This window comes from Lycorma delicatula, chromosome 9 (assembly GCF_047948215.1).
Source record: "Lycorma delicatula isolate Av1 chromosome 9, ASM4794821v1, whole genome shotgun sequence".
In the NCBI taxonomy this organism is placed as follows: Eukaryota; Metazoa; Arthropoda; class Insecta; order Hemiptera; family Fulgoridae; genus Lycorma; species Lycorma delicatula.
Genome location: NC_134463.1, coordinates 30,673,918 through 30,962,275, shown reverse-complemented (window position 1 = coordinate 30,962,275; position 288,358 = coordinate 30,673,918). Strand labels below are relative to the sequence as shown.

At 29.9% G+C, this 288,358-nt stretch overlaps 1 protein-coding gene across 2 annotated transcripts; it reads left to right on the top strand.

Moving 5' to 3' along the window:
* The first annotated feature begins 95,498 nt into the window (after positions 1–95,498).
* LOC142329767 (putative peptidoglycan muropeptide transporter SLC46) lies at positions 95,499–276,207 on the top strand. 2 transcript variants are annotated; one of them, XM_075374542.1, is made up of 6 exons: positions 95,499–96,673; positions 260,512–260,613; positions 262,628–262,765; positions 265,957–266,040; positions 270,061–270,217; positions 275,927–276,207. In XM_075374542.1, exons 1-6 carry the CDS (start codon positions 95,635–95,637, stop codon positions 276,138–276,140), a joined length of 1,734 nt encoding a protein of 577 aa, XP_075230657.1. In that variant the 5' UTR covers positions 95,499–95,634; the 3' UTR covers positions 276,141–276,207. The 2 variants fall into 2 exon arrangements, with proteins under 2 accessions (XP_075230657.1, XP_075230658.1); XM_075374543.1 differs by lacking the exon at positions 95,499–96,673 and adding an exon at positions 244,453–245,553.
* Positions 276,208–288,358: the final 12,151 nt, after the last annotated feature.

Sequence of the window (288,358 nt, the reverse complement as noted above, 5' to 3'; positions counted from 1 at the left end):
TACGAGTTTTCCCCAGTTTCAAGCAAATTTCTACGTTCTTAGAGTTTGAGTAAGTTTTTATTTTGTAACTGGTTATTGAGGTTTTAGTATTCTAAAGAAATTTGTTAAAATAAAGAGAAAATATTGTTTAAAAATATTTTTAAAATTTAATCATTTTGATTACTTTTATTTCCTCAGTAAGTAAAGGCCATATATATAGTAAATTTCTATGTAACAGAGAGGGATAAATTAATTTCTTTCTTTACACTAATAATACTCAACCTACGAGGTTGTTGAACTTTTAAGTATATAGCCTTCAATTTCAAAACCTTGGATAATAAATTTTAATACATAAATGTTTTCATTGAAAAAATAAACAATAAGACAATAATTTAAAATTAAAATAGGTGTAATCATAAATCTATTAAGTTACACGTAGCCTTGCATTAACTTATATTTTAGAGAAATAATATTTCTCACTAAAGTAATGACATTTTTAGAGGAGAAGAAATCAGTATATTAGTATTCAACATGATGAACGTTTTCAAGGTCAACGTTTTTGCTTTATTGATTTTTTTATGTTTTAATTTAATGCATATAATACATTACACATATAATGTAAATACGAGAGGTTATATCTAAAGTAGACCGTTTCATTGTAAAAAATTTATTCTGAAAACTTTATAAATATTTTTTATTTCTCTTAAACTACATACTTTATACTATTTCTCTATATAATCACCGCATGAATTAAAACATTTATCGTAACGATACACCAGCCTCAATATACCCTCGTCGTAATATTCTGCCACCAATCGATTTATGCAGTGCGTAACAGAATTTTTAAGTTCATCATCACCCGCGAACTGCTTGCAACTCAAAAATTCTTTTAATTTTCTAAACAAATGATAATCAGAAGGAGCTAAGTCCAGACTATGGTGATCTTAAATTTCCCATCCAAATGTTCTCAGTAAATCACGTGCATTATCATATCATGCAGCAGGACGACGCCGTCTTTTTCTTTCTTTTTCCTGTTTACCCTCCGGTAACTACCGTTTAGATAATTCTTCAGAGGATGAATGAGGATGATATGTATGAGTGTAAATGAAGTGTAGTCTTTACATTCTCAGTTCGACCATTCCTGAGATGTGTGGTTAATTGAAACCCAACCACCAAAGAACACCAGTATCCACGATCTAGTATTCAAATCCGTGTAAAAATAACTGGCTTTACTAGGACTTGAACGCTGTAACTCTCGACTTCCAAATCAGCTGATTTGGGAAGACGCGTAAACCACTAGACAAACCCGGTGGGTTAGGACGACGCCGTCTGTCAGCCGCCCACGTCACCGATTTTGAATGGTGCGCCGTAACTTACGTAGTGTTTCGAAGTAGGCTTCTGCATTATATTCGTTCAACGTGGCGGGAAATCAATCAGCAGTTTGCCAAACTGATCCCAAAAGAATGTGGCGATCAGTTTGCGTCCAAATGGCTGTGGCTTGATCTTTGTCGTTCTGGTTGGTAATTGAGGATGATGCCATTCACTTGACAGCTGTTTTCTCTCTGGCGTGTAGTACGAAATCCATGTTTCATCGCCGGTAACAATCGAATTAAGGAACTCATTATCTTTTTCTGTGTAGCGCATCAAAAATTTCAAAGCAGATCCCATTCGGAATTTTTGTGACGTTCCGTTAAGACGTGCGGTACCCAAAGTACACAAACCCTTCTTAAGCCCAAATGGTCATGAACAATGCGACCGATAACAGCTCATGAAACAACAGGAAAAAAGAAGGTCCAGGTCGGAAATCGTTGAGCGACGATCTTTTTTTATTTCATCACCGACGCGTTTCAACAGGTCCTCGATGATTATCGAGGGCCTCCCCGAACGTTCTGCACATTAAAATTGAATTAAATAACATTAAATGCACATTAATTCTGTAATTTCTAAACCTTTCATACCATTTTCGGACCCTTCTTTCATTCATTACATTATCATGGTACACAGCAACCAACGTCCTATGAATCTGAGCTGGCTTAACGTTTTTATGGTTTAAAAAATGTATGACTCCACGTATTTCACAGTCGGTGGCAATATCGATTTTCTTATTCATTTTATAAAGTAATAATTCACACGTAATCAAAGATACTACAATGCGACAACTTGCAGGCAGCAAATCAGTGTGTACATTACTAGCACGGCTATGAACAATACAGGTTCACCAGCCTTAAGGAGAGAAATTTCCCAGTGGTCTTTACTTTAGAGATATCCCTTGTAATGTATTTTTATATTACTGTATTATAATTAGCATCCCCAATCGCTGCTTCGCTTGCGTTATATTGTTACTTGCGTAGGTCAGAGCTCGCTTCGATCGGTCTTCCCGTCTAACCAGGGGACTCTGTCCTCTCGATCACTCTGTGTTCATTAAATTCATGCTTGAGAGAATAATTAATGATAATTAAAAATTAAAGCCTGTTCAATTTAAAAAAAAACATCAGTGTACTGTAATTTCTTCACAGCAACAGTTTGGTCAGCACAGAACCCGAAACTTTGGTGATCTAAGAATGTGGGTTTCAGAACAGTCGGCATCCATCTTAAAAATAATAGTTATTAGCCCTTCCTACGGGTAATGATAGATTATCTACGGTTCCTAGCGATATCCGACAAACACCAATAGGAAGTGATCGTACTTTGTTCCTCGTTAAAAGTTTTTAATTTTTTTAAGTTTATGTTTTTTAATCCACCGGCCTCTGTGGCGCACGTCGTTCCGTCTCGGCCTTTTATCCGGAGTCTCGGTTTGAATCCCGGTCTGGCGTGACATTTTCACACCCAACAAAATTGTCATTTCATCTTATCCTCTGAAGCAATACCTAACAATGGTCCCGGATGCTAAAACAAAATTATTTTTTTTAGTTAAGTAACCGCAGGCAGGTGGAGCCAGTCGCACCGCACATACAGTAACAGTGGTTATGGCTGTGTTAGTTGAGCCCTCGCACCGTAGACCGTCGCACCCACCTTAAAAAAAAAAATCGAAATAAAAAAAAAACCGAAAATGGTTTTTAAATATTTATCTGATGGGTATTTGCAAGTCCAAATCTATTGAATATCTCGTTTAGTATATTCAGAAATGGGGAAAATTTACAATCACTGTTCAACATATTTTTACCTTTCTTCTTCCCTTCCAAGGTCGAATTTCAAAAATTTTAAAAATTGTTTTTACGTGAAGATTATAAACAAAAAACAATATTATTTTCATTTGTTACCGCGAAATTAAGAAAATAATTTGGTTTCATTAAGACTTATTAATCATCTATCTGGTAGATTTTAAAAAGTTAACCACCACATAACAAACCAAATTAAAAAAAAATATATATATATAAAAAAAGTAAATGTAATATTAAGTTGATTAAGTAATGTTATACCTAGAAATAGTTAGCAAAAAAACTATTAAATAGGTTGAAATAGGTTGCAAAAAAAAAATAAAAAATCCATTTTTACCCTCTAAATTCGGAAATTTAAAAAATCTAGAAACTAGTTTTTAGATAATTACATGAAAAGGCAGTTACTTTTGTACGGATTTGAATATTTGATCGTGGATACCGGTGTTCTTTGGTGATTGGGTTTCAATTAACCAAACACTTCAGGGGTGGTCGACTTTTGTTTTGTTATCGATGTTGCGGAGAAATACCATTTACGTACCACCCATAAGTGGGTGGGGTGGGTCAGACTCGTACGGCTTCGGCTAGATGTTATTAAGAGCGTATGTGAGCCCGCATCCCACCGACTAAAACTCCTAGTTCACCGTTTTCCCACCCGAGATCGGATCAGCAATTAAGCGCTACACGACCTCAGCGGTGCCTTTGAGTTCGGGGTTTCAAGAGTCCCCGTGCTTCATCACCATCGCCCATCCGCATAGGCGCAGACAAACGATGGCTCCGTAGATGGCTGTCTATAACCCCTTCGTTCTCCGGTCCAGTTCTTCGCCTGATCTTAGGGCTTTTTTTTACGTCATCATGACTGTTCATCTCCTTACGGTCTATCTTTTTGTCGCATGATGTTAGCCACGAAATTTGCTCTTGTGACCAACATTCTTCGTTGTCCAACATTTTGGAGATTACGTTATTAACTTGAAGTGGTCTTCTTCTACATAGGAACACTACATGCTCAGGGGTGTCAATTTCTGAACAGTAAGGACACTCCTCGTTATCTGCGCTTCTCCTGTAATATAAATACGTCTTGAAAGAACCCCGGCCGGTCAGAAACTGGGAGAGCCAATAACTCAGCTCCCCAAACTCCCTCCCGAACCATGGCGCAATATGCGGAATTAATCTGTGGGTCCATCTACCTTTGTCAGTGGCATCCCATCTCGTCTGCCAATCATTCATCATGATCTCAAAAGACTACAGGGGTGATCGACCTGAGACTGAACAAGACTACATTCCATTTTACATTCATACACATCATCCTCATTCATCCTCTGAAGTAATACCTTACGGTAGTTCCGGAGGCTAAACAGATAAAGAAAAAAAAAGTTAATTACATGAAAATTATACACACCAAAAATGAAGTTGATATCTTTATTTGTTATTAAAAAAAAAGTATACTTCATATTACTCCATTTCTCTTTAAACTCGCTCGAAATTTAAAAAATCCTTTCTTAATGTGCACTTACATCATAAGAAGAACATGTATACCAATTTTCATCAATTTATCTTTGCTGGGCATTGAATATGGATCATTCACGACATGTTTATGTATTTTATGCAGATTTATTATACAATAATGTATTATTTTATCGGAGTACTATTCTAAGAATAATATGAAACAAAAAAAAACCTTTGTTTTGATTTTTTATTTATTTGCATACACTTTTAAAGATATTGATCAAAAATTTATTACGCTATTAAAAGATAACATTTTAAGGTATTTAACTTTTTATTTCTAAAAGTAAAAAAAAATTTAGAATAGCTATTTCTATTAAAAAAAAATGTGGTAATAAAATTAAGCAATAAAATTGTAATAAAGTGTTTTTATTATAAAGTTATTTTATTCCTATTATTAATGTTTAATTTTTTTTTTAAATGTCGTAAGAATTAAATAGATATATATTTAATCTATCGGCTGTTAAAAAAATAGATTTATCAAAAACAAAGTATAAGTCAACTGAAATAATTTAACTTCTCATTTATTAAAAAGCTGACCTTAAAAACGTCCACTCAAAATCATTTTCTTTTCACGTCAAAATAATTAGATTTAAATTTTTTTTTATTTTTTCATGTTTATTTTTTAAAATCTTGCAAAGCTAAAAAACTGATTTTCATAATAATAAACCATATAGCAATAAGAGAAAAAAATGAGTGATCTGATTAATACAAAGGTTTCTATTTAAATCGGTACCACAAAATCATATCGGCTATTTCATTTTTCATAAGTAAATTAAAATAAATGAATATTTATTTTATGCTGAGTAACACTCCCATCCATTCATGACGTGACCTCTAATAAAAAAAGACGATTAATATATAATATAATAATATGTAACTGTTGTGCTATTTATGAATGTGTATGTAAAACGTATCAAATTTTAATGTATTCAATATACGACTGAATAGCTGTTAATTTCCAAATAATTATTTTTACTTATTTTAATACAACAGAAAACACATAAAAACTAGATGACGCTAGCGTGGATACGTAGTCTATTATTTTATGTAACGAATTAGAAAAAAAGATGTTAGATCTACGCTTTACGAAAGAAAGTTTTGCTTAATATTTAAAATGACTATTTTTATATTGAATATCTGTAATAATGTATGTGAATACAATCGCATAAAAGAATACAAATCACATTAAATTAAAACAATGAGATAACTTGGTTTCATTAAGACTTATTCATCATCTATCTGGTAGATTTTAAAAAAGTTAACCACCACATAACAAATCAAATTAAATAAAAATATATATAAAAAAGTAAATGTAATATTAAGTTGATTAAGTAATGTTATACCTAGAAATAGTTATCCAATAAATATTACATAACGATGACAGTTGTCTCGGCATAGGCTCATCAAATTACTAGTTTTGAAATAGTATTTTTTTTTCTTTTTCCTGTTTAGCCTCCGGTAATTACCTATTCAGATAATACTTCAGAAGATGAATGAAAATGATATGTACGAGTATAAATGAAGTGTAGTCTTGTACAGTCTCAGTTCGACCATTCCTGAGATGTGTGGTTAACTGAAACCCAACTACCAAAGAACACTGGTATCCTCGATCTAGTATTCAAATCCGTGTAAAAGTTTTTTTTGTAGTACTAAGATTCTACTTTTTCCAATAATTTTTTTTTTGAACAATTTAAAAATCAACCATGGACGTCCTCACTGTTATGAAACAGATTGAGCGGTAAGTGGTTGGGTGATTTTTTGTACGTTGTTGGTGTTTAATAGGGTAATGTCTCACAAATTGACGAACAGTCGGAAGCTCTCGGATATTCGTTAATCTCATCATTCCGTATAAACCATGGCGCATTCGCTATTGTCGTTATCGTATTTTGGAAGCGTTGTATGATATCTATGATACAATTACTTGCAGTCCTCCAAAATTCCATACCATAAGTGCAGATTAGTCGTAGAATAACTTTGTAAATCAGAACTTTATTGGATAACGTGAGTTGTGAATTTCTTCGCAGCAGCCAATGCATTCGGCCCACCGGGCTGGTCTAGTGGTTAACTCGTCATCGCAAATCAGCTGGTTTCGAAGTTGTGAGTTCTAAGGTTTAAATCCTAGTAAAGGCAGTTACTTTTATATGTGTTTGAATTCTGCATCGTGGATACCGATGTTCATTGGTGTCCAATGAACATCGTTAACGGCATGTCGTTAACGGCAAGGACAGCAGTGCTATCGGCAAATGTGGTAAATGTGCAACCTTCCAGGATTGGACGGGCCGCAGTGAATATTGATTACTGCACAAGTCTTACTACAGAGCCCTGAGGGACATCCGACTTAATGTTGAAGAATTTTGATAACTTATTACATCTTACCTGAGAGAAACGTCCAGTAAGATAATTCCTTAAGCCATGGTAGTAGGGATGAGGAAGTTTTAATTTCAATTTATGGAGGAAGCCAGGCTACCATACCTTGTTAAAGGGCTGTTGAATGTTTAAGAATGCCGCCGAGAGGAAATTATCTTTTTTCCAATCATCCACTGATGATCTTAACGACTCTATGGGATTGTTCGATGGTGGAGTGGCCGTACCTGAACCCAAATTGGTGGTCCAGAATTATTTCCTCACCCTCCAAAACCGGCCTAATCCCGTGAAGTACTAGCTTTTCAAATAATTTAGATATGACGGGTAAGAGGCTACATAGCCTGTTAGAAGAAACCTCGTGTGCAGGCTTCCCTGGTTTTAAGATCATTATCTCCTGAGATACCTTCCACTCCACTGGGAAGAAGTCTGCAGGACAGCGTTAAAGAGATCCTTAATGTACGTGAAAAAATGTTTAAAAAAAAATTGTTTAAGAAGTAGTTGACAAATAACCTTAATTATTATTTTTTATTTATAACACCAAATTAATTTGTCAAATAACAATAAAATATCAGCTAATTGTGATCATTAATTTTAACTGACTTCGAATAAAATAGAACTATTAAATTTTAACATTTCACAACTTTTCTAAACAATAACATTAACGATGAATCTAATCTCTTGTTAGTTAATAAATCTTCTTCGATTCAAATTCACTATTCTTTTGATGAATCACTACAATAAATGGTCTCACAAATCCGAATAGGTGACATCATATTACACCGGTCAAAATAGTTCAATAATTTTCTCCACTGCAAGAGTTTATATAAGTAACCAATAAGGAAACTCAAAATTTAGACCGATACCAACGAGGAAATATTTCTACCAATCGAAATACACCAGTCACAGTACAGCATAATTATCACTTGTCACAGCATTGGTATACGTTTAACCAACAGAAACACAAAATTCAACTGATAACATTACTAAATTATTTTAAAATAATCGTAAAAATAAACGTTTTCAAAATTACGATAATCTATATAACAACAAATTTTAATACCACTTGATTTTTTTTCTATTCAAAAATAAGTATAAATCTTATCAACTGGAAAACACTAATATTTTACTATTCATAACTAGAAATTATTTTCAACATTTGGTAATTTTCTTCCCGATAAAATGATTCTCATCTTTCCTTGATGACAATTTAATTATCTAGGATAAATGTAAGTTGCATGTTCTCACATTATTCTGAAACTGTTAAAAATTATAAAAATCCAGAAGGAACATGCTTTTCCTCTTTTTTTATGCAATAACATAGTGAAAAAATAGGCCGCTAAATGAAAAGTTACGCTTTTTTAATACATGAAGAACTAAATGCGCATAATAAATATCATAAAATGTATAAATCTACCAGTACCGTAAAAAATATAATTAAGAATATTACTATTTTAATTATTAATTAATACTTTTAAACGTAATTGTAATAAAATGGTATTTTATTACAATAATTATATATATATATTTTATTACAAGGTAAAATATAATATAAACGCAATTTATTTAAATATCTTCCTTATTAAAAAAAGTAAGACCTTCTAACAAATTAGATAGCAAAGTAAAAAGAAAATTTTTATATAAAAAAACAACCTATATATTAATAATTAAGGTAAAAAAAAAAATTGTATATAAAAATTTTAAATAGAAAATTGTGTAATTTAATTTTACGATGTCACAGAATGTTAATAATATAAAATACTAGCTGTACTGGCAATGCTTAGTTATTGCTAGATTTGAGTGTATGTATAAAAAAAAATATATATATATATATTGCCGCCGAATGGCTTCGACGGCACGTAATTCATAACCTTGTGCTGGCCCTGAAAAGGACCGTTTTTTGCGTTAGCTCTGAGAAGAACTGTTGGGTCTGGAAGCTGGTCTCCGGCGAGATCGGGGAATTGCGGCTCGTCCATTGAAGTCCGACCGGGCTTTCCCTCAGCGGCAGTTGAGGGAAAGCCCGACGCCCCCAGAGTCGGGTCGACGTCGTCGTCCTTCGCCGGCGCGGCCGAGGCGGTTCTCCCCGAGCGATCCCACGCTCCTGCAGCCGAGTCCGCCGGCCAGGTCGATTGAAGCCCAGCGAGCTGGAGCGGGAAGGTAGCGTCCGCATCCAACGACTCTCTCGGCGGGCCGACCAGGCCTGCTGCTCCGGCGGGGATGTTGGCATCCGTTAGGAGGTCCCACGTTGAGTCGGCCAGGGGACTTCTTCCTCTTCCAACTTCTTCTTCAGGTGATGGTCGACGATGCCAATTCACTCTCGTGAATTGGTATAATTTTAAATGCTTTTGTAAGCATTTAAAATTATGTGTTTTTTCGCACGACTTAAGGGCTTTTTTTCGCAGCTCACAAATCTTTATATATAAAAATGTTAAGTTCGTTTGTGTACGCTTCAAAAACTCAAAATGTTCTGCAACGATTGAGCTCAAATTTTAGCACGATATATAAACCGCATCAAAGATTGTTTTTATCTATTTTTCGCATCAGTCACATACCCGCGACCGCGATAAGACAGTTTTTTAACGATCAGCTGTGTACCAGTGACCGCGCCATCTGCCGGAAGCGAGGGGAACACTCGCCATACTAGCTAACGACAACCGCAGGCACATGTGAAACAATACCTGTTCCCAATTGCATTGTTTATTAACAAAAAAAAAAAAAACATATCCACTTGCATCTGATTCAGATTATTATACAATCTGAATTAAATATTCATTTTAATCGAGGTACTTTTGTGTGATCGTGTCGTGATTGAGCTGCGCCTTTCACCAAGCTCTGAATTTATTAGAAAACGACTTACAGTGGGATATATATATATATATATTTATTAATGACGCGTGCAACACTGCACATCCAAACCAAATTCGTGTATTATTCGCAATTATATTTACCGCTTGCTTCCCTTCATCTCCCACAGAGTTATGGATAAGATATCGATCGCATATGGCTGAGGATATTTTGCATAGAGTACGCCTAGAAAATACCAATATGACCATGGAATTTACAGAAGGCATTTACAACGAAGCATTGATAAATATTGAAGACAAGTGCTTAGCTATTGTAAATAAAGTTCTTAGTCAATTGGAAATGCCAGCACCCACCCGAGCTGCGATTGCTTCATTTGATGTGGATTTACGCCGTGAACAGAGTTACAACATCGGTGATCTTCAGTCATATGTCCAATCAAACATTCCCAAATTAACGCGTGAACAGAAAGGCATTTATGATCGCATAATACAAATGATAAATGACGGAGTTGGGGGGACCTTCTTCTTGGATGCGCCAGGAGGAACTGGGAAAACATTCCTCATTAGATTGATTCTAGCAACGGTTCGATAAAAAAATGACAATTATCGTGTTGCGGAATATTAATCAGCCAAAACTCTGCAACGGCACGCGACTTGCAGTTAAGAAATTCATGAATAACGTAGTGGAAGCAACGATTTTAACGGGGCCTTTCAAAGGTGAAGATGTCCTCATTCCTCGAATATCCATATTCCCGACCGATACACCATTTTAATTTAAATGATTGCAATTCCCAATTCGATTGGCATTTGCAATCACAATCAATAAAGCTCAAGGTCAATCTTTAGAATTGTGTGGTTTAGATTTAGATGCGGATTGCTTCTCACATGGGCAACTGTATGTTGCGTGTTCCCGAGTCGGAAAACCAGATAGCCTTTATATCTACGCAGACAGTGGAAAAACAAAAAAAAAAAATTGTGTATCCACAAGTATTGCAAAATTTAACTTCTATGAAACGTATGCTTTGTTTTGTTTCTCATTTCTCATCCATGCAACCACAATGTGTCACAGCGAAGCGTGGCGGGCACAGCTAGTATATATATAGATTAAGTGAATAAAACTGAAAGTTTGATAAAATATTAAAAACTGAACATTACGGATTTTCACAAAATTTAACCTTTCACTTTATAAAAGTCAGAATATAAGTACGAGGCATATTCATAAAGTAAGGGCCGTCGGCTTTTACGAGTAAATTCAGTTGTCAAAACAACAGCACTACAAATCGGATTTAATTCAAACTACTCTCCAAACATGGTATTCAGTTCAAAATACCCCTAAGTTTCTTTCTACTGGTCAGATCGAGGATTTTAAAAGCTTTAAACCTTTTCCGGAAAACGCGGACGATTTTCCAAAAAACCGCCAAAATTTGCAAAAATTTCCAAAATTTTTTTGTTTATATCGGACACACATACGAACATTGCCTTTTATATATATAGATGACCATTACAGCTCTTCGTTCTACCTCATCTTCCAATTTTTCCTCTTAAGATCATGGACAACAGATTTTTACAGACTTCTTCAATTATCTATTAATTACTTTTGATTGTATCAAATTTCATTTAATTTATTTCCGTAATTTTACATTCCCGGATATAGATCTGTTGTAGTTGCAGCAATATAGGGGAAGTATAGCGATCGGCCAAGGTTTTAGAAAATATAAACGTTTCAAGATCCTCAGTCGTCCAAAACACATTAAAAAAAAATTACAGATATTTCCTGAAGATTTATAAACATAGGTTCGTGTGTTGATCTATATTTTTATCAATATCTCCGGACTTGCTCAACATACACTCTTACCGAATTTATATTCTTATAATAGCAACAAAAGTAAAATATACAAGATCAATTGTCAGTTATAATCGGGGTTAACTCATCGGGTTGGTCTAGGATTTATAAAATTCTTTTATACGGATTTTAATACTAGATCGTGGATACCGGTGTTCTTTGGTGGTTAGTTTTCAATTAATCACACATCTCAGGAATGGTCGACCTGAGATTGTACAAGACTACACTTCATTTACATTCATACATATCTTCCTCATTCATCCTCTAAAGTAATACCTTATGGTGGTTTCGTTGGCTAAACAGAAAAAGAAAAAGGTTGTAATCGGGGTTAAGCATTTAAATTTGTCTTTTAAACTAATAGTTTTTAATTTTTTTTTGTTGATAATTGTTAATTTTCAGTTATTGGTTGTTTTTCAGATTATAGATATTTCAAACAGGAATGATTATTAAACAAAAAAACAGAACACAGTGTGGCAGATTACACAGCTGCTATTATGAACTGTTGTTTAAACAAAAGGCTTATTTATTTATTTCCATATGAAAGTTACTTCGCATTAATTGAAAAATTTTAAATCATATATTTGTTTGAAAATATTATGAATACAATGATGCAATAATGATTTCTTTTCAGTAATATTTTTTCGTATTAAGCTTTTTATGATTAGTATTTTTAATTTGTAAAAATGACTGTTCCTGACTTTTAATGGCAATTACTTGAAAATTTGCAGATAAACGAACACCTTGATACAAAAACTTCCAAATTGGGTGAGGACATAAGAAAAAATCTGACAAGATAGTTGTAGGGCTTTCCCGTCACGCGGCTAAAGCCGTGTTCTGGGAAAGTCCAACAACTGTGGTTTGTTTCTGATGCACGGCTTACACATATAGCTTAATTAAAAATATTTATCATTTTATTTAAATATAATATTTTTTTCGTTTATTTAATTTAATGAGAAAAATTAAAGCGCGCGCGCATATCGTATTTAATTTCCGTGGTTGTGGCGACGGTTGACACTAACTAAACTAATGTAATTTCACAACTTAACATACAAAAAATTCCGCTTGTACGGTGGGTAAACAGGTGTAGCCACGGGCGTTAATGAGCTAGATACCGAGGCGATCGAGTACGAGACCCAGCCAGACCGAGTTACTATTTTAGACTTTAAATATTATTCAGTTATTTAATTCTATCGCTCATCTGTGACGTCACAACATAGCAGACAACTAAAAAAATCAAACTACAAATTTTGGGTGAGGAAGCGACTTTGCCAATTTTTTTTCGCAAATATCGTTATTTTTTAATTGTTAGCAAATGTACCTAAGAAAAATATGACCTTAATTAGGCGAAATCTCGAGATAGTGAGGGTGACCTTGCTTTACAGCTTACCCTCTTGATCTTTTAGGTTGTAAACGTAATGGCATCAGTGCCCCATATATAGAAATAATCTGACCAAGTTTGGTCAAAATCGATGGAGTAGTTTTGGAGATGTAAGGTGATTTGGAGACCAACAAGGAACACACACACACACACACACACACACACACACACACACACACACACACACACACACACACACACACACACACACACACACACACACACACACACACACACACAACACACAAACAAACAAACAAAGAAACACACACACAAACAAACAAACACAAACATTAACATCCAGGAAATTTCCATCCAGTTTTTTGGGTTACTTAGATGTCAAAATGTCAAGATCCGATGGAAAACGCATATACCCAAATTGGAACGATTACTTTTCCTTCTAGACCTGAAGCTATACTATAGCGCTAGACGGAAAAGTAAAAATTATTAGGAAGCTAGTGGAGCATATTCTTACTTTGTTTGCTGTTTAATACAGATGAGTGTTAAATTAGATTTAAAAAAAACTTCATTCAGCATAATTTTATTTATGTATTTATTTTATTTTTAAAGAAAATTTTGGTAATGTAATAAAATTGTATTAACAGAAAAAAATATTGGAAAATAAAATAAAAGCGTTCATAATTTTATTATGAAGCGTATTATTTACTTTCAAAGTCATCAGTAAAGATACACCACCGTGTGTTTTATGAATTGATACTATTTATTATGTTCTGAGAAAAAAAAAGTACGTTGTTTCGTATCAGGGGATACCTTGGATAATTTATAGCTACACTTAATTATTTATTTCCGTTCTTGACAATGTCATCATCAAGAAAAATAAACATTTTGAAAAACAAAATCACGCGGTGATTGTTCTGTTTGCACTTAATATTTTTCATATTTAAAAATAATTATATAAATAACCCAATATTCTCGTGCATTTCCCATAAAAATACTTCATTAATATTTATATCTATTTTCGTACTTTTGCATTAATTAATTATTAAACAAAAAAAAAAAAAAAATGATAAAAAATTAAATTTAAATTTGGAAAAAAATTAAAATATCGCGGTTAAGTTTTAACGCAATTACCGTAATGAGTTCAGCGAATTGACATGTGAGGTAAAAATCACACCCGAAAATGGTATGGCTCTAAAGCAATAAATAACCGCTTTCAGTTTTCTAGGAAATTAATCGGTTACTTTGTAACCGATCAATTTCTTACAATAATTAATTAAAACAAATTAATTTTTTACCAAATTAATTTATACAATTAATTATTTGTGTAATGAAAAAAAAAAATTAAAAACATTTTACTAATAATTTTTATTGAATAAAATTGTTTGATGCTTTATACAAAAAAAAAATAATTGAACTATTTAATTACAATTGTTTTGTCGCATAATGCATGTACTTTTTTATATTAAAAAATCAGGAAAATTTTCAGTGATAACGCAAGGAAAAAAATTATATAAGTACTTTTGAATTATAATTTTACTTTTGTAAAAATAATTTACAAAAAATACTTAACCGTTATTGGAATAAATGTTTTGAGGGTACGTTGTCTTTACAACGTAAACACTCACTAATGAAGGAATTTAGAAAATTTTGTTTATAATTGGGTAAAAAGGAGGGAAGATGTTTTAATGAGAATTCTATATCTCAGGAACCGTAGATTTCAGAAATACGTGAAAATTATAACAGGTATTAATGTTAGACAACGGTTCTTCTGCCACGCATTGATTTGACGCCGTCTGACTTCTTTTCTTTCTTTTTAAACGAATTATTTTAAATAAAGACAATTTCCTGTACATTTAGCAATTTGTATGTCTATAATAAGGCGCAAGGACAAATTATAAACCGAGTAGGAATCTACTTAATTGAACCAATTTTTAGCCATGGAAAATTGTACGTTCCCCTACCACTTGTAAAATCTTTTAAAAATGTGAAAGTGGAGATTAAACCAAAGAGTGGAGATACGGTTAATATTGTCTGGAAAGAAGTCTTATGAACCCCACAGTAAGTTATTTTATATATAAAGCCGAAAATTTATCTGTATGTGGATTTATTTGTTTATAATAGCATTACGCGAGAACCAACCGACCGGTTGCTTTCAAATTTGTAGGATACATTTGTGTTATCCGAGGGAAGGTTTTAGTCATAGACCGAGGTCCTAGCCCCCTTGGAGGTGAATTTGTGAATTAAAGGAAAAAAAAGATTAATCCTTTTACTTCATTATTGTATTTTTGACACCATAGCAATTTAGAAATAAGTTATGAATTTTTTGTTGTCAAGGGTGTGTACTTTAGTTACCATAGTTAATCTATCTTTTGTAATTAAGTTTTTTCTCAAGTTTCTTTAAGCCTGAGTACTTTAATTGTTATTTATCACTATTATTCCTACAACCATGAGGGTAAGGAACACTAAGGGAAGCCCTCTGGCTACACAAGAATGGCGAACGAAGCGAGCTCTGCGTGGGTCCAGGGGGGTCTAGAGGTCTTTCCAAATCCCTGGACAGACGGGAATGGCGAGCGAAGTGAGCTTTGTGGCTCTGGGTTAGGCTTCGAGGAACCTCTGGTTCGGCTTCAGGGTTCGCTTTTGCCCAGGGAGTTCAGGGAGCGGAGCCTTCTTTCCAGATCAAATATTAAAATTATAACTTAATTTATTTATTGATGCTGCGAATCATCTCGAGTCTGTTATCAATTTTTCCTGCGTGTTATTATATCATATATGTTAGATACCATAATCAAAGCTGATATAGAAATCCTGATGTAATACACAAGTTACTGTTGAGATATTCTGAAAAAGATTAAACATTGCGAAGAATCAACGCGCAGATTCAGTTGCTAAAGACGCATATAGTCAATCTTCTTCATCAATCGTGTTACTACATGCGATTTTATCAGTTGTGCAAAACACGTTCTTCGAACAAAGTGGTAGGGTGACTGGATTGCCACGGTGGATAATAAACTCCAATACATTAAAAACACTGTGTTGCCATGGGGCTTGTCTTTAAGAAAACTCCGTCGAGAGGAAGTAGACCTTTGTCGATTGCGGTTAGGTCATACCACAGTCACACACAGTTATCTAATGTCAAAAGTAAATGCACCAATTTGCGTACGATGAGACTGCCGCTTGACTGTGCGCCACGTACTTGTGGATTGCAAATGTTATGCGGCGTTGCGTCGTAGATTTAAATTGCCCAGAAATATCCGTCAAATCTTGGGCGATGATAATGAAGTTTTAGATATTGTTTTAGAAGTTTTAGATGTTGATATTTATGCGTCGTGTTGCCCTTATACATAAAATTTATATTGTTGCGTATAGTTTTTGTATTTGAAAAGTTTTTAGTGTCTGTTTTTAATTTAATTTTTATGTTTGTGTTGGTTTTTTATTCTGTTACCCGAGTCGGGGCCTTTACACCCCTCTCGGACTTCGTAAAATTCTATTTATTTTTAGTTAAATTTTGTATATATATATATATATATATATATATATACACATACAATTCTTTTTTAAATTATATTTACACTTATTAATATAAGTGTAAATATAATTTAAAAATTATAATTATAATTATAATTATAATTATAATTCATGTTTGTAGTTGTGATATAAATTTTAAATGTATTCTAAGAAAGTTTTTATCTGAGATATTAGTTGTTTGTTTTTTTATTTAAATTTTTAGACTGTTTGTAGTTAGTTATTTTTATTTTTTATAAAACCTTTCTATTCCGGGTGATAATAACGCAAAAGCGTTTTTCGCCCCCCCCAAAAAAAAAGAAAAACATTGATTGAGATCCAATGACTGGGATGATTGGTAGAGGCTATCATTCTACTACGAAGTCGGTCGTTGTTATTTTTCTTTATGTACTAAAACATATAAATAAATATATAAATGAAAAATCAAATAAGATCATAAGGTAATCAAATATGAACCGTTCAAACTTCATTACTGTGGGTTGGGTTAAACGTTATATAACAGAATATTTAGTAATATTTTTAAAAATTATTTTATTTATTTTTGAGTATAAAATTATATAACCTACGGTTAGTTTTTACTTAACTTATTACTTATTGTGTTATTACTTTTAGGAAACGATTTTCTTTAGATACTTTGATAAATTAAGTTTTGTTTTGTTGGAGAAACAAATCGGTAAATCTTTTATTATACTGCTTTAAAAAACCTGCGGTCGAATTTTGTCCTACTATTGATAGATACGAATAGAAACGTGTGGCTATAATTAATAAACAAGATTGGCGCTTGCGGCTTGTTTTATACAATACGAATTAACTAGTAAATTAATTATTATTGCTGACACAAATATTAAGTTAACCAATACTAATTATTGTCGTGTTGTTGCTGATAGTATTGTATTACGTCAGTATTGTGTGTAAGTATTATTATAGTTTGTTTTTTTGAGCAATAATCATTAATAGTACTGAACAATAAGTAAATATTACTATTATTATTATTATTTTAACATTCAATAAGTTTGATAATTAATTGCAAAAATTCAGTAGGGGGTCTGTCTCATTCTTGCTAATAAATCTGCATTCTACATTCACTAACCTGCCTTTTAGATATATTACGGTATCATAACCGTTAGCGTATTCAGCCTATGGTACAGTGAATGAACTAATTTACTAATTTTATTTTTAATCATTAATAACTGTGTCAGAAAAAAAAATTAGGTTGTAAAATATTCGTGAAAAATTTGTCAAATTATTTTTCTACAATTTATTAATAAAAAATTTAATTTTTACGAACTGCTTATTTATTCTTCTATATTGATTTTATCTCCTTCAAAGTATTACTCCACAGATGCAACACATTTATGTCAGACTTTCTTCCAACCTAAAAAATTTATGGAAAACATTTCTTAGTTTAGCCTCAAGTTCACTTAACGAATTTTTTCTTTATTTCATCTATCGTCATAAATCGTTGTCCTTTTAATGTTCTCTTAATTTGTTGGAAGAAGAAAATGTCACAAGATGATTGCGAAAGTTGCAGCATAAGTATGGCGTTGTTTTTGACTAAATAATCACAAATTGATATGTGATCTGGAACGTTATTATGGTGCAAAATCCAAGAATCGTTAGCCCATATTTGTGATCATTTTCTTCGGATTGCTACACCCTAAACGGTATAAAAATCACTGTTTGTTGATCGTACAACTTTGTGAAAAGTTAATACTTCAAGTGATACTTTAATACTACTTTATATAAGTAATATTGTTTGTTGATCGTACAACTTTCTGATTGGAATTCATAAAGGACAACGCCATTTTTATTGGGAAAGAAATAGTAACAAAAAACTTTAACATTTGATGGAAGTCGGCAATCTTTTTTTTCGGTACTTGTTCTTCAAGAAACTTCCATTAGGATGATTGAACCTTTGTTTCAATATCATAGCCGTACACCCACGTTTCAAGTAATTATGAGACGTTTGAGTAATCCTGAGTTATCACCGAAGTCAGCTAACAATCGTTCTGCGATGTTTTTGTTGAAACGTATCCCGCCGAGTCGGTCTTGTGGTTAAACTCGTCATCGCAAAATCAGCTGATTTTTGAAATCGATAGTTTTAAGTTCGAGCCCTCGTAAAGTCAGTTGATTTTATAAGGATTTTAATGCTTGACTATGAATACCGGTATACGGTTGGGTTTCATAACTAGTTTCCTCAGGAGTAGAAAACCTTTCTCCAAGAAAGAGTCTCTCCAAGACAACATGTTTACCGGTACATTTTCACTAACATTGTACTATAATCTGCAGCTATCAGGCCTGTCAAGCCACGATGATTGTAGTTGCTAATCTGTACTCACACATCCAGACCCGACAGTAGTTGGAAAACCGATTAGAGAAAATAAGCTTTTGTTGAAACTTCAACAGTTTTGGAATAAAGTTTGCTTATATTTTTGTTTCGTATCCAAAATATCAATAAAAATTGTTTCATATGAGCCATAAGAGACCTCTTTAGCAACTTCTCTAATACTTAACCAACAGTTAACACTCAGTTAATAACAGTAACAGTTAATACTGTTAACTGTAATAACAGTTAATACTCTAACCAACAGTTATTTATCACAACAAAGTTTATTTTTCAGTATCTTCATCAGTTGTATTAAGACATCTAACCCTTTTATCATCTTCAAAGTCTTTACAGCCTTCTTGAAATCGTATTAATCACTCATAAACCCTAGGTGTCAATATAACGTCCTTGTTGAAAGACTTATCTAATATCTTTACCACTTCACGGCGCTTTATACCAATTTCATTGCAAATCCTTTGTTCCCTCATTTTTAGTCAAAATAAGTCGTCACTCATAATAAAGACGATCTAAATACTCAGCTCTTGAATTTGAACATCACATTTAATAAGATTGAAAATACTGATATATATTATAGTTAGTGCTGCCGTCGAATATGAAAAACACATCTCGGTCGAAAAGACAGCGCGCAGATTTATAAAATTCTCGTTATTTTTTTAATCCGGTTAGGTTCGTTTCGCTCACCCGACTGTTTAGGCAGGGGATTCCGCCCGCTGTCGGTCTATACCTTAAAACCTTTCCTGGATAATACAAATTTACTCTGCAAATTTGAAAGCAGTCGGTCGGTTGGTTCTGGTGTGATGCTATTACAAACCAACAAACCCAGATTTTTTCAGATATTTTTTTAGATTTCAACTGAAATATCCATTTTGACCATTCCTGAGTCCAGTATGACTATTCGGCGTGACATCTGTACGAACATTTTTCTTTATTTCTTACATATGTATATATCTCGCATAACTCAAAAACGATTAGCAGTAGGATGTTGAAATTTTTCATTTAGGACTGTTGTAAAATCTAGTTATGCACCTCCCCTTTTGATTGCAATCGACCGAATCAAACGTGTTCAAAAAAAGCCCAAAATCCAAAAATATTTGGATTTTGGACTTTTTCTTAAGTGTAGTAATGAGCTCTCATTGAGAGCTTTCAACGATATATCATAAATGGTACTTATTTTAATTTATTCTAGAGTTATAGCAAAATAAAATTTTAATTAATGAAATATTTGGATCTTACAAGGGGAAGGCACATCGGTTCGAATTCAATATCATTTCCTTTTTTTTAAATTTAAATATATTGATTTATTAATAATTATTAACTTCTTGTAAAAAAAAAAAAAATTACGATAAATAATAATTCATCAACAAAAAAAAAGAAGAAAAATATCAGAAGTTTTTAATTAAATAAAATTTTATGAACTTTGCTTTTAATAAAAATGTGTAAATGTAATTTAATTGGCGTACAAGAAAGTCATGTGTTGTCCACATCAGATTTTTTAATTTAATTTTTTTACAATATTAGAGAATAAAGTGGCAGCTTTAATATAATGTCTTTCAATTATTACTTTTTTTACCCGGAAACAGATGATTGTTGAAATAATAAAAAAAAGTGAGAAAACAAAAATATTAATTATACCCTAATTAATTAAGGATTTAGTTTTAAATAAAATAATCATAATATTTTAATTAATTTAAAAACCAAAGTTTTACCTTAAGAAACCAGTAATAGTAGTTATTACAGTTTTAATTACATTTTGCAATGTTAATTATGCTTATTAATGATGAAATGTCATTGAACTATTTCACATCGTATTCGTAAGATAACTATCGTCCAACCAGTGCCAACATAAAATATGTAATTATTGCATTGTGATTTTGTGTCAATTTAAATTTCATGTGATTCTGTAGAATGTTTCTTTTCATCCATATCATCATTCTCATTATAACAAGGAATAGTAACTTATCCTTAGTACCAGCTTGAAATATGCATTATATATTTCTAGTTGCAATCATATTATCTGACGGTAATCAAATTATGTATAAATTGAATCAACTATTCCAAAGTTTTTCTTGGAATAAAAATTAGTTAACGCTCAAATACATATTAAAGTGTTTTAGTTTATATTTTAATGATTTGGTTGATTATAACCTTTTTTTTTTTATATATTTTATTTAAATTTAAATTCGGTTTCAATTTATTACTGCACTTTCTTGAAAACGTCTGATCTATTCTATTTAAAAATTGAATTGATTTCAATTTCGTGCGTAGTAGATTAATTAATTTCAAATTATATCTTAATTATAAACAATTTAATAACTTTACAATTTTTTTTTAACAGTCAGTCGCATCAACAATTATAGTCATTAGCGACTACAGTAACACTATCATGAAGTATTATACAAAACAATAAAAATCATAAAGAACAAAAATAAAGAAACAGAAACAATAAATAACAAACATAGACAAGTGACAACAATAAATACAAAATAAAATGTATAAATCAGACAAAATCACAAAATCGTATTCTTCATTCCAATGTAGGAGAGAAACCGCAAAAGAGTCTTATACCTTTGTTCTGGTTTAATAGAAATTTCATATCCGAACCCAGGCCTGTTTTGTCGGATGGTTCCAAAGATTGGGCAATCATAAAGCAGGTGGTACACGGACAATTTGACCTTGCAAGCCTCACAGATCTTATGAGGAGAGCCAAGTAGGTGAGCGTGGGTGGGTAAGCCTGGAGTGTCTAATCCTTAGCCGAGTTAAGATGACTTGGTCTCTTCTCTTGCTCGGGGAAAGAGGTTTCTCGAGCGCATTTTCCCGGATGTTATGTAATGCCGTGGGAGGATTCAGTTTCTTTAATTTAATTTAATCTTAATATCATTATTAAATTTTTACGAAAAATGTAGTAAGTTTAGATTAGCATTTTTACTTCGATTTCTGATTGGCTGGGATGAATTGTCTCATCTACGTAAACATAGTAGATAATACTTTGTAAAATATTAATTGTAGCTTGTTAACCTACGCATTTGTTATAGATTTCATTTCTCGTTTATTAAATTTTTACTATTATCTACTGAGACACAATCAGATTAACGAATCCCACTATGTAAGAAGATGTGATCAACCGAATATCAATTAAACTTTTAAATCAAAATTAAATTTTTTTTCTAATGTAACAGGAATACAATTAATAAAATGCCGGACACTGGTGAAATATATGCATTAAAAAAGTTTTTAAGGAGATATAATTTACAATTGAAACTAAGGATGAGAAACTCATTCTACCCGATCGACAGACGAGAGAGCCTCTGTATATTTCTTGTTTCAATCTTTGAATACTTATTAAAACTTCATTAAATCGTTACTTTTATTATAAATCATTTACAGAAATAGCAAAAATGTTTGCAATTATCCTTTTCTGCAATTTATTTGCAATTCGAAATGAATGAATCGTAGATAGCTAAATACGTCATCGACTTAGTATCTCAACTAATTTTTGTATATCAGTTTGTTTATAAATATGTAAAAATATAAAACAAAAAAAGAATCATAAAAATGGGAGAGCTGTTGATAAAATTATGATTTATAATAAGATTTAAAAATAGATTATTTATCTAGGTAGCTAATCGGCTGTTAACATCAAGTTATCAACACTCGGTTTTGCATTTCTAATTGATATTATATACAGAGATATAAACGTGAAAGAAATTATTATAGTAATAAAACATTATTTTTCTATGGAAGTAGATAAGTAATAAAAATAATAATAATAAAAAATTAACTTTGTAAATGTTTTAAATATGTTTAATATAAAAAAAATTATACATGATTACTCAATTGATCAACAACCTACCAGATAATAATATACATTTTTCTCTACCTCTTTTGTACCGCAATTTGTCTTTGTGGATTTCTTCATAAACAGAAGGTTTAAATAGTCATGAATTTTCTACCCCTAACACACTACGGCCCATCTGTTATAGTCCTCACCAATTTATTTTGGAATCTTTGAATTATCTCAATATTGCTGTTGCTAGTCGTTCTCCACAGCTGAATCTCATTTGTCCAGGTAGGTTTAAGCATACTTTTTAGATCAACAGTTTATTAGAAAACTATAACTACGAGTATGAGTTTTTATCCAGCGACACATTTAGTTCCTTATACATGATGTTAAGCTGTTTCATCTTTTCTGGCACGTGATCCTTCCACGTTAGACGACGATCCAAGTGTAGGCCAAAATATCTTACCCGATCCGTGTAAGGGATGTAGATGTCATTCAGGTGGACCCGTAAACAATCACCCCTTCTCATCGTAAATGTCATATTGTTCTGATTTACGTTCATTTTCCATTTCGTCAGCCACGCGTCGATCTTGTCTAACTCCGGCAGTAATTTAGTCAAGGCTTGATTCGGATTTTCATCATCGGCTAGAATTGCCGTGTCGTCTGCAAACGATGCGACAGTGACGTAATTCGGAGCAGGAAGGTCTAATGTGAAAATCGAATACTAAAAGGCCCCAGAACAGAGTCCTGAGGAACCCCCGACTTCCTGTCGAAGAACCCAGATAGTTTCTGATTGAATTTAACTGGGAAAAAGCACCAGTCCAAGTAACACCGCAGGGCTAAGTAGAATAGCTCTGGAAGGGTCTTTTTTATACAGGGACTAGGTAGCTATACCTTATCAAAGGCCTGCTGAATATCCAAACACGCTGCTGAGCTGTACGTTTTCTCCTCTAAACACCTGGTTATGATGGCAATTGCTCTATGGTTCTGTTCATTGGTAGAGTGCTCATATCTGAAGCCAAATTTATGATCTAGTATAATCCTCCTTTTGATCCTTTTGACCAAGGTAGGCCACAGTTTCCGGGGAAACAATTTTTCAAATAACTTTGATAGTATCGGTAGAAGACTTATAGGTCTGTAGGATGTAACATTATGAAGAAGTTTACCTGGCTTCGGGATCATTACTATATATGAACCCCCTCTATGTCTAACAACTAAACCTTTCGCTGTATGTCCAGCGATAAAAAACTTGCTTAAATGAGAAGCAAATAGGTGCCCTTTTGAGAGGCGATGTAGGTGGAATCCACCGGAGATGTTTGGTGCATTTCCATAAAGAGTGTCTGCCATGTTTAAGGGAAAAAGATATTCAAGGTATTCCTTGAGTATTTTTTTTTTTAATAAACTTCAGCGTTCTTTTAATCTGGATGCCGCTCTGTTTCTTAGCATTAATGAGGTCCATATTCTCCCGTGATAGTCGGTACCTTTTTTTAATTTAAATACCAAATAAATGTTGAAGTTGCTTTTTTTATTGCTTTTTTTTATTCAGTAATTTATTGCATAGTGATTATTGAAAATTATTTGTAAAAAATCAATAACTTTCATTAAATGATTCACTCATTTTCTACCTAATGATACCCGCAATAAAAGAAGATTGAAAATTGGGTCTTGTGTATTACTTTTACGTTAAAGTTTCCAACGAAGAAAAATTTTTCACAATTTAAGGTTTTTTTTAAGGTTTAAAATCGGGGAATTTAAAAAAAATTTCAGAAAACGTTTTAAGTCACGTTGTAAATGATTAAAATATTTAGCAGGGAGACAGTTTAAAATTCATTTTCGCTCGATAAAAATAATCATTATACCTGAAAAATGAAGAGAAATCATTATATGTTAGATTCAAAGGATTCATTTAGTAGTTCATACTATTATTATGGTTGTACTACTTTCTAAAATTATATTACGCGTACAATTTTTTTTCTATCTTCTTCTGTTCGAACGGATATTTTACTATGTGATATAAAATCATTAATATTTAATGGCAAATTTAAATAAATTTATTTTATATCTCTTTTATTCTTAACATTTTTTTGGCCACCTTCCGTGAAATTTTATTGATGTGATGTTTTTCACTATTAAATTAACATTATTTGAATTTTTTGGTTATCTCTGAAAACTTTTGTAAATTTGAATTCTACCTGCTTATTTAGTGTACAATTGCGTTTTTATTTCTATATTTCACATATTTATGACTTTTTGTTCATACGTAGAAAATTTAATTTATTAGTGACGATATATTTGTAATTTGTTTCTGTGACGTGAATCGATAACTATATGTTCATTTCATTTTTGGTTAAAGCGAAAAATATATATAAAAGATTTAAGCTTAAATCATAAATATTCTAGTTTACAGTAAAAGCAGTTTATTTTTATTTTTTTAGTATATTTCAACAAATATACATTTTTTTCTGTCGATTTTCGGAAGATTTTATATACCGGATTCAGATTTATCAGAGGTTCCTTATCTTGTTTTTCCTACTCGAGTAAAAAATAATTTCTTAAAGATTATATAAAAATATTGAAAAAAATGAATTGGAAGATAAATCTCGTTCTGGGTGGTTCAATTTTTAAATTCATCTATTTTAAAGTTTTAAACATTTTATTTTCATGTTTCTTCACCTGTAAAATTTTCAGTTCAATTTTTATATTAAAAAAAGGTCTTCATTTAAGGAAAAATATTTTATCTGTACATCAAAAAGACTGATTTTTCAATTAATTTATTCTACATTATTAGTTCAGTTGTACGGTCAGTAAATCATATTTAAACAATAGATTAGAATAAATTGGATAAATTTCATTCAGGGGCTACTACGCCTATTTCCGTACTATTGATAATTAATCTTTAGTAACGATATATATTCTTCTTATTTTAATATGAACAGAGTTGGGGATTGCTTTCGGATCCTTTATAATCTGGTTTTGAAATGTTTTTTCTTGGGTTATTCCTTGGGAGATTAGCAAGATATTTGCGTCCTTCTCTTGACACTACCCACCTTCCGGTCCGTCCACTGAAGGCTTTTTTTCGGCCCTGGTACCATGTGGTATGTATATATATATATATATATATGTACAGTAGGTGTCCATATATATATGGACACCTACTCCATTTTCAAAGTGAGAAAATGTATACATAAATGATATAATCTACAGACTAATGTAACTCATACCAATTAGTTTGTACATGAGATCTCTAATACGTAACTACTAAACAATTATGATAAAAAAAAATTCCAGAGAATTTCACGTGCGCGCGCACACACACACACACACACATTTTACAAGTATATTAAAAATAATTGACTGAAAACCTATTTCCAGTCCATCTGAGCCGAGTTTTATGGCTTGGGCTGATTTTTTTTTATTCTGTTCGGATTGGCCCACAAATATGTCATCAAGCGTCATCGGACCCAAAACTTGAGTCTCCTCCAAGAAATTCTCAAAAAAAAATTCATCTGTTCGTTAATTGAGGAACGTCTGGAGGTTATTACTCCCAGAAAAATCAATTTGAAGTTACATCGTTACTTTACATATCTACGGGCTATTTAATGTAAAATAAAAAAAAATCTGTCCGGTAGAACGTCTGAACGGATTGGAAGTAGGTTTTGACCGCGTATTTTACCTGTGGTAGGAAAGGAAAGAGAAAACAATGGATTAGGGGTGATAGGTATTCTAAGTGGAATAGGTTTTTAGCTGATTTTTTTTATACATACGTATATAACATTATTTTGTAATAATAACGATATGAAGCAGCATGAGTCTACTAGTTTATAATCGCTTTTTTATAAATACATAACATTAACTTACGGTAATACTGCAGCTCCGTACAGAGCTGCCGTTCTCCAATGCTTGCACGGGTGGACGGTTGTGATGAAGTGCGGGAACATTCGGTGCCTTTGCCTCCCGGCAAAGGCACCTCCCGGAACCGTGTTCATGCTTACATAATTGAGGGTCTGGTTCCGGAAGGTAAGGAAAATAAATACTGCTGCGGAACAACAAGGGACCACTAGTTCATATTAATTTATCTAGTGTTTGTGAAAAAAGAGAATATAACAGGAAATAAACACTATGATATTACTTCTAAAAACGGAACAGGTGGGGAACTTTTACTGCATTGATTTATTTATATTTGCTTTAATAGAATAAGATACATGTTAAGAATATATATACTTTTTTACAAGTGAACGTAGCAAGCACCTTATAAGAATTCTGGTTGTTGTTAACTTTGTTTACACGTCACGTTCCTTCAATGTATATCTTAGAATTATCCTGATGCGGAAGTATAGTAACTTTGCACGCACATACATGTACATTTAATATTTATACATATATAAACACACTTGTGCATGAGTATTATGACATCATTTTATTTCTAATTTGTCAGTTCGGTAATTTATTATGCATGAATAATTATATAACATTAATATTATTATATTTATAATATTAATAATATAGATTATTATTTGTTTATATCTATTTTTTTCGGATGAAATAAAACCGTTAGCTCTAAAAGTCAATTACTTTTAAATAGTTTATAATTGGTGATTAAAAAGAAAACATTGAAATATTATTTAAACATATATTCCATAAAGAAAAAAAAGTAGTAAAAGAATTTTTTTCATGTAGAAGAAAATAAAGCATATATTAAGTTGTGGGCAATCTAAGTTGAAGTTGTTCACATTTTTTAAAACTAAATTTATATGACTTCTATTTGGATAGAATGAAAAAAATTATAGTTTTTTTTTTTATGAAAAAAACGTTTTATAGAATTTTTAAATATTGTTTATTTTATAATTTGTATATTTTAGTCGCTTATTATTTATTTATTTCCTTTTTTAAAATTATTTATTCTTTGGCCGCAGTGTCTACTGATGATGACTATTAAATTATCGAAATGGTCATCAACTAAGTTTAGATTTTAATAACTTTTTTATACCAATACATTTTTTTACCAATATATTTTCTCTAAAATTCAGTATTTCGGACTGAAGAATAAAACATAATCCAGTTTAGGATGTACGATGTATCAGATATGTTGAAATTGAAAGAAATAGCTCTGAATAGAAAAAAAAACATGAATTAAATATACTACAAAAAAAAAAAAAACTGAGCACTTCGTACAATTATTTCATTTCAATCCAAAAAACAACTGGATCGTATGAAAGACGGAGTGTGCTGTCATACTATTTGGATTATACAGTATTATATTACTTGGGTTCATGAGTATACAAGCTACAACAGCTGCATAAGAAAGCAACGTTGTACCAATTTACTACTTATATGTCGTGTGAATTGAGACCTATCGTAAGTTGTATTCAAATGAACCACGTGTACTATTATTCTATATGTAGAACATCAAATTGGTGTAAATATTTTACACCAATCAGTCCAAGAGCCTTTCCCGCCCTTTTTTTTGTTAAAATTGAAAACTTTTACCTTCTTACCTTCTCTTTATACAGACTTAAGTTTATTATTTTCGTTTTTTTTTTAGAATTTGATGTATTTCTAGTTACTTTTTCTTATTTTCAAACTTTTTCTTATAATGAATATATTGTGTACATATAGGGTTGAAAATTATTCTTTCTTTATCATTTATTATTTTTAGTTACTTAAAAGTTTACACATGCACATACACACACACACACACACACACACACACACACACACACACACACACACACACACACACACACACACACACACACAGAGAGAGAGAGAGAGAGAGAGAGAGAGAGAGAGAGAGAGAGAGAGAGAGAGAGAGAGAGAGAGAGAGAGAGAGAGAGAGAGAGAGAGAGAGAGAGAGAGAGAGACAGAGAGAGAGAGACAGAGACAGAGAGAGAGAGAGAGAGAGAAAGAGAGAGAGAGAGTGAGAGAGAGAGAGCGAGAGAGAGAGTAAGAGAGAGAGAGAGTGAGAGAGAGAGAGAACCATTGTTATATTCATTTGAGCATTACTAGGCATCCACCAATTTAGGAAAAAGATAAAATGATATTGTTTAGTTTCTATATTTAGTACTTTCTTAATAGCTATTTTTTTAAAAATATTTTTAAAAACATTTATAATAGTAACATAGAAGAAAATGATATGTGTATAACAGTAATGGTATAAACAAAATAAAATAGAAATGCAATGCAATGCAACATATACTGGACAAACGGGAAGAAAATTAAAACTAAGATATAAGTAACCCATGGAATCTTTTAAATAAATTAAAAAAAATTATTCTAATTATGATACGCATTTAATAATAGAAGGACATACCCCAATGAAAACATAAGAATCAATGAAATTAATTCACAGATTTGTTAAAGGAAGAAGGATAAACATTTTAGAAAATCTAGAAATCTTCCAAAAAAGAAGTAAAAATAAAACGAACATAAATGAATAGATAAACGATCAAGTCGTTGTTCTTATCAAGAACCTCAATTTATTGAAAACAGGAAAATGGTAAATAAAACTAAAATATAAGTATAACAATTAATAACGAATAAACAAGAAGAAAGACAGACGAAAGACATGACGTCAAATATAGGGAGTAGCATTGACTAAATTCTATATATAAAGATTAACAGATATTTAAAAACACCAGTACAATAAGTATTGACAATGGAGTGGTTCTGAAACGCGTCAAAAAGTGATAAAAAAATGAAGCTAAGAAAGGTAGGCAGTACTAAACATAGAAATTATAGTGATCTTAGCAGAAAAGATAATAGCAATTATTATTTTAGGAATAACAATATTGTTTACTATTTATAAAGTTCATTTTCGGCCTAGAAACCCGTCGTCAGAAATCATGTCTTGTTTCTTCCGCGTCATTTATAACGTCGTATATGCTATATCATTGGTAAAATTAAAAAAAGGAAAGATTCTTTTGTTTGTGTGAATGCGTGTATGTTTTAATAACTAGTATTAGCTGAACCAAAAATCTTCATATTTATCATAATGACTTACGTATTGTGATTTAATAATATTAAAGTTTTATGTCAAAGTAAGTGGGGAGTTGATAGAGTGGGGGTCAGGGGTTTTTATTTTGGCTGGCGCTTAAATTAATAAGAAATTTATTTGTACCAATTTTGATTTCTTTCAGAAGATTATGTATTTTAAAATGTTTTTCCCAAAATGACACCAAAAAAAAAAAAAAAACACAAATTTAGTCGAAATATTTATTTCCTTTACTTTAGATCTTTTTTGATTAAATTTAATGCGTATCTGAATATGTGTATGCATAAGGTATTATTGTCATTAAATTTTTTTCGGTTCGATATCAAAAAGGTAAATTCTTAGAATGTTTTAAATGTATAGGTTTAGATTAAAAAAAAGATTTGATTGGAAATTTTAAGAAAACAATTGTCAATTTTTTCTTGTTTGAAAATAAATCGCTTATTTATTCTTTCATAGTAAGATCTATGTAGTATGGGTTTTTAATTTGTTTTTGGTTTAATATGATAAAAATATTTGAATTTTTAAATATTTAGTGATTATTTGATTTTATAGCAAAGAATTTATCAAACGTAACAATAAATTACTTTTTTATTAAGTATATTTTATTACCGATAATAAAAATTATATCATTTTTTTATCGCTGATTACAATTTTGTATCCATAATAGAATTTTATTTAGTAGAATGATTTATATCCGACAGGTTCATTCATTTGAGAGCGCGGTAACTAGAATTCCCAGAACACTAATTTTGTTACAGTCTTACTTTTAACTACACATGGAGTACATATCGAATCTACACAAAGAGTACTAATGAGTATTTCAATATTAAAAAATTTTAAATAAATATCTTTATATAATAAATGTCTTTTAAATAAATATCAAACGGTGTATATATATCATCTAAAAATATGTTCTTCAGGAATTCTTAAGGTTTTAGCTCTTTCAGTTCTCCATTCCTTCTTCTTCTTTTTCCTGTTTAGCCTCCGGTAACTACCGTTTAGATAATTGTTCAGAGGATGAATGAGGATGATATGTATGAGTGTAAATGAAGTGTAGTCTTGTACATTCTCAGTTCGACCATTCCTGAGATGTGTGGTTAATTGAAACCCAACCACCAAAGAACACCGGTATCCACGATCTAGTATTCAAATCCATGTAAAAATAACTGGCTTTACTAGGACTTGAACGCTGTAACTCTCGACTTTCCAAATCAGCTGATTTGGGAAGACGCGTTAACCACTAGACCAACCCGGTGGGTTCAGTTCTGTCGATTTATTCCTGTCGATTCATATCCTAACGTAGAATTATTCATAATAAATACCTTTAAATCCTCAAGGCAAAAATGGGCGGGGCAAAATTTAAGTTGCATAAATTAGATATTTTTGACGTAAATAGACGTTAAAGTAAGGTGTGTAATAAGTTAGACGTAAATTTACTGTACGATAAAGGCGTAACTAGACGTGAAAGACGCAAACAAATAGCCGAAATTCCTCTGTATATGAAAGATTAACTGCATGTTTTAATGTTTCAGTTTTTCGCATTGTCTGTTTGGGTTTTTTTAAAAAGAACAGTATGATTAGTAACTGTCGTTAATTTAGCTATATTATTTGATTTTTCGCCTGTGGATTACAGCAATTAGGGATGTAAAACTATCTTATAATAGTCAAAACTAACTCATAAAGCTAGAATTTCAATGGACGAATTGAGAAAAATATTTACAGGTCGCTTGATTTCGCGCAATCTTCATCAGCAGTCATGATCCTGTGACTTAACATTTCCTACTTTTTATTTCGTATTTATCGGTTTTATGAAATTTAGGGTACACGTCATCAACACTCGAACATTACAGAAGTTAAAGGACGCCATTCAACAAGAAATGTTTGCCATTTGCATGAACATGTTACGAAAAGTTATATGTGTGTACACGTGTAGTTTCAACGCGTTCACGTGTACGGACCATTTTATGAGTCTAATTTCAAAAATGTAATATTCTGATTGTTTTGCCAGTAAAATGTAAATTTTTAGTGAGTAAATTATAGTTTAAATTGTGAATTTAATTAAAGTAAACGTTCAGCGAGAAAAAAATAATATATCTATATAAATAAAATTATAATTGTTCGTTTGTTCAAAATCTTAAATCTCCGAAAGTTTTTCGCCGATTGCTTTGAAATTTTGACATGCGTGTTTTTATATGCCTAAGATGTCACACCTGTGTCAGGTGAAAACATGCTTTTTTTGAAAAACAGCGCTATCTGTTGGACGTAAAAGCAACACACGCTATACGAAATATTTTACGCTTCCATTTCAATGTTTCCGATATGTGTGTCTAAAATACTACTGGACCGAATTACGCGCGGGGAAAAAGGAAGAAAGGGAAAAATTGGAAAAGGAAATGATGGAAAAATCGGAAAAGGGAAAAATCAAAAAGGTAAAAGGGAAGGGAAAATGAAAAAAAAGAAAAAAGGGAAAATTGGGAAAAGGAAAAACGGGAAAAATAAATGGAAAGGGAAAAAAATAAATGAGGAAAGAAAAGGGGAAGGGGAGTAAAAGGGGAAAATGGGAAAGGGAATTTTGTAAAGTTCCGCAATGTTCATTTTGTTAATGTTTTATCAAACTTTCAATTGTGTTCATTTAATCTTTACATATACTCAAATCTAGCAATAGCGAAGAATTGCCGGATCTGCTAGTATGTAATATATATATTATATACTAGCTAGTATATATATACTAGCATCCCTGTCGCAGCTTCGCCTGCGCTGTGTGGTTACTTGTCTTTCACGTCGCGGTCAGGGACATATTTATATATATATCAAAAATTAAGTCGATATCTTCATTTCTTACCGAGAAATTAAAAGAAATCGGGTTTCAAAGAATTCAAAATTCATTTTAACCCTTGAAACTAAGAATTTCAAAAATCTAGAAATGTGTTTTTAGATATTCACATGATGGATTACACACACCAAAAACCAAGTTAATATCTTCATTTGTTACAGAGAAATTAAAAAGATAGTAAATTTCATTGTTACTCTATTTTAGTCTTTTAAACCGGGAATTAAAAAAAAATTCTTTCTTTATGTGCACTTACACCGTAAGAACATGTACGCATATAAAAATTTTCATCAGTTTATCTTCAGTAGTTTTTGCTAGGTACTGATGAATCAATCAGTCAGGATATGTTCTTTTATTTATATAAAAATGTATATATATATATATATTTTTCTCTACCTTAAATAAATGGTTTAAAAGCTACAATCTAAATTTTCAATATATAGTGGTGGATTCATAATTAATTTTGATTTCTTATATTTCGTTAGATTTTAAGATTATTTCCTGTTTTTTAATTTATTTACTTAGAAATTAGGATGAAAAAACTTTATTTACCGTTTTTTGAAATAAAGTGTGATAAATGTTTTCAGCATGTGGTAAAAACATAACAGAGATTAGAATCAAGAACTTATCAGATGAAAGGTAATGAAGCTATCTTTCAACTAAGGAAATCATTGATAATTAAATATAATGGCAAGTTTATTTCACCCATCATCATGAATATTGTGAAATTATCTTACCTGCAGTGGTTCCCAAACTTTTCCGGTCGCGGCGCCCTTTTTTAATTAAAATTGTTCCGTGGCGCCTTACTCTAGGTAAAAGTATGACTACTTGTAAATAAGAGGTAAAAATAAATAAAACTCGTATATCTTAATTATGTTTTTTTACTTAATTAATATTAAAAATTATAAATGTCTTGGTTAAATTAATTACGAAGTTTTTACAATATTTCGCAGTGTCCCTGTGAAGAGTCCGCGGCGCAAAGTTTGGGAATTACAGGGCTATTCAATTATTTTTTTATTTTAATTCAGCTTTTGATAAAATTTATTAATTTTTTCTTGTTTTTTAAGAATTAAAATTAGTTTAATTGAGCTTTTCTTAATCATAAAAACTGTTACAAGTGTCAGTAAATGTGTTTTAATGCAGCATTTTCTGAAGTCATCTTTTTCACACGTGTTTTGTTTCTTCCTACAATACTGGTAATTATTTGATTTGATCACGTGATAGTTCATGTGAACATAAATAATGTTTACTTTGTGTTAAACATGAAGGGCATAAATTATAATTACTTTTACATTAAGTGACATTATGGTTTTTCTTTTAAAGATTAGTACCTTTAATGTACATTAGTTTTATGACTTATTGTTATTATTATTTATCTTTATCGAAAAGTCTATTATATTCGCATTATTAGTGTCTTTAATAAAATAAAGGAACTATAGTTTTATTATCTAAAGATAAGTGATAAAAATAAGTTCTAAGATTAGATTTAATGTTAGACCAAACATTTGAAATTAGCGATTAAAAACTTAAGTAACTGAATAAATTCCTTAATCAATATCTTTTCAATTATACTTTTGATAAAACAAGTAAAGGCAGTTTGAAATGTTTCTAGCTATCCCCTTCAGCGATGTTTTGTACACAAAGCCACATAATGTACCTTTCATTTTTACATTACTAAGTAAGATTTATGCTTATTTATTGAATACATGGAAATGTTATACCTGTTTCACATCCTCGTCTGTGAATTAGTTAAACAGAGTTGTTAATAATGAATGGCTTATATAATCTTTAATTAATTAATTATTGAGGCAGTTTCTGAGTTATGATCTAGGAAACAGTGTAGTTTTATTATTTATCAACTTTTTGTAAACTTTTAAAATAATAAGCAAAAATTGTTATTGTAAATTTTGTTTACAATCAGAGGTTAACTATTAATAAATCAATAAATTTAAATTAAAAAAAAAAAATTAAAAAAAGAGATGAAGTGGGATTCGAACCGATGGTTTTCCCTTTTAAAATCCAAATATTTCATTAATTAAAATGTTATTTGGCTATAACTCTGGAACCAATGGAAAATAAGTACCGCTTATGATATTTCGTTGAAAAGCTCTCAATGAGGGCTAATTGATATAATGATGTGTCTGTTTTCATGCCCACCACTTTATGTACAATTCGATATAATATTAATTGTTTCTATTTATTGTTAATTCTAGTATTGTAAATTAGTATCAAATTAAGTAATAATTTTCCCACAATAATAGACCTAATAATTATGACACATAATTACTACATCAATTTTATCTCATAACTCGACTATTTGTTAACCGATTTAAAAAAAAATAAAATGTAATTTTGTTCAAAATAAAAGGTTAATATTTAAGAAAATAATATAAATTTTGATAAAACTAATATTTATGGAGATATAACAGATTGAAAAATAAACATGGTCGCCATCTTGTAATCTGAGAAGGTATTTAAGTCCTGATTTTTTGCTAATTTTAAAACGTTATTGCCAAGACGCTTACCGAATATTATGTGATTCGAGTATCCGAATTTGATATATAAATGTAACAAAGTGGCGAACAGGGGAAGAACAAGGGAGAAATTGTCATTTTTCCTGTATTTTTTGTTCAGTTTTACAAGTAGAATCCGAAAAAGGATAGCCAGCCCACCATTTTAGAAACACTCTGTATATTTATATTTATGTATGCACATATGTGTGTGTGTGTGTGTGTGTGTGTGTGTGTATACGCGCGCGTGCGCGCGTATGTAGTCAAAAATAAAATTATTTATACTACTTCTTTGGCGTATCCCCAAATATCTCTTTGCGTACCCCCTGGGGTACGCTTATCCCACTTTGATAGACCACTAGGATAGTGCATAAATGACCAAAAAAAAGTAAATAAGGTACAAAGTCTTTTTAAAATTCCAGGGTAAAAACAGAGATTAGAATTAAAACTCTGAAGGAAATAATTGCAGTGATACCACCACTGACTGCTCACGATAAAAGTCACATCTGTTTGCCTCACGATAAAAGTCAATGAACTGGTATAAAAATAGAGCAAACCCTTCCTTCTTAAGTCCAGAAAAATATGGTAGAATAAGTAAAAAAGACAACGGATGTAGGAATTTGGGGAAAGATCTACCAAATGTTTACTTCTATTTGGGTTTTATATACATAATTTTGTTATAAAACAGTGGGAAGTGTCCTTTTTTTTTGTGAACAGAGTATAGGAAAAAAACTGGATATTATCTACAAAAATACGTATATCGTGTACTTTAAGACAGCCAGCACTTAAAAAATATATTATGTTGTTTCCATGATAATAAACTGGCGTCAAATGATGGTGAACTAGTCCCCAGTCAATCTTTTATACATTGTAACTTTCTTTAAACTTGAAATACTGTTTAAATTTTTTAGAGCTTGTTTTAACAAAGTTCACGGTCATTATCAACAGACGTTTTCAATATAACTTAACTAGTCATGTAAATTACATTTACATTATATGCATATACGATTAGTAACCGAAGTTAAAACATTTAACATCAAAAAAGATACATTCCATTCTTGTTAATTCCTAGTTTTATATCTCGTGATTTTTTTCCATTTCTCCTTTTCAGGCGATGTATTTGATTTAGATTATTTCTAGATATCTTATTAATGTTTAAAACAAATATGGTATGACATAGCAAAGTTATATTTATCAAACCTCCCCATTTTTACGTAAAAATTATTCAAATATATTCAAACAAAATTATCTTTGTATATTTTTTAAATGTTCCAGATTCCTTACTAAAGAAACCGCTAACTCTTCGGGTTCAATAACCTTTTAAATTAAAACACAACTCTCTTGCTGTGTCTTTCATATCACACTACTATAAATGTTGACTGGTTCTGTTGAATGCTTATGTGGATACGCGTTCATGCAATTGTAAACACATATACGTATGTATTTATGTGTTTGATTGTATGTTGCTTTATAATACCGATATTGTTTTGTTATAATGTTTTTTTTTCTCGAGGGGAGGTCATTTTAACGTAATATATTCGTTAAAAGTTATTGACTCTCTCCCGCTATACAATTCAACGTAATTTTAATTTTAACATTATTCTTTCGGAATAAAAATCATGCAAGTCGAATTCATATGGTGGGCCAGATTTAAGAAGGTTAAGGAGTTATAATTAATTATTCACTTCCATTCTGTTTACATATAGATATATTTTTTTCTTATAGTACAATTATTATTATCCTAAATAGTTCGGCTATGTGGAAATAATGTATATACGGTTATTAATTGCATTTGTAACAAAATCAAACTGTACTGTTTTGGTTTAATGTATCTTAATAAATCACTCAGCTTGTCATCATTATTAAATATATATATATAATCTATTCTACTATATTCCTGTCTGAAGTGTAACGTAATTTACAGAGGTGGTTTTCTTATAAAGTTAGAACGAGTTTTCAATTATAAAACGGGTTGTCAGATCATTGTTTAGCGCCCACAAATGTATGAACAATAATGACTGATTATTAATAAATTAATTTTTTTACACAACTGCCCAAAAAGGAGTGTAATGTATTTAGGATATATGTATGAACGTTTGTTCCACCGTAGCAGCTCAACGGCTGAACCGATTTAGATGTATGACCCCTTGTTGGAATCCTTACATTACCGGAAGTATCATAGGCTGTATAAATATGTATATATATATATATATATATATATATATATATATGTTTAAATAAATTAAAAAATTATACTATAATTATACTATATACAAAATTGTCACCTGCAAGCTTTTTAGTTATCGTACATTAGTAATTATATTAAAGAGAAATTATTTTTGGAAGTCATATTTTTTTAATTTTTAGTATTTATCTCTTGTTTAACGTGAATTAATGTTTATGAACATGTGAACTTTGCTAAAAATAATAGTCATCTATTCTTACAAAAAATGTAGTAACCACCACTATCAAACTAGGTAACAGAACTGATTTTGTATAACTCAATAAAATACTTTGGACTAACAAGGAGATCTTTAATATGTCATCATTTAAAAAATTGTCCCATGAATTTATTTTAGAATAAAATTAATAACTTTTATTTTAACAGTATAAATCTGTCGTTGAGTTTGTAAATAATACTAATTAAAATGAATGTGGATATAGTAGGAATTAGTGAGGTTCGGTGGGAAGAGGAAGGCGACTTTTGGTCAGGTGATTTTAGAGTAATTAATTCAGCGTCAAATAATGGGCAGGCAGGAGTAGGTTTCGTGATGAACAAGAAGATAGGGAGGAGAGTGGAGTATTTCAAAACGCATAGCGATAGAATCATTGTAATAAGGATAAAATCAAAACCTAAACCGACAACGATTGTTAACGTTTATATGCCTACAAGCGCCCATGATGATGATGAGGTAGAGTGTGTATACGAAGAGATTGATGAAGCAATTAAACACGTAAAAGGAGATGAACATTTAATAATAGTTGGAGATTGGAATGCAAGCATTGGAAAAGGCAAGGAAGGAAATATAGTGGGTGAATACGGGCTGGGCAAAAGGAATGAAAGAGGGGACCGACTTATAGAGTTTTGCACGAAGTATAATTTAGTAATTGCCAACACCCAATTTAAAAATCATAATAGAAGAATATACACTTGGAAAAAGCCAGGCGATACTGCAAGGTATCAGATAGATTATATCATGGTTAAGCAAAGATTTAGAAATAAACTTGTTGACTGCAAAACTTACCCTGGAGCAGACATTGATAGCGACCATAATTTGGTGATAATGAAATGTAGATTGGGGTTTAAAAACCTGAAGAAAAGTTGTCAGATGAATCGGTGGAATTTAGAGAAGCTTGAGGAAGAGGGGGTAAAGAAGATTTTTGAGGAGGACATCGCAAGAGGTCTGAGAAAAAGATAAGGTAGAAAATGTAGAAGAAGAATGGGAGAATGTTAAAAAGGAAATTCTTAAATCAGCAGAAGCAAACTTAGGCGGAATAAAGAGAACTGGTAGAAAACCTTGGGTTTCAGACGATATATTGCAGCTGATGGATGAACGTAGAAAATATAAGAATGCTAATGATGAAGAAAGTAAAAGGAACTATCGGCAATTAAGAAATGCTATAAATAGGAAGTGCAAACTGGCGAAAGAAAAGTGTTCAGAAGTGGAAAGAGAAATGAACATTGGTAAAATAGACGGAGCATACAGGAAAGTTAAGGAAAATTTTGGGGTACATAAATTAAAATCTAATAATGTGTTAAACAAAGATGGTACACCAATATATAATACGAAAGGTAAAGTCGATAGATGGGTGGAATATATTGAAGAGTTATACGGAAGAAATGAATTAGAAAATGGTGTTATAGAGGAAGAAGAGGAAGTTGAGGAGGATGAAATGGGAGAAACAATACTGAGATCTGAATTTAAGAGAGCATTAAAAGATTTAAATGGCAGAAAGGCTCCTGGAATAGTCGGAATACCTGTAGAATTACTGCGCAGTGCAGGTGAGGAAGCGATTGATAGATTATACAAACTGGTGTGTAATATTTATGAAAATGGGGAATTTCCATCAGACTTCAAAAAAAGTGTTATAGTTATGATACCAAAGAAAGCAGGTGCAGATAAATGTGAAGAATATAGAACAATTAGTTTAACTAGTCATGCATCAAAAATCTTAACTAGAATTTTATACAGAAGAATTGAGAGGAGAGTGGAAGAAGTGTTAGGAGAAGACCAATTTGGTTTCAGAAAAAGTATAGGGACAAGGGAAGCAATTTTAGGCCTCAGATTAATAGTAGAAGGAAGATTAAAGAAAAACAAACCAACATACTTGGCGTTTATAGACCTAGAAAAGGCTTTCGATAACGTAGATTGGATATAATGTTCAGCGTTTTAAAAAAATTAGGGTTCAAATACAGAGATAGAAGAACAATTGCTAACATGTACAGGAACCAAACAGCAACAATAACAATTGAAGAACATAAGAAAGAAGCCCTAATAAGAAAGGGAGTCCGACAAGGATGTTCCCTATCTCCGTTACTTTTTAATCTTTACATGGAACTAGCAGTTAATGATGTGAAAGAACAATTTAGATTCGGAGTAACAGTACAAGGTGAAAAGATAAAGATGCTACGATTTGCTGATGATATAGTAATTCTAGCCCAGAATAAAAAGGATTTAGAAGAAACAATGAACGGCATAGATGAAGTCGTACGCAAGAACTATCGCATGAAAATAAACAAGAACAAAACAAAAGTAATGAAATGTAGTAGAAATAACAAAGATGGACCACTGAATGTGAAAATAGGAGGAGAAAAGATTATGGAGGTAGAAGAATTTTGTTATTTGGGAAGTAAAATTACTAAAGATGGACGAAGCAGGAGCGATATAAAATGCCGAATAGCACAAGCTAAACGAGCCTTCAGTAAGAAATATAATTTGTTTACATCAAAAATTAATTTAAATGCCAGGAAAAGATTTTTGAAAGTGTATGTTTGGAGTGTCGCTTTATATGGAAGTGAAACTTGGACAATCGGAATATATGTGAAGAAAAGATTAGAAGCTTTTGAAATGTGGTGCTATAGGAGAATGTTAAAAATCAGATGGGTGGATAAAGTGACAAATGAAGAGGTATTGCGGCAAATAGATGAAGAAAGAAGCATTTGGAAAAATATAGTTAAAAGAAGAGACAGACTTATAGGCCACATACTAAGGCATCCTGGAATAGTCGCTTTAATATTGGAAGGACAGGTAGAAGGGAAAAATTGTGTAGGCAGGCCACGTTTGGAGTATGTAAAACAAATTGTTGGGGATGTAGGATGTAGAGGGTATACTGAAATGAAACGACTAGCACTAGATAGGGAATCTTGGAGAGCTGCATCAAACCAGTCAAATGACTGAAGACAAAAAAAAAACTAATTAAAAATAAATTTTTCATTTATTTTCATTTAACTTGTACAGAAGTATAGTGTGTTCGAAAAGCAAACTATTAAATAATTAGAGTCCTGTAACGTATTGATTGTTGGGTTTATAAAATGCATATAAGGGTTTATTTGTTTAATTAAGAAATAAAAAATAAGTAGAATTAGGGTATCTATTTGTAATTTTACATACATTAATGTTAGTACAGTGCGTTTGAAAAATAACAATAATCCTCTTTAAATGCAACTATATGTTGCGGGATTATATTCAGCGCGCTGTGAGTAACGCTGGCAAAAGATGTGTCCGGTTCTTTGTTGTTCATTGTGACTTCGCCGTCTTTGAATTATTGAGACCATGTCTTTTCGTGTGCGCTCAAAATAGTGCTAACTTTAAAACAGGCAATATTCCTTGTTGAATACATATTTCGTGAGAATGGTGAGTAGATACAGACTGATATACCAGTTTTCTGTCACATTTCTAAGTAAACAGGTTTCTAATCGACTTAGTGTAATAGCACTAAAAGAGAAATTTAGGGAGAAGGGATTGGTAAAGGATGAGCGAAGTGGTAGACCATCAGTACTTGATGAAGAAAAATTGAAAGGGATATCAGCTGCTATGCAACGCAATCACAAATCCATACTTAAGTTGGCCTAACAGAAAAACATCGGTGTTGCAACTACACACAAGGGAGTTAGTTCATAAGAAGCTCAATCTGATCCTATATAAAATGAAACCAGTTCAAAAATAAATGACCACAGACTGTGGAAAGCGAATAAATACTATGAGTGTTTCAACAGCGTCTAATGGACTAATATGACGATTTTTTGGATGTGTTTTCTATACCGATAAAACTTGGTTTAATTTATCATGGTATGTGCACGTACAAAACTCACGTTTATGATTTTCAAACAGCGCAATGCCTTACATGACCAGAAGGTTGGGTTACGGATTCCAAAATCGAGAAGAAGAATATTCGGGCCAATAGTCTTGAAAAAAATATATTTATTTTCAAATCGTTATTATGAAATCATTCAACAGTTTACGGGAGAACTAACCGAGGACGAAATTAATAATGCTTGGGTTCAACAAGACGGCGCGAACCCGCATACAGCAAGGCATTCCACGAAATTACTGCAATAAGTTTTCGGAGATAAAATTATTTCGAAGGACTTGTAGCCATCTCGTTCTCTGGAATTTAGCTCACCGGAATTTTACATATATTCATATATATGCTCAGTAATCTTTAATTAAAATCTTCTGAATTTTGTGTAGTTTTGTAGTTGTCAATTTATTTTGAGCCTTCTTATATTTAATTTACTATTATTTTATGTACTTATATTTTAAAATTACTAATATGGATTTTAACCGCTTCTATTTGTTATCTTAATTGTGTATTTTATGATAGTCAGTTCAAGGTATTATTATAATATCTCTTCATTCAGCAAAGCAAATGGTTAGTTATTATTTTTATTCGTGGAATAGCATACTTACCCATTCCTGACGTGATCTACGAAATGTTTTTATTATGCTCAGATTAGAATAAAATATTTATTTGTGGTGTATTATTTTCAAAAAAAGAAAAAAATCGCGACTGTATTTAATTCATCTCAGCTTTTGTTATGGTTGTTACGCATATAAAGCATCTATTATACAAGTGACACTAATCATTGTTACTTTCTCTCTGAGTAATGATGTTTATATTTTAGCAAGTCACTGTTATATGAATGAAGGTTTATCACAAGGATTTCTATGGCTGATTATCACCTAAATTTCTGGTGGCTTTGTATACAGATATATATATTCAGCTTAGTGAAGGGTATCGTGAAACCGCTTCACTCTTCATTTTTTTAATGTTCCTGGCATAGAATGATTATTATTCTTGAGAATTCTATTGAGTGTGGTGTTTTATATTAGGTAATCCATATAGTTATACATCTAATATCTACTATACTGCATTCTCTAACAGTTAAACTAATAATAAAAGTAATTAATATTATCTAACTTATATTTAAATATACAAAATGTATCACGAAGTTCTTCCGGAAACTATTCTACTGGTAAAAATAATGGAAAAGGTTTATATAAATATATGTCCTAAAATGGTTCGTTAGCGAATTACGGCTAGTGAAAGAATTCTCTCGGATTTCAGCTACTGCGGTTAAATGAGGTCGTACTGACATTTTTAGAACGTTAATGGACAGAATTAGTGATTTCTTATGGTTTTTGACCTGAAAAATTTAATAAAATAGGTTCCAGAACCGTATCTGCAACAGGTTTTGAGAAGTCTGGGGTGAAAACCAATAAATTGGGGTAAAAAACCCTGTTTTTTATGTTTGACGTGTAATAAATTTGTTAAGTGGGTAAAACCTTTTAAAAAAACTAGTAGAGAATTTAATTCTGCTAATGGTGAAAGATAAGCTGAATAGAATAAAGAAACGTTAGAAAAATTCGTATCTTTCACTCTTGAATGAAATTGGGTGGAATTATAAACAAAGTCACATATTAATATAATGGAATCACGTAATTAATGACTTTTTTATATTTTTCATACACACTAAGTGTTTTTTTGGCTCCCACCCCTTTATGAGGGTTTGAATAACACCATCAGAAAGTGTCTAAACTATCCCTAAATATGAAAAAATTTACGTATTCTTTAAGTAAAATTTTGATATACGGAATCTATAAGGTCAATAACTCAATACCTCCCGATCAACTTTTACCAAGAATAAATGATATCAAGGCCTTACATTCAGTAACATAATTACCAAATTTTATCCAAATAAGTCCATGAAATCTGAAGATATCGAGCTAAAGGAATCAATATACATAAGTACGTACACACATTTTTCTGATTTTTTTTTTTGTTGTTAATAATTGTGTTTTTTTGTAACAGAATGTCATGAAAATCAATGTATACAAAAACCCCGATATGCAAAAGTTTGATTTATTTGGGATACTTTCTACGATATAGCTATACAGAAAGTTAACTATTAGTTATAGTTAACTAATATATATTATATATAGTTAAGTATAACTATTTATACGGGAAAGTAAAATTATAGATTTATTTGACTAAAATTGTTTTTCAGAATTAAATAACTTTTTAAAATTGTTGTTAATCGATTAAAATCAGCTGATTAGAAATATTTCTATCAGTTCTTTTCGTGTAATTTTTATCACGAAAAATTTCGGTTTTCAAATTTCAACGGAAATATCCATTTTGACCATCCCTGAATCCGTTTTGACTAGTTTCGGCGTGACGACTGTACGTACGTACGTATGTATCTCGCATAACTCAAAAATGATTAGTCGTAGAATGTTGAGATTTTGGATTTAGGACTATTGTAACATTTAGTTGTGCAGGTCTCTTTATGATTGCAATCGATTGGACCATAGTTTCCAAACAAGCACAAAATCCAAAAGATTTGGATTTTGGACTTTTTCTTAACTGCAGTAAAACGCCATCATTGAGATATTTTCAACAATATAGCATAACTGGTACTTATTTTCATAGGTTTCAGAGTTATAACCAAATAAAATTTTAATTAATGAAGTATTTGGATCTTACAAAGGGAAGGCATCGGTTCAAATCCGACTTCATTTCCTTTTTTTTTTTAACTTTTTTTATTTAAATATATTGATTTATTTATACATTATATAATTAATTAATATTATTATATATTAATAATTATTAACCTCTGAAAAAAAAATATTTTTACAATAAATAATAATTCAATAACAATAGAAAAAAAAATATGAAAAAAGATCCGAAGTTTTTAATAAAATAAAATTTTATGTACTTTTAAAAATGTGTATATGTAATTTAGTAAGCGTACAAGGAAGTTAGTGGTATTCACATCAGATTTTTTAAATTAAGAAAAGATATAAAATCTGTGATCAAAGAGAATGAACTATCATCTCGCAAAAAAATTCCATTTAACATCTGAAAATTATGTATTTCATAAAAAGGCTGTGTTTTGAAATCTTAATAGTATTACGCTTTTTGAGAAAGTTTCCTAAAATAGGTAAAAAATTATAGCTTAATAATTTACTCAGCAATATGAACTGGTATCTGTTACAAAAGAACATTTGAGGCCCAAAGGAAAATTTTGTGAAAATCATACGTAAGTTGAACTTTGCTTGATTATCACTCAACTAAGAAATAAAATTTAGCAAATAAAAATATATTAAAGAACTTATAAATATAGGAAGAGAACGCTGACAACCCTTCTTATACGAAAAGGTTTATTCGAGATAAAGCGATTACTTGCTAAAATTTTAACCTCAGATTCCCGTAAATTTATTATTATATTATAATTTATCATTTTTCTCAAGTCTTGCTTTAGATAACAATTTAAGTTGCATAAAAATTTTTATTACATGGACCTCAGGTATAATTTAGATTTAAATTTGTCTTAGAATTATTTTAATACAAACAATTTAATAGTTATCTGAAAAAAAATCTAAAAAACTGTTTTTAGCTAAATTATTATGTTTATAAAATATTTTAAAACATTCATCTTTAAAAATCTGACAAAATATTTAAAAAGTCAAATTTATTAAAAATAAGAAGATAAAACATGAAGATATCTCCAATAATTCCTCAGAAAAAGGTATAAAAAAAGACCAAGTGCACTTGTCCCATTATCGTAAAGGAAAAAATTCAAATAATTATCTCCCTTGATTCCTTTGTTGCTTTTTAAATGTATAATGCATCTACAAACTTTGAAAGTATGTCTTTTTAATGGCTTAAATTTTACTACCAATCTTTTTATTTTGTATGCAAATATAAGATGCGTATTTTTTTAAATTTTATTATAATTTTACCAAGTTATGTTTAAAAAAATGAGCTGAAATAAGTAAGATTTAGTCCTATATTATGATGATGAGACCAGACGAAGCTTGCTAAACAAAAAATAACAGATAATGATCAGCAACGAACATAATAAAAAAAACATATGATTAGGCATAATACAGAAAAAGATATTTTAATTTATACGTCTTTTTCCAGTTCCGAATATACTTTCGTTTTATAATCATTTTAATCAGTGATAATAAAATAAGATTGACAAACGGAAAACTAACTTTTTATAAATTCATAGCAAAAAAAAAAAATAATGAAAATTACCGTAATTATTACTGTATATTTTAAATAACACTGATTTAAAAGAAAATTTATTTACATTGCGTTTCAAGGGAAGGAATTAATATATTTAAAACCACTTCTTCCCTATATCTGCAGTTATCTATGTAATAAGTAGTAATTCTGTGAATACTGACCCTAATTATTTTTTACTGAGTTCAACAGATTGTATTCTAATAATATTTCATCAATCAAAAAATAAAAATAAAATAAACTAAAAACCCAGAATTCTCCGTCGTAATTGATTATACGTTTTACCAGTTCAAAGAAATAATTTTACTGTATTAACACACTTGTTTTTTAAGTGGCTAACACTGACTGGTGATTTTCGAGGAGATATTTCTATTTCTTTTTTTATATCTTTTCAAATTTTTTTTATAAATCTTCGAGGAGTAATTGATAAAAAATTAATTTATTGAAGACCGACGTAAGATAAAATACATTTGTTTATTAATGCATTGAGAAAGATACGTCGCTTTATAATATTAGAAGAACTACCATAGAACCAAATATTAGGTTTAAATATGAAGTAAAAATTAAAATTGTGATGATCTAACGCGTAGCCGTTGAAAAACAGATGAGAAATTATGAATCATATCAAGAGTGGGTCAAGAGATTTGGTAATAAAAATTTCCTCTATTATCATACTTCGCTCCTAAAAAGCAGCCGCCATATTTAAACGGAAATTTTTATGAAAACTATTTATTTATACGTACGTCGTTTTGCCTAATAGTAAGTAACCTTACCGGAGATTTTCGTAAAAATTGAAAAGTTATGGTTGTAAAATCGTAAACGTGTGTGTTGGTCCTGTAACAAATATATAAGCAATTTAAAACATTTTTAACTTAATATTAAGAAAAAATATTTTATACGTACTTCCATGTATTATAAATGAGTTACCACAAAAACATTTTTCTTTATAAATTAAGCTTGAGAATAAATAGTTTTTTCTACATTTATACTAAGCAAAAACAATTTTCCATATAACTTTATACATCATTGATAAAGTGTTAATAAATAGTTTTACTTAACTTACAAAATATTAAAGATATTTTAGTTAAACGATTAATAATCTTTTTCTTTACTGATGAAAGACATATGCATTGGGGTTAATATGAAAATAATGATTTTTTTGATTTTTTATGTATAGCTATTTATTTTATTGGAAAATTTTTACTTAAGGTTTAATATAATGTGTTTTTTTAAAGAGATGAAATCAAAAAAATAGTATGTTGTAAACGATACAACAACAAACGTAATCTTTGACTGTTGGACGGAAGACGACTTATACTAGTGCTATTATAAATCAGTTTAAAACTTTATGAAAACTCGTAATTTAAGTGCTTGATTTACCAAGAATTGAAGGTAAAAAAAATATTGAGATTGGTTGGATTTTATATCCTAATCATTTTTATATAAATCTATGTTATTTCATTACATAATGTAAAATGTTAAAACAGAAAATTTTCAGTGAATTTTTTCGCAAAAATTATTCCTCAGCTAGTAAATTGTACAAAAAAAGTAAGGACAGTAGGAGGATTGGACCCGTCTCATTCACCGTTAAACCGTTAAAATGAAAAAACCTTCCGAAGAAAGTTGTTTTTAATGGTTTTTTTTTTTTATCTGTTGAAATAGATTGTTTAATATATTAATATTAATTGTATGTAACTAATGATTTTTAACTAAAGATATTGCTAAGATTTCAGCATGTAAATTATTATACAATTAAGTTAATTTTGTAATTTACGTTGAATTAGTTTATACTCCTTTCTAGCTAAATCTTTTCTAAATAAAAAAATACAAAAATCATAAATTAATGGATGGATACTAATTGGAATAAAAAAAAAAATACAAAACATTGCAGTTAAAGTTCTTTCCACCTCTGTTTTGTATGAAATACAAAGATAACATGAAAACAATACGTACTTCTACCAATTTAAATATAAATATTTTAATTTTATATATCAACAAAGTGTAACCGTTTAGTTCGAAAAATTACACCAACTGGCAAAAATTTTTCTATTAAATATATATAATCTAGTGAACAGTTTATTCGATTCAGATAAATGAACTAACATATATATAATATATATATATATGTATATTTTTACACTTCATAAAATTAATTTCGACAAAAGTAAAAAGCCGGACGGCGAAAAAGGTTTTTTTGATTTTGTCAATTTTCAGACCGATTTTTTGTGTTTAAAAAATTTATTCAACTTCTTGGAACTACCACGAAAAGCAGCTGCGTTGATTGCAGAAAGATTTATTACGATCAGATTAATAGGAAAATCAAACAAACATAAAAAAATTACGAGTATATAACCTCTTTTTTATTTTGAAGTCGGTTAATAAAATCAAGATTATTTTGTAAATTTCATTTCAAGTAGTCAAGAAGAGATCTTTTACACATAATTTAGTAAGAGATTCAAAATATTTCTATATGAAAAATTACGCTGTAACATACGACATCGTTTCTATTTTAGCATTATGAACTTCATCATAAGGTATTAGTACCTTATCTGGACAAAGTTATGTCTAAAATAATCCTTAAGTCTAATATAAAAAATGGTAAAATAATCATTCAGATTGGTCCAACGATTTTTGAATTTAAGCGAATGTGAGTAAGTAGAAAAAAAATATAGATATAAAAACAGGTTTTAAACAAATAAAACTTGTTTTATATGCGTATAATGATGCAAAAACTATTTGAATAGATGCCGTAATTGTTGTTTTAACTTACATAACTACAGTACTTTTTGACACCTGTACAAATATAGATAAACATATCAATAATAATATACTGCAAGTAAAAGACTAAAAATTAATCATACATAGCAATTCTAAAGCTTTCGCTCTATTATAATTACTTAGTGGCGTGTAATTAATGTTTTTCTTATAAATTACTTGAAAGTGGAAAGGACGTCCTTTTAAAAGGTTATTTTTCAAATGATATTAAATATAGTATTCCTTTCATCTCTTGGAACTTATTACTTGTTTCATTTGTAAGATACTATTAATATGAAATTTTCTCATATATACTTGACCTTTTACTCAAGGTTATAATCTATAAAATTATTATTACTATATTTTCTAATAATTAATCATTGGAACTAAGATTAATGATTTAAAAATACACTATTCTATTTATGTAATAATTACTTATCTACGTATTATCTTCGTATTCCTAGAAAATTAAGCTAAATGTTTCAGGATTGTTTCGAAATGTTACCTGTAACTAAAATATAAAAAAATAAATCTTTATAAAATATAATATAAACCTTTAGCTAAGTTAAAAAAAAAAACTCTTGCGCAGAACTGCGCAAGAAGACCGACTTTTCGTTTCTGATGCCCTCATTCTTTCACAGTCATAAACGCGCTGATTTTCATAGTATAACGCACTACATACGTTCAATTAATGAAATAGGCCCTACTCGTTAGAATTCATCCAACACTGTGACTCGCTGTATAAGCGCATATGAAAAATGAACAAACAAAATGCCAATATAACCTCAATATCAGGTTATGTTGTCTGTTGTTGACCTTAAATTAGTATAACTGAAGAACGACTTAATCAGTCTTCATCAAATTTTTACATGTTCAACTTCAGATTCACTACTACAGCAAAACTAAATTTCAATGAAATTGATCTAGCAGTTTTGAAGATTTTCGAGCCATAAAATTTTGTACATATATGTTATTTTTGAAATTTTTAAGCTATAACATTTTATTCATGAGTGATATTTTCGTAATCCTCATACCTAAAATCTTAGAAAAAATTCATTTTAATCCCCAATTCTCTCATGCGATCGAAAAAACTGAAAATGAGGATATTTTGCTGTTGTCGACCTTAAATTGAGCGTAATTCAGGAACCACTCAATTAATCTTCATCAGATTTTCACATGCACAACTTGAGATACACTACTACAGCATATCTAAATTACAATGAAATTTAACAAGTAGTTTTAAAGTCTTTTGAGCCACAAATTTTACACATATGCACCAAAAAAAGTAGAAAATTTCAAAACATGTTCTACTGGTGAAAATAATGAAAAAATTTCACATAAACTTAGGTCTGGAAATGCTTTGTCTTCGAGTTATGGCCAGCAAAAGATTTCGCTCGGATTTCAGCTCTTCTAATAAAGAAAAGCCCTACTGTAATTTCTGGGACCCAAATTAAGGAGTAAAGTTGAGGGTTTCTTATGTAATTTGAGCTGGGAAATACGATTAAACGGGCCCTAGAACTCCATTTGTTTTTAAGATATCCGACGTAAAACATAAATTTCGGTGTCGAAAAACAAGTTTTTTGGTACAGTAGTTTTGTTAAATGAATAATAAATTCAGAATATTTAATAACAAAACTTGTAGAGAAATCAGTTGTGAGAAAATAAATGTAGATACGCCAATAAGTTGTGAGAAAATAAATGTAGATACAGCCAATAAAAAGTAAATAAAATCTTTTAAAAATCGGTTTTTTTATTGAAGCAAAACAGACGAAAAATAGACAGAAAATTGTATTATTTTTCTGTACCTAATAAACATTCTTATTAAAGCATTCTTTTAAGCATAAAACCTTTTCTTCACATACAACTTTATATCCCATATAAGTTTTACTCTCCATCACTCAAAACATAAAGAAATTCAATTTCATCTTCCAAACCCACCTTTCTACCAAATGTAATATCGTACTTTTCTTCGAAAAGTTGGTAAAGATTTTTTAACGAAAAAGTAAAGTTTGATATGAAAAATAGGTTTTTATGATGCATAATCGATTTCTCACATATTTGGAAATGATTTAGTCAAGATGTTCCAGAGCAAATTTATTTTAATAATACAATTCCTGTTGAGGCCGTTATATATACTATCTCTGCTCCAGTATAAATAAGCATCAGTAGGGATAAGAAAAATAAAGATAAGTGAACCTAATATGTTAATGTTAAATATATATATAATATCTACAGAATAATTAAAGAAAAATTTAACAAATTTTTAGGACATATTTTACTGCGAAAATTAAGATGAAACTGTAAAAACATACCGGTTGGAAATCGCTTCGTTAACGACTATCGGCTGGCGAAATATTTCGCCGTGACATAGCGTAAAATCAGGGCGATTACATAATTTTAATATTTTGTTTCATATCTGCTTAAAATTTGACACTTTTTGATGTATTTTATTTTTAATAAACTTAAAAATTCTTACCTTTGTATTTAATTTCTGTGGAATACTAATACCAGTTTACTCAGAATCAAATTCTCTATAAGTTTTGTTTAAAAACGTTTATGTGTATATTACACATTTAATAAATTTATTTTACACGAAACATAAAATAGTATATTTTTTGACCCCGGTTTTTGTCTTTTACTACAAATTTCTAAAAAAAAAATTACTAAAAATACAGTTCTAGCACCCATTTCTTTTCAATTTTTCAGGTCAGATTTCATACAAAACCACTAAATTTACTCCTTTATTTGGGTCTTAGAATTAAAGTATGGCTTAATTTTACCGAAGGCGAAATCATTCGCCAACCGACACTCCGTAACGAAGCGTTTCTGAGTCTTTGTTTATATATGACATTTTTCTTTATTTTTACCAATAAACATGTCCTGAATGTTTATTACATTCTTCGTGAATCGCTGTATATAATTTAAGAAGACCGAGTTATCTCGTGAGTTCACTGACACAGTCCGCCAGTAAGTGAGTAGAAAATTTGTTTATATCACTTCCTACGTTTTGTTACCACATATATACCTAACTTAATGTCGGCGGACGGTAGCAGCTCAGATGTCAGCGGGAGTATAGTACACGTACGCGCTGGTACAAGCGCATTCCCGCCTCGCAGATGACCGCGCCGTTCTTCCACCATAGCGGCGCTATGGCCCCACCACTCTCACGCTGCAATAAAAGAGCATGCACGAGAGTGGAATTTTAATTCATCGTCGACTACCATCTGGAGAAGACGATGGAAGAAGTTCCCTGGCCGTCTCAACGTGGGACTTCCCGGCGGATGCCAATATCTTCGCCGAGATAGCCGTTGGACGCGGACGCTACCTTCCCGCTCCAGCTCGCCGGGCTTCAATCGCCCTGGTCGGGGGACTCAGCAGCAGGAGCCGGCCAAAGCGTGGGATCGCTCGGGGAGAACCGTCTCGGCCGCGCCGGCGAAAGACGACCGACACTGTGGAATTCTGGGGGCCATCACTGCACGCTGTAGTGAGGTCCCAACTACTGCTGAGGGGAAGCTCGATCTGATTTCAATGGACGAGCCAGAAGTCCCCGACTACAGCCAAGTCGACTACGCAGGCGACCAGCTTCCGGACCCAACAGCTCTTCTCAGAGCTAACGAAAAAAACGGCCCTTTTCAGGGCTACCACAAAATGATAAATTACAACGAACCGTCGAAGCCAACCGACGACGACAGCCCTTCTCGGCGCTACTACAAGGTTATAAAGTGCCACGTGCCGTCGAAGTCTTTCGGCGGCAGTATGTAGGTTGGTCTTAAGAAAACTAGGGCAAATGAATAAATATCAGGTAAGAAAATGATCGTTGAAGGAAGTTAATAAAACTTCTGCACTTTTTAAATGTAGATTAAAATCTATAACCTCGATAGTTCAGTCAATACTCTCGCTGGTTTTACACTGAATTGCTTTTCCACTGCTAACGAGAAAGTCCAGGAGTTCAGTTAGCAAAATAACTTTCATTATTTTATGATAGACTGTAGTCCTTGATTTATTGATGTAATAATTTAACACATAAAGCCAGAAAATGGGATACTGAACTTTTTGTAAGGAGAAGTAATGAAAAAACCTAAATCAAGAAAAGAGAAAAGCCTGTAAAATGTGTTTTATGAACGGTTTTCATTCTGCCAACTATCGAGTTTACAATATACAAGAGTATTTCAAAATCAGTGTTTATCAAATTCTTAAACTTATCTTTTTCTATCAGTTCTATTGTTCCTGAAGATTTTTATCGAAGAAAACACAATTGCTAAATGTTTGCTATGTAACACTCGCGGGCATTCACTTGTGGGTCGGGGTTGCAGGGCCAGCAGCAAAATGAGTCCCGTCGCCTTTGCTTGTGGAGGGCCTAAGTTTGGGACAGCCCCGTTCAGGAGGGTGGGGTGCTTAGGTGTTCCACTCTTATTGATTGGAAGGGTACTCCTTTGTGTTATCAACATGGCGGGGGGGGGGGACAAAGTAAGACCGTAGTCCCGGTGGCGAAATTCCCCATTTGGGCGTGGCTTCAAGACCAGAGTCACGGTGGGGGGATCCCTTGGGGTCTCCCGCTCCCGTAACTCCGGTCATAACCAACGATGTACTCAAAAAAAAAAAAAATTATTATAAATAAATAAAAGTTCCCAAGTACAAGGATATATTAGAGCCAAAATTTTAATAAGACATCGAAGGACAACTTATCACAATTCTCTATCGCAAATTGCAAGAAGCAACAGAATTAAAATGTCTCATAAATCCCAAGTATATGATCTAATTCCGTATGAAATTTTGACACAACTTCTTCAAAATTACTTTTTACTGTTTAATGTAATGTTACAAAGTGTTCGTACTCCAATCCAGTGGAAGCATTCCATCATCACCCAAAAAATCAATTCATTAATCTTCTTCCTACCGTAAGTGTTCTTCTATCCAATAAGTGTTCTTCTAATCTTTTCTAACTCTTTAACTTATTCCATTACCTTGTATCTTTAAATTTCTTGATAAAACGGGATCAGTGTTTTTGTCACAAAAATTAAATGATGCAGCAGCTATATCGGCAATCGACTTCCCGAAGAAAAACGTCGCTTAGAAAGACGGAAGTTTTCGTCGAAATCAGCTTGATAAGTTCTGGTGTCAATAAAAAGGAAATATTCTTATATTTCCAGTTCCGTTCGAGTGATCACTATTTTTGAATGCATCAAAGTCATGCATTATCTGAATCTCAAAAATTAAAAGTAGAAGTATCACGAATTATTCTTTATGATGTAGGAGGTTTGTTCAGAGAATAACCGAACATTTTTAATGACGCGCCAACGGAGATATTTAGTGATGTGCGGTTGACAACATTCTGTTCAGCATAACCTTCCCTGTAACCACATGTTCTTGGATTCCTGATATCTCGTTTAGTTTTCGTGTTACTCTTAACTGAATGCAACATGTTTAAGTGTTAGTAGCGATTTTTTAACGTGCGATTTTTTGATGATTCAACTTTTATCTCAATGTCGTACCCGTAAACGTCTTCCGTTATGATCCTTTGCGTGAATGCTTCATCGTCATTGGCTTCATCAAGAAGTTGCCGACAAACTTGCACTCGATGTTCTTTCTGCTGTTCGGTCATAAAACGTGGAAGGGAAACTCCGTGCATGTTCAATTTTTCAGTCACAATGTCACGGCATTATCCAATCGAAATGCTAACCTCTTCTGCAAGTTCTGTGAGAATCAATCGGCGATTCGTATGCACCAAATCGTTGATTTTCTGTACGTAGGTGTCACCGGTTGAAGTCAAAGGCCTTCCTGGTTGAGGGTCATCTTCGATTGATTGACGACCACTTTTAACATCGTGAAAACCATTCGTAACATTGCGTACAACTCAGAGCATCATCTACGGATGGTTATTTCAAAAGTTGAAACGTTTCTGTGAACGTTTTCTCCAGTTTTACGCAAAATTTTACGTTGAATCGTTTCTCCCGAAAATCGCATATTACAAAAATTGCTGCTAATAGTTAAATACTTTGCACTCAAATAACAACACGAAAACTAAACGAGATATCAAAAATCCAAAAACATGTGGTTACAGAGTACTTTATGCGAAATACAATGCCCCAATCGTACGTCATTGATAATAATTTACATTATACTGACAGATGTACGGTGATACAATAATCTTGTCTGCCACTCAACATTTCATGATGCTTCCATATCTTTTCAAGAATTCATTATCATAGACTAGAAAATTAGCCTCCAAAATAAAGTGTTAATCATTACACTTCGGTTATGAAACGCTGATCTACTTGACAAACTAAACTGATTTTTAAATAGAAACTAATATTTTTTTCATATTTTCATATTTTTTTTTTAATATTTATAACATTTTGGTATTGATATTCATTATTATATTCAATTGGTATTCAATCTGCTTATACCTTACATAAAAGCAGATTGAATACTATCAAGGTAAAACTACGTTGGCTATAAAAATAGATTGTTTATATATTTTGGGGCTACGTTATTCCAAATCTACGGGGTTGGTCTAGTGGTGAATTCATCATCGCAAATCAGCTGATTTCGAAGTCGAGAGTTCTAAATTTCAAATCCTAGTAAACCAAATATGCTTTTTAAACTAAATACCCTTTTTACACGGATTTGAACACTAGATCGTGCATATCGCGTTCTTTGGTGGTTGGGTTTCAATTAATCACACATCTCAGGAATGGTCGAACTGAGAATGTACAAGACTACACTTCATTTACAGTCATACATATCATCCTCATTCATCCTCTGAACAATTATCTAAACGGTATCTCAATTCCTGAGATATGTGATTAATATGTAAGAAAAGGTCGACCATTCCGGTCGACCTTTTCTTACTTTTTCCTGTTTAGCCTCCGGTAACTACCGTTAGATAATTCTTCAGAGGATGAAATAAATGTATGAGTGTAAATGAAGTGTTAGTTTTGTACATTCTCAGTTCGACCATTCCTGAGATGTATGGATAATTGAAACCCAACCACCAAAGAACACCGGTATCCACGATCTAGTTTTCAAATCCATTTAAAAATAGCTGGCTTTACTAGGACTTGAACGCTGTAACTCTCGACTTCCAAATCAGCTGATTTGGGAAGACACGTTAACCACTAGACCAACCCGGTGGGTAGGAATGGTCGACCTGAGTCTGTACAAGACTACACTTTATTTACATTCATACATGTCATTCTCATTCATCCTCTGAAGTAATACCTTGCAGTGGGTCCAGAGGCTAAACAGAAAAAGAAAAACGTTATTTCAAGTATATATAAATTATACTTCTATTATATTTATAATTCATAATTAGCTCTATTTGTGAATATTAATTTGTAGTAAATATATTTGAATATTATTACAATTGAATAATTTTTATGGCCTTGTTTGTTTATCATAATGTAAATATCGTTCTGTATAATAATAACTATTGTTGATAAATATAGAAAAGACAAATTAATCATTAAAAACTAATTTGAACATTTTAAATAAAAATTTCTATTTTAAAATATATTATTATTATTATTAAGAATTTATTTAAAACGAAAGCTATTGTTACTACAGTTTCCGTATATAGCTTTTATTTTTAACAATTATATTAATACATATATACTCGAACCATATAAGTAACGTATAATGAATTAGTTTTTGTTTTTGCAATAAAGTTGTAACAGTAAGAATGTTTGTGTGTTTGGAAAGACGAATTTCCGAATCTAATTATTTATTAATAAATAATCATACCCAAATCAGCTTTCTTAACAGTTCATGTAATCAATATTAATTTTCATATTAAGGCTACACTTTTTTCTTTGTTATTCTTGAATAATTTATAGATTCCTATTGAAAGGAACTTAAATTATCTTATGGCTAGATAGGCATATAATATAAAACAATTGTAAATAATATTAAAACAAACTTATCAACCAGAGAAAACTAATGACATGCAAAAATATTGTAAGATTTATATTTGGCGTTTTTGATACAGCTCAAGTCAAAAAATCGGCCCCACCGGGTTGGTCTAGTGCTGAACACGTCTTCCCAAATCAGCTGATTTGGAAGTCGAGAGTTCCAGCGTTCAAGTCCTAGTAAAGTCAGTTATTTTTACACGGATTTGAATACTAGATCGTGGATTCCGGTGTTCTTTGGTGGTTGGGTTTCAATTAACCACACATCTCAGGAATGGTCGAACTGAGACTGTACAAGACGACTACATTTTCATACATACTTCATTTACACTCACACATGTCATCCTCTGAAGTATTATCTGAAAGGTAATTACCGGAGGCTAAACAGGAAAAAGAAAGAAAGTCAAAAATTCGGATATTTAAAAAAATATATTTAATTATGATTACTAATGGTCTGATTTATGAAAGTTATCTCACTCAGACTTACTACTGAGTATGTAATTTTTAAAACATCTTCCCATTTCTTTATTAAAACAGCAGGTTTTCTTTTATAGAAATAATATTGCTTTATCGATGAATTTTTAACCGACTTCAAAAAAAGAGGATCAATTCAACTGTATTATTATTTTTTTTTAATGCAATATCTCCACCGTTAGTAAACTGATTTTGATAATTTTTTTAATCGAATGAGTTTTCTTTCGGAATAGCCGCATATAAATTTTTACCAAATCCGATAATAATCTTAGGAAAAAAAAACCGAGCCGTTCGACATCCTTAGCCGCTGACCGCTCACACCAGTACCGTTTTGCTCTGTTCCCTGTATGACTTATAATGTAATTGTAACGAAAAACAATATTGGACTGAAATACTTAATAAATTATTTAAATTGCTACAAGTAACCAAAAATACTTACAACAAAATTCGATCTCGATTAACACTAAAATTAGACATTACAAAACTGTGGTTAAACTAGTAATTACGTACGCGAGCGAGACTTTATTTAGATTAAATTAGAAAAATAGGACTGAACCTTTGCTTAAAGTTGAACGCAGGATTCTTAGAACCTCCGTAAACAAAAAATATAAACACGAAAATCAGTACAGATTACTGCCTAATAAATTTCTGAACGAAAACTTGGAATCCTTAATTGATACTATGAAAAAGAAGCGAATTTCTTTCTGTGCACACTTGTTAAGATTACCGCAGGATAGGATTACTAAGAGAATTATCGATTAATTTTGGTCTTTAAAAAATCCTCCATTATGGATCAAAGAAATTAAAGAAGATATGTAAGAATTAAATTTGACTTACGAAGATTTACTTAAGAAATCCGAAAAATTAAAATTTGTTATTAAAGATCAGAATACCAACTTTAAAGTAAGAACTTTTAATTATACAAAAAGGGTTTATTCAGAAGAGGATCGTAAAGCAAGATCATTAAGAATGACTAAATATTGGGAGAAAGTAAAAGCTAAGAACTTAAAGGCCAAAAGATCGGCAAAAAAGATTTAAATTATTCTGACTAGTGGTCCTTTGTGGCCTTAAAAGTAAAAAAAATAAAAATTAATGAAATTCAACCTTACCAACAATTCGTCCGCGTTATTTTTTCTTGCATTTTCGGTCATTCGACCATCCTCAAAAAAAAGTTATGCTTCAATTTCAGATCATTAAAATTAAATTATGAAGAATATAAATTTATAAAACCTTAAAATCACAACTGGTCGTCATAGTATAAAGTTAGTCATGTTTGTTATGTAAAAGAATCGCAGTTGTTATGAATATTAGTGGTTGGAGAAAACAGTTTAGGCATCCTGAAAATTATTAATTATTTTTTTAAATAAAATATCATTCTCGAACCTGGTCTGTTCATTTATTAATTTATTGTTATAATAGTATTATATACTGAATATTTTTGAGGATACTAGTTTTATAAAAGTCGTTCGAAATATCTAATATTTTAATAAAATTATCGGGATTGTAGTTACGTTTATTTTGTAATGTGTCTAGAAGTCTATTTATTTTCAAAGCATACGTTAAAACATTTTCGTATATTTTCAACCTGATGTTTCTAATATCTTAACTTGAGTATTCTGAATTCTTGAATTAAACGTACAATTTTTTTTTTATCCACTAAAACATTAACATTCTTTAAAATTATTAAAAAATTCCAGCTGAATGAATGAAATTTAATTTAATTTTTAAAAAAATAATTAAAAATTTAACTAAAATTTTATTTATATATTTTTAAAAACATTTTGTTACTAATTTTCTTTCGTGGTTGTTTTTTAAAAGTTTTTTTCTCTTCCTTTTCCTAAAAAAAAAGAATTCAATAAAAGAAAGGTTTACTATTATTACAAAAATTAATATAATGATGTGCAATATATTTATTAACATTTTTTTAATAGCTTACTTATTCCTTTACTCTTTACCGAATCTTAACTGACCTGTACAATCTTAAGAAAGGATTTATTTAAACACTTGTAAAACTCGTTTAAAATAAAATGAAATAAAAATAAATAAATATTCATCACCAATTCAAGGTAAAACAAGTATAAAAATAATTTTTAAAAGATGCACATTTAATATAACTATATCTAGATAGGTATATAGACTACATGAACATATAAATGAAGTAAAAAAAAAAAAAAAAATTGAAAGTCATGTATTGTATAATAAAATAACATAACCAAATGATAATAATAAAACGTGAAGTAGTAAATAAAAACAAAAAAAAGAAAACGAATTTAAAAAAGAAAGAGATGATTAAAAGAGAAGAAAAAAAAGAAAATGTAATAAGCTCATCTTATGTGGCTTGTGTATAAATACGGACGACCTTCAATGCAATGCATGAAAATATTATACTATATATATATATATATATATATTTATGATGTGTGAAGGCCAGTTTCTATCCAGACAGTTTTATTACATAAAATGTATTATCATAAACGAGTTTTCATAACTCAGTCACACATATACAAAAAAATTTCAGTTTTTCTTTTTAAATTTTAAATAACATCTCGTAATGAATACGATCCCTGTTTGCTTAGTCATTATTAATTTTATTTCTTGTTAAATTCCTTTAATACATAACGAAATTTTTAGTTTATTTATTTATTAATCTTTTTTCCTTTTTAATAATGATTTAAATTACTTTTAATAATTCTGTATAAATTTATAGTTGTTAACTATTTAATATATTCGTAGGCTACACTACTATTGTATATATTTTTTGAAATTTGGTGTTCTTTTTTATTAAACTCTCAAGGAATTCTTCATTTTTATTTAAAGAAAACTTTTTTGTATTGTATTAATTTTTCTAAAAAATTAAAAATATTAGCATTATTTAATAATTATTATTTTTTGTATACGACCAGCAAAGTTGTAGTTGTACTTTTTGAAGAAAAGTACGGTAATACTTTCGGTCGAACGGTGAGATTGAGGGATGAAATTGAATTTTCTTTACGTTTTGAGCTATAACGAGTACGAAAATACTATTCACTTAAAATGGGGTTTCCTTATATATATATACATACAGGCCTATGCGTAAAGTTTTGTGGCTTGAAAATCTTTAAAGCTGCTCGATCAATTTCACTGAAATTTGAATATGCTGTAATAGTGTATCTGAAGTTGTGTGTGTGAAACTTTTATGAAGATTGGTTTAGTCGTTCTTGAGTTACGCTCAATTTAAGGTTAAAAACATTTGGTCAAAAGGTCAAAAAAAGGCATAACAATTGTAAACATCTTACTGACAAGACGTTTTTCTTTTAATATTAACTTATTTTAACTACTGACAATCAACTGTAATGAACTTAATAATTTTAAATTTTATTTTCATTTTAATTCCCATTTATAAAAATTTATATGCACAATTATAAAATTCATAATTAATCGGTAATCCCTGATGATTGTGAAATAATCCGAAAGCGCTTGGGTAGTCAATACTCACAATTGTTGGAAAGTTAACACTCTATTTTAATATAAATTTTATGATATCAACGGTGACAGATGTTAAGAAAATAACCAAAAAAGTTTGATTGGGGCTATTAGAAGCATGGTTCATTATGATGCTGCAAGATGGAATGTTGACGGTAGCCATTATTTGCAATAGATACCGTGGTATCTATTGTTAGCAATATTGTTCGGCGTATTCATGTAGCGTTACCTACTTTGAGGACCATGATGTCTGGGTATGTGTTTGAGCGGGGCAAAAAGAAACAGAATAGTAAAAGCCTGTGAATGAATAACGTCGGTCTTCTTGCTCAGAACTGCACAAGAATTTTTTTTATTTTTGTTTCACAGCTATCGGCTTCTTAAATGGAACCGTAAGTAAATCGTTTGAAAATATGATATGACAGGGTTTTCTTAAGAAACTACCATAATAAATCATTCCATAACAAAAGTTATCAATAAGTAATATTCTTAAAGTTCATTAGTAAAAGAATATATCTGCCTTCACTTCATCATCCATAAAAACAAATAAATAGTCAATAAAAACAAACAAATAATCAAGCAACAGTTAGTCGAACAAAGAACAAAACAACTTGTAGCTATGAACAAAAAAAGAAGTAAATATAAATAACATCACTAGATCTGGCGTTAGCAACTGAAAATTTTCATTAAGTAACTCATAAGTCAAGCACATGGAGACGTTTCAACCTTTGGATGTTCTCGTTTTTATCTAGTAGATTGACTGCTAAGTGGTTGACGTGATTTTCTAGACGCTGTTGGTGTTTAACACTGTGCTGTTTCACAACCTTACAAACCGTCGTATGCTCCAGATATTCGTGATCTCATCGTTCCGTGTTAACCATGACACCTCTGCAATTGTTCTCGTTGCCTTGTGTTTTTGAAGCATTGTATGATATCTACGTTATCATTACTTGTTATCCCCCACAACTCCATACCATACGTTCAGATGTCGTAGGACAACATTTTAATCAGAACTTTATTGGAGAACGTGAAGTGTGAGTTTCTCCGCAGTAAACAATGCAGTTCCCTGTACTTCGCGTTCAGTGTTTTCTTTTCACCCTCACGTGATACTTCCAGGTCAAACGCTGATCTAAGTGCAGTAACAGTCACCTCTTCTCATGAAGAATATGCCGTGCTTCAAGTTATCCTAATTAACTTTAATCCTCCATTTTTTTCTACCATGCGCAAACAAGCTCCAGTGCCGTTTGCAGTTCCCGCGAGGCAAGTTCAAGGTCTTAATTAACAACAAGGATAGCAGTGTCATCGGCAAATGTGGCGACGTTGCAACCTTCTACGGTTGGAAGGACTGCAATGAATGTTGAATACAGCACAGGACTTAGTACAGAACCCTGACGGATATCCGACCTAATATCAAAGAATTTCGACAACTCATCCTTACGTCTTACCTGAGAGAAACGTCCCTAAAGATAATTCCGTCAGATAAGGTAGTAGAGTTGAGGAAGTTTTAATTTTAATTTATAGAGTAAGCCAAGAAACATACCTTGTCAAAGACCTGTTGGATATCTAAGAATGCCGCCAAGCAGGATTTTCTTTCTTCCACACATCCAATGGTGACCTTGATGAATCTATGGGATTGTTCGATGGTGGAATGGCCGTGGTTGAACCCAAATTGGTGGTCCGAAATTACTTCCTCACCCTCCAAAACCAGCCTAAGCCTGCAAAGAAATAACTTTCAAATAATTTAGATATGACCATTAAGAGGCTGATTGGTCTGTAATAAGAAACCTCTCCCTGCTCCTCCTTCCCTGGGAAACGTCCTTCCCTGCTTTTAAGATCATTACCTCCTGAGATACCTTCCGTTCTGTTGGGAAGTAAGCTGTCCGCAGGATAGCATTAAAGAAGTCCTTAATGTAATCCTTAATGTAAGTATTCTTTAAGGGATAGCATAACAAGCATTTTGTGGGTCACTGGGCAAGTCAAAACCCGGGTCTTTCTTCAGTCGTCTTCCCTGGTTGATTAACTTCAGTAACTCTCTTGTCTAAGTAGGTTTATTCGGAAAGCTGACTAGCATTGGGCTGACTAAGCAATCTTTTATATCCTCCTCACTAGGATCTTCTTCATCGTGTGGTTGGAAAGTTTCGCCTATGTATGAAGCAAATAGACCGTTTTTTCCATTGTCATTCCTCCCCCATGATCCAATAGGTTCCTTTACTCGTTGTAGATCGTCGTAACCCCTTCTTAGCCTTCCATAAGGTTATATCACCCTATTCATGTTAGAAAGATTTCAAATATAAACTTTGAATGTATCGTCTGTGATAGTCTTCAACAACCTCCTCAGCGCACCTGCCAAACCCTCTTAAGTAATGTTCTGCTTCGGGCCTCCTGAACCCTGCCAATTTCGTCTGAGTCGCCGTTTTGAGCCAATTAGATATATCCCCTCTCTTTGAAAATTACTGTCTCTGCTCAAATATACTTACTTGGTTTTTTCCACCACGCACCTTCTTGCATGACCAATGTTAGAATGTATGTTGCGTAGTCAATAACCTCAGGGGTATCGAGCGGAAATGAATTACTTAGTTTATCCTCGATCCAGTCCTGATAAGATACCCAATCTGTTCGCTTCGTGTGCGAGATAGGCGTCCAGTTCTTCCTCAACACCATCGTACTCAATCTAAGTAAAACGGGCGAGTGGTCCGACGTTGAGTCGTAGCTGTTTTCTACCCAAGATGACATACCTAAAATGAAAAAAGTCACATAAATCTGGAATCTTTGTTTGGTCCGTAGGCCAGTATGTCAGCTGAAACCCCGAGACTATGTACAGGTGTATATTTTGAACACAGCTCCTCAATATCCTTCCTCTGTTGGTTATCAACCACGTACCCTACAACGGATCTTTCGCGTTCCAGTCCCCTCCAGCGATAAACCTAAAACCTAGTATTAAAAATTATTCGAAGAATAAAAACTGTACATTCCTCTGCGCCACACTATAAATTGTTAGTTATACTATAACTAACGAGTTGTAGTATTGTGAGGAGGTCAGTACACCGTGGACAATATTATAGATCCCAACTAGTCTGTAACTTCAAACTTGGTTGCCTGAATCTGGCTAGTGCAGAAAGTTTGGAAATTGGTGATGCCCTAAAGAATTCCTAACCAGTATCGCAGTTCCCCCATGAGCCTCCCATCTGAGTGATTTGTCAAATATATGCCGAGAAACGTTGAAGCCTAAGGTAATTTCGGTCTGTAAAGTCTCTGATACGAATGTTATGTCCATGGAATTGTAATTTCCATAGTTTCTTGTTCTTCGCGCCTAGAAAGTAGGTCGTATAGTGTTCCATGTAACAATCCGAAGAAAATATGTCATTAACATATTTTTGATTTTTGAAAATACCTCAGTAAGCAAGGTTGCTAAACTTCCAATCTGATGAACTAGGAAATCTAAATCTGAAGAAAGCGTATCTAACTTTTTTTTTTTAACCTTCGGGTCCGCAGTGAAGCATTTTTTCAGCAGAGGATGAGATGAATGTTTTTTGTAGCGTGTGTAAAAAATGCCATGCCTGACCGGAATTCGAACCCAGGACCTCCAGGTGAAAGGCCGAGACGCTACCACTCGCGCCACGGAGGCCGGCCTAATCTGTCTAACCTGTCTACATTATTCTCACCATTATGGCCAGCTGTCGCAGCATATGTTCAGCGGAAAGAGTCAGGCTTCACGCCGACGTTCCCAAGTGTTCCATGTCCTAATGTAGAGAAATGTTATGAAACGTGAGGCCGGTTGCCCCAAGTCTAGCGGATTCGACTCTTGGTGTAAGCTGTGAGTTCCAATTTGCCTTTCGGCTTTGTTTCCTCTCTAATTTCTTGGTACACTGTAACCCTGTTAGTTTGTCGGTTGGTATAAAGGACAGATTGCAGGAGTGCTCCGCGGTGTTCGTTACGTTTGACACGCTGCAATTTATTATGTATTTTAACTCAAATATACTTTTATTGTTTTCCTGCGGCTCTATGTTCACGAAAAATGTTGATGTACTAATTTTTTTTCTCAACTACACTAGGAGAAAGAGAATTTTATATTTAGTTTGCTCTTTTCTTATTTTTTCCTTTTAACCCTAATAGAGCTACGAGTATATGAATTGTATGAAATATATGCAAATGCATTTAATCTTTTAAATGGTAACTGATTATATAATAAATTGAAAAAAATATATATATTGAAAAAATTTATAAATAATTGCCATTTTGATTTCAGTAAGTTTAAAATATTGTGAATATAACTTGTGAAGGTTAACTTCTCGTTTGTACCCATCATATAAATAACAGTTTAAACAAACCAATTTGAATAAAAATAATTTAAATATATTTAATTTTATTCTAAATCCATTCTCGAGCTATAGAATTCCGGTATAAAAACATGATATATTTTTTTCATAATTCATTAAACCTTTTTTGAATTTTATTTCTTAAAACTACATACAATTACAAATGTAATCAATTAAAAATGATAAAAAGGAAAAAGGTACGAAAATTTGAAAAAAAGAACAGATCAGCGTCCAATTATATTTTACAATAAATTATTTTTGTTAATAAAAACTAAACAATTAATTAAATGTTAAGTTATATATTTGCAGAAGTTTGAGTAAATTAATAACCAAGTTAATTTAGACTGAATTAATTGATGAAATTGTGATAAAACGGATTAAATGTTGGACAGTTGTCATAAGTTATTTTCTTATCGTCTGATAGCAATGTGAAATGATTTAATGATCTGATTAGCGATAAAGATGGTTATGAGACAAAATGAAATTAATTTGACTATTAAAAAGATTAAAAATATTATATTATATTTACAATTTAATTTCGATTGTTTTTTCTATTTCCTATTTTATTGTACTGATTCACTTGCAAACACATATTAAGGAGAGTTAATAAGCATAAAATTAAGTAATTCTGATCATCTCACCTCGCATAAGATTCTATCAAATTTTAAAAATATATCCTCACTCAAGATGTTCTTAGGTAATATTTTTACCGATTTTTAGAAGAAAAGTACGGTATTATTTCCGGTCGCAAGGTGGCAGCGGGGAGGGTAAAAATGACTTTTCTTTACGTATTTAAAGTATGAAAAGTACGAAAATACCATTCACTTAAAATCGGGTTTCCTTATATATATATATATATATATATATATATGCCAATGTATACAATTTTGTAGCACGAAAATCTTCAAAACTACTATATCAATTTCACTAAAATTTAGATATCCTTTAATAGTGTATCTTAAGTTGTGTATGTAAAATTTGATGAAAATTGGTTGATTCGTTCTTGATTACGATCAATTTAAAATCGATTATTTAAGCGGAGGAAGTTAGAAGCGTGGTTCGTTATGTAGCTGTAAGTTGGAAGGTTGACGTTCATTTACTGCGATAACTATTATTATTAGCAGTATTAAACCAAACTAAGTTAACGAAAAGTCGGTCTTTTTGCGCAGAACTGCGCAATAATTTTTATAAAATTAAAAGGGAAGGAGCAAATATATTGAACTTTTACAAAATCAGGATAATTTTTTAATTTTTAACATTTTGTTCTTTAGTAAAACGTTTTTATATTACATATTTATTTTTATTTTACTTATCCGGCTAAATAGTCATATTTAAGGGGAAGTATAACAATTGGTAAAAAAAAAAATCACCAATCAGGTATTTGACAAGTTCTTGAAAAGGACATTCGCTTGATTGTTGACCAGTTCAATTTTCTTCCCGTTTGTCCAATATACGTTACATTGCATTTATATTTTATTTTAGTAGTGGTGTATAATGTAAATGCAATGCAACGTACATTGAACAAACGGGGGAAAAATTAAGATATAACGAACAGATACGATCTTTTTTAAAAAAAAAAGATTCTAATTATGCAACGATTTTAATAAAAGGACATATCCCAATGAAAATATAAGAATCATTGAAATTAACTCACACATATGTTAAAGTAAGAAGTGTGGATATTTTAGAAAATTTATAAATTTTTAAATTAAAAAATAACAATAAAGCAGTCACAAATGAACAGGTCAGCAATCAAGTGATTGTTCTTTTCCAGAGCTCAACTTATTGAAAACAGGAAATAAATAAATAAAAATAAAATTAAAAGATAAGTATAAATAACAAATGAACAAGAGGACAGATAAGGTATGACGTCAAATATAGGGAGGAGCGTTGATTAACCGATCTATAAAGATTACAGATATTTAAAAATACCAGTACAATAAGTATTGACAATGGAGTGGTTCCGAAACGCGTCAACAAGTGATTAAAAAAAGAAGTAAAGAAAGGTAGGAAGTACTAAATATAGAAACTACAGTAATTTTAGCAGAAAAGATAATAATAATTTATTAACTAAACAACAACAATTTAAACTAAAAATTTCGTATAAATACAATTTATTACTCTAAAAACATAGAAAATAAAATAAATAAACAATAACAATAATAATAATAACAACAAAAGCAATAACATTAATTATATTAATAATGATAATAGCTAATAAATAACATACAAAAAGTAATTCAAATAAAGACAAGAAGTAGTACAGTTAATTTGTACTTTTATTTGAAAATCCTTACCTACCGATTGATGTTTTTTCCTTATGTTAGGGGCGATGAGGGAAGCTTAACTCCAGATTTTAAACATTTTTATCAAGTTTTTGAAATGCGTTTTTCTCTGAATGTATGCATTTTAGAGAAACGTTTTTCAAAACAAAAAATGTAGAGGACATTCTCCTCTACAATTAATGTCTTTAAAGTTATGCCGTATAATTTGAAATTGAAATACTAGGTGGCTCTGAATTTGTAAAAACGTGTTTTTTCGGTTTTTTCACCGGAAAAAATTGTTTTTCGTCTGTATTGCATTTGGAAAAGTTGTTAATCTCAAAAAAACAGACAACTTTTATTTAAACAATTTTCTTGTACGAGACATGGGTCCATTTCCAAACTGCAGAAACAAAAGAACAATCCAAACAGTGGATGCATTCTCATTCTCCCAGTAAACCAAAGAAGTTCAAGCGAACCTTCTCCAACAGAAAGTGTATGGCTACTGTGTTCTGGGACCGGAATGCAGTTCTCTTGGTGGAATTAATGGAACGTGGCACGCCCATCACTGCATCCTCATACTGCGTGACTCTTCAGCGTCTACCAAGGGCAATTCAGAATAAGCGGAGAGAAATGTCATCAAGGCATTGTCTTTCTCTATGACAATGCTTGGCCACACACTGCAGCTGTAACAAAAAAGCTCCTGCAGCGTTTTCGTTGGTAAATGTTTGATCATCCACCATACAACCCGGACTTGACTCATCCGATTTTCATCTCTTTGCTCACATGAAACTCTGGCTAGGAGGACAACATTTTGGCACTGACATCGAGCTGCAGACCAGCATAGAAACATGGCTGAAAACACAGGCGGCTCCGTTCTATGACAAGGGTATTGGAAAGTTGGTACCACGCTACGACAAATGTCTAAATCGGAGTGGCGACTATGTAGAGAAATAGCATAACTATGTAAGTACTTGTTACAAATAAATTTTTTTTTATTTTCACTGTGGTTTTAATTTCGTGACCAATCGGACCTTGAAAAAAAATAACCCTCGTATATAACTACTCACTAGCCCGGTTCCCGCTGGTCCAGGCCTGCAGACCGGTACCCGCCTCATTCCTTAACTGCTGAAGCGTAATAATTTCATCGTCCGCGTCCTTACGTTTTCCCATAAATTCCTATTCCTGTCCGGTAATCCTTTTTGTCGTACAATAGCTGTTTGAGGTGCCATTGAGGATTCCTTTTAGTTCCTTTCTGGATTCATTTCATTATTATTTTCTCATACTTTCTTCTTAATTGGAAGGGATCCGTTACTCTAGTCCGTTATACTGGTCCTGTTACAATGCATTTAAAATAATCACACAGAGATAGACTCTAATATATCCATACTGTTAAAAAGTTTTTTAACTTTAGAGTATTAAACTCATAATTTCGATATGTTTTGTAATGAATTTAAGTAAAGTTTTAAAATCGCTTAAATCAAATAATGCTGATACTGTAATTTCTATAATTGCGTCCTTCAGAATCACGAAGAGTCAGAATCATTATAAAAATAAAAGTTTGAAAAAGTTCACCCTCTTCCAGAAATTTATCTTTCAGTATGTCCAAATATTTTACCTTTTTCGCTCAAAAATTCAAAATTTGACATACGTAATGAAAGTTATAATAATAAATTTATTTCCAATAATATTTTTACAAATCAACTTTCATACTCTTATTCTCTGGAATCCCTAGAGCATAGTCCCGTGTGTTTTCGATTGAAAATAAATCCAGTAACGATGCGAGTTACTTGACCGATTCCATTTTTCTATAGGGATCCCATTTTAATACGAGACATATTGTTTTTAACCTACAACGAATTCTACAGGATGAATTCATTAAGATACGAAAAACTATTAAGAATACTACTTAAAAATAAGTTGTGATACATTTTGTTCATCACATCTCTTTCGTTGAGATCTAGTACAGAGACGGTTTGCAAAAAACATTAGCTCATTATAAATATGTTTAGGCAGAGAGTTATATGTAGAAAAAATATCTAGACTACATCTAGTTGGAAAATGATCGAACGAAAATTTTAAGTTGGTAGAATATGTTGTGATTTCATTTTTTGCATAGAGTTGAAGATGTATTTGGAGTTAATAAAAATTATCTTATATTGAAGTAAAAATGAAAGTACGAAGAAGGAAAATGATTGAATGAAAGTTTAAGCTTGACAGAATGTATTTTGATTTCATTTTTTTGCATAGAGGTTTTTGCATAGAGTAAGACGGAATCGTCCATAGACCTCCATTTAGATAAAGTGCTCGCTCCTAAATAATCTTTTTTGTAAAAACAAGAATGATCATTAGTTTTTAATATATTCATTAATATTATTTCTTAAAATATTAAAGTGGAAACTCCTTAAAATATCAGAGTTATTTTTTTAATTAAAATGTATTTAGGTGTTTTAATATAAAAATTTTAAGTTAGTAAATTTGTTTTTTTTTAATTTTTTCAGCTTTTACAAAAGGTTATGCAAACTTGATAGAGAATTAAATGAGAATCCAATTTTTTTTAATTAAAATCCAATGAACACTGAAATTATTTTAAATAAAATGTATTTTTACTTTGATATTTCAGCTACATTTACCTATTTTTCTAGTATTTATTATTATTACTATTTGCTTTTTAAAAAAAATTAAAGTGACGTCGTTTAAAATTAATTTTATTTTTATTTAATTTTATAAAAGGTGCAAACTATTACCAGGAATCTTGCGTAAGAATATTTTTATCCCACCCCATATAAGTAATACGAAGTAAAATTTTGTTATATCCCCTCCCCTTTCGTGGTTACATAATTAATTGACGGCCAGTTGTTCACTTGTCCAGTTTGCTTACTTCCGCAATTTGTTGATAGTAAAAAACTGTTTTAAGATAGGTGATTGTATTCATCACAGATGATGGTAATTGATGAATGGTTGCAGTTAGCCGTTCAGTCGTTTGGGGTCTTTACATTCAAAATAAAAGCAGAATGAATTGTCCCCAGTTGGTTCAGCGGAGAGGTACTTTCAGACGCTTAGAAAGACGTGACGTCCGTCGTCTTCGTTTAATTATTTTTTTAACGCCACAAAATTAACGAATTTTTTGGTTGTATTAACTTTTATTATAAAATGTAATATTTTATTTATTTTTGATGTATGATGTGGCATAATTTACCTGAAATTAACTGTGGTGATTGGGAAGGGATTCTACCTCCGGATTTTTGTTTTCTATAATAAAATACTTCCTTTTTTGTTATTCCTGTTTGCATTATTTCACGTATCACAAATTTACGGTAATAATTATTAGAACTTTGGCTGGTTTAAACAAAAAACAAAATTTTGCGCAGTTCCGTGCAAGAAGACAGACTTTTCCTTATTTTATTTCCTTTTGCCCCGCTCAAATACGTATCCGGTCATCATGACCCATGAAGTTACTCTACTTGAATTCTCGAACAATATGGCTAATAGTCGATACCGTAGATATTAAGTTCGAATGGCAACTTCCAATTTGCAGCATCAAAACGAACCACGCATCTAACTTGCCCCGCTCAAATTTTTTCAACCTTAAATTGAGCGTAACTCAAGAACCACTTAATCAATCTTCATCAAATTTTCATATGCACTACTTTTGATACGCTACTATAGCATATCTAATTTCAATGAAACTGATCTAGTACCTTTGGAGATTTTTGAGCGACAGAATTCTACACAAACATCTGTATATAAGGAAACCCCATTTCAAGTTAATAGTATTTTCGTACTCCTCATACCTCAGTAGATAATGAAAATTCATTTTCAACTTCCAATCTCACTATTCGACTGAAAGTAATATCGTATGTTTCTTCGAAAAAATAGTAAAAATAAATAAATATAAAAACAGCTCGTATGTAATTATGTACGCGCGTAAGAAGTTATACTGTTTTGGCCTGAATAAAAAAATAATTTTTTTATGCATTCAAACAAATTTGAAGTAAGTCAAACGATTGAGACGACATTAAATACCATGGATAAAATTTTGAATAAATAACATTTTAATTAAATTAAATAATATTTATTTTATACAGTTTAAAAATATTGAAGTATTTGCTGTCATATAAACAAAGTTCATCGAATATATTTCGATTGGCTTAGTTCCATTAATTCTTCGGATGACGATTGAGTAGGCAGGACATTAGCGGCTTATGATATGAAAAATAATTTTTTTTTTAATAGTGTATTTTATCAAAACTTTTGTTTTTGTTAAATTTAAAATTATTTATGCAAAATCAAGAATTTATCTGTGCGCTATTTTCTGCTATTAAAAAATTTAATTTTACTCATACTTACATAAATATAAACTCATATCTTGATACCCAATTTTTAACAAAAAAAAATAAATAAATAAATGTACGCTGCAATAAAGTTTTATGAATATGAACAACAATATTCACAATTTAAAATATATCCGTCTTCAGAAATCCGTGTATATAAATATATATTTATTACGACTCAATATCTGTTGTTTACAATACGAGCTAATCACTTTAATTGCATTGAACGACTGACTGAATTAGATACTAAACTCGTGTGCGTGCAAACTGATCCACTTGGGCCTGCGCAAATCTTCATGGTGTGTTACATCGGCGCGCGCACTTCCGTAACTTGCTGAAAATAGTTTATCCTAACGCGCCAAAAGAAGTATAACTTCAAAAAAAAATTGAAGAATTAATTTTTAATACTTTTGTTTATAGTCGCATCAACAATTAAAGTCATTAGCGACTTATCAATGTAATGTAACCGTACCGATAAATGTACAGTTTTGACAAACTCAGGCTGACCACTCCTGAGACGTGTGGTTAATTGAAACCCAACCACCAAAGAACTCCGACATCCTCGATCTAATATTCAAATCGTGGATACTGGTGTTCTTTGGTAGTTGGGTTTCAACCACACGTCTCAGGAATGGTGAGTGTTAGTTTGTTAAGATTGAGTTTGAAGAAGACCCTAGACGAATACGAGTATTTTTTTTGTATTTATTTTCTTACATAATAAAAATTTCTATGAGATACTCTATCAATTAACGGTAAGAAAAAAAAGAAAAAAAAATTTTAAAAACTGAAAAATTAATGAAATTTTAAACGATTGCTGTATACAATATTCTCTTTTTTTAAATAAACTAGGCTATCTGATAAAAATAAATGATAAAAATAGTTTTGTATTTTTTTCTTAAACATAAGCGATAGGGGTGTTATGATAATTTATTAATCACATTGTAGGTTTTTTATAAATTACATTTGAATTACAGTACTCCACTGAGTAGTGTAATTCAATTTGATAACCTAATACACTGAAAAGAATCCAACAAACTCTTAGTATATGGAATATGATACTTAGCATTCCCTAAAGCAGGAAAAGCCTTTAATTCGTTAATTTCCTCACAAGTGGAACAATATAAATTCATAGGATACTGTTAAAGACTTAATCTATTACGTCATGCAGTATATAAAAAATGACGTGTCCTATTGTCAAGAGACATTATTTTGTTTCATAACAAAATTTGCCTGCACTCGGTTGAAACAAATAAATATTTAGCTGCGAAATATTTTGAGCACGTTCCAAACAGGTCTGATAATTGCCTTGTTTCAATTATATCTTAAACTTAAATTAAAGAAATCTGTCATTTTTTGAAGTGATGAGATCAAAAGCTATCAATAAATAGATTTTTATAATGATGGAATAGAAAAACTGGTGAATTTGAGATGGTAATGTATAATTAGGCAATACCTGATAAAAAAATAAAAAAAATTGTTGTAAATATTAAATAGATGTATTTGTAAACTTACGTATATACTATTTATACTTGTACTAGGTACTTATTGTATATTTATTCATTCTAAATTTGTTTGTAAGTTAACCTCATAGTTAAAGTGCAAAGTTATTAATTACTTGATCTTTAATAGAGAACACAAAATATTAGAATTAACAAAGTCTATGAATTAAATAATTATTAATAAATTCTGTATTAACTATGAAATTTTATTAGTAAGAGCTATATTTCTTTCATTCAGCAACAAATAATAATTACATATAATCTGAAATTACAAATGAAGTTAAAATTTTCTATGAAAATCTTAACTTTATTTCTTTTTACCGACTTTACTATTTTTTACTCTTAGTTTTGCGGGCAAGTTGTGATTGGGGAAGTGAAATTGAATTTTCTTTATGTTTTGAGGTATGAGATGCTGTGTGTGTGTGTACATATATATATATACATATACACATATATATATATATATATACATATATATATATATATATATATATATATATATACATATACACACACAGATTCCTCTATCCGAACTTGAGAAAAATTTGTATATAAAATAACAAAATGGCGGACAGAGGGAGAACGAAGTGAAATTGCCATTTTTCCTTAGGATATTTTTTGTTTGGTTTTACAAGTAGAATCCGAAAAAGTATAGCCAGCCCACAATTTTAAAAACACTCTGTATGTATATATATATATATATATATGTGTGTGTGTGTGTGTGTGTGTGTGTGTGTGTGTGTGTGTGTGTGTATTATTCATAAGCATATATTATATATGCTTACTACTAGATTAATTTCATTGAAATTTAGATTTTCTGTAGTAGTATATCTGAAGTTATGTATTTAAAAATTTGATGAAGATTGGTTAATTCGTTTTTCAGTTACGCTCAATCAATTTAAAGACAATTACAGCCAACATAACCTCAATATATTTTTCGGTCAAATGGTGGAATTAGGAGGTGAAAATAAATTTTCTTTACGTTTTTAGGAATGAAGATTACAAAAATATCATTCATGTATAAAATTCTGTGGCTCAATAATCTTCAAAACTACTAGGTAAATTACATTGAAATTTAGATTTGCTGTATTATATTGATACCTGAAGTATTATATTGTACCTGAAGTTGCGAATGTGAAATTTTGATGTAAATTGTTAGATATTGGTTGTAGATCGTTTTTCAGTTATGCTCAATTTGAGCTTGACAACAGACATACCTCAATCAATAATAACCTCAAATCAACATAACCTCAATTTGAGGTTATGTTGATTTTTTGTTTGTATTTTTTATATGCGCTACGCAGTGAGTCACAGTGGTGAGTGATCTTAAACTTGATGCTTGTATGTAGGGTCTCTTGGTTAATCTAACGTGTTACTGCGTTGTACTCTGAAAATCACTGCGTTTCTCACTAAGAAATAGTGAGGATGTTGGAAACGAAATGTCTGTTTTCTTGCGTAATGAAAATTTTTTTTTTCTAATGTATCGGGTGATTAAAAAACTACTTCATAACTTTGACAGAGATTAAAGTTTGTTTAGATAACTTACAGATATGGAATTCGATCTCCAGCGCTGTCACCAATTTTGTTAAAAATAGATACATTTACTGTTGCGGAAAGCTCGCTGTGTGTTTTCATTTCACGATTTGCGATCAGTAACTGCAGTTCAACGTAATTTTCGTTGAGAGTACGGTAGGGAGCTCCTAGTAGACATACAATTTACTCTTGGCACTAAAACTTCGTTGAGACAGGTTGTTCTTCCAGACAGAACAGCCCGTTCTTCTTTCAGGAGTCAATCGTAGATGGTATCGTTTATCTGGACGTGCTTCAAAATTCTATAATTCCTCAACTAGATGATGGTGACGAAGATAAACGCCGCTATTGTCAACAAGACGGGGCCACCTCACTACCGCTTATAAGTACGAGATTTTCTTGATACTCGATTCACAAGTGGGTTGACTGGTCGTGAAAATCCACCTCTTCCCCTAGATTTTACGCTGCTAGAATTTTTCTTGTGGGGTTTCATTAAAGATCGGGTTTATGTACCACCTTTGCCTGCTGATCTTGTTGAGCTAAGACTTCGAATTAACGTCGCAGATGTAGAAGTAACGCCCGACTTGCTCCCTACAGTCTGGAATGAAATCGACTTCAGGTGAGATGTATGTCGCATGACAAATAGAAGCCATGTCGAACCAAAGTGAATATTGGCTGATAAAGTGATGTGTTTTTCTATGAAATGTGACCTCAACCGAATCTTTAAGTTATCTAAATAAATCTTTATATTATTTTAAAGTTGTGAAATCCTTTTTGAATCATTTGATTAATTATGAGATTGAGAAAAGTTGGTTAAATTTCTTGCAGCTGAAATGTAGATTAGCCCAGAAAATAGCATTAGATTTTTTTTTTTAAAGAAAAAAAACTCAGGTATGGGGAAACAAAAATTGTTTTTTTACTGGTGTAATTTCGTATAGTACCAATAAAATTATTGATAAAGTATTGAACTTTATACTAATTAAAATGTTGCAGTTAAGAGGATATTAATCTTTAAATTAATATTTAATCGAAGAAATTAATTTAAAACGTTTATTTAGTTTAAATTGTATGTAATAAATTAATAAAAGTTAATGAATATTGAATGGTATTTTTACAATTTTGTTTTTACGGCATTTGCGACTTACAAATAAATAAATAAATACATGTATGAATTAAATGTATAAATGTGCGTCAAATGAATGTAAAATTAAATGTTTACCTATTCACATAAATCTTAACCTTAGAAATATTTTAATAACACTATAAAAAAAAAGCTGTTTTAATATTATGTAAACTAGTATTACTACATAAATATGATAATTTATTAGACTAAATTTAAAAGTTGTTTTTGTTGAAGTAGGTCAGTTCAAGTGTATTAAACCCATGATGACTATTTATGTAGTTTATTTCCGTCAATAAATTTCTTATTTATTGTTTAATTTTATTTTTGTTTTTTATCTTTGTTATACTTCATTTATTTACATAATAAAATTTTAATTTATAATTTCTTTTGAGAATATCGTGATTTTCTTTTATTTTACAAAATTTGTAACCAGCTAGTTAACCTTATCGTCTGAAAATCACTCAGTTATCACTTTTCTTCGTCAAAGGTACATTTTCTGATATCGTAAAAAATTAAAATTTCGTTAACGTTTTTTAAAATTATTAAATTTTTTGAACGAGGGGAATTAAAAATGATGGGATTAAACCAAATTAATTCGTTTAAAAACTGTAAAATATATTGAATTAAAATAAAGAAAAATTGTACCCCAAAAAAAAAAACAATTTTATTTCTTAATGTCAAATAAATAGCCATATTTTTTTGGTATAATATTTTAGTTATACGAGTAAATATATGAAATAAAAGCGAAATAAATAAATATATTTTTAGCGTTTTGAAAAATGGTGGTTCGTCAAAAAATGTAGTACGATTATTGCATTAATAAATAACATATTAAAATTCTACATTTTCTTACAATCTCATCTAAATACTCTATTTTTCAATTGTTTGTTATATTTTATAGATGAATTACAGTTATTTTTCTTCGGTGAGAAAAACTATTATTATAAAGTTTTTATATAATTATTTTTTTCTGTTTTTTTTTTTTTTTATCAGGGAATACGCGTGTATATATATATATATATATATATATATATACGCGTATTCACTATATATCTATAAAATATACATATAAAATTTTCAAAAAAAAAAAAAACAATCTACGGAAAAATATTCTGAGAGATTGAATGAACTTATCTGCAATAAATTCGCGTAATTTAAATGTTTATTAATAACAAAAAGGATGTTAATCGAATATAGTGAAGCAGTTACTATGACATTATTGTTATAGTGTGAACAAAATAATATTTTTAAGTAGTAAAATTACATAAAAGAAAGAGAAGATAAGGAAGCTATAAAATCAGGTTAGCGTAAGAAAAGAAAACCTGAGGCAACATGATGTAGGTTACTGGTGTTAAAAGAACATCAAGTTTTGTCGTAACGTCAGTAATAAGTTAAGAAACTGTTTTGCGTGTTTTGTTCTGACAATATCATGTATAACGTGTATTTATTATTATTATTAATATTACTTATTTAATAAAACTTTATTTTTTTTTTATGAATTTTATTGTTAATTGTTGTTTAAACTTTTATTTATTAAAATTTTTAATCTTACTTTTTAATTAGTTTGTATCTTTCTGATTCGAAATATATACAGAGTGATTCCAAATTGCAAGGCATACTTTCAGAAGATGATTCTATAGTCAAAAATAATAAAAAAAATTCATATAAACATAGGTTAGAAAACGGTTTGGTAGCGAGTTTCGGCTTGCAGAGCATTTAGCCCTGCTTTTTTCTCCCTCTAAGAATTTAAACCGTACTAAAATTCTTGGGGTACAAATCGACGAATAAATTTTGTTCTTTCAATTCTATTATGGTTTTTTATCTGAGAAATTGAATAAAGGTGTCCCACAACTCTATCTTACTTAGGTTTTCAGAAAATCGGGATAAAACACGAAAACGTTTTGTCGGAAAATACATTGTTTTTTTTAGGATTGGAATAAAATTACTGTTAATTTACTAATAAATAAGTAAAAATCTCTAGTCATTTCTACAGATAATTTAATTTTGAGAAAATTTATGTAAATAACATCTATTAAAATCAAACGCAAATTTGAGAAGTTCAACTTTAATTAGAAACAAACAAAATACACAAACTGGGTTGGAAAAGTGGTACGATTTTAAACAGAACAATTTTCATCAGTGTTTGAACAATATAAAATAAATGAAAACAAACAGAAAACACCAAAAAACGAAAAAAATAAATAAAAAATAGTTTAAAAAAAGTCAAAATTAAAAACTTTTTGGTTTTTTTCTAAAAATTATTAAATATTAAAATGGTTACTTTGAAAGATTTCTTCAAAGCAGTTGGGTGCTCAATGTGGATACCATTTCATAGTTGATCTCAGCAAATCTATGATAATAGAAGCTCCAGCTTCTATTATACGATGTCTCAATTCCTCTTGTGTGCCAATACGAGCGAGGTAACGACTTCATCCAACTGCAAAGGAAAATGCCCGCTGGCGTGAGATCGGAAGATCGAGATGGTCATTTTACTGGTCTGTTTACACCAATCTATTGCTTACTAAATGTGTTACTTAATTGATTTATTGCAAAACCACATCTACATTCTATCTGAAAGTGGAATATCTTCCAAGAGTTCTTATTAAATTTGTTTGCAAAAATTGCAAGTACTGCTTTCCATTGAGCCTTGGCGGCAAGAAAAAGAAACTTAACTGCCAAATTTGGCAAAATATTTGGTCCCGGTACCTTATCCAGACATCTGGATAAGGCTGAGGGGACATTCCCTGGATAACTGGAGACATCCGTTTCACTGCTGCTGTAATCTCTCCTCTGGTGAAAAGTGGAGAGGAATTCACATCGTCCTCAACTTCCACAACGACTCCATCCCCATGAGGGAACAATCCCTCAATTATGTTCTGAACCTCTCCGATATCCAATGATAAGGAGATTATAGCTCTTAGTGCCCTTTTAACGACAATTTTTAATGGCTTCCCCCATAGGTCTGTATCAATTTCTGAGAGGAATTCCTTCCAAGATGCACTTTTAGAGCCTCTAATAACCTTATTGAGCTCGCTCCTGCATCTCCTATATCGGGCCATGTATACAACTGTCTTAGTGAGTAGAGACGCGTACGCTGCGCTAGCCTCCTAGCCCCAAGGCACTCCCTGCGTTTCCGAGCGATGTCTTCTGTCCATCGATATACTGGGGAACGATCTTCCAACAATTCCTGTGAGGGAGAAGAGCAGTACATGCTGTTTCCAAGCAGTCGACCAGACATGCGGCTCCGTCCTCTGCCGCAGTAACCTCACGTACCGCTCTGAGATCCAGTGTCTCCGAAAATTCTTTTGGGTCCGTACCCTTCGTACTCCAGCCACGGGAACCGTCCTCCCAGCCCCCGGAGAACCTCCATTTGTAACACTCATGAGAATGGCCTGATGATCAGTCGCTAGGTAGTTTTCACTTACCTCCCAGTCGCGAATCCGCGCCGCTAAAGACGACGTAACAAAAGTAAGATCAATAATGGACCCGGTGGTCTCCCTCCTGAACGTTAGTGCGCCTCCAATGTTGAGGCATTCTAGATCCAGTAATACGACGGCTTCAGTCAGCAATCTGCCCCTCACGTCGGTCCTGGATCATCCCAAAAACCGACCAGGCATTAAAGTCACCAGCCAATAATGCCAACCGGTGAGCTTCGAGGTCTCTAGTAAGCCAAACCTAACAAAGTGTATTTTCCGACAAAACGTTTTGGTGTTTTACCCCATTTTCCTAAAAACCTAAATGAGACAGAGGTCTGGGACCACATTTATTCAATTTATTAGATCAAATATCAGAAGGAAGTACCAAATTAACCCATGCACCCCAAGAATTTTAGTACCGTTTAATTTCTCAGAAGGAGCAGAAAGCAGAGCTAAATGTTTTGCGAGCCGAAACTCGCTAACGAACTGCTTTCTGACCTATGTTTATATGAACTTTTTTCTTATTTTTTGGCTATAGAATCATCTCCCTAGAGAATACCGTGCAATTTGGAATCACTCTGTATATATTTAAATTTGAATGGATTTTTTATAATAATTTGATAAAATAAGGTCGTAACGCTTGGCTTTACCATTATCCAAGTTTTGCAGCAAAGAAGATTTTCTAGAATCAAAAATATGTTAAGGAATATTTAAAATAAAGTTTTTAAAAATATTTGTATAATATATTTCGATTCACTGCAATAGTTTTATAAAAGAATTTTTAATACTACTTCACTTGGTTAAATTTGAAATTGTTTTTACTGATGTTTCTGAAGAAATCTGAATAACTTGTAAAGATTTATTGACTCGGGCTTGGTAGAAGAAGTTACGTTCCTTTATTCATACAGTGAGTTGTATATTAGTTGTTAACAACTGCTCATCACCAGTACAAGATGTGTCTTTTTTAATTTCTTTTCAATAACAACCAAACAAAAAGTTGTAGACAATATCGAGAAACTGCTTCTGGAATGACCTCGAATCATCTTAACGCGTAGAAAAGCTAATGCTAATCATTGGCGCCACCCGATATATGTGTTACAAGTAAATAGATTTAGGATGGATCTATGAAAGAAGATGCCTGAGGCAAATTTTTACTGGAAGAAGAATTAATTTGGTAGGTCATATACTATCCAAGGTCATTTAGTCTTTAGAATTGGAAAGAAATAGACAAGGCGAATCTCTAGGGGTCAGTCAAGGTTGGAATAAATAAAATAAATAATTAAATACTAAATAATTATATATTTTATTCTAAATTTAAAATATACGATAAAATAAACATGAATTAAGTAATAGCTGTTTTTAAAAGTATTAAAACGAATTATTTGTAAAATGTAAAACAATTTTTTTTCCAAATCACGTTTCAATTTATAAAAAAAAAACAAAATAATTTTTTGACGCCAGCACCAGCATCAGGTTTTTTTGAAATATAACATTATAAAAAATTAAAGTCCTTATATATGTTACTGTGAAAGACCGAAGTTGGAGAATGTCAGTATTCTCCGGTGAATGTCGACACATACCAAATATGCCGGTGAAAGACCAACATATTTGCTTATTCGGACCTTCGTCGGTATATATTTACAAACATAGATAAAATCTGGTGGGGGTCAAAACGGAAACTAGAAATTAAAAAAATCATCCTCTACCAATTTCTAAGGTAAATAGACTACGTAAAACCCAAGTAAAAAAGGAAGTTTAAATTTAAGCCAAATATACCAATGCTGGCTTCGTTCGCTAACTTCGTCTAATTAAAGTTCAATGCTCAAATTATCTATGTTATTTTCCAACATTGGAGGCGGTTAATCAAATTCACCACATTCAGCATGCACCGATGGTAAAAAGTGAATAAAAATATTTTTATAAAAAATTTCAGCAAAGGGCAAACCAGCTGACCATTTATTTGTGTTGTTATCGTTCATCCATGCAGTTAATATATTCTGTATATTCTGATTGGCTCTTTCAATTTGTAAAATGCTGAATTTTTTTTTATTATTATGATAACAACACAGCAACTTTACAGTATGTTCAGCAAGATAATTGAACAATAATTTAATAAGATCTATATTTGAACTAACATTAAATAGACACTTTTTTTTTGTCTTCAGTCATTTGACTGGTTTGATGCAGCTCTCCAAGATTGCCTATCTAGTGCTAGTCGTTTCATTTCAGTATACTCTCTACATCCTACATCCCTAACAATTTGTTTTACATATTCCAAACGTGGCCTGCCTACACAATTTTTCCCTTCTACCTGTCCTTCCAAAATTAAAGCGACTATTCCAGGATGCCTTAGTATGTGGCCTATAAGTCTGTCTCTTCTTTTAACTATATTTTTCCAAATGCTTCTTTCTTCATCTATTTGCCGCAATACCTCCTCATTTGTCACTTTATCCACCCATCTGATTTTTAACATTCTCCTATAGCACCACATTTCAAAAGCTTCTAACCTTTTCTTCTCAGATACTCCGATTGTCCAAGTTTCACTTCCATATAAAGCGACACTCCAAACATAGACTTTCAAAAATCTTTTCCTGACATTTAAATTAATTTTTGATGTAAACAACTTATATTTCTTACTGAAGGCTCGTTTAGCTTGTGCTATTCGGCATTTTATATCGCTCCTGCTTCGTCCATCTTTAGTAATTCTACTTCCCAAATAAAAAAATTCTTCTACCTCCATAATCTTTTCTCCTCCTATTTTCATATTCAGTGGTCCATCTTTGTTATTTCTACTACATTTCATTACTTCTACTACTACCTCACCTGCACTGCGCAGTAATTCTACAGGTATTCCGTCTATTCCAGGAGCCTTTCTGCCATTTAAATCTTTTAATGCTCTCTTAAATTCAGATCTCAGTATTGTTTCTCCCATTTCATCCTCCTCAACTTCCTCTTCTTCCTCTATAAAACCATTTTCTAATTCATTTCCTGCGTATAACTCTTCAATATATTCCACCCATCTATCGACTTTACCTTTCGTATTATATATAGGTGTACCATCTTTGTTTAACACATTATTAGATTTTAATTTATGTACCCAAAAATTTTCCTTAACTTTCCTGTATGCTCCGTCTATTTTACCAATGTTTCATTTCTCTTTCCACTTCTGAACACTTTTCTTTAATCCACTCTTCTTTCGCCAGTTTGCACTTCCTGTTTATAGCATTTCTTAATTGCCGATAGTTCCTTTTACTTTCTTCATCACTAGCATTCTTATATTTTCTACGTTCATCCATCAGCTGCAATATATCGTCTGAAACCCAAGGTTTTCTACCAGTTATCTTTATTCCGCCTAAGTTTGCTTCTGCTGATTTAAGAATTTCCTTTTTAACATTCTCCCATTCTTCTTCTACATTTTCTACCTTATCTTTTTTACTCAGACCTCTTGCGATGTCCTCCTCAAAAATCTTCTTTACCTCCTCTTCCTCAAGCTTCTCTAAATTCCACCGATTCATCTGACACCTTTTCTTCAGGTTTTTAAACCCCAATCTACATTTCATTATCACCAAATTATGGTCGCTATCAATGTCTGCTCCAGGGTAAGTTTTGCAGTCCACGAGTTGATTTCTAAATCTTTGCTTAACCATGATATAATCTATCTGATACCTTGCAGTATCGCCTGGCTTTTTCCAAGTGTATATTCTTCTATTATGATTTTTAAATTGGGTGTTGGCAATTACTAAATTATACTTCGTGCAAAACTCTATAAGTCGGTCCCCTCTTTCATTCCTTTTGCCCAGCCCGTATTCACCCACTATATTTCCTTCCTTGCCTTTTCCAATGCTTGCATTCAAATTTCCAACTATTATTAAATTTTCATCTCCATTTACGTGTTTAATTGCCTCATCAATCTCTTCGTATACACATTCTACCTCATCATCATCATGGGCGCTTGTAGGCATATAGACGTTAACAATCGTTGTCGGTTTAGGTTTTGAATTTATCCTTATTACAATGACTCTATCGCTATGCGTCTTGAAATACTCCACTCTCCTCCCTATTTTCTTGTTCATCACGAAACCTACTCCTGCCTGCCCATTATTTGACGCTGAGTTAATTACTCTAAAGTCACCCCACCAAAAGTCGCCTTTCTCTTCCCACCGAACCTCACTAATTCCTACTATATCCACGTTTACCCTATCCATTTCCCTTTTTAAATTCTCTAGCCTACCAACCTTTTTTAACCTTCTAACATTCCACGCTCCGACTCGTAGAATGTTATTTTTTACTTTTCTGGTGACCCCTTCCTTAGTAGTCCCCACTCGGAGATCCGAACGGGGGACTATTTTACCTCCGGAATATTTTACCAAGGAAGGCGCCTCCATTATTGCTTTTTGAAAATGCAGAGAGCCACATTTTCTTGGAAAAAAAAAACAGCTGTAGTTTTCCATTGCTTTCAGCTGCGCAGTACTCAGAGGACTGAGTGATGTTGATATTGCCGTTTAAGTCATTGTGACTCACGCCCCTAACAACTACTGAAAGAGCTGCTGCCCTTTTTCAGGAATCATTCCTTAGTCTGGCTCTCAACAGATACCTCTCCGATATGGTTGCACCTTCGGTCCAGCTACTCTGTATCCCTGAGCACTCAAGCCCCGTCACCAACGGCAAGGTCTCATGATTCATAGAGGAGGGAATAAATAGTCACACAACAACGAAATGAAAAAAATGAAATAGAAGAGCACTCCGTACAGATATTGTACAAATATCATACAAATATTGTACAAATATATCGTACAAATATTGTTCTTTAGGAATTTCGAAGAATCACTGATCGTGTTATCCAATAAATTGACCGCCAAATAATTCGAGTGCCGATTCAAACGATTTTGATACCGTAGGTTGACCAGAGAGATTTCCTGCCAAACGGATCGCAATTTAAGATCATTATATATGAGGCTATTGCTTATTACCAGGGTAAGTTTAGTATTTTTCGCAATTTTTTTGTCTGGTAGCGTTCAAGTATATCAATACTGGAGTTGCATACTGTACCTCACAATTCAAGTCCAAACAGGCTTCAAAACTTATTTATAAATCAATAATCTACTTTCTACTGACAGCTGATATCTATGTTCTTATCTGCCAGTCATGTTTTTAAACGTGAGATCTAACTGTTTCCGCTTAGATTTTATATGTTTCGCCTAAGTAAGTCGTCGGTCAAGATGAAAACCCAAATATTTACAGTCCTGAGATCTCGGAATCGGAAGATAGAAACAGGAGGACAGTGTTCCTTACAAAGGGTGAATGTGACGTGCTTTGATTTTGTTTCGTTTATTTTTTATTTTTTGTCAATATGTAAGCCACGATTCGAGGCGAGTGATATAATCTTGAATAGAACGAGACGCAGTAGCCGGATCTTTAGGAACAGCTAGAGTTGTAGTATCGTCAGCAAACGTTGTAATTGTGGTATCTGCTGTAATTGGCAAGTCAGCCGTAAACAGAACATTTAAGATGGGTTCGAGAACGCTTCCTTGAGGTATCACTGATTGTATAAGGAACAAATCCGTCAAAACCTATCTATGTTTAACCTGAAAACACCTATATTCTAAGTAAGATTTTAGCACTATGTAGAAAACATGCGATAAAACCTTTTTCAGTTTATAGAGTAACCCTACATGCCAAACCTTGTCAAAAGCCTGACTGACGTCGAAGAAAACCGCTGAACAGCACTGTTTCTCGTCTAGAGCTTGATTTATAACGTTAACAATTCTGTTTGCCTGCTCTACAGCAGCATGTTGCTCCCTAAACCCAAATTGTTGAGCCATAATTTGATTGTCCAAGAACTGCTTCAGTCTTTTCAAAAAGAGCTTTTCAAACACTTGCAGACTGATAGGTCTACAACATTTTACATTTGACGGGTCTTAACCCGGTTTTGCTATCACAATTATCTGTGAAATTTTCCACGGACCAGGAAAATGACAATTCGAAGAATAGCATTAAAAATCAAAGTAACCAAACGTATCGCATGCCGAGTTAGTGCCTAGAGAACCCGACCGGTGATCAAATCATACCTCGGCGCCTTTGCTGGATGTATTTCATCGATAATGACTGTAGAGACCTCCTGTACTGTACAGCACGTAATTGGCAAGGTCATTTGGAAAGGAGAAGCCAAATAATTGGAGATTTCTCCGATCTCCTCTGTCTCGATATTATTGGGCTGGAATGCAACGGAAAAGTGTTCAGAAAATAAAATCGCATTCTTCTAAAAACTTCTCGCCCACGTTCCGTCACTGTTACGGAGAAGAGGAGTAGACTGCAGGGGTTTCTTGAACGACTTCACAGCTTTCCATAAGGTGTGCCAGAAGCCTGCCAATCAGAAATATTCTCAATGTAAGATTGAAATGAAGCGTTCTTAAATACCCGAATTAACCTTTTTAGTTCTCGAGAAGCCTTGTTAAATCTTCCCTTATCAGTAGGGTAACGAGTTCTCTGCCATACGCGTAGTAATCTCCGGCGTTCTTCTATTTTTTCTCTGACGAAGACCAGACGTATTTTTAGCTGGGGGAACAAAATCCAAATCGGGCGTGGAGGCCCACGACGCTGATTGAACCAATTTACGTCTAATCGTATATTTTCCCCCAAAAGTCTTGAAAACATCAAGTCTTGGTAAATTTATTAAACAAAGTGGGAGACCTAGCAGTTAGCGTAACGGCAATAGACATTATAACTAGTGAATGATCTGACCACAAGTCAAAATATGGTTCAACATGCAAGTAGTTCCTAGAAATATGCTTGAAAATTGAAAAATCCAGGAGATCGGGAGTTTTATTTAGATCCGTAGGCCAGTAGGTTAGTCACCCTGATGACAAACACTCCAAATTATTGTCAGCCATTGACCGGAAAAATTGCCTGCCAGTTTGCCTGTCAGTTGACCGGAAAAACTGGTGATGTCAGTCGTGAACCCCATCGTAACTGCTTAGAATTCCAATCTCCACCACAGATGAATCTTGGACGCAACGAACTAAAGAAAGTCGTAAACTGATCCGCCTGCACAGCATGTCGTGTTGGACAATAAACGGAGGAGACAGAAAACTTTGATAATCCTCCCTGAAAAACCACAGTAATGGCCTGTAAAAAGTCCTGTTTGCTGAAAATTTGATTGATTTTTTTTATAAATGCGATGAATTTGATTAAACTTCTCCAACGTTGAAGAATAACGTATATAATTTGTATATTTAACGTTAATTAGATGAGTTTATGAGCGAAGCAAGCGTAAGTTGTCTTTGGCTTAAATTTAAATTTCCTTTTTTTTAAGCGAGAGGGTTTCTCGTAATCAATTTACCTCAGAGATTGGTACTGGGTGATGTATTTTAATTTATAGTTTTTGTTTCGACCCCCACCAGAGCTTATCTTTGTTTGTCGACATATACTGGTAAAGTCCCGAATAAACAAATATTTCAGTCTTTCACCGTTTCATATACGACATATAACATGTTAATTATATTAAGTTTATCAATAAAGAAAAAATTATTTATTCACAGACTTATTAGAAACAGATTAATTGTATATTTTTAGTTTTAATTAAAAAAAAAAAAAAAAATTAAAAACTGACAATGGCGCTAATGTTAAGAACTAGCTATTTTTCATTTTTTAAAAATATTTTTTATTTTATTTTTATTTAAACACATTTTTTCAAATAAAAAAAAGACATTACGTAATCTCCTTTTTTTAATTAAGGACTGATCTCTTTGTAGAAATTAAAAAATAAATAAATAAAAATAAGTTAGTGGATAAAGATTAGAAAAATCCAAATTGGGAATCGATTCTATGTTGGATTTTCATTGGTGTTGAATGAAATTTAAAAATGCTTTAAAACTCTATTCAAATTTATTAGTTATAAAATTATTAATTCCTTTCTTAATTCAAACATATGTATTCATGTAACATCTATCTTTGATTTCTGTTTATCTAAACGGGATAAAACTATTCCTGTTTTGGCCAATCTATTCTCTAAATTTATTACTGAGGTCTTTTACCCATTTACAGTTTTTTTTTTGTAATTGTAATAAGGTATGAAATGAAAAAAACGTAAGTCTGATCGGGATTTAAATCTAGAATCGTCTAAGCAAAGACAAAGAAACCACCACTTTAATAAAATATTAGTAAAATTAAAGTAATAGACATAAATGTGATGTGATAAAAATAAAATAATTAGTAAAATAATACTAGTAATTATAATGATGACAATATTAGGTTATAACAGACAATAGACAATAGAGACCTACATAAATAAATTATGCAAAAGATAAGCAATTCTGGATATTGCAAAAATTATCTAGATAATTCTAAAAACAAATTAATTTAATATTTTTATGTTTTTAAAATACAGTACTTATGATGGAACTTGACACCAAAACCGGTTCAAAAGCAGGAGTGCACTGGTGCCGAAATACCGTCCCGGTATGATTTTTGGGAGAATTAAAAAATTTCCCTTTCACATCAAATTTGTTTTAACTTAAAAGTCTGGCCTATTTTTTTTTCTTTTCGTTTCGAACACTACGGATTACGTTTGCATAGTTTTGACTTCTTTCTGTTTTTCCAAAAGGTTTTCATTCTTTTGTTCTGTTGTTGTCGTCTTTCTTCCGTCCATCTATTCAGGTTTATACCCTTTTTTTCTTTCTCTCTGGAAACTTAGAATCTCATATCACTTCTCTAAATTTATCTCGTGTCTTTACACAGATGCTTAGAAATGTTTAATATTTTTAAATCATTTATATATTTAATTTATTTAAATCATTTAGTCTTTGTGGATCTTTATGTAGAAATTAAATATTTGTTTTATCAGTCTCCGATTGTTCATTCTGCATATATATCCATAAAAGTGTAATCTTCTTTTCCCGTTGCTGCTTTCCCGTTTTGCTTTCTTTTTTTCTTTGGATTAAGTCCCCCTATTTTCTCTGTATATTTGTAAATTTCTTTTTCACATTTCGAGTTATAAATTCCATCTTCATAGTTTGGTTCGTAAATTTTTCTTGAAATTCTTTTTTCTACTATTTAATAAATAGTAGAATAGTTTAATATATAGTATAAAAACCAACTCTAAATCTGCATGTATCTAAATTTAGATTTAAATCTAAATCTAAATGTTTCACGTTTGTAATTTCCGTAAGAAAGATCAGGGCAGGTATTAGGACATAACCCACCGGGTTGGTTAAGTGGTGAACGCGTCTTCACAAATCAGCTGATTTTGAAATCGAGAGTTCCAGCGTTCAAATCCTAGTTAAGACAGTTATTTTTATACGGATTTGAACACTAGATCGTGGTTACCGGTCTTCTTTGGTGGTTGGGTTTCGATTAACCACACATCTCAGGAATGGTCGAACTGAGACTGTACAAGACTACACTTCACTTACCCTGATACATATTATTCTCATTCATCCTCTGAAGTAATACGTGAACGGTAATTTCCAGAGGCTAAACAGGAAAAGAAAGAAGATTGTACAAGGGCACGGTATATTTTAATTATAACTTCTTATTCTGCTCCCGAGTTCTTCAAAGTTAATGTTTTCAAGATATTGAATTTAAGACAGTCGATTTTTTAGTATTGCAAATGATCTTCTCACAGTAATTTGCTGTCTAGCTTTAGCCCTAGGATTTTGACTTTATCCGTAACTTTTAGTTTCTCTTTTTCTAGATATAGCCCTGTATCGTCGTTCTCATTTTGCTTCTGCACCTTAAAACTGCAACTGAGCTTTTAGTTGAAGATATTTTGAAACCTGCCTTTTGCAGAAAATCTGGATTATGTTGAGGACAATTTGAATTATCTTGTTTTAATATTTATTTCTGTTAGCATTAAGCTACCGTTATCAGCATACAACGTGACCTTGATAGGTGCTGAAAGTAGTTTTATAGAAATTTTTTTGCCTCTGAAGCATTTTACGTGTGAGTATTTGCTGATTTAATTAACGGCAGAATTTTTACAAATATTTTATTATTGTATAAAGTCTGAATTTTGTTCCACATTTCGTCGTTCGGGGTGTTTTTTTTAATAGTTCGAAATAAATTCAAGTTAGGACTACTTTTTGCTCACTTTGGTAACATGAAAAACCTTTGCCCGTTTTAATTTGTAGGCTACTTGATTAGAGAATGTGTTAACGTTTCTTTAAGGTATTAAGGATACATTTCCATCTTTTACGGCTTTTTCCCACTCCTCATTCCATCTCAGGAGGTTTCTTTTCCCAGTTTTACCCTATTTTTTACTCTATTTCTTAGTTATTATACAGATAGGAGGCAGAAAGGTGATATATTTTATATGTATTATTATATTCTTCCCAATTTGCTTTCTTGAATATCCATTGTGGTGAGAAAATTTCTTCTATAATGGGAAAAGCTTCTATGATTAATTTGATCGGGAAGTGATTGCTGTTGTACGTGTGTTCATTGAAGGTATTCCATAGCATTTATATGCTGTACTTTCCATACATATTGATAAATCTATTGAAGAGTGAGTGCAAGATAAAACGTTGAAGTGAGTTGGTTTATCAGAGTTTAAAAGTTCTAATTTTTGTTCGAGGATGATTTTTGTTACTTCTGCTTTCTGTTTTTTTTTTGATCCCCAAAGTGGGTTTGACTGTTGAAGTTTCCAACTAGGATAAACGATTCCGGTAGTTGTGATTTTAGATTTCTATATATTTAGATTAAATTTTAATCTTATCATCTGTGATTCCATATTTCTTTACACTCATGAAACGTTGTTAAAATTAATATCTTTCGAGTAAAGAATGAAAACTACTTCAATTAAAAAAGACGGAGTTAGCGTTTAAATTAAAATAAAATAGAAATAATAAAAAAGGAAATAAATGTTTAATGGAACGTTATTTAAAAAAGGGTTTGCCATGAGGACAGTAACATCGTTTGAAATATATAATAAAAAATAAATTATTTTCATGAATTGCTATCTAAAGTGTTAAATGAAAAATTAATCGTTACACCAAGAGAAAAAAATCAATTTATAGATAAAATGAATCTAGATAAAAGGACTAGTTTAGTAATATTATACAAATATAGTAAAAAGGTAGAGATAATTTGTAGGAGTATGGTTAATATCTTAATTTAAAAAGACCAAATAAGGATATAGATGGCTATCTCATCCAAGAACAGTTTATAAATATGGACGTTAATGGAAAGAAAAAGATGGAGAAATATTTAAAGGCAGAATATCAAGGTCTGAATTTAAGCATTGCAAATTGCAAAGAAGAATTAAGTGAAAGTTTCATTATATAATAAGCCACGTTATTAATATGATCCCTCACTTCGTAACTTAGTATATTAGAATGGCTCTTTTTTTTTACTTTCAAGTTTTTTCTTGTAATGTACGACTAAAAAAAAAAAAAATGCTAGAAATACTTTCAAAGACGGCTTTTACTCTCTGTAAAGGCCATCGAGGGAGTCATCATCAAGCTGTAATAATAACCTTTATTTTATTAAAGTTTTTAAAATTTTTGAGGTTTTCCGCTTCAGTAATACTACAAATGACGGTTAAAATCTCTGTATAACATCATCTACTTCGCTTTACGTCTCAGAGCATTTACGAAATGCAGTTGCAAAACTTACAACTACAATTAGAAATTTAGTTATAACATTCTCGTTTTATGAGGGTTGACTGCAGTATTTTATTTTTTTGTTTTATTGTGTAATGTTTTAGGAGCACTGCATCTTGAAGCATGTTGGACTTGAAGAAAATTTTATTTTTTTAATTTATTAGAAAATTATAAGAATGACATTTAAAACAATTCTGAAGAAATTTATTTCCCTTCCCTCCCGCCCCTCGAAAAGAAACTAATTTGGGATTAAAAGTTTTTAAGTTTTTTACTGTTTTAACTTTTTACCTAATGAAAGAAAACTGGTTATATTTTTTCTATAAATAACTCATTTTTGCGTATGAACATTTAAAAACCTTTATCATAGAGTGCTCATTTATTTGTAAAACTAAAGTTTTACATGTTTAAAAACGTATATCAGTCAGCTTGGAATCCTTTTATATATATAAAATTTGAAGAAAAAACATAATAAAAGTATAATCAACATGGAAATAGTTTTCAATCCTTATAATTTTGCTAAGAGAAAATACACTTCATGTTTTAAGGACAAGTGACGTATAAAATTTTATAATTTTTTAAGAGTTAAATATGAAGGAGGTTCTAAGTTTAACTCTTATGTATTTTTTACTTTCCCGGTTAATGAAGCGAAAATAGCTATATTAATAGAGAAAGTATGATGGGCATGTCAAAAATGGGGTATCGCGTTATTTCAAAATTTTTACATTTTAGGGTCCTACATTTTCATGTAGATCAAAAAAACATATGTATGTATGAGCGTATGTTTGTCGCACTGCTTTTTTTGGCCTTCTATCTCAGAATTGACGAAACCGATTTGCCTTCAAATTTGTCTTCTGTATATGAGAAATTGATAATATTGATTTCTTTTCAAAATTTGTTAAGGGGTGGGGGATATAGCAATTAAACCAATTTTGAATTTCTTCAGAGACATTTTAGAGTAATCTTTATTAAAGACAATTTTTTAGCTTCAGTTCATATGTAAATAATTTATTAAACTTTTTTTTTTTTTTTTTTAAATGAACCCATCTCTGTTCTTTTGCTCTAGCATCATCCTTAGGTTTAAATATTTTGCAAAAATGTTTTGAAAGTCCATACACTGAGCTATCATGAAATACTTCTTTTTTTTTCTTTTTTTTTTAAGTATAGACCAGAACGTTATTTTTGAAAAAAATTATTTTTCATTATAACCTTTTTGAAGGGGGTTTAAGATTAATTATTTAAGTAAATTTTTTAAGCTTAACAAGTTAATAAATATTTTTAGAAAAAGTTTTCTTAAAATTTATTCCCCAACTTTAAAAAAATATATTTTCTGGTTTGTTTTTTTGGCTCTAACTCTTATAATTTTATTATTAATAGTCAAGTAAGTCAGCCAATATTTTGAAAAATTTTTCCATTTGGTAGAGGAATTTCCTTCTTATATTTTTCTTATAACTTAAATAAAAGCTTTTTTAACGAAAAATTAACATTTTTTTCGTAAATGATTTAAATATTTTTTGAATTTTTATTGTTCAGAATTCTGTTTTTATAGCGAAATGATATATAGCCTATGTAATTCAGATACTCAAAAGTATATCCACTCAAAAGTTGAAGAAAATTATTTGGAAAATTTACGGTAAAAACTGTATATGTTCTTGAAAACGGCAGTCTTGAACCTTTCTCAGTTACACTCCCTTCTTTACATTGTCAGCATCTTATCTTTTCATTGTTAAAAAGACGATAAAATTTCTCGTTTTTATCGCGGAAAACTATTGAAAAATTATCCAATCTTGCAGCAGACATCCGAAGAAGAAAATTACGTACAGTTTTACCGACACATTCACAGATTTTCAACAACAAAGCTTACCCACAAAATTCTGACCCACATAGAACGACTGAAAACCATTCCCTGGATCCAACAAGTCAAAAAAGACCAAGAAAAAGTTAAAATAAAATTCGTCGGAAATTTTAGACAGAAAATTGTACAGACAAAAAATTGGAAAATGGTACAGTCAAAGAATGAAGAAGCCCTGAAGAGACCAGGAACGAAGTGGACAGAAGAAAGAAAGAGAACTCACGGAGAAAAAATTTGAGCTAAATGGAAACGTAGAAAATTGAATCATAACAGCTTTGCGTGATCTGAGAGAGTCAAATCGCAAAAAAAAAGATAATAAATATATATATAGTAGTATCACGAAGATCTTCCGGGACGTACATAACCTACTCTACTCGTGAAAATAATGGAAAAAGTTCATATAAGCATGTCCCCTAAAGTGTTTCATTTGCAAGTTATGGCTACTGAAACATTTCGCCTGGATTTCAGCTACCCTGGTAAAATGAGGTCGTACTGAAATTTTTATACGTTAATTGAGGAGCAGAATTAGTGATTTCTTATTGTTTTTGACCTGACAGATTGAATAAAATAGGTACAGAACCGTATCTGCAGTACGTAGTTTTTGAGAAATGTTGGGGTTAAAACCTTTAAATTGGAGTAAAAACCAAGTTTTTTTATGTTTGACGTATAATAACTTTGTAAAAAATACATAAATCTTTTAAATAGAACTTGTAGAATTTAATTCTGAAAAATGCTGTAAGGACAGCAATTTTCATTAGTAGAGTAGGTTATAAAAGTACCGGAAGAAATTCGTGATACACTCTGTGTATATGGAAACCCGATTTTAAGTAAATGGTATTTTCGTATTCCTCGTACCTGAAAAGGTAAATAAGATCCAAAGATCCATTTTCACCCCCCCCCCTACAAATCATGCGATCGAAAGTAATACGCTACTTTTCTTCGAAAAGTCGTTTAAAAAGGTTATTAAATTTTCAGGTTATTTAAGAAATCCATATTATCAAAAATTCATATTTTCATATACGTCAAGCATTCGGCTGGACGACAATGCAACTAGATACATCAACAACTACAGCAACAATTCGAGACACTACTGAATGATTATGACGCGTTCTACAAAAACATGACAAATAAAAATGACGGTGGTGTCGGTACCAGGGTCGAAATGGGTGCTGTAGAAAAATTAAAATCTCTCTCGAATAATACTACATTCGAACCTAAATTAACTTTTTATATAATACCGAGCGTTTTAGCGAGTTTAACTGTGCAAAATTTAAATTTAGAAAAAACACATCGGGTTAATTTACGACTCGGTGATGAAGAATGTACACTTTAAAACCGCGTAAAACGGAAATTTATATCACTTTTTTTGTTGGTTTTGCGATATACACAATCCTGAATATAATAAATAATTTATTTTCCTGTCTAACGCTATAGTAGAGCTATAGCTTTAGATGGAAAATTATTGTAATCGGTCCAATTTGGGCATATGCGGTTTTTACTGGATCTTGTCGTTTTGACACCTAAGGAACCCAAAAAACCGGATGGAAATTTTCCGGATGTACGTGTGTAAGTGTATATGTGTTTCGTGTTGCACTCCTTATATCTCTAGAACTATTAGACCGATTTTGACCAAACTTGACCAATTACTTCTATATATGGGGCATTGATGCCATTAAAGTTTCAGCTTAAAAGGTCAACGTGCGAGGCTGTAGGGCAAGGTCACCCTCAATTTCTCGAGATTTCGTCTAATTACGGTCTTATTATTTTTTTACGCACATTTGTATTAGTTAATAATTAAAAATGATATTTAAAAAAAAAAAATTGTAAAATCGTACTCCCACCCTAAAAATTCTCTAGATAAACTAGTGGCTAAGTGAGTATACTGTTTCAATAGTACTCCCTCCCACCCTAGATGCGCTAGTGTACCACTGACATACAGTTGCTGTAGTAAAGCGCTATGTTGTGACGTCACAGGTGAACAGTAGAATTAAATGAATTAGTAATATTTAAAGTGCAAAAAAGTATTTAAAGTGGCCGCTAGTACCGCCACCCCCGGCGCGAATGAAATACGGTATGCGCACGCGCTTTAGCTAGAGTCATTGAATTAAATAAAAAATATTAAATTTAGATAAAATGATAAGCAATTTAAAGTAATTTAAATTTTGTGTATGTTAATTGCAATTCTGTGTGTGTATGTGTGTGTAACCCGTGCATCAGAAAAAAGCCGCTTGACGGGAAAGTCCTACGACTGTGTTGTCAGCTTTTTAGGTCGATTTCATAAGAGATTACCTATTGTAATCTCATCATGATTCAACTTCGGAATATTTCGATATATCTTCGCGTTTCACATCCCCCAGACCTCAAAACCACTGTCAGTTCAAAAGTTTATATATATATATATTTCACTTTCTTTTGGACACGATAACTGTCGTAATTTTGCGCCAATTTTGCGCGTAAGTAACAATCACTTTCAAATTGTTACTTAAAAATAACTCGTCCCAAAATCTCGGACGAGTTTGTTAACGGCCAAAATTGGACTGTGGGGGTGGAAATTGGGGGACTTTTTCGAAAAAACAAAACATCGCTATAACCTTCTTATTAAGTAAATTCGAATTCGTTAAAGTTACTATTATTATTTTGATAAGGGCCTAAAACTTATCTAAGTAAAATTTTTTGATATCACCAATCATTGGCCCAGGGGGTGAAAAAAATGGGGTTTCGAAGACAAAAAAATATATACCTTCCTTAATAGGCACAGTATCGAATCGGTTTAAAGTGGTCGTTAATCCTATAAACTTTACCTAAAACGTTTTTCTGAAACAATTTTTGATTTGACCAACCCTTACGGCAAGGGACGACCAAAATGTAGCTGGAATTGTAAGATGGGGCTTGTCGTTTGCTGAACATGTGAAACTTTTTCACATGCAACCATTGTCGTATTGAGTAAATTTGAAATTTTTCTTAACTTTAAGGTGGAAATCCTTTTTATCCCCTACTTAGCACCGCTAAAATCTACCTCCGCCTTCCAGTGTGCTGAAAGGGATTTTTTTTATTATATATATTGATAAAAAAAAAATACAGTTTTATAAATAAGATGTAAAATTCTTATACCATATCCTCAGATTGAGAATATGTCGATTTGAAATTATATATTGTTTTAAATTATATTTTTGACATATCAATAGATATCCACGGCTTCAGGAATAATATGTATCTCTCATGTTATCAAAATGAGATTTTATTAAAATAATCTTTTATCACAATAATAATATATATTTATGATTTTTATTAATAATAATACAATTAAAATCATTTTCTTCCTATTTTTATTGTTATTTTTAAATTTAATTTTTATTTTATTTATTTATTTTTTTAGGAGAGGATGCTGATCGGAGAATCCTTTTGGTTTGGTGGAGGTGATGGTGGTGGAGTTAGAATCGGTATTATAGTGGTGGGGGATGGAGGGATAGAAGAGGGGAAAAGAGGTGGTTATACGGTAAAGTGGAAAGTGGAGGAAGAAGCATTGTCGCTGACGCTCGCGTCGCGTTCGGCTGGACGACGATGCGACGGGTTACATCAACAACAACAACAAACCGAGACAGTACTGAGTGATTATGACGCGTTCTACGACGACGAAAGAAAACGGCGCCAAACAGGCGCCGATATCACCGAACAAGAACGACGGTGGTGTCGGTACCTGGGCCGAAATGAGTCCGATGGAAAAATTAAGATACCTTTCGAGTAATATTACGGTCGAACCTATGTTAGCTTGTTATATAATACCGAGCGTTTTAGCGGGTTTAGCTACGCAAAATTTAAATTTAGAAAAAGCATGTCGGGTTAATTTACGACTAGGTGATGAAGTATGCACCGCTTTAGAAGCGCGTAAAACGGCAAATTATACTAATGAAGAAATACAAGTACAAGAACTTGTGGCTCAAATGTCGATATGGAAAACATTATTACAGAGTTCGTTACCGGCATTGTTAATTATGTTCCTCGGTTCTTGGTCGGATAGAAATAGACGCAGAAAACCGTGTATGTTAATGCCGATAGTAGGTGAATTTATGACAAGCATCGGACTGATTGTGTGTACATATTATTTTTACGAACTACCTATGGAGGTGGCAGGAGTCGTCGAAGGTTTATTTCCGGCGTTGACCGGCGGTTGGATGACAATGTTTATGGCGATATTTAGTTACATAGGTGATGTAACGACATTAGAAATGCGTACGTTAAGAATCGGTGTTGTAAATGTATTTTGTTCTGTCGGTATACCGATCGGTACCGCATTAAGCGGCGTATTATATAAACAGATAGGATTCTACGGTGTTTTTTCATTAGCAGCCGCATTATACGTATTCAGTTTTACTTACGGTTTATTTAGAATTAAAGAAAGTAAACCGCAATTATCATTTACACCCGCTCATTATGTTATGCCTGATAAATTAACTGTACCTGAAAAAAAACCGAATTGGGTTAACACAGCTACAACTGAAACAACATCAAAACGTGGTTTTCTTAGAGACTTTTTTAATTTTCAACATATTCGTGATACACTTGAAGTTGCCTTCAAAGATGGTGCCAATAACAGGAAGAAACGAGTTATATTACTTATGATTGTCGTTATGGTTGTAATCGGACCGATGCATGGTAAGCATCAATTTTTTTTTTATAAATAATTAATAAGTATCCTATTACCAGCTTTATTATTATAAAACCATTATGTTTTTATTTTTTATATTAATATTTGTATCATGCATTTTTATCATTGTAACTCATTAATTTGTTTTTGATGAATGACTAGAGAGTTACACGATTCTTATAATATTCCATGCCTAAGATTCTTTTATCAAAAAAAGGTTGGATATAAACACCTAGTGATACAGTGAGCTGCTACCGCGGTTTAAATACTATGTACTCCGCTTCATATATATATATTTAGTTAATTTAGAAGTATCACAGTAAAAATACAGAACATAAACCACTTTATTATAGCTGAGGATGTAGGGGGTAATAAATATATTTATGTTAAAATCGTCGCCTAAAATAGAATGGAATGGAGATTAGTATGCAACCGTTGAAATTATCGATAATATAGTATAATAAAATTGTGTTTTCATTTATAGTTATTAAATGATCAGATTATATTTAAAATATATTGTGCCGTTCTACGTGGTAGAGCGGTAGCGTCTCGAACTTTCATCCAGAGGTCCCGGGTTCGAATCCCGGTCCGGCTTGTCATTTTTAATTCGCTACAAAACTCCATTAGGTTAAATGATCAAAACAGTCGATACCCGTAATCTCATAAAAAATAAAAAAAAAGGTTGTTAGAGATTACTGTCATAATTTTTAAATATTTACGAATATGTACTGTTAATAATAGAATAGAGTTATCTGTATCTGTCTTGATAAAAAAAATCAAATACTGCGATTATACTTGCTAATTTTCTAATTTCATATATTAGATCTTATGTAAATTGTACATTATAATACTATATTTTACTTATGTATATTTTATGTATGTTTGTGTACACGAAAGCATGTTTATTACTGATATATCAGTTAATAAACTTTTTTCACGATTGGTGAAATAAACAGTTTTTCTTTTATTTATCAATAAAGTTACACAATATGTTAAAAATATTTATAGATTATTATCATTATATATATATATATATATATATATAATAAAAATAATATACATAATTATATATATGTATATATATATATATATATAAAAAATAATAATAATAATAATTTCTAGCAATTAATAATAATAACTATGATAAGAATGAAGCTTTTTATCTGGAGGTCCTGGGTTCAAATCCCGGTCAGGCAGGCATTTTTCATACGCCACAAATTTCAATTCTCATAGGGTGAAATGACCAAAGCAGTCTATGCTCGTCATCCAAAAAAAATTATATACAGATAAAATAATTCATCTTTAATATATATAGTCAAAGTATATGTATAATTAATTTGTTTCGTTTTTTTAATTTAAAGGTTTTGATTATTTTAAAATATAAGATTTGCAAATCCAAAAATCATAAAATAATAATCCTATAAGATTAATTATAAGGTAATCAAGTCGAAGGGAGGGGTTGACCTTAATATTTCCAACTACGTAAAATCTATGTAAATTTGTACAGCTTAAAAATAAAAATTGATACAGTAATCGGCCCATTCTTTTTTTTTAATTCTATTTTAACAAAGAAATTATTAATATTTAAATGATTATTATTATTTATAGATGCAACAGCTGAATAACAATCTTTGAGGAAATTTTATTAATTTATTTTAACTATATTTTAGGGAAAAAATGTATAAACAGTTGAAGTTTATTATTTCAAAATCTGATTTCTAATAACATATACTACTAAACCCTAATAAACAAAAATGAAAAAAAAATCATTTAAAATGATCTGTGTTAATTAATAATTAGTTTTTTTTTTTACATTTATTTATCATATATATCGTACACTATTTTATTATATAAATTGCATATTTTATAACATATAGCTTGAACATGGAAATATGGAATTATAGTTTGTGGTGTAAATATTCTAAGCCGGTCGGTCGGTCTATGCAACATTAAAATAAAAATAACTGAACTATTAAAGGAAAATGCATTTTTTTCATAATACATTTCATCCAAAATAAAAACAAATTATCCCATACTAGTTTAGATTTTATGCAGTTATGCACTAAACGGTTATTGTATCACTTTTATACAAAGAATTTTATCATTATTTTGATTGGATTCAGGGTTATCAAGAAAAAGTTATTAAATTCATACAACGATTTCTATATTATAAATGGTTTATAAATAATTTACCTTTGCTTTTTTTTAAGTCGGTAATTTTCGATTTAATTTTTTTTTATTTTTAAAATAATTTAAATAAAATCAATTTTTTTTTAATTCATGGTTATGGGAACAGAATGAGGTATTAACTTTATCATCTACGTGCTCTTCGATTTGAATGCTGTCTTCAAATATTATCATAGTCGATTAAACCTGTCATTTGTTGTTATTGGTTATATACATTCTAATGCATTATAGATATTACGATTGTATTGTTCAATGGCCTTTAGGAACTTTTTTCTCTTTCTAATCAATCCATGACATAATTTATAGTATTACTCTATATATCTTTTTTTTTGTTTTGTTATTTTAAAATTATATTAGTTATACGTTTAAATGAATCTTTATTTTAAATATTCTAAATTTAGTTCTAAATTAATAATGGTTGTAATTTCGTAGGTGTTCCACATCAATTTTTTTTTAATTAATAATATATATATTACGTATACAGATAAAATGAAAAAAAAAAAATGAAATAAAGATATAAAATGAAAACTTTATATATAAATATATATATATAAAATTATACGTATACAGATAAAATGAAAAAAAAAATGAAATAAAGATATAAAATGAAAACTTTATATATAAATATATATATATAAAATTAAAAAGAAAACAGAAAAAAAAATTTCTTAATAATAATGAAACGTAACATTATGCTAATTTTTCGTCCTATGTGGTGGTTTCCTACATAACGTTTGCAAAAAAAAAATTGTACATTATATTTCTACGTACAAGTATTATATTTAGGTTGACGTAGTGAATTAATGATCTATTTTTAAAAAAAAGTTAATATTACGTATATAATTTTTCTTATACTACATTAATAAATGAACTTCACCTTTAAAATTTGGTTGAAAAATAAAAATAAATAAAATTATAAATAATATACTAAACAATACGAATACCGTTGCGCTGAAGATTATTTAAATAGCTTTTATTTTCTACTGTTAATGTTAAAATGATGAAAATCGTATTCCCTTTTGATTATTGAACGAGATATAATTCACTTGAATGGAATTTATTTTATGTTTGCCAGGTTACTGAATAACAGAACAGTGACATATTATCAACAGTACTCTGCAGAGATGCCAAGACATCTGTTCGCATTCTTGGCGTGTAAGTGTAAATGTATCGGTAAATTTGTAGTTTTGAACAGACTCTGGCCGACCACTCCTGAGACGTGTGATTAATTAAAACCCAACCACCAGAGAACCCGGTATCCACAATTTTGCATTCAAATACATATAAAAACAACTGCCTTTAGAAGAAATCGAATTAAAATGTAAAAACTTTTAACAGTATACAATAGATTTTATTGGCCATGAAAGTATGTCAGAAATCAATAAAATTGAAAAGTAGATAGGCAGATTTTTAAGGTCTAATCCATTATCAATAATCATAAAATTTTTAAATGATTTCTAGTAATTGAAGGGAAGTAAATATTCTATTATTTTCGTAGGGGTTAATTTCAATATTTTTTAACTTTGTAGATGAATAAACTTAACTTTATTTTTGGTAGTACAAAAATTATTCTTAGAAAAATGATTCCTTCCTTTAAAAAAATCCCTATAACCAATACTTAAATTAATATATATATATATATATATATATATATATGTGTGTGTGTGTGTGTGTGTGTGTGTGTGTGTGTGTGTGTGTGTGTGTGTGTGTGTGTGTGTGTGTGTGTGTGTGTGTGTGTGTGTGTGTGTGTGTGTGTGTGTGTGTGTGTATATATATATATATATATATATATATATATATATATATATATATATATATATAGTGATCAACTCAAGAGGGCCACCATTGAGATCTCAGAAACTACAAATTTTATGAGATACTTTAAAAGGGGAACCTTTCCCTACATTAAAAATATAGTATTACCTTTTTTCAGATCTTCGCCCTTTTTCTAATATGGCGGCCAACTTCATTATTTCAATCGGAAACCTCAAGATTTTGGTACATTTTTGTGTAGAAAATATTATTTTAAGACATTTTTATTCTTGGGTATTTTTCCTTAAACGCAACCGTTATGGAGCTACAAGCTGACAATTGTAAAATCAAATATGATGCCCATCTGTATAATTTTAAATGGAAACCTATTGTTTTAATATCTGGTTGTCAAATAATATTATCAAAGTTCGAAAATTAAGTAAAGTGGAAAATAAAGTAAAGGTAACATTAAAAGACGTTTTTTACCTTGAACATTTTTTTAATTTTGTTTATCAGGAAGAAAGAATTACAACAGAATTTCAGTGTCAATTATAACAGATTTTGAAAATGGCCACTATTAGTAAAAGTGCAGGTAATCATTCGTTTTCCTGAAGACGTCATTAACAGTTTGTGATGGATGTTTTTACAAAATTTTGACTACCTCACCTGTTACTTCTTCCACGGAAGCATACCGAGATGTGTACAACCGGTTTTCATATATCCTTAAAAAAAGTAATTTAACGGGAAAAGGTCTGGACTTCTCGCTGACTAAGCAATAGTTCCTTGATTAGCAAACCACCTGTTTTGGAAAAAAGCATTAAAAATTTCCTTTATCTCACCATAGCTGTGTGCTAAAGCTTCATCTTCTTGGAAATACATTTGCATTTGCAAATCTAAAGGCAAGAGTCATCTATAGATGGCAGCAGACGGTTTTCAGCAATTGACGGTATCGAAATCACGTAAAAGTTTCCTCGTAAAAATGCAGGGCCAAAATTTGATTTTTGATGATAGCGCACCAGCAGCTTACGGGAGGTATCACTTGATTATGTCCTCTGACAATTAATGGATTTTCGTTTGAGCTATAATGTTTGATTTTTTAGTAGTGGGTTCCTTACTGAAGAAATTGGTATCATCAAACCAAATAATATTAGAAAAAAAAAGTTAGGATAATTTACAACCTGTTCTGCAATCCAGTTACTGAATTCAAACCTTCTTCCTTCATTACGCATCGTAGTGTGAAGAACGGCAGGTTTATGAACTTAGTAACTATTTCCGCGACACACTTGCTATAGAAGCTTAAGATACAGATATCAGTTGTGCTACTTCCCGTATGGAAGCTGTAGGAAATGCTACAAAGAAGACAAGAAGATCTGTCTCAATATTTTTTCTGTTCCCAAGCCGCGTATTTTTTTCTAAAATAACCCATTACTTCGTTGATTCCCAAATAATCTTTCAAATATTTTACGGTGAGGTGGATATCTTTCAGGATATTGCTTTATTTCTCACTAAAGTTGAATTCCTTTTACTTAAAAAATAAATTTCCTGCATATCCACTTTTTTTATTATCAAACTGTATTATGAAAATAAAAATTACACAAACAACGCATAAGTAAACACTTCAAAAAAAAAAACTAACTCAAGTAAAAAAGTATTAAAAATTGAAGTATTTATTAACTTCTTGATAAAAATTCAAACAACTAAATTAATAAGGGCGATACATTAACCATCAATGAAGGTGCAACTGTTAAATTCGGGAAATTTTTCAACAATTTAAAAACAGCTAATAATTATTTAGCATTAAACTTGTATTTATTTTTTTTATACGAAGTCTACAATTATCAGCCTGAAGCTCCGTAACGGGTGAGTTTAGAGAAAAATACCCAAGAATAATATTGTCTTAAAAAATATTTTTTATACACAAATGCAATAAAAACACTGGGTTTTCAGTTGAATAATGAAGATGGTCCCCATATTGGAAAAAAGGGTGAAGATTTGAAAAATCGTAATACTGTATTTTTAATGTAGGGAAGGTCCATTTAAAGTTTCAAAAAAACTTATAGTTTCTGAGATCCCAGTGGTGGTTATCTTGAATTGATCATTCTGTACACTGAAACAGTTAGAATTAGTTTTTCTGATGATTAAACTTAGTGCGATAAAAATTAACCAAATAAAATTTAAAAAAGTATAAAATATATAATTTCATTTTAACGGAATTAAAAAATCGCATATATAAAATGCAAAGAATTGAAATAAAGGTAATTTTAAAATAATTTACAGATTTTTTAAAATTAAAATTTGGACCAATGATTTTCTCCCTAGTAATAGATAAGGACTGAGAGATGATGGAACGCCAAATAACATAGCTATTGTGTGTTATACGCAAGAGAGAAGTTTGAAATTGACAGAACGACGGGGAGTGGTAAAGAGATAGGTGAATAGATACGTATACAAAGATAGAGAGAGGGAATGAGTGCGAAAGAAAAAGAGATAGAGGGAGAGTGAGATAGAGTTTTTATAGAACAAGTTAGGTATGTAATCATTATCATGCACCAAACGTATTGCATTGTATTCGAGTACTAATCATTTATTATTGGGATAATTGTTACTTGCTTAAAATAAAATATTATATTTTACCATAACCTACTTACGGTAGGAGAAACATTTAAAAAATATATTTATATGTGCAATTTTATTTTATTATGTTTTATATAATTTCTTATAACAAGCTATTAAAACACTAATAAAATATTTTTAAAATACAGCACGACCCCGCTATAACGAGTAGAAGAATCTCCTCCTCAAACGAACCGTTATCAAATATAAGAAAAAACAATTTTTTTCTTCTTTTTAATCAGTACCTAGAAACACATTTTCATTATGTATACGTATTTAGTAATAAGTTGAACAGAATAAATAAATAAGCTGATACATTTATCTCTGTGAAATACACGTAGCTGTGCTGTATAAACAGGAAGATGAAAACGTAAAATAACGATATCAAAAATTTATGTTGACAATCATTTTCCTTATTTTTAGATGTGTTATGTTAATGTTATAATGTATTTCTAATAAAGTTGTGCTGTATACTACTTTACGGTGTTTTGAATTCAAATCAGTTACTGTATTTTCAATTAGGCCATAAGAGAAAGCACTTAAAAGACAATATTAACTCAGTTGACACTGTTTGTTTTTTCATTTATCACTTTATCTTCGAAATAATGAGGTTACCATACTACGGGAGTATAACAGTTGTCTCCAAGTGGCCGCGTTATAGCGGGGTCGTAGTGTAATTTGAATAGTTGTTTTAAAATCAAAAATTCTTTAATTGCTTACCTGTGATCTTTATGTATGTAAAACTTCGTTTGGGATTTTAGTATTTTATTTTTTTTTTCAAACACAATTAAAAAAATTCCTTTTGGCACGCCGGTAGATTTCACCGGTGCGAAGTAGGGAATAAAAAAGATTTCCACCTTAAAGTTAAGAAAAACTTTAAATTTACTCAATACGACAATGGTTGCATATGAATAAAGTTTCACATGTTTAGCAAACGATAAGCCCCATCTTCTTACAATTCCAGCAAAAAAACTTTGGTCATCCCTTGCCGTAAGGGTTGGACAGCCATTGTCACCGTTTACTGTATGTGTGACTGGTGTACCTGCTTCTGGTTACTTAACTAAAATCATAAAATAAAAAGACTGACTGCAACCGGAAACGCATGTAACCCAATATAATGCGAGACGGGAAGCTAATGCACTAACGAAGGCGGCTGATTTTATTGAGATTTGAATACTAGATCATGGATACCGCTGTTCTTTGGTTGTTGGGTTTGAATTAATCGCACATCTCAGAAATGGTCGACCTGATACTGTACAAGACTACACTTCACACTCGTACATATCATCCTCATTCATCTCTGAACTAATACTGGACGGTAATTCCTGGAGACCAAACAGGGGAAAAAAATGATATTAGATTTTATAAAAGAATTCTAGGTAGTTTATTTACTTTTTTTTATTAATGATTTATATAAATGATTATAATGAGGTTTGAACTGCGATAAACATTCCACGGGTCATAAGAAAGCTACAGTTAAAATTTCGTAATGGTTGATTACTACTTTAGTTAATTTAGTACTTTAGAACGTTGGTACTTTTCGAGGTTATCGGGAACAAACGAAAAATGGGAAAAAATGGTTTTTTTTAGGTCTGGGGGGATATTATACCGACCAATACTACTTAAATTTTAATTGCTCTTAAATAATAAAATAAACTTCTCTTAAATAATAAAAAATAAAAAGAGTTAGAGCCAAAAAGAAAAACTATACTATAATATTTCTCGAGGTGGGAAATAAATTTTTAAAAATATTCTTATCCTAGGTTACGCTTATCAAATTTCCTTCAGTATAGTTTTCTCTAAATCTAACATCCCCCCCAATATAGGTTAAAATAAGAACATAAAGATTTTCCAAAAAATTTCTATGTTTAAGGTTTATAATTTTAAAAAGATAATCAATTTTGGAAAATTATAGAATTTTTTTGACGTATAAAATACAAAAAAAAATTTAATATTAAAACTGTAGAAAGACAGAGCAAAAAACAACAAGAAACATATTTCAATTTTAAGAGATATTTTGAAAAAAAAATTTCTAGGTCATTGTATATGTAGAACAAATTTTCCAAAGTAAAGTTTTTTCTAAAGTGCCTCTGAAGAAAATCGAGATTGTTTTTTTTTTTTGCGATATTTCCCTACGCCCGATCGAATTAATGTGATTAATGCTCCATATATAGAAATACGAGTATTTAAGCCAAATTTGAAAAAAATCGGTTCAATCAACCTGAGATATAAGGGCCAAAAGACAAAAAGCAGTGCGACACACATACTTACATGCATTCATACCCATATAGGTACCATACCCATATACCCATATTGGTAGATATATGTATTTTTGGTCTAGATGATTTACTTGAACCCTTAAATGTAAATTCTTGCAAAAAATCCGATACCCCCATTTTCTACATGATCACCATGCTTTCCCCTTTAATATATTTATTCAAGCTATATTCACTGAGGAAATAAAATACGTTGCTGTTTATGTAATAAAATTTTTAATATATGCATTTCTAATAATGCATTTGAAAGTTTGAGTGCTCTTAAATGTGATTAAATTTTCAAGTATCTAGAGACTTTATTTTAGGCCCTACGCAATTTGGAAAATCGCATTTTTTTAACCTGAATTACAAAATTATTATGCAAAACTGTCCGATCGATTTTGTTGAAATTTAGCATATTGTTTTATCTTATCAAAAAGTTCTTTGAGGCAAAATCTGAAGGTCCTATGTAAAATGCAAGTCCTCGAAAAAAATTCTCAAAAATCTTGTTTTTCTTTTTTTTGACAGTTATTGCTGTTTTTGCATCTTTAATAATGTATTTTTTGATTTGCAACCAATGATATTGTTTGTAAAATTTAATAACAAAACTTTTTTCTTTCTCGATCTTTTATCTAAAATAAACAGTTATGGAGTTAACTAGGGATATAGGAGGAAAAAATGGATATTTTTGCAATTTTTTTTTTACATTTTGTTTAATAAAACGTTAAGGATACCTTTTTCAACTGGCACTGGAAATAATAATTTCTGATGGTATTCCGGAGGCATTAAAGCGAAAATTAGCGATCATATACAAAAGTCCAAATATGCCTATTTTAAAACAGATAACGCCTCGACTATTCAGCTTTTAATCAGTTTTGATCGAGCAAAGTACTTTTAGAAAGAGGGAATTCTCGAGTTTCACGCGATTGCCTCTAGGTAGCACCAGAACTTTGTTCAGTTAGAGAAAATGGCGACTCCACAACAGAAATCATTTTGTGTTTTACGCTACGACCAGGGTGAGTCCGTAATTACTGTTCAGCGTTTTTGTGTAAATACGGTTCTAAACCTCCTACCGCTCGTAGAATTAGGTGACGGTATAAAGACACGGGTTATCTGTGTAAAGGGAAATCAAACTGGCGACCCCACTATCAGACGAAGATGTGGATGCATCCATCAAAGTTTCTCACGTAGCCCCTGAAAATCAACTCGTACTGCCGGTAAAGAACTAGACGTTCCTAGAACGTCTATCTGGCGTGTTTTGTGTCGACGTTTGCTTATGAAACCGTACAGCATTCAGATACTGCAAGCTCTTTATGAAGATGACAAACAACGAAGTGCGAAGTCTTGTAAATTCGTCATTAACAATGTGGCAGAAGATGAGAATTTTGTAACAAGTTTAGTGTTTAGTGATGTGGCTATTTTTCATTTAAGTGGGAATGTTAACTGCCACAACGTTAGAATTTGGGATATGGAGAAGCCACATGAATTTGTACAACTTAACTTTCTCAAAGTTAATGATTATTTGTGCAGGTTCTCGAAAAAAATATACGGTTTCTTTTTTTCTTAGAAAACACTGTTACAGGATCAACGTATTTTGATGTTTAGAAAACTTGCTTTTCTTTCAGTTAGAGGCCGATTTGGAAGATTTAATTTTCCAACAGGACGGAGCACCTCCTTACTGGTGTCTGTTCGTTCGACAATTTTTGAACGATAGGATTCCTCAACGATGGATCGGCCGTATACGACCTAACGATTCAGCTTTAGATCACTTGCCTCCAATATCACCAGACCTCACCGTGTGCAAATTCCAATTGTGGAATTTTGCAAAAGATTCCTTCTATATGTCTTCCCTTCTAGCTACAGCAGTCGAGCTGCGGAACTGCAAAGCAGCAGCCGTGGCAGCAGTGAATAGAGAAACTAAGGTGTGGGACGAATTCGACTACCGTGTGGACGTATGCCGTGTTTCCCAAGGAGGGCACATTGAGCACCTATGACTCAGTATACAAATAAACTTCATGAATAAACCTTTAATATAAAATTAATTTCAAGTTTTTATATTAAATATTTTTCAAAATATAAACAAATAAAATCGGATGATTCCTTTTGGGAGACACTTATACCGTATCATTTTTAAATTATCCTTGGGGTTTTCCTATTATTTTATTGTCGCTTACCCTTTCCATCTAGCTTGATCCCCACTGTCTACATTATCCTTATGGTTGTGAAAATAATACTGAAAAATAACAATTAAAGCTTGTTCAATTTATAAAAACTATCAGTGTATTGTAATTTCTTTAGTATAACAGTTAGATCAGCTTCAGTAGTCGAAACTCCGAGTGATTTGAAATATAGGATTTCAGAATAGTCGGTCCTCAACCTAGAAACAGTAGTTACAGCTGGTTACCCATTCTTCGTACGGATAAAAATATTTTTTTCACTATTTTTAGCGTTACTCAACAAATACAACGAGGAGGTGACCGTATTTCGTTTCTCATTTTTTATTTATTTATTGATTATTTATTTTATGCTTTTATTCAAGTAACCGGTGGGACCTGCAGTGGCTATGTTGGTTGAGCTACCGGCACGGTAGCTCAACCAATCTATCGTACTTTTAAAGCTACGTTTCTCGATAATCAAAAATGATATTGAAAAAGATTAAAAAAAAGTTTTGCAGAAAATTTAATTTCAAATACTATAAGTGGTCTTCAAATTCGTTTTAATCAACGGTTTGGCCACACTGAAGTTAAATATCGGCAAGGAACTTGCGGTTATTACCGCAATCCATTAAAGTGGTCACTATTTTGAAACGGTGAAATATTTCTTAACGGTAGTGGTCCTATGTTCTTTCTAAGTATAAAAATTATCTTTTTGCAAAATTTCAGTTCAATCGGTTGAGTTGTTTTTGTGCGAAAGACTAGCGGATTTAAAAAAAAACGACTAGATTTTAGTATATTATCAGACATCAAATTAAATTTATTTTCACTTTTAACTCTATATTTATTTTTATAGATTGTTTCTAACTGTTTTTTGATAAATAACTTTTTTTTAACAAAGAATTGCATTCTTTTTTTATTTTTTTTATTTATATTAACATCAACAATATAAGTCATTAGCTATTGGAATGTAACTGTAAACGGTAAACTTGTAGTCTTGAACTGACTCAGGCTGACCATTCCTGAGATGTGTGATTAATTGAACCCCAACCACCATCGGTGGTATGTCTTCCACACCACCGCTTGAACTGCAAGTTGAAGAAAGAAGAGAAATAGCACAGGGCTTAGATAATGGACATGAGGCCAAAAGCAGGCTAATGTAAAGATGGAAGAATAGATGGAGTGAAAAGGGGGTTGCTAGACGAACTAAGGAGCTAATACCGGACTTACTAGCTTGGCTTGGCATAGCAGAAGGTTTGGCGAGATCAATTATGTCGCAGCTGTTTAATGGCCACGGTATATAGGATCGGAAGAAGATCAGAACCCAAATGCATGTACTGCAACGAGGATGACACCGCTGAACATACCTTTTTTGATTGCGGTAAATGGAACACCTTGAGATATGAATCTGGAATCGCAGGGAAAAGACGGCTAGAATTGATAACTTACATGCTCGGCAATGAATTGAAATGGAAACGAGTGGATGACTATGAAAGGCAAGTGATCAAGCAAAAGGACACAGAGGAGCGGCGAAGGTGGTTTTACAGTAGTGTAGGGCGGATAGCCTCAGTATTGAAGGCCGACATGCCTTGGTGTGTCGGCTTCAAAGATCCACTGGGGACTCCAGGGGATGCTAGGACACTAAAAGAAAAATGAGAAAAGACCCGACATCGCGTCTCGACAGAAATGTTTGGGCGTGGTGTCAAAAGAGTAGCAAAAAATAACTCAAAAGAGTTGACCGGCGAGCCGACCGCCATGTCGGATTTCCAGCCGTTAGGTGGGGAGCTCGTTAGAGTAAGCAGACACTTCTCTGGGTGGCGTAATACCAAACAGTCGGACCGGTCCCGGGGAGTAGAGGAAAAAAAACACCTAAGAACACCGGTTCCATGATCTAGTATCCAAATCCGAGTAAAATAAACTATTTTTTTTACTAGGATTTGAACCTAAGAACTGTCGACTTCGATATCAGCTGATTTACGATGACGAGTTTTACCACTAGACCAAAATCAACAGGTTTAGAACTGGATTCTTTTTCTCTTAATAAGTTAACAAAATATATGTTTCTAAACACGTGTACATTTTATTATTGTTTGTTTTAAAAGTTTCTTTTAAAACTTTAACAAACAGATCTTTACTAATTATACATGTTTATTAATGTAAATTGTAAATTATAGTCGTAAAACAAGTTCGGCTAAATTTGTTTATTACACTAATTTTTTTTTCTAAGTATGAAATAATAAAGTTAATATTATGAGTTGGTAATTACCATTTTTATGTAGTTATATGTTCTTCTTGAATGGTTATGTAAATTATGTTCTGCATAATCTGTTTTGTTTTCAAAACATCTTTTTAAATGGATTTTATTTTTTAAGCGATTTTTTTTTCATCCAGAATACTATATCATCTTTTTATATGTTAAAACGTATTGTTTAAATTTTAAAAAGAAATACGTATGCGGTAAAATATTCTTTCAAAGCAGTCTACGTGTTAAATTGCAATAATTATTATTTAAATTGCGATTTCTTTTTTATTTTATATGTTTCTATTATTCATTGGTTTAATAAATACAGGTTGACATCCACTTAATATTTTTTTAGTTTCAATCATTATAATTCAATGATATTTAATAATCGTATTTTATGAAGGACTTATTTAAGTATTAGGTAAACATTTATATATACGTAAATATGAAAAATTCTGAGATTTTATTGTTCATCTGTTGTTCTTCAAACAGTAGTAGGATTTTCAAAAGATATGCGGTTTTTTTAAAAAGTGGTGATTGATTTTATCAAATTTTTTTATTGAAATTTAAAACAAATGACTTTATACTATTCGTATCAATTGTAAAATCTTAGTAGTACAAGTTGAAAGAATAAAGTGGTGGTAGATAGATGTAATTTTATTTGGTTTAATATTCTAAAATCAAAAAAAATGTATGTGTGCATGTATTTTTCTTTATATCTCAGATTCTGTGTAACTCACAGTAATGAAATTTAGTGTGGTATTAAATATCGGGAAATATTCTGTTTTATTCCAAAATTGAATAAGGAAATAGATTATATTCGATTTTGAAAAAATCCAATTACAGATAAGAAAATGAAGATGGGGTGGTTTATACTGGAAGATATTCGAATTAATAGAAAATTAACTTATGTATTGAATTTCTACTTGTTAACAGAATTTAAAACAAACTTCAATTTATTTGTATATTTTATCTTATTGTATATAAAAGGCTGAGTTTTTTTAAAGACAATCTTGTTTTTAAAATTCTACCAGGTCAATTTTAACGATTTTTATGTATTTCTAAACCTGTTCTTAAACATATTTTGTTTTAGAAACCTTTCCTTAAAGAAATTATTAAGAAATTCTACAGGAAGTTGGAAAAACATATTTAATTTTCTTTACAATTGAATATATAGACCTGGACACCTTTAATTAATTCCCAAATAATTTTAGAATCTTTATCAATACGTAAAAAGCATAAATTTTTTTGAAGACTTTCTTAAAAAGTATCTTCAAATGGTAATTTCCTACATGTTCCTCTTACTAATTTTAAATTATACACTTTTTTAAATTGTATGCATCTACTTCTTCCTATATCAATCCCCTTTATTTCACCCGAAGTTCACATTATAGCCAAGATAGTTGTAACTTAAATGTTAAGCTGTACAGTCGTTTATTCATCAACTTCCGATACAGAAGTATTATTTTCACTATGATTTATTTTATTTTCTTATGAATATTCCGAAAGTCTTCAGCTATCCCATGTTTCTGTATTCGGGGCAGCCCCGAATACACTTTAGGGACGGGGCTGCCGCACAGGCAAGAGTGTGACTTTCTATTGATATAAAAAATGAAATCGTTCATGGACAGGCTATTTTAATTGTTTTTTTTTAACTTTTAACTTAATATAAGTGTTTATTATTTTCCTATAAATGAAATATTATCACAATGGAAAGAGTTTTTTAGCCATATACCATGTAAGAGAAAAAAGAGATAATTAATCTTCATTATTAAGAAAAGGGTTCAACAAATTTTTATAATTAAAAAAAAAAAATATTTTTAATGGTTAAAAATAAGGTAATTTGAAGAAATTTTAAATACCTTGTAGCTTATTATAGAATAGACTACCTTAACCATAGAATTTCTTGGTTATGATTTTATTGTCTTTTATTTTATTACTTTGCTTTATTAAATTTCGCCGGGACGGTTATGCAACTCTGGCTACTGAGGGTTTTGCCCTTGACAGATTATTACTTTGGAGGAAACTTAAGTAGAACGTTAAAGTATGTAAGTCTAGAATTATTTTTAAAAAAAAAGAAGTTTTACTCTGTATAAAATTTTCAATTATAGGATTCATGGTGTAATAACTTCCATAATCTTGATCTATTTCAACCAAAATTAAATTGCATCAGTGATCTGTATTTAGAATTCATCGTAAAAAATTGGTTAATCGAATCTGAAAATATGAAGTAAAACGATATCTTATGAAAAAGTAAAAAAAAAAAAAATTAGTTTTTTTAATCCTCCACTCCTAAATGAAATGGCCTAAAAAGGCCTAAAATGAAATGACCCGAAATGACATTCTATTATAATGGAATAATCTTACTTAGTACAAAAATATGACTTTGAATCCAGAAACGACGAAAAGCAAAATTTACCTACCCTTAGACTAAAATTTTAAGGTATGAAAAATTTGTAAGGTCCGAATTTTTCGGCCTATTTGATAAATTAGGACCAAATTAAATGCCATCAATGCCTCATATATATAAATCATCGGCTGATGATGTATAAATTTTATCCAAATCGGATCAAACAATAAGATGTCAAGTAAAAAAACAGGCCAACATAAACATTCATCAAGTGTGTCATACGTTTTCATACGTAAGAAGAATAAAAATTTTTCTATGAAAATTATTTTTCTTTATTTTTGTTTTTATAAGTATAACTTTCGTGTTCATAATCAGTGGAGAACAAGCATCGAAATGTGTTTTCAAAACAATTGTAATTATGTAGAGCATATTATTATATAAATAAAAATTATTTAAAAAAAAATAATATAATATTAAATAATATTAATAATAATATTTCTTAAATATTTATTTAAGAAATAATTTCATCCAAATACTTAATTAATTTCTTACGACACTTTTTTGAATGTGTCTCGGCGCCTGCTTCTACAAAATGAATTTCTAAATATAGTATAAATTTGTTTTATAATACTACATACGTATACTTCATAAAAACCTATACCGATAGTGATGAGGCACTGGGACTCCCCTCATCCGTTCGTGAAAAAGACCGAGACCCGGTGTGAGTGCCCTACACAGGGTGTTTCCATTAGAGGCACTGGTGTCAAGACCGAGTCCCGGCTTCTGGGGTGGAGCCAAGGAACGACATAGTCGGGCTTGGATACCCCGTCCTAGGGGATAGAGGCAGGCAATGAAAAGATCTAACCGGCGGGCTGACCTGTCGGACTAGATTTATGGCCGGCGGAAGGGGAGGTCCGTTTGAGTAAACAACCTCCTGTGCTGTGCTTTGCTTTGTTGTGTATCTGGCCCGGGGGATAGGGTGAAAAAAAATATCGACATTACACAGTGGAATTCATATTTATGTGCTTTGATTGGTTTTCCGTTTGCGATTATTACTTCTTTTTATATACGGTATCTACAGGTCCATTCAAATATCACATAAATATGATCATGTATTTTTCCGCCGATTCAAAAAAGTGTCTAAGGAATTAATTTTAGTTTTGAGCGAAATTATTTCTGATATCGGTTCCATTTTTTTTCCTTAATAATTATTACATAATTTTCTGTCTGAATAACAACGATAAGATATTCGCCAGAGTTAATGTGCTCCTTTTTTAATAATATAATGCACCCTCCAGTAATAATTAGTGTTTTGTTCAACCTCCTTGGTGTAAAGCAGAAATAAATTTGTGGCATCAATTTTCATTTTGTGAGCTAACAATAAACATGAGGTAAATTAATGACATGGAGTTCATTGATTTCTTAAATAATTTACATTTTGGCGAATTTACAACTGGGGTCAATTGGAAATGCTTTGCGAAAGAAGGAGAGCAAACTTTAACAGACGAATTTGTAGATGGAAATGCTGTAAAATATTCCCAATTTTAAATTGCAGTTATGATGAATGTATTATATAAATAAAAATGGTTTTAAAAAAATGCTTATTTTTCTATATGTGAAAACTTTTGAGACAACTGTACATGTATTCTTCCGGTATTTTTCATTCTTCAATGCTAAAATTCTGTTTTATTATTTTTGTTTTATATAACCGGTAAAATGAAATTAAGAAGTATATATTCGTAACAATAATTCTCAATTTTGTCATTACGATGGTATTTATAAGCCTTGTTCAAATCCCAGGAAAGTTCAACCTTTGTTTTCAACTTTTTACATTATTCATAACTGGTATTATCATAAATAGAAAATTGGATAACAATTTTTATGTACTTATATTAATTCGATATTTAAAAAAAAATTGGCAGAAATAATTAAAACAGGGTTCATATTAAAGAAAGTATTGGTAACAATTTACTTTCAATTTCTACTATTATACGATTTTTTTTCATCGTTTTTAAAGAGAAAGTTTAAAAAAATACTGAATAGTAATTTTTCATCATTCATTGTAAGAGGATGTCGTAGCGGTGCATATAAATCATAGGAATTAATGTTTTATATAAGAAATAATTTAGTGAATTTTTTAATGTTTCTATATTAAAAGCTTTAGAGAAAATATGTAAATAAAAACCATTATTTTACATCGCCAGGAGGGACTGCGGTTAATGATAAAGTTTTACAGATATTAATGATTTCGCAAGAACCTATCTTGTAAAAAACGATTTTGGATTTCATATTAATTCCATCGGGAGTTTATTGTGTCTTCTTTTTTTTTCTACGTACTACTTGTTACTACCATTGATCGTAGATTACAAAACTTATTACAGCTTACAATTACTGTTGTCCTGATTTAATAATTGATCTGACTTGATAATATATAAATATCTATTTTAATATCAACTTGTATATCATAACCGTACCTTTTGACTAATAATTATCGTGATTAAATTTGCAAGAAGATTTGCAAATACAATTATTTTTAGTATAACATTTTACTTAAAGTAATTATCTGTAATGTATGTAAACGTTATAATTATGTTAACCTTCTTAAATATGTAGAACATATTATGAATTATTCATTATTGCATAAATTTATAATGTATTATTAACCTTATATATTACACGATTGTTTTTGTGTATGTCTATGTGTGTGTGTGTGTTTGTTTGTTTAATAAAGTCCATTAAACCAGTTTTTTATGAAAAAAAAATGTCTAGTAAGAAGACTAGACGTAAAGAAAACATGTATAGGTGCTATTCAGATAATAGTTTTTTTTATTTTGTAAAGGAAGGTCAATGATATAATTACATTTATATAGAACAAATCATTCTATATTACTAAAAATTATCTAAACAAGTTTTAAATATGTTAAACATTAAAATACACGACTGCCAGAAAAAACTAAAATAAAAATAGGATGTGCGGCCAGTACTGGATCATTACACGATAGTGTAACGTAGAAGTGCGGAGTCCCTAAAGTTTGGACCATTGACATTAGAGCCCTGAAGGCTTTATACCAATACGATTGAGTACCTCAAGTATTATACATCACAAGGTGAACGTTTTGAAAAACATTATTAGGCTCAACTCCATTTTGACGTAAGCGACCACAAATAGAAATATTTTGTTGAGCTTTACGTATCTCGACAGTTAAGAGGATGTAAAATAGATATTTGCTGGTTTGTAATCTCCTTTCCTTAATCATTATCCTTAATTGGAAGTAGTTAAGTGGAGTTCCAACCACTGAACGGTGTTCTCTGAGCCTATTCCAACCTTCTGGAAATAGTTTGATCTATGCCAATTCTTCTGTCCTTTGTTCTCTCATAACGCTGATGGGTGGAGCTGTTTTACGCTTCAAATGATAAATAGGTATCCTATTTATCAAATGATAAATAGGATAAATCGGTCGTCGATAACATCAGGTAAAGTAGAATTCTTATTTGGTATATCGGTGTCAATTGGAATTAGTGGTAATGCTTTCACCGTCATACATATTACCGATTAAATCAACACATTCATTCTCAAAATCCTCATCATTTGCAAAAACTTGCTCTTGCTATTAATGAGAAGTAGAAAAGGGTTATTTATTTGCAGTCGCCAACGAAGCAGAGAGTGCACTGATAGAAAATTGCAGATCTGTTGTGTTGCGCAATTGTAAGACGATCAACAGGTGTCTGCACACTTCAAGTCTGTTTTGAAACACATCAGCATTGACGTTCCTTTTTCACTCGCTACAAATCCTTTTGGCCTCTTCGAATGGGAGTCAAAGACATAATAATGAGTATTATTCTTAAATATAGCAACTGAGGACTGGTCTTGACACGATAATATTAGATTCACGATCCCGCGCTCTTTGCTCTGGAAGAAATGCTCGACGCCCGATTCTGTATCGCTAAAGTAGCTCTCTGGTAATTCTTTACGTGCGGAGGGCTTGATAAGTTCATCAATTACATACGGATTAACTTGCACGTCAAATGCGTGTTCACTGACAGTCACTCGGGGCAAACATTCTTGGGTATTCGGGTAGTCTGGCCTATCTACTAAGTACAACAAGCATTGAAAGAAGTAACTGTTACCAGCTAGCAAAACTCTGTCCAATTCTGATGACGACCATTAGGGCAGAGTTTCAATGCCGAATATGCAGTGACGGTAGCAGTATTTGATTTATACTGGCGGCTGTGTGATTCTGCTGTTTAATTTTTTAAAACTTTATTTATATAGCCGGTAATGTATTTACATTCCCGGTAATGTAAGGATTTCAAAGCATAACGATGCATTGCACGTGCATTGCATTGCATAACAATGCACGATACGTGCATTCATACGTCCTAAACGCATTACACTTCTTTTTGGGCAGTCATGTGTAAAGAAAACGGTAATATTAATAGTTACTTTAGACGTTGTAATACAACCCTACCTTTATGATTTAAAGTGACCTGATAAGATATTAATCATTTCTGAAAATGGCGTAAAAATTTTTAAGAATAACAAACATATCATGTCAGAATTGTTAGGGAATTTTGAAGAATTTCCCATCGTCTTTTCAACTACCAGGTAATATTGTTACATACCACTACCTCAAGCTCATCGTAATGAAATGTGATGTTCAGCCCAAACACTTATTTTTTCCATTGGTACTGAATAAATAATGAGCATATTTTCTCTTAGAGAAATCAGTTCTGATAAGTTGCGCTTGTATCTCAGATGGTTTATATAAGCCATAACCATAAAAATGTCTGCAGAAAATAACCGTTGTACGACAAATTCATTTACCTATTTATGTAGGAATCAACACATTATGAACACAATTTTCACGTAGGAGGAAAAATATATTAATACTCCTAATTTAATCATAAAATTGGTTAGAAATAATTTTTATATGAAATATTTTTTGAAGTTATGAACTTTTCTAAAAGTTCGCCCGTAAAAAAATAGTTAATAATGATAACATTAGGTGTGAGAAAAAGAACAAAGTTCGTATACAGCAGCGTAATATTAAATTATTTTTTTATCCCTAACGTAAATTTCGGATAAATTAATACAAAAAACCCTTGCGCAGTTCTGCGCTAGAAGACCGACTTTTCGTTCCTGATACCCTCACTATTTAGCATTCAAAAAAGGAATGATTTTTAGAGTACAACGCACTACATACGTTCGATTAACCAGTAAGCTCTACACTCAAGTATCAAGTTTCAACTCGTTAAAAATTGTGGCTCACTTCATAAGCGCGTATGAAAAGTACACCACTAAAAGTCAACATAATCTCAACATTTTTTTTCCACCTTAAATTTAGTGTAACTCAATAACGAATCAACCAATCTTTATCAAATTTTCACATGCACAACATTAGTTACAATATTACAGCAATCAACTAAATTGATTGAGTTAGTTTTGAAGATTTTCAAGCCACAAAATTTTATACATAAACATATATATATATATATATATATATATATATATATTAATATAACTCATGAAACACTCTTACACTCGCACATCCTATTTTATTTTAGTTTTTTCTGGCTGTCGTGTATTTTAATGTTTAAAATTTGTTAATATATATATATATATATATATATATATATATATAACGAAACCCGATTTAATAATGGCATTTTCGTACTCTTCATACCTCAAAACGTAAATAAAATTCATTTTCACTCCCCATTCCCATCATGTGATCGAATGTATACGGTATTTTTTCGAAAAGTCTGTAGAAAAAAAATCAAATAAAGTAAAAATGTGCTTATATTTTCAAAAAAACTTAAAACGAGTTCATCGGTGCGTGGACACACGACAGAAGTGAAGCTTCTTACGCAATATTATATGAATTATTAATGATGCAAAATAACGTATACGCAAGATAAACAAATGATACATTTTTTATTAATAAGAAATATGAACTAATAATGAAATACACATATAAAAAAGAGAGAATGCAGGTGTAGACATAAATCGTATGTAAGAGTGAGAGATAGAGCACTTACCGTGCACGCGTGTTAGTATCTATATGCAGGACGCGGTAGGCATAGTGGGGGAATCAGCTATCACGTGACGCTTTTTCGTGACGCTCGTTTTTTCTCAGTTGACTCACCATCCTAAAGCCTGTGTTAAGAATCTTCGGTTCAGTAAAGCTATTTTTAAGTCATAGTATATTCAGTGAGTAAATTCTGATTTTAAAAAAATGTATATTATTTTACGAAGTTATATTAATCTTGAAACGTGTGTTTTGTACACATTTTATTATAATGTGTAAAGAAATTAAGAATAATTAAAGAGAAAACAGTTTTGACTTCATATAATTTATTTTCTGTAAAAGAATTTTTCAACTGGAAAAAAAGGTTATAAATAAATGTGAAATGTGTAAAGAAATGCGATTATAAATAAATGTGATTATAAATAGATGTGATCATTAACGATCGCAATAAAATACTGGTTTTTACCGACTTTTGAAGAAGATTCGGTATTACTTTCGGTCGTATGGTGGATTGGGGGGTTGAGAATAATTTTTCTTTGCGTTTTTAGGTACGAGAAATATGAAAATACCATTCACTTAAAATGGAGTTTCCTTATATATTTGTAGGTCTATGTATAAAATTTTGTGGTTCGTAAATCTCCAAAACTACTAAATCAATTTCACTGAATTTTAAACATTATACTGTAGTAGTGTATGTAGAAATTTAATGAAGATTGGTTGAGTCGTTCTTGAGTTACGCTCAATTTAATGCCGAAAAAAAGCTGACAACACAGTTGTAGGACTTTCCCGTCACGCGAATTGTTTTTGCTGCGAAGCTTACACACACATTTTAATTTAAAATATTGTAAATTTATTTAAATATAATATTTTTTGTACATCTGTACGACAGTGTTACACTATCCCTCCTTCTGATGACAGGGGGTACTATTGACGTAGTATACCACTTAGCCAATACTTAGAAAATTTTTTGGGGTGAGGGTGCGATGTTGCAAAAAAAATTATTTTGAAAATACTATTTATTTATTAACAAATGTGTCTTACAAAAATAAGACCTTAATTAGGCGAAATCTCAAGATGCCGAGGGTGACCTTGCTCTACAGTTCACTCCCTTGACTTAATAAGTTGAAAATTAATGCCATCAGTGCCCCATATTCAGAAGTAATCTGAAGAGGTTTGGTCAAAATCGGTCCAGCAGTTCTGGAGATATAAGGTGGGTGACACCGAACATACACACGTACATCCAGAAAATTTCCATCCGGTTTTTTGGGTTCCTTAGGTATTAAAAGATCAAGACCCGGAAAACTGCATATGCCCAAATTGACCGATTACCGTACTTTCCCTTCTGCTGCTATAGCTCTGCTATAGTGCAAGACGGGAAAGTAAAAATTTTGAGTTTCTGTTGACTGTGCAGTGGTGTATTTTTCATTCGCGGTTATGAATCACGTGGTGAGTCAGTTGAAACTTGATGCTTGTGTGTAGTCTACCGGTTAATCTAATGTATGTAGTGCATTGTATTCTGAAAACAGTTCGTTTCTGATTGTGAAATAATGGGGGGTGTCGGAAAATAGTCATGTAAAAATAAAAAAATTGTAAAACTCGTGTGTGTTTTCTTGTGGAAGAGTTTTTTTTCCATTTTGTTTAACTTTTTACACTTTCTCTGTTTCCTTTAAAAAAAAACAAAAATGTACAAACACATTTTTTTCGTTGGTTATATAATCTCATTTACATGTAAATCAATGCTTGATTTTTATTTTCTTTAAAAAGTTTGATTGAGAGGGAATGGTTGAGAAATAAAGCCAAGTTTTTTTTTTGTTAACGCTCAATTGTTTTTTTTATTTTAAACATTTAAATTACCATAATAATATAATAAAGTTAACTTATATAATTGTCTAATATTATATAAGAAATGTATTCTATTATGTTACACTTCAGATAAATATATAATAATACAATTTAATTTAAATGAACTGATTTTTCGCAAGCTTTTTTAGGAAACTAGCACATGCACATAAAAAACATGTATATATATATATATATATATATATATATATATATACATATTTATCTAAGTATATACGGTCTTTTAAACTAAGAAGGTTGATACTGACATGTTGACAGCTTGCTTCAAAGAATTACTGCCGGGTGTCTCCTCCGAGTCGTGCCTTTATGTTCATGTATTGAAAGTATGCCAATAAATCCGGTTGTTTTTTTGTAAGTAATGATTCTGTTTAAAAAGAAAATATACAGTATACGTAATAATTGCGAAATATAAATAATAATTATATACCCAACTTTCTTATTAATTAAGTAATTATTAGTTGTGAAATTAAATTTACAGACTGGTTAAGTTATATGTTTTTAATCTAAGAGATTTTGGTAGCGTCTCGGCCTTTCATCCGGAGGTCCCAGGTTCGAATCCCGGTCAGGCATGGTATTTTCACACACGCTAAAAATCACTTATCTCATCCTCTGAAGCAATATCTCACGGTGGTCCCGGAGGTTAAATAAAATAAAAAAATCTAAGAGATTTTGATTCAATATGGTAGATGACCATTGGATCTTGTAATTTTTTCATTAATTTGTAACTCAGTTAAGATTTGGTTACTTTTATTAATACGGAAGTTAAATATAAACTGACTAGATCCGTAAGTGGTAATTTTATTGCCTCTTGTATAATATTGACGATACAAATTTGTCTCCATACATTCCTTGTTTAATTTATATATATTTTTTTAATTTGTATTTTTTACATCATATTTTCTCACCTCAGATATAAATATATACACATATAATTGTGCTAAGTTGAAATTACAAAATATTCTATTTGAGGATTGTACCCAAAACAATGCGATTCAGTAGTTATCATGTTTACTCCAATAGATTGTTCCACAATTAACAGCCAGACTAATAGTTAATTCAAAGATTAACCTCTTGATATTTATGTATGTAAAAAATTTGTGCTGATTCATGTAAATAAATTAAGTCTTATGTAGTTGCGAATATAATTATTTTTATTGTGAATTGTAAATATTACTCACATACATGTGAATCTTTACTTAAGTTATTGTATGCATAAATGTAATGATAAGTTATTGTATTAAATGATTGAAATAAAGATTGTGGTAGACTAGTTGGACACTGGATCAGGACTCTAATAGGACTGTCCGAATGAAACGGAACGGAACAGAACCCAAGAATGGCGGGAGTTTCAATATATCTCCCTACACATCGCGGAGCACGGACAATGTCCCTTGCTGCTGTATCATTCTACAATCGGGCGTGTTTCATGAGTTATTAAGTGGCGGTTATAAATATGAAGTTTTATTTATGGACCTATTTGGTGATTTGCGTTCCTATCCGTATTGACCAGCGTGTAAATTGTTTACTGGGTCTGACCGTGGGAAATTAAGCTTTTGAGCCTGGTGCTCCCGGCGTGATTCCCGTTCAGTCCATCCGCTCAAGTCCTTTCGGTATTAGTACCTTATGGGATAGCAGGAATACGCCAAAACGGGGCCCTGTTATAGTTATTTGGAGGGAGCAATGCGCCCCCTTCTCCGGAGGAAGTCGCATGTGCTGACTACTGTCCGAATGAAGTGATGACCTTGTTTATATACTGTGTATATGGAGCCGCTGAATCGTCAGGAGCCGAGTGCATCCGAAATGAGAAGAGCCGAACTTTAAAAGTCCTATATCAAATGAAAATTAAAGTTCCAACATTTGAACAGGAACAATAAAAAATGTGAACATTTATAAGAGTATTTAAAAATGAAATAAGTCATTTAAATAACCCTGAGTCTTAACAATATTTATTGTAAACGATATAAGGGGATAATTTGAAATTAACTGTTGTAAACTTATGAGACTTATTAATATTGGTTTTTTTTTATATTAGATATTAGAACTTAATAATTTGAGTGAAAGCTGGAGGCAGTTTTATACGGGTAGTTAGAATTATGAACAATTTTAAATCTGTTATTTTAGTAAACAATTTATTTTGTGGGTAAATTTTTGTTTATATTTTATAATTAATTAATTTTGTTTTAATAGAGATTTTACTGGCGTAAGAAAGGTCGAAAACTTCAACTGATAAATGTTTAGGCAATATTTTAGTTGTATTCAGACGAAGAAATCGCATTAGTAATTTGTCTATAAAAATAAAAAAAACAAAAATAAATTGGGAATTTTGAAATGAATTTATTACTGAAGCCGGATCTTGCGGGATTACATAATAACTTATATGGATGAAGACAAATTTTTAAATCAAATAAATAATTGACCTATTAGTATTATTAACAGAAAAGATTTTCCTAATTGATAATCGTGTGAATAGCATTGTTCATTCAGTGTAAATAGCTGTGTGAATAAAACAAACTACATTAAATCTGTGGTTTTACTCTATCTCAGTCTTCCTTTTGGTTACAACCTTTGCGATAAAAGGCCGGGATTCTATTGCTTTTCCCTGGAGGTCAGCAAGTTTAATTACTAAATATTCATTACGCATAAAAACTTCATATATGTGTTTATGTGTATGTGTTAGCATAATAATGTGTCTCATGTATACTGCCTACAATGAAACACCATTACCTTCCAAAGATGTCGTATCATGATCTAAATATCTAGAAATATTTTAAGGAGTACCGGACATGAGACAACGGTACCGTCCAAAAATATTATATTCATACCCAAAAATAATAATATACCATTCTAGGTTTACTAGAAAAAGTTAGGAATTAAGTGGTCAAAACTTATTTTTTTATTTATTAAAAATATACACATTTTCTGCTAAGACCGTCATAATTTTTATATTGAGTAAATTTATCTATCTTTCATAGCTTTTGATAACTAACTCACCTTTTTACGCGTCACCTGTTGAAAGTAGAATACATCTGAAACGCGTTGAAGTGGAATATATCATAACTAAATGTGATTTAGTTATGATGAAACTCAGAAAAGTAGATAAATGTACTCAATATAAAAATTTTATGCCAAAAAACCTAAATGAAGATAATATTTGCCGATATAGGTAACACATTCATTCTGTTCAATATAACGACTGGCTGTGTAGTTAATATCATTATTCTCAGAGAAAACTATCCTGACAAGTGCTGCTTGGGTATCAGATGCTTCGCATTCGATATATAGACATAAGAAAAACTGGAACAGAATGTGTAAAGTAAAAAATTAATATATACCGTTTTGAAAAACAGTGATCATTTTTTAAACACTGTTTCCGGTAAGTAGAGTGAAAATTTCGTTAGGAAATAATTAAAATTTAAAAAAATTTCGTTTGTATACTAAGAATGATTATTTAAAAAAAATATTTTTTGTTGGCAACTTCATTCAACTTCACGGGAAGTTTTTTTGGTTAAAGTTTGGAATAAATTTTTTAAAATATTTTAAAATTTCATCTGGTACTCATCGATAAGTTAACATTAGGTATTAAATAAAAAACAAATAGTTTATTTAACAGTATTTTAATAAGTTATTAAAAAAAATGATCGCAGATGTTGGCAAGGCTAAATTTACTGGTTTAACCAATTCCAGATTCGGTAGCAAGTCACAGCAGGTGATTTTTTTATAATCACATCCGTTACATCTATATAACGGAACTTTATTTTAAAATACAAGTTACTGCAAGTCCATAAACAGAATGTATAATTTTCAAGTTATGTAATTTTTCAAGTTAAATGGAGAGAAAGATCGTACAAAAAATCTATATATTATATTAAGTCAAACCTTAAAATACTCGTTATATGTAATGGAAATTAAACTTTCTGTGGAATTAACGGTTTCAAAGGAATATATATATATATATATATATATATACTAGCGGACCCGACAAACGTTGTCCTGACGCGGCATTATTCTGTAATAAATGCACACACATAAATATAAGTAACTTAATTAAGTTAAAATTAGCAGGAATGTGTTCTAAATTTCATTAAAATGACTATTATAATATTATCAGTTTATATATTAGATATTATCAGTATGATATTATCAGTTTGTGATTGTTGTATTATTGTAATGGGTTTATTGAGTAATTATGTGTAGTATGGTTAATATTTATTTTCATCCACATTACTACTAATTTTCACTTAACATCATTCTAAAAACGTTCCTCCTACGTATTTTTTTTTTCATTTAATAATTTTGATGTTTCATAACCATGTAACAGCTTAATTAATAAAAAAAATTAAAGCACTGTAAAAAAGCAACGTAGTTAAAATTTTAGTAGAAATTTTTATCATTTTTCTCATTCTTTATTTTAACATCTATTTTACCAAATTTTAGATAATTGTAAATTAAAAATAATTTTAGAAAACTTTTTATAAAATTAATCAGCTAAAACATTATAAATTCAATTTTTTAAATATACTTTAAACTATATTATAAGTAACTTATATTTTAATTTTATAAATGTTATAATTTATTTTACAAACTTAAATTTTTATTTTCAAAGAGCCGTTCAGTACTTCATAAGTTGCATAGAATCAAATGAGAACTGACAATTTAAATTTGTAGGTTAAGTTAATTGTTATTGAATGCACGTGTATACATCATTAAAATTCATGAAAAATCATGTAAAATACTCACTTCAATACTGCACCTTACAAATTTGCACAATGTACATTTTTTAATTAAACTTTAAAATGTTATTTCAATAAATAATAATATAATATAATATTCTCAATAAGCGTGCAATTCTAGCAGACTCGGCAATGCTTCGCTATTGCTAGATCTGAGTATACATACAGATTAAATGACAACAATTGAAAGTTTAATAAAACCTTAAAAAACTGAAGATTAGAAATTTAACAAAATTTAACCTTTCACTTTATAAAAGTAAAATGTAAATAAATCCAAATGGCAAAACAACAGCACTACCTATCGGATTTAATTCATACCACTCTCTAATCACAGTATTCGGTGGAAAATAATTTAAATAACGAAAAGTGTTGTGGCTGCAAAATCATTACAATTAATACTGAACATTAAGAAACTTACAAACATTACGGAACCTTATAAAATTTCACCTTTAACTTTATAAAATTCAGAATGTAAATAAATTCAATTGTCAGAACAGCACTACCTATCGGATTTAATTCGAACTATTCTCTAAATACGAATTTTAATGTAAGAACAACACTAAGCTACGACGCAAGTAACTGATATGCGAAAAAGCAACAAAATAAAAAAAATTCCTAGAATCCGATCGCAGCACCAACTACCGGGTTTGACTATTAAGCCAAAAATTAAAAAAAAAAACTTCTAAAACGTGATCGCAGCTCTGCCTACCGGACTCACACGCTGCCCACCAGACCCAATTGTGAACCTTAACCATCCCAAGATCAACAAAACATAAATAAATTAAAAAAACATTTTCACTTCAATACTGTACTTTACAAATTTGCACAATGTATATTTTTTAATTACACTTTAAAACGTTATTTCAATAAATAATAATATAATATTTCTCAATACGCGCACAATTCTAAACGCGATCGCAATGCTGCCTACTTGTTACTTAATCAGTTGTGATTTTGTTTACATTAGCAACGGCCATACAGGCTCTTTGTGATTGGTCGTTGTGTTTGACAGTGGCCATCTTGCATTGATCTGATTGGTTTTCCTTTGTTTACATTTCCATCTGATTTATTAGCCTCTTATTTATTAAAAAACTGTTTTCACGCGATTTTTTGTAACACAATAATAACACAAAATTACGAAATATTTTTCTCAATTTGATCGCAGCACCAACTGTCGGGACAAACTAAAATTAAAATAGAATATTATTGAATATTCTATACTGTGATGGTAGTGCAGTCTACCGGATCCAATGTAAAACATTCCAAAATCAACAACTACTTATAAATAAAAAATTAATTAAAAAAACATTTTCCAGTGGACCAAATTTTGAATCTAAGTCATTCTCGAATCCCCTTGAACACAACACAAAATTTCATCAAAATCAGTCCAGCCTTTTAGGAGGAGTTCACTTTCATACACATGCACACAAGAAATATATATATATATATATATATATATATATATATATAAAGAATCATTAGAAACATGCATAAGGGAAATTTAGGAGTAATTAGCAAAACTTCACATTTGAAATTATGCCGGAAGATATTTTTTAATAATATTCTAGCTACGTAATAAAGTATTTTCAGTTCAATCATTTTAAGCTGAATTTTTTTCTTTTCCAATTTGTACGTTGCAATCTGTCTGACTAGTGAACAATAAGCAACCCCCCCCCCCCAAGTCTTGTTCAGATCAGACCGACCATTCGTGAAACATGTGATTAATTGAACCCCAACCATTAAAGTACACCGGTATGCACTATCTATATTCAAAACCGTATAAAAGCAACTAACTTTTACTAGGATTTGAACCTCACAAAATTAGACCTCGAAAATCAGCTGATAAAGAACTGATTAACAAGTTACCCACTAGACTAGCCCGGCTGGTCTGTTTGTATCAAATGATAAAGTAATTCCTTTGTATTGAAAAACAGTAACCAAAATTACGAATTTTTACAGTTTTATAAAAGAAAATATTTATTTATAATCTTATGATAGTTAAATAAATAAATACAAGACAAAACCTGATTTTTTTTTTATACTTGGTTTAATGAAAGTTGAACGGTGGGACTATTTTTTGTGTTCTTTTCCCATACAGTAACTAAAAGTACAGCAAGTAAATACGGAACCAAAAATGTTAAATTAGCCTACATAAGTTATATTTTCATCGAGATATTAAAAAATACGTGTATCTTATTAGATTTTTAATTTAATTTTATTACTTTTTTCCATCTTTTTGTTGGGAGTCACAGCAATGATAATAGTAATTAGCTTAAATGAAACTAAATGATCATAAATAATTAGGCAATAAATATCAAACATTGGATAACCGACTGGAACATGAATAACAATTATTAAAATATCACCACTTGACCATTTTGACTGTGCACACAGTGAAAATGGTCATTACAGTAAAGAATCTCACGTAAGTAAAGCCGATAAATTGAGTTCTTCATCATAATCTATTGGTTTAAAAAAAAAATTAAATATACAATTATTTGTTTGATATGTCATATATAAATCTTTTAATTTTAACTCTTGAAGCCAAGATTCTCAACAAAATAATGCAATAACCAAAATTGTTAATATTAGTATAAGAATTTCGAAAAATACGTTTTCATATTTTTGAAAATTTGGAGACTCATGTATCGGGGCCTTTTTTAATCATTAGAATATTCACTAAATCTGAATTTAAATAAATTAAAATCGAAATTAAAAAAAAACAATTTTTTCGATTATTTTCTTTTTTTTAATTAAAAATTAAACATTTTGAAAATTAAAAATTTGGTTTTTTTTTTGTATTTTGGGGCTCCTATACTCAAGGCGAAGCATTCAGGTAAAAGTAATTTTTAAGAAAATAATCCCTAGGTGTTGGTATTAAATTTTTAAAATTGTTTAAAAAATTTAAAGATTCAGCTATAATTCTAAATAAACAAAGTTTTAATTTTATAGAAAGAGTGAAAAATATGGGCTAATTTTTTTTTTAAATTACGAAAGTTTTTTAACGAAAGAATAACGAAGTTTTTTTAAAAAAAAACTTCGTCTTTTGTTAGAAAACATTTTTGATAAAGTGCCCCAATAAACGTTTGAAATTTTATTTCGGTCAAAACCACCCACTCCTTTTTCAAAATTTTTAAAAAGTGTAATACATTTTACCCTCGAAGATTCTACCAAGTTTGAAAAAAAAAATCTGTCTACTGGATTCAAAGTTATAAGATCAAATACAGGTAAACATATTTACGTACGTACTTATGTACATACGCACGAACGTCCGCGTGACAAAAATAAATTTTTTGGACTTAGGAGCATTTGAATAAAAAATTATTTTTTATAGATTAATTATAATTTATAAAAAATGTTTTTGGTTAATTATTTTTTTTAATGACTCCTTAAAATCTTAAATTTAAATTTAGATTAAAATTTTTCAAAATGAATTTGAAAGTTTGAGTGATCTTTTATAGATGATTTAATTTTCTGGAAAATTTATTTCAGGCTCTACACAATTTGGAAAAATCACATTTTTTTAAAATCTGGGTTGCAAAATCTGGGTGCAAAAACTGTCAAATTCATTTTTTTGAAATTTGGCGTGTTGCTTTGTCATATCAAAAAGTTCTTTTAGGCAAAATCTGAAGGTCCTACGTATACTCGTGCCATAATTATTCTATACTATTAATCGTAAAAAAATCCCCAAAAAATCTTCTTTCTTTTTCAATCTTTTGATAGTTTTCGCTATTTTTGCATCAATACAAAAACGTATATTTCGATTTGCAATCGATGATATTATGTGTAAAATTTAATAACAAAACTTTTTTCTCTCGGTTTTTTTTCTAAAATGAATAGTTATCGAGTTATCTAGGGAAAGGAGAAAAAAATGGGTATTTTTGCGATTTTTTTTTCTTTTACATTTTGTTTAATAAAAATTTAAGCACACTTTTTCAACTGACGCATAACGAAATAATCATTTCTGGTGATATTCCGGAGGTGTTAAATCTAAAATTAGCGATCGTATAGAAATAGTCCAACCCAAAACAGATACCGCCTAGACTAACCAATATATTTTTGTAGTTGAGGTTCAAATAACCACAAATCTCGGAATGGTCGACCTGAGTCAGTACAAGACTACACCAAATTTATATGCACTGTATTCTCATTTCATTAGGGTTGCTTATTGTTCACAAACTGTACACGCATTGCGATGTACTTATTAAGAATAGAGAAAAGTGGACACAATGTATTTATAACGTACTATTTTGTAACGGAAAGGGATTTTTTTTTTCCTAACAATCCTAGTTTTTCTGATGGTTATGGTGTATGAAAAACATCTAAAATAAAAACGATACCGATCAGAATTAGTTTATAAAATAGTAATGAGGTTATCTATACAGCCAATCATCGACATTAAAAACTAGGTTATAGACAAAATATCTTCATTATAGTTTGATGAAGAAAGAAACAAGAAACACTTAATTTGTCGCTTTTTATAGTAAACCTGGCATGAAGTGATAATTATTAATAAATATACTTATGCTTTTATTTTTGGGATTGAATTTTAACTCGTGTCAGATTATCTTTAATCATTACGATTGCAGCAGCTGAAAAGTAAAACAAATCAATTAAAATTTCTGTAAAATTTTATAAAAAAACAGACAAGCTATAGTATCATACAGATACTATCTTATAGTTACGTGTTATAATCCAAAGTTGTAAGACGTTCCTTCTGTTATTACTTCAAAATTAACACATAATAAGATGTATTTTCTTTTAAAAAACAATAAAATGAAATTTCTAATAGATTCAAATAAAATTTACGTATTATAGAAGGAAAATAATCAAATTATTTCTGTTTCTTTCGTTTTAATAGTATCATTATTATTTTTTTAATAATTTTTAATACATTCATTAAATTTAAAAAAAATAATAAATTGCGGTAACATTAATTTTAAAATAGGAATTTTTTTCTCCATAAAAATTCCATTGATGATCCTCTTAATTTAACGTGATTTGGACAATTTCATTGATTCGTTTATAAAAAAATTGATAATAATTACAGCAATAAAATACATTTTTAAAAATAGTTATTAATTTTTTTTGTGGTTAAATTAATTAATTACACAATCTTTCAAATGTCGGCATTAGACAAGAGTAGATTGATGCCAAATTGTAATTTAGATTATAATCTATTAAAAAACACTATTATTCAAATTAAATCTCATCTCAATACTATATAATGAAACAAGTCTTTTTCATTTGTTCCCGATAAAGACGAAAATTACTGAACCAATCATTAAGAAATTTTAACTACAACTTTCTTATGACCCCTTTTCTTTCTTTCTTTTTTCCTGTTTAGCCTCCGGTAACTACCGTTTAGATAATTCTTCAGAGGATGAATGAGGATGATATGTATGAATGTAGATGTAAGTCTTGTACATTCTCATTTCGACCATTCCTGAGATGTGTGGTTAATTGAAACCCAACCACCAAAGAACACCGGTATCCACGATCTAGTATTCAAATCCATGTAAAAATAACTGGCTTTACTAGGACTTGAACGGTGTAACTCTCGACTTCCAAATCAGCTGATTTGGGAAGACGCGTTAACCACTAGACCAACCCGGTGGGTCTTTCTTATGACCCCTAAAATTTTATAACAGTTCATACCTCAATAATTTCACTACTATATAAATAAAAAATAAAAAAAAAACGAATAAATAAAAATGAATTAATAAAAAACTTCTTTTATTAAATTTAATGTCATTGTCTAATCTGGCGGCGACACGCAAGATCTCATCCTCAAGTGAGTAAAGTAATACTCTGTAGATTTCTATATCCGGAACTAAGAGATTCCATCAGGGTAAACCATACACTTAAGTAGTAGAGATTCTACTTTCAATTTATTATTAGTATTTTCGGTACTTATCGGTTGTTTGGAACCCCTACTGAAATCCAATTTTTTTTTTGAATTTTACTTGTTCTAGTAAATAGGTAAAATATATATAATTTATCTATTTAACGTTAATTAGACGAGGTTAGCAAGCGAAGCGAGCGTAGGTTATGGTTGGCTAGGTTATATTGATATAACCCACCGGGTTGGTCTAGTGGTTAACGCGTCTTCCCAAATCAGCTGATTTGGAAGTCGAGAGTTCCAGCGTTCAAGTCCTAGTAAAGTCAGTTATTTTTACACGGATTTGAATTCTAGATCGTGGATACCGGTGTTCTTTGGTGGTTGGATTTCAATTAACCACACATCTCAGGAATGGTCGAACTGAGAATGTACAAGACTACACTTCATTTACACTCATACATATCATCCTCTGAAGAATTATCTAAACGGTAGTTACCGGACTCTAAACAGGAAAATGAAAGAAAAAGAGGTTATATTGATATACATGCGCGATTCGTCATTACACGGAATCAACATACTTTCTTTCTTTCTTTCTTTCTTTTTTTTCCTGTTTAGCCTCCGGTAACTACCGTTTAGATAATACTTCAGAGGATGAATGAGGATGATATGTATGAGTGTGAATGAAGTGTAGTCTTGTACATTCTCAGTTCGACCATACCTGAGATGTGTGGTTAATTGAAACCCAACCACCAAAGAACACCGGTATCCACGATCTAGTATTCAAGTCCGTGTAAAAATAGCTGTCTTTACTAGGACTTGAACGCTGGAACTCTCGACTTCCAAATCAGCTGATTTGGGAAGACGCGTTCACCACTAGACCAACCCGGTGGGTTACACGGAATCAACATAATCTAATCAAACATAACCTATGCTCGCTTCGCTCACTTACCTCGTCTGATTAACGTTAAAAATAAAAATTATATGCAGTAAGTTATACGTATATAAGTTTTATCGTGTCGAGTTGCGTAATAATTGGATTTCAGTTGGGGTCCCGTATAACCGATAAGTACCTTATTTTCATAATTCTTCGTTCGGTGAGGTCACAAATAGGAAAAAGAACTTCTAGGGCTACTACAATTTATGATGGTAGATAATGTAAATCTACGCTAGAGTGCTCTCAAAGAGTTGAATAACAACGTGTACGCTCGGCTCAAAATCCGAATTCAAGTTTCGAGAAAATTATTAAGGCCGAAAATAGCTTTTGATTGTCATCCCGAAATTGACTACCTGAATTTGAAAAATATTAAAACGGGTAATATGTTATCATGTTGTTATTCATTCAAATTAATCAATTTTATGCGCTAAGTTGTGTATAACGACAACTCTGAAAGTAACAACCCGTAAAAAATTATTTCAAATTTTTCAAGTTCTATATGCACGCATATTACGCGGGTGAATCCGGGACGATGGATGCTAGTATTAAATAAAGTAATTATATAATTAAAAAAAAGTTGATAAAACAATCAGTTAAGCTTTATGATTCTTATTTATTACTATTTACTTTTACAAGAATTTTTAACGTACAGAATGTAATAAAATACCCAGTTATGCTAATTAATTTATATTTGCGTCGCAGCTATTCATGACAAACAATAAAACATTACTAATTATGATATTCGAGATTTTTACACTTACTGAAAGTTTACGTCTGTAAATTTAAAATATTACATTTAAATAGTGATTGAATAATATATATTACAATAAAGAAATTAAAAAACTACATTATTTTTATAAATATGTTATTGTTAGAACCACATTATTATTTTTTAATTATATAAGTAACAATGTGAATTTTTTTAAATAATTTAATTATGAATAAATGATCTGGTGTATTATAACTTGCAAATTACTTTTTTATATTTTTGCTTTTAATTATGATTCTTAATAACTCCCTTTATTCATATTAAAAGTAAGAGATGAAAAATAGTCTTATCTTATTTCCTAATTTCTTTTCGGTTAAAATGTACAATTTTAATTTCAGTAATATGAAATTTATCTTCTAAAATTGGAAGATGAACTAAAACATAATATCTTTTTGGATTGTATTTTAATTTAAATCGACTTAACTTATTTTGATGTATATGGAGTGATTCACGAAGAATATAACATATTTTCAGGACTTTTTCTACTGATGAAAATAAAGAAGACCGTACATATAAATATAAATTCGAAACGGCACATTGGCGAGTATCAACTGGCGAAAGATTTCTTTCTCATTTTCGCAACTTTCGTAAAATTAATCTTGACTGTAATGCTTCGGAACCAAATAATATTTAGTGGTTTTATGTGAATATGAATCTGACTGATAAAGTTTAAAAAAATAGGTCTCAGAACTGTATTTTTAGAATTTCTCTAGTAATCTGGAATAAAAGATTGGAATAAAAAAACACTATTTTATGTTTGGCGTTAGTTATTTTAAAATAACTTTGTTAATTGGGTAATAAGGACATAAAAGTATAAAAAAAACTTGTAGACAATTTGATTCTGAGCAAAATTATACAGGTATATTTTTGTCTTTAACAGATTCAAACTTATTAATTTCATAGTTAGTATTCTTGGGACCCAAGTTGAGACCCAAATTATTTTATGTTAAGATGAACTTTCTTCTTTATTTTCATTAGTAGAACATTTCTGAAAAATTTTTACATTATTCGTGAATCACTCTGTATAAAAAATATTTATAAATTTGTTTTTCAACGACCCTATTATTAATCTTTTGTTAATGTTCTAACTCAATTTTGATGTTTTTTGGATGAATAATTTTTTATTTAACAACCGTTTTCTTTCTAGTAATTGCTATCTCAATCAGGCGTATTTAAATGTAAATATTAAGATAAAATTATATTTACTTTTATATGCTAAATAAGAAATTGTGCATAGTAAGTAATTACAGGTAATTACCACAGAACTGCAGTGATATTTCTTTAAATATATATATAATAAAAAGCTAGGAACAGCAGATCTCGTACGTTTTATACTAAATATAACAAATTCAGATCTAAAACGAAATTAAATGAATAAATTTTAATTCTCCTAAAGTAGAGAATGAAATTAATCGTGATTGATTGTGGAAGGTTTAAGGCCTTTACAAATTTAACTTTCTATCTGGACATGAAAAGAATAAATGAATTTTGAGAAAAGATGGTTTTTTAGTTTATTAAATGAAATTATTCCGACGTCCACATCTATGATTAAATTGCTCGTCGAGCGATTTCTTTGTACGCTTTGCCTGAATATCTTGGCCTACCTATGCATGTGCCTGAGCAGCAAACTCGTGGTAATTCTTTCGTGTTTACACTAATGTGTGTTGTAACGATTAACGTACTGGACATGAACACTTGTAAAAGTAAGAATAGGCCGCGTGTTATGGCAGCTGATTTTTATTATATTGAAGATCTGGGAAGCATTGTAATCGTTCTTCGGAAAGTAGATTTTTAGAGTAGAACTAAAGTTTCATCACCACTATCGAATTTCATCGACTGCGATGCACATTCCGTAAGATCGATTTGTTACGCTTCTAAACATTGATATTTGATCAGCCAAATAAGCATACTGTGACGGGTGTGGGTGTGGCACTGTCGTGGTTGGATATTTATGTTATGAATTTGGATTCCATGAACGCCCACAAAGTTAGTCTTGTTCACCAATCAGTAGGACGTGAGATAGCCTTTTTGATAGTACTAAAAATGATTAGTAATTACTGATTCTTGGGAAAACAGACAAGATGACTTTCAAGAAAGTACTTTTGCTGAAACCTATGTTTATTCTATATGTACTTTTTGTATTTTCCAGTTTTTTTTTGTTTTTAACTATTGCATGAAAAATTAATTTAAAGCAAACTTATTATCTGTAAATTAGTATCTATAAAGAACATTGATCAGGCAGAAACAATGAATGAGGCCTACAATCGATGCTTTTTCCTACAATCGTACAATTTTAACGGGGAAGTTTTATAAAAACGGGGAAGTTTTTTTCGTACAAACGGGGGAAGTTTTATAAAAAAAAAACACGTTTTTAAATTACAGGTACATCATATTGCTTACTGCAAAATTTTATAAAAAAATAGAGGACGTGTTTGGCCGTAATTGCATAAAAATAAACATACAAATGTATTGTCGGAAGGTCAAATTAAAATAGATCTTTGCTTAATTCAATCAATAATTGTTTCAGTAAAGGTAAAGAGAGCCAAAGTACTGTAATGATCACTTAATTAATGTAAATAAACTATACAACATATGAAAAAAAAATTATCTTTTACGTAAAGTTTTTGTTCATAAATCATATTAGCAGGAAATATTTAATTAAATTTAAATTCACTAATATCACTTCTCTGTAATGATATGTTTTTCACTGATATATACATTTTCTTATCCAATTTTTCTAAACGAATATAATTTTTTCATTTTTTAAAAATTATCGTTACTTACTATTCTTGGAAAAAAAATTATAAATAATTAAAAACCCATTGATAAAATTAAAATTTGAAAATAACGATGTAAAACGATTAGTTAATTGAATATAATTTATCTGTAATATTTTTATTAAAGAAATATTTTCCCAATAAAATGAAAAGAGTAATTTTTTTTAGATCATAAATTTTGAATTAAAATAAGACCACCCGTATTTTATTACAATTATTCTGAAGAGAGTTATTAACTTTGAAACTCTTAGGAAAAGATGAAAACGCTTTTAATTTATTATCATTCAAGGATGTATAGTCTTCAGCCGAAGTTCTACTTATAAAAAAAAAAAACAAATTATTTTCATTTAGAATTACAGTTATATGCGCTGTTTTGTCTCTTTATTCTAATATTCTTTAAACGTATTACAATAGTACCCGTAATTGGTAGATATTGTCTTGTGTACCATAGGTCACGGTTAAAATTCACTACAGAGGATTAATACTTCCGTTTCATTTGCTGTTAGAATCGTGACATCCTGAAAAAAAAAGTCATGAACTATTATAGTATATTTAAAATAAAAAATAAATAAATAAAAATAAAATGCGAATAAGGAACAATTGATTTTTTTCTCCTTTTATAAGTAGCTTAATTATTTATTATTATTTAAAATGTCAATATTTCTTCAATTTTTAGCCTCACCCTACTGAGGTAAGGCAATTTAAATAATTGTATCTCAGGGTAATATTGTCTTATAGTTCTAAAATAATCCGGTCTAGCGGTTAAACTCGTTATCGTAAATCAGCTGATTTCGAAGGTGAGAGTTTTCAGAGTCAAATCCTAATACAGATAGTTAGTTACTTTTGTTTGGATTTAAATGCTATATCATGGATTACCGGTGTTCTTTGATGGTGGGTTTCAATTAACCACACTTCACAGGATGGTCCGTTTGAGTCTGTACAAGACTAAACCTCACTTATACGTCACTTGTGAACAAGGTACGCAGCTGCCTACGGGCACCGAATCCAGAAAGCATCCGGAATATCCATAAGAAAATAAATAATACTTCTAAAATCCTTTAAACCATATTAATGTTTTTTTCTTTTAAAAAAAGGAGCTATAAGTGTAGCATGGGTAATAAAGAATAATTTCCAACCAAAACTTTTCAGTTTATTGTACATTTTTGGGTAATCGCAGTTCATTCTAAACAAAACGCATTTAGAAAATGGTAAAATTAATAATTATGCAATTTTACTAAAATGCAATCATTGTCCTGTTAAAACAGAAAACAGTTAAAACAGAAATAGTGTTTCGTTCTGAGATTGGTTAAAAGTTGCCTGATAATTAAATGCATTTGATCTTCTTACGGTTAATTTCCAACCAACGTTTTTTCTTATATTTTTTTATCAAGCTTTTAAATTTCTGGAGAAGATATAGCTTCATGTATTTGTATGATATTAACTTATTTTTTATTCAAGAGATGAGATTCTTCATTCACCAAAACCTTTCAGCTATTGTTGAAAAATGGATATTATAAAATCAAATAGTTTCTGATTCACAATGCTTTCGTTTTGTTTAGGAATTTAGTTTTACATTTCATTTCATATAAAACTACAGAGTTTCATCTCTGAAAAGAAGAATGTTTCCTTCTTTTTTTACCGGTTAATTAAGAAAAATTGAGGAAAAATGGGTTACACAATGCAGCAGAGAATATTCATTGTCTCCCAATACATTAGATGTGCCGGTTGTGCCCAGACCTGGAATGCCTTCACAGTAAACTACGGTATGGATGCACCAAACAAGTCCTCCATCAAGCGGCTGTACGACAAGTTCCAAGAGGCAGAGTATGTGGCGGATGCATCCAAAAGTGGTCGACCGAAAGTGCTAACACCAGAAAAGTTTATCGACGTGCAAGCTGCATATTTTGTTAATCCCAAGAAATCCGTGCGACGCCTATCTAGCCAGTCTGATCTCTCCGTTGCTAGTGCTCACACTGCATCACGCAAGTATTTAAAGATGCATCCGTACAGAATTCGTGTTGTTCACGAGTTGTTACCTGCAGACTGTGGAAGACATGTAGCTCTTTCTGTCAGCGGTTCATGTCATCTGTAACGCCAGATAGGGAAGAATTCGATAATTGGTTTTGGGCTCACGAGGCATGGTTCTACCTTTTACGTAAAAGACAAATAAGTCTTTACCTTATCCTTCGGGCTTTAGCAAGCTGCACGTATCACTTGCTTAGCCCTGCTGTATCATGCAGTCATCTGACCACCGTTGAGTGGATCAGTCACATCTCTCCTTCCGAATAAAGGATATCTTACGAATAAAGCCGGTAAGGTCAGTTCGGTAGGAAAAAGATTGTTCTCATGCTACCCGTATATCTTCATGACCCAGGAAACAAAATTTAGTGTTGTTCACTACCGGCATTCTCAGATGCCAAAAAAAATCCATCGTGCACACATTAAGCCTGTTCAAGGAATGCGTAAATCAACTCTCCCTGCTTCCATTGGGAAATAGAGGAAGGTCTGCTTCGAAAACCACCGAAGCCTTCCTGAATTACCGATTTACCACAGAAGGTAGAACCATACCGTCGATAAGCAACCGATCATAGAAATCTAGGAAACCAGCAGTGAAATCTAGAAATCTAGCAGTGTGGGAAACCAGTTCCGACCTGTTGAAACAGAAGACAGAGACCATCGTTCATAAAGTCAGATCGAAAACTATTCCTGATCGGAATAGAAACCGCCCTACGTTACTATCTCCACTAACTGATAAGAGTTCCATTTTACTCTACCAGTGTAAACATAAATTAACCAATATAGTTTTGTTTTTTAATTTTATTACGGTCAGACATTACGGTCAGATTTCACAATCTGATCAACATTCGTTCGTACAACCGGACAGCATGTCCTCCGAATTTAATTTCCTGCCCTGTATATGAGTGGGCTTTTGATGGCTCCAAAGCTCACATTAATATATAAATACATCATTAATATACAATGCGTATGACTGTCATAGGTGTGGGTGGGCCGTCCATTATCTCAGTTATTAAAATTAGTTCTTTCAGGCTCCTTATTCATGAAATTTATCTCGCTCTTTACTGTGAAAAAAGAGAAAATTAATTAATTAATTATTTTGTATTTCTTAATAATGAAAATATTGAAATATTTCTACCGAGTATGCGGAAAAACTAAGGTATTAAAATTTTTTAATCACTGACTTTTTGTATTTTTTAAAATTTATTTTAGATGTATGAATTTTTATTAATATATACATCTCACACACACACACACACACACACACACACACACACACACACACACACACACACACACACACACACACACACACACACACACACACACACACACACACACACACGCACACACACACACACACACACACACACACACACACACACACACACACACACAATAAAGAACGAGATTCAAAGTGTTTCCAGACGTAACTATTTACTTATTTTTATGTAAGATATAAAAAAATTACAAAATATATAATTGAAAAAAAATATATTCTAAAACAATTTCAGAAGTTTTCCTTATATTTCCTGCTCAATATATTACGACAGTACTTATTCATATTTTAATTATTTTGAATAAATAATAGATTTTCATTATATATATTCTCATTACCTTAAAAAAAATTATTTTCATCAATTTTTATTTTTCTTTCTTTGCAAAACTGAATCGCAGATGTTTGACTGTATTTTAAACTCATTTATAAATTTATATAACGATTTTTACTTCTTTTAATAATTTTATACAAAGGTTTACTTATTTTATGATATAAAATGTAAAATTTTTCATTGTATTAAAAATGATATGAGAAAATAAGATTATATGTATAGGATAAGGTAATTCCTTCTCTACGTTAAACCAACAATCCAAATCCATTGCGTAACAGCATTCGTTTCAGATATCTACTACCTCATTGCATATAAAAATGACTGCCCTTCATTCATGAATAACTTTATAACTGTAATTTAAGGAACAAGACAAAAAAAGGCAGATTAAATAATAATAATGAAAATAATACTATTAAATAAAACTACTGATTATTAGTATGCTGTTAGTTATTGTAACTTAATATACGGTACTCTGTATAATAAAAGATAATAGCTGTCTTAAACCTTGTAGTTAATCAGAATAAATTGGTACATTAAATACAGAAATTAGACAATCAAAAAGGAAAAATAATATTCATTCAGTCTTTCTTTAAAACTTTATTTTTTGAAAATCAAAGTCAAATTAAAACAAACCAAAAATTTACTTACTAATTCATTATTTGACGTTGACTTTAAAAACTGTTAAAAAAAAAATATTTTTATTTTTAAAGTCGATTTTATTATCTAAAATATATTATGTGGATACGAAATGACTTCCTTGAACGCCTATTAGATTACATATAGACATTATTTTTAAATAAAAAGAAAAAATTTTATTTCATTAATAACTTCTGATATTTTTCATACTTTTTTTTATTGTTATTATTAAATTACTTATGTAAATATTTTACAATCAGAGGTTAATAATTATTAATAAATCAATATGTTTAAATTTTAAAAAATGAGATGAAGTCGAATTCGAACGATGTTCCTTCCCCTTGTAAGATCCAAATATTTCATGAATATTCAGCTATTTTATTTGGCTTTAACTCTGGAACCAGTGAAAATAAGTACCATTTATAATACATCATTGAAAAGCTCTTAATGAGGGCTTATTATTGCAGTTAAGAAAAAGTCCATAATCCAAATTTTTTAGATTTTGTACACTTTTGGTTCAGTCGATTGCAGTCAAAAGAGGAGGTGCACAACTAGATGATACAACAGTCCTAAATCCAAAATTTCAACATCTTACTGCTAATCATTTTTGAGTTATGCGAGATACATAAGTACGTACGTTCAGACGTTACGCCGAAACTAGTCAAAATGGATTCAACTATGTTCAAAATGGATATTTCCGTTGAAATCTGAAAACCGAAATTTTTCTCGATTACAATACTACTACTTTTATTTCTTACAAGCAAGTAACAATAATAATAAAAATCTATTTTATACGAATATAATTACAAAAATAATTTCATATATGACAAAAAACTGTAAGCATTAAATGCAGCAATCAAAATTCAGCGTCTTGATCCAAACAGAAAAATAATGTAGAGAAATTTCCTATAGAATACATTATCAACCAAGAGCTACAGCCGTCAAGAATTAAGAATGATTTATTATTATTTTACTCTTCAAGTTTGTCAGTTAATTTTCTAGAATTTTTGTGCGAAAATACTTGAATATCAAACTTACACACAAATACTTGTGTGTGTGTGCGTGTGTGTGTGTGTGTGTGTGTGTGTGTGTGTGTGTGTGTGTGTGTGTGTGTGTGTGTGTGTGTGTGCGCGCGCGTGCGTGCGCGCGCGTATGTATATATATATAAACAATTATACAAGATAAATATGATAAAAAAAATGACAATAAAATATGAAAACGAAATATTCTCAGATCGTTGACAATGTAAATTTTCTTTAAAAAAATCTTTCTCTTAATTCCCCTAACAGTTTATAATAATAAGACCACTAGAAAAAATTATTTTATATAACAATAATAAAAAAATCGTCCATTTGGAAAAGATTAAGAAATCTTGAACATACATAAAACAAAAAGTGTGGGTTGACTAAGTATTTTTTTTGAAATAGGTTTATAAAAATTTCATGTATATTAATGCGTGTTCTTTTCTAGATTTATGTACAATTAGTGGCCGCTTGTTGCTCCGCACCGTTATTATTACAATGTTATATATTATAAAAATTCGCTACAAACCTATTCTATTTAAAATATATCTCACCCACCACATTTTTTTCTCTTTCCTTTCCTACAAAGGGTAATATGCGTGCTCAAAACCTATTTCCAGTCCGTCCAGACGTTCTACTGGACAGAGCGGGCAGTTTTTTGTTTATTATGCTCGGAATGGCTCGCATATATGTCATCAAGCATTGAATTAAAGTGATTATCCTGTAATCACTTGTAATCAGTAATAATTATATTGTAAAATTAATAACCTTGGACATTTCCACACTTAATGAAAAAATGAGGATTTTTTGAAAATTTCTGTGAGGAGACTCAAGTTTGGGGTCCGATGACGCTTGATAATTTATCTCTTGGTCATTCTGAGCAGAATAAAAAATTTCGATGTGGATACCACATGACTTCCTTGTACGTCTATTAGATTACATATACACATTTTTTAAAATGAAAAGTACATAAAATTTTATTTCAATTATGACTTCTGTTATATTTTTGTTATTATTGAATTATGATTATTCATTGTATTTTTTTTTTTCTACAATGAGAGGTTAATAATTATTAATGAATCAATATATTTAAATAAAAAAAAAGGATATGAAGTCGAATTCGAACCGATGTGCCTTTCCCTTGTAAGATCCAAATATTTCATTACCTAAAATTTGATCTGGCTATAACTTTGGAACCAATCAAAATAAGTACCACTTATGATACATATATCGTTGAAAAGCTTTCAATGAGGGATTATTACTGCAGTTTATGAAAAGTCAAAAATCCAAACTGTTTGGATTTTGGTCTACTCGATTGCAATCAAAAGGGGAGATGCACAACTAGATGTTACAACAGTTCTAAATCCAAAATTGTAACATCCTACGGCTAATCGTTTTTGAGTTATGCGAGATACATATGTACATACGTCACACCGAAACTAGTCAAAATGGATTCAGGGATGGTGAAAATGGATATTTCCGTTGAAATCTGAAAACCGACATTTTTCGCGATCGCAATACTTCCTTTACTTCGTACAGAGAAGTAAAACCCGATCCATCTATTAGAACGCCTAGATGGACTGGACATAGATTTTCAGTCCAATTTTATTTAATATAAAGATAAATATGATTTAATAATTTATTAAAAACATTTAGTAACTTTATTAATATTAATAAAGGAAAACACGTTTGTAATTTTTAATGAAAATTTCAAATACTTTCCCCTTTAGATCATGTTTTATGTATAATTTTCAAACATAAAATTCTTTTTTTTGGAGGAGATTTAATTAATTTTTTTTTTATTTCAAAAATATTAGGTAATCTAAGTATTAAGTAAAAAAATTAAAAAAATTTTCGTTTCCGAATATTACCAAATTTTTCAATCCTTTTTGTTAATAAGTAAATAAGGAAAGTTAAATAAAGATTAAGTGAACAAAGATTTTACTATATTAGTTTAAGGAATAAAGTGATATCATTTTTTTTTTTTAATTTGAATTATGCAATTGAGGTCAAAGACAGAAGGTTTCAGAGGGATGGTATATAGTCTGTATGTAGTCTAGACATGTTATCCTTGTACTCACAGCAATTATTTTTTTATAGTCTTTTAAATAAAGAATTTTAAATGTATTATTTAATCTCTTAAATGCATCTACATTAAATTTTTTGAAGAGATTTGGTAGAAATTTAAATAAAAACCAAAATAGTCTGTCAGTAATTTTCTAAATTTGGTTTGTAATATATCAATTTTTATAAAGTAGATATCAAATGTTATACTTAACTACTCTAGAAGTATTATTTTACTATATATTTGAAAATCTAATCTGATGAATGATATGCGTCGTAACATGATACGTGAATATCAAACCTTACATGTAGATATATAAATTAGTTTATCTATACCAGGTTACAGAGTAACAATACAACGATATGATGTCAACAGTATTCTGCAAAGATGCCAAGGCATCTGTGCAGTCTGGCGTATAGTTGTAAATTTACCGGTAAATGTGTACTTTTGAACAGACTCAGGCCGACCACTCCTGAGACTTGTCGTTAATTGAAACTCAACCACCAACGAACACTGGTATCCACAGTCTAGAATTCAAATCCAAATAAAAGCAACTGCCTTTACAAGGAATCGACCATAGAAGTTTCGACTTTGAAAATTAGCTGATTTTGCGGTGACGAGTTTAATCACTACACTAACCCGGCGGGTTAATATTTTATATATATAATAATCTTAACTAGAATTCTGTACAGAAGAATTGAGAGTGGAAGAAGTGTTAGGAGAAGACCAATTTGGTTTAAGAAAACGTGTAGGAACAACGGAAGCAATTTTAGGCCTCAGATTAATAGTAGAAGGAAGATTAAAGAAAAACAAACCAACAAACATGGCATTTGTAGACCTAGAAAAGGCATTCTATAACGTAGACTGGAATAAAATTTTCAGCATTTAAAAAAAATTAGAGTTCAAATACAGAGATAGAAGAACGATTGGTAACATTTACAGGAAACAAACAGCAACAGTAATAATTGAAGAACATAAGAAAGAAGCCTTAATAAGAAAGGAAGTCCGACAAGGATGTTCCCTATCCCCGTTACTTTTAAACCTTTACATAAAACTAGCATTAATGATGTTAAAGAACAATTTAGATCCGGAGTAACAGTACAAGTTGAAAAGATAAAGATACTATGATTTGCTGAACATATAGTAATTCTAGCTGAGAGTAAAAAGGATTTAGAAGAAACAATGAACGGCATGGATGAAGTCCTACGCAATAACTACCGCATAAAAATAAACAAGAACAAAACGAAAGTAATGAAATGTAGTAGAAATAACGAAGATGGACCAGTGAATGTAAAAATAGGAAGAAAAATATTATGGAGGTAGAAGAATTTTGTTATTTGGGAAGTAGAATCACTAAAGATGAACGAAGCAGGAGCGATATAAAATGCCTAATAGCACAGGCGAAACGAGGTTTCAGTCAGAAACATAATTTTTTAACATCAAAAATTAATTTAAATGTCAGGAAATGATTTTTGAAAGTATATGTTTGGAGTGTCGCTTTATATGGAAGTGAAACTTGGACGATCGGAGTACCTGAGAAGAAAGATTAGAAGCTTTTGAAATGTGGTGCTGTAGTAGAATGTTAAAAATCAGATGGGTGGGTAAAGTGACAAATGAAGAGGTGTTGCGGCAAATCGATGAAGAAAGAGGTATTTGGAAAAATATAGTTAAAAGAAGAGACAGACTTATAGACCGTATATTAAGACATCCTGGAATAGTCGTTTTAATATTAGAGGGTCAGGTAAAAGGAAAAAATCTTGCAGTCAGGCAACGTTTGGAATGTGTAAAACACATAAAATTGTTAGGGATGTATGATGCAGGGGGTATACCGAAAGGAAACGACTAGCACTAGATAGATAGGGAATCTTGGAGAGCTCCATCAAACCAGTCAAATGGCTGAAGACAAAATATATATATATATATATATATATATAAAATATATATAAGGTAAGCTCTTCATTTCCATTTTCTTCATTTCCTGGTAAGCTCGATATGAAATGTTGTTAAGGATAACCACATAATTTTTTCAAGTGAATTGAAACCCACCGGGTTGGTTAGTGGTGAATGCATCTTCCCAAATCAGTTGATTTGGAAATCGAGAGTTCCAGCGTTCAATTAAAGGGTATATACGGATTTAAATACTAGATCGTGGATACCGGTGTTCTTTGGTGGTTGGGTTTCAATTAACCACACATCTCAGGAATGATCGAACTGAGACTGTACAATACACTTCATTCACACTCATACATGTCATCCTCATTCATCCTCTGAAGTAATACCTGAACGGTAATTCTCGGAGGGTAAACAGGAAAAAAAAGTGAATTGTGGATCACATCAGGTCCATTATAACCTTTGCGGTTTCTTGCATTTAATATACTTAAATACATAAAATTAACCTTCGGCCTTTCATCTGGAGGTCCCGGGTTCGAATTCCGAGCAGAAATGACATTTTCACACGTTAAAAAATTGTCATTTCATCTCACCCTATGAAGAAATACCTAACGGTGGTACCGAGGGTTTGAAAAAATAGTACATACGATTAAATGGAAAAAAATTCAACTCTAGCCCAATGTGAAACTATTAATATTTAGCAAAATTTTACAGATGAATTTATAAAAAAAGAAAAAGGTGTCTATGATTTTGATACAATTCTAATTTTTATTACTAACTTGTTCTCTATACTCAGGAATTAGGTAGTTGAGAAGTTAAATAAATAATAGTCATGCAGAAACTTAGTTATTTTACATCAAAAAAAAGATTAGTATCCATATTTTAAGTTTTAAATGTATAATAAATATTATATTATATGTTTGTTTCATCAACATGTTGATTATGATTTGAGAAAGTTTGGTAGACCTAATACGTATTTTTTGGCAAACTAGAATTTTTTTAAATTATTAATTTACCAAAAAAGCTCGGAGCGTGAGAGAACGGAATGGAACTTTTAAACAGATTCGGGAATTCGAAGAGCTCTTCCTCATGAAAGGAAGGAAGAGCTCCTTATCAAAGGAGGTCTTCCTAAGACGCTAACACTTGATCACGGAGTTCTGTGGATTGGTGAATTTGTTCAAATTCTTTAGAAATAAATCAGTTGTTTCTAACTTATACCTGAACAGAGAGATAATTTATTGTAGACAGACTTTCATTTATATGTACATATACAGAATGAGAAAACGTTTACTTACGTAATTTATTTATATACTCTTATATTGTTAAAACATTCTTTAGAAATAAAATCCGCACAATTGTTTTAATTGTTAAACTACGAATAATTTTAATTAGCGAATTAAATTATATATCTTAATGCTACGTATAAGCCATACAAACTGACTAAATAAATTCAACGACCTTGCACGCCAGTTATTTGTTCTTTACTATTCTATTTCTTTCATCTAATTACAAGAAATATTTCACGTGCACTATAATTTCTTCTAGATTTTATTTATTCGGTTGTTAATAAAATAATATACCGTTTGAATTATTTTTAAGTGTTTTCTTCACGAATATAACGATTTGTTTTAAAAAATATCATAATTCTTAACTTGTATTGTTGAAGGGTGACAAAAATGTGTTACAATTTCCCCTCTGCAAGGAAATTGGTTTTTTGATGAAAATTGAATAAAAAATACATAAATTAAAAAGTAATCTATTTAAAAAATTAATAATAAAATTATTAAATAATAATATTTTTCTTTGATATCAACAGCTGTAAAGTTTTATAATAATACGAATGTTTATAAACAGTAATTTATCGAACTAGTGTTTCGAAAAGAATACACATTAATAAAACTGATGACGTATTCAATTTGTTTAGTATTACATGTGCTTTTTTTTTTGTTTTACTTTGGAAGTGGGAAAATTTGTCTAAACCAAACGCCCAGTAGCCCGTACATACTGGGTGAAAGGGGTTCACCGCCTACTGCAGTGGGACCCATTAAAAAACGGCCCGCTCACGCTCAACTTCAACACCATGTGCGTCATAGGCACACCTCACAATCATACAAATATTTACATATCACATTCACACCATATTTACAATTCAATATATATCACTATACACGTGGACTCTTCTTAACCCCGCACAGCTATGCCAGCCTCAGACGGCAGGAACGCGTCCCACGGAAGCCATTGGTGACGACAATGCCGAGGCATCCCCATCACCCGCCTCCAAAGGCTGGCGTCCAGCGCCGCCATCAACCGACATCCTCGCTGTCCTCCTCACGTTCCAGTAGCTTCTGGTGGTGCATTCTTCTAAACCGCTGTGCACACATGGTTTAGAAGACCACCGGACAAGAGTATCAACTAACTGCATGACTCCCCCCGGCGAGTCCAAACCATCACATGGCAATTCTTCCTTTCACCTGGGACATACGAAAAAGATGTGTTCCACCGTGTCCGTTTCTTCGCAGTACTGATATTGATCCGTACGCCTACTTCCAATCCTGCAGAAGTAGACCCCAAATGACCTGTGACAGGTAAGCCACTGAGCCGTCCAGGAGTCTACCTCCCCATGCGGTTTATTGACCCACGCAGCTACCTCTGGGATAAAAATATAGCTCCAATGTTCTTCTTTTGCATTCCTTCACATCTCCTGCCGTTCAGTAAACATGCGGCTCCTCGCCTCCTCTTTGTCTTCTGTGGTTCTGTCCCTTCTTTACTTGGCCAAGACGTCCAACGGTGGCACTCCCGCCTCCACTAGTGAAACATCCATGTGCTGTATAGTTGCCAACTTCCTGTAGCTTCCGGGCATTTCTCCCAATCGTGAAGGCCCCTCCCACCATACTGGCGCCGCATACAATATGGCCTACACCACCGTAGACGCTAAAATTCGACGTTTAGATGGCCTGGGATCCCCGACATTGGTCATTAGCCTCATCAGTGTCGAGGATATTCCCTCCACCTTCATGGCCACCTGCTACACATGGAAGGCGAAGCCCCTCGACCTGTGGAGATACACTCCCAGGTACTTGGCTCCATCCTTCGAGGCAATCTCCTTCCCATCTTACTTTGATAGAAAATGGGGTATACGCCATCTATTACATGTATTAAAATTAAACAAGAAACCAATTCATTCCTCATTTTGTCATTTACCTCTGTATTTTTATGATAAATTTTTATCTTACCCAACTTATAAAAGAGGTGTGCATTAAGTCGTACGTTGACAACCTGAGTTGAAGCGTACTGTGAATAAAATTCTTAGCTTAAAACAGATTTACGCTTTCGATTATGACTGCCTAAAACTATATTTGTTTGTATTCTTTACTCTTATTCTAAAAACACACTATTAAAATTACTTATTTTACACTATTTTATAAGTAGTTATTATTTAACTCTAAACTATTATTTCTTCATTTATTTAATTTATATATATATATATATATATATATATATGTAATCACTGTCTTTCTCTCTGTGTGTGCGAGCACGTGTGTGTGTCTAAATTGCACAGCAATCTCTCTGGAGATGATTCTATAGCCAAAAAAAAAAAAAAGTTCATATACACTTTGGTCAGAAAATGGTTTGTTAGCGAGTTTCTGCTCGCGAACATTTAGCCCTGCTTTCTGATCCCTCTATGAAATTAAACCGTACTAAAATTCTTGGGGTACAAATCGAAGAGTAACTTTGATACTTTCTCATGATTTTTAATCTAAAAAATTGAATAAAAGTGGTCCCAGACCACTATTTGACTTAAGTTTTAAGAAAAACGAGGAAAAACCACGAAAACATTTTGTAGGAAAATACATTTTTATGTTTTGAATAAAATAACTTTATTAATTTACCAATAAAGAAATAAAAATTTCTGGTTAACTTTGTAGAGAGTTTAATTTAAAAAAAAAAATTGTTGCAAATAATGTGTGTTAGAATTAAACACAAATATGATAAATTCAACTTTAATTAGGAAAAAAACACTTAAACTGACCGAAAAGTGATATGATTTTAAACAGATAATTTACTGCATACAAATGTTAAAAATGATAAAAATAAATTAATAAATTTGAAAGGCATCATTCCAAACTTTCTCCTTCCTTTTTTGCTTTACAAATGAGACTTAATGGTATTACTTTCATGTAAATGATTAAACGTGTAGTTCTTATGCACACGATTACACATTGTATATATTAAACAGGTATTGTGTATTTATGTATATATATATAATATCAAATACTTTATTTTAATTTTACTAGTGGCTTCTTTCAGCTCCGCAACGTTATTATCACAAATTAATGTTATATATATATATATATATATATATATATATATATATATATTATATATATTTAGAATCCTAGTAAAACTCAGTTGCTTTTAAACGGATTTGATTACTAGAAGAGGATACGGATCTACTTCGGTGGTTAGGATTCAATTAACTACAAATCTCAGGAATGGTTGGCCTGAGTTTGTACAAGACATCATTTACTCATACATGCCAAACATGTCATTCTCATCTCATTTGGTCAGCAAGGATTGCTTATTTTTCACTAGTACACATTAGGAACAACAGACAAATTAACAATAATACATGACGTACACATTAGGAATAATAATAATAATTTATTAAATTTAGTTATTTTTATCCCGTGTAATTTATTAAATGTATTTCATTTAAGTTTGTTATTGATTTCTAATAAAGTTATAAATTCCATTTTAGAAAAAATGTTACTAAATTCTATTAATTATTTACAAAATACATAATTATATTAATTATTTAGTAATAAATCTTTATTTCTTATTCGTAATGTGTACGTTACAATCTGTTCAACTTATGAATAATAAGCAACCTCTGTCCCAATTTTTTACCCTGCCTCACCTCCAACCCCTTATTTTTCTTTTCTGTTTTTTCTTTCCTACCTTAGGCGAAATACCTGTTCAAAATCTAGTTCCAGTCTGTCCTGACGTTCTACCGGACGAAGCGAGCTGATTTGTTTTCTTCTTCTTCTGCAAATATGTCATCAAACATAAATGGATCTTTAAATTGATTTTCCTATTTGTAATAATTTCGGAAAGTTCTTTCATTAAGGAACATTTGAAAATTTTTTGCGAATTCCTCAAAGGAGACTCAAGTTTGGAATCCGATAACGCTTGATGACATATCAGTCCAATTTTTTCAATATATGCTATTAGATTGGAATTCATTAAAATATATTTGTTATTTAAATTTTATACATCAATACACGAAGTAATATCCAAATTACTTGACCTTATTTACATATTTAATACTGAAATAAATAAATATAAATGTATACGTACATATATGTATATATATATTATCTTGTTTAGAGATTATAGAAAGGTGAATATAGCGAAGTGAAATCTGTTTAAGTTATTAAACCTCTATAATTCTTTAACAACATATTACTTTTTCACCTTCTATCACCTCTATGTCAAGTACAGTCTATTACCCTATTAAATAAACCTAGATTCTGAAAGATTTTACCTTCAGTGTTAAAAATCAATATACATTTATTACATTTTTATTGATAACGATCATACAGTTTTATTTTATATCATCAACATTTTAGTATATTTAATATATTCCATCAGTTATTTTCTCATGTTTAAAATTCAACAATTTCGATTGGTTATTTATCTATGACCTAACTTCAAGATAATAATTTAACCCATATATATATATATATATAATATATTTATATATAATATATTTGTATTTGTATGTTCAACTCTTTTTATTTACAAAATGTACCGATTCCATGAATTTTGTTTTTTCAACGAACGAACTGTTCGTTATTGAATTTAATATATTTAAGTGTGTATGAACAATTATTGTCTTGGATTTTGATTTCGGATTCAGATTGAACATCGTAAAAGGATTACAAAAATAACGAATAACCGTGATCGGTCGTAGTGTTCACCTCAAAATGGCCGCCAAAATTAAAATTTTGTAATAATCAATACGAAATAATGGTGTAAGCTATAAAGTTGCTTAAATGCACTAATGTAAGGTTTACTAAAATATATAAATATAAATTTTGTAAATTAAGTGTAAGACTCAAAAATGGTGGAACTTTTTACTTCTTTGTACGAAGTAAAGGAAGTATTGTAATCGCGAAAAAGTTCGGTTTTCAGATTTCAACAAAAATATCCATTTTGATCATCCCTGAATCCATTTTGACTAGTTTCGGCGTAATGTCTATACGTACCTTGCAAACACAAAAACTATTAACCGTAAAATGTTGAAATTTTGAATTCACGACTGTTGTAACATCTAGTTGTGCACCTCCCCTTTTGATTGCAATCGACTTAACCAAAACAGTCCAAAAAAGCCCAAAATCAAAAAAAAATTTTGATTTTTGACTTTTTCTTTATTCTGTAATAAGCCATCGTTGACAGCTTTCTAACGATAAATGATACGTGGTATTTATTTTCATTGGTTCCAGAGTTTTAATCAAATAAAATTTTAATTAATGAAATATTTGGATCTTACAATAGGAAGGCACATCGGCTCGAATTCGACTTCATCTCTTTTTTTTTTAATTTAAATATATTGATTTATTAATAATTATTAAACTCTGATTGTAAAAATAAGTTACAATAAATAATAATTCAATAATAACAATAAAAACAGTATGAAATAATATCAGATATTACAAGTGAAATAAGATTTTATGTACTTTTTAAAATGTGTATATGTAATTTAATAAACGTACAAGGAAGTCATTTAATGTCCACATCAGAATTTTTAATAATTATATTAAAAAAATAGAATGTGCCATAAAACCGCAAAAAACCACGAGATAAATAAATTAATAATTGAGAAAATAGAACTAATAATATTTAAGAATGTTCGTTCGGGAAATTCTTATTAGACTTTTCATTGATAACTGATTTAATTCTGTAGATGAAGAATCATCTGCTGAACCTAGTATGTTTCTTCAATTTAGCATTGTAGATGGAAAGAAAAATTACATAATTATTTAGACTTCTTTTTCATATTATAATTTTTTTTTCATCATCGTAACTTGCTAGTGAATTGCTTTAGCATAATGATATACAGCATGATCATATTTAAATTATTTTCACAACAAATATATTATGATACGAAACACTTAAAAATAAAACACTTTTACGTATTCACATTTCAAGAACTCATAATATTTGTCTCTATTCTTATTTCATATGAACAAATTCTACACTACAACCACTGAAATATCAAAATTTGAGATTTTAAGTTGCATTGCACAACTTTTTATTTGTGATATACCTATGAAAATCGGTGAAATGTCTAAAATATTGAAAAAGAAAATTGCATAAAAAATTTAAATAATTTTTTATTAAATAAAATTTAGATAAACATCCAGTTTACTTAGATAAATATTATTAAAAAAAAAAAAAAAACATGTTCTTGTGCAGTTCTGAACTAGAAGACCGACTTTTCGTTTCCAACGCCCTCACAATTTCTCAGTTAGAATCGCAATGATTTTCAGAGTACAACGCCCTGTATACGTTCGATTAACCAGTAGGCTCTACACACATGTATCAAGTTTCAACTCAATCACCACTGTGACTCGCTACCCAAGCGCGTCTGAAAAATACACCACTACGCAGCCAACATAACCTCAAAATTTTTTACGACCTTAAATTGAGCGTAACTGAAGAACGACTCAACCAATCTTCGTGAAATTTTCATTGATAATATTCACATGGATTACTACATATATTCAGATAAATTACTGTAGCATATCTAAATTTCAATGAAATTAATATAGTAGTTTTGAAGATTTTCGAGCCAATTGATTTTATACATAAAGCTAGCGCTACATACCGTGTTTTTCAAATTGGATATCGGGGTTTTAAAGCCGTGCAATATTTCTCAAGTTTCACGTACATTGATTAATTATACATGAAGTGAAAGAGCAACTCAAACGGATTTAGCTGCGAGGAAGCTCTGAAGCCTACAGATTATGGTTTACGTGATAGCTTTGCATATAAAATGATCCACCGTGATGATGAAGACTTTCTTTATCGTGTTGTATTTAGTGACGAATCAACATTTCATGTTAATGGAAAAGTAAACACTCATAATGTACTTATCTGGGTAACAGAAAGCCTTACTAAATATTGCATTGTGAACGAGACTTCTCAAAAACGAGTATTTTTTGTGCCGTACCCCGACGGCAAGTTTACGAACCGTTCTTTATCACCGAAGCAAGTGTGTCTGAAATGAACTATCGTGATGTCCTATAACTGCTGCTCTTTCTCAACTACAATACAAACCACAAAACTTTATTTGGCAATAAGATGGTACTCCTCCTCACACGCATAACGCTGTACGTGATTGGTTGAAGGAAATTTTCCCCGATCGGTAGATTGGACCAGATGACAGGGCTTGTTTGCCGTGGCCTCCTCGTTCGCCTAATCTGATCGTGTGCGATTTTTTTTTCGAAGGCTTATAAAGAATCAACTGTATGTGTCACCATCACCACTGACCCAACTTGAGACACAGGAGTGAAGCAGCTGTCGTACCAGATACTCCATACTTGCTAATTAAAAAATGGGATGAACTCCTGTCGGCTGGAGTTGTGTCGTGTGAAGAATGGTGTTCACATTTAACACTTATAGGTATATAACTGTTTGAGTTTCTCTTTCATTTCTTTTATAATTTATCAGTGTAAGTAAAAATTAATAAATATTACGTAAATTTAAAACTCCGATATTCATTTTGAAACATACGGTACATATATATAAAGAACCTCTTCTTTTTTTGTTTTAATGGTATTTTCAAAACGAAAAGAAAATTTATTTTCATGCCCCATTCCCATAATGCAACCGAAAGTAATACCGTAATTTCCTCGAGAAGTCGGTAAAAAAGGTTTATTTGATTTGGATGAATTTTTTTCTCATTGAACATACGTAGAAGTGAAAATTTAATTGACTTCAGTATTATCACTTTCTTTTTCTATTATATACGATTAAGCAACAATTTACAAAATTTTATTTTATAGTTTTATTTTTTAATCTACGAATTTATTAAAATATCCTTGAAGTAATCCTTGATTTATTATTAAAAAAAAATAAAATAATTTAAAGATTAATTGGATTTATTATCTTTTTTTTCAGATCTTAAAATAAACTTTTTTTGTAATTTTACACTGATCTCTTATTTAGTTTTATGTAATCTAATATTAAATAGCAAAGAAATATCTAAATAATGGGAAACTATTTGTTTATTTTATAATTTGAAAAAAAAGCATTTATTTGTAATTATTGTTTAATTATCTGGAACTACGTTTATTTCTTGGTATTCTTTTCTTTCGTAAGTGTGTGTGTTTGTATATGATAAGAAAATTTATTTAGCAAATAAAATATTAAATATCGTTGTTTTACATTATTATTCTGTTATTTTACTTTTATATGATATAATATGTTAGAAAATAAATATTAGATTTTAAGATATATGATTAATTTCAAAAGATAAAAAACTATGATATAATTCACGTGTTGCTACAAAACATAGATAAAGAAATAATACTATTTGAATTTTTTTACGTAATTTTGTTTATTATTATTTTTTTTTTATTTAGTTATTTAAATAACTAAAATTTAGTTAAATTTAGTTAAATAACTAAAATTTAGTATTCTAAATACTTTATTTTTTAAAATCAATTATTTATTAATTTTGGTATTACATTCCCGGCGAATATAGATTGAATTGCTATATTAATGGGGGAAAGAAAGTATGGTGACTATTTCATAAATCGGGTATTGGATCTTTTTTGCATCTCTGTACGTTTTAAGGCCCAACTAGTTCATCTAGACCAAAAACGCATTAATATGTATGTATGTACATATTTGTGTCACACTTAAATCCTGAGATATAAAGCCAAAAGGCTTTATATCTCAGGATTTACCAAACCGATTCATCAAATTTGGCTCAAATATTTCTACATATCAGATATTGATCACATTAATTTTTTTTTTCAAAATTCTTTAAGGGAGTGGGAAATATCAAGAAGAAACCAAGTTCGATTTTCTTCGGAGGCATTATAAGGAAAACTTAATTAAAGAAAATGTGTTACTTACAATTCATAAATAAATTATCCAAAAACTTATTTTTTGTTTTTAAATTAACCCCGCTCTTAAAATTGACATATACTTTTTTACTTATTTGGTTCTATCACCCTTCGTTTTAAATATTTTTCAAAACCTTTTTAAAAGTCTGCACTTCGTGTATAATAGAGCTGTCATGAAATGGCTAATTCTCTTTTTTTTGTTTAATTATAGACTCCAGATCTAAAATGCAGAAAAGATTTTTGAAAATTTTCTTTTTATTATTTTAAACTTTATTGAAGAGGGTGTTAAATTTAAAGAAAACTTTACTTAAGCAAATTTGCTAAACTTAACTTATGTATGAATATTATTATATATAGGTTACTATTTTATATTATTATTATTATATGATATGAAATTATGTAATCATAATATAATATAAAAATAGTTACATATAATAATATAATGTAATATAAGCTGTGCAGGGTAGACTTGACTGATGTAGTTATAATTCACAAAAATTTGAAAAATTACAATGAAACTGATTTTTAAAAAATTAAAAAAAAAATAAAAAATATACTTAACGAAAATGTATTCTTTAGATTTTGATTTTTGAAATCAATGCATTAAATTTAAAAAAACAAAAAATCTAGAAACTATCAATAACGAATTAACCTCTAGTTTTGGAATTGATTTAACAAAATTGAAATTTAAAGAAGAATTAATTATTTTTATAAGTGTTCTTACTTACTTTTTATTGCATCTTTAGTAGTAAAGTTGATGTTACGAAATTTTTTATTTTATTTAAAATATTTTAATTTACGAAAATTGCTGCTTACATGAATTAAACTGATTGCAAGAAGTATAAAAAGTGAGAAAATTGAGTCTGGAAATAGGTACTTCTAAATAATAAAAACAAAGATTAAAAACCTGTAGTTTCTGAATAATAGATTTTACTTGTAAAAGGTACACATACATTAAAAAAAAATAAAATTTAACAAATAAAAAGAAACCCAAAAAATTTTGTTCGACGTTTTTAAGTTTACCTTTTACATTAAGGTACGCGGATGCAAATTTTTAAATAAATTTTCTTGATATTTCTTTTAAAAATATTTTAGTTTTTTTTTTAGTATCTTAGGCTATATCATTGCGCTGTAATTCAGTATTAAATAATGATGAAAAAATAAAACAAATTATCTTCAGATTATTTACGTTTTAATTTTTCTTTATATAATACTTCTTATAGTTTCTTTTTAAGTTCTCTGGAAGAAAATTATTTTAAGACTACTGAAGAAACGCTCTCTAAAAAATACAAATGTATCATTGATATCGGTACATTTGTAAAAAAAATTTGGATGAAAATACAGTACAAGAAAAATATATTTACGGGTCGAATTGAGAACTTCTTTCATTTTTTGAAGTCCGTTAAGAAATTGATTTTTATTATTGACATTCCTGTATATATAATAAATTGAAATACTATATCTTATATTTTTTTTTTGTCTTCACTCATTCGACTGGTTTGATGCAGCTCTCCAAGATTCCCTATTTAGTGCTGGTCGTTTCATTTCGGTATACCCCCTGCATCCTACATCCCTAACAATTTTTTTTACATATTCCAAACGTTGCCTGCCTTCATAATTTTTTCCTTCTACCTATCCCTCTAATATTAAAAGCGACTATTCCAGCATGCCTTAATATCTGACCTATAATATCTTATATATAAAGCTTAAAGTTTGTCTATTTTCTATTTGTTTGTTCTTGCATCCCGCGAGAACCAACCGACCGATTACTTTCAAATTTACAGGATAAATTCGAATTTTCCCGGGGATTTGCGATGCCCAAGCCAACTGGAAGGTGAAGTTGTGAATTAAATATATTCATTAATAAAAAAAATATAATTCTTTTTACTTCGTTATTATATTTCTGTCGCTATAGCAACAGAAAAAAAGGTTTCTATAAAGCCCGAATAATTGTTATTTATCACTATTGTTTTTGAAAATAAATTTTTATGTTATCTAATTCTCAACAAGTTTATTAGATCACATAATACTTAAGTGGGAGTTTCAATAATTTAGTTGATTTTTTAAACTAAATTTCCGCTTCCCTATTTTGAAAGAGGAGATTTTATTTATATATTCTCTTTCTTTTATTTATTTTCTCTATTTTTCTTAAACCTTTATTCTAAAAAAAAAAAAAAAAAAAAAAACTAATATTCTCTAATTTTTTAGGTTTGGTCTTTCTCTCTTTCGATCATTTCATTTTGGTGAAATTCTTTTCCTTCCTCATCTTTTCAACACAAATTCGTATATTTTTGTTTGAATAGGGTTCTATTTTTCTTGTTCCTTGATCCATAGGTTCTGTAATTCTATCTTCATCTGTTTTTTTAACCGAAAAATTTAATTATTATTTAAGAAAATTTTATCCATATTTTATAATAGAAAATTATAACCTGAAAATATAATCAGTGTCATCGAGGTTCATAAATCATAAAATTGCTTACTGATTATGTCATTTATTACTTTTTAAAATTTTATTTATTATTATATATAATTATAAAATTATTATACGATGGGATTTTATTCAGTAAACAGAGGTCATCATCGTTTATGAAAAGTAATTATGGAAACCTGCTGCTTTGAAATCTATTATTAATGTGGATGTGTATGTGTTATATGATTAAAATATTGGAACTTTAAATAGGTCAAGGGCGTACTTTTAAGTATTTTTTATACTTCTATATAACCTAAAGGTTTTTTTAATCATTCCATAAATCTAATTATGCTTATTTTTTTGTTCTGTTATAATCTTCACACCAAGGTTAAAATTTTCTATTTTAAAGTTTCCATTCTTTTTTAATAGCTACAGGTAAAATTAAGACCTACTTATAAATAAATTAAAGGATTTAATGACATTTTTAATTAATTTGAATAAAAATAATTACAGTTAATATTGTTCTTAGTTAACTTAATTTAACATTATAATCTTGTAAATGATATCTTAATTTTTAAGTATTTTTTTGTAAAAAGTTTTATTTATATGCGTAAATAATCAGATAAGTTAATACACACTATATTTAATTAAAACCGTAATACGCAATTCAAATTCGTTTATTCATGAATTATTAACATGTAATGAATATATATGACTTTGAAAAGCTGATATTCTGTAACCATATATTAATCTATAAATGGTAATAATCGATATATTGTATTAATCTATATATACATATTTATTCTGTAAACATATATTTGTTAATGTTGGAAACTGTCGAAGAAGAGTAAGGTATTAATTTTGGTCGCACGGTAGGATTATGGGAGGAGGATGAAATTGAATTTTTTTTTACGTTTTGAGGTATAAAATTACCATTTAAAATGTAATTTTCTTATATATATATATATATGCCTACGTATAAAATTTCCGGCTCAAAAATCTCTAAAACTACTTCGTTGAAATTAAAACCTAAAACTGCTTCATTGAGATTTAGATACTCTGTAGTAGTGTATCTGAAGTTGTGCATTTAAAAATTTGATGAAGATTGGTTGAGTCGTTCCTGAATTACGCTCAATTTAATATTTATAACAGACAACATAAACTTAATTTGAGATATTTTTGATGGGATTGGGGGGTGAAAATGAATTTTATTTCATATTTTGTAGTTCTTTATTTACATTCAATTTAAGGTTGAGATCAGATTCTTAACATAACCTCAAATTGAGGTTATTTTGATTTTGTATAATTTATTATTTATTCTATCAAACTACAGTTATAATAATTTAATTTTCTTATAAACAGAAAATAAATTTTAATATTAAATTAAAATATATATATACCTCTTAGTTTTATCATTTAATTTAGGTTTTACATATTTCTTGCACAAAAAATTACATAAAATAAAATAACAAGTAATTTTCTCCAGAACTGCGCAAGAGTCTTTTTTATAATTATTTTTCTACTTAGTAAGTGTACGATATACCATGTCTAGTCTTTTTACGTAAACATCATTAAATATGTTTAATTTTTATATTAGTGCCCGGGAAGGTTCAATTCACAGGTCGAAAACAGATAGATAGAGTACGATCTCGTCTTATCGGGGTCAATGGTCACTGAAAGTAAAGATTCCGAAAACGTTATATATATATATATATATATATATATATAATTATTATTATTATTATTTTGGCAGTTTGATAAACATTAGACAATAAAAAAAAATTTCAAATATTTTATATTGATTTTTCTATATTTTTAATGTACATATACGAGTATAAGTGAATTGTTAAATTAACCACAATGAGCACACCGATAATTTTGAAATATGTAAATTTTATGCATTCAAAATGAAAGATCCGTGAAAAATGGATTTATCTAACTGCTTTCTTTCTATGCAAATGAAAGATAAATCCCACCGTTCTTAATTTATACTAGAAGGAAAGATATAAACGACCTTGAAAAAGTTTAAGGGGGAGGGGAAACCGTGGCTTGCTCTACTTTAGGAAAACAGTTTATGGAATATAAAAATCTATGTACCCGAGGACTGCAGGAAATAAATTTTAAATCATTTAATCTTTCTATGTTTTTCCTACAAGGACAAAATTTATATTTATTTTTATACCAACATCACCTCTCTTATTGTTTTATGGCTCTTCTAACCTTCTACGTCTTAACGGATTTAAGGACATTACTATTATTAGGATCCTGTTGCTATCAAGATAATACTCACCTTTAAACGATTAAATCTGTCATTAATATACTTTTGTTTGTTGACAATATGGTGGAATTCGGTTACAGTTGAAGACTAATATTTATTTGTCTGAATAAAGTTTGGGGAAATTTTTTTTGGACATCTATAGATAAAAAAAAAAAATTATTAGTTAAATTAGCTAGAAAAATGACCAAAGAAATTAAAGATGATTGTTAAATATTTGATGTTGGAACTTATGTGTTTTACTACCGGATATAAGTGCTGATCTGTAGATAGGTCGCAATTTGTTTAAGATATTTGTGATAGGTGCCCTACAAAGAATAACGGTTGTAGACAACCAATCGCTACCAAGAGTGACGGACATAGTGTTTCATAATATTCTTATCAGGGAAACTGAAGAGTAATATAATTTTCTTATTGCCTTTTTGTTCAGCGAGCTAAATATGGTGCTATATATCAGATACCAAGCCCTCCAAATGTATGTGATATTTTCCCCTTCAACTGAAGGGCTTACTTTAATTTAAAATTTTTAAAAGTATTTTTAGACTATTTATATTGTAATAAAACATTTTTTTATAAATAATAATTTATGAAATAAAGTTTTTGTCAGTACTAAAACTGAATTGTATGAGAATTTATACACCGTAAATAAAAAATTACTTTTTGTAAAATTTTAAAATACAGTGGTTGTAAGTAGTTGAAATATTTATTTAATTATTCTAACGTACTTTTGGCTAACTATTGTAGATAAAACTCCTACAATATTCATTTAATTGAGTAGTTAAGGGCATAAGTAATACACCAGATCCAACAAATTCGAAAAGAAAATAATCCGATAAAAATTAGGAATTTTTTAAATGTAAAATTAATTTCAGAAAGAAACATAAGAAACTTATGACGTCTGGAAGGGTCTTCCGGATAGTCCTACGTTACAAATCTGATATATGAGTAGGCCTTTGAAGAGATGTCAAAGTCTGTTTTATGAATATGATAAAAGTGAACCGTCTCATACAGATTGATTCAGGAGGAAAGGGAAATGATTTTCGAACTGTTTATAAAACTTGAAATAAGAAAAATGTTCCTACCAACAAATGAACTTTTATTTTTCCTGCTTATCCTCCGGGAATTACCGTTCAGGTATTACTTCAGAGGATGAATGAGGATGATATATATATGAGCGTAAATGAAGTGTAGTTTTGTACAGTCTCAGCATGACCATTCTTAAGATGTGTGGTTAATTATTGAAACCCAACCATCAAAGAATTCCAGTATCCACTACCTAGTATTCAAATCCATATTAAAGTAACTGCCTTTATTAGGACGTGAATGTTGGAACTCTCTACTTCGAAATCAGCTGATTTTCGAAGACGCATTCATCACTTGACCAATCCGGTGGATAGATTCACAAGAGTTCTTTCTTTCTTTTTTCCTGTTTATATTCCGGTAATCGTCTTCAGAAGATGAATAAGGATGATATGTATGAGTGTAAATGAATTGTAGCCTTGTACAGTCTCAGTTCGACTTTTCTTGAGATGTGTGGTTAATTGAAAACCCATCCACCAAAGAACATTGGTATCCACGATCTAGTATTCAAATCCGCAAAAATAACTGACTTTATTAGGACCTGAATGCTGGAACTCTCGACTTTCAAATCAGCTGATTTGGGAAGACGCGTTCACCACTAGACCAACCCGGTGGGTTTACCAACATATGTCCGAAAACGCGTTGTTATCGAGTTACGGCTAGTGAAAAATTTCATCCGGATTTCAGTTTACCCGGTGAAATGAGATCATACTGAAATTTTTAAGGCGTTATATAAGGGGTACATTTGATGATTTTTTATGTTTTTAATCTGAAAATAGCTGTTTTTGGTACAATAAATGTAGATCTTTGAAAAATTAAAATACTTTTAATTTATTTTTAAAAAATGTACTTTCTCGCTAGGCGTAACTGTTTACCAAAGCTTTTTTCAGGCGTTTATGTAAACGTTTTTCCTTATTTCAAGCTTTAGTATCAGTTCCCAAGTCATTTCCTTTCCTCCTGGATCACTCTGTCTGTTAAAATTACACATATCATTATTATGGATGAAGGAGATGAAAAATAAAGATATTAACAATTCTTGAAACTTCAAATTCTTTTTTACGTCTGAGTTTGGAAATTAGTCTTGCTTATGCATCCATTTTTATAAGATTGAAACTTTAGCTATAAATTTTGAAAACGTGAAATAATTTTTTAATTTTAAGTTTTTGTGATCTTTTTTACTGATCAGCTTTTTCAACTATACACAACAAATGACATGGCCATAACCTTACCATAGGATTTTATTTGAAATTTTCATATTTTTATTTGAAATTTTCATATTTTTCTTTGAAAAGGATATCTTATTGGCTTTAGGATATTAAATTCCGGCCTCCGTGGCGCGAGTAGTAGCGTCTCAGCCTTTCATCCGGAGGTCCTGGGTTCGAATCCCGGATAGGGACGGCATTTTTCATACGCTACATTTCCATATCCCAAGCACAAGCTTGAAGCTTACGTGGCAATAAAAAAAAAGTATCTCCTGAAATCATTGTATCTAGTTTTTGTTCGTATAGGTTTATCTTCTCAAAAGTATATCAGTTTTTCTTACTTATTAACTTAGTTGTGTTATTTATAAACTGAAGTTACACCAGTCCTATAAATAAAAAATCACAGTACACTTATTTTTATTGATATGAAATTTTATTTTAGATGTTAAAATGTTTCTTTTTTTATTATTAATTTCATTGGAATTAATATTGGTGTATTAAAAACAAACAAACAAGTTATTTATTTATTATTAATTTTTTTTATTTCATTTTGATTGATCTTTGGCATAACATTTTATTATCTTTTATTAAAAAATTAATATCGATAAATAAATATGTCGCATTTATTATGAAAAAATTATATTTTCGTATTTAAAAAAAATTAATATTACAGTACAGAAAATAATTTGTTACTAATTTTATTTTTTTTATTAATTACAAATAAATTATAATTAATCAATTTGAATTGCAATTAAATTAATTTTATTATTATAGTTCATTCATAAATATTTAAATAATGTTTAATTTAAGATTTTAAAGTTTTATTTTACCTAATAATACTAAAATTTATATTACTATCACCATTCTATTCCGTAAATTTGAGCCTATAATTTAATGATGCAATAAACATTTATTGCTTTATAATTTGTTTATAGTACTATTCAGGTGATCCCTTAGTTATTAGCCATTCTACTAAATGAAAAAAGTGGACATTAATTTGATTTTCATTGGTTGGCTGCAATGTCGCTTACTAATGTCCAGCCCAGTTACACTTGGAACTGATGTAAACATACGTTCTACTAGACTATTGGTGGATTGCATTTTTGCTCACTTGATGTACTTTATATGGCAAATTCTATAAAAATTAAATCATTATTTTAAAATTTTTCATAAAATGTAATACTTAATTGTTTATTTAAAAGTTGTCCATCTATCTTTATTTATCTTATTGCTACTAACATCTGGTTGTATAGGGGATAAAAAACTATCGACAACTTTAAGAATAGCTTTATTAACTCATGGATTTACTAATGGTTTCACTTCTTGTTTGAGTTAGTAAACCCGATCGCTGAAAAAATCTGTTCACATTAGATCTCAATATACGTACAATGGATTAGAGTACAATCAGGACTTCTACGTAATTAAATTTATTTTGGGAAAGAAGTTTGCTTTCCTGCTATTTGGAAAAAAAAACTGTAACATTCATTTAAAAAAGAAATGTTAATCTTTAAGTTAACAGTTTACCTTATCCTTTACTAATTCATTATTGGTCCAATTGATCTACCACCATTAAATGTTACTATTTTTAATAAAAAATCTTTAATTAATTAATTTATTCATTATAGAGGTAAGACTTGTTTTATTTATTCTAGTATATATGAGTATAAAAAATCTAAATTATCGACTAAGTTTTTATGTAATTCTGGAAAGACAGGGGGATTTTGTGTTTGAAATTATTATAAAATTTTCGTAAACTTTTAACTCCAAAATATAAAGAAGTAAGAAACGACTTGTCTTTAACTGCTGCATACCAATGGGTTGGATGTGTAAAAATTATTTAGTCTTTTTTTATCAATAAAAAATAATAAAAATAAATAAAATAATTTATGTTTCAGTAATAGTTTCTTTTTTGCATGTATTTCTTTATTTACAATTAGTCTTCTAAACAATGAAACTATAAGTAAATTGTAGTTTTTAATGACGTGAAAGGAAGGCATCCAGTGATACCTCCTAAGGCAATACAATAGTAGCTTTAATAAAGTACAATACAATAAAATTTATAACGAATAAAAATATAACTAAGCGTAAAAAAGCACAATCAATTCGAAAATTAACTGTTAAGAAAAAAAAAAAGAAGAAAGTTAAATGGTAACATAATTTAACATAGGTAGTAAGAACGGTAAAATTTAATTGTTAACAAAACAGAATAAGCAACTGAGTATAGAAAAAAATTGTCACAAGTCATACATGAGAAAAAAAGACATAACAAATTAACATTGGTCACTTATATTGCAGTATGAGTGCTCAAAGTACGATGAGAAACGCACTGAGGTGATTTTTCGTCTCCATATTGTCTGGTCGATTTTGGATGTTCAGCAGAATTGGAGAAATGGTTAATAGTGGAAGAAGTTATGATTTTCCTTGCTAAAGAAAGAATTTCAGAACGGGTGTAAGGTCCTGACTGGGCTTCCTTTGTTTCCTTTATTTTTTTATTTTGTTTTCATTCTGTTTTATGTTTTGGTTGTTGCAACTCAACTCACTTTTACTTATTCGGGTAGATAGATTTCAGTTTCTTCACTCGACGTTTAGGTATTTCAATCTTTTTTAAGACTTCAATTGAAATGTATTTTGTTTTCCACGAGTTCACCTTAGTAGTAAACCGATGGGAACGTCTCTCTTGTGTCATTCGCATCGGTAACATCACGGTCGAGGTAAGACTAAAATATGTCAATCGCTGAGGTTTTTAAATATGACCTCCGGTAAAGCCCATCAGGGCTAGGTGAGGGTGGCGTGGCGACCGGAAACGTCATATGGTGGGGGTCTTCTCCAACGGGGTCAGGATGATCACATATAAGAAATAAAATCAAAACCGTGAAACTTAAACATTTCATAACAATAAAACAAAACAATTCATATAACTAAATTAAAATAATTTATAAAAGTTCTCAGCAAAAATTTCAGAAACAAAAGGATGATATGTAACGCACAACAGTCCCTAGATCCAATGCATGCATCCTCTTTAGTCGTCTCACTCTTCAGTATTATCTAAAAGATTAACAGCTAAATGGTTTTCGTGCGCGTTAAGCTTAAGTACATACTTTGAACTTTGAGCTTAACCGGTGAATTTCTTTACGAATAGATGACATCCCTAGGTAATCGCGAATCTCCATGACCTTCGCGAGTCATGAAATGTTTCTGAGCACTTTGTTCTGGAACCTTTGGATGATGTCTATATTGCTATTGCTTTCTGTACCCCAAAGTTGTATCCCGTAGACCCAAATTGGCTTTTAAAACGCCTTTTACAACAACAGTTTGTTATTTAACGATAACACGGACCTTCTTCCTAATAACTAGTTCAGCCGTCTAACCTTGATATTTAATTGTTCCTCTTTTTCCTCATATGATTTTTCCATGTTAGGCGGCGGTCTAAATGAAGTCCTAAGAATTGTACGGTGTCCGGATGTTGGGTGGCGGAGCCGCTGTCGGAGGGTGGTGACTGCGCTACCGAGGGCATGGTAGTCCATGCAGCCGTGAGGTGTGGCACTGTCTTGCTGAGGGCGGTCTTCAGGTATGTTGAAGCAAGTTAACTGTTAAACTTGCCGTCAAAGATATATCGTGGCAAGTATAAGAAGCACTTCACATTGTCGAAAAGGAATTTTGTTTTAACATGAATTCTTGACGGTAAACTGTTTTTTATACTGTGCAGAAATACATTTAATATTTCTATTAAGAAACATTGAAAAATGGAAAAAGAAATCAAGTAATAAATAATCACACAAAAATTACAAAATGAAAATAAATAAATTTGAAAAAAAAATTACACTTAAATAAAAATATACATTTAAATGTAAGTCCACCGGGCTTCGTTCGAGTGGTTTACTCATCGTCGCAAATCAGCTTTTTAAGAGTTGATTTTCTGAGACGAAAGTTCGGAGGTTCAAATCTTAGTAAAGGTTAGTTGAATTAGTACGGATTTGAATATTAGTTATTGGGCCATTATTGGGCCTCAGTGGGCCATGAGGAGGGGTAGCTTATTGTTCACTAGTTAAACAGATTGCAACGTACACACATATTAGGATAAATTAAAAGAAATATATCTAAAATGTTGTAAGTCAACTCTATAAAAAAAAAAAAATATAGAGAATTTAATAAATAGTTACTAGGCAATAAATTATTTGTAACGAGCCAGTGTGCTGCATATGAAGCTAGGTACAGTTGTTTATCTAGTTAAGGATCGAAGGATCAATATAATTTAAAAAAAGAAATCTCTGAAAAACGACGACTTAAGTATTCTAACGTCATCGAAATGAATTTATTATTTAAATTTATTATTTTATAATAAATATATGTATTTAGGGTTGTACTGTATTATTAACATATTATTCAATTTTATGTTTTTTAATATTAAAAATTTGACTTCCTTGTACGCCAAAAAAAATTACATATACACTTCTTTTTTTAAAATGAAAAGTACATAAAATTTTATTTTATTAATAACTTCTGATATTTTTTCTTATTTTTCTTTTAATGTTATTATTGAATTATTAATCGTTTTTTTTTTTTTTTTACAACAGGGGTTAATAATTATTAATAAATCAATATATATAATTAAAATAAAAATTTTTTAAAATGTAGATGAAGTCTGATTCGAACCGACATTCCTTCCCTTGTAAGATCCAAATATTTCATTAATAAAAATTCTATTTGGCTATAACTCTGGAATCAATGAAAATAAGTACCACTTGTGACATCGTTGAAAAGGTCTCAACGAGGGCTTATTATTACAGTTAAAAAAAGTCCAAAATCCAAATTTTTGGGGATTTTGGGCTTTTTTAGACACTTTTGGACCAACTGATTGCAATCAAAAGGGGAGGTGCACAACTAGATGTTACAATAGTCCTAAATTCAAAATTTCAACATCCTACGGCTAATCGTTTTTGTGTTATGCCAGATACATACTTAGGTACGTACAAAGGTCAATGTTTAATTAAACATAATATGTGCTTACGATATACAGTTGGCGTAAACATATGTTTTGATTATAATTCTTAATAAAAGTTAATATTTCAACTTTCTCGTATAGAAAGTATTTTTATATATCATTTTAATAAGTTTTTTCCTTTTACCATAAAATTAGTTCATCAGTGAAAAATTATTCAAATTGTAGTTTTTCAAACTATTAAATATATCTTATTATATAATTGTTTTCTTTTTTTAATAATAGCGATTACTTATTAGGTTTAAGTATATAGTAGAGGATCTTAGAAATTTTTTTCGTAGTAAGTGAAAGTATACATTTTATTTAAAAAAATGTATATATTCAGAAAAAAACATGATTACATGTTAATACTATTAAGGCTGTAATAATGTTATTTTTATTACGTTTTTTACATTTTTGTTTAGAAATTGATTAATTCCATTTATTATTAACTTTGAACAGGTTTAATCTAATGTGATAATATTTTTTCATTAAATGTTATTTATTTAGAAGTCGAGATAACATAACTCAATATTTTCTCTCTTATATTTCAGCTCATTTTTAATAAACTCTAAGATGTGCGTTGCTGTCTGTTAACTAGTGAAAAAGAAACAACCCTCCCAATGGCCCAATGGGATTAGGGTGATAAGAATAACATGTAAATAAGGTGTAATCTTGTAAGACTCAGGCCTATCATTCCTCAGACGTGTGGCTAATTGAATTCCAACCACCAAAGTACACCGGTATCCACTGTCTAGTATTCAAATCGGTATACAAGCAACTAACATTTACTAGGATTTGAATCTTATTATAACCATCAACTTTGAAAATTAGCTGATAAACAACTGATTTGCAACGACGAGTTAACCACTAGACCAGTCCGGGAGGCGAGTATTTTTTATTTTGATTATGATCTGTTCATTATTAGTTAATTAATTATGCAAAAAGTTTTATTATAATTCTTTGTTTTTAATTAAAATAATAAAGTTTAATTTTTTTATTTTTTTTTCATTTAATTTCTACATTGACAGTAAATAAAGATAATTTTCCTTTGAGGGGCGAAAAGCATGTAACTGTCATCATTTGGAATAAAGGTAGTGAAAACATCACATTTTTTTTTGTATAAAATAAGGTGATACTTGGCCCTACTATCGTCCGGTCCTTGAATTATTATTTACTGCACTTTATTATTTAAGTTAATATATCATTAAATATTAATAAAAATAGAATATCTACAAATAAAAAGTATTTTAGGATACTTCAACAAAATTATTTAAAAAAAAGATTGTATGAATTAAATTTCCACTTACCAACAATATAAAAAGTATAAATCCTAGTACTTTCGGAGCTGTTACTCCATCTTCAGGGATTTTCAGGAATGTTAATTTAAATTCAAATCAATAACCGTTTTAAAATTAAATTGTTATTTTTATAAGTCAGTCGTCAAGAATAAAATTAATTTGTACGTCAGTAAGAGAGTAACGTCATGTTTGTAAGATGTTTGCGACTATTATGATAGTAAAATAATTTTAAAAACGATTATTGATTTGAATTTAAATTAACATTCCTGAAAATCCTTGTAGATGGAGTAACAGCTCCGAAAGTACTAGGATTTATACTTTTTAAATTGTTGGTAAGTGGAAATTTAATTTATAAATTGTATTAATACCAACGGTGCCAAATGTATAGGAAATTAAACATTTTAATAATCTTTCATATATACCTTTTTGTAAAAATTAAAAACTATTTCAATCCTTAAAAACATACATAAAAAATGAAATCTCAGTTCGATAGATACAAAACAATAAAAAATTTATATTATTTTATTTTTAATGGTAGAAATGTATTTATTACTACCTGGATTTTATTTTGTAAACATGTTATTTATTTTCTTCGTACTATTATATATATTTTTAAGCAAATGTTTGCGCAGTTGTCAAATAAACGATGAACTTTGGTTACGTATCTGTGGCAATTATTTATTTAAAATTAAATTAAATTAAAGATAAAAATTTTGTTGATTATGTATTAATTTATTATATTTAATAACTTTCTGTATAAAAAAAAAATTGTGACTTTTATTTTAATTAAGCGTTTAAGAGAAAAGAAATACAAAAACAAAGTTGTTTGATAACGTATTTTTTCGTAAATTATCTCAGTAATACCTGTATTATTCTATAATATTTGTAAAATTATTCTATCATAAGTGGTTAATTATTCTGTATCTGTAATAATTGTTTTTACTTCGTTGTACGAAGTAAGGGAAGTATTGTGATGGCGAAAAATTTCGGTTTTGAGATTTTAACGGAAATAATCATTTTGGCCATTTTTGAATCCATTTTGACTAGTTTCGGATTGAAGTCTGAACATACATATGTGCATACGTATGTATCTCACGTAACTTAAAACCTGATTGGTTGTAGGATGTTGAAATTTTGGAATTAGGTCTGTTGTAACATCTAGTTGTGCACCACCCTTTTTTATCGACTGGACCATAAGTGTCCAAAAAAGCACAAACTCCAAACAGATTTGGATTTTGGACTTTTTCTTAACTGCAATAATAAGCTCTCGTTTAGATCTTTTCAACGATATATCATAAATGGTACTTATTTTCATTGGTTCCAGAGTTATAGTCAAATAAAATGTTAATTAATGATATATTTGGCTCTTACAAGGGAAGGCACATCAGTTCGAATCAGACTTTATCTCCTTTTTTTAACTTTCTTTTTTTAGTTTAAATATATTGATTTATTAATAATTATTAACCTCTGATTGTAAAAATTATTTACGGTAAATAATCCAATTATAATAAGAAAAAAAAAAATATATATATGAAAAAATATCGGAAGTTATTAATCAAATAAAATTTTATGTATTTTTCATTTTTAAAAAGCGTGTATATGTAATTTAATAGGCGTACAAGGAGGTCATGTGATGTCCACATCAGATTTTTTAATGTCCTTAAAATTTCATCGACTATTTTCTTCGAAGATAGAAATATTTTACTCGTATTTTAAATTTGGGATCATCATCTGTTGTTCTGCCTTATGGCAGATTCATTATACCTCTGCTGTCTCCAGTCAATGCCTGTTTCAATCCTTCTCCTTCGTCTCCTTGTAATTCCAGTCTTCTTTTTCTTTAATTTAATCTCCAATCTTCTTCTATTTACTCGTCCAATCCATTTGTCATGAATCCATCTCTTTCAATCTCATGTAAAATTATATATTTTTCTTTTGGGAAGTAGGCTTATAATAAATAAAATTACATAAAGTATTATTTAAATATTGAATTACATAAATTTAACGTTAACAACTTATCGTTATTCATGCTATTATAAAAATAAAGTTGGGGAAACATAATATTTTATAGTTCAACTATCGATTATTATTTTCCATTTCAATTGACTGCAGTCATTTAAATCAACTCTAGAGTACTAAAGTCAAGGTAGGTTTGTAAGATTCTCTGGTTCATATTTCTTTGAGGATATCAATGAGTATGGTGCTACAGTCATTTCAGAGGGGTAAGAAGAATTTTCTGTCGCCTCAAATAACAGAAAAACTTGTACCAATCCAATTTTGTATGGTTTGAAGCCACACAATTAATAAATTCATTAAACGATTGCTTCCAGACCACATTATATCAAGACATGACAATATTTCTCGACCCATGAGATCGCCGAATCTTACAGCTCATGAATTTTTTTATGAGGCTATGAAGAGTAAGGTATTTACTGATCCACCCCCACAAACAGTTTATGAACTCAAAAAAATAATTCAGCATGGAATTATCGCAATTACTGATAAAAAATCTGATAAAAAACAAAAATGCGACTTGAAGAACGTGTGACCAAATTTAGTAGCCATTTTCAGGATATAATGTTCAAAACGCAGATATTTCAAGTTGCTGTTAAATAAATTGCCAATTTGTAGTTTTTTAAAGTGTTTAAATGATAAATTCCTACCGTAACAAAAAATAAAACTCGCCTGTTTTATTGTCTCATTTATTATTTTAAATATATAATATTACGAGTGTTTTTTTCATATTAATCCCATATTTACCGGCATATAATGTATACTATTATATAAAAAAGAAGAAGAAAAGGTTTTTTTTTTTTTGTTTGGGCGCAATTATTAGCCGTGTTTCTTGGCATAACTGAAAAAGTTTTTAGATATATTTCATTCCGAAAAACCTCGAAGAACAAACCGCTCGATTGCTTTAAAATTTTCAGGATACATTCGTATTATACCATGGAAGGTTTTAAGCTACAGACTGGGGCCCTTTTTTTCTTTTTCTTTTTTCCTCTGCGCACCTGGGCTGGGTCTGCAATCAAATTTAGCTCAACCCAGGAGAGTGCCCTTTAACTCAAACGAGCCTTCCCGCCTACCGGCAATATGTCCGGCACGGCAGATCTGGATCTTTTGATTCTTTGATTCGCCTGCCTCAAACCACCGGAGAGGGATGAACCGAACTCGACTATGTCGTTCGCAGGCCCCACCCAGCGGCTGGGTCTCGGTCTTTTTATCTCTCTCTCTTTTTTTTTATTCTATCTCGACATTAAAGTCTCTGATCCAATCCTTACAATCTGTCTCTTTAGATTTTAGGTTCTCAAATATCCTCAACTTAGGGGTTCCTCGGAACCCCTAAGTTGGCTTTAGGGTTCGCCTGGGCCGACCTGGACTCTAAGGGTCCAGGTTCTGCCCTTGATGGGCCGGTTAGTTTCTTAATAAAATATCTAACTAATAATATTTAATAAAAATACTTTTTAAATATTATCGATCCATTTTTCTTTTTTTGGATTTATTCATAAGTATAATTCCAAATGGGATTATGCATCCCTTGACTCGTATTTGGTTTATTTCATTATACTTGTTGTAGATTTATTTCCATCAAATATCATGCAACTTATTTTATATTTTTAATAAAGAATTTATCAGGAATTACACAGAATAATAAAAAAAATGCCCTTCGTTTATATTTTACAGTTATGTTTTGTGACTTTTTTCTATTATAGATCCTTGTAATCAATTCCGCATCTACGGAAAATTGTCACTCGATTTTTAAAATGTAAATTTTTTATTCAAATATATTTGAATGGTATTTATAATTACTTAGTAACTAGAAATTATGTAAAAATAGATAATTTTTTAAATATTATCTGGGGTTAGTTTTAATTACGATTTTCTGTTAAATAATCTAAATCAGAATGGTAATTTAAGTATCCTTTGTACAATATCTGGCCTATTTCGTTGCAGATTTTTCTTGAATCAGATGAAATACGTATAATTGAAATAATTTTTTTAATTCAGATTTATTTTAAAAATAAGCAGATTATAAAACAGCCAATTGTTATATCTTAATCTTTTTTTGTTCTCTCTGGTCGATTAAGCATTCTCTAAATCGATACGTACTGTAATTTCTTAAATGGTTTTTTTTTAATTAAAGTTCAATCGGGTGGAACTTTAATTAATAATTAGTGGAAAATATAGCCAGCGAGTTTTACTATAATTGTTTTTTTAAAGGGTTTTATGTAATCTTTGCCTATCAAATCGATACCGGTCGACCGTTATCGAACGGTATTAATCTTCTTAATAACAAATGGTTTATTTCATTACAATATTTTGTTTAAATCGAATCCAACATTATATGTAGACATTTAATAAACATTAATGAATGGGTTGAATTTAGCATTGTCCTGTTTAATGAAGCTTACGTTATATCTGTGCTACTTTATTTAGTTAAGGTCGGTAAGTAGTGGCATTTTTATTGATAAAAGAATATTATATTTAATTGTAGTTTTGTTGTACTACAGGTTTCTTAACTGAGAATTAGAATCCTAAAACAGATTGTGGCTGGGAGAAACTGACAGCGACAAAATAACTGATACGGCTTTACCTCGATCTATCGATCATTTTCATAGAATAAAGTGTTTCAACTATGATCTGCTTGAACATCTAATAAGAAATAATGAAATAAAATTAATTTGGTATTTCGGTTAGTTTATGTGTTTTTTTTTTTTTGTTCTGATTGATCTAATTAAAAAGATCAAATACCGAAATTCAGTTAATTGGTTTTACTCTTTGTTGCAGGATAATCTAGATTATAAAGTGTAATATATGAAAACGAAAAATATCTAGCGATCGCCCACAGTAGAGCGGTTGCATCTTTTCGTTTCAGACGAGACATTTTCAGTTCGAATACTTGTTGGATCGGCCTTTTTTTAAACCAAAACTTTTAATTAATTTTTCAAGAGTTCTAAGTTGAATCAATTATTATAATAGTTGGCTTCAGTTATAAAATAATACAATCACTTGACGTTGCTATACAGAGAAATAGTATACAAACAGTTGATACAATTTTCGTATAATGTATATACTTTACCCTAATGACAACGTTCACCAATTTCCTATAACTTTTAATATAAATTCTTTCATTCACCATTTTTATTCCATCCCATTCTTAATCGAATCTTATTAATGAACACATACATATTTTCATCCAAAAACTTTCACCTAGATCCGAAAGAGCAGTTATTTTTTTAATGATTATCATACTGAAACTAACCATAAGAAATACAGTAAAAAAGTATGAATTAACAAATAAAATCCTGTTCTTAAATATATTTAAAATTGATTTTTTATCATAATCTATGAACGTGCTATGGAAAATTAAAACTCGCAGAATCACGAAAATAGGAAAAATCTAAGATAATTTTCATGCGTAATTTATGCGGGCTTTTTTAAAAGAATAAATTGAAATTTTCAAGAATACCACAAAAATGTAAAATTCAATTTTTTTTCTGTCCATTCGTCAACTCAAATGCAATCTTTTAATTTTTTGATTAATACTTTTATTGTAATCTATCCATTCTTTTAATAATAAGTTTCGACAAAGTTTTTTTCATAAATTTCTATTGTAAAATGTAAAAAAAGGTTTAAATTATAATATATATATTTTTTAAATTCATTGAGTTTAATATTAGTAATATTTTTTATTATTATCATTATTATAACTTGACCTATAGGCTGCGGAGAATTATTTTAGAGAAACAAGCCCTGTAGAATTTATTTTGATTTTTTGAATAAATAAATTATAACCACACTTAATTCTGCTTAATTTTTTTTTTACAGTTTTAACAGTAAAATTTAATTATTTTTTGATTATGAATATGCTATAATTAAAAAAAATTCTACTCATCTAATTCAAATCAATATTAATTAAATAATTCATTTATAATTTAATTTCTATAGTTGGATTGTTTATATTTTATGTAATCAATTTTTATTTTATCTAATTTTCAAAGAAAACTACGGTATTTCTTTCAGTTGAACGATGGGACTGGGAGGTGGAATTGAGTTTTCATTACGTTTTGAGGTACAAGGAATACCGTTCACTTAAAAATGTAGTTTCTCTATATATATGACTATGTATAAAATTTTGTGGCTCAAAAATCTCCAAAACTACTTAATTTCATTGAAATTTAGATATGCTGAAATTTAGTAAAGTATCTGAAGTTGTACAAGTAAAAATTTTATAAAGATTGATTGAGTTATTCCTGAGTAATGCTCAGTATAAGAACGACAACAGACAACTTAAACCGCAATTTGAGGGGTTTTTTTTTTTTTGGTCGTATGGTGACTTTTGGGGGTGAGAATAGATTTTCTATAAGTTTTGAGGTATGAGAATTACAAAAATACCATTCATGAATTAAATTTTGTGGCTTAAAAATAATCTATTTATCTACTACATCAGGTTCATTGCAAATTAGATATGCTGTAAAAGGGTATCTGAAGTGTGCTTGTAAAAATTTTATAAAGAATGGTTTAATTGTTTTTCAGTTACGCTCAATTTAAGGTAGATATCATAACCTCGGTTATATTGACTTTGTATTGGTGTATTTTTCATACGTGCTTATGCAGCGAGTCACAGTGGTGAGCGAGTTTAACTCTGAAAATCAGAGCTTTTCTGACTGCGAATTAGTGAGGGCGTTCAAAAAGAAAAGTCAGTATTCCCTGGGCAATAAATAATATCTTCAGTATTATCTCAATAAATATCTTCCACTTTATATAAAATGATATGGAAAAAAATCATAAATATTTTAAAATTAATTTTCTTTTGGTTATTAAAATTATTGAAATGTTTTAAGTAAAATTTTCTTTATTTCGAGGAAGAAAAATTTAGAAATAAGAAATGACCTCAGTATTTTCTAATGAAAATGAAAGAAACAAAACCATTTGTGAAATTTGGAGAAGTAATGAATCAGTTAGAAATGAGTTAATTAAGATTTTATCACAGTCAGTTTGTAATTTTCATAGCGGATTAAAATGCGCTACATGAAGAACTAAATTTTATTATTCAAGAACTCCACGTTTTAAAGATTTTTTTATTATTCCCAAGTAACTATTTCTGAATTCTTAAATTTTAATTTCTGTGTAATATTTTTTTTTGTTTTATAAAAAAGAAATGGTTTGAACTTCAATTTTTAATATTTTTATATCACGAACGATAATGACATTAATTTCAATACGCTCTAAGAATTTTATGTAGAAAAGGTCAAACATTAAAAGGTCAATTAGTAGACTACAAGAAAAATAAGTTAGTAATTTTCTTTTTAATTGGACTATTTGTAACGAAATTTTGATATTCTTAATAAATTTGTTTTGTTTTTTTGTTATTATGCGATTAATTTTGTTGCGAGAGGCTTAATAATAATGATAATTAATTTTCCGGCGAATATAGGTAGAATAGCTGTATTAAAAGGAAAATTACGATGAGGTATGGTTTTTCTTGTGCAGATTTTTATGTTTTAGGGTCCAACTAGTTCATCTAGACCACTAAAATATATGTATGTGCGTACGCATGTAAATATGGGTTGCACTGCTTTTGGCCTTATATCTCAGGATTGATCAAACCGATTTTCTTCAAATTTGGCTCAACTATTTCTATATAAGGAGCATTGATCATATTAATGTTTTTTCATAAGTCGTTTAAGGAAGTGGGGTTATCGCATAAAACAAATTTCGATTTATCTTGGAAGAATTTTAGAGAAAACTTTATTAAAGCAAATTTGTTTACAATGAATATATAAATAATCCTTTTTTTTAAATCAACCGCCACCTCTTAAAACTGAAAAATATAATTTTTTGCTCCAGTTTCCCTCCAGTTTAAATATTTTTCAAAAATTGTTCGCAGGTTATACCTCATATTTGTAGCTATCAAGAAATATCTAGATTTTTTTTTTTTTTTTTAATCTTAGACACCAGATCTAAAATGTAGAAACGTTTTTTGAACATGTTCTTTTCCTTATTTTAGCCTTAAGGAGTATACAAATTAAAGAAAACTTTACTTAAATTTTATTAGGCTTATATTTGTTAAGTTTAACCTATACACGAATATTTTTAGAAAACGTTTTCTTAAAATTTATTCCCCACCTCTAAAAAATATGTATTCTGTTTCTTGGCTGTAAAATTTTAATTTTTTTTATTAACAGCTCCCCACCTTTTTTGTTTAGCCTACGGAACCACTGTAAGGTATTACTTCAGGAAATGAATGATATGTATATGAATGTAAATGAAGTGTAATCTTTTACAGCTTCAGGTCGACCATTCCCGAGGTGTATGTTTAATTGAAATCTTACCACCAAAGAACAACGGTATCCACGATCTAGCATTCAAATTTGTATTATTAACAACTAAAGAAAGTCATCCAATACTTCGCCAGCTTTTTTAACAAACGAAATGCGCATTAATTCTATGAAAATATTTTGTTTGATATACATCTTGCATTCTAGAGAGCTTGTCATTCGCTAATTGTTTATCCAGTGTTTTTACAATATTCTTCTTTTTATCATTATTTATAAACTTATTCTATATCAGTAGATTTTTTAAAATTAAATAATTAATGTTAAATTAAAGAAATAAAAGAAAATACTCAGAACCGTTCACAAAAAAAAATCTGAAATTAGTTGTTCACGTTTCGATTAAATAAATAATTATCAGTATTATAAAGATATTCATAAATATTTATACAAATTAACGAAATTATTATTAAAAACACAGAAAATTCCAGTATTTATAAAATAAAATACTAAAACTACAAAGTTGAAGATTAAAAGTAATACAACCACGCCATAAAAAAGAAAAAATATTTTTACGTAAGATCTTTTTATGCATCAGAATTAAGTAAGTAATTTAAGTTGAAGGACGAACATGAGTTCTTTTATCATAATGTAGTCCATGTTCTTATGTAACGCATAACATTTTTATTATTGGACAGCGATTTAACGTTGCAAGGGAGGTATCAGACTATTAATGGCGTTGTAGGCAGTTGACTGAAAGATTTTAATGATTTCTTTTTCACTGATTTATTTCTATCTTCGCAGCCGTTGTTCCAAATTTATAAAAAGTGATTATTTTTAATTATAGTAGTAAAACAGTTAATTATAATTCATCCCGATTCAATATGGTACAATATATAACAAGAAATATACCAAAAAAATTTTATTCCAACTTAAATGAAGTTATACGAGCTTAGATTTGATGGGGCAAAGACAAAGCCCATATATTCTATTTTAATTTTAATAATTCATTTTTATAAACTGCTTTATAAAGTTACGGAGTTTGGTAATAGTATAAAGCAGAAAAGACATTAATATCGTGTTTTCTCGGTTATTACTAAAATATAAACAACACATTGTATTCGTATTGTGAGTTCTTTATGGTATAATATAGAAATAAAAATTATTTAGTTTTGATTAAAACGTGTTTCTAAAACTTAACTCAAACTCAACTTTTTCGTAAATTAACCTAACTATTATATTTTAAAACAGTGATGTTACATTTTATTGTAAAAACTTAAATTTTACCCTTGTTTTTCATTCGTTTATTATGTCCTTACGTAGCAGGGCTGTATTGGCCTCTTAGAATTTTCTTTGATGAAAATATTCTCTAGTTAGTTCTCTATTCACTAATCTGACATTATAATTTGTGAACAATTTTTTTTACTAAATTTTACTTATGCAATGTAGCCAAATAAAATAAACAAATTTTTTCAACAATAAGAAAAAATAAAAGTGAATTAATTTTATTATTATAAAAACATTTACTAGTTAATTTTCATTTCTGAAAAATCAGTTTTAGATTATATACGCACTATTGATCTTGTATTGGGAATAAAATTTTTATTGAATTTACTGTGGGAACCTCCCGCTCCGATCCTGTTATCACAACAGAAACTTACACAAACATATTAGGATCGTGATAAATCGGGTGAAGATTAACCGCTTTACACTAATTATCTTCCAAGAAGTGGTAAAAATTATCTTTTTACGAAGTGCACGACCACAATGCTGGAGGGAGGGTATGTAGGATAGATTAGATAGACAGGTACACGCACATGCATAACAATATAGGCTCGAAGGTAGATTAACCTTTTTACTTTTAGAACGTCTATTCAAGATTCTTTCTTCTACAATGATATAGGCTCGCGGTAAGACGAATGACTTTGAATATAGTTAATATATAGATGTCTAGATGTGCACTTCAGTAGGGAAGAGAGGTAAAGAAATAGGTTTAAAGATACTAGACATACACATGCTACACACGGTAGGCTTGGAAACCCTCATCCTTAAATGTAGATTGACACAGTAAATATTGCGCATAAATCTATCGTTACAAATATACGTATATACCATAGATTCGCGGAGGCAAGTGAGTATTTTCGTCTATAATTTACACTTATATGGGGGCTTTCACATTTCACATACACATTCACATATGCATTATTGTACATACCAAGTATGTACCTTCTGTACATACGTACACAAGTATGTATGTTTTCACATACTTTGTGTGTGTATGTGTGTGCGAAAGTGTACCTCTTCATCTACAATTTATACTTATATAGGGATACAGTAACACTTTCACATACACAAGGTATCAACACAGATAAGGTATATTACATACACAGGTAAGGTAAGATTACATAATTTGTATATGTGAAAGTGTTGCTGTATCACTCTATAGAAGTGTAAATTTTGGACGAGTATGTACATTTTCACATACACAATGTATGAGAAAGAAAAGAAAAGCGATTCCCAAAACCCTTTGTGGGAAAGAAAAGACCCAGACCCGCCACGGCGCTCTCTAGATAGTTTACGTGGTAAAGGCATGAGGCATAAAGACCGTGACCCGGCTTTGGGATGAGGCCCAGGAACGACATAATCGGGCTTGGCCACCTCATTTCAAAGGTTAGAGGCAGGCAAAAATAAAAGATCCAAACCGGCGAGCTGACCTGTCGTGCCGGACGTACTGCCGGCGGACGGGAAGGACCGTTTGAGTTAAAAGGACAACCTCCTGAGATGTGCTAAGTTTAATCCTGAGGTATCCAGCTCGGAAGGTAGGAGGAAAAAAGGTATGAGAAAGTGTACATACTTACACGCGTTTACTTACTTGCAAACTAAACGTAGAAACATTTTCTACGTTTAGTCTGTTTTAGCAGGACGGAGTGGAGGTTTCCCTCAAAATATTATTTTTTAATTAGTTATTTACTACAGAACGTAATTAAAAACAGAAAATATATTTCATTTATCTTTAACTAATAAACTATAAATAAATCTTGTATTAAAAGCTTATTTTTTTATTAAAAAGGATTTACTTTATTATTTGTATAAGTAATCTCAACATAAAATTTTGGTATAACATTGGTATTTCTTGTAATCATTTTGGATATTTAAGAAAAAAATTAGATATACAATGTATCCTTATCCTGTTAAGTTTGGCCAGGGACTGAATTAGAACGTTATTACTAACAATGGAGATTATTAGTAATCATTTTCAATTCAAATAATAAAGGAAATGAAAACAAGCTCAAAATTTTCAGATTGCATAATTTCTACGAACTACTTTAATAATTTCAGCCATATCAAAGCAGTTTATAAACGATTTGAACACATGAGGTGTTATTTTTCGCAATAAAGGGGTTAAAATTGATTTTATATAAAATAATTAGGTAAAAATAATATTTACGGAAATTTTACTGATTAAAAAGTTTAAATAGCTTCTTTCGTATTTTTCAAAGGTTAAATTTTCAAATCTATTTATTTTATAGAAAATAATGTTCTGTTCATATTAACTAAATTTTATTCAAATATCTGAAACCGTTCGTAAAATATACATTTTTATTTTTAAAAAAATATTAAATGGCGGGTAGAGAGAAAATGAAGCAAAATTTATCAGCTGAAATTTTTTTTTATTTTTATGTCCTGAATCAGTCTCAAGTTTTGCCGAAATCTCTCGAGGTATTTTATACTAGAATGAAAAAGTAAACATAAATTAATACTTTAAATGTATTTATTTATTTTTTATCAACAACATTAAAGTCAAGCATCAACAGTGTAAAATATCACAATAGAATGTAGTAATTAATCAGTGCTAAATAAATACGAGTTAAATATAAATTTTTCGTTTATTTAATTCAATGATTTTCTAACTAAAAACGCGCGCGCATACCTTATATAATTCGCGCGGGTGTGGTGGTACTAGCGGTGACGGTCGGCACTAAATAATGTAATTTCACAACTTACATAGAACAAAGTTCGCTTGTACAGTCGGCACACTGATGTAGACGCGAGGCTTAACGCTCCGGGTACCGAGGCGACCGGGCGATCGAGTTCGAGATCCAGCCCGACCTATTTATTTTCACTTTAAATATTATTCATTCATTTAATTTTGCCGCTCACTTGTGACGTCACAACATATCGGGTGACTAACACAATTTTTTGGGGTGGGTTTGCGATTTTGAAAACATTTTTTTTTGCAAATATTGTTATTTTTTAATTAACAAATGTGCCTAAGAAAAATATGAACTCGAGATACTGAGGGTGACCTTGATCTACAGCCTCATTTCCTTGATCTTATAAGTTGAAAATTTAATGGCATCAATGCCCCATATATAGAAGTAATTTGACCAAGTTTGATTAAAATCGGTCCAGATATAAGGTGATTTAGAGATCAACACCGAGCATACACACGTACATTCGAACATAAACATTCGGGTTTTTTGAGTTCCTTAGGTGTCAAAACGTCAAGATTCGGTGAAAATCGCATATGCACAGATTGGACCGATAAAAATACTTTTTTTCTAGAGCTATAGCTTTACTGTAGCCTATCTAAACGGAAAGTAAAAGTCCATGCTGAGGAGAAAATGTTAGGTAGTATAATACTCATGTCATGTATTCTAAATTATTCTTCTGGGCTGACCATAAAGCCATGAGGAATCGATTAATATATATCTAAAGTATACTTTATAGGAATTTCTTGCTTTCAACTTGAACTATTTTATGCGTGGTTGTAGTATTTATTAAATTTAAATTATTTTTGTTGTGTTTTAGAAATATATGATTATTTTTTATAAGTTCAAGTTTATAGTTTTAAGTATTACATTTTATGTATTAGTTTTTTTAGTTACAATATGTATTAAGTCCCCCTTACACTATTAATGATGTGTATTTAACAGTTGAAATGCGTAACTACTGTTAGAGTTTATTTTCTGTAAACGGATCTCTTTGGTATTTCGTTCCAATGAAAATTTACAACAGAATACATATATCATCTAATCGATGAGGCTTTGAAAAAATAAAAATAACATCTAAATATTTATAAAAATAGGATTTATTACACTGTCAAATTTTCTCCAGAGAAAATTTATATAATATAACATTAATTACGTCAAATATTTTACTAAACAAATAAATAGCACGACTTTGAATAATAGTTGATCTAGGAATTCAAATTCCTCTTATAACTTGGTCAAATAATATTCTTTACTAATTAATGAATGATAGAGTCATAAAAACTTCATTCTACGAGTGGAATAAATGAGAGTGATTAATGTCCACATTAAAGAGAAAGATTAGTTAACCGGATTTTTAAATGTAGTATTGCAATATGATAATCTTATAAAGTGAATTACACCTACTTTAATTTTTGCCTCCAGCGGGATAAAACATTACTATATTGTATCTATCAAAAAAAGATGGTTGGCGTTTGTGACTGAAATTAATGGAACTGCAAAGATGCCAGTTACTATGGATAGATATAAAGGTCGTTACCATAATGATGATCCGAGATTGCCATTATTCACAGTATTATGCCAGAACTGATAAATAGAACAATTTTGTGTTGTCCATAAAGCGTGCAACGTCTATCTAAGACAATGTAAGATTGATTGTATGTCATTAAAAAGGCAGGCCTTTAGGTTTGATGACTTATTGATTCTGATACACATTCTCTTTATGCCAAATACATCTAATAATATTGCAATGAGTGAACTGGGTAACTTTTCATCCGTTCTCAAACATCAATCTTTTTTTTTTATATTTATAAAGTATAAAAAATAAAAAAGTGAATAATAATTTTCATACATCAATAATGTATCCCTTCCTAAAACCGGTAAACAATAGATTTTTAAATTCCTTTTCTAATGCCAAGAGAAAGTAAAATAAAATATCTAACACACCATTTCCTAATTAATAATTAACATAACAAAATGCTTTTTTTTTTAGTCTCCAAACTTTAGATACATGAATTATATTTTGAAATTTAGACTCATTAATAGAAATAGATTTCTCGCAGGTTCCTCCACTTGTCACGTTCTTTTACCATCTTTTTCCAGTTCAAACTTGCTAACTTTATTATCTCAGCTTTGCATCTTTCCATCTTTCAACCTTTCTTAATATCCATTTTGGGTCCCAATCAGTTACCCTGTTAGTTCATTACTAACTTCTTGCTTTGCAATATAACCCGGCTTATTTCTTATTTAACTTTTACCGATTTTTTTAAGTTCGGTATTACTTTTGGTTGTATGGTGGGAGTGAAAAGTGAAAACGAATTTTCTTTACGTTTTGAACTAGGAGAAGTACGAAAATACTATTTACAGAAAATTTGGTTTTCTTATATAGGCCCATATGTTTTAATGTAGGCCCATGTATAAACTTTTTTGGCTCGAAAATCTCCAAAATAACCAGATCAATTTTATTGAAATTTAAATGTGCTGTAGTAGTGTACCTGAAGTTGTGCGTGTAAAACTTTGTAAGAGTTTGGTTTAGTCGTTCTAGAGTTAGGCCTAATTTAAGGTCGAAAAAAATTTTGAGGTTATGTTGACATGTTGACTGTTTAGTGATGTATTTTTCATACGCGCTTATGCAGTAGTCACAGTGGTGAGTGAGTTGAAACGCTTTTTTTATTTTAGTACTTTTTCGACGTGTAACTATTTTTTATGGATCAAAGGTTTTTTTTTTTTTAAATTTTAGATTAGAATGAGTTGATACTTTTACAAAAGGAAGAAAAAATAAAATAACGAAAAGTTGGTCTTCTTGCACGGAACTGAGCAAGAGTTTTTTTTATTTCATCTGTTAAATTACGTAATTTTGATTTTAGATGTTGCATTATTTATTTTCTTCATTCTTTTAATATTAAAACACTTTTTTTTTACTTTAATTTGAGCGTTTGCTATTTTTGTCTTCTTTTGTTATTTTTTAATTTGACTAAATTTGCGAGTCATATTTCAGCGTTTAGAATACCCAAGACACTAATATTTTTTCGTTTTTTTTCCATACTCGCATGTTCATTTATAGAATGAATTTTTAAAGAACAAATAATACCTTCTCTATTTAATCGTACACTTTAGATTAAACTTTTTCACTGTTCGGTCTTCGAAATCCATCTATTATAGTAAAAGTCCTGTGTTTGTTGTCAGATTTGTGATTTCAAAGTAGTCAGTTCTTGGGGTTGATTTTTTTGTAGTAGTTAGGTATAAGGGTGTCATTTAGGACAAAGTTGTTTTCGGTTATGAAGATGACTGAGGAAAAGGTTATTAATCAATGGTATTCTAATAAAAAGGTCATAATTTAATATCGAAGAATAGATTAATAAGTTAGGCTTTATTTAGATCAAATTTGTATGAAATGAAGGCAACCCAAGCATAGCTGTTTGGTTTGATTTTTGGCTGGACGGTTGTTTTTGTTTGGGAGTGTTTTATGAGAAAAAGTCTAAACAAATTTAGCTAAAGGTGACCCGAGCCCTGAAGGGGCGAGGGCAGCCAAAACGCCCTTAAGACGCGTCGAGGACTAGTAAGTATATTAATCCTAGTTGTATGGCATCATTTAATCAATTTATTTACATCCATCCACCTTTAAAAGGTATCTCTTTACTGCTGGTTATAAGATGTACTTTTTGCATTGTTTATAGTGATTTTTAACTGATTTCTAAAAAAATTAATTCGTTTTAAGTAAACGTTTTTAAAAAATTGTTATCTATGTATTAAAAACTCCAGATGTGTGTGTGTGTGTGTGTGTGTGTGTGTGTGTGTGTACACGCGCGCCATCTCTAAATGAATTTTCACTTTTTTATTATTTGTCTTTTATAACAGTACATTATAAACAAAAATGAAGGTAAATATTTTCTTTTTAAATATATAGGCCTGACATATATACGATGTGTAATATATATCTAATTCCAATTACACAGTCTTTATTGTTTCTGAAGATGATTAAGATAAAAATTTAATTACTTAAAATTATCATTCCATTATCTTAGACAAAAATTTTTCGTTATATAAGTTAACACTAATTGTGTTTGAGTTTTATTTATTTGTCTATTATCATTTTTTTTTTTTTTTTAATAAATGTTATGAAATAATATTATTATTAAACAAATAAATGTTATTATTCTAGAACGTATTTAAAGAATATTGAATATTTAGAAAAAATTAATCATTTGTTAACGTTTGAAAATATTTTAGATTATAATTTATACAACATATAATAATATAAACGTGCAAGGTTTATTTTAAAATAAAAATATTTGTAAAATACGTAGTATTTTACAAATATTTGGTTATTTAATGTATTTTAAATGCACTTATTCGAATAATTAAGTTGTGCGGTACTGGAATGCTATATATCATGAAAAAATGTATTACATATATTATTTGAATTAGTAAAATGAAAAATTTATAACTCTTTTGCTGTTTTCATTCTATGACATTGTCAATAAAAATAATTTATGTTTTTATTTATTTGTTTTTATAAATAGTAGTATAGTTATAACTCATTATTTGCTGGTATGAAGTAACAGGATTATCAAAGTATTGAAAACAATTAAATATTATTATAACATAAAAATACATTTATAATAAATCTACAAATACCACAATTAAAACTCTCATGGGGTACCACATGACTTTCTTGTACGCCTATTAAATTACATATACATTGTTTTAAAATTAAAAGTACATAACATTTTATTTCATTAATAACTTCTGATATTTTTTCATTCTTTATTTTTTTATTATTGAATTGTTATTTATCATAAAAATTTTTTTTACAAGCAGAGGTTAATAATTATTAATAAATAAATATATTTAAATTATAAAAAAAAGTTAAAAAAAAAGGAGATGAAGTCGGATTCAAACCGACTTGCCTTCCTAGCCTTTGTAACATCCAAATATTTCATTAATTAAAATTTTATTTAGCTATGACTATGGAACCAATGAAAATAAGTACCACATGATATGTCGTTGAAAAGATCTGAAGGAGAGCTTTTTACTGCAGTTAAGAAAAAATCCAAAATCCAAATTTGGGTGGATTTTGTGCTTTTTTGAACACTTTTGGTCCCGTCAATTGTAATCAAAAGGGGAAGTTCACAACTAGATGTTACAACAGTCCTAAATCCCTGAAAATCTCTGAAAGTAGTCAAAATGGATTCAGGGATGGTAAAAATGGATATTTCCGTTGAAATCTGAAAACCGAAATTTTTCACGATCACAATACTTCCTTTACTTCGTACAAGGAAATAAAAAAATCATAATCATAAAATCTTGAAAAAAATGATGTATTATTAACAAAATTTATTAAAATATATTCGACATTCAAACAGCCAGTAGAGCTTTATTTAATCAAATTCAAAAAATACATATCTCCAACTAAACATTATTAAGTTTTATGTGAAGTTTTATTATTAAGTTTTATTTACATGAACTAATATTCTTTTTCCCTCCGTGCAGATATAAATTCTGTTACAGTTAGAAAATTTTGATATACTTATCGATATTAATCAGCTGATTATAAATTACTATTAAATTTTTTTCAGTTAATATTTGTATCTGTATTGAGAATAATTGTGTTTAAGTACTCAAAAAAAAAACGACATTTTACTTTATGCTTCAGTATTGGTGGAAAAATAATAAGGATACTCCTACTATCTATGAAAAATTCTGTACACGATTTCTTTATTCTCCCCATTATCTACCCGTCAATATTTGCATAAGCTGAAAATAAAATTTGAAACAACTTGAGGTGTTCAAAATGCTTTATGATCAGTAAATCTAGGATTAATTGTACATTAAAATATAAATAACTTGTTGCAGAATCTTTACATATCAACCATAAAGTTTACCGTTAGGCTGGAAATACCCGGAACATACAAAAGATTCGAAAGGAATTAAAGTTTAAATGATGAACATAAAAATTACTTGATACGCTTCGTGAAAGCAGCTTTAAGAGAAAAGAAGAATTTCTATTCGTTATGAGCAGGTACTCATATCTGTAGCTTTGTGATACGGTCTCATGAAGCAAATTGAAAGGATTTAATAAACTGCCATTATTGTATTAATTTACTTATCTGATGAAAATCTTGGCTTAATTATGAGAATGATTTTAACATTATATAAAGTTTATATTAAGTGGAATCTAAACAAAAAAAAAAAAAAAAAAAAAAAAACATTGTTGAGGTAATATTTCTTCGAAAGTAGTTTAACAATCGATTCATACCTCTAGGATATTGTTATTCACTTGACACTGTATGACCGCGATCGTCCCCATGATTGGAACATCTTCTCACTTTGATAGTAACTATCTTGATAAAAATTTCCTGAATGAATAAAACATGAGGAACACTGAATATCCACCATGCTCGTGTGACCTTGCGATTTTTCGTTCTGAATGAATCTGTAAACGGCATCGTATTTTCTTTGAACCCAAACCCAGTCCTGAATCACCCTCAAGCTGTTGATTGTAAACTTAAGGTCATTTTTTAAATTGGGAGAACAATTTGTTGTTCAGGTTGGTTGAAAGATGCCATGAATGCATAAGGACAAACTACGATACTTTGAACTGTTCTTCTGACGCGTACTAAATATGTAATAATATATTTTTTCATGTAGTGGTAATATAAGATAATACTAAGAAATAAGTAGAAGAAAGAGTCAGAGAAAAATGATACAGAATGGTACTAAAATTGTGATTATAATCCAATAAAACATAAAGATGAAATGCTAAAAGGAAGATGCCTGTTTAGCACATAAATTAATGATCTCAACAATAGAAAAGAGTTTATTTTCAAGCAAAAGATTGAAAAAAAGTTTCTTAATTTAATAAAGTTTTGCATTTTAATGCTATTAAAATTTTATTGTATAAACAAATACCCGAATAAAATAAACTATAATAATTATGTTTCATTAGTAAGTTGCGGAATCAATTGAATATTATATTACTTTCTGATGTTATAATTATGTTAATACTTTCATGTCCGATTTATGACTAAACTAAAAAAATGAACATAAAAAATCCTTGCGCAGTTCTGCGCAAGAAGTCCGACTTTTCGTTATTCTATTTTGTTTCCTTTTGCACGCCTCAAACATATACCCCGTTACTATGACCCTCAAAATAGGTAACGTTACCTGAATATTCTGAAAAATATTGCTTACAATAGATATCGAAGATAAAGAAACGTCAAATTTCCTCCAACTTGATGCATCATATTCTTTTCTTTCTTTTTTCCTGTTTAGCCTCCGGTAATTACCTTTCAGATAATACTTCAGAGGATGAATGAGGATGACATGTATGAGTGTATATGAAGTGTAGTCTTGTACAGTCTCAGTTCGACCATTCCTGAGATGTGTGGTTAATTAAAACCCAACCACCAAAGAACACCGGTATCCACGATCTAGTATTCAAATCCGTGTAAAAATAACTGACTTTACTAGGACTTGATTGCTGGAACTCTCGACTTACAAATCAGCTGATTTGTGAAGACGCGTTCACCACTAGACCAACCCGGTGGGTTGATGCATCATATTGAAGTATGCTTTTCTAACTTGCTTCAATAAAAAACCTATTTTTAAGCGTTTATTTTCTTTTTTGGCTGTATTTACATTAATTTCAAAGAATTAAATTCTTTATAAATTTAGTACTAAATATTTCGCATTTACTAGTCATTTAACAAAGCTATTGTACTACAAATCTAAAAAATCTTGTATCTCGATACTGAATTTTGTATTTTACGTGGGATACCTTAAAAAATACTGGTGTTACTCCTTACCACCAACTTTACTCCTTAATTTGTGCTCCCAAAAATTATAATAGGGCTTGTTTTTATTAGAAAAGCTGAAATCCGGGCGAAATCTTTCGCTAGTCGTAACTCCAAAACATTTGCAAATATATGTTTCTATATATATTTTTTTAATTATTTTCACTAGTAGTACATGTCCTGAAAGTTTTCCTGTTTCATCGTGGGACACTCTGTATATACTTTATATATACAGAATGTAGTCAATGTAGCTTACACTATGCCCTGTTTCCTTTAATTTCCCCTATCACTGAATGTGAGTAAGCTTATTCATTACATTCAAGTGGGATAGGGAGACATCTATTATATTTTTTAAAAATAACCGGTATGAGCTGGATTAAAATTTACATCCTTTAAACAATTAGAAAAACAATCAAACAAAAGAAATATTGATAAAGTTGTGCAATTCTGTGATTGTTCAACAGAAATGTAAAATATCGTTAAATTAAGGTTACTACATAAATCAATTTATCTCATGCGGAAAAAATGTAAATTACTGGATATTTTATCTATTATAGCATACCGGTACCCGGTACAATCAATGTTATACTGTCATCGTTTACTACCCACATTTTACTGTGGAATGTAGATTTTTTTAATTGTTTAACAGTATTCTTGTGTCAAATTGCTTCCGTAATAAATTACAATTTATCATTATATATTAGTATAAATTACTGTACAACAATTATTTAATGTAATTACTAATACACAAAGAATGATCTAAAAGTGACATTGCTAAAAATAACGAAGAACAAAATGTAAAAATTAACAAATGGATGGAAGTGTTAAAGAAATTACGGTTGAACAGTAGAGATTAATTGTGAAATAGTTAAGAAACAAAGAGGTTTGGCACCTCTTTGTCCACCAGAAGATAAACGACTAAATTGGTAATAATACTACAAAAAAATGTATATAAATAAAGTATTTTAATATATATATATAATATTAGTTGTTTTGTTTACGAAAATAAATTTAATATTATGTAGATCAAACAAAATGTTTAAGATAAAGAGACAAAAGATTTATTTTTAATTTGTTCAAGAATCGCTAAAAAACAAGCATAACAGTAAAAAACGAGAAAAGGCAAACTGTGTAACGAAAAAACTTGAATAAAAAGGATGTATCATGCTTTCCTTTCTTAGGCTTTGTACAGAAAAAAAATGAAAGAAATAATAATTCAGAAAAAAAAATTAGATTTTTAGATACGCTAACGGTATGTTATGATCGCTACTACTCGTATTTGGAAGAAATAATATGTAATATGGATTCATTGGTTGAAGAAATTCAATGTAAAAGGGAACAAGGATAAAATTAATTAAATTTTAAAGTAATTGAATGAAATAAGAAAGGATATTTAATAAAAAAATGATAAAAATTAACGGAGTATTGTTATTTAGATAGAAAAATGATAAAGGATGATTCGTTCATGCTTCGGTAAAAAAAAGATCAAAAGCAGATCGATTTGAATCAGGAGATATTTAATGCAAAATAGAAATCTGTTATCTTGATTTAACAGATTAAACAACTGATAAAAATCTTTGAAAATATTTCTGTTTCGAGCGCAATGCTTTGTATGAGTTATACACGGGTAATAAGAATTAGAAATAAGATAAAAATAGGAAAAAAAATAAAGAATGAATATTTTTGAATGCAGAATAATTTTGAAAAATAAGTTGGTTGATAAATAGTCGGCCTCCGTGGCGCGAATGGTAGCGTCTCAGCCTTTCATCCGGAGGTCCCGGGTTCGAATCCCGATCACACATGGCATTTTCACAAACGCTACATATCATACATCTCATTCTCTGAAGCAATACCTAACGGTGGTCCCGGAGGTTGAACCAAAAAAAATAAAAAATAAAAAAAAGTTGGTTGATAAAGAAGTACGATTGATAAAAAGGTTTCAATATTATCTGGAGGAAAGAAAATTTTACGTTAAGCTATTGTAAAAAGGACAGCAACCAAAGATCCAATTTTTATTGTTAAGAATAACGATAAAAATGTATTACTGGATTCCGAAAACAAAATTTCTTTCTCAAAAGAAAAATAATTGAAATTTCAGCCCACAGCATTTTCTTAATTAAAAAATCTGACTACAAAGTTGTAATACTTTCCTGGCATTGGTTATTTATTCTCATATAACGGAAAAATAATTTTACATGAAAAAAGTTATCTAAGATTTCTTTTTTTTTGGGTGAAGGGGGTTTGAATTATGAAATTTTATTGTAATATTATTACAAAAAGTTAAACTTTTAATATTATTAAAAGTTTAAATATACCAAAAAAAGTTTTAAAAATTCAAAAGAATAGATATTTTTAAAATTTGATCGGCCCTCCTCCACCAATATTATCCCCGAAATATTATTTTTTCTTGCACCACTACTACTATGTCTAGAAAGACTTTTAAAAAAGTTTGGTTAAAAATATGCAAATATGTAATTTTTTTAATGGCAAGAAAAGTAAGCACCCATATATTGAGCTTGGGGTAAATTAAAAAAAAAAAATACCCCAAAAAACGTAGAGATTTTAATCCCAAAATTTTATTAACAAATTTCTCCATGTACACGAGTTTCTGTACAAAATTTCATCAAAATCCGTTAATCAGTCAAAAGTTATTAAACTTCAAACACTCTAACGCACGAACATTACTTTTTTGGGGGTGGTCATGAAATGGAAAAAAAAGAAAAAAAACCATACCTTATCTTTTAACTGTTTATCATACGTTCCTTCTTGCAGCTATGATGTAAGAAAGGTAAAAATAACACTGTTGGAGCAATGCTCCAAGCATTGTAGTTTCATTTTGTTCCATTGATGTGGTAAGACCACACATATACGAGTATATAGTGTAAAAAAAAAAGTTATACTATATTCTGATTTTATTGTAGAGCTGAAAAGTCTACAACGCAAAGACAAAATCAAGTAATTTTTATATATTTTACTTCCTTGTACGAAGTAAAGAAAGTATTGTGATCGCAAAAGTTCGGTTTTCAAATTTCAAGGGAAATATCCATTTTGACCATCCCTGAATCCATTTTGCCTAGTTTCGGCGTGATGTCTGTATCTTGCATAACTCAAAAACAATTAGCCGTAGCATGTTGATTGGAATTAGCACTGTTGTAACGTCTAGTTATGCATTTCCCTTTTTGATTGCAATCGACTGAACCAAAAGTGTCCAAAATAGCACAAACTCCAAAAGAATTTGGATTTTGGACTTTTTCTTAACTGCAGTAATAAGCCCTCATTGAGAGCTTTTCAACGATATATTATAAATGGTACTTATTTTCATTGGTTCCAGAGTTATAGCCAAATAAGTTTTTAATTAATGAAATATTTGGATCTTACAAGGGAAAGGCACATCGGTTCAAATCAGACTTCATCTCCTTTTTTTTTAACTTATTTTGTAATTTAAATATATTGCTTTATTAATAATTATTAATCTCTGATTGTAAAAAAATGTTTATGATAAATAATAGTTCTATAATAACAATAAAAAATAAAAACGAAAAAATATCAGAAGTTATTAATGAAATAAAATTTTATGTACTTTTCATTAAAAAAAAAAATGTGTATGTGTAATTTAATAGAATACAAGGAAGTCATGTGGTGTTAACATCAGATATTTATTAACCGTTAAATCGCAAGAATTTGTAATAAAAATATTAAAAATCGTTCTTAAGTATCTGACTATAAGTATAAGTATTTTAGTGTGTGAAACTCAAACAGCCTGCACTAATAGAGACTAATTGGAAGTTAATTTTTTGATAAATCTTATGTTATCAAAAAATTACTAATGAAAAATAAAAATAAAATAAAATAAAAAAATAAATAAAAAACACATTGTTTAAAGACGACACTTATTTTGTATTTCGATGGTCGCTCATAATTAGACAGATGGCAATAGCGGACAAACTATTCAATATAATAAACTGTCTGACGTTAAAGTTGGCACCCCTGACATAAAAAATATCAGTTGTGTGAAAAAAGATTTTCCATTATTATAACCTCTTGTTTATTACAAAATGTCGGCTCCGCTTGACACGTGTACTGTGATAGAACAACGTCCTCTGATAAATTTTTTTTTGAAACTGGTCGAAATTTTTTTGAAGCTTGAAAACCACGAATATCAGAAAATTATGACAAAATGTGTATTAACCATGTAAGTTTGTATAAGTTGATGGAACCGTTTATATAGGGTAAAACAAGTATTACCGATTTTTATCCTAGCGGAAGACTTGTTTGAAGGTTTGTCTGTCGTTTTGCAAGAACAGATGCATAAAATTTGCGAAATTACTGAAATTTGTTGTGCAGGTATCAGCATTGTTCATTCTTCCACGATCCATGTAAATCTGAACTACCGCAAAACGTGTTCAAGTTGGATTCCTAGACAACCATATGTATATTCGACTTAAAATCACAAAGTTACATGAATTTACATTCGAACAGAATTATAAAATCCGATTTAGTAGAAGATAATGCTTTTTTTAAACCGGTTATTAACTCGTATATACCTATATACAAGCTATATACAATAAACCTAGGAATTCATCATTTTGAGCCGAAATCAAAACTTCAGAGTATGGAATGGAAACATCCTAGTTCACCCACCAGAAAATATTCAAAACCTACAAATCAGCCAGTTAAAAGTCTATTAATATTTTCGGACTACAAATGCCCAATTTACAGCGATTATTTGATTGAACAACGTACAAACAACAATGAATACTATGTGATAGAAACTAGAAAACCAACTGAAAACGCAGTAAAGAGGAAATATCCTGTTTGTTTCTTAAAAAGCTCAATTCTTTTGCATGGTAACGCCCCCTCAAAAGACACGGGAAGCTATTCAATAATTGGGTCGGGATGTGTTGCCATATACATTTTACAGTCCTGATCTCACACCGTCGAATTTCTTTTGGTTCTCTTAGAGTTTTTACTTAGCACCAAGTTAGGCAACAATGAGGGAGTCACGTGTGTGGTACAAGAATGAACCGGGTACAAGTGTGATTAATTCTTCACTATTGGAATAAAACACCTTACAGAAAGATGGGACAAGTGTTTAAATTTAGCCAGGGATTATGTTGAAAGGTAGCGTCGGTTTTTTATTGTCACTGAATTAATAATAATATTTCTACAGTAATTTGTTTCTTTATTTATCGAATGACACTTTTAAAATTGACCAATATTTAAAATATCTTTGGTAATATAAGATTTGTGATTCTAAATATCATTGAGGTAAAAGATTAAGACTTGTTTTGATGAAATCTCTATAAATTAATTTTTATTATTATTAATATATTGGCATCATAGCTCTTTCATTTCCTATACGCAAGAAGGAAAGTATGATAGTCGGTCAAAAATGAGGTATGATTTCTTTTTGCATTTCCCGACGTTTCATGACCCAGGAATAAAAAAAAACCCAAAAAACAAGGGGGTAATGTTCGTATGTATTATACATGTATTGGCGTATTTGAAGTTTAATAATTTTTGATTGGATAAACCGATTTTGATAAAATTTGGCACAGAGATTCGTGTATATGAGGGAATTTGTTGGTTAAAGTTTAGGTCATTATTTCCAGAGGGTGAGGTAGATATTTTTTTGGGGTCAATTTTTTAAAAATCTTTCAAAGACTCCCCTTTATATTAAGCTCATTACTGGCGTGCATGTTTATCTTTAAAAAAAATTTTCACCAAAATTCCTCCTTTCCCAAAAATCGGAAAAAATATCTTTTTTTGTATAGCATATTTAACCGAATTTTTTTTAATGTCTTCCTAGGCATAGTAGTGCAGGCGATTCCCAAAAATACTTCGGGGCAATATTGGCGGTGAGGGGGCCTCAAAGTTAAAAAAAAATATCAATTTTTTTGCTCAATTTTTAAAAATTTTGGTTCATTAAAATTTTTAGTAATAATATTGCGATAGAATTTCATCATAATCCCCCATAAAAGAAATCTGAGGTCATTTTTTGTATTGGTTGTACATTTTTCAGTGAATTTGTTTAGTTTCTTCCATTTAACATAGTAAACGTAGAAAAATTATAAAAAAATCTTGGAAGGTGATTTTGAAGATGGGGAAGCAAAAAAATTATAATTTAAAAAATGTTTAAAAACTTTTTTGGTTTATTTAAATATATAATGATAATTTTACTATAAAACTTTATAAATTAACCCCACCCCCAAAAAAAATCACTGGTAACAGTTTTCATGTATCATTTATTTTTCCACTGTATAAGAATAAATAACCAGTGCCAGGAAAGTATTTCATATTATTGCAAATAAAAGTATTACTAAATTTTTTCAGTTTTTTTTTTTTAAATTAAAATAAATGCTTGATAATGTACACACTTTCTTTTTATCCATCAAACAAACTTTCGAAATGAAAAAAGAGGTTTTTATACTTCATTAAATTAAGATATATAAATTTATTAAGATGTATTAACGTAGAAATTTAGATGTTAAATTTTAGATTTTAATATTTTAGATGTTAGACGTTAAATTAAGATGAATAAATTTATTAATATATAAATTTATTAACGAATTTATTGTAGAAAGACTAGAACAAAATAATTACCGGTTTATTACATCTTTTTTTTAACAAAAGTAAAACTGGTTTTTAAAAATTTCGTTTATTTGGTGTAGATTGTTGAATTCTTTTTATTTAATTTTTGAATTTAAAATAAGAAAAATAAAATAAATATTATTTTATCGTTTGATCTTTATATTAGCTGTAATAATATTTAATTTCTTTTATTTTTTATCTGTATTAAAAGTATGAATAAATTAATACGCTCAGATTTATTTATTGGATTTGATTATAGGTTATTTTACATGTACTGGAGAGTTCCCTGAATTTATTATTGTTGCTAGTAAACTAATTATTAATATATATAAGCTTCTTTTGTCGTTTTATTTATTTATTTTTTATTTTTTTAGTAACGGATTACTTACAAGGAAAAACGAATTAATGATGTTACATTTATAAAATGCGCGACGTATCATAATTGGAAAAATTCTTAGAAATATTTTCTATCTTCCTCTTTCAGTATTTACTCTTTCTTTCTGCTGTTTACATTCTTTTATGTGTTCCAAAGATATAAAAACGCGCACGGTAGCTTGATTAGGATAATTTGTAAATGGAATCCCATCATCAAGTTCTTTGAAGATGGCACGTGTGTAGGGCCATTTGGTCTTTATACAATTATACTGATATGCCAGCGACTCAGCTGGCCTGATTAATGTAAAACTACAAGCCAATTAGGAAAAATTTCTTTCGGTTTTAAGTGGCATCATTGAAAACAGAAATTACTAACGACGAATAGAAAAACAAAAGGTACTACTTAGGAATAATTGTAACTTTAAAAATCTAATTAACTTGACCTAGGTCACTTGTAAGTACAAAGGAAAGTAATTTTAAGTACAAAGGAATCCTAATCCAGAAGTGAAAAAAGAAAAAAAATTGTGCTGTTGTATCTCTAGAATTTTTTATGAATCTTCTTTCCTAGCCTTAACAATAAAAGGGCCACCACAAATAAAAACTAATCTGGTTGAAGATTGTGGAATTTTTAATCAAATTCGAAAAAAAAAGAAAAGAGAATCGCTCTATTGGTCCAAACGTTTCTTTAGTTATATCGTTTGTTTTTTTCCTGGGAGCAAAACGAAGTGTCATCACCGCGCCCGAACACGAAGTTTATATAATAAAAAATTATATTTTAAATATTAAAATCTAAAAATAATTAAAAATTTAATACCTAAAAATTACACAATAGTATATAAACACAGTTTTGTAGATAAAATAAATAGAGTTTTATTATAAAATATATATTTCATTATAAAAAATAATTTAGTTTTATTAAATTTTAAATTTATTTATTTTAATTTTATTTACTTATTTATTTTAAATGTATACTTTTATTAAATATATACTTTATTATATAAATATATTTTATATTATATAACATAAAGTTTTTTATATAAAATACTGTATATAAACATACTATAGACTGAAAATGCTCATGCCGTATGCTAAGCGAAATAAAATCACTGTTGAATACAGTAATTAAAATTTAACTTAAAAGAACAAAAAAGGCCAAATTGCATAAATAGACCAAAAAAATTTTATGATTAATCAAATTTTTGAATCCAGATGTAGTTAGTTACATCGTAATCAATAGCATGATAGAATTCTGATATTCAATAATTTCATTTTACAAAAATTAGTTGGGAAAAGAATGTAGGAAAATAATTAGATATATATATAGTACTCTTCATTACTTACAGGAGGTAGAATATAATAAAATATTTTTGCATTCCAGGGCCTTATATCTCTCAGTAGTCGTCTCACTATTTTCTTTCTCTGCATTCCTTATTTACTTCCTTGTACGAAGTAAAGAAAGTATTGTGATCGCGAATAAATTCGGTTTTCAGATTTCAACGGAAATATCCATTTTGACCATCCCTAAATCCATTTTGACTAGTTTCGGCGTACGTATGTATGTATCCAACATAACTCAAAAACGATTAGCCGTAGGATGTTGAAATTTTGGATTTAGGACTGTTGTAACATATAGTTGTACACTTTCCCTTTTGAGTGCAATCGACTGGACCAAAAGTGTCCAAAAAAGCACAGAATCCAAACAAATTTGGATTTTGAACTTTTTCTTAATTGCAATAATAAGCCCTCGTTGAGAGTTTTTCAACGATATATCTTAAATGGTACTTATATTCATCGGTTCTAGAGTTACAGCCAAATAAAATTTTAATTAATGAAATATTTGTATTTTACAAAGAGAAGACATCGTTTCGAATCCCACTATCTACTTTTTTTTAATTATATTGATTTATAAATAATTATTAACCTCTGATTGTAAAAAAATATTTTACAGTAAATAATAATTCAATAACAACATGTCAGAAGTTATTAATGAAATAAAATCTTATGTACTTTTCATTAAAAAAAAAAAATGTGCCTGTGTAATTTAATAGGCCTACAAGAAACTTTTGTATCTGTGTGGACGAAGAAGAGCTGAAGACCCCTTCTGCCCCTACTGTCGGGAGACACGCCGGAACACATGATATTCCAGTGCTCGCGGTGGGACGAGGAACGACGCGACTCTACTGCCGTAAGTGGGCATCTTGAAGAGGGGACCATCGTTGGAACGATGTTACGCACTTCGACACTGTGACGGGGGTATGTGTCGGGAATACTGCAACTGAAATATCGGGAAGTGAGGGGGGTGAGAGACAGCTCCGTACGGAGCTGCCGTGATGTGGTGATGAAGTGCGGGCACTCTCGAGCCCCTGAGCTAAAAGACTGGGTCCCGGCGGGGCCGCCCCTCCAGGGGTGTCACCGTTAGAGGTGAAACACAAAGGACCGAGTCCCGGTTGCTGGATGATGGAGGCCGGGAACGGCATAGCCGGGCCTGGTATTTTCCTTCTCTGGGTACTAGAGGCAAAGGCACCTCCCGGAACTTTGTTCATGCTTAATTGGGAGTATGGTTCCGGGAGGCAGGGAAAAGAAAGGAAAAAAAAGAAAAAATAGAAACTCATATGGTGACCACATCAGATTTTTTATTTTTATGAAAGTGTAGGTTTTTCGTACTTTGCGCATGTTACAAATGGTCGTTCTTTTTGTACTTCTATTTTTTTTATAAAAATAATACTAACAAATTAAATAAATTTAAAAAAAGTTATTAAACCGATTCTAAAAAAAATGCATTGGAGTGTAAAAATAATACTTCAAAATTATTTTTAATATCGATATTCTTAAGTCGGCACCAAATAATTAGGAATACTTTTAATAAAATTTCAAACTTTTTAATAATTTTAATATTATTTATAAATAGTATTACTTTTTTTTTTATTCGGTCCATTTCTTAAAACGTTTTTATTATTTTTTTATAAAGTTTATTTTTTACATTAGTAAATGACTTGAGCCAGAGTTATGATACCAGAACCACTCTGATTCTTGTTCGGTTATAGCTTCCTGATGGTGGTATAGCCAGGTCGCGCAGACTTCTTTAATTTTAGCCGTTGCACCTGTTTCCAAATGAATAAAAATACACGTACAAGTTTGCAAACAAGCACACGATGTTAAACATAATCTTGATAGCAATAAATTCGGTCTGTTCATTCTCATTAAATCAAAGAAATTGTAATTTTTAATTAATTTATATGTTTCATAACCTCAAAAATACGTATTTATATTTACATAATTTACATTGATTAAAAAGAAACCAGTAACCTCTATCTTTGAATCCTAGACCGTGGATACCGGTGTTCTTTGGTGGTTGGGTTTCAATTAACCACCCATCTCAGGAATGGTCGACCTGAGACTGTACAAGTTTACACTTCATTTAAATTCAAACATTCATCCTCTTAAATAATAACTTACGGTGGTTCTGGAGGGTAATCAGAAAACAGAGGGCGTAATCTATATCTTGAAAAGATGTAATTAGTACAGTTTCTTGACCGATTGTAGGGTTCCCTCATGCAACTCACTCACCCATATATCTTTAATATATATCTAAAAAACATCATATTTTTACATATAGAAAAAATCTGATGTGGACACTACATGAATTCCTTGTACGTCTTTCAAATTACATATACACATTTTTGTTGCACTTCATTTGAAAGTGAGATGCGATCCCCCAATTTTTTAATAAATGTGGACAGTTACACAATTGCTAAAATATTAGTATTTATTAACATAAAATATATATACAATTATTAATTCAACAATCTTACCTGAAATATTGGGTTAGAGTAAAAGTACCTTGAATACTCTTTAAATAAATTGTTTACCAAATAATCCAATAATAAAAACTGATTATTCTATACCGTAAGTTCAAAATTAATATTTGTAAGCAGTATACAGGAGTTCAGTAAACGGAATACTTTAATTATTATTAACTTTTATTTATACGACAAAATCTTGTGCATATTAGGCGCAAATGAAAAAAAATTTTCAACAATCACTTTAAATTGAATAAATTCAAATATTTATTTTATTTTCTGTCAAATAATTAAATAAAATGATTTTAAAAAAAATAAATACAACTTTTAGAAGAACTTTCTAAGAAAATTCAAAAATAATACAATTCTAAATTATATTTTCAATTAATGTTAAATAAATAATCAGAAGTTTCACCAAATCTATTAAATATACACATTTGTAATGCCTATTAAATTACATTTACAAATTTTTAAAAGTACATAAAATTTTATTTCATTAATATATTTTTGTATCATTGAATTATTATTTATTGCATTTTTTTTTTTACAATCACGGGTTAATAATTATTAAATCAATGTATTTAAACTAAAAAAAAAAAACGTTAAAAAAATAAAGTTAAAAAAAATAAAATGAAAGGGATTCGAAACGATATCCCTTCCATTTAAAATCCAAATATTTCATTAATTAAAATTTTAATTTTAATTTGGATTGCAATCAAAAAAGGAGGTACACAACCAGATGTTACAACAGTGTTAAATCCAACATCTCAATATCCTACGGTTAATCGTTTTTGAGTTATGCGAGATACATACATACGTACATACAGACGTTACGTCGAAACTAATCAAAATGGATATTTCCGCTGAAATCTGCAAACCGAAATGTTTTGCGATCACCCATACTTCCTTTGCTTCGACAAAAAAGTTAAAAAAAAAGAAAAAACGAGATGAAGTCTGAAGACCGAAATTTTTCGCGATCATAATACTTTCTTTACTTCGTACAAGGAAGTAAAAAGTACTGTCGCTGTAAGAAATAATGGCAAGAGAACCATAGTATATCATTTTTTTTTAAAATAGGGTTCAAACGTATTGTTAAGCAAAAGTTGTTTCATTGGAGAACGTAAAATTTACTATACTAAGCCACTATAATTACCGAGAAATGCATAGCTCTATATCTAAGTAGCACAATCGTTAAAGACTTTCCTTTATACTTACAAGCGTCCACTTTGCAAGTACAAAATTCACTTAAAGTGTCCACTTTACACTTACAAGTGTGAAATTTAGAGGATTTATTAATTTCAATTATTTAAATTTGTTGAAATCTTGGTTTTCGTTTGTTATTTCTAGATTTATGTATTTTGATTAATGTGTCTAAATGTATTCTATGAAATGTTTTTCAAAATATGATTTTATACAGAATAAAATTTCTGCTCAAAACACTAAGTAGATAACTACGTTGCTCAGTTTATAAATGGATATACGTCCTGTTTATCCGATGTAATATTTAATTCAGTGATTGCAATTTAATTTGTAAACCCCACGTATGCCTTATTTCTCAGATTGTCTTTTTTTAATTTATTGTTGTATATAATTTTATGTAATCTATTTGCTATTTTGAAAGCGACACTTTAATTTTCTCTTCCTGATTATTTGGAGGTATCTACCTGGATATTTGTATAAATATGGAAAATTAAACAGTAAATATATACAAATGTATTTCTTAAACCAAAAATATTAATTGGTAAATCTTAGTGACGATTATTAAATGAATCTATAAAAAGCAGTTATGAAACGTTTAAAATTTATAACTTGCACTTAAAGATTTAATTTAAAAAAAAAAAAACACTAACGAAATGAATTATTGTACATGCTGCTAAAACTGTAAAAGAAAGTGTCGGGCTGATTATCTACTGTGGTTTATCTTTAAGTTATAACTTATTGTTAGTGAAAGTACTTAAATTATATATAACATTTGAAGCGTAAAACGGAAAATTATATTGCTATATTGTAAGTAACGTAGAGGACACTCGCCTTTTTCACCAAGTGATTAATATTATGTATTATTTATTATTAATACTATACAGCTTGGCATAAAACATATTATTTTTATATTCTGTGATTTAATGGCGGATGAATTAGTTTTGTTAATAAAAACAAGATTTTATGTAAATTAGTTGTGTCTCTTTGGAATATACGGGTTGATATATGTACGAGTATTTAATAAAAATTGATTTATTTATTGAAAAGCGACAGAAGATTTAAAGTAATCTACGTATTTTGGTGCATGTAAGATTTATAATCTGAATGTAATAACTCGTTCTTTCTTGTTTTTTTTATTTTTTAAACTCTTCTTGTTTTTTTGAGATAATTTCTCGTTTAATATAAATTTTAACCTAAAATTTTTTACTAAAAAAATAGATTTCATAAAATTGTGTACGTAAAATATTTTTGAAAATTATTGATTTTGTCAGTTCATAAAGAAAAACGTTTTTAAAAAAGTTTTTATATTTCATTAACAGAGTTAGATAAAAAATAATTACCTATTTTATAATTGTATAAATATTTTATAATTGATTAAAGATTAATATCATTCAAAAATACTTATGAGGTGACGATTTCCATCTTTCAACGTTCCCGATTCGAATCTCGGTTATGCATGGAATTTTTTCACCTATACACGAATTAAATAAAATTCTTAATTTTTGTAAACAAATTCGAACAATCCAGTAAAGAATGGTATTTACCATTGATTAGTATAAACTTTACATCGAATAAAAGATGATTTTGAAAGTTACAAGGTCAGGAAAATGGTTGACAAATAAATGGAATTTAATTTCTATGAATAAAATTAATTAATTTATTATATGATTACAATTAAGATAAGAAAGAAAATTACCTGCATCATCGTTCAAGCTAAAAGAAATACCTTATAAAAAATTACTAATACTTTTTTTTTAAATCTAAGAATCTCCAAAGAAACAAATGAATAATAAAACAAATCTGTTAAAACTTAAAAAAACACGACTGCCAAAAAGAAACAAAAAAAAAATAGGATGTCTTCTGGGCATCTTCTGCGCACGGTTTTTAAAATACGTATTTGATTTTCAAATGAGCGCATTTTAAGCACGTTAGGCGTTCGGACGACAATTTTGTATATATATATATATATATTTATATAGCCTATGACACTCCCGGTAACGTAAGGATTCCAATGCGGGGTCATAATCTAAATCGGTTCAGCCGTTGTGCTGCTACGATGGAACAGGCATTCATGTAATAATAATAATAATAATAATAATAATAATTTTCTATAAAAATCTTCGGGTAGTTTTGTGTTGCGATTAATTAATAAGTTGTTATGAAACCGTAACATTCCCACGGAGATAAATTAACAAAAATGTACTACCGTAAATTCATTCATTCATATCGTAGCAGATCTTAAAACTATTTTCAATACAAATAAATCGATACTGAAAATACTATCGATTATCGATTTAGAATCGTATGTATGATTTTGTGGCCTTTTAGTTACAAGTAAACATATATATATATATATATATATATATATATAGAGAGAGAGAGAGAGAGAGAGAGAGCCTAGGGTACTCCCAGAAACGTAATGATTTCAACGCAGGGTCATACATCTATATCGTTCCAATTGTTGAGCTGCTACGGTGGAAAAAATATACATACATACACCCTAAATATAGTACACTCCTTTTTGGACAGCCGTGTAATAAATAGGCAATCATGCTATATTACTCATTTTTTAAATGTATTAATTAAGTTCTGAGGTAAGGAACTAACCAGTTGAATAGAATTCATAAGCAAAAAATGTAAAAATTTCTTTAATGACCTCTTAAACCAATTTTTTTAAGTTTTAGATAATTTTTTAAAAATTAGGTAAATTTTGTATTATTTGAGAAACAGTAAATTTTATTAAATCGTTAATCCGTATTTAAATCAATTTTAATTATTTGTGTATCTTATATTCATATTTAAAATCTGTATGATTACTTTCATAAAATTATTTAATAAGGACATTGCATTTTATTGCGTTGTCTCTTAAACGGATGTTGTATCGCATAAAAAGAGGATGAAGAAGATGAAGGTGACAAGGAAAACAACATAGTAACCGCTTTCTATAAGTAACAATAAATACAAAGTGTACCCCGTACGATGTCTACTTTGCTAATAGGTGACAGTTTATTGAATTCTTTCATACTGACCTAATGTAGACTAACTATTGCAATAAAAAGACGGAAGTTTGTCTTGCAGTTGAATGATAACGTTATTAAATTATAACAAAAAAATTATTATTATTATTATTATATTATTATTAAATATTTACAATTTAACCTGAATATGTCATTCCACAAACAAAAAAATATCCTAGTAAATAAAGAATTGTCTATGTACTCGTTTTAATACAAATTATCTTTACGTAAAATTGTACAAAATATAATTTTTGTTAAATACATAATCGTATTAATTAGGAAAAGTAAGTTAGCTGACCTATTTATAAGAAAATGGAGCACATTTTCTTTCGTCATTAATCTGGTTGATATAATCCGTGATTTATAGACGAGAAAACCAAAATTATAAAACCAAAATCAAAAATTTGTAAAATCAATTAAGTTCTACTCTAGAAAGAAGCTTTTCCTATAGTTTTCACCATGTGTTTTTTTTTTTACCAACCGTTTCAGTTACTAAATAGGGAATCTATAAAAGAACAATCGTCCTGTGAGTGTTATTTATTTTGGTTAAATAATTTGTTTAGTCTTTAATAAGAAAAAAGACTTGCTTCGATAACTCTGTACTTTCCCCGTAAAAAACTTAAAATTTAGTCTCTCTATCAAAAAATAATATTAAAAATAATATTGGAATATTGTTGTTTTTTTTTTTCTTGTATTAATAGTGAAGAATTATTCATTTTAGTACCCAACCTACACTTCTAAAACATTCTTGATTAGCTTGTTATTGCCAAAGTTGACGTCACGTAAAAACGATTTGAGAGGACAAAAAAAAAAATTGTGAATTAGGGTTAAAAAAGATGGATGTGGTAACATCGACCCAACTTTTGAGTAGCTTTCCGGATCTTTTGAGCAGTAAGTAGGTAGACGTTATCATGCATAATAATTTCACCTTTTGAAATAGACCAAGAAAATTTCCACCTTATTGCGGGTTTCACTTTATTTTTTAGAATGTCCGTTGCGTAATTATTCATTATTCTTCCAAATAATCGCAATAATTTGGGCCTTTATAGTCACAAAACAACATTAAAATTACTTTATTAACTCGTAGGTTTTGAATTTTTTTCGTAGGGGGTAAATTCGGATGTTTCCGGACGTTTGGGTTCAGGCTCAAAGTGGTAAATCCAAGTTTTAAAAAAGCATTAACTTCCGTTAATAAACCGTAATGCCGTATAAACAGTAAAATCATTGTTTAACTTCTACATGAATGTGAATTCTGGTGTCATTGTGGTTTTGATTTGACTGCTTCGGAACCCAAATGTTTTATGGTAATTCATGGATAATGGAATGAATAGTGAAAATGTTTCCAATATAATTTTTTTGCAATTCTTCAAATTTTTATGCGTCTGCATAAAGTGAATAAGATCATTATTTGGATTTTTGCAAAGCGTCAATCAAAAATTCCAATGATCTTCCGTTACGATGAAAGGTATTCAGCCTGATTTAAACTGTTTTCACCACTTTCGCGATTAATATTCTTTTTACCATACTATTTTAACATCCTCAAGTCAATTTCGCCCGGTTTTACATCTTCAGAGATAAAAATCTTATTATCGTTCATCCCCGGAATAAGTTTCAAGTGGAGCCGATATTTTGAAATAAACAAAAGAGGGTGTAATAATGAAAAATTCTTTTCGAACGGCTGATACGTTCTTTGTCAGGGTACAAACTTGACTTCAGAGAGTTCAGTTTATTCTATTAAATAGTTTTCCATTATTGCCATTTATCTCCTTAACTTGGCCCTCGTATATATATATATATATATATATACAAAAGTATTTAATTAAATGAATAAATAAATCTTACTTTTATCATAAGTAGTTTTTATCTGTTCTAAAGACAGCCGATACCGTGGGAAAGTCCTTTAATAGTCAGAGAGTTAATAGAATTGTTACATGAGAGTTTATAGAACCTCGTACGGTCTTTTTACTTGCTGTTCTTTAACTCACGATGTTTTTATCTTCATGTTTGTCCTCAAATCTTGCATCCTTAATTTAACGTACTTCCTGACATTGCCTATTCATGAACTTTTGCACAGTTACTAAGGTCGGGTGACAATAAAATATTCCACCATTACTTTTGCAACTTCCCCCTCCGTACTGGGGGGTAAATTAAGGGTGCGGGTGTAAAAAATTGCAAAATCCGCAAAACGGCTGTACGGGGTTTTTGGGGTCGCAATGACAAATCATTTGACATAAAAAAGCGACAAAAACTTGGTACGGAAGTTTTTGTAGTTTGGAATTTGGCAACATTTCGTCATCACTCATATATATATTTAAATAAAAATGAAAATGTTCGTTTGTTCAAAATCAAGTTCAAATTCTTCACCGATTGCTTTGAAATTTTGACACAACATTGCATTCGAATATGCGCATGTTTTTATATAACTATTATTTATATACCTAAAATGCCACACCTGTGACAGGTAAAAACATGTTTTTTTTGCAAAACAGCGCTATCTGTTGAAGTAAAGCAACACACGCTATACTAAATATTTTACGATTCCATTTCAGTGTTTCCAATATGTATGTACGCTATAGACTAAAAAACTACTGGACCGATCTATGCGCGGGGAAAAAAATAGAAAGGAAAATAGGGAAAATTGAAAAAGGTAAACGGGAAAAAGGGAAAAATGTAAAAAAATAAAAAATGGGAAAACGGGAAAAAGGAAATGGAAATGGGAAAGGAGAAAAAATGAAAGGGAAGAGAGGGAAAGGGAAATAAGGGAAAGAGAAATGAGGAAAGGAAAGGGAAAGTAGAAAATGTAGGAAATAGAAAGGGAATATGGCAAAAAAATGAAAATGGGAAAAGGGAAAATGGGGTAATTAAAAGCAGAAAGGAGAAAGGGACAAAGGGAAAGGTTAAATTTTGTGAAGTTTCTTAATGTTCATTTTGTTAATGTTTTATCAAACTTTCGATAGTGTTCATTTAATCTATGTATATATATATATATATATATACACACACACACACACACACACACACAGATAATTTTTGGCGGGCAGTATGTTGAGACACACAGCTCCTAATGAAATAAAAACTTCACTATTTCGTTACTTTGTACAGTAAATGTTTAACTGAAAATTTGTTTGATATTTTATAAATATTAGTAATTTCAATATATGATGTTATCTTTTGAAGTCCAAATTAAACTATTCATTAAACTCATGCAATGTATGATAATGATTTGATTAAAGTATGACTAAAAAGTATAAAACAATTTTTTTTTTAAATTTTTAAAAATTGCTGTAATATTATAATGATATTAACAGTATACAGATGTTAATTATCACAGTTGAAATGCATGGAATAACATCATTATTTTAACAATAATAACGTTGTAAAACTAAGATGAGGTGGACAGTTGCATTTTGTGAAATAATTTGTTTACCTAAACGAAAATAAAAAGTTTTTTATAGTTATACAAAAGCTGAAAAGCTATCTCATGAAAATAAACAAGAACAAAACAAAAGTAATGAAATGTAGTAGAAATAACAAAGATGGACCACTGAATGTGAAAATAGGAGGAGAAAAGATTATGGAGGTAGAAGACTTTTGTTATTTGGGAAGTAGAATTACTAAAGATGGACGAAGCAGGAGCGATATAAAATGCCGAATAGCACAAGCTAAACGAGCCTTCAGTAAGAAATATAATTTATTTACATCAAAAATTAATTTAAATCTCAGGAAAAGATTTTTGAAAGTGTATGTTTGGAGTGTCGCTTTATATGGAAGTGAAACTTGGACAATCGGAGTATCTGAGAAGAAAAGATTAGAAGCTTTTGAAATGCGGTGCTATAGGAGAATGTTAAAAATCAGATGGGTGGATAAAGTGACAAATGAAGAGGTATTGCAGCAAATAGATGAAGAAAGAAGCATTTGGAAAAATATAGTTAAAAGAAGAGACAGACTTATAGGCCACATACTAAGGCATCCTGGAATAGTCGCTTTAATATTGGAAGGACAGGTAGAAGGGAAAAATTGTGTAGGCAGGCCACGTTTGGAATATGTAAAACAAATTGTTAGGGATGTAGGATGTAGAGGGTATACTGAAATGAAACGACTAGCACTAGATAGGGAATCTTGGAGAGCTGCATCAAACCAGTCAAATGACTGAAGACAAAAAAAAAATACAAAAGCTAAATGGTTTTATGTTTGATGTACTGCATAATATAAAAATAATTTATTTTAGAGTTACAGGTATTTTAGAAAACGTCTATTGAAACATCATTTACAAAAAATGAATAGGAAGTAAAAAAACGAAAAAGAAAAACTATATTGTAGGAAATCAGAAACGTATTTGATATTATAAATCCGTTACTTATTAATTTTCTTTTTTTTGTTGAAAAAATCTATGTGATATCCTTTGTAGTTACGTAAGATAAAAAAAATGTATAAACGAGTTTATAAAATTAGCTACTTCAACTAGTTTTTTGTAATGTTATTGAAGAATAACTAAAGGAGATCCTAGAAGATCCAAAACTATTTTTTTTTTTTAAGTTTAACTATATCTCCATTTTACATCCAATTATTTCTCAATTATATCATTTCTCTGTACACCTATTTCTAAAAAAAAAAGTTCCACAATATACTCGTACTATTTTACCATAAATTATAATATTTAAAATTTGAATTTAAAAATGAAATTGAATTATATAATTAAAAGAATCATTATAGTTAGAATAAGACATGATAATACAGTAATGTTATTTTTTTTATCTTGTTCTCATTTATTTTTATTGTTATTATGATTTTGCATAATAGGGAAAGGGAAATTTACGAAGTATTACGAGAGAGATAGAAAAATGATGTTACTTTTAATAATAATAATAATATTAGACTAAGATATCCTTCAGGATGCAACACAAATAACCTTGAACGAATTATCATGTCACGGTTAATCATAGCAATCATTTTATGATAAGATATGAAACATGTAATCACGATTAGCGTGACATTAATACATATACCTTGATATCAAACGTGTAATTATTACGTAGACTCTTTATATAATTTTAATAAATTATTTTTTTTTATTTATATAAAATGTCAACCTACTATATCAGAGTAAAAAAAATAAGAAATAAATAATTTTTTATAGAAGCTATATTTTGTTAACCGGAAAAGTATTACATAATTTTAATGTTTTACAAACTTATGTATTTTACTAAATTCAGAATTTTCAAACTAAAATAATTTTCAGTTAATTTGTAAATTAATATTGTTATTTATCTTCGAGGTGGAGATAAATAATTTAGTAATAGAATACCTTTGATTTTGCATACTTCTTGTCCTTGATAGTTTAATGATGTAATTTAAAGGAATATGCAAATAAAAAAACATTAATTATGGTTATTAAATATTATGTTTATACATTATGTTATTATATTATATATTATGTTTATTACGTTTTATATTATGGTTATAATACTTTGGTTACTATTTGAAGAATATCTGTCTACTAGACAGATTAAAAAGATAGTTCTACAGCGATATCGTTTTAGAGTAAACTAATTTTTTTTTTTAATTTTATCAAAGCTTTCTATATTTATAAGATTTTTTATACTGACAGCCGAATGTGTACAGGGAATGTCTACCAAGAAAAATTTCTCTTTTTTTTCTCTTTTTCTGTTTAGTCTCCGGAACCACCGTAAGTTATTACTTCAGAGAATGAATGAGGATGATATGAATGAGTGTAAGTGAAGTGTAGTCTTGTACAGTCTCAGTTCGACCATTCCCGAGATGTGTGATTAATTGAAACCCAACCATCAAAGAACACCGGTATCCACGATTTATTATTCAAATCCGTAATAATAGTAACTGTCTTTTTACTAGGATTTGAAACTTAGAACTCTTCGACATCAAAATCAGCTGATTTACGATGACGAGTTAACCACTAGACCAGCTCGGCGGGCTATCGAGAAAAACTATGTTGATTTTACTTTATTAATTTATAAAACTTGTTTACACTTTTAAGCTACCGTATTTCTAATGTATATAAGTTCCTATGTGTGAGTAGTATACGATTCATTGTTAGTAATATAATTGTTTTTCCAATATTGTTATCATTTTTCTTACATTGTTAATGATGCACCTTGTTACAAAGATTAGTGTTGTTTAATATCATTAAATTAGATAGCTATTCGGTTATCTATCACCTTTTCCCATCACAATGATCCGCGGTTGATTAGCGCTCCGCGAAAATATGTTGGTTGAAGGGAGGCAATCAGCCTCCCTTCATAGTCTTATGCTACCCTCTTGTGAAAAAAATTTCAAAAAATTACAGTATATTAAAGAGATTTAACAGATTTTATGCCTATAACAACAAAAAAATTGAAACAGTACAGAAATTACGATAATTTAATTGCAGGAATTTTTTTTGCGCATTTCTACCGCGTTTTTATTAGTGAATTTTTTTTTTGTTTTGTCTTTATGAAACATAGTTTGCTGATTTTAAAATAATACTTTCAGGCAAATCGGTTGAAAGTTGGGCAAAATATGAAGAAAAACCCGTGTCATAAATCACATATGTTAGTATAAGTGAAAGTAGATTCAGAAAACTACGTTTTATAAAATTTCCACCATTCAAAAGGCTATTCAGATTGACAAAAAACCATTTTTACTGTATACTAATTATTCATTACGAATTGATGTGTTACATGTTTACTGATATCATTTGTCACAAAAGATATTTATAGACCTCAAGTAAAAGTGACGTATTTATGACCACAAATTCCTTCTTTTTTTTGTGTGCGCCGTATATTATAATTTATTATATGTTTCAATACATCGATATGTTGCTAGTAAGATAAGCTACTTTTGTAAATAATAAATAAATCCGTAAACCTCATAGCAATTATAATACACAAGCACATTTCTGAGAAAAAAATGGTCATATTCTTTTTAGTCTAAATAAAACATTTTACATCATTAAACGTCGTTCAAATTGTGTAATAAAACTGATTCCTTTGTGAATATAAAAAAATAACCGACTTAGACCCCATATAAATTGATTTTGTAACAGCGTTTTAAAACTGACGCCGCACATAACCAGTTCCAAGGCTACATGATCTGAAAAGATGTTGAAGTAACTTCCTTGCTCATGTTCTACATTCTCCGATATCCTTGGCTAAGATATTAAGTCGCTCCCATCTTTATACTTATAGTAGCCAAACATTCAAATAATGGGGTGTGTTTTTATTGCATTTTTGACGTTTCATGAGCCAGGAACCTCAAAAAAAAATTGAGGGTAATGTTCGTACGTATGTACATGTGTTGGCGTGTTTAAAGCTTAATAACATTTGACCGGATAAACTGATTTTTATGGGATTTAAAAAAAAAACTCATGTATATAGGGTAATTTGTTGGTATAATTTTGGGTTCAATATCTCCAGCAGGCAGGGGGATTTTTCGGGATCAATTTTCTCAAAATCTTTCTTTTAAGGACTTATTACAACCAAAATTTTTATAAGATGTTATAAGATAGTTGACAATATCACGGTAATTTTCCGCCTTTCAGTTTCCCAAAAAATTCTGAGTAACATTTTTTTAATGCTTGCCAGACTGCTTTCTCCAATCGATTCAACAGTTTCTCAATCTTTTCATCATGCATTAGTAATCGTATCTGTGAAAATATTTCTTTTTTGCATCACTAATTTTAGGAAATTTCTGGTGTAAGTACATGAAATCAGGAATATTGTCCATGGCCTTGACGAAATTCTTCATTAATCCTAGTTTGATATGTAACGGAGGTAGATACACATTTTTAGGATTACACAATGGGCCATGTTTCACATTTCTCTGTTCAGGAATGAGTGATTCGCGTTTAGGCCATGAAATGTTTATTTCTGTCCCTACTATCCCATTCACACAAAAAACAACAGTACTTTGTGTAACCAAGAATAAATGCAATTCAAATCACCACAAATACTTCATTCATACGCTGCATATTGAAGCTTTTCCAATGTAAATTTAAAGTCTTCATAAGTTTCTTTTATACTAGCAGATCAAGACACAGGTACTGATAGGAATTTATTGCCATTATGCAGAAGCACAGCTTTTAAACTAACTTTAGAGGAATTAATGATCAAGCACCATTCTGTTGGGTTATGTTCATTGCGAAGTGTCTCCATAAGAGAAGAAATGTCATTACAAAACACTAAGCCATTTTCTTCAGAAAAACAGTCTTTAAACTCGGAATGAGTTTTACGATAAGTACATATTTTTGTATTATTTTGAAGAAGATTCCAGCCGGGAAGTAAGTATTTCAGACTGTTTTTTTTTTGTTGATAACTTTAAATCTCGTATGAGACCGTTAAGATTTTTATGAATCAATTTACTGAGACTCAATGGAACTGCTTTTTTCAAAAGTTCACCAGAATCTGTTTCTTTTTCTTTCTTACTTCCATCAGACTCTGAGCTCTTTTCATCTAATGTCACATGTTCTGGAGGCTTTGGTATGAGTAATTCTTCGCAGTGTGGAACTGGTTTCATTGCAGATTGCAATTTAGGTTACACCACTGTATGTTTTGATTTTGACATAATCCCTTTAATGCTCGTTAAGCAAAAATAACAGTCAGAAGAGTGATCTTTAGGTTCCCAAAATAGGTTCAAAATCATAGGGATAGCAAATGGTATGTGGTGTGTGCAATTTTTCCATGCAGGAAGAAGCCTAGAACACGATAACCAACAGATATGTGGGGCCCAGGCCTTGTTTGCCCTAAAATAGGCCCAGGCCCGACTTTATACCTAAAATAAAGTTCATAACACTGTTTTACTAATGGAGTAAGGTTTCGCCTTTGAGACTTAAGCGTCACTTCACCACACACATAACAAAAATTATTAGGATGATTTAAACGAAGTCTAGGCATTTTGTAACTAACGACTAATTAAAAGTTTAAAGAAATAAAGTTGTATATATTTAATACACAATAATTCAGATACACAAAGCACTCACAATGACGTACCTACCCACTACTATTTCACAACTGCCATCGTTTTCATAACTGTGTGTTTCACTAGATTACGTTTGTTGATGTATATACACATCTGAACCTGCACAACAGTGGCAACCCTACCCTTTGAGTTAGCTCATTTGGTTCCACCACATTTACCATATGTTACCGGCTGTACGTTGTAGCAGAATAATGGACTGTAGTATACATAAAATAATTACACACTGATTGATAACTAAATATACTATATTTATATGATTAACAATATTTAACTATATTACTATAATGCAGAGGCCGTACTGGCGTGCATGTACACTCTAAGACTGTCCAACTCCGAATGACAAGTACAAAAGAATGTTCTTAATACTAAAGCTGCCCATAGGCAGCGCTGACTGTCTGATTTTAAACCAAACACCATACTTAGGAGCTTTTACTTTACAATGGACAAATGGATGAAAAAATGTTTTAAAATATTTAAAAAAATTAAAATAACAAAAAACTGTGGGTTATGGAGAAATTCTGAATGCATATTTGAAAACAGGATAAAAAACTGCATTAAGAACACCTACTGGTATTCGTGAGACAAAAATCATGTTGACAAGTATTATTTTTTCACTATATAAGAATACATTACCAATGAATGCCAAGTATTACAACTTTGTTGTCAGATTTTTTTATATCTTTTACTAATCCTTCTAGTTATGTTTTAGTCAATCCTTTTCTTTTCCCGGTACGTTATTCTATTCTGAATTGTTCTGATTAAGGTTCTACTATGGCCAACACATCTCATTACTTATTAATTTCTCACTTTGTCCATTAAATTTTTCCATTCTCATTATTCAAAACCCCCATTCTCTGTCTCTTTCCTTCAGCGTTTCATATCCATATAGAGAAGTACAGTCAAATCTAACAGTTTACAGGATCCTTCCTTAAGCCTAACTTACTACAAAATAATCGTTTCCTTTTATTAAATGCTTTCGTTACCACTGGTATTCTTTTCTTTCTTTTTCCTGTTTAGCCTCCGGTAATACCGTTCAGATAATACTTCAGAGGATGAATGAGGATGATATGTATGAGTATAAATAAAGTGTAGTTTTGTACAGTTCGACTATTCCTGAGATGTGTGGTTAATTGAAACCCAACCACCAAAGAACATCAGTATTCACGATCTAGTATTCAAATCAGTGTAAAAATAGCTGAATTTACTAGGACTTGAATGCTGAAACTCTCGACTTCCAAATCAGCTGATTTGGGAAGATGCGTTCACCAATAGACTAGCCCGGTGGGTTTACCATTGGTATTCTAGTTTTTATTTTGTTTTCACTTTTTTAATCTTCTGTTGAAGTGATACCTAGGTATCTTTACCTATTTATTCAAATCCTTTTTTCTTTTGTGCATACATTCATTGGTTAATCGCTCATCTACTATCCTCACTACTTTTATCCCTTAACAATCATTTTAATTCAATACTTTGTCCTATTGTCTCCTAATTTTTAAATCAATGCTAAATATACAATAAATAAATAGGTTATATAGATGTCACTTCCAAATTTAAAACAAAAATTTCCGTTTTAAATTAAACCGTTATTCTTTCTGCTTACTTATTCATTCAAATTTTTATTAATATTTTTCTTGTAATGATTATATAATAAAAATGTAATACCCTGAATTTACCCAGGATTATAGATGAAAAGAGGAATGCTAGTACTAAGTAAAAACTACGCAAGTTTTGGCCAGCGCTCCTAACAATTCAATCAACTTTAACTGTGCCTTGATCATACCTACTTGGCAGTTTAACATTCTTCCTATCAAGATTTACCATTGTGTAAAAATCAAATGTTTTTAAATCGATGAAGTTTAATTTATTGGATATCTAAATAATTATTTCTACTCTAATTAAATTATATTTTTCATTTAATTGGTAAAATAACGTATTATGATAATGAGACAGAAAAAGGGATATTATTACAGTTACTTTACAATTATAACTGTTTTAAATAATAACAATAATTATAAACATATCAAGAATAATTTATTGCATTGATAATATAAACGATTAAAGTAATATGATTACCTTGCTTAATTTAGTTACAGATAAACTGTATTCTATATTTGAACAAATGATAAAAATTACGTTATATTAAGTTAGATATCGTTTCATTGTGGTGTAATTTTACGTCATGAAACAGATATTTCGTAGAAATTAGTAACAATTTAATTTCGGTCATATTAACAGTTTTTATTGATTTTAATTACCCGTTGTAAATCAGACAAAGAAAATTACATACGTTTAATAGAATTATTGGCTAGGAAAGTAATAAATAATTCACAAATATGTTTGTTTTATATATACAACTATTATTAATAGATTTACACATATCGCGTTGCTATTTTGAATAATTATAAATGCCTTATTTATAAATAAAATAAATTAGTCGATATTCTTTCAAATAGCTTGTCTATTATCTATTACCAAAAGAAAATCACCTGTTCAAAATAACGAAAAATATTAGGTACATAATTGTTTTTCAGTTTTTTTTACTTCAATATTTTAGCATCCTAAACTTCTTAAAAATATATCATCATTATAAAAAACCATGAAATAAATGTTTCTGAGAAGGACAACGCAATCGTAATAAATAATAAAAGTATTGATAATTTATTTCGATTTTTCGTTTTGTTCAAATATGGATCACTTCTTAGCATTCCTCTCCTGATACCATTTTTTAAAGTCTAACTGACAATTTTCTTGAGTTCTTCTGTCACTATTTTTTTTTCTTATTCCTCATCATAGAAAGCCATTTTTCATGAGATTTTTTTTAATTTCCACATAAATTCAATTTTCTTGATTATTAAATTCTTCATTGTCTAATATATATATTATTTATGTTTATACAAAAACTATCAAATTCAATCTTTTTAAAGAATAATTAATATATGCAACTAAATGTCTTATATTCTTAACTAGTTAAGTGAAAAAATAAATCTGATGTGGACAACACATGACTTCCTTGTACGCCTATTAAATTATATTTACACATTTTTTTTAAATGAAAAGTACATAAAATTTTATTTCATTAATAGTTTCTGTTTTTTTTTTTTATTGCTTTTATTGAATTATTTATTATCTATCGTAATTTTTTTACAATCAGAGGTTAATAATTATAAATAAATCAAATATATTTAAATTTAAAAAAAAAGATATGAAGTCTGATTTAAACCAATGTGTCTTCCCCTAAGATGCAAATATTTCAATAATTAAAATTTTATTTTGCTATAACTCTGGAACCAATGAAAATAAGTACCACTTTTGATATATAGTTGATAAGCTCTCAATGAGAGCGTATTACTGCAATTAAGAAAAATTCTAAATCCATATTTGTTTGAATTTTGTGCTTTTTTTTACACATTTGGTTCAGTCGATTGCAATCAATAGTGGAGGTACACTAATAGATGTTACAATAGTCCTAAATCCAAAATTTCAACATCCTGCGACTAATCGTTTTTGAGTTATGCGAGATACATACATACGTATCTGCGCCACGCCGAAACTAGTCAAAATGGATTTAGGGATGGTCAAAATGGATATTTCCGTTGAAATCTGAAAATCGAGATTTTTCACGATCACAATACTTCCTATACTTCGTACAAGGAAGTAAAAATAAAACAAATTTAAAAATCTAAAAATAAAATACTCAACTTAAATGCTGTTTACAATGAAAAATATAAAACTAGGTACACATATCAACGATTAAATAGACGTTATCCGTAAATAGAACGGACTTAATTTCCAGATGAATTTTAGAAAAATATTCTAATGAAAAAACGGATATTTTGTAAGTCCGGTAAAGAAGAAAAAATGTATAATAAAATCGATTATAAAACTGTATTCATTTTTGTATAATTTTAATTTTTTTATAAAGTCGCTTTTAATTTATAAATAATCAGCTTCGTACAACTCGATAACCTTTTATTTAGTACCAATTTCAAAAGTTGAAATTAAAGATCTGTATAAATACTTTTTTTTACTATTTAAGAAGTTTTTTAAGTCTGTTTTATTGGTATATTTAAAGAATTTAATTTGTATAAAATTGTTCTATACTTATTTAAAAGTTGAACAGTCCTAAACAAACATTGCTCGTACAGAAACTAATTAATCATTTTAAAAAAAAACTGATGTGAACACCGCACGACTTCCTTGTATGGCTATTAAATTACAAATACATATTTTTTTTTTTTTAAATAGAAAGTTCATAAAATTTTATTTCATTAATAACTTCTGATTTTTTTTTTATATTTATTATTTTTTTTATTGTTATTTAATGTAAAAAAATGTACAATCAGACGCTAATAATGAATTACAAATAAAGAGGAAGAAAATGTTAAAACCAAAGAAAGAATAAAAAATTAAGGAAGATGATAAATGTAAAGAGAAAGAAAACGTCAAGACAAAGGAAATAATAAAAGGATTAAGAGAAGAAGATGATTATAAAGAGAGAAAAAATTTTTAAATCTAGGAACGTGTACACAAATTAAGATCAGAAGAATTATATGAAACCAAAGAGCGATTAAATGAATAGCAACAAAAAACAAATTAACGAAACGATGATCAACCCCGACTTAAGGAGAATATTATCCGAGAATATCAGAGTAATAAACTAAAAGATAAGAATTTTTTGCAGTTTATTAAGGCTGGAGGATGTATGCCTCAGTGTATATGTTGTTCTTATGAGGGTCTATTTTTCAGTCACTCTGTAGTTAACTTTAATGTAAATAAAATTAAACAGAAATTCCAAATATAATTAAACTAGAAAATCAAAAAATAATACGATCCTAAATTATAATTTTCAATTAATATTAAATAAACAGATGTTTAACCAAATCTTTTACATGCACGCATATGCAATAATGCCTATTAAATTACATATACATATTTTTAAAAGTACATAAAATTTTATTTCACAAATAACTTTGATTTTTTCATACTTTTTTTTATTTTTATTATTGAATTATTATTTATTGTAACAGTTTTTTTTTACAATCGCAGGTTAATGATTATTAATAAATCAATACATTTAAATTAAAAAAAAGTTAAAAAAAAAAGGAGATGAAGTCTGTGATTCGAACCGAGTGCCTCCCTTGTAAGATCCAAAAATTTCATTAATTAAAATGTTATTTGGCTATAACTCTGGAACCAATGAAAGTAAGTACCACTTATGATATATCGTTGAAAAATCTAAACGATAGCTTATTATTGCAGTTAAGAAAAAGTCTAAAATCCAAATTTGTTTGGAGTTTGTGCTTTTTAGATGTTACAAAAGTCCTAAATCCAAAATTTCAACATCCTACGGGTAATCCCGTAGGATTACCCGTAGGTTTTTGAGTTATGTAAGATACGTATGTGTACAGACGTCACGCCGAAACTAGTAAAAATGAATTCAGGGATGGTGAAAATGGATATTTCCGTTGAAATCTGAAAACCGAAATTTTTCGCGACCACAATACTTCCTTTACTTCGTACAAGGAAGTAAAAATGGCGCTAAAACTTTAAACGAGGGTGAGTTAAAACTATTTGGAATGCGGGAATATGAAATTTTTATTTTTACCCACGACGGAACCTCTTTCGGGTAAGAGGTTGTGTGTACCTTTGTTACCATTTTCCTCAAAAACTACTGGACGGATTTCGAGGAGGTTTTTTTTTTATTACATAGGCATCACCTCAGAGCAGGTTCTTAGATTATTTTTATGGTTATAAGCCGCCAGGAAGCGCTGCTTTGATATGTTCCTTTAGTTTTATTACTTTGTATATGTTTCAACTATTTTTTTTTTTAATTTTTACATGAAAGTACTTTGAATAACACAATGATTTAATAATATATATAATTTCGAAATATTAATTTAAAGTTATGAAACATAAAGTAAGCTGAAACATGCGATCTTACAAAATATAAATTCAGTTTTTATTTAAAGTAATTTAAAGCATACATAAATCTACAATTACTGAAGTGTAGTAAAATGTCATAAAAATAATAAGAAATAATGTCATAAAATATGAATAAATGTCGTAATAATATACAAATAATCTTACAAAGTAAATAAAAAAATAAAATACTTAATAAGAAGTAAAATTAAAAACATTTTTTTTACATAAAAGCATACTTATTAATTTTTATAATTTATTAATGTAAACATTATAATTAAACTAATTTTCCTCTTTGTATGTTAATTAAAATTTTATTTTAGAAAAACTTATTCATGTTAAAATAAAATACTTTTTTCCTTGAAATCATCTTTTAATTATGGAAAAATAACAAAAACAACGTATCTAAACAAAATGATTATCATCTAAGATAAAAGTTTCATATCACATTATTTTTTTTAATATCTATTATTTTTAATTTGAATTTTAAGTTATTTTCTTTTTCTTTAATTTTTGATAGTGTATTACTGAACATATAATATTGCTGTAATCATATATTACTGTGATAATAATAATTGACATTTTCATATGTCAATTTTTTTCAAATTTTAATTTTGATAAGTGGTTCTTATAATTTTGAGTAGCCTTTATTTAATGTTCTTATTATAAATATATAATAATTATGAAACTTTTAAGGAAAATCAATTTAAAATATTTTTTAAAAACAGTAAATTACAAAATTGGATTTTTCGACAGCTCAAAAGATTTTAATAAAGTATAATAGACACCAACCAGCGTTACTTTCACTGAGAGTGATGATGTTTATTATATAATAAACTATATGTATCGTATAGGTGAAAATGACAATCACAGTGCTGAATACAACCTGTATTTAGTGGGCTCGGCATGCTGATGTGTGACAGTAATATCAGGTCAGTATCGAAAGTAACGAGAAACCAATTCACTGTATTAGAATGATTGTTTTTCTTTAAAATGGGTATGCTAAAGTTTATGGTAGTGATTTGCTTCTAATATAATGTATTATCGTTTGGTATGATGCTTAATATAATGCTTAATATCTTCATGTATAATGCTAAAGTTTTGTATACTATTCCCAATGGTTTCTAAAAATAAATATGAAATAGATTTTTAATGTTAATATTTGTTTTATTTTTATTTTTTTTAGGAATATTAATAATAATAATATATTCTTTAATTTTTGAAATTATTTATTAAGCAAACACAACAAAAAATTAGCTTTGATAAACGTTTATTGAAATAAATTTGCAAATAATGACACTTTAGAAGCATTAAAAAAAAAAACTAAAAAAGTAAACCTAATTGTGCATTTTAGATGCAAGACAAAGTAAATAATACTTAAATTAAAATATTTAATAAAAAAGAAAAAATTAATAATAAAAAAATATGTGTGGGAAACAATATCTTCGGTTTTTGTAAATTTTATTACTCTGCAAATAGACCAGAAAATAAAAATAAAAAAACAAAAGATTTTTTAATAAATAATAATTATCCGGAAAATATCATATATAAAGTATTTAAAAATATAATTTACAAACACTATAATAGTATATCAGCCAACCACCCTAATAAAAATAATAAGAGTGAGAATTATGTTGTATTACCATATGTCGCAGTTTATCTGAAAAGAATTGCTACAAAAAGATATCGCAATAGCCCAGCAAAATTAAAACAATCTGAATAGTATGTTTTCTAAATTAAAATCGCTGAAAAAAAATCAAAAAGCCAATGTAGTATACAGCATTCCGCGTGAAAGATTTTACCGCTGTGTTCATTGGAGAAACACCTCAATACCTCAAAAAAAAGAATAGAAGCCTATAAATATAGAAAAAAAGGAAGTGACAGCGCTCTAAAAACGTAACACTCGTTTGATTTCAACAACACAATAATATTAAACGGAGAACAAACTACACATAAAAGGACCACTCTATAAATGATATACATCAAGAAAAATACAAACGCTGTCAACAATAGAACGGACATAGCAGTATTAAGCGAAATATATGTTAATTTAATTTTGCTTAAATCAAACATTTATATTGTAAATTTAGTTTTAAGGAGAATAATCTTTAATGTTTGTAATTTTTGAAAAAATATGTGCATTGTAAAGGTTTCAATACACAGGTTAATAGCAATCAGGCTATATAAAGAGATACGTATAATTATCTAAAGATAAGATGAATCATGGGTGAGTAAAGGGACCTATTGCATTAAGGGTGGGGACAAAATATTTTTACCTAAAATGGGTAGATCAGGTAATTTCTTAGTATACCAGATAATACTGTATGATGTATATGAATGTGTATTGTCATCTGAGGAAGCTAGAGAATTCTAAATGAATTTAATTTATAAGTTTGTGTAGTTGATTAGTTTACCCAAAGGATTAATACAGACAATATTTTTAAGTAAAATATGTCTTATTATATTTAATTCTATCCAATCAAGAGAAAAATAAACTTAAAAAAATTACACATACATACATATATATATATATATATATATATATATATATATATATATATATATAGAAAGATATTTTTAAGATTGAAACATATTTTTGTAGATTTCCTAAGGATTGTTTTTTAATCATTTTTTAAAATGTTTATTTATTTGTTTTATGTTTCTTTTTAATCAAGTTTTAGTTTTTTTAATTTCGTTGATTTTACTGATAATATCTATTTAATTATTCGCACCCGATCACTCGATCACAATACTTCCTTTAATTCGTACAAGGAAGTAAATACACGACTGCCGAAAAAAAACATTGAGTTTCAAACAATGCTCTTGAATATAGAAAAATTAGTAATATAAGATAATTAAAGAGAGTGCGGGTAACAATTTTGTATACAGTATAATTTTTTTGTTAAATTTTTAAATTTATTTAATCATATATATACCCTATGACACTCCCGCTAACGTAAGGATTCCAACGCGGGGTCATATAACTAAATTGGTTCAGCCGTTGAGCTGCTACGGTAGTGCAGACATACATACATTCAAACATATATATGTAAACATAAATACGTACATTATTTTCCTTTTTGGGGAGTGGTGTAAAAAACGTAATTGGAAATTTCTATCGAATTTTATGTATACATTAAGTAATTTTATGTATTTCGTAAACAAAATCTTAATTAAAAAAGTTATATTTTAAATTATTTATTTATTCATTAGTCATTCACAACAGACCAAAATTAGATCTTGTTGCGTCGCTTGCATAAGATCGAACTATTCAAGTAGTGCCACTCAGTAGCGCTACTGTCTTGTACACCATGTGATACAAAATATTACGTTTACTTCTTTTTTACATGTTATATTATTAGTTTTACTTATTTTTTTACATAATGTTTTTCTTCCTAATTTTATTCATTAACTGTTAGTGCACGAAGGGAGCAATTACATAACATGGCCAAGTCGCCAACAATTATGTATCAATATTCTTTTGTTAAAAGTGTTAGTATCATTTCTTGTTAATAAAGTTGTTATGTTCAATTCAGTGTTTATTCTACAGTCCATTAATCAAATTAAATTTCAATTATCAATACAATACAGATCTAATTACTGGAAACAAAAATAAAAATATATAGATTAGACTTCACACAATTATCAGACTTACAAAATTAAAAAAAAATCTTATTGCAATACAACTCTGCACAGGTTTTATAATACTTTTTAAAAAATTTAAACAAAATATAAAACAATTTATAAATAAAGAACAAAAAATCCCCAATAAATTATGTAAAAATAAAATTATATATATTACATGTGTGTATGCTTTTAATGGAAATTCTTAAGTTTGTATTCAGTTTCTGTGGACTTTATTCATACCATTTTACTCAGAATCAAATTCTCTACAATCTTTGATTAAATCACTTTGTTTATTACTCATTTAACAAAGTTATTTTGCGCCAAACATAAAATAGTGTGTTTTTTAATTATAATCTTTTGCTTTTTACTCCAGATTTCTAGAAACTACTAAAGAACACAGTTCTAAGACTCTTTTTTTCAACTTTTCAGGCCATATTTCATTTAAAAGCACCAAATTTACCCCTTAAAATTTGGCTCCCAAAAATTATAGTCTCGCCTAATTTTATTGAAGGCACAGAAATTAGGGCGAAATCTTTCGTCAACCGTCACTCATAAACGAAGCGTTTCCGAAGCTATGTTTACACGAACTTTCTTCTTTATTTTCATCAGTAGAAAATATTCTAAAAGTTTTTGTTACATTCGTAGTAAATCATTCTGTATTGTTATATTTGTATATATATTTAAATTTTATTTTAAAAGAGAATTGTAGGAAGAAGCAGTAAAAGAAGAAAGAAATTAGAATTTATAAAACAGATAATTGAGAATATAAGACATAAAAGATAAATTGAACCAAAGTTTAGCCCAGAATAGTAAGGAACGGAGAAAATGATAATAAAACCTCAAATAAAAAAAAATGAATGGATTAATTCCATTTTTAATATCATACAATAATAATGTACTTACAACTAAATCAATTATTATTTTTAATGATAATAAATATTATTTTAATAATAAATAAATAAATAAATCTAAGGAAGAAATATTTTTAGGTCAAAAAATAAAACAGAATTAACACAAATGTTCAGTAAAATGTTGCAGTATAATGGGAATATTTGAAAGTTGCTGACTATAAATATTGCAAGTAGAAAGTTGTATTTTATTCTGTATTTAAATAAATAATTAGCTTACATGAACCTGCTAAAGTCTGTTATTGGCAAACAAATGGCAAAATATCAATCAACTGTAATAAAAGTTAGAATAGATTATTTACATGAACAAATAAACATAAATATATAAATGGTAATATACTTACAGGTCAAGGATTTCAGCTAAAATAGAAAGCAAATATACTCATACATAAACCATTATAAATAAAACATACAAAAAAATAACATTTATTTAGATGTCGATGAAGTTTTATTTTGATTGTTTATATTTTTATCTCATTATATTTATTTATGGGATTATCTGAATACATATTTTACATAAGTAAAACGTGTGACAAAGTTCACACGCGTATACTGGCTTAAATAATCTGGTAAAAATGTATATTCTTTTGTAACGGATTAAAAAAAAAAATTAAAGTTCTAAAGTGTCCTAGTTTATATATATATATTTATAGACATTTACGTAATGATTAAATTTTTTAATTAAATTTGGTCCGTGTACCACCTGTTCGTTGATTGCCCAATCTTTGGAACCATCCGACAAACTTAGACCTGGGTTCGGGTATGAAATTTCTGTTAAACCAGGACAAAGGTATAAAACGTCTATTGCGGTTCCTCTCCTACAATGGAATGAAGAATACGATTTTGTGATTTTTGTCTGATTTATGTATTTTATTTTGTATTTATTGTTGTCACTTGTCTATGTATGTTTTTTATTGTTCCTATTTCTTTATTGTTTATTTTTGTTGTTTTATATAATACTACATGATGTAGTCGCTAATGACTATAATTGTTGATGCGACCATAAATAAAAGCATTAAAAAAAAATTCTCTAAAAACTGAAAAATAAAAGAAATATATTATAATAAAATCAGTGAAAAAAATAGGTAGTCTGTTACCGATCATCTATAAAGGGCTGTTTTCTTTAAAAACAAATTTAATTACAATTCTGAACTAATAATCGTTTGTTAGATTCAATTCAGTTTATTTTTTAAGCGTTTAAGAAAAGCGTTTGGAAAGCTGTAAATCTCATTCTGTATTTTAACTGAATTAATAAAATTAAAAGTTGTTTTAACTAACGAGATGAAATAGAAAGAATGTCGCCAATTACGTCTCATAGTTTATAGTATGTCGTATTTAAAACCATACCGATTTTAATTTTAAAATTTGGTAAATAATTATGATAAACTGTTAAAGTGATATCACTAAATTATTAAAAATATTCTAAGATAACTAGAAATACAGAAAATGATCATATTTTACACAATATTTTTTCTAAAAGAATTAAAAAAGCCTGGGAACACAGTTTTTTTTTCTCTGGTTAGGGGAGTAATCCCATTTACGGACAAAGTGTCGGGATCGCTAACAGGTTCCGCAGATGTTACAGCATATGCAACCTGCGCCCTACCGACTAAACCTCCACCTAACCAGCCCCTCTCCCGAGGCTGGAACCCGCATTTAAGCATTAGTCAGCCCCAGAAGGTGCCTTCGAGCTCAGTGTGTTCAGAGTCCCCGTGCATCATCACTGTCGCCCATTCATGCAACCACGAACGAACGCCAGCTCTGCAGAGGGCTGCCTGTCTTTTCTTCACTCTCCAGTCCGGTATCCTTCACCTCACTTCCTGAGGTTTTCGCTGGTCTTTTGTGTTCTGCTGGACGATCCAAATGTTATTATCGGGGAGCCTCGCCTCCTCATTTGAATTTAGTCAGCCATGGCACACTAGACATGGTTGCATCCCGTTTATTCTTACTATCTGTTCAGGTGTCCACCTTGCTCCTTCTCTTGCAGAATCTTTCTGGCTAGTTCTGTTACTGCAAGCCACTCTCTATCTCCCCTGAGCATATACTTCAGCATATTGTCTGGTGTCAGGTGGAGGACCTCGAGGTCTCTCCGTAGTGGCACCCACTTTCCACAGTCGAAGAAGGTGTGCCCTGGGGTTCCTACTTCCCCGCAATAGACACAGTTGTAGGATTTTTCCGTTACGCGGCTAAATCTGCGTTCCGGGAAAGTCTTACAACTGTGGGTTTTTTTCTGATTCACGGCTTACATACACAACTTAATTTAAAATATCATTTTATTTATATATAATATTTTTTCGTTTATTTTATTCAATGATTCTAACTAAAGCGCATGCGCATACCCGTATTTAATTCGCGCGGGTGTGGCGGTAATAGCGGCGACGGTCGGCACAAACTAAACCGGGCATGGTCAACAGTTTTTGCTTCCTGCCCGAATTGGAAAGAAAACTTTTTTTACGGACCGAACGAAATATTAAAATTAAAAAATATTAAATACAAAAACGATTCATTTAAGCAAACAAAATTTTATTATGAAATTTATTGTACTTTTATTTAGATTCATTAAAGAAAAATTTCTTTCACAAATATAACCTGAGCTGAGAATTGCTAAATACTTCTTGGCGAGTATTTTAAATTTCCGTATTTTCCATTATTCAATTTCTTATAAAAAAATAATATTGAAAAATTTTTCGCGGGACGCATAAATTCATTACACGGGCCGGATCCGGCCCCCAGGCCGTACGTTGGCCAGGTCCGAAATAAACTACTAAGGAAGGTATGACCTTTTTGTCTTCGAAATCCCATTTCTTCCATTCCCTGGCCAATGGTTGGTGATATCAAAAAACTTTACTTACATAATTTTTCGGCCTTATCCAAAAAAATAGTAGGAACTTTAAACGAATTCTATATTTTATTTAATAGGAAATTTATAGCGGTGTTTTGGTTTTCGAAAAAGCCCCCTCATTTCCATCTCCATGGTCCTATTTTGCCTAACGAACTCAACTGAGATTTTGGGTCGTTATATTTTATGTATCAATTTGAAAGTGATTGGCGCAAAATTACGGCAGATATCGTGTCCACAAGAAAGTGAAATATATATAAACTTTTTAACTGACGGTGGTTTTGGGGTCAAGGGGATGTGAAACTCGAAGATATGTCGAAATTTTCAGGAAGTCGAACCATTACAATAGGCTTTCTTATGAAATCTACCTAAAAAGGTAGGATAAAATAAAGCAAAATTCTGGCTTATTAAAAGTAAAGAAAACGAGATAATTCGAACATATCTTGGAAAAAAATCATAAAATTAGTTTATCAGAAATCAAAATTTAATAAAATGTCCGTAATTGAAAAGAATTAGATGAAAATTTTTCTTTATGAAAATAAATATTAAAGAAAATTTGTTATTAAATATAAGTAACATCCAATACATAATCTTTTAGAATAGTTAATTTTTTGTTTAAAATTTTTATTTACAATCGGTTACAAGTTTTTGTAGAAATCTTAAGTAGATTATATCATACTTATTCACTTTAAAAAGGAATCCCCATTAAAATCCCTCAAAAATTACATACTCGCACTATATTGAACTTCTGAGGGTAGAAAATGAAACGTACACGAGATAGTTTTGAAAAATTGTATTACGGTAGAAAACATTAGCAAGAATCATAAAAATATCAGATTGATGAAATACTTAGAAAAGAAAAAATAAACCCAAAGAGAAAAAAAATTAAAAATTAAGTGAACAATTTTTTTTTATAATTACATTCTCAGGATTTTTTTAAGAAAAAAATTCAACGAAACTAAACGAAATAAAATGTAATTAAAAAATAATTCAAAAAATTTTTTTTTATTTTGAAAGAGACACTATGCCCTTTGGAAAATATGTTTTTTTTTTTACCGACTTTTCGAAGAAAAGTACACAGTATTACTTTCGGTCGCACGGTGGGATTTAGAGGGTGAAATTGAATTTTCTTTATATTTTGAGGTATGAGGAATACGAAAATACCATTTACTTAAAATTTAATTTCCTTATATATATTTATTTATTTATAAAATATTTATTTATAAAACTTATGGCTCGAAAATTTCTAAAACTACTCAATTTCATTCAAAAATTCTAGATATGCTGCAGTAATGCATCTGAAATTGTGTATGTAAGAATTTGATGAAGATTGATTGAATCGTATCTGAGTTACGTTCATTGCTCGAAAAAAATTGAAAATTGAGTGGCTCGAAAATCTTTAAAACTAATTGATGCTTGTGTATAAGCTCTATTTGTTATTTTTAATTATTTCATCTAATTATGGTTAAAATAATTAATTTTCTTATAAATAGAAAATCGTTTCTTATAAATAGAAAATCTATTTTAATGTTAAATTAAAAAAAAAAATTATACCTCTTTTAGTTTTCTTAAATGTTTTGTATATATCTTGCGAAAAAATTATATAAAATAAAATACAAAACGTCAATCTTCTTGCGCAGATCTGCGCAAGAATATTTTAACATTTTAAAGAGATTAAAATCGGACCTCTGCTCTCGTATGACGAAAAGGTTTTAATTTTTTTAATAAAAGGTTTTAGAAGGCAAGAATTCAAAAATAAATAAATAAAAGTTTTTTCTGACTTTGGCTGAGAGTTCCCTCTAGGTAATAAATTACTGATTCCTGAAAGAAAATTTGTAATTTAACTTGTGTAGATTACATAACATACCGTTTATAATATCTATCCAATTAGATGTTTAAGAATAGACTGATTGATATGATATGATTGCAGACAACAAATACATACAGAATACAATTTAAATGAGTAAATAAATACAGGAAATCATTTCGATTTAAAGGTTTTTCCGGTCTTTTCATTAATAATAGTCTACAGCAATTTAATGGATAGATCTGACAGAATGTTTGACAGCTCTTTATTCTGTTTGAATCTATCTGTATTTTGACGTTTCCATCATCTATTTACGTGCAGAAAATTACTTGAGGAAGCGCTCGCACATTCACACCCACACACATAAATACAAAATACATCCTGTATTCTTTATTTAAAAGTTATATAGTTATATTTAATTACTAACTACAAATGTATTTTAAAAAAGCTAGATACGATATTGCCCACACATCTCAGGAATGGTCGAACTGAGAATGTACAAGACTAACACTTCATTTACACTCATACATATCATCCTCATTCATCCTATGAAGAATTATCTAAACGGTAGTTACCGGAGGCTAAACAGGAAAAAGAAAGATACGATATTGCTAAAATTCCTTCGTATTTTCATGAATCTTAAAGTTTAACCCTTTCATAGAAATAAAAATTTTAATTTGTATCACTATTAACATGGTAATACTACTATTCATGGCAAATTTATCTTATATATTAAAAAAAATTGGGCTAAAGATATATTTCCAGTCCATCTGGGAGTTCTATGGACAGATCGGGCTGATTTTTTTTTTATTGTTCTGCTCGGAATGAGCAACAGATATGTCATCAAGCGTTATCGGACCAAAAATTTGAGTCCCGTTTGAGAAATCCTCATTTATTCCTTAACTGAGGAACTTTCCGAGATTATTACTCACAGGAAAATCACTTTGAAGGTCCGTCGATGCTTGATACCATAACTGCGGGTCATTCCGAGCAGAATAAAAAAAAAAATGAAACCGTTTAGAAGAACGTCTGGACGGACTGGTTTTAAGTAGCATTTTATCTGTAGAAGGAAAGGAAAGAGAAAAACAAGGGGGTTGAGGGTGAGACGTTTTGTAAATGGAATTGGTTTTTCGCCAATTTTTTTTAAATACATAATATTACTTCGTAATAATAACGCTGTGGAACAACAAGGAGCCACTAGTTATTTATTAATTTGTTTACTTTGGATAAGTTATTTGATTTATTACTGAAATAAAAATAACAGAAGCAGTTTTCAAATGAATTTCATTTTAAATGAACTCCCAAAATCACACAAATTATATTAGTACTCTAATGATAAATGAATCCAAAAAAAAAACAAAATAAATAAAGTTTTTTTTTTTTAAATTCATCGTATAAATGTTAGAGGTTTCATGTAGAACATAAAAAACTTTCAGGACATATTCTACTGGTGAAATTTCACATAAATATAGGTTCCGAAACGGTACGTTAACGAATGTTGGCTGGTGAAAGACTTTGCCTTGATTTCTGTGTCTTCGGTAAAATTATGCGAGACTGTAATTATTGGGAACCAAATTAAGGGCTAAATTTAGTGGTTTTATATAAAACCTGACCTAAAAAGAAAAGGTTGCACAACTGTATTTTCAGTAGCTTTTGAGAAATCTGGGGTAAAATTGTGATTAAAAAACATATTAGTTTATATTTGGCATAAAATAACCATAATATTATTATGATAATATTAAATCTTATTGAATTCAACTTTGTTGAATCAATGAAATCCTTTCATTTCAGTAATTAGTTTAAAATCTATTCTAAAAAAAAAATTATATCTATATCTATATTTATACTACTATATAAAGAGGAAGAGGGTTTTTGTTTGTCCGGGTTAAACAAAAAGACTACTCAATCTTTACGATTAAGACTACTCGATTTTTACCCATGTTTCTTGGAATAACTGAAAAGTTTTTGAGACATATTTCATCTCGAAAAACCTAGAAGAACCAACCGACCGATTGCTTTCAAATTTTCAGGATACATTCGTATTTTATCATGGAAGGTTTTAGCCACAAACCGAGGTCCTAGCTCCGTCGAAGGTTAAAATATTAAAAATATTCGTTATTTCTTCATCCCCAGACAGGATGAAGTTGTAAATTAATGATATTCATTAAGGAAAAAAAAGATTAATCCTTTTGCTTCATTGCATTTCTGCTTCCATGGCAAAAAAATAAGTTATGAATTTTTGTCGTCAGTGTGTGTACTTCAGTTGCCATAGCTATTCTCCTGTCTTTTGTAATTTAGTTTTTTTTTCAGGTTTCTATAAAGCCTGAATATTTTAATTGTTATTTATCAGTATTATTCTCCCAATTATGAGGATAACGAACAGTGCAGGGTTCCAGGGAGCGGAGCCCTCTAGTTAGACGGGAATGGCGAGCTAAGCGAGCTCTGCGCCCTGGGATAAGCTTCGTGGCTCCGGGAGGCCTCAAGGAACTCCTGAGTTGGCTCCAGGGTTTACCTGGGCCCTGAGGGTACAGGTTCTGGCTAGACGGGCCGGCTAGTATATATATTTATTTACATTTATTAATAATACATTTTAAACTAATCAATTAAATGGACGGTTTTCATTGATTCAGTTTTGGTTTCAACAAGATTTAATATTTAATTATTTTAATTGTTTTATTACTTAGTATTTTTTAAGGTTTCAATGAAATTCTTAAAAGTTGATATTATCTGACGATGGGAAAATTAAAACTGATAAATAAATAATTATACATTTTTTTTTTAATTTACGCACAAAATATAATTTTAAAAAAGTAATAAAAACATCTCCTAAGTTTTCTCCCATAAATATCGCCTAGATCAATTCAAGTCATAAATGAACTGAGTGGCACTTGGCAACATTATATGTCTTTTTATGGATACTGTTTATAGATTTAAAATTCATTAGAAGGACTCTGTTAACTCATTAAAAATATTTACATAAAAAATATTGCAGATTTTATGCATTTTAATTTGTTTCTATTTATTTTTTAATCTATTGTTTTTATTTTACTTCCGTACTGAGTAGTGAGAATATAATATGTAATCCATTGTTTTCTACACAAAGAAGTATATTAATTTATTGTTTTACACTATCTGCCCAGTATTTTTTTTATGTCTGTGATTCACGTAAAGAATATGAAGTAAAAGAAACACCCAATGACAGTGATATCTTTTTCTCTGAACCAATGATATTTATTACTGTCAGTCTCTGTGTTAAAACAGCGTGAAGGTATCGCATGTATATTTCTTGAACTTTGATAGGTTTGGTATACTGAAATGAAAGTTATATTAGGTTTATTGAAGTGGCCAACTAGAAGCTATTTTACTCCTAACTTTCTTTATTAAGTATGGCATGGGGTGCTTGCTGTTCTTTAAGACGGTTCGATTGTATTTGTAACTGATTTTGTCTCATGTTAGGTTATTCACAACATTACGATTGTATAAGTTAACAGAATAAATATAAATAGCCGGCCTCCGTGGCGCGAGTGGTCTCGGCTTTTCATCCGGAGGTCCCGGGTTCGAATCCCGGTCAGGCATGGCATTTCCACACACGCTACAAATCATTCATCTCATCCTCTGAAGCATGCGGAAGGGTGGATCCTAAGAGTGAAAAAAAAAATTATTTTTTGTCAAGTGGGGTTGGTAGATTTCTACAAATAATTTAAATGACGATGTATATAAGGTTTTCATCACAAGTAAGGCAACTCTATTGTATAGTTTTCAATAAAACTGGATTGCAATACGTGTTTGATAAAATAAATTAAAAAACTGAGAGAAAATCGAAATATTTAGGTTTCATTTTTTATGAAATAATTTTCTTTACTTTTTGTGTGTTTTTTTAAAATAAAGATGCCACAGGAAGAAGGGTTTTTGACCGATGTAAAAAAAAAATCTATTTTATATAAACAGCAAAACGATCTTTTTCCGTTTCAGTATGTGTACTTACATCAAATTATAAACTTTCTTTTCTTTTCTATTTAGCCTTTGGAACCACCATAAAGTATTACTTCAGAGAATGAATGAGGATGAAATGTATGAATGTAAATATGTATATGTATATGTATATGTATATGTATGAATGTATGTATGTATGAAATTGTCGACCTGAGACTGTACAAGACTACACTTCATTCACACTCATACATATCATCCTCTGAAATAATCCTGACGATGGTTCCTGAAACTAAATAGAAAAATAAAAAGGTAGTCTGGAGATATAAAAACAGAAAAAAAAACAACCAAAAATAAATAATGTAATGTGTTCTAAGGTGAACTATTCGGGGAAATTAGTACTCAATTCTTAAAAACAACTTGAAAACATTTATTTTTATATAATTATCTTTTAATAATTAAAATTAAAACCATTATAAATAATTTATACATTTATTGAGATATAAGTTCAAACAATCGAGTTAAAATATTTGAAACACCAAAGTGAGTCAATAATTTCCAAAGTGAAATAATTTTGTACTGAATTCGCCTCCTAAAATTCGTAAAATAATTATCTAAATCATTATTTTTTTTTTTTTGATTTCTACAAGTTAGAGTACAACTCATCTTTTGAAGGTCAAACATATTAAAAAAAATGTCTTACTGACTATTTGTACTTATACAAAACCTCACTGGAAAATTTCATAGTATATAGGACTACGGAGATAATGCAATAAATGAATTACTAAGTGTTTTTTTGTATTTATATCTTTAGATATGCATCGAGCTTCAACTCAATCCTTATATCATTACCAAAAGTTGTGGATTTTAGTTTACGAATTGTTCAAGTAACACTTAAACATTTTTAGGAGTTGGGGTTCACGTTTATTTTTTTTACTTTATATCACCATATGAAGCTTGTGCGTAGGATATAGAAATGGAATTTTGTAGGGTATAAAATATACCATGCCCGACCGGAATTCAAACCCGGTCAGGTTTAGCTTATTAACCCACCGGATTGGTCTAGTGGTGAATGCATGCGTCTTCCCAGATCAGGTGATTTAGAAGTCGAGAGTTCCAGCGTTCAAATCCTAGTAAAGCCAATTAGTTACCTTTATACGGATATGAATACTAAATCGTTGATAAGGGTGTTCTTTAGCGGTTGGGTTTCAATTAATCACACATCTCAGAAATGATCGAACTGAGACTGTTAAAGGCCATAGACTGTAAAAGGTCATTTACACTCATACGTATCATCCTCATTCATCCTCTTAAGTAATACCTGAACGACAATTCCCGGAGACTAGACAGGAAAAAGAAAGGTCAGATATAGCTTACTTTTTTTGACAAGTGGGTGGGAGGTTTTTCAAATGCACATGTACAAGATATATTATAAAACGTATTCTATAAATAGTATAAGATAATACATTTATAATACTTATATTCTTTTTACGTACATCCTAACATATAAACGATAAAACAGTTAATAAAATCTTTAGAAATCTATTTTTATTAAATATTTAATTTTAGTCTAATAATATAACCTGTTTTATTATGTCTAGAATGTTCTAGGAATGTTGTAAATAAAGCAAAATTCCTAGAATGTTGGTTCACGATATCAAAGTAAACAAAAAATTCACGTGGAAAAATGCCTTATCTCGCTTCATTTTCTTTCTGTCCGTCATTTCGGGGTTTTAAAAAAAACTATTTCATAAAAACGGATTGAGATATTTTAATGAAATTTTGTGTACATTTAAGTCTACCCAACACCACCTTTTAAAAAAATAGATAATTTTTAAAATTTTAACTTTTCCTACAAGGGAGATGAAAGCTAAAATCATTTAAAAAATACAGGGTTATCATAAAAGAATGGTGCGGTTCTGAACATGGTTTAAATTAAAACAGAATTACTTACAGTTTATGATTTTGATTTTTCAAATTTGTCGTCTCAAACATTTTTTTACATAATTAATAAATTTCAATATGTGCGCCCTTAGTCGCTCGACAAATGTCCAAACGATACTCAACTTTTCTCCAAACATTAGTTAACATTTCTTCGTTAATGGTAGTCATTGCTTCATTAATCCTGTTTTTTAAGTGGTTTAGGTCGCGAATTTTTTGTTTATAAACAGCGCTTTTGATGTACCCCTACCAGAAAAAATCGCAAGATGTCAGGTCTCGACTCCTTGGAGGCCAAAGTATGTGGGTCCTTGCCGACCTATCCATCTCCAAAGTTTTTTGTTCAAAGCGTCCGTGACCGATGCATTTTAAGTGCGGGGGAGCACCATCTTGTTGGAAATGAAGTCGATGACTGTTTTCGAGTTCATCCGGCTGAGGAAAGCAATAATCGGTTAACATGTCAAGATACACAACTCCATTAATTGTTTTTTCAGCAAAGAAGAAAGGCCCTATTACACGATTTTTCGTCACACCACACCAAACATTAACTTTAGGCGAATCGCGTTGTTTCTCAGTAATTGCGAGTGGGTTTTCATAGTCCCATATTCGTGAATTGTGTCTGTTAACACATCCATTCACATGGAATGTAGCTTCGTCTGTAAAAATTATATCATCTAAAAATGATTCGTTTTCACTTATTCTGTCCGACATTGCAACAGCGAAATTGTAACGTTTTACACCATCATCGGGCTTCAATTCCTGCAGTATCTTGATTTTATAAGCGTGTAATTTCAGTTTTTTATGTAAAACTTTGTGAACTGTTGATTTTGGAATACCTAATTCGACGGTTCGACGGGGGATGGACTTCCCAGGACTTCTAATTGCCGATTGTCTAATTAGTTCAACCGTTTCGTCTGGTACACTTGGTCTGCCGGTTGATTTCTGTTTTTTAGCTGATCCAGTTTCTTCGAATTGTTTGAACCAACGTGTTATGTTTTTTGTGTGTTGGATCTCTTCCGAATTCACGTCGAAACGGATGTTAAACTAAAATTACGGATTTTAATTCAGCCATCAATAAAACACACTTTGCTTTGTCTTTATCCGAGAACATAGTAACTCACTAAACTCACCGCAACAACAATACAAAAACTGACGTTGTGGTTACAACTGCTGATAAACAAACTTTTGGGTTGGAGGCTTTCAGGGATACCAATATAACATCTAGAAATTTCCCTACAATCTTCCTATGAATTACTGAAACCGCACCGTTCTTTTATGAAAACCCTGTACTTACGTAATACTTGATCGGTCACTTCTTTAAGTATGTAATCTCTGAGTAAGTACTATGTGTTCTTACTTGTACAAAGGAAAGGAAGTATTGTGATCGCGAAAAATTTCAATTTTCAGATTTCAACGAAAATATCCATTTTAACCATCCCTGAATCCAGTTTGAATAGTTTCGGCGTGACGTCTGTACGTAGGGTATATACCTCGCATAACTAAAATCAATTTTTAAAAAACAATGTTAAAAAACAATTAGCCGTAGGATGTTGAAATTTTGGATTTAGGACTGTTGTAACATCTAGTTGTACACCTCCCCTTTTGAGAGTGGTCCAGTCGATTGCACTCAAAATAAAAAAAAAATTGGATTTTGAACTTTTTCTTAACTGCAGTAATAAGCCCCGATTGAGAGCTTTTCAACTATATATCGTAAAGTAGTACTTATTTTTCATTGGTTCCAGAGTTATAGCCAAATGAAATTTTAATTAATGAAATATTTGGATCTTACATGGGGCACATCGATTCGAATCAAACTTCATTTCCTTTTTTTTAACTTTTTTTTAAATTCAAATATATTAATTCATTAATTATTATTAGTTACTAGCAGAGCCGGCAATGCTTCGCTATTGCTAGATTTGAGTATATATATATATATAGATTAAATGAACATAATTAAAAGTTAATAAAACATTAACAAAATGAATATTACGGAACTTCTCAAAATTTAACCTTTCCCTTTTCCCTTCTCCTCCTTTCCTTTTCGCCCTTTTCCTTTCCCGTTCCTCCATTTCCAACTTCCCCCTTTTCATTTTATCACATTCATTGTCCTTCCCCCACTTTCCCTTCTCTTTCTTTCCCCCATTTTCCCATTTCCCCTCTTCCCTTTCAATCTGCCATTTCTCTTCCCCATATTTTCCTTTTCCCATTTTCCTTTTTTCTCCTTTCCCCTTTAAATTTCCTTTTCCCGTTTTTCCTTTTTACAGTTTTCCCGGTTTTTATTTTTTCCATTTTCCCCTTCTTCCCTTTTACCTTTTTCGATTTTCCCTTTCTCCCTTTTTCCCCGAGCGTAAATCGGTCCATTAGATTTTTGGTCTACAGCGGACACACATATCGGAAACACTGAAATGGAATCGTAAAATATTTAGTATAGCATGTGTTGCTCTTTTACGTCCAACAGATAGTGATGTTTTTAAAAAAAAGCATGTTTTTACTTGTCACAGGTGTGACATCTTAGGTATATAATTAGTAGGTACACAAAAAATCCATTCGTATATTGGAATGCAACGTTTAGTCAAAATTTCTAAGCAATCGGTGATTTTGAACAAACGAACATTTACATTTTTATTTATAATTAACATCTGATTGTAAAAAATGTTTTACGATAAATAATAATTCAATAATAACAACAAAAAAAAAGAAAAAAATATCAGAAGTAACTGATGAAATAAAATTTTATGTACTTTTCATTAAAAAAAAAAAAAAAATGTGTATACGTAATTTAATAATCGTACAAGGAAGTTATGTGGTGTTCACATCAGATTTTTTAACTAAGATTTATTATTTAAAATTCTACCATCTAGATAATTGAAATAATTAATACTTTTATTTCTAACTGTATTATGTGAAATAATATGCTTGTTTTTAAAGTTTTTTTACAGTGTCCCGGTTTTCGGTTAAAAAATTTGGGTTTTGTACTTAATAACCAACTTGAGGATGGTTGTTGTAATAGATAGAGTAACAATGAATTTATGTAATGTAGTGTATCATTATACATAGTGATGAAGATCATAGTGTTTTTATAGTAGCTCGTTTCTTTACTACATCATAGCCGCACGTATGCATATTTCAAGGTCAACTATTCCGAGTATTCATGCTGGAGTCTGGAGCCATGCTGTCTGCTCTCAAATTCAGGAAGGTCAATCTTCTTTCTTTTCCTTGTCTTCACTCTCTATTTTTATCTATCTATCTTTATCATATTACTTTTCTTTCCTCCAACTTTCTCTCTCTTGTTGGCTTTTCTTCATTTTATTTAAACTACAGTAGCTTTTTCCATCCGCTGTATATATACGTAAGTATAGTGTGCAACCAACATAGTTTGATTGTTCCCAAACATTCCTTCCGGTACACATTTTTTCACGTTTTTCTTCACTGATTTCTATATAAATATAATAGTCATGGTTCCCACAACATAGCACATCTTCAAATTTTTTTAACGAAACTAAATTCCCGTTATATTTTTCGTACATATATATATATATATATATATACCTGTACATACTTACTGTATATTCGGCAGTGATTTGAATGCCACATCTGATTAGATGGGATTTAATATTTGTGTTAAACCGCTTGATCTGATATAGATAATGTAACCATTTTTATTAAACGTTGTAATTCGTTGATGCGCCGCTAGATTTCACCCTTATACGTAACATTTTGTGAATTAAAATATTTTCATAATTCCTTCATAGATTTCGCTGTTTCTTTCTTCTCCTGCTAAAATAACAAAATTTTCTGGTATGCGTATGGCTTTGCATACGATCGAAAATGGAATCGAAAAACTTGTTCATCGACAAAAGAAATAAATTTAGTATAGAGTTAAACATTGCGTACCTAATTTTTCTGAAAGAATTAAAAATTTTAAATTAATTTAAATTCGTACTAGTTAAATTTAAATGTTATGTTACTAACTACTTAAGTAGTTAATTTAATCTTAAGAAACAACTTTAACTAGATTAATATAAATTTATTTTTATTAATATAAAAACATCATCGATTATCGTTGATTCCAAAAATTAAATCCTAAATTAAATAACCTAAATTAATTTAATCCTTAATTAAATTTAGGATTTCAATAATTAAATAAATAAATTAGGATAAATAAATAATAATTTAGGATTTCAATCCTAAATTACCTTAAAACCTTTTTCCATCATAATGATCCGCGGTTGATTAGCGCTCGGCGAAAATATGTTGGTATCTGATTTCCTCCCTTCATATTCTTATGCTACCCTCTTGTGAAAAAAATGTCAAAAAATTACATTATATTAAAGAGATTTAACAGATTCTGACAAAAAAAAACCGTTACGATTGAATATTTTTTATGCCTGTAACAACAACAAAATTGAAACAGTATAGAAATTACGATAATTTAATTGCAGGAATTTTTTTTGCGCATTTCTACCGCGGTTTTATTAGTGAAAAAATTTTTTTTTGTTTTGTCTTTATGAAACATAGTTTGCTGATTTTAAAAATAATACTTTTTAAAAATCGGTTGAAAATTGGGCAAAATGTGATGAAAAACCCGTGTCATAAATCACATATGTTAGTATAAGTGAAAGTAGATTAAGAAAACTACGTTTTATAAAAATTACCTCTACTTAAAAGGCTATTCAGATTGACAAAAAACCATTTTTACTGTATACTGTTATTCATTACGAATCGTTATGTTTCATATTTACCGATATCTTTTGTCAGAAAAGATATTTTAGACTTAAGTAAAAGTGACATATTTATGACCACAACAATCTTTTTGTTTGTTTGTGCCGTATAACATAATTTATTATGTGTTCTTTCTAGTCTAAATAAAACATTTTACATCGTATAAACCTCGTTCAAATTGTGTAATAAAACTGATTCCTTCGTGAATATAAAACAAAATAACCAACTTAGATACCATATATAATGATCTTGTAACAGCGTTTTAAAACTGACGCCGTACATAGCCAGTTTAATGGCTACATGATCTGAAAAGGTTAAAAAGAATTGAATCGAAAATAGATTTAAAAATATATACGTTGAAAAGGAAAAATTGTAGTAGCACTACGCCCTCAGTACAATTTTTGAAACTTATTTTTTTGAAATCGGAATCAAATTCAAAAACATTTTGTAATCCGTAATTCGTTTACTTGTAATTCATTTAAAACTTTTTGCCGACTTTATAAAATAAGTTTCATAGATTCTATTGAAGGCGAAGTGGAAAGATTTTTTTATTTTTAGTGTTTTTTTTTTTGAGTTGGTAGTTTTTTAAGTTTTTATTTTATTCTTTTGTTTTGTAACTTTATCGAAGTTGAAATATGAACAGGCTTATCAAGACTGAGGGAAAGAGAAAACAATGTTCTTATGAAACAAACTAAAATTATTTACCCCCCCACCCAAACCCCATTACTTTTTTCCATTGGACTAATAAAATTAAGGAAAGAAACGAAACCATCGCTAGCAATAACCTATTATTTAAAAAACAATCAAAATCTAACCTTCTAATCAAAAGTTATGCATGAACACATACAAAAATGATGTACCGGTCGAATTGACAACTTTTTGAAATCGGTTAAAAATCATGGAAATTTTGCGTACTATACGTCAAAAATCTCGGGAAGCCGCCACACAAGGAAGAAAACCACTAAATGACGTGATTCCAACTGACTTCAAACAGATGTGGCGGTCTTTTACACACAATAAAATTAGTTGAAGGGTCACAACCAATGTTGCGCCGTAACATATAAGTCAGTGACAGTCTCGTAAACGAAACTGTGGATGTAGTCAAGAAATTCACGTGACCAGCTCTTAGGAGAAAGAAGATGGAAAGCGGCCAGAAGCTATTTAAATTCGATTTTAACGTTACCACTGGTTGTAATCGTGTGAAAACGCAGATGGTTATGTTTTGATTGTGCCTGTGCCAGTTCGATTTTTCAAGCCATTAAAGGATATGTGGATATGTGGACGGTTTCATTAACTCTAAGCTGGGGTATTTGAAGATCCCGGATTTTTCACACGCTAAAAATTGCCATTTCATCTCATCCTCTTCAGCAGTACCTAATGGTGGTCCGTTAGTAAAAAAAAAAAGCTAGGCTTTGAAGGTACACAAATTGCAAAGTACCACACTCAATAAAGGTGCAATCGATCTTGCCAAAAATATTTTTGTGAAAGTCCAAAAGCCTTAATTTTGCTCTAAGTCTGATGAAGAACTTAAAAGGATTAGTTTTGTGTGATTTGTGGCCTAACAAAGTACTAAATAAATCACACGATGACAAATCAGTGGTAGAGATACAAAGATTACGAATTCTGCTTACTTGATGTGTTTTTTTTGGTATTTTTTATTAAAGCAACACACTTTTTTCTTTTTTTTTTATGGTTGTTAACCCACCCACAAACGCGCAAGCACAATTACATCCTTCGAAATTCATAATCAGAATTTAACAACAAATAATTTTTTCCTTTTTGATGAATTTTTCAAAACGTTCGGAACCGATTTTGACGAATTTATATGGGACCACAAGAAAAAAATTTTCTTTTAAGTAAAAAAAAAGAAGAAAAACGATTCAAATATGTTTATCCGTTACAAAATTATACGTGAAAATCTCAAACACATAGATACGGGTGGAATTGAAGACCTCTTTCTTTTCTGAAGCTGGTTAATAAAAGTAGCAAAAATGAATATGATAATCAGTTCGTTAATTTTTTTTTTTTAAATATTCATGTAGTCTGTTAACTCGTCGCAAATTATGTTTCACAGCTGATTTTCGAGTTCAAAGGTTCTGAGGTTCGAATCCCAATAAAAGCTAGTTGCTTTTATACAGATTTGAATACTAGATAGAGAATACTGGTGTACTTTGATGATTGCAGTTCAGTTAACCACACTTGTCTTAGGAATGGTTGGCTTCTTTTTCTGTTAAGCCTCCAGAACCATCACAAGGTATTACTTCAGAGGATGCAGAGGATGATATGTATGAATATAAATCTCTTGTACAGTCTCAGGGTGACCATTCCTGAGATGTGTGGTTAATTGAAACCCAACCACCAAAGAACACTGATATTCACGGCCTAGTATTCAAATCTGTATAAAAATTACCTTTACTAGGATTTGAACCTTAGAACTCTCGACTTCGAAATCAACTGATTAATTAGACTAGTAATGGTCAACCTTAGTCTATACAAGACTCAATTCATTTACATCCCCATCTCATTGAGCCATTGGGAGTAGGTTGCTTATTGTTCGTTAATTATGTTGTGCATATTAGGTCAGGTCTTGCAGTCAAAGGATTCAGTTGAATATATTTTTGTACTATGAGCTTATAAACTGAACAGGACAGGAAAACTTACATTTCATTATGAAAATTGTATTTTTTATTGTTATTATTTTGGACATGTTTCCCAATTTTTTTTTTTTTTTAAGAGAAAAATGAAATTACACATGAAGATTTATCAGACCCTTGCTAGGAATTGCCCCAAAACCAAAAACCTACTGTACTAACCACTACATCAACTGGCCAACCATAAAAAGAAAGAAATAATTATAGCACAACCTTGACTGAGATTTGGCTAAAAGATTTTTAATTAGATTATAATCTTCACACCAATTAAAGAACAAATTTTTGAGATGGATGAGTCTTTTTCTTACAAAAGCCTCAGTTTAGTTTTTGGATAATGGAATCTGATAAAAAAACAGTCTTTTGCAGTTTACATTTGAGCTGCTGAGTGCAAAAAATCTTATCAGAAATTTATTGTTTTTATTCAGAATAAAGATATTCCTGAGAACTGGAGTCAGGCTGTAAAACCATTAAAAGAAGTGGTTTGTGGAACCCATTTTGATAGATGTTTGATTTCACAACTCCTGTTTGAGTAGATTCTCTCTTTCTCCCTGTTCACTTATTTTTCTTGACTTTATTTCTAGTTCTCTTTATAATCAGTTTAGGGTGAATCAAATAAATTAAACTTAAATTAAATACTAAATGTACAACTACTTAGTTTATTTATAATAAGAAAAATGTAATACTTCAACATTGTAACAATATTTTTCTACTGAAAGCTGCTTTAGACTTTTTTTAATGATGTTTATATTATTACTATTTCTAATATAGTAATTAATTTCTTCATGATGAACTGTTGCTTTACATTCAAACAATTAAAGTTCTGTCTTTTGTATCATAATAATTATAAGAGACTAAATTTCTATTATTGACTTTGTTTATAACTGACAATCACTTCAGAAATAAATAATGAAGAAACAATAATTAACTGTAATTCTTTAAAAGATTAATAAAGAAAATTTATATTTTCTTATTCCTTCTTTTTACATAAACTAATTTAATAAAATTTCTTCCCCAAAACAGATTTTAATTTATCTGTACTATTATATAAAGAGGAAGAGGGTTTTTGTTTGTTTGGGATAAACAAAAATATTACTCAATCAATCGCAACAAAATTTTTACTCATATTCCTTGGCATAACTGAGAAGGGTTTAGATATATGTCATCTCGAAAAATCTAAAAAAAAATTATATATATATATGTAATAGTAGAGATTTTCTGGTTGAAGCATAAACTTTAATGAATTGAATTAATGAACTGTAAACTGTGAGTCTATCACTGTGTGAACTGGGTTTGAACTGAATGATTGGAATGAATAATATTACAAAAATAATAGAATTAAATCTACATTAAATAAAACAGAATAATATTAAATAAATAAAAAAAGTTTCCGTTTAACAATAATGGACTTCCTGTGGTGACTGGGTGTGAAGCTAGGGTTTTGAGATATGTGAGCACCTAGTGGGAGGCTAGTCCAATCATCACCATCAAATGGTAACAAATGGGTTGCCCCTGGAGCACTGTTTTGGGAAGTGCAATGGGTTGCTTTTATAATATTTCTGGAAACAATCATCTGATTTTCAGAATTCAAACGGGTATTTGTTAGTAGGTTGAAGGCTAACTTTTGCATGCATCAGGTACATTCATTCACAAGATCACGTTTATTTGGAAATATATATATAAAGTTTGTTTATCATTGCATGCAAGAATCAGCTGGCCAATTACTTTCAAAATTGCAGGATACATTCGTGTTATCCCAGAAAAGGTTTTAAGCTATCGACCAAGGTCCTAGCTCCATTGAAGGTTAAGATATTAAAAATATTCATTATTTCTTCACTCCCAAGGAAGGTGAAGTTGTGAATTAAACATATATTCATTAAGGAAAAAATAAATTAATCCTTTTTCTTCATTATTATGTTTCTGCCACCATGGCAAAGAAGTAAGTAATGAATTTTTTGTCATCAAAGGTGGATGTACTTTAATTACCATAGTTACTATTCTATCTTTTGTAATTCAGTTTATTTTTCAAGTTTCTCTAAAGCCTGAATACTATAATTATTATTTATCAGTATTATTCTCACAACCATGAGGGTAACGTACATTGTGGGGGTCCAGGAGGTGGACCACTCTGGTTATCCAGGGCACCGATCCCCCTGGAAAATTGAGAATGGTGAGGGAAGCAAGCTCTTTGGTCATGGGGTAGGCCCCTTGGCCCTGGGAGGCCCCAAGGAGCCCCTGAGTTTGTTCAAGGATTCGCCTGAGCGCACCTGAGCCCCTGAGCCCCTGAGGGTCCAGGTTCTGGCTAGACGGGGTCTAGTATAATGTATGAGAGGTCATCAGTCCATGAAATACTGCTTGCATTACCTTTCCAAGTTAGTCATTTGCATAGAGCAAAGGTATATGAGCTTACTTTTTAGCAAATGTAATCTAAATTTTTATTTAAAGAGAAGTTATACTTGATCATTACATCTAAGAAATTCATTAATACTGACTCTTTTACAATAGTATGAGAGTTACCTATTATAATTTTTACCTCCTTTTTGCTGTATTTACTTTTAAAATTTCTGAATTTGGTCCAATCCCTTCTTCTAATTGTGTACTATGGATATTGAAAGGACCTGTAAATTACTACATCCTTTGGAATTTGTGTGGTTTAGGTAGATATGCTTATCAACCTTCTTTTTTAAAAAAAATTATATATATATATATATTTTATTTTGATCTGTATATAATAATAAGTGATATACCATGTCAGGATTGAGCAGGTATGCTACTCCATGGATTAAAACATAAGTGCTCTAGAATTTCCCTGGATAAATCAAGGAAACCATAGTAAAATCTTTATCAGATCAGTATTAAAAAATGTACAATTAATTATAAAATGAAATTTTGAAGTAATTTAAATCCTTATTTATAATTAAAAAAATGAATACATGAAATAGTAATAAATTAAACATATGAAGAAAGAAAATAAGTAAAATAAATTACAATTCAAAGGCTTAGTGAAAATTATTTAAGCAAATATTTATACACTTGTACATGTTAAACAAAAATGGAAAAAATTTAGGGTTTTTTTTATATTTTAATTCATGTTATTTAAAAACTCATCAGTGGAATAATAATTTTTCTATAAAAGAGAATGTTATAATTTTATTTTAAATCAGTTGATATAAGCTATTTTAACTGGCTCAATAATTTATTTTATTTTTTTATGGATTCTGTTTACCAACCAGTACAGTACAAAAATATCAACCTTGGGCTGAAGCATTTATTTGGTGATATAATATATATTCTTGTTTATTGGTTTCAGATACTGAATTAGTAACTGTTTACAAAATAAACCACTTAAATTTAATTGTTTGCTAAAAAAAAGTCTGAATTTGTATAGTGATTTCTACATCATATGAATAAATAACTTTATTTTGGCTACTTTTTATTAGAATAGTTTAGACTAGAGGCCCTATGTAAGTATTGATAGATATACAAACAAGTACAATATCAATAACATAAAATTCCCTTATCCTATTTTCACTGAATAAAAATTCTCTCTGTAAATAAATTTTTAATTCATTGAAACTAATACTATTCGTAAAACTAGATAACACAGATTTGCAATATATCTGTAAATTTTCCAAAATATGTGATGCAACTTTATTAATTCAGATTCTGTTTTAAGTTACTTCCTTTATTTATGAAGAAATTTTTTTTTTTATAATACTTGGCTTTGTTTCAGCTGCTTTTACTAGTCAGCATATTCTGTTATTAACACAACTAGAGGCAAACAGGTAGTATTGAACAACCAAAAACGTTAAAATAACGTTTAACTGTTGCGGTTAGGCTTCGATTTTTAGACTTTCTGTGTGGAAAAACCACTAGTTAGTTACTGTGCAATATTGAAATAAAATTAGCATTTAATTAACATTTTTTATGTAGTTTTTATAGCTTAAGTTGTTTCGTAATACTTGCAAAAACGTTGGTTATATATATTTATTTTTCATTCATATAACAGCTTTTTTAGTTCATGATGCATTTTTAAAAATGAAAACTTATATATATATATCTGGTTAGTGATTAGTGATTGTATAACACATTGGAATTGCTAAACTATATGATAAGCAGCAAATATAATTTATATTTGTGTGTGTATATGTATGTAAGCTGATAAGAATAATAGCCAATAATGTGATAGCTTGATAACAGTTTGACAACTAAATGATAATTATCAGATTAGTAAAGATATAACATTTATGTGTTCAGTAGTATTTATAATGGTGTCTTACTAAGAGGATGAATTAGAAAAGGTTTAAATAAAAAAAAGGTGGGGGGGCAGTTATGATATAATTTTTAAGGGTACTTATCAAAAAGATGGGGGACAACAGATCAAAAACTGGTGATCCTCCCCCAACCGCTGAATCTACTAATAATGAAAGTGAAAAACCATGGGGAGATTTAAAAATAATGGAAAAATTAAGATTCTTACGAAGAAATGTAACAGTAGAACCGATGTTAGTTTGTTATATTATTCCAAGTGTTTTGTCAAGTTTAGCGACACAAAATTTAAATTTAGAAAAAGCATGCAGGGTGAATTTAGCATTTGGTGATGAAATATGTTCATCATTAGAAGCTCGAAATACTAAAAATTATTCTGTACAAGAAATGGAAGTTCAACAGTTAGTGGCTGAAATGTCAATATGGAAGACACTTCTACAAAGTTCTGTTCCAGTAATTCTTATTATGTTTTTAGGATCGTGGTCTGATAGACGACGTAAAAGAAAACCGTGCATGTTATTACCAATAATCGGTGAATTTCTCACAGCAGTTGCTTTAATTATATGTACATACTTTTACTATGAACTACCGATGCAGGTGACAGGCGTTGTTGAAGCTATTTTATCTGCTATGACAGGTGGATGGAAAACAATGTTTATGGCAATATTTAGTTACATTGGTGATATATCAACTGAAGAAGATAGAACATTAAGAATTGGTGTTGTAAATATGGTATACTATGTCGCTATACCGATGGGAACATCATTATCTGGTATACTTTACAATAGATGTGGAGCATACACAGTTTTAACATTAGCTGCATTATTAAATGTGTTCAGTTTTATATATGCATGGTTAAATGTACATGAACAAAAATACCCACCAGATCTTGTTTCTGGACAATCACCTTCAGGTACATCACCAGAATCATCTATGAAAAGAAAAACTGCTGATGAAGAAACAAATAACAAACATCGTTGTTTTTTATCACGATTTGTTAGAGACTTTTTTGATTTTCAACATATCATTGAAATATTTAATGTTGCGTTCAGAAGTGGTAGTGCAAGTCGAAGAAAACGTGTTTTCTCATTAATACTTGTAGTTGCTTTTATATTTGGTCCAAAACGAGGTAAGATATTTGCATGTATTAATTTAATTAAATTATTTATTTATTACAAATTTTATCATGTGTAAAAGTAATCTTTTATAATTATATAATTATGAGGCTAGCTTTTGAATCAAGATTTTTTGCTTTGTTCCTCTCTGGGGATTCTTTTAACTTCATATAATCATTACAAAATGTTGTTACTGATATTACTGCATATCTCAGCTTAGATGATATTAGTCAAAGAGAATGCATGGGGCAAGTAGGCAAAGAGATTCTGTACTATCTACATATAGTAAGACATCATTGATAGCAACAAAAATTGTCTTGCCATCATGTTCACTACTGATATTAGTAGTTTACATTACCCAAAGCTATTATACTTTATTCCACTATGTGATTCCAATGTGATTATACCATTAATTCTATAATTATGTTTGTTAATAATAAATTATTCTCATTATCAAAGTTTAATAATGTATTACTATGTAATATATATATATATATGTATATATATTATATTAATATATATATAAATTTATATTTAATAGATCAACCCTAAGTACAGAACAATTGAAATAGGATGACTTACCTTATTTCATTACATAACAGAAGAGCTTTCATGAATTTGATTTTCATCATCAGTTGAATGTATTATATATATGTATTACAAAATGATCAAATCAAAAACTTGTACATATGACAAACTTGTACATGACTTGTACTATGACAACATACCACCCATTCAATTAGAATTTTATGTTAAAAATATTTTTAAACTAATTAAATTTTTTTATAAATATTTAGATTATACTTAACTTATCATACTTTAAAACAACATAAAAATCTTTAAACCCTTTTATTCAAATTACAAAATTTAAAATTATTATTGCAACAAGAGATAAAAACATAAAATATAATTTTTTTTTAATTATAAAAAATTGTTTAAAATTACAAAGATCAATTAATTAAAATTAACAAAGTCAAAATTAAAATGTAAAAATGTAATTAAAACAAAGATAAAAATATCATAATTAAAAAAAAGAAAAAATGTAATTAGAATCTGGTGATTTCACATAACCTAGAATGTCTCAGGAAAGAGCAATTTAGGATATAGATGAATATAAAGTGGGAACATTGAAAAGTTTAAAGTTTAGTAAAAATCAGCTAAACGTAAAATTTGTGAAACATACCTGGGTTTGCAGTAAACTTTTTCAGAGACTACTGCTGGAAACACTAAATTCTATAATACCATGGGTGTGGAAAATTATAAAAACTTTAAGTACTTTATTTGTAGTTTTGAAGTAAAAAAATAATTTACATTCAAAATACATAAGAACAAGCAACAAAGTAATGGAATACATACTATCAAAAACAGTAACCTATGATTGTTCAGATTAAAAAGCAATAATTGCATTAAGTACATCAGACAGACTGGATGAAGATACTGGGATGTAATTTATACAAGCACCACAAAATACTCTTGAATAATATGAAATTTACAAATAAATTACTTCAATAAGAACAATATATTAACTGAAAATACACAAAATAGATAAAAAGTATTATTGAACTATATAATAAAAGTATTCATAATCATTTCAAGACTGACACCATTCACAGTCCACAAAAAAAAAGCTGCTCCATAATTGGTTTTCAAAAATTCTTGCAACTATACTTTTCGCTAATTTAAAAAAAAAGAGTTATTAATAGTGTTTAAAAAGTGTAATCATGTTGCTCAACTGATTAAATGAGTGTAGCAAGAACATTTTAAAAAAATATTTCATTATGTAAAAATTGGTAATATACATATATATTATTTGTATAGAGAGAGTATTTATAAATTAGTTATACAAAAGTAATCTTTAATATTAAAAAAAATAAATAACTTATAGAAATGTTTGATGCAACACTGAATACAGTATATCTTTTAGTTTCATTTAAAAAGGTGTGTTACCTTTTGTAACACACCAGATATCCCATCTGTAATCAATTTCCTGCCAAATCCTATAAAGCATGTCTTGATCTATGGTGGTAACTGTTTGTGTTATCTAGTGCAAGTTTGTCGACACTTCCTGGAAGCAGAGGAAAAACAATGACTTTAATGTAACCCCATACAGAGACGTCTGTTGGAATTAACTCAGGTGATCGTGATGGCCAGGAAATTGTTCCACCCGTCCAATCCAAGTTGATACTTTACTGTTGAGATATATGACATGATGATAATGTGGTGGCACACCATCTTGCTGAAAAATGAATTCTGTGCCCATATACTATTGTAACTGTGTCATTAGATAATGTTTAAGAATGCCCAGAGATATGATGTGCCAGTTACAGTTACTCAGCAAAAAAAGAAAGAACCATAAATTCTGTGACATCTTACAGCACAAAAAAAATTTGCCTTAAGCGAGTCCCTTACATGTTCTATTGTGTGACGTGGATTCCGCTCACCCCATATCTGAACATTATGTCAATTAACTTTTCTGCTGGTATGGAAGGTTATTTTGCCATATTCAGTCTCATTTCTGTTTAACATGATCACACAAATCTCAGCTGGTTTTTTTTTATCACCTTCACTTAAAGCTTGTATCAGTTGTAATTTGTAGGGTTTAAATGACAGTTGATTATTCAATACCCTCCTTACAGTAACCCTAGGAATAATTAATTCTAAGTTGGCATGTCCCGTTGATTTACTTGGACTACGAATGAATATCTATCACACTTGTTCGATTGCTGTTTCAGAAACTAAAGGTCTACACTGACCTTGCAACCTATGTGATACACAACCTGTTTCAATGAAATAACTGTACCATGCAATAACAGATTGTCTTTAAGGTGGTTGCTTGCGATATTTAGTCAAGAATTGTCTCCAAATAGTATTAGCCAATTTGAATTCATGAAACCATAAACAACACCATACATGCTCTGCACCAGTACATTGGCATGAAGTCATGAAATTACCCATCTGCATATGCCACCTACTGAGAACGTCAGGAACTAATGGTGTTAGGCAGGAATGAAACTTGAAGATATACTGTATTTAGTGATGAATCAAACAATTCTGTAAGTTATTTCCTTTTTTATTATTAAAGGTTACTTTTGTGTAATTAATTTAGAAATACTCAGTATTATATATATTGTTTCATGGGGATCCCATGAATGTATTTTCATGGTACAGAATATTGAGATAAGACATATCTTACCTTAATTTTACCATGAAAGTACTTTCACAGGTCTTATGAAAATACTTTCATGGTAAAATTAAAGTAAGATGTCTTATCTCAATATTCTGTAGTTGGTGATTTATATTAATAAAATTAAAAATATAACTTAAGAGTACAGAGGAAAAATATGAATCTTAAAACAATTAATTTCAGTATAATATATATATATATATATATATATATATATATATATATATATATATATATATAATTATAAAGGGATTTGGGTATAATGTTAAGATCAGACTTGGTAACTTTTCTCCAAAATAACAACTGTAGAAAAATCAAATTGAGCCTCAATGAGGTGTGCCTGACTATATCTGAAACAAATAGAAAAAATTTGTCTGGTGAATTGAATCTAAACAAACTTCACAGCTTTATTTATCGTCAAATCACACCTCACTATCACCTTACTAAATCATATTTAGTTTAAGAGTTTTAACTTGAAACCTAGTCCCACCACAGATTACCCCTTGACAGTCAACCATGAAAGGTCTTTTAAGGAATACTCCACCAGCTGAACCAAGCAACATCAGAGTTCAGAGAAGGCAGCGTTCAGATACAATGGGCTGCCACTTAGAAGATTACATGTGATTGGAAGCATTGGAGTGCCCCAACACTACACACACGAACAAGAAAAATACAAAGTCCAAAATCAAACCAAAGCAAATCACCTACATTTCCAAACATGATGTAAACTCACTCATGAAGACTGGTACACTAAAAATAATAACTGGCCTAATGGATCAACACAAAATTCTCATCATGGGTCTGCCAGAAATAAGAAAGACCAACTAAAACACCATAGAATCTCAAGGCTGTAGGCTCTACAAAGGTATACCTAGGAAGAAAGATGAAAAATGTTCCACAGTTTGAAATAGGCTTTTTACTTTGCCTCAAAATAATAAAATCCATAAAAAAATTCAACTCATAATCCCCAAGAATCTCAACACTCACCCTAAAAGCATCTAATAAAATCTGCACAAAATAAATGCTATGCACCCACTAATAATAGACAGAGACTTGTTGATCTCTGCAGACACTACAACCTAAAATCAAAATCCAGATATTTCAAGAGGAAACCTCAAAAACTCAAAACCTGGAAATATCCCAGCTACACTAAAGGAGAATGGGAACCAGACCATGTCTTCATGGACAAACACCACCACAAGGAGATCTACAACGTAAAAGTCCTTTGGGGAATAGACACAGGCTCAGATCACTATGTAGTCATAAATTTAGTCTCCAAAGAAAACAACAAAACCAAGCCCCTAAAACTAAAAGAAAAATGGGCCCTACCCAACTAAACAAGAATGATTACCAAAAAGCAGCCGAAAGAATAACAATCACGGATAAACTTGAAGAACTAGTCAACAACCTTCAACAAATCACATAAGAATTAGCCTCAACAAAATCCTGTAAAAAACATCAATTGTGGAACAGCGAATGTGATGAAACAGTGAAGAAAAGACATCAAGCATGGTTATTTCACCAACCCCAAAAATCAAAAACATCCTTCCAAAATTTAGTAAAACAAAGAAAATAAACTACCTGAACCCTGAGGAAAATAACACTTTAAAGACACATTGAAGTCAATAGAAGAAGAAGAATTCAATAAAACACAGTCAAGAGACTACTGCAAAACCTTTAAAGGTTTAGTAAACCTTTAAGTGATTTTTTCTTAAATAAAAATCAGCTCCAAAAATAAAAACCCCCAACCCTACTAATAAAGAATGCAAATGGTAAACTAGCCCATAGCAATAAAGACAACATGGAAATCCTAGCTGAATATTTCAACAAACTCCTAAACTGCGAAGAACTGACAGAACTCCTAAACTTCAACACCAACACCCCAATAACACCACCACCAGAAAATAGCAACCTTCCCACAATATAATAGAAGTTCACCCAGCACTGGGTAAGATGAAGAATTACAAAGCAGCAGGAGAAGATAAAACTTTCATACAGATCTGGAGACAAGCAGGAAGATCAACAAAAATATCCTTTCATCAACAGCTTGTCAACATCTGGATCAAAGAAAAACTACCAGAACATTGGATGACAGCCCTCATCCATCTGCTACACAAAAAAGGGGACAAAACAGACCCTAACAATTACAGGAGAATCTCACTTCTAAACACAGCATACAAAATTCTTTCAAGAATCATCAACAGGATCAGTTTATAACTCGAGAAAGAACTAGGAGAATACCAGGGAGGTTTCAGACCCTGGAGGAGCAGGCCAGACCAGATCATGTCTCAAGCTAATAGTGGATTACAACATGAAAAGAAACAGAGACATGGTGATAACATTTGTAGATTTCAAGAGAACTTATGACTGCATCCATAAAGATCCCTACTTAAAATTCTAAGACCTCGGACTACATACAAAATTAATAATCATGATAAAACTAACCCTCAAAACAGTAAGTCGAAGATAAAATTCAGAGGTGAGCTCTTAAAACTATGAGATCAAAACAGGACTGTGTCATGGGAATTGGCTCACACTATTATTATTTAACTGCACTCTAGAAATGGTAATGAGGGAATGGCTCAAAAAATGTCTACCAAAAGTAAAAATTAGTCAAAAAATCAAAACAAACTGTCCTGGTCTCACCGATGTCTTGGCACTGTTAGCAAACGTAATCGACGAAGCTAAATCTTAGATATTATAACTTCAAATCATTGCAAATAAAATTGGCCTCAAAATATCATTTGAAAAGACAGAAATTATGTTCCAAAAACCAACACGATTAAAAGAAGTAAACATAAACGGTAATAAACTCAAAGTAGTAATCTGATTTAAATACCTCGGAGAAATAATAACAAACAACAAACAACCTAAACGAAAAAACCTTGATTCAAATAAGAAGAAACAAACTAGCTAAAGCTCAAAAATCAAAACTTAACCTGGTACACTTACAATAAAAAATCTCTATCAATAAACACAAAAATAAGACACTCATCTTAAAAAATAAATCGTTCATCTAATCCTCTGAAGCAATACCTAGAGGTTAAAAAAAAAAGAAAAGAAATGGAGTGTACTCAACAATGTTGTATAAAAAGAGTTAGAACCTATCACTGATACCGTGCATGCATAAGAGGAGACTAGGATTCTTTGGATATATTCCAAGACTTTGATTCAAGACTTTTAAAACAGCTAGTATAGTAATCTTGAGTTGAAAAACATCAAGACAGGATGCAGACAGGATCAGAGAAATAAGGGAGGAACTGAAGGAAACTGTCCTTACACCAGAAGACATCATAGATAAAATAAAATTAAACAAAAAATCAAGAACAAAAACACTCGTTTCACACTCACAAGAAAAAACTCAAGATAATAATAAATAAAGATAATAATAATAAAGTTTAAAGATTACTGCTGAATTTTAAATAACTTTAAAAATTACGAGCTGAGTTATGAACTGTTTCTATTGTAACTTATCAGAAAAATATTTCTTTTAAGAAATACACATGGTAGATTTATTAACTTTTTGTTTAATATATTATCATATTAATATTGTGATTATTATTTGAATTATTAGAACATTCATATGGTAATATTGTTCGATATTTTTAAAATGTACAAAACACATTTCATCTGTCATAAAAAAAAATAAAATGGTTATTAATTATCGGTTGTAAGCTTGTGTTATCTCTTGAATAAATAAATAAGTGCAAAAACAATAAACGTGACAGTTTTTTCAAGATGATTTATGAAAGTTGAAGAAATATAAAAATTTATATGTATATATATATATTTAATTACTGCTTAATTACTTATTACTTTTTTAATCAATAATTTTGTTCATGTTCAAATGTTATTACATTATATTTTTAAAGAGTTAAATTAATGCAAATCTCATTTAATTTTTGATGATTGAAATTTTACGATGTAGCAAATGCTTCTTAAAGTAATTGACAACTTTATTGTCTAAAAAGAGTGAGTGAGTTAATTGTTATGACATAATTAATAGATTTTTCTAAGGAAGGATTAAGTCCCTAATTTTAAAATTATTAAATATTAACACTCACTCTTAAATTAATAAAATGTTTCTTCTTCTGTATCTGTTAGTTCATCAGAGTGTTGTTAGATTCTCTACTGAAGAAGTAATTGATATTTAGTTCTGAAAGATCTTTAGAAGAAAATTTCCCCTTGATTTAAAGTGACATTGTTTAATACTTAATAATTGAAAAATGAATAAATAATATTAAATAATTATCATGTTTCAACATGCTGTTTAATGAACTGAAATATGTATTTCTTTGTATAAGCTTTTTATTCCAAAATTAGATGACAATGATTTTGATATTTATAATGGTTTAATTTTTATTTAAAAAAAGTTAAGATGTATAATCAACTTGAAGCCAGTAGATTTATTTTACAACTTTGTATATTCTATGGTTTATTATTTGACCTATGGGTTTATTTTATGGCAGTGTTAGTTATTAGTATAAAAAAACAAAAATTAAGGATTTTAGTCTCATGGTCTAATACTGAAAACATAAAAAATAAGAATTGGAAACTTTTTTCTGTTATCATATATGATGGATTATACAGTCCAAGCTATTTGAAACATATTACCAACAAAAAATTCTGTGGTTTGTCTTTGCAAAGTTAGCCTACTATGAACACATATGCGCATATAGATTAACTAATTAATGTGCATATATTAATTAATTATTGTTTCATAACATTTACCAAAGACCTTTGTAGTATTACAGATTGGTTGCTTTTGATTGTAGTCTCCTAAATAAACGTCTCCTTGTCCAACTATTGTTTCATTAGTAATTAAATAATATTCTGTAATTTTATTTTGTAGTTGACATTAATTAGTTTGTATTTAACAAAGTAGTGAATTATTACTTTGAATTAGTTTTGTATTTCATAGAGAAACATGTAAAATTGTTTGTTTTAGTTTTTATTGTCTAATGTTTAACTTTTAAAAAAAAAAAGACTACTTAAGTAGCAGCTGTTTACTTATTCTTTAAAAAAAAATTACTTACAAGTTAAAAAACTTTTTGGGTTCAATCTTCTTATGAATATTTGTTTTATTAAATGTTTTTGTGAGAAATTCTTAATAATTCTAATGAATTACAATTTTTTATTACAATTTTAAATGAAACAAGTTATAAAGAATATATATGCATATTAAAATACAAAAAAAAAAAATAGAGAAAAATCCTGATAAACTTAAATATGAGAAAGTGATCGTGATTAGTCTGGCAGTACTTTTGAAGACAATGCTGCTGAAAGTATATTTAGTAAAGATGAATATTATTGGCAAATTTATGTGTTTCTTTAACTGGTAGACCAAAATATTGGCAAGAAATGATGGACATTTAAAAACCTGGATCAATGTGAGGAATGTGTAACAATTTCACATGATTTGTTTGTTTATTTTTTTTCATAAGAATTACTTTTAAAGTTTCACTATCCACACAGATGAAAAAATTTGGCATCAGGAAGAGTTATAATATATTCAACAGACATAGTCTGAACAATACTCAATGAAGAAAAAATTATGTTCTTTTAGGCCTAAAAAATTAACACCCATTTCATTTAAGGATTAATTTTATTAAAATCCAGTAACATTATAATTTTCAGTATAGCTTTATAAAGAAAATTACTACAGTAATTTAAGTTCAAGTTTTGATTTAAAAAAACTTATGTTACTTAATGAGATGTGTTTACAACAGTCATGTAAATGATGAAAACAAGATTAATTAAAAAGCATATGTGTTGAATTATTACATATGCCGATTATTATTATTGTTAGATTACTGATTACTGATTGTTGTTAGAGTTACTGTTTGTTAACTGATTTAAATCAACTATTAAATCAAACCAAATCAAAATTAGGTTATTTTTAGTGGGATTAAGATCATTGTTGGCAATCTAAAGCAAATTTAGTGCAACAGATTAATGGCTTTCAATTTTTTGACAGTTGCCTTTATCTAGGGGACTATGAATCTTCTCTGTAGAAGAGAGTAGAAATTATATGCTGTAATTTCATATAAGTTTATTTTTCAAATAACATGTTTTGAAAACTGAATCAATCACACTGAACATTGCTCTAGTTGAGATATAACAAAATATAGTATTCATTTTCTTAATTTACTTTTTACTCTTTTATCTTTTTCATTTCTATTTGTTAAAAAGAACTGGAAGAAGAGTAAAAGTAATTTTCTTCAAGGCGCTTATAAATTTTTGTAAAATAGTGTCAGGGTGGTGCGTTGCACAATGTTATGCTTGGGTAGTATCTATTTTTTTAAATTTCTGTCATAAATATTCAAATTTAATGTGTATGATAACAAATATGTAATAATATGTATGTATTTTTTAACTTGTTATACTATATAGTAAATTTTTATTTGTGATGTTATCAATGTATAATTTAAGAAAGAAATTTAATACTTAGTAAGTTTACACGCATCAGCTTAGTTGGTTTTTTGTTGAATTTTTTTTAATATTAAAAGTAAATTTGTTTCTATTGTTTTTATGCACATGCGCATGTGTGTGTGCTCGCTCGCACGCACACACACACACATACAGACTATTCTTCTAAAATTAATGACTACCCAAGAACAGGTTCTGGCTATCTAAAGGAATATTCTCACCCATCTTTCAAATCCTGTGATATATGGAAATATCTGCATATTTTCATATGATTATTTATCCTGATGCAGGTCTCTTGGACCAGCCCACTGGGCTTATCTAGTGGTAACTCATCATCGCAAATCAGCTGATTCCTAAGTCAAGAGTTCTAAGGTTCAAATTCTAGTAAAGGCAGTTACTTTTATACAGATTTGAATACTAGATTGTGGAAACCGATGTTGTTTGATGGTTGGGTTCCAATTAACCACACATCTCAGGGATGGTCAATCTGTGACTACAAAACTACACTTCATTTACATTCATACATATCATTCTCTGAAGTAATACCTTATGGTGGTTCCAGAGGCTAAACAGAAAAAGGGAGGTCCTTAGATCAAGGGTCCTTTCCATTCTCCTTTATTCCCGAATAAAACTTTTTAATTCTGAATAGTTGCAATTTCCTTTTAGAACATCTATAATTTTTCTGTTTTCCAGTCTCTTTGTATTATCTATTTTCTACCCTTCTGTTTTGGTCATTCCTTCTACTCTCATGATATGTATCACCTGTCAGCCTTTTCTGTTTTAAATTGTTCTGATTATAAATATGTTTCTCATTCATTACTATTGTTTCTTCTTCATTTATTTATTTATTTTTTTTCATTTTGCTTGATCATTTAATCTTTTCTAATCTTTTCTAACAAAACCACATTTTAAATAGCTTTTTTCTTATATTCCATGTTTTACACTAATATATATATGTAACCTCCAAACATAAATTTCACAAGACAACTGTAACTCCAGCTTACTTTGTAACTCTAACTCTATCTTAGTAAATAATAGCTGTTTCTTTCTGTTAAATACTTCTTTATCTATTGCTATTTGTGTTATTATTTCATTTTTACTTTTGCAGTCTTCTGTAAATATTATACTTAACTATCTGTACTATTCTGAAAGTATCCAACTGGACTATGCATCATTTTAACCAGAACCTCTCCCATCATAGAATGTTTGGATTAACCACAAACTTTTATTTTTTGTTTCTTTTATTTATTCTCTTCTGCAAATTACCTATATATTAGTCAACAATAAAAAAGTGGTTTTAATGAAAGGCATTATATTATTCAATATATAACAAAAACTTTTTTTTTTTTTGCTTTATGAATTAACTCACCAAGAAGCTTACAGACAAGCTTATATGAGAGATTATGTAAATGGAATTTTGTAGTGTATGAAAAATGCCCTGCCTGACTGATATTCAACCTGAGACCCCTGGATGAAAGGTCGAGATGTTACCACTCCTTCACGGAGATTGGTGGGGTGCGATTAAATATATTTTCTACATTAGTTTTTTTTCTCGTTGATTTTGATCTCTCTAGATCACTTAAAATAACTTTTCAAGACCTCATTTCCCTTCTTTTTTTATAGTATTCTTTCATTCTCTTACTGTGCAATTCCTTTGTTCCTCAGTCCTCCATGCTCCAGATGTTTTCTTCTTCTACTCTCTCTCTCTCTCTCCTGGAATCCCTTAAAAAGTTTAACATAATTTGTAAATTTCTTTTTATCCATAAAAACAGCCTTTTTAATTTTCATCTCTTCCAGACCCTTCCTGCATTTTTAAACTAGTTGTTACTTGTCTTTACGTTATTATTAAAATGTTCAAATATTCTCTTTGCTAGTCTATTATTGATCATGCAAACCAGGTGTACATAGAACATCATTTATCATTTTTGAATGATATTGGATAGTTTTTCACATGTAGATATAAGTCTCAGTTATGTCTTTCTCTACTTTCATTCTCTTCTTTTGTACAGCCCAATGTTTTCTTTAAAATTTTGCATTCTTTCTTTTTCATTTCTTCTAACTCCCCTTCCTTGTTCAGTGTTAAACACTCATATTCATACAGAACTTATGGTTTTAATTACAGTATTGTAATTTTAATTACAGTATTGTAATGTCTGATTTCAGCATTGATTTGATCTTTTTACAGTACACCTTTTGTCATTTGGTAAGCTTTCTCCACTTTATTCACTCTTGTTATTTGCTTCTTTGTTTAAACCATTGGGCTGTATAATTTTCGCTAAATATTTATAGTTCTCAATCTTATTTATGCTACAAAATTTTGTGTTCAATATTGATACATTTTTTATGTTATCTACTCAGTCTTCTCAAACGATATCTGCAAACCAATTCTTTCTGAAATTTTCTTCTAGATTGATTTGTTCTGCTGTTCATCGATGTGTTCTGAAAATATAGCCAATCGTCCTCAAAAGCTAGCAGTTAATTTCTAAATTCTCTTTTTTATATTCAATTCATACTTCATTCAAACCTTTCATTTGCTTTTCCCATTCACAGATTACTTTTTCTAAAACAATTTTAAATAGGAGTGACAATAAGGTATCTCCTTGTCTCAAACCTTTCTTGATGTCAAAAAATTTAGATATATCTTCTGAAATTTTAATTTTAGATTTGTATTAATCAAAGTACTTAATTAGTTCCATAGTTTTTTCATCCATTCCAAATTTCTTCAAAGTTTTCATTAATGTTTGTCCATCAGTAGAATTGTAAGCTTTTCTGAAGTCTATTACTAAGGCTTACTTCTTATTTTCTTATCTTATTATCCATTGCTATTCATGTTTTTAAGCAGTTGAAAAAATTATAATTAAGTTTATAATAAAAATTAATTTCCATATGAAATCAAACTGAAGATTCTTTCAGTCCTCCAGACATAGTTAAAGATTACTGATCATGTTTTTTTTTAATATATTTCATTGGTTAAAATGTACCATTAAATACATATTTCATTTAAATTGCAAATTTATCACTTTGAAAATAAGTATTAAATGAATACAGATTTCAGTACTTCTTTATCCTGCTAATTGTAAATCAGATTTATTAGATAAGATTATCATAAGAAAACATATAAATCAACACATGTCTTAAAATCTAATTTCAATATTTTTTTAAATACTTAAATATTTTTATCATTTTTTTTTTGCCCTCAGTCATTTGACTGGTTTGATGCAGCTCTCCAAGATTCCCTATCTAGTACTAGTCGTTTCAGTTCGGTATACCCCTTACAATTTACATCCCTAACAATTTGTTTTACATATTCCAAACGTTGCCTGCCTGCACAATTTTTTCCTTCTACTTGTACCACCAATATTAAAGCGACTATTCCAGGATGCCTTAATATGTGGCCTATAAGTCTGTACCTTCTTTTAGCTATATTTTTCCAAATGCTTCTTTCTTCATCTATTTGCCGCAACACCTCTTCATTTGTCACTTTATCCACCCATCTGATTTTTAAAATTCTCCTATAGCACCACATTTCAAAAGCTTCTAATCTTTTCTTCTCAGGTACTCCAATCGTCCAAGTTTCACTTCTACTTTTATCATTATACATGATAAGAGTAAGAGTAATAGTTAATGATTTAACTGTTTTTAATAGTAAAATAAACTTAAAGAAATATATCTAACTTGAATTAATAAAAAAATAATAATAAAACTCTTAATAGTTGTATCATTAAAATAAATATTTAAATAAAAGTGATTACTATTATTATTAATAAGCATTAAAGTCTATTACATCTACTATTTACTGATAAAATTTCTTATCATATTAATATTTTTGATTGTTAAATATTAAAATGATATAAAAATCTTGAGTATATAAAATTTTTTATTTAAAACTTATTAAAAATAATTTATTTAAATTACTAAATAAAAATTCTGACAGTTTTTAAAATAGTGCACACTATCTTCTATGATTAGTGAAATGTCACTTTAAAAAGTCAGCTATTTAATTATCTCCTAGTAATATAAACCATTGAAATACAAAATTATAAGAAACATATAAATGAATAAACTAATGCAAAATTTTATTAGCTGTTAGAAAACCTAATTTAATAAATATATGTATTATGAAAAATCAGTCTAGTTAATATGTGTTTTTTTTATAAGTATTTATACAAATAACATTCCTTTATTTTCACAAACCCACTTTACCTTTTGGTTGTGTGTAATGTGATGTCATATATCCTAGAGCAGCTTTACAAATAATGTAAAACTCGTTCTTTTAATAACTCTGTAAATTTTTTCATCCAAAAGTTCTTCATTCCCACTTAAAACATCCTTAAAATTTTACCTGAATGTGTACAATTTTATTTTATAAAATTGTACACATTCAGGTAAAATTTTAAGGATTTTTTATCATTAATAAATTTTTATAAAATTTTATTAATGATTCACTAGTTTGGAGAAAATAAAAATAAATATCTACTGCCTGTTTTATTTTTCCATACTACCTACTATTTTTTGTAGTTATTGTGTTGTTTTATTGATTTCTAGTTATTTAGAAGATTATGGCTCTATAATGCCTAAGTGCATATTATTTTATTTTTAAATATAGATGTTATTGCCTAATAATAGGTTCAATTTTAGAATAGTAGTTGGTTCTACAAAGTTTCAGCTTGATCTTTCCTTAGGCAGTACTGGTAACTTAATCCCAGTGACTAAATTACTAGAATACTTTAGTGTATTTATATAAAATTAATGTGGCTAACTGTAATTAGACTTGAACCATGGCTCTGCAGCAACACATATTTATCAGCACTGATTCAAACCAACAATCCTTTCCATTGAAGATGGCAAAATCTTTTATTTTTTAGTTGAATTGTATTTTTTTTCCATCCAGTTTTCCAACTATTGCAGGTCCCCCCCCTTCACTCTCACTCTCTCTCTCTCTCTCTCTCTGTGTATATATATATATATATATATATGTGTGTGTGTGTGTGTGTGTATGTGTGTGTGCAGGCAAATGTAATTACTGCTACCAGCTTGCCGGGTTTCTCGTAGCTGCAGTGTAAATGTAAATGTAGCCATAAACATGTAGTCTGGACCAGACTCAGGTTGACCACTCCTGAGCTGAGTAGTTAATTGAAACCCAACCAAAAAGAAGAATACCAGTATCACAGTCTAGCATTCAATTCTACATAAAATTAACTGCCTTTCCAAGGGCTTTAACCTTAGAACTGTCAACTTTGAAAATCAGCTGATTTCGCAATGATGAATTTAACCACTAGACTAACCTAGTGAATTTGTATATTTATTATTAATAAAAAATACATTTCTTAAATTGTAATTAATTTTTTTTCTTTTTCAGGGGAAATGACTGTATTATACTTATTCACAAGATATAGGTTTAATTGGAATGAAGTTGACTACAGTGTGTTTTCTACATATAGTATGGTGACAAATCTAATTGGTACGTATAAAGTAATATAAATTTGTTTTAAAATATTTATTGCTAAGTAATCTATGAATATATATTATTTAAATAAGAAATTTTTCTTATTTCTCTAAGAAAATATAGTTTGATGGATGAATTTTGGTCAAAATTCATGTCCACAAACTCGATTTAACATTTAATGTTGAATGATAAACATTAATGTTGTTAACATTAATGATGTTAATGTTTGAGTAACATTTAATGTCATTTTTAACAATTTTAAAAGAAACAGTAGAGAAAAATTTTCTGTTACTATCCTAGAAATGACATGGAAAAGGCCAAGTAATTGCCAAAATGTATAGTCCAAGCATTTTTGAAAACGTGTCAGACAGTAGCCTACTTTCATTTTGCTCTATTAACTGATGTTTACCCATCAGCTTATCACTAGAACATAAAGTACTATAAAATAAATGGGAATATGTTTAAGTCCATCCCTTATATATGAAGAAACAGCAGCAGACTTCCAGTGCACTATAGAGGAAGGAAGAAATATATTTTTATCTTAGTCGTATAATAACAGTGATACATTATATATCTAAGCTGTTGTGTGAGAACATTTATAATATGGAGATATGGGAAGATAAAAGCAGGATTCTCAAAGTATAATTTGATGGTGGAAATAAGGGATTGTACTGTAACCATTTTTGTTTATACTAATGATGGATGAAATTTTAAATGGATGAAATTAAAGCTGGAAGAGATAGGAAAAAATCATCCTGGACAGACATGATATTTTCATACACTTCAAATTTCTGTATCATATTCCACAATATTTAAAACTTGCATGGTGAACTTGAATCACTTCATCTAAAAGAAAGAAAATTCATTAAATAAAAGTACGATTCTTAAAATTTCAGGACTTGTTTAACTTAATTTTCCTTACATATTTGCATAAATATTATTTATTATGTAAATAAATACCCAATTTTTTCATAAAACTTTCCTCAAATTGCAGTAAAAATATGAAAATAATATATAATAAATGTTAATTATGGATAATAAACCTATATTTTGTTTGATTCAGCTAAGTATACAAGATCTCAAATATTGGTATACTCTACTTCATGTTAACATTAATATTTCTTTAATATATTTTGTTTTATATTTATACTGCTCATTCCAATTTTGAAAAAAATTTGAGTGTTCATTGTTAGGAATTAAATTTTTATAAATTGTATAGGGGTCCTGGGCAAGATAGTAAACCATTCAATCCTACTCTGATGGTTAATCATCGTTTTTCACTATCCATCCCAATTTTCTTTTTCCTTGAATTCTACGTCCCCATTAATGATTCTACAGGTGGTCTGATCCAGCTAGATTCTCCATGCTGAAGAAATGAGGACCTTCATGACAGAGTCAATGCATCCTTGGTTTTTATCTGGTAGGAGGCTGCCTGTAAAGCAAGTAGAGTACTCTGCTTTCCTATCTGGTGACTGGATAATAAGCCTAAGTGATTAAGAGATGGCCTATTCCAGTTTTTGGTTCCTTATATCTTAAAAAAAAAATGGTAAACTATATCCCTTACAACTTAATGGTTCTAAAACTAATTTCTCAGGGAGTAGTTCTCTGAAAATAATAGATGCTATTTCTTGAGTCATATCATTGTGATGTAAAGTAAGTATAAAATATCAATTACTGATACTATATTTAATAAATCTCTTCCTGTAGATCACCAAATTTAAACAAACATAAGTGCAATTTCACAGCATGCTATTGATTTTTATTAATGGCTACTTACTTTAGCAATAATGAAACTAAAAATTTGTTTAATCTTTTCATGAAAACTCTCCTTGGTTATTGAAGTCTACTTTTGATATGTTTGTTACTTTATACACTTTTTGGAATTTTACTACCAGAATATGGTACTTCCTCAACAGCGAATCCTATATTTTCCTTAACCTCATTGATATATTATGCTCCCCTTTTTAAAATAAGGCATTGCAATATTCTACAAAAACTAACAATTTTATATGTAATTTTAATTGTTTAGGTACATTATTCTCAGTTGGTGTATTTAGTCATATGTTAAAAATTGATGATGCTTTAATTGGAGTGATGTCTTGTATGAGTAAAATAATGGCTGGATTTGTATATGCATTTGCAACAACTACATGGATGATATATTTGGGTATGCTGTATAATTTATCAATTATTATAATCTTTTTTCTAATATTTATTACTATTATTATTATTATTATTATTATTCTCTTGGGCAAGCCCAGTAAAAAGCATCCTGCCCGGCCCAAACAAAGGCGCAGGAGCTATAACTATTGTTCTGACATGTGTTGTATATGGGAACATGAACTATTGAATACTATGGGTGAGATATATGAATAAAAGACAAAATACCAGACATGAAAATTTATGAACTGCTAGATGTTGCTGGATACTCCAACGGATCTTAATGAATCATGCAGAGAATGTGGAATCTCTCCCATCGCGCCCAAAACCATCGGGACTACCAAATCCGGACTACGCTCTCCTGGTCCCAAATCTCCCTGACTTGATCTGCAAGATCCCTATACTTCACTATTTTTTCCGTGTACTTCCTCACTATGTTGGTGTACAATGGGATTGTGACATCAATCAGGAAGGTGGTGATCTTCTACTGCTTCTTGGTCAGAACGATGTCTGGCCTATTATGCTCCACTGTCCTGTCCGTCAGAATAGTACGATCGTAGTACAGTTTGTACCGATCGTTTTCTAATACAGACTGAGGAGTATACTTAAAATACGGGACTGAAACGGCAAGGAGACCTAGGTCCAAAGTGAGCCTCTGGTGAAGCATCTTCGCCACGTTGTTATGTCAACTGTATATTCCCTTGGAGCTAAAAACTGACACCCGCTAACGATATGTTCGATGGACTCATTGGTCGATCCACAAAGATGGCACAGGTCAATGGTTACAGCAGGATCCTTAACGACATGCTTTCTGTAGCTGATTGTGCTGACGACCCTATCCTGTATAGTAAATACAAGGGCCTCCGTCTCAGCAAATAACTCGGCATACTCCAGCCAGGCTACATCTCGATCAATTGCTTCATCCATAAGCGTCGCATAGTACCTCCCATGCAACTCCCTCGAACGCCATCTATCCATCACACTGATCTCGGAGAAGGTATCCTCAAGGGGCTGGAATTTCTCATCACTGAGGAGTAGTGGGGTTAGATTATTGTCACTTTTTACAATAACCTCGTAGAGCAAACTGGCCTGGCTCTTCTCTAGGAAGTATTTCCGGAGATTCAACAGTTGTTTTGCATGAACCTCCTGCAAATCCACAATGCCTCTTCCTCGTCTATTCCAGGACAGGTGAAACCGCTCGACGGGGCTGCGCGGGTGATCGGAGCGGTGTCGCGTGAACGATACATGCATCATTCTATTAAGCCCTTCAAGGTCTGTCCGCATCAGACCTTATGGTTTGGGCATTATGTTTCAAAAATAAAAGAATACAATATAATATCAAACAAAAAAAAGAAATATAACAAAATTAAGTCAATACACCAATGAGAATTCCATTATTGCTTTCCAGGTGTAAAACCATACACTTAGAGACATTCATTAGCAGCATCCACTCTTCAGACTATTTTTAAATACAGTCCAGATCAAATGGAAGGTTTGCTTGCATATGATAGGTCTAAATTGTAAATTTTAGTATTGTCAGCGTATACACCAAAGCAAGACAGCAATCCATTAATGAAATCGCAAATATAGATTATAAACATAAATATAGTCAGACTCGGAATTTTCGCCAGTTATGGCTTCCCATCTTGAATATGGAATCGGACCGATTCCATATTCATCTGGAATGTGGAATCACGACCAAGAATACATCTAAATTAAGATTAAGTGTTCAGGAAAAGTTTCTCTCGTAGCTTAAGAGGAAGTTTCATTTCCCGACATCTGTGACAAAAGAATGTATTCGTCAACAGTTCGACATTCCTCTTCTTGCTGATAGAAGACGTCTCTGGGATGCCCCGTATTTTTATCATCACGGCCAATTTGACCAGGAATCAGATATTCAGATTCGTGTACCTTGTTCCTCATTAAGGAATCTTAGATTGTTTTTGTGTGATCGAAGGTCCATCTCTCACCTAATGAGATGTAAAGAAGTAACAGTCAGGAAATTGACTACTTTCAGTTCAATAAAAACAAATTCAAAAGTAAAATTAAGGAGATAACATGCCATGCCCAATATTGATTATGGAATAGGACAAGGCTAAAGTATTTGATATAATAACATACTTCTATTATAATAATATTGTTGTGTTCTGATTTTTCTGGTGGAATGTGTTTAATAATGAGTGTATTTGTTTTCTTTTTACTTCTTTATACAAATTAAAGAAACTATTGTGATCGCGAAAAATTTCAGTTTTCAGATTTCAACGGAAATATCCATTTTCACCATCGCTGAATCAAGTTTGACTAGTTTCGTGACGTCTGTACATACGTACATATGTTCTTGCATAACGTAAAAACGATTAGCCGCAGGATGTTGAAATTTTGGATTTAGGACTGTTGTAACATCTAGTTGTGTACATCCCCTTTTGAGTGCAATCGACTGGACCAAAAGTGGCAAAAAAAAGCCCAAAATAAAAAAAATTGGATTTTGAACTTTTTCTTAACTGCAGTAACAAGCCCTCATTGAGAGCTTTGCAATGATATATCACAAGTGGTACTTACTTTCATCGATTCCAGAGTTATAGACAAATAAATTTTTAATTAATGAAATATTTGGATCTTACAAGGGGGAGACACATCAGTTCAAATCCGACTTCATCTTCTTCTTTTTTTATTTAAATATATTGACTTAGTAATAATATTTAACCTCTGATTGTAAAAAAAATTTACAATAAATAATAATTCAATAATAGCAATAAAAAAATATATCAGACGTCATTAATGTAAAAAGATTTTATGTACTTTTCAATTTAAAAGAAATGCGTTTATGTAATTTAATAGGTGTACAAAGAAGTCATGTAGTGTCCACATCAGAACTTTTCAAAATATAGTCAGAAATTGTTTTATACCTTGTTATAATTTATTTTTGGACATCATATAATAATATGAAAAAATTATATTGGTTATGGTCTTGGCTTATTATTATTATATAATGGGTAGATTCATATTATTTAAGTTATTGTTACTTGTGTATATGTTAATGTTATCTGTACATGAGTGTTAATTCTACAATATACAAAGGCTTAAGTAACTGTTCTGTTCCATTAAATAAATTAATTAATATTAATTATTAATATTTGCATTTGTTGAAATAAATGTAGCAGAATATCTGGTAATATTATTACTTTTCTTTTGTTTCAGCACCACTTGTTGATATTGTTAATGGAACTTCTTTTATTGCTATGCGGTCAATAGCATCTAAATTAGTTCCACCTGAAGAACTTGGTAAGTACGGATAAGACTTTTATAAATAACTTTTTATAATGAATTTATAAACCTATCAACAATCACACTTTTTTTATTCTTAACCAACTTTATTGAGATTCTTTTCGGTTTACTGGAGCTCATGCAATCCTTTTATCAATGTACTTAAACGTATGTGTCATTCTACAATGCTTAAATAGCTTTTTTTAGTTTTCATTTGATTTGGTGTTTACTTTTTTCAGTACTGATGCTTTAGCAAGTTGAGAATATACTTCTGTAGACAAAAAAGTATTTTCACTATTATGCATATATCTTTTCCACTTATTTACCAGTTTCTATCATTGATTACGTAATTAAATAATGTTTGTAAATGACAAAAAACAATAAAAAATAAGTATGAAAATAAACTGATATCCATGCATCTATGTTCATTTTAAAGGAAGGAATACTAGTCTCTAAATAACTGGTTTTGATTATTAAATCATTCATCATATACTATGTAAGTTAATAAATATATTATTATTAATGGAAGTTGCTAAATTAAAAAAAAAAAAAATATCATGATGATGCAAATATTAGCTTTGTATTTAAATTATCCAATGAGCAAAATTTTATTTTTACATGAATAAATCATGAACTCAAAACACACACATGCACATGTATGTGCATATGTGCACAGTCACAACTAAAAGTCCTCATTATTTGTTAATAATATTCAAAGTCAAAATTTTAAACAGCAACGTGTCATTTTGAAAATTACTCTAATACACAATATAGAAATCCACTAAAGCTGTTATTTTTTTTAAAATGGCTCAACTGTTCATTAGGAATTAACTGAATTTATTTGAAAATTTGTTCTTTTGAATGAAAACCGATTATTTTTTCCACACATATTTCTTTCACAAAGAATTAAAGTTTTTTTAATGGATAATTCTTTTCTTTTATTTTTAAGTTAGTAAATATTGAAATTAATTATATTATTTAACTTTTCTATAAAAACATATTTAAAAGAAATTTACAAAATTTGTAATTCTAAGATACATTTTTCTGGTATTTCTAATAAAGATGCTGACTTATCATTTAACCATTTAATCAGAATATATAAATCTAATCTTTGATAAGATAATGGTAATTCAAATGCATAAAATGAGTTTTTTCCATTTTCAGGGCAAAAAAAAATAGTTTATAAAATGTGCTAATTTTAATATAAATAACAGGGTTTATAACAAAAGTATGTTTGAATTAGTTTTTAAATAATTTGAGTATATGTTTTAAAGAAATATAAAATTATTCATATATTTATTATATTATTAATATTATTATTTTCATATATTATATACTTAAAAAAAGATATATAGTTTTTCTTTATAATATTAGTTTTCAATTAAAGATATTAGTTTTTATTAATCTTCTTTATCTTCTACTAACCTTGGTGTAATTGTACAATTCTTTTCAAAGCACACCTTTCTTATCAGTATTTACCTTTAGACTTTTTACTGCATGGATGTATGTTGAATTCTTTGTTTAATTACAATCAATTTCTTATATAGAAATACTTAAAATTATTTTAGAATTTACATTTCTACAGGCAAAATTATTGACTGTTTACCACCATTAAATACAAACACCATGACATAGTATAATTATATGAGTTTATTATATAATATGTGTATTGTATTTTAATTTTCTGATAAATTTTCTGAATAAAAATTACAAAGAAAAAACTATATATATATATATATATATAATTATTATTATTATTTCTTTAACTGTTTAGTTAACAATTAACATCTATTGTCAACATGAATAACCTTTTTTGTCATAATTTATTTGATTTAATGCACTTTTCCATTTCTTTTTATTCTGTAATAATCTCTTAAACTCAGTTTACCAACACATTCAAGATTCATAATTATTTATTTTAAATAAAATTTGATTGTTGTCATTCTTATAAACAACTATTTATTCTACCTACAACTAAATTAATTAATCAATGGATATAATTTTGTTCTTTTTTATGGGATTCTACACTAAGTGGCTCTTCTCTAATTTTTTTAAAAATCTCTTCATTTCACACGCATCCCTTTTTTATTAACCAATACATTAATAAATTTATTAAGCACATAAATATGAATTCATGGATGTAATATATCAGTATTGGTTTTTATGAAGTGTACATGTATAGTACTATAGAACAAATTATATTTAGAAATTAATTTTGTAGAAGCAGGCTCCAATTCAAAAAAGTGTCTAGGGAATTAATTATTTAGATGAAATTATTTCTTACTTTTTAGAACATTTTGATGTTGGTTCTATTTTTAAAAAAAATAATTATCAATATTTTTCTATAGAACTAAGTTTTAATAGCAGTTTTTATTTGTTTTCTGGTTTTTCTGTTGCCCACATTTCACTGCCATTGAGTGCTATATTCAAAATATATATAATTTTAAGATTTTCTTTAGTTCTTAAACCTCTTTTTTATAAAAAAATTCTTTTCTGTGTGAAAGCTTTCCTTGTTTTTGATACATTACTTACTACTAAATAAGAAAAGAAAGTTTAGAGCAAGTAAAAATAATATACAGAGGGGTCCAAAAAATGTACTCACTGTTTGCTATTCAACTTAACGTGACAATTTTTGGCAGTGAGAGGGTTATGGTATGCGTTCAAAATGACTACCAGCAGCTTCTAAATAATGCCCACGGCACTGAACTGCACACCGAACTATGACTGTTAGTGAATCTGGTGTAGTGGCGGCAGATGATTTTATGATTTTTTTCACGTAGCTCATCAATTGTTGCTGGTTTTGTCGATACACGTCATTCTTGACAGTCCCCCAGTGGTAGAAGTCTAGAAGTGTCAAATCAGGTGACCAAGGTGGGTACTCAACAGCACCTCTTTGACCTACCCACCATCTGGGTAGAGTTTTATCAAGGTACAACTTGACATCTTGATGGTAGTGACGTGGGGCTCTGTCTTGTTGCACGTAAAAAAATTCATCACCATCACACATCAGGTTTTGGATGGCAGGCAAAATCCTTGTCTGAAGCATATCAAGATACGTCTCACCAGTTACGGTACCCTCGAAGAAGAAGGGACCGATCAAACCATGCACTGATAGACCGCACCACACAACATTTGAATTTATTGCGAATGCGGGCAATTGTTTGACGTGTTGGTGGCAGTGTTCCAAACTCTGTTTAGCCTTGTGTTCAACAAACAATAAATGAACCTCAGCCATTGTTGCTACTTGATTGTCGTCTGCTGCACTGGCTAATATGACTGGCTCGTTTCACTACCTACCACCCACACATGGGTGAAATAAATTGCCAGCTTCATCTACCATGACAAATTTCATAACTTACACTACACTACACCTTAGATTAGTGAGTGTAAGTATTTTTGTTTAGATATTATTTAATTATAAACAGTGAGTACATCTTTTTGGACCCCTCTGTAAATATATATATAATCAGAAGTGTTCATGTTGGAGGGTAGATAATAAGTTTAGATTTTTACCCCAAGACTAAGCTTTAGGTTCATTGCTGTCTGAAGTTAAGTTAGAGTTGATCAGTAAATCTCAATTATGTTTAAATAATGTAATAAAAAAAACAGGAGCGTTGATAATAAGAATTATACATGCATGTACTCATAAATGAAAACAATCATTGTTTCTAAATTTCTTAAATGTTATTAAAAAATCAATATATAATAAAAAATCTGTCAGCTCATGACAAACTAATCCCTACTCATTATACTTTTTATGGTGTATCTCAAATTTTTCTTGAAGGTATATTTACTTTAAACAGGAACTGAATGCTTTACTTAGAGAATTGAATTCATTTTGGTAATTAAAGTTTGATTAATGTCATTGTCTCATCAATAATGACACAATACCAGCTACTGAATTGAAACTGGGCTTACTCCTGTTTGAGTGCCATTATAATCCCAAAATAGAAAAATCAATTAATAAGGTTTATCATTTAATTTTACATTTTTTTAGGATTGTATTATAGACTGTTTTTTTTTTTTTTTTTTTAATAGGAAAAGTAAATTCATTGTTTGGTGTCTGCGAAGCACTTATGCCACTTGTATATGGACCAATGTACAGTGCTGTATATGCTGCAACAATGCATACAATGCCTGGTGCATTCTTTCTTTTAGGTGGTGCATTAACAACACCAGCTGTAGTAATATTTGCGTAAGTATAAAAAAAATGATATATGATATGATAATATAGAACTATGTGAAAATAGGATTTCGCTATTATTTTGCATTAAATGTTCTAATAATGTAACTTAATAATTCACATATTATAAGGATATCAATTTCATAATATTATTTTTACATTTTTTCACCAATATTATTACATTTATCTCCATAAATTGCTATGTTGTAAGAAACAAACTAGAAATTTAGTCACAGGAATTATAGATTTTATTCTGGTTCTAAAAGTTAAAGGAGGTTATTAATACATCAATGTATTGTCCCAAAAATATAAATTGCACACATCATTTGATGTGATAGATCTGTTCTTAAGAATAATTCAAATATTCCATCACATCCATTCAATAAACAGATTACTTGACAAAAGGTGGTAGGCAAGATTTAAAATTATAGACTTTTATAAATGACTGACTAAACTAAATTTTATAATAACTTACTTAAAACATTTTCAGTTGTCTTCTGACAATCTTCAGCGATTGATACTATTGTTCTGACCCTATTACTTTACATTATTCCTAGCAGGGTTTTTTTTTATTAAACAGACAAAGTTAGAATATCGTCAAAACATCCGTTGGATTTGTATTGCTTATATTCATTTAGATTTACTATGAAATAATTTATTTTTCAAAAAACTCAACCATCTGGGTGGTATCCTGTAGTTTTAAATAATTAAGTTTCAGTATTTTCTTTTTTTGAATTGAATTGAATGATACAATCCATTTTTCACTCACTCAAATATTTAAAAAATAGTTTTATGTATAAAATATTACTAACTGAATAAGAAAGTTAACAGATGATACTTCTAAATCTCAAGTAACTAAAGTTCACATGAACTTTATCTCTCTAGGAATTTCACTTAAAATAAATATTCACTTCTTAACTTGCATTCCTAATGAATGTGCAATCATTTCATACATTGCTGTTGTGTTTTCTTTGTGATACATTTCACAATTTTCAAGCGTGTTAAGATGTGGTATTTTTTTAATAAGATAAATTATCAATTTTTTATCAAAGTTTTGTCAGTTTGTGACCATGAGATGGTTGTCAAATCTTGATTATGTTGCTATGGAGGACTTAGAAACATAAGTCAACATATTCTGATCTTGTAGTAGAAAATTATAAAACCAATATTAATAAATAATAGAAAAAAGGCATAAAAATGTTTCATGGTTTATGTTTCATTTCACATGATTTTGTTAAATGTTTTTGCCAATTGTAACTAAATAATGTTCATGAATTTAGCAAACTAACAACAACAAAAACTTTTATAATGAAAAGCTTCAATAATTTAAAAAAAATTGCAACAGCAACAGAAAAATAATAAAAAGTATTGCAATAAATATCCTTTATTTTTTCCAACACAAAAAAGGGAATTTAAAAAAAAATAAAGAAACAAATGCAATTTGCTATTTTGTTGCATTTTGCCAGAAGCGCTTCATTCAAAATAAAAATGTGATCAAATTTTTTAAATTTTATCTGATGAATGAGTCATTTTTGAATAATTTGCATCTCAATACTTCATTCTGAACGATTCTGAAACCTTGCTTCACTCAAAATAAATGTGAGCACATAACATACAGCAAACAAACCACCACACCATCCTACTTCATCTGGTTGACTTGATAATTTACACATACAAAAAAAAACCTGTACAATAGATATTTATTATTATTATTAGTATTTATTTATTAATATTAATACAGTGGATCACCGGTCCCTAAAATTTTTTTTGACATATTGAAATACAAAATTATTTCATCATGCATTTTCTTTTTCCTTAATTTGAGGAAATTATATATATATATATATATATATATATATATATATATATATATATATAGAAACAATAAGAATATCAATTAGTTATTTAGCTTGCAAGAACCTGTTGGCATGCAGCACCAATAGGTTCTTACATGTCATAGTGTATATGTATTGACTTGTCTGTCCTGCTCATACACCGCATAATCATGATTATGCTACAGACAGATGGTTACAGTTGCTTCCAGAGTTTTACATTCTCAGTTATAATCTGAATTGAAAATATTGTTATAATGTTACTTTTCAAGTGATAAAATTGAAATGCTAGAGTTGGCGTACGTATCTCAAAAGCAATTTTCTTTCTGATATACATACTTATTTATGTACTTTGCTTAATTTGGTTTAGTTTAGTTTGTCTTTTGACATAAAATATAAATAATTATAAGTGGCTTAATAAAGCAATGACAAAAAATATTTTGTCAGTTAAAAACCCTGTACAATCGAGCTCTATTTCAGAATCATAATTTATAATGAGACAAGATCTTTTTCCTACAAAAATATGAAAAGTTGTAAGAAACTAGGATCCAGAGTATATTAATGCTGAATTTACTGACACAGATGAAAACAATGAGCCACAACCTCAGTGTGCAATCTGCTTTGAAATTCTTTCAGTTCAAAGCATGAAACCCTCATTGTTGAAATGGCACTTTAGTGCTAAATATTCAACATTAGAAAACAAATATAAGTAATATTTTATTTGAAATGGTCAGAGATAAAATCAACAAAGAAAATTATGTCATCTTTTACAAGCAGTATTCAAAATCAGTTGATGCAGCTTTCTTAGTGAGCTTAAGAATAACAAAGTATGGAAAAGTTCATACAATCAGTGAAGAGTTAATGTTACTTGTTGCAAAAGATATGATGACATACAAGTCACCATATCTTATTGGGTGAATCCATCACTTAAACAGCTAGATATGATACCCCTGTAAAGAAATACTGTACACTGCAGAATTGAAGAGCTCAGGTGAAAAATTTTGATTTTTTTCACCATACATCTTGATGAGAGTACAGGTATATGTCTCGATGAGAGCACAGGTAACTACACTCAACTTATGGTTTACATGTAGTATATATTTCAAAGTAAACAGTTAAAGAGGATTATTTATTTTGTGATGAGCTGTCAATACAAACTATCACCAATGAAATAGTAAAAAAGCTGAATGACTTCCTTTGCAGAAAGTGGATTGGACTGAAAGTAATGCGTTGACTTCTATTCTGCTGATGCTCTATTATGACAGGAAAATGTGGAGGTGCTGCCATCAAAATAAAATCAATTACAGAAAATTGTAACTCACTCATTGCAACATCCAGAAGAAACTTTAGCAGTAAAACTGATTCCTGAACAATTAAAACATGTTTTCCAGGAGACCATCAAGGTGGTCAATTTTATTTAATCTCTGACTTTAAACTTATTTATTTCCAAAATTGTGTTCTGTAATGGCAGGGACCACATTCAGTTACTTCAACACAATAGGTAGAAAGCCATCTTGGCTTTCTACAGAAACAGGTAATATGAGCTGCCTTCAGATGCACAGGTATTCCTAATGGATACTGATTCTGAATTGCGTGATGAATTGACAGATGAGCTGTGGATTACTACACTGCCAGATATTTTCAATCGCCTCAATGATTTAAATTTAAGTTTGCAAGGTGAAACAACAGATCTATTTTCAATCGACAACAAAATAAATTCATAAATCAAAAAATGTCAAATGATAAATAATAGTATTTCAAATGAAAACATCCAGTCTTTTACAAATTTTAAAAATTTTGTGACAGTACACAAATTGAAATGAAAGATGATCTCACTAATAATATAAAATACCATTGTCAAATGCTTACTGAAACTTTTGAAAAATATTTTAAAGAAGTCTATTCTGAATTCCTATGGTTACAAAACCCTTTCATACAGTATATCATTCTTAGAATCTTAACTACCAACAAAACAGATTCTTTGATAGAATTATCTTGTGATGGAGCTTTGAAAATGCAATCCATTCAATTAGAGTTATGTGAACTTTGGTCAAATATTAAACATGAATATCCATCGCTGCCCAGAAAAGCACTGTTATTTTAAATTCCATTTTTCACCACATATTCTTGTGAAACTGGATTTTCTGCTATAGTGACAGTAAAAAATAAATTTTGTAATAAATTGAATCTTGACCAAAATATGCTCTTAAAATTAAGTATTCATCTATTCACTTGTTTCAAGCATGCAACACTATTCTTCTAATTGAATTTTAGTCTTCAAAAATATTGTAATCAATAGTTTAAATAAATTCGTAATGTAACATTTCTTTGTAAAGTAAATAAATTTTTTCGTAAAAAAATGTAATACATGATTTTTAAAAAAATAAATAATTTCAAGAGATTGCAGTTTTTTACATTCTGAATATAACTCTATCGCTATCCTAATGATACTTGTATATTACATATTTATTAGTTCAATGGTAAGCTACTGATCAGTAATTAATGTGAATGGTACGTAAAAAAAGTTTGAAAACTGCTTCACTAGAACATTAAGAAACATGTAAACTCATAAAATATAAACAATTACTACTAGAATAATTAATCATTTGAATAACTTCAGTATTTATAATCATTAGATTGATGTTATCAAAGTATAAATTATAAATTATTTAATTTAGTTATATATAAATGGCATTATAAATATAACTGATTCTACTATATAACATTTTAATCTAAACTTCATTTGTTTTTTTAAACACTTTTGTTGTTTTGGTTTATTTCGTATACTTTTGGTTAAATTAAACTATTAATTTACCTTCTGTTTTGCAGTTAAACTGTTTCTAATGAAATTACTTCCCACTAGGACTCTATTTATAGTGACTTTTATTCTTATATGGAGACTAATATAGAAAATATTATGATTAATATTTTTAAACTGAAAGTCAAAAAATATAAAATGTAATAATAGGAATAAAATTATTATATTAAATGTTACCAGATCTATTATGAATGTTATACTGTAATATTATTAAATATAATATTTCATTTTGCTAATCAAAAAAAGGATAAGCCAAAGATTTCATGGATTTATCATCTATAAAATACTGCAAGGTACATCCGCTGCCAAGTAACTGTGAGCTTGGAGTGGTGACTACTACACAATGTAAGTTACATCATGTTTGTCCTATAAGGAGGTGAATAATCATGGTGTGCCAACGTTTCAGAGAACAGTAGTATAGCAGTGACGTGCAGGCTGATCATCCAAGCTCGCCGTTACATGGTGGCTACTGTAATGTATTACTATTGATGACAACTATCAGATTTGATTGTTTTGATAGCTGTCTGATGAAAACTATCAGTTTTATATCAAATGATGGTAATGAATTACCAGGTATAATATTATTTTTATAACTGATGACTGATGAACCCATGAATTTGAAAAGCTGGTAAGTTTATATTTTATTTAATATAAATTTACCAAATTATAAAAAAATTTTAATATTTTCGTGTGGTCATAGGTGTGGTTTGTTATTAATATTTAGTAATGCAACAGACTAGGCGATATATATATATATAAAATTTGATCATATCTGGTATTAACAAAGGACTCAGAATTAAAACATTCCTAATAGATAGACTAAGTTATAAAAAAAATTGGGTTGAGTTTGGTAATTTAGTTAAAATACAGCAATGTGTATTACAATTAAACAATAACTATTATAGTCTTTAAGACATTTTTAAAGCCACATGAAACACCACCTTTTATTATGGCAAGTATATAAATCAATAATTGTTGAATTTAATCAGTTTTTACATTTTTTATAGTGAATTATTAATTATATTATGTATTTTTTTTCTTTTAGTCACATACTTTCTCTTTTCTTTTTAGTTGGATGTATACAGAACATAAAAGAGATGAAGTACTTGCTAGACAGGAAGAAGAAAACCAAATGAAAAAAGAAAATGGTGAAATGAAGATGACGGAAACAATCAAAATTGATGTAATTATGACTCCCACAACAAATCAGCCACCTACAGGAGAGAAAATGGGTTTGGATAATACAGCTTTTGAACCAGAAGAAGACTGCAAACAAGTTCATTAATTGTTTTTTTTTTTTGTTACAATAAACCTCATTGAAATGTATTTTAAAATATTAATAACATGAGAAATATACTTATTTATACTTTTTTAGTACCATATTTTAAGTGATAAAAAGACTCGAGTTTTTATTTCTCGTTAATGTAATTTAAGTTATTGATTTTAAAATAATTGTATTATTACTGTATTGTACTGTACATTTTATTATAGATATAATTACTGTTATTGTTATTATAGTTGTAAAATAATAATATGTTATAATTAAGTTTATTTTGTGACTCTACATTAAATTATTAAAGCCGAATTATTAGTATTTTAAAGTTTGTTATGTATATTAATATTGTTTTCTTATAAGTAATCATTAAATTTTATTCTATAGTATTAGCTTTGTACAGTTAGAGTTTAACAAATCATTGGCTGTCAAAAGTAAAAAATAACAGATTACTAGAAACTGGAAATAGTGTAGGAATTCTTAAGCTTCAGTTGGTTTTTTTTTTAATCAGACAACCTGTGATGAGTAAATGATGAAAGTCACATCTTGTATCTGTCTTTATGTCATATCCTCTTCAAGTAGAAGAAATATGATTTGATAGAAATATAATCACTCTTTATCCCACTTCACTAAATGAATAATAATATAATTTTTATTCATGTAATATGAGTCATGGATACTCTTGCAGTTAACCTTTTCAGGACTGATGTCATGCTTACACAACTGCAGTAAACTATCTGCACAGACTGTGGTCATGTAAATTCGTTTTAGAACTTTATGGTTTGAGTACTATGTTAACGTGACTAATATAATTCTTTCACAGACATGTGCTGCACTATATTGGCTTTAAAATGAACTACTTGCACTATCGATAAGTTGCATTGAACAGCTGGAAATAGAAAGAATAAAATCATGTTATCAGTGTTCTAAAACTAGATGTTCTAAGTTTTGTTGAACTCTGTTAGTAAATATGGCTGATTCATCGCATTTTTATCCAGGATTTATTTCTTCTTGTTAAATCTCTAAAAACTCTCAAAATTATTGAACATGTAGGAATGAAACAAACACATATTACACCCAAGCCTCTGATCAAACTGATCTTGCTCATTCAAATTTAAAATGATAGAAACCAACCAACATGCATGAACTGTATACATTTTTGAGTTTGACCATTCTTATGTCAAGAAATAAGAACAATTCTATAAAAGAGTACTGGTCAAGAGACAGGTATTTTCGGAAACAATGGCTAGAGACAGATATTTGAACGTTCTTAGTATGCTTCATTTTGCCAATAATAAATATTTACCATCTTCTTCCATCTTTTCAAAATTCAAGAATTATTAGATAAATTTAAAAAGAATTTCATTTTCAAAATATAGTCCTTAGTTTTTTTCAAAGGAAGATTTAATTTTGTTTATCTTTATAGGAAAAATTGTCTTTTAAAATTTGTTTACAAAAAGAAAAAAATAATTTTAAATGAATTAAAATAATACTCATTCATAGTGATTGTCTTTGATTAAATCAAAGAGAATGAGTACATAAAGATGAGTAACTTTAATGAAACCTAGGCTGAGCATGAATTGGGATTTGCAATGTGTTAGTCCCAAAAAGCTTAAGAACAACATATTCTAGTGTCACAAATTGTACCTTCATGAAATAATAATGCACCTAACTTTCATCAATTCTTGTGCCATTAACTTTGCTGTGTAATGAAATTAATGATAATTTCCACTTTGTTCTACTACACTGTATCACTGTATATAACCTCCTTCTGAATTATTTTTCCATTTGCCACATAGTTCTGGAGAATAGTTATTTATTATTTTACAAACTCTGTATCAATTTTCTAGTATATTAATAATTTCTAAAGTAAAAGTAATTCTTGTTACAGTGAATATTATTGCCATTCATTATAAAATCATTGATTTGTGATATGCTGTTCCATCTGATTAACTTTTCTTGATCTTCTAAGGGACTATGGTCCATATTTATTTATTTATTCTCCCCCTAGTACTAACAGGCTTAGGCCTAGTTATAGTTACACTACTCCTTTTTTTGGAAAATAATTAATGAATTTTGTAACATGTGAAAAAATGCCAACACAGAACTTTACACATGAAAGATAGACGTGCTATCACTGTTCCATAGAGGTTAGCATAAAACCACTTTGCCTAGAAAATCTTAAATTTTGCTCAGAGTAAAATGTTTGTCTTGTACTACACTTTTTTCAAAGACAGGTTATCCTTCATCCCCATCCTTCCCTTGTTTTTATCATTTTCAGTTTTTTGGGAATAGATCTAACTCTTCTTAAATAATATTGAAGATGACAGGACTTGGAAAACCAAAGTTATGTGAAGCCAGAATTCTTGGTATGTCAGATGAGAAGGTCTGCGCTCATGATATGTTTTGTGTTTGATAAACTTTCAAATTCTTTCATTTGTATTTAGTTTCTGTGGAAATATACATACACAGAATCAAATTCTCTACAAGTTTGATTGAAATTTTTGTGCATTTATACAGTAAGTACAGTATGTATGTGCATTACAGTATGTATTAAGAAATAATTTCAAAGAAATAAATGACCTCGCTAATAAATTTCTAAAAATAACTAAAGTTTAATAAAAAAATACTGTAATATTTTTAATTATAAAAATAACTTAAAATATCATTTTTGATTATACCCATTAAAACCAAGCGCACCAAAATTAACGGGACTCCCAAAAATGCATAAACGTGGTATACCTATGCAACCTTTGATTGATTTCACAACTGCTCCATTGTACAAGATAAAAATGAATTTGGATTATAAATACAATATAAAAAACGAATTTGAATTTGTAAATAAATTAAAAGATTTAACAATTGGAGAAAAAAACTAGGATGGTAAGTTACGATATTAGTAACATGTATCCTAGCATATGCGTTGATAAAACAGTTCAAATAACAAAAAACAAATTAATATACAATAATGTTTATTGATAACATTTATTGATAAATATCTATTGATAAAATCTAGCAATAGTAATAATATTGTTAGAAATATTTTCCAACAAAATTACTTTAAATTTAATGATAAATATTATATTCAGGAAAATATTTTACCAATGGGTTTTCCATTATCAGCTATCATTTCAGAGATTTACTTACAGGATTTTGAAGATAAAATTATCTGTGGCATTATTCATACACAAGATATTCTATTATTGACTAGGTATGCTGATGATGTTTTTGTAGTTTATAATCCCATTAAACACAATGAACATTTAATAATATTGAATAAAATTAATTCATATTATAATAGTTTTAAATTTACTTTTGAAATTGACATGAATAGAGAAATAAATTTTCTAGATTTAGTATCATAATTAACAAAAATAATCAATCTACAATGTCAGTAAATAAGGATCCTCTCTGTAAATACCTTTTTCAATCATCCTTGGTAGCCCGATGACATCTCCTGACTCCTTCGCCTTTCCTGAAGGCAAATTGTTCCTCTCCTGCATTCTCTTTCATTATTCTTACTAACCTCCAGTTTAGGGCTCTTCCAACAATATTTTAGCGACATCAAATTTACTGTATGTCCATTGTTGTTTTTTTAACATATATGTTCAATTTCTACTACAGAGTACGAAAATAAGACGACATAACCTAACTGAAATACACATCTCAAAATTCAATTAAAATAAAAATATTTAATGTAATTTATTCATTTTATCTCACAAGGTAACTGAATCACAATTAGGACACGATAAATAGAAAATTAGTTAATTAAATGTAACACATAAATTAAATCAGTAGTAAAATTCCTATGATAAATGAAAACAGCAATGCAACAACTAGGGTTTCAATGCATTTTCTTTTGTCTTCATTCATTTGACTGGTTTGATGCAGCTCTCAATAGTGCTAGTCGTTTAATTTTGGTATACCCCCTACATCCTACATTCCTAACAATTTGTTTTACATGTTCCAAACATTGCCTGCCTGCACAATTTTTTCCTTATACCCGTCCCTCCAATATTAAAGCAACTATTCCAGGATGCCTTAATAAGTGGCCTATAAGTTTGTCTCTTCTTTTAACTATATTTTTCCAAGTGTTTCTTTCTTCAACAATTTGCCGCAACACCTCTTCATTTGTCACTTTATCCACCCATCTAATTTTTAACATTCTCCTATAGCACCACATTTCAAAAGCGTCTAATTCTTACTTCTCAGGTACTCCAATCGTCCAAGTTTCACTTCCATATAAAGCTACACTCCAAACACATACTTTCAAAAATGCTTTGCTGATGTTTAAACTAATTTTTGATGTAAGCAAATTTTATTTCTGACTGAAGCTTGCTATTTGCCTGTGCTATTTGGTATTTTATATTGCTCCTGCTTCTTTCATCTTTAATAATTCTACTTCCCAAATAACAAAATTCTTCTACTTCCATAGTCTTTTCTCGTCCTATTTTTATATTTAGTGGTCCATTTACTTTATTTCTACTCATTTCATTACTTTCATTTTGTTCTTGTTTATTTTCATGTGGTAGTTCTTACGTAGGACTTCATCCATGCCGCTCATTGTTCCTTTTAAATCTTTTTTATTCTTAGCTAGAATTACTATATCATCAGCAAATCATAGCATCTTTATTTTTTCACCTGTCTGTTACTCCGGATCTAAATTGTTCTTTAACATCATTAACTGCTAGTTCTAGGTAAAAATTAAAAAGTAACGGGGATAGGAAACATCCTTGTCGGACTCCCTTTCTTATTTCAGCTTCTTTCTTATGTTCTTCAATTATTACTGTTGCTGTTTGGTTCCTATAAATGTTAGGAATTGTTCTTCTATCTCTGTATTTGAACCCTAATTTTTTTTAAATGTTGAACATTTTATTCCTTTTTTACTCAGACCTCTTGCTATATCCTCAAAAATCTTCTTTACCTCCTCTTCCTCAACTTTCTCTAAATTCCACCGATTCATCTAACACCTTTTCTTCAGGTTTTTAAAGCCCAATCTACATTTCATTATCACTAAATTATGTTCTCTGTCAATGTCTGCTCCAGGGTAAGCTTCGCAGTCGATAAGTTGATTTCTAAATCTTTGTTTAACCATGATATAATCTATCTGATACCTTGCAATATCACTCGGTTTTTTTTCCATATGTATATTCTTCTATTATGATTTTTAAACTGGTGTTGGCAATTACTAAATTCTACTTTGTGTAAAACTCTATAAGTCGGCCCCCTCTTTCATTCCTTTTGCCCAGCCCGTATTCACCCACTATATTTCCTTCCTTGCTTTTTCCAGTGCTTGCATTCCAATCTCCAACTATTATTAAATTTCCATCTCCTTTTATGTTTTTAATTGCTTCATCAATTTTTTTGTATATACACTTTACCTCATCATCATCATGGATGCTTGTAGGCATATAGACGTTAACAATTGTTGTCAGTTTAGGTTTTGATTTTATCCTTATTACAATGATTCTATTGCTATGTATTTTGAAGTACTGTACTTTTTAACCTATCTTCTTGTTCATTATGAAACCTACTTCTGCCTGTCCATTATTTAAAGCTGAGTTAATTATTGTAAAATCATCAGAGTCGTTTTCCTCTTCCCACCAAATCTCACTAAATTTCTGCTCCATCTACATTTATCCTATTCATTTCCCTTTTTAAATTTTCTAACCTACCAATCTTTTTTAGACTTTTAATATTTCACGCTCTGACTCGTAGAATGTTATTTTTTAATTTTCTGGTGACATCCTTCCTTAGTAGTCCCCACTCGGAGATCTGAACGGGGGACTAGTTTACTTCCGAAATATTTTACCAAGGAATGAACCTCCATCTTTGTTATATGAAAATGCAGAGAGCTACATTTTCTTGAAAAAAAATCAGCTGTAGTTTTCCATTGCTTTCACCTGCACAGTACTCAAAGGATTGAGTGATGTTGATATGGTCATTTAAGTTGTCCTGACCTACGCCCTAACAACTACTGAAAGAGCTGCTGCCCTCTTACAGAAATCATTCCTTAGTCTGGCTCTCAAAAGATACCTCTCCAATATGGTTGCACCTTCGGTCCAGCTACTCTGTATCACTGAGCACTCAAGCCCTCTCACCATCAGCAAGGTCTCATGATTCATAGAGGCCTATGGGGGGTCTCATGATTCAATACATATCAAGATGTAAAAATTGCAATAAATAACTTCATAAAATATGCTCAATAAAATTTTATTTTTTAATATTAAATTAATCACTGAATGTAACATATTCATCTTTTAGTTGTTAAGACCTCATAGTAGACAATGAAAAACAAACATTACAATTAGAAAATTAAAAAAAAAAATTATACCAAGAGTATTACATAAATGATCCACACACAGCTGATTTAATCCTCACAGTAACAATTACTGAAGTAATCCTTCATTTTAAATGGCAATATTCAATTGTAAAGTCAAACATTTAATCATTTCTAATTTTAAATTATTCCACTATTAATTTAAAATTGTAATATGTATTCGTAAAAAGGAGGGGCATTTGGCAGCTGGTTATTATTTGAAAGAAATAGAATTAAAAATTTCTCATTTAACCGATATAATTTCTTATTTAACCAGCATGTATCATGTACTTTGGGATATGAAGTATAGATTTTATTGTATTCTCAGAAACAAAAAAAAGAGAAATTGACCTACTCTTAATTGTACATGGTTTGAATTATTGTGATGTCTCAATATTTTTAACTGGGTACAAATTAAAATGGAAATTAAACATATTTTAAATCGGAAATTAAATATGGCCAAATTTTTTACTTGATGTTTCAACTGAAGGTGGTCATCTTAAGTTAGGAAAAGATTTTTCGTTTATTTCCTTTTTTCCTTGTTTTTTTAATTTTTTCTTTTTAATCTGTATCGACTTCTTTAATTCATTGTTATTTTTCTTCTTTATTTTATCATAATTTATCATTTATTCCTTAACTTGTTTCAAATTTATTATCAAAGTAAATTAAAATTCTGTTTTTTTAATTACTCACTTTCTTTTGCAGCAAATTCTATTCGTTTTCAACTTCATCGTGAATAGATATTGCTCATAACAAAGCTGTAAACATTTTTCATGACTAAAGCTACAAATTTCTATTTTCATATTCCCAATTACAGTCTTCTTTGTAATATTCTGTGGTGAACTAACTCATTGTTAAAAAAAAAGTTACATAGTGCTTTGCCTGCAATAACTGCAGGGGAAGCATGATTCTGCATACATCAACAAAAAATATAAGATAAAAAATAATGATGACTAATATCTCTAAACATCCAGTACAAAAGGTATATAGTCAGTCACTTTTTTTTTTCTGTCCAGACATATCTGCTTTATGCTCTGGACATTTCTTCCTGATATAACAGTTTGCCTTGTTACTACTGCCCAATTTATACAAAGAGTTACAAAATTTAATGCAACTAAGCTGAAAAAAAATTGTTGCTATTGTGGAAAAGGACCACTTTTAAACTAGTTTTCGTAGAATTGATGAACAGTCTCTACTCTGCAGAGTTATGTCCATGATGAAATGCATCCATAACAGTACAAATGTTGTGTTACAGTAGTCTAAACTATTTTCTTCAGAATATACATCTTGAAACTCTTTCTGATGATTATGAAAGAAACACACACTTTAATATCAGTATAAAGAATATTCAACCCTTTCAACCTAAATTGCAAAAGCTTGGCTTGTTTCTTCAACGAGTTCAAATTCCAAACAAGGTTGTTTAATTTACTTTGAGTTGTCAGATTAGGTTCATGGATAAAGGATTCTGCTTCAAAAGTAGATCAAATTGCTCCATATGTCAAATTTCAGTTTCTACTTCATATCTTCTAAAGCTAAATGTTGGAGTTTGTGGTAAAGATGTTCTCACCATGAGACATTGGCTTTATAGCAGAGGTAAATTCAGATACTGCACTGTATATTTAGATTTGCTACTTTTCTTTTTATTTTTGTAATGCAGAAATAACAGTCCATTAAGTGGTCTTGTGGTTCCCAAAATCACACTGTTGGTATGGAAAAACTCATTACCCTTACCCCAGTGTGTCAGATGTTTCATACAGGTTGAACAATAGATGTGAGTGGCCCAGTTCTTACCTTGATCCCAAACTTTACATCCAAAATATGGTTTATAACATTTTTTTAAGTAGTGAAGTTAAACATCATCTTTAAATGTCAAACATGTAACAGAAGATATTCAGACAAAAAGAGTTTACACACTTTCATGGTACATTTATTCAGTAACGTAATACCCTTGATACAGTAACTGTAAATCACAAAACAGAATGAAACTGTAGTAGAGGGAATACATAGTGTTTAACAAATACTAGTGAGTTAATTGTATGACTCAGGAGACTGCTCTGTATTAATATCTCAGAACCGAAGGTAAATGAATCATCATGCATTTATAGCTACAACCTTTATAATTTTATGTTTGTATCCTTCCCTGGTTAGAAATCATTTAAAATATTATTTTATGTACATACGTTATCCCTAGAAAATACATAAAATTCTGTAAAAGAAATATTCCAAAAATGTTATCACACAAAAACAATGGGTGATGGAAAAATTCTGATTGCATTTTTGAATTCAACATAAAAAGTTACATTAAGAACATGTGCTAAAAAAGTGTTTATTAGTATTACCTAAATTAACTAACTGAAACTTTTCAAATTTGTTTTCATTATTTTTTCTTGAACTAATAATAGTTATTTATCGATAATTGTAAAATTTATGAGAAAGGGCCTTATTATCCATTTCCATTTTTAATATGAGTAAATGATCAATGTTTTACAAAAAAAGAAGGCTTTCTATTATATGCATTTAATAAGGCATGTTGTACAATATTTTTTTCACTAAAGATTTTTCAGATCTGCAAATAAAACTGAGTGGAAGGTAGGTAGTTTTAATAGCATAGATTTAAAGAAAACCTGAGTTTTTTAAGGAATTGTTTAGCCTACAGTATGATATTATCTTACCTAATATCTGCTTTTCTTTAGCTTTCTCTGTATTCAGCCTCTAGAACATCCTTTTCAATCCCCAGTAGTGATCAGCAAGCAAATTTGGGTTCAATTTTCACTGGTAGCATATTTCCATCATTGATACATCCTGATGAAATTTTTCACTGTTCTCATTGCTTATATTGTCAAGGATAGATGGAAAAAGTTCAAATATGAGTTCAGCATGTTTATTTTTAGACACATATTGCATCCCAGTTATTTATATTTTCATGAATGAATGAATGATTTTAAAATATTTTGAAATTATAGCCATGCTTCTTTCTAAGATTCATTAAAAGTTTGAATTCTTTATTAGCTTACATATCTAAATCTCAAAAAATAATCCTTCTTTGATTTTTGTTTCACTTGCTCATAAGACATAAGAACCTTGGCCATTATGATGTGTAATGTTGGAAGATATTCATTCTTCAGATTCACAAAAACTTTTCAAATAATACTTTTCTGCCCAGCTATGAATGCTTCTCTCTTCAGCCAATGTTCTTTAATGTTGCAGTTTTTTTGTTTCTACTGTCCCATTTGCATAAGAAACTACAGTGCATAGTATAACTAACTGAGCTGCAACTCGAATAAAATGTTTATCATCTTTAGGTCTCCATATATATATGCCAAGAATACTTTTAATATTGTATCATTGTCAGTAAAGATTTCATATTGTCACATGTCTCTTTCATTTGTGTTGCATAACCAAGAGTAATTGATAGTTTCTCATTTTCAGCATGAAGCAGGACAGCTTTCAAACTTTATTTTTTATGAATGTATAAATTGCCTCCATGCAGTAGGACTGTGATGCTATCCCACTAAATCAAATAAAGAATTTACATCATTGCAGTATACTACATTATCATGTAAGGAGCAAGGTGCTGAAATTCTTTCTGTCTAATATGGAAAAAAAAAATTTTGTGCCAGTTTAAAGGAGGTTCCATCCTTTTAACCTTGAATTGTAACACTGATGCATTTAAAAAAATTAAGATCATGAACCAGACCATTAAGTAATTTTGCAAGGTTAATTAATCTGGTTAATTAATTTTGAGGGGTTTATTGGTCTCACCTTGGAAATCTTCTCTTCTTCTTCTTCATTACTTTCTAAATCACCATAACCTACCTTCTTTATTATCAACATTTTCTTCTAAATTCTATGATTCTAGTGGAATTGGAGCAGATAACTTTTCATTATGTAGAATAGGTCTTATTGCTGTAGAAAGACTATAATATGTAAAAGATTTCTTGAATTTACTTGTGATGCCTTTAATTTTTGCTTTACAAAAATAACACAATTTGTCGAGTGATCCTTAAGCTCTCTCTACCACCACAGAAACAGAAAAAGGTATATGTCACAGCTTCCCATTTAGGCACCTACTTAATAAAGTTACACAAGAATTACAGCAGATTTGGGGGCTCAAGACCTGTCCTGATCTCTTATTTTATTCCTAAAATAGAATTCATATGATTTTTTAACCACAGGAGTTATTTCTTCTTTAAAATTTAAGGTTATTATCAAACACACATGACAAAAATTGTTAGAATGATTTGTACAACTGTGAGGCATTTTTATATAAATTATTAAACACGCAAAAAAAAAAACAATTTGTATGAACCACAACAAAAACAATACACATCTGTATCAGAAAAAGTAGAAATAAAAAAGAACAAACTTGTGATTGTATTTACATGTAATCCAAAATGAAACTAATTCTTTGGCCTGGATTACTCCACAGTAAAAATATAATTAAAATGACTATTAATTATGATGTCAATGATAAAGGCTAATAATTAAATCATATTGTGATAAATTTATTTTTTTGTAGAAGGAATGAGACGATAAACAGTTAGTATTGATGTCATTTGATAATGTAAAACCATATTAGTCATGCTAGTTACATTACATTACATTAGCTCCAAATTATTCCACTCTGAGCCATTTATAAATATTGTCAAAAATTTATTCATATGATCTATCAATATTAACATTGACTCACACTAAATCTACAAATCTTAATACTTACTTAAGACTATTTACTTAATCTTAATATAGATAAGAAAAGAAATTGAACTGACATCAAAATCTACTAAAAAGTAAGAAATAATTTCGTCCAAATACTTAATTCCTTAGACACCTTTTTGAATCGACGCCCGCTTCTACAAAATTAATTTTTAGATATATAAAAATTTATTCTACAATACTATTTTTTTTTTTTTTTGTCTTCAGTCATTTGACTGGTTTGATGCAGCTCTCCAAGATTCCCTATCTAGTGCTAGTCGTTTCATTTCAGTATACCCTCTACATCCTACATCCCCAACAATTTGTTTTACATACTCCAAACGTGGCCTGCCTACACAATTTTTCCCTTCTACCTGTCCTTCCAATATTAAAGCGACTATTCCAGGATGCCTCAGTATGTGGCCTATAAGTCTGTCTCTTCTTTTAACTATATTTTTCCAAATGCTTCTTTCTTCATCTATTTGCCGCAACACCTCTTCATTTGTCACTTTATCCACCCATCTGATTTTTAACATTCTCCTATAGCACCACATTTCAAAAGCTTCTAATCTTTTCTTCTCAGATACTCCGATTGTCCAAGTTTCACTTCCATATAAAGCGACACTCCAAACATACACTTTCAAAAATCTTTTCCTGAGATTTAAATTAATTTTTGATGTAAACAAATTATATTTCTTACTGAAGGCTCGTTTAGCTTGTCCTATTCGGCATTTTATATCGCTCCTGCTTCGTCCATCTTTAGTAATTTTACTTCCCAAATAACAAAATTCTTCTACCTCCATAATCTTTTCTCCTCCTATTTTCACATTCAGTGGTCCATCTTTGTTATTTCTACTACATTTCATTACTTTTGTTTTGTTCTTGTTTATTTTCATGCGATAGTTCCCTTGCTGAGATTAAGCATCTTATGGACTTCTACTAGTACTCCATCTTTCCCTATATACTCATATTTCAGGGCTAGCAGTTTTCATCACTTTTCCTCATTGTATACTTCAATAAGCAGGACACCACTCCTGAGCTTTTTATCTCTGCTAGCTGTTACAACACACTTATTTATCAGGAAGGGAGAGACTTCCAGAACAAAAATATTTACCTTCCACTTTTTATCTTATAATAAGAAACTTTAGAGAGAAAAGTTTCACCCTCTCTGTAAGGTTCTTTACCTACTCAGTAGTGGATACATCTTTGGCTGAAAACG

Bases quoted from the DNA above. Each gene is read 5' to 3' on its own strand.
- LOC142329767 (XM_075374542.1), top strand. From the start codon at position 95,635: ATGACGCGTTCTACGACGACGAAAGAAAACGGCGCCAAACAGGCGCCG. The intron at 266,041-270,060 runs GTAAGTACGGAT...TTTTTTTAATAG, and splicing joins AGTTCCACCTGAAGAACTTG to GAAAAGTAAATTCATTGTTT. The intron at 270,218-275,926 runs GTAAGTATAAAA...TTTTCTTTTTAG, and splicing joins CCAGCTGTAGTAATATTTGC to TTGGATGTATACAGAACATA.